The 288358-nt window shown below is 41.6% G+C and overlaps 5 protein-coding genes across 11 annotated transcripts; 3 read left to right on the top strand and 2 right to left on the bottom strand.

Moving 5' to 3' along the window:
• Positions 1 to 36033: 36033 nt before the first annotated feature.
• bambia (BMP and activin membrane-bound inhibitor (Xenopus laevis) homolog a) lies at positions 36034 to 40871 on the bottom strand. The gene is made up of 3 exons (XM_018698218.2): positions 40304 to 40871; positions 38009 to 38296; positions 36034 to 37147 (listed from the first exon to the last, which is right to left on the bottom strand). Exons 1-3 carry the CDS (start codon positions 40377 to 40379, stop codon positions 36732 to 36734), a joined length of 780 nt encoding a protein of 259 aa, XP_018553734.1. The 5' UTR covers positions 40380 to 40871; the 3' UTR covers positions 36034 to 36731.
• Positions 40872 to 46430: 5559 nt separating this feature from the next.
• On the bottom strand, positions 46431 to 66221 carry waca (WW domain containing adaptor with coiled-coil a). 2 transcript variants are annotated; one of them, XM_018698215.2, is made up of 13 exons: positions 65981 to 66221; positions 65756 to 65786; positions 64692 to 64884; positions 57775 to 57866; positions 56593 to 56708; positions 56360 to 56469; positions 52054 to 52308; positions 50524 to 50646; positions 50065 to 50216; positions 49579 to 49703; positions 48103 to 48298; positions 47863 to 47990; positions 46431 to 47765 (listed from the first exon to the last, which is right to left on the bottom strand). In XM_018698215.2, exons 1-13 carry the CDS (start codon positions 66019 to 66021, stop codon positions 47696 to 47698), a joined length of 1632 nt encoding a protein of 543 aa, XP_018553731.1. In that variant the 5' UTR covers positions 66022 to 66221; the 3' UTR covers positions 46431 to 47695. The 2 variants fall into 2 exon arrangements, with proteins under 2 accessions (XP_018553731.1, XP_018553733.1); XM_018698217.2 differs by having other exon boundaries at positions 50065 to 50213.
• A 2126-nt stretch (positions 66222 to 68347) lies between these two features.
• Positions 68348 to 197061, top strand: mpp7a (MAGUK p55 scaffold protein 7a). Of its 6 annotated transcripts, none has more exons than XM_051066596.1 (19): positions 68348 to 68625; positions 86130 to 86296; positions 86835 to 86920; positions 100841 to 101009; positions 112907 to 113025; positions 123313 to 123390; positions 132126 to 132206; positions 139353 to 139484; positions 154062 to 154143; positions 154657 to 154742; positions 155429 to 155503; positions 157429 to 157625; positions 158311 to 158375; positions 174502 to 174672; positions 180234 to 180314; positions 183787 to 183880; positions 186605 to 186713; positions 188337 to 188480; positions 194639 to 197061. In XM_051066596.1, exons 4-19 carry the CDS (start codon positions 100973 to 100975, stop codon positions 194816 to 194818), a joined length of 1731 nt encoding a protein of 576 aa, XP_050922553.1. In that variant the 5' UTR covers positions 68348 to 68625; positions 86130 to 86296; positions 86835 to 86920; positions 100841 to 100972; the 3' UTR covers positions 194819 to 197061. The 6 variants fall into 6 exon arrangements, with proteins under 6 accessions (XP_050922553.1, XP_050922554.1, XP_050922556.1 ...); XM_051066598.1 differs by lacking the exon at positions 68348 to 68625 and adding an exon at positions 83286 to 83490; XM_051066597.1 differs by lacking the exons at positions 86130 to 86296; positions 86835 to 86920 and adding an exon at positions 94695 to 94752.
• Positions 197062 to 210677: 13616 nt separating this feature from the next.
• Positions 210678 to 249154, top strand: odad2 (outer dynein arm docking complex subunit 2). Its single transcript, XM_018698284.2, is given in 22 exon segments — positions 210678 to 210771; positions 211649 to 211885; positions 212263 to 212420; positions 212846 to 213041; positions 213258 to 213364; positions 213962 to 214098; positions 215030 to 215146; positions 219165 to 219382; positions 219949 to 220098; positions 221005 to 221158; positions 227852 to 227998; positions 228330 to 228539; positions 229608 to 229636; positions 229638 to 229842; positions 230050 to 230160; positions 230312 to 230466; positions 235455 to 235635; positions 235735 to 235796; positions 238216 to 238330; positions 241701 to 241889; positions 242138 to 242359; positions 248007 to 249154. Coding segments are annotated over 21 exon segments (3198 nt in total). The 5' UTR covers positions 210678 to 210771; positions 211649 to 211667; the 3' UTR covers positions 248124 to 249154.
• An 11681-nt stretch (positions 249155 to 260835) lies between these two features.
• On the top strand, positions 260836 to 287879 carry mkxa (mohawk homeobox a). The gene is made up of 7 exons (XM_018698283.2): positions 260836 to 261085; positions 262413 to 262688; positions 265110 to 265269; positions 268489 to 268642; positions 271609 to 271974; positions 284970 to 285003; positions 285132 to 287879. The coding sequence occupies exons 2-7, from the start codon at positions 262513 to 262515 to the stop codon at positions 285331 to 285333; spliced, it is 1092 nt and encodes a 363-aa protein (XP_018553799.1). The 5' UTR covers positions 260836 to 261085; positions 262413 to 262512; the 3' UTR covers positions 285334 to 287879.
• The last annotated feature ends 479 nt before the right edge of the window (positions 287880 to 288358 follow it).

Here is a 288358-nt window from a genome sequence, read left to right as displayed (position 1 = left end):
CTCTGTTTTTGGTTAAACTTTTGGTTACTGCTGCCAACTTGTGAGGTTAAATGGCTGGACTGGTTGGTTAGTCTGGTTGATCTCACCAGTGTCTGTCTCCATGTTGTCATATTTTGACAGACATATCAGTTTCTGGAACCATAAGTGTTAGATGCTAGCTGTTAACAAAGACTGACTAAGGCTAATTCCTGCTGTTGCTAATGTGAGAACCTCATTCAATTCAATATTTTGTCATTTTGCAGCTCACTCAAGGCGTAAACACACTGTATGTCAGTAACACCTGCACTGTGCAATAGGCTTTGTTAACAGACAAATGAGTAATGTGTTTGAGGCAACAGTGATTTGGCTTCTACGTTTCATGTTTATGCCTAAGGACTAATGTCTGCTTTGGCTTTTTAAAGTTTCACATCTACTCAACACTGTGATGGGTAAAGGGGAAAAATGATTTCTGGGAAGTGCAGAACTGGGACATCACAGTAAAGTTTACAGTAATCTGTCAAAATGACAGATAAACAGGGGTTAAAAGAAGAAATAAAGTCTGTGCCGTCTTCCTTCCATTTCTCACTGGAGAAATGATCTGTTCTGTCTCTCAGGGAAAGGCCAGTGTACTCAGTGGCATGCACTTCACTTTGACCTGATAACCTGCAGAGAGGACAGACAGACAGGAGGGCGGAGAGACAGCAAAGCGAGGAGAGATAGAGGCAGACAGATAAGAGTGTGGTGGTGGTGATGGAAGAAGGGGAAGAATAAAAACTAACATGAAAGACAGGAAGGGAAGAGACAAAGCCAGTGGGTGGATGACATGAAACAAATCTTCCATGTTTTCTATCTGCTGTCCATCAGTTTGTGATCTTCTGTAAATACATTTCATATAAGTTTATTTGCCCAGAGCGAATCCCTGCAAAGAGAAGGAAAACAAAGTTCAAACACCACTAATGTGATTATGTTGAGATCAGAGCGCAGATCCTATCACTCCCTGCGCTTCAAAAACACAGAGTCACACCACGAACTCCACAAGCCACCCCTCACATATGACAGCCAAGTGGTAGACACCGCGGTGTATGAAGTCCTGAAAGCAAAGAACAAGGGAGCTCTTGTGGATCAAAAAGGAGGTGGTTTGGATATGATTTATGATTAAATGTGGTGTACAACAGAAGAACATGGGTAGTAGTGGGATATTCTTACTTTTAGTGTTAAGCTGTTGTCAGACTTGGACTCTGTAATATTGTCAAACTAATGGCTTTTGGACCTTCAAACAAAGGTCAGCACAACATGTATGCTCTGTGTTGACCCTGTTCAGACATGAAGAAGAGTGCTCTCAGTTCTCTCACAGACTGCATTAGTGATGGTTTTTGAACTTTATTTCTGCAGCTGAAGGTTAATGAATGACCATGGATTATATTTTTATGGACTCATCATGAGAGGATCTTTCACAACATACATTTTGGTCATTTACAATATTTTGTGTTACAAATACTACCTAGTGATCACTGTGATTAGTCTTCCTTTGTTTGTACTGGCCCATAAAATATTCTGCTGTGAAAGAACCTTTAATAGATAACCTAAACTGAATTTACCAGATCTTCATTGGCAATAATGAAAGATAATTACAGTGACTAATAACATACATGTTGGCATGAAAGTATTTTTTTCAATCAAGACAGACTTGAAAAACTTTGTCTTGTATAAACGTGTTCATGTGATTCTCTGATGGTATTTAATTCAGACATGAGATGTGTTGGATGTGTTGCCTACTACCATTGCTGTCCTGACTTTTACTGAAAAGTAATTTGCCATTATGTAATGAAGTACACGTCTAAAAGTGGTTTATAGACTATAGTTTGCATATAAAATGGGGGGTGTACAATACATCCATCTATACTCGTTCCTCTTCTGTCTCACTTTTCCCATCCATACACATACGTAATATGTTTAGAATTTCCCCGCCAATATTTTATGACAGTATATTATTTAATCTTGCATGTTAACCACAGGGACAGGCTGCTGATCATATACCTCCTTCCTGCATTACACCACACACACTGCCACAGTATCCCGGCACAATGACCCCCATTTACAGCGCCTGGCTGCTCTCTGTGTTCCGAGCAGAGGGGCATTAACGTCGAAACACCATCAAAGCTTCAGAGGGATCTCTAAGGAGACGTGAGCTTTACGGTCTGACTCCAGCCACCAGATCCCATCTTAGTTTCCCTACACCTCTGCGTGTCAAGCTCCAGGGCGAATGCTGTAGCACATCACGGAGGTGGGTGGGAGCAACGGGAGTGGTGTTACATAGTCTTTATATTATATTAGTGTTCATTCATGAGTTGGAAGGGAGGAATGTGCCAAGAGTTGGCAGAAAAATGTTCAGCTAGCTTCCATTCACTCCCCTCCCTCTCTCCTTCTCTGGATGGAAGACAGGCTGTGTTTATGGCCTCTGTTAGTGATTTAACAGGGTACATGACCTTGGGGAAACTGAAGTTTGGAAACAATGTGGGGCAATATGGGAAGAATCAAAACATAACGCCTGGTAGAGCAACACTGTAGGTTATGTAAACACGTCCTGCTCACACAGTTGGTGTAATTTATAGACAGTCAGGTAATGGTTATGTGCTGTAGGTGAGCACATGGCAGAGCTGCAGGAGGTACACTGTGTAGAGTTCAATAAGTTGTAAATTTACTATTGCGTGAAATTCCAGCATTAGGAGGCTACAACTCAGAATTATGGGCTAAGAATAATGTTCAAAATAAAAAAAGCCTTTTATTGCAAAAAATGTGTTAAACTTTTTTTTTTTAAATCAAAACAACAATGTCTTCATCCACTGCACCCTGAGCAGCTGCCTCCCCATTCGCTCACATCTGGATTCATTCACCGAAACATTTTCAATGGTCTCACTGTTCATACAGCACAGTGCACCCTCCTATCTGAGACAAACCAACGCTTTAATGAATGAACAAATAAGAGCAAGGCAGTGTCTGTCTCTGGGTGTATCCTCAGCAGTACAGGTGCACCAGAGTTAAGGCTGAGGGCTGTGAGAGATTGTCTGGATCTGACCATGTGTGGTGATGATAGAGCAGCTAGTGATAGTAACAGCTGAGTGTGTGCGCAGCCATTACACCACCTGCAGTCACTTATCACCTCCCACCTGGCCCCTGGAGGACAGATGGCAGAGGCACCTGACTCACCCAGACAGCCCAGTGAAGGGAGCCCCTCACTGGGTCACAATGACCAGAGAGGTGGGTGTCGGGGGATGAAGGCTGGAGGACAGAGGGAGGAGACATGGGATGGACTCTGGACACATGGAGCCAGTTTGCCTCACTAAAAGTTAGTGTCATGTCTGCAGCATCTCTACCTTGTCATTATCTGTCGCTGCATGCCCTAATTTCAGCCCCCGTGGCTCCTTGGGACACCTATAATGATGGCAATGCAGAGAGGAGGGCTGGTGCCAGTGGAACAAGCCCTGGGGCTAGCAGCGGTGGTGACTCACACTATAAGGAGGGATGAGCACGCAACCTAGCTGGACTTTGGGATGCAAGACACTGGCAAATGGGAGGTTGCATGTGGCACAAACATTCATGTAAACATGCAAACCACCGCCTCCACTTCCTAGTCCCACCAGCTGCCCCTCTGCAGATCCATAATAGGCTGAAGATCGTGCCCCTTAGCCAGGGGACCTGCAGGCCGCTCAGGGCCTCTCTGAGGTTATGGAGGTTCGTGGAGATGTGTGTGCATGTGTGTGTGTGAGGTTCTGTGTTGCCAAAGCCTGTGTAACTGCTGTATCCAGGACTAATTCAAAGCTCTGCTGAGCTCAGCGCCCCGCCAGGCTCTGCACTTTAATGTCAAGGGGGCACGGACGGAGCCTACGGTGCGCCGTGCAATTATCAAGCATGATGGGACACGGAGAGAGGAGAACATCTGGCACTGGTGGACGGGGGCGGGACACACCTCCAACCTCCCTCCCTCTTCTTCTGCACAGGAGAGGCTTTGCTTTGATCTCCAGCTGGAGCTGTCTGCTGTGCCTCTCCAGATCTATCACGCCGACATGAGATTAGCTTAGCCATCAGTATCATCATACTGCACTGTAGTTGGCCATCTTAGAGTCTAAACTGCATATTAAAGGTTCAACCTAAAGGTTTTCTGGGCTAGAGGTAAAAGTGGGTTGTCTGTTCACCTATTAACCCTGCTCCTGCTGCACACAGCCCAGCATGCTCCCATCTACTCATATCTGTCTTCCCCTGCTGCAGTATACAGTCAGCAGTCTTGCGCTCTGTCTCTATTTATCATTTTCCCACTGGCAGACAGACAGGCGGACTCCCAGATACTGAGTACAGGGTTGTAGTTTAACTTCAAAGTCCCCTGCACTGTAACCAATATTGGACATTTCTTACTGGGGGATAATTCACTGTCCAAATGAAAACAAACTGCTCTGTCATTACTACAAAGAGCATTTATGCTTCATAGGCTCTTTATTGGCTCTTACTGTAATTAATTGAGATCTAATAACACAACACATGGTGTGGGGTGAGTCACAGAGAGAATAACATTTACATAACATCTCAAGGTCTTGTTTACACGGCTGATCTCTAATGTCTTCTGATGATTAGAGCTGTGAAAACAGGCTGAAGATATAACAAATGAAAGAGCTCTTCACAGACATGTGTTCGCCATCTTGTCATGTTTAGGACATTATAGAGCCATGTGACATCATATTCCTGACTCGCGGGCACACTGTCCTTTGTCCAATTAGGGATGTTGTGGAGTAAGGTAATGGAAAACGGATGTGTCCTCTGAAAAAAAAAAAAAAAAAGGAATGGCTTAATTGAAAAGTTAAACAAAATAGTTCAGTAAATCTCTGTGGCCTCTTTGAAAAACAAGGTTTCAATCGAGACCAGGAACGCTATTGACTGAAACAAAACCATTTAAAAACAAAAGGGAAACTTACTGGCCTCTAACAAAGCCTTCATATGAAAATCCTGAAAGCTATACGCTAAGTACGTCGCTGATGTCATCTTGATGAAAATACAGTAATTTTTTTTTTTTTTTTTAAATCCCATGAGGGTTTATGTCCTCTTGCTTTGTTGTGTGCAAGTCAAATTGCATCTGATGACGAAAAGCACTGTCTTACTCTTAGTTTCCTTGGTTGCCCGGTGCCCTTTATTGGACGACATTATAAACAGATGTTGGAAGAAGATGTTTGGAGCACTTTTGTTCACTTGGGCCCCTCTGGTAATGAAAAAAAGAAAAAAAAAGAATTGAATTATGATATTTCTTTTAACAGGATTCACTGGAAGCTTTTCAAAGCCTCTGTCTTGAGAAGACATTTTCATTGGAGGCAAAGGAAATGATAGATCTTTGAAATACGCACCAACATGAAGCAGTTGTGAAGTCAAGAAAACACATCCTGGTTATTTTTATTCCACTTTGGCTTAGATCCAGTGCTTTTGTCAAACTTATTGCAGACAATGGAGTTGGTAAATGTCCTTTTCATACTGTGACGTGTTATCAAACACTGAACTTGTGATTTAAAGCCTTTCAAAACTGTACACTATGGTTACTGTGTTCTAACTGCCACAAGTAGTGTCTTTCCGCTCTCTTTCTTTCTTCTCTAAATATGGGTTTGGGAGTTTCTCAGCTTTCAGCAACCAGCTTGAGGCACGTTGAAAGACCATTTCTTTCTGCCACTCCCTACCTGGAAATGCACCTCAGAATAACATGCACAGCAGCTTACATCATCCCTTTCCATGGAGGTGAAAGGCCTGCAGGTAAAGTCTTGAGGAGTGGACTTGCTGTAGCCTCATCCCAAGGGGACACAATAGAGAAAAGTCAGTGCTCATGTACATTGTCTCAATGTTCAGTATTAGATAAATAAAAAAGACATTATGAAGTAATATATATAAATAAGCCAATACTGTAGGTTGCAAATAATTTCATAAAAATATTTCATGCTATTTCATCATTTTTGTTTTCACGTGTCCAATTTTTTAAATTGTGATTTTATATTTCAGAATGCTGCTTTTCAACTTTGTTTCATTTCATTGTAGCATTTTCCCAGTTAGATTTTTATAACATCACATTTTAATTTAGAATGTTGTCACCAGTCGCTGCCTCCTCATGAGTCAATCTCATGGTCCCTGCCTCTCAGCTCAAATAACGTCATCAAATTTAGCCTATTAGCACCAATTACCTATAGCAACAGCAAGACTATAATTCAGAATCAAGCAACTACGGGCTTCTGCTGTTAAAAGAAGACACAGTTGTTAACTTCTCCTTTTACTTAGCTCAGTAGGGTTGAACATGCTACCTACCTAGCCAGCTAACTAGCGAAGTTGTGTGTGATTGATTTATTTCATGAGATTACATTTATTTATTTATTTTACACTTTGGGGCTCCATATGTGGCATCCCCTGAATCTTGAATCTCACATCCTTCCCTTAATTACAGTTTATGCACATTGTTGTGATGCCACAGCATCACAAGGCCTCTGCAGTATGTGTAAATCATGTCATTACACTGTTTGAACAGGAGAGGTTAGGCCTAATTACATGCCTGTGGGGCAGCTCAAGGTGTAGAGACGCCGAGGTGAGCTTCAACCCTGTTTATGTAACAGAGGAGAATGTGGGGAATGACAAAAGGCCCGTGACAGAGGTTAAGAGGCAGGTAGGAAGAATCCTTGCCATTCCACACATTGCTCCGCATCAGACCACAGGAACAGGCTGTGTGAAATAACAGACAGTTCGTCGAACACTGAAAATTTTCTAAAGCATTGTTTGTCACTAAGCTATTAATCAAGCAGTGTGGATCCTCCTTCAGGTCCACTTTCCTGCATTCCTCAGACAAGTAAGTTATGTTGCAGTGCTTCAGGCTTTCTGTGTTAAGCTTAAGTTTAACACGTTTCTGCAGAGTTTGTTGTCTTTGCCATATCACTTCCTCCTCCACAGCACTAATATCTTGACACTGACCTTATGTGCAATGAGTGAAAAGACAGAAAGGGGCTATGTTTTTGTGATATGAGTTGTAACATATCCTAAACCCTAATCTAAGGCTTGTGTAAATAAAGTCTCAAAGCCTGGACCGCTTCAAACAGATTTGTTCAGTATGGTCTTTGATCAAAAGCCCCTTCACTACAGTGTTTGTCCAGTAATAAAGCATTTTGAGTTTTTGGGGCTTATCTCTGAGGGCCGCTCTCTCTCTCTTTCTCTCAAGACAGATACTGTCCTTTCAGGGTCCTCTCAAGGTCATACAGACATAGTCTCAGTGATAGGGGAAGTGGCACCGGACCAGGAGATATCTTCAGTGTACTCGTCTGGAAAGTTTGTGGTTCTGTGAAGGTTCTCAGTTGAATGGCGGCACACACACCGCAGATAACAAATAAGAGCCTATGACTATGGAACATGTGTCCGCCAGTGTTATCATGCAGACAGAGGGAGAGAGAAAAAAAAATGATTGGTGGGTGGCTGGTGAAGTTTTTTTCTTACAAGGGAGTCTGGAGACAAAACATCGTGACACAGCAAGTATGTATTCCTGCCAGGTGATAGAAAGACTGCACAGAGTTCATTCAGTTCAGCTGAAGGAGAAAGAAGAACTTCTCTTGTGCTTGCTGGCTCACTGTCACACTGTCATGACTCACTGGGACACTGGAAAAGAACAGAGCCATTGTTTGTTATTAACATCACCTCTGCTTAATATGACAAGTCATATGACAGGTCTGCTGTGAAAAAAGGCCTATATGTTCAAGAATTATGTCAATATGTGTCAATTAAGCCACACCTGCACAGCTTACAAGAATATGGCTAAAAGTTACAGGAAAATGTACTTAGATAGATTTCTTTCCTGGAATGATTCAAATATGTTATGTACCAGGTTATGTACCAAATTTGGTTAAGATTAGAAGAACTGTAGAGAAGAAGTGTTTTTCAAAACAGAAGACAGGCCTTGTAGTAGGTCAGTACTGTTTTGTCCTGTTTGTTTCAGGTGTAATGTTCGTTAGACTAAGAGGAGGATTGTGAATATTGCTGTCTGCAGCTGCTGTGCTAGCTCTGAGAAACTGTCTCGTCCACTCTGCATGTTAGCCTCACTGTAGCTAATGTAAAACAATGTGGCATGTAACCTTAGTGCTCTGTTGTTGTTCGCTCTGTATCTGTAAGCTTCTGATGGAGCACTGATGGGAGAGGTGTGTTTGTTTTGCTGCTCAATTCTAGACTTAGAAACACAGTAAATAAACTCCACTGTGTGTCATAGTCCTAATAAGGCTGATATACAACTCTAATTACCCAGTAAACATTACGTCTGTCCAGGAAATTGTTGCACTGGATTAATCTTTTGCTGTCTAGGAGTTGGTGGCAGCCGCTCCGCTCTTCCTCAGCATCCCTCACTCACTAGGCCTCTGTCCATACCTCGACCCAGTCCCTGGTACAGCTCAGCTCAGCACAGCTCTGTCCCTCTGAAGCTAAGAGGACTGCCCCAGACCCCAGCACACACACACAAAGAATTCATTGAAAAGCAAAAAGCGAGGGAAGACAGTTTCTCAGGAGAGGGACAATGGGCGTTCTCCTCCATTTGGCTCACCCTTTTATCCTCGGACGTCCACAAGGGATGTAATTGTTTGGACACAATGCGATATGGGGCAAAGCTTTAGAAGACGCATCGCTTTTAATTAACTGTTGTTAATGATCTCATTATTGGGGCCGAGTGGGTTCCATGGGCCCAGCGTTGTGCACAGAGGTGAGTCTGGGGTCATCGTTCTGAAGGCCCCACGCTAACCGACAAAACATTGAGGAATTTGTCATGCCGCCACGGTGCATCAGCTCAGACACTGTCAAACTGGACCACTTCATACAGAAGAGAGGGTAAATTATCTTTCAATATTAGTTAAACACATTTGGTGTCTTTTCTTTGTTTTGACATTTTATAAAGAAAAGCAGTAAAAAAAAAATGTTGTAATGTAACCAATAATATATAGTTGTGCCTGTAAGGCACATGTATATTGTGGCAGTATTGGGATTAAAGTTATTAAAATATGCTATAGTAAAATGACTGGAAATAATTTTCAAATATCCATACATAACCACTATTATTAAGTTGCTTTCTCCTGTCTGGCAGAAGGCAGAAGCTTCTGGCAGAACTCTGGTTGGATCTTAGTCTCTTCTTAAGAGAACTGATAGAGTTTAACCTAATTTGTTGGTTTTCTTGCATGGCTTCATTTGCTCAGAGCAGGTCAAGTTTCCAGTGTGGCTGAAGACTTAAAGTAGGGTATTCCAAAAGCTTATCTTAGCCATCACAAAACATGTTTTAAGGTTTGCTGTCCTGTTGGAAGATCCCATTCGGGCCTAGAACACTGTAGCTGATTTTTTGTTGAAGAATTTTGAGGAATTAAGGTTTTTTGTCCATGTGATCAGCAACAAACCTGTGTCAAGTTTGAGGTTGCCAATTTTGAAGTAGGGGCTTCTTTCAGCAGTGTAGCCTGATTTGTAGTTGGATTTGTAACTGGCTTGACCTATGTTCCAGATTTCTTTTTTGTAAAAGTTTTTTTCTTCCTTTGCCCTTGCAGTGCTGAATAGAGGAGGTAAAGGTGATACTAAGGGAGGAGAGAAAAAGCAAGGACAGAGTGTATGATAGGAGCAGACGAGTGTAAGGGAGGAGAAATGGGGGATTTTTTGGCGTTGTGTTCAAGGTCTTATCTCCAGACAGGCCAGATGAACAGCTGGCTCCCCCAGGGATGATCCTCAACCACTCCTATCTGCCTGCCTCATACACACTGACTTTACCAGCACTGGTTTTGAGTGCGTGTGCTCTCACATGATTGCCTGTATAAGTATATTCACATGCATCCATGTACTTTGAAGAAGGAGAAAAGGGGGATTTTTGCTTTGTTGTTTATGTGTTTTGTCCTTATCTGATTGTGCAAAGTGTTCTCTCCTCTGGTTTATTTCTGTGTATCTTCCTCTAGGGTTTGTCCTCTTCTTATATCTCTGTCTGTCTCACTGCAAGAAGTCTTATCTGCCATCACCGAGGTCATACTGGTGGCTCTGTATGCCCTCAGCCTATCATAATCAGTGCTCAGTTGCACAGAGGTCACATACTACTGAGGTTGTCTTTGTTTGTCTTAATGCCGATGAGGAAAGATTCCATGCAAGAATACTGCACTCTGAAAAATTTCTGCATTTTGTTTCTGTTTCAGAGGAGCAGCCACACATCAAAACAAAGACTTAATTATACCGTATGTAATAAAGACCCAGCACAACACACCTGAAGATTTGATGGGTGTGGTAAAAACACTGAATCAGTGGGTGTGGCTACTCTTTATACCAGCTCTAATTATGGAATAATACTGTGTAACGTTTGCCTGTGCGTGAGTCTCCTTTGAAAATGGAGCAGCTGGGTGACATGATGTTAGAGAAATTACCCTTCATTGCAGGACTCAGGTTTAAGTCCACACGTTGGTACTGTGTCCCTGTGGTGTCCTTGACAAGTCAGTTAGAGGTATGGAACCGGTCCCAGTGACACCGCTTGTTGGTGGCATGGTCTGGTTCTAGACAGCATGCCCAAATAAATGACCAGATCAGCACTGGTTTTCAAAGTCGGGAATCTTCAGACTTCAATGGATGAAAGTCGCTGTTAAAATGAGGGAAATTTTAAATGTCCCAATTAGTTAATGTCCAAGACTGTCCGCCCAAGAAAAACAACAGCATCAGCTGCTTCAGCAAATGTCCAAAAATGACAAAGCCCTCTCGCAGCAGTGGGAATTATGACTGTTGTCCATTGTGAGTAAAGGAGGGAGTAGTGTGAAGTTACAGAGGCAAAAAGTTTGCAAAGGAAGGAGGGTCAGGATGGATCGATGGGTCAGCACTGGACGGAAGAAAGTGCTGTTCATTTCCCATCTCCAACAGGCAGCCGGTGTTTGTTTTTTTAAATGACCAAGATTGTTCCCTAACCTTAACCACATGTTTATTATCATAACCATGACAGTGACAATGAGTGATTTTAGGTTAGTTATTCTTACGTACCTACCACATACCTACCAGTCAGTATTGAAGAGGTCAGTGATTGTTTACTCTGTGAATGAAGTTGTAGCCGCTTCCAGGCGTTGGACCAATCAGTGATGGTATAGCAAACCTTACCCAAGGGGACTACTGTATACACGGGAACACATGTAATGTCCTGTTTCTCCCTGTCAAAATGCAGGTAAAGTTCTTAAGTTGTGGGACATCCCTCTGACCTAATGGTAATGCCACATACCACATAACCATTACTGTTCAATTGTAGCTGAGGACTGTTGCTGCATGTCATATCCACCTTTCTCTCCTCAATTTACTTTTTATCAGTATAAGGGAAAAATGCCCAAAAAAGTTCCTAGAAAAGTTCATATAGTGGAAAAGGGCTGTGAACACTGGTTGTTATTGGGATCCTCCAGGCTTCATTGAATGTTTGAAAGAGTTTAATCTTCTATGATTTATTGTCACAATTACATACTATGGATAATCATTCTGAATGTTACAATCAGCAAAAATCTAATCCATTCATCATCAAAGAGCAAAAACGTTATAGCCAGGAGCTTAACTGTTACGTCCCACTTCACTGAATATGTAGAGTTATTTCTTTGACCAGCACACACATGTATCTGTGTCTTTCTGATGTCTGGGATGTTCAATAGCCAACAAAAGAGCAACCCTGTGCTTGTCAAAGCAGAGTAAATCTCTCTTTCTCTGAATCAAGGAGAACAGCAATAAAAAAAAAAAAAGTACTGTAACACATTAACATGTCTAGTTAAAAAGAGAATGCTACTTCTGTATTCTCCGAAAATCCCAGGGAGAGGTTGCTGAAGGAACCCGAGCAGTCCCAGCAGCAAAGTAAGTGCATTTGACAAATCTCATGTTTTATGTGTTCTCTCCGCACCGCTTGGGGCTACAACGGCTAATTCAATTCAAGACACTGAATTATTCTTAAACTGCTTTTATCGCCCGTGTCTCAGGGTTTCTCTGTTACTCCATTTAGCAGGACTAGCTGTGACGGGGATGAATATACGCATTGTTTATTTTATTCATTATTTGGAGGTTTGCCAATAGCCCTATTATAGCTAATAGACCATTCTGTGGTGCATTATAATATAAACAGAATGTTTTACATGCCCATAAAGACAAAATATGAACGTTCTTATAGTGAGGCTCTAACTGAATCCATATAGGCCACAGCAACTCTAAACCCAGAGCAGGGGAGACGCTGGAAGGCACGCTCAGGCTTCTTAGGAGCTTCAAAGGAGGGGCGTTTCCTGGACTTTTTAAGACTAAACACAGGGAGAGCACGCAACATGGCGTGTGTGTGTTTAGAGTACCTGAGGGCTGCAGATTGCACACTTGGACATTGTATGCGTGTATGTGTGTTGTGTGAGTAAATCCGTCTGTGGTCTGATGAGTCAGTCGTCTCACTCCTAAGACCCCCTTTCCAAACATAGTGTGGTGGGCATCCTTAGTTAAGTGGTGCACTAGAGGAAGGAAAGAGGAAGAGTTCCTGATAAGAATGAGATAAGTGCTTCCAGGGTGAGCTGGTGACACAGCCTTAAAAATGTCCTTAAGCCTTTACGCAATTCAAGCAACAATAGAAACAACAAGAAGAGGAAGAGAGGCGTCATTACCAAGTGCTTGATTAGCTTCTTGCCTCAAATCACATCTCATCACTTCAAACACTTTCCACTCCCATAAGGTCCAGTTTGATTCTCCTGTGCAGGTGCTGCGTCTGAGTCAGACAGGACTGTGTCCAACTGCAGTACATGCATGTTAAAGCTGTGGCAGCATCATGCATCATCGCAGACATGACACGCAACCTTCCTTATGCACCTGTAAAGCCCATTCAAAGTGCTGACGAATGTAGTTTGTATTCACCGTGTGGATGTTAACTTTGTCGAGGCTGACCAAATTAATTTCCAGGGCAGAGGTGGAAACATTGTATCTTATGTGACTTACCCATATTTCCACATGGGATATAAGCACAGATACAAACATGGCTGATAAACCACTTACATCATTTTTATCCTCTTAGGTGCTTATCAGCTATCATGACAAGAGTAATATGAGAAGATTAATACCACTCTTACATCTGTCTGTATGAAGCTACAGACAGATGAGCCACTTATATCAACTTAAACCTCAGTTATATTTAAGGCTCTCATTCTTTTTGGTATTTATCAATTTTCATAGAGAAATAGACAGATTTTTATAAGAGGAGCAGACTGGTTTAAATCAGGCTCCACTCCAACTTCACATAAACCGCACATTCAAAAGTAGTCATTTCCTGCTGAGGAATCACCACAGTTTACAGTAAACAAGGTCAGAAAATGCTTGCAGTGATAGAAAGTTGAGAGAAGAATGGGAAGGGAATGCAAATAAGCTGTAATTATGCATGAGAAAAAAAATAAAAGAGAAGAAAAGAAACGGTGAATGTGCAGGCCGTAAAACCAAAACAATCAGCTGGAAGAGGCTAAAATGCTCGATAGACCAGCTGCTGGTTAAGAAAATGTAATATTTCCCTTTTTCCCCATATCCTTAACATTTTAATGTTCTCTATTATATTAGAATTTTTGCTTATGCTCCAGTTTAAGTTCCAGTTCTTTTCCCTCCCAGTAACACTGGTTGTATCCTCTCCTGCTCAGACTTCTCTGCTGTGACAGGAGCTGCCATGGCTAAGCATGTAACAGTTACAAAACAAGTGGGAACAAAAAGAGACAACTGTCCTCTGATGTCTAAATGTGCACTGAGGCAATTATGTGCCCATTTTCTCAAACCTTGGTCGCCTCTTTCATTTGTTTCATTTCATTACAGAGACCTATACATTTTGTCAGTTTGGAGTTGTGATGGCTGTTTGCAGAGCGTTGTGCGTGTATGATTTTGATTAACTTAAGGGAAATGAGAGCTGGATACAGTGCAGGCTGAAACAGGGCACTCAGTGACATAAAGAGAATGGTATTGTTTGTTGGATGGAAACCTCAAAGCCTTATGGGCATTTTTTAGTGAGCTGTTTTTCAGAAATGTGAGGTAAAGCTGTAACACCTCCCTCCTTACAACACACACTCTTATACTCACACATACATGCAGATATGAGGGTTATCTTATGTTGGCAAGTGAGTGTGGCTCCTTCCTTTATCTCCCTGCTACTCCCTACTCCCAGAAAGAAAGAAAGAAAGAATGAAAGTGTGTGTTTGTGTGTACTGTATGTATTGAAGCACATGTGAGTATGTGTGTGTGTCTGGTACTAATGGATTTAGCGTAAGTTGATGAAGGCCTCTGTCTAAACATCCCCCTGGGGGCTGTCACTGGACAACATGAACACTGTTTACATAATGAACACACACACACACACACACATTTCACCAGCTCCCTCCCCAGACCCAGCAGTGCCTATCTGACCACGACCACGTGCCCGCCCTGAAAACACCACTCACAGTCAAAATGAAGGAATGTGCAAGATGCTTTAATTAACACACACAAGGCTCACATCTTCAGCACACATATACACCCACCCCCTCCTTCCTCCAGTGCCACAGTAGCTGAGTGTACACAAACTACTGTCTGCTGGTGGGAGCTGCTAATTGAACAGCCGGGCCCTCCTCTAAACACCCCTCCATCTTTCATTAAGCAGGCCTCCTGGGAAGTCCAACAGACAGCACAGTAAATATTTGCCCACTATCTGTTTCTACTCCTCTGCTGACGTGAGCATTTCCCAGTCCCATCCCATCATCCCTTACTTCTTCTTTTTCTTTTTCTTCCCTTCTCTTCTTCTGCAAACACAGAATGAAAGCGAGGGGCCGACAGGACAAACAAAACGCTGAGGGTAAACATTCAGAGAGCTGCTTGTTAAGCTTAAACACATGTCATGCATCGCATGCACACACACGCACACACACGCACACAGGGAGTTGGGAATGGAGCAGCTGCACTAAAACGCTAATTACATTTATTTACTTCATGAGGACAGTGATTTATTTTCTGCGAATTTGGTCTTCAAAGGTTTTTTCAACATGCAAATGACACCCATTGAACTTTTCACCCATCAGCACTCATACAAGGCATCGCTTTGCAGTGGTGGAAAGTAACTAAGTACTGTACAGAAATACAGTTTGAAGAAACTTTTGCCAGATTATGTTTTACTGCAGCTGTTTTCAGTCAAAAAGCTATTATGACTTCACTGTACACTACCCGACCTGCACCAAGTGGCAGGCAGACAAAGTCAGCTAGCTGGTGAACACAGTTTAGCTAAAGAGCCAAATTTGTCCCTCAGGAGCTGGTGGAGACCGAGACAGGGCTTAAAGGACATACTGAACTTACATTCATCAGGTGGCCGGAAACATGACTCCATATTAATGCTAATGTTTCTCTGTGTCTTCTAGATTTGTAAATTTACAAGTATTTGGTGTCAGTGTTGTGTTTACAGACTGTTCCACTGTCCCAAGTGGGAAAAAATCAATTATTACTGCTTTGTCTGAATATGTCTATTTGTTTGATCCTTAAAAGCATGTGCCTGGTCACACAGAGACACATACAGAAGCTACTATTCTCTCTTCATTCTTGACCTTTAATCACTCATTATGAATGCTAATAAGCCATTGGTCATGGAGTTGTTGGTTCAGCTCAGTAATCAGGAACATGACCTTGTTTTAATGTGACTGTATGTTTAAGTTTTTGAGCCCTGTAAATGTTCATGTTTGGCACCTCAGGCTTTGACATCATCCTGCGCCGCTGGAATGGAAACAGTGAGCTTATGAGCGACGTCACTGCCCTCTATATGCTAACGCTTCCTATGGGCTGAATAACTGGCATGTGCACTAGGTCATTTTCTAAAATGCTATTAATATAATTATATAATGACACAATACATGCAAAACTGGGATTGTGGCTTGGTTAAAGGCAAAAACTGAAATTTGTCGACATCAGACAATAGACGGTGCCAACTCTATCTGTGCATTACAGCATAAGGTGAACAGAGCCTCTCCTGTGGATCTTGGCCTACAAGAAGTCCCAAATCCCATAATGATTCATAATGTCAAGTAATGACACTTCTTAAGCCTTGAATAAGGCCTCACCAGATTAAATGGTCCAGGACATTTTTCCTGATATATCACAAAGAGCCTGCAAGCTACTCTCAAACTTCACCTCTTTTTACCACTCGCTCTGCACCACATGCAAATGTCCACCTCTGTCTCTGTCTATGTAAACGTCAGGGATCTATGTTTAGTGGCCATTATGAGTTGGCGCTGGAACAGAGCCCTAAGGATAAAATGAAGGGAGAAACGGAGGGAAGATGAGAGGTTTCTCAAGGCTCAAATGACAGGGTAATGGGACCTACGAAAGCTGTCCCAGGCACTCACAAAGTCTGTGAGCGGTGGCAAAGGATGAGCTTTGGCGTGTAATGCTTTTACAAATGTTTTTGTTTTTGGTAGTAGTGCTTGATACTTGCAAGAAAAGAGCCAGAAGAGGCTATACCCCCTCTGATGTATAATGTGAGACAAACACAGCACTGAGTGTGTGGGAGCTGTCAATGACCCACAGGTGTTGGAAAAACATGAACGTAAATGAGGGGTGAGCTAACATTAGCAGGCTAGGTGAACTAGCATCCACTATCTGAGGGGAATACAACACAATACAATGGGTCCTCTAAAATATTGAATGTTGTAAAGATGACTTAGACAGATGACTTAAAGTAAAAACAGTTGATAATCAATGCTATGCCTGTTGGAAAAAAAAGGGGGGGCGGGGTGATTTCTGTCAGCGTCTGCCACTGAGGCTTCGGTGCTCTTAGCTTGAAGCTGTTTCCACAACTTTTTCCAAAAACAAAATAAAAAAATGACAAACAAAAAAAAAAAAAATGCTCTTTTGAAAACCAGAAAAATCAGCACAATAGCTGTATTGTCATTATAGTTTATATTTCCTCACAGAAAAAGTGAAAATAATTCAAATTTCAGTTTGGCTTTAGAGGCTTTGATGTCATCCCTCCTGATAGCATAAGTAGATTTTTGAGATAATTACTGAAGTGTCCTATTGACAAATCCAATTCAACCCCGAAACCACAACAGATCTGAAAAGGCAAAGCTTCTGCTTTAAGTCAGCATTTCTCTGTTGTCTCTCAGAGCAGTCAGAAAGTCCCGTCGAGCTGGTTGAAACCAGTTTCGGGGGTTAAATGACAGGTCTGGAGCTGCTGGAATTACACAGTTTGGTGGAAAGCTTCTGTTCCCAGAAAATTATGGCAGAAAAGAACTGTCATTGTTCAAACGCCTTCATGTTTTGGAAGGTGTGGCGGGAGAGCAGAGCGAACACTTCTTCAGGTCTTTCTTGTCCCAGTTTACCATCCGGAGGGAACATCCCTAACAAGACAGTGGTCACCCCGTGTTTGTGTTCTCACGCCTGTGTGTTTGTGAAGAGAGGGAAAAATGCAGCCAAAACTTTGAACTTAGCACTGAAAACCAGCTGTTCCTCCTACAACTCCCCAGGTGTGTGTGTGTGTGTGTGCATGTGACTGTGAATGCTGGCTTGTCACCAGGTGCTTCTTCTTATTTCTTTAGCACTGCTCACAAGCACTAATTACCGTGGTAAACCATTCCCAGGCCATAGCGAGGTACACATTATCATGACAACAAGCGCCTCTGGCAGTGTACCACAGAAAACAACACCAGGGAGAGAAATGTGTCCAAACAGAGGTGTCAGAAACTACATGATGTTTGATTGGGCCTTTTACAAGCTCATAATGTAGCAGGGCTCGTTGCAGTTCCCAGATTGTCAATGAACAATTTATGGAGAGAGATGTTGGAGCTGTGACGTAAAGGAAACAGAAAACAGGGAGGCAACCTGAAGATCAGGGCTCGAACATCCACCCTGCTGAAATGAACTTGAACAAGACACTGAATCCCTACAAGAAGGATACTAACTAAAGCTCATCCTGATAAAGCAATGAAATAATCCCAGTTTGTCACTATTAACAACAAGCAACTGGAATACACTTACAGCCTTGTTTCCACTGTAGAGACGTTTCTAGGAGCCAAGGAACCATTGTAGGAACCTTACACACACCGGGTTCTAAATGAAGCTCCTGTGCCATGTGTCAGAAAGAGAATTATAAAGTGCTGTTTATTTAATTACTGTAATATACTACAACAGGATTAAATAGGAATTGAAATAGCCATAAACATTCAACAGATCATGGCAATTATGTTTCCTCTGCACCCATTCAAACATCAGATCATGAGACAGTAAATAATAAACATAGATGGGAATGTATACTCTCTCTCCTTGGCTCCTTGGCTGTATCTGGAACTGTTTGGTTGAATAGAAGCATTACTGTAGAAATGCATTTGACAGTGATCAGAGGGTTAAAGATCAACATCCAACCAAGCACAGAATCTTCACAACATGTTATAATGGCTAAACTACCTTTGAACTATTTTTGAAGTTCTGTATTAAACATAATTATATATATGGTTTTTATAAAAGGTATGTTTCTCAAATGCACAGAATGACAATTACACTACGATTGCTAGAGTTCACGTTTATGTTTTTTTTTATCTTAGGCAAACTAACCCTTTAATTATAAGCACAAGCAGCATTTTGATGCATCTTCATCAGATCCAAACTGACAACTCCCGGCTACAGTTACACAAACAAGCTTAGGGGAGAGGTATGACCTCTTCTGCTGGGACGACTGACCCCACCCTGATTCATATGATGTCACACCATAATGTGTTGAGTATACCACGCCACAGACCAGTACATCACTTCCAGTCCTGTCCAACCTCTGCTGCTGAGTTCATACAGAGATCAGATGTTTATTAACATGAACCTCGCTCATATATCGCTGGTTAACTGCTGGACCGTTTCCCCTGCTCTCTTCCTCTCCTGACGGTTGGATGTGGATGGATGGCATTTACTGAAACCCAAATAATGACTTGATTCAATTAAACTCTGAACTGCTTCACATAATTTGGTAGTAAACGAGGGAAAACACAGACAGGGCAGACATAATCTTGCTCTGCGCTGACGCCTCCCACATAAAGACAATGTAAGCCTGTTAATGTCTATATGTCTGTGTGGGTGTGTGTGGCTGTGGGTATGTGTCTGTGAAGACAACCTCTAGACACAGACATAGTGTACACACTTTTGTTCGTTTTGCCGAATCACCCAAAACACCAAATGGATCTCGTAAACTTGCATGCAATTACACTTTGGTTTGGCGTCTGTGGTATCAACTCAGAGCATGGAATTTATACGAATTCACTATAAGTGAAGAGCTACGCACACACATGAAAAAACTACCGTCTGTGCTTCCCCAGCGTCTCACTGTGTGGTACGTCTTCTCCTGAAAACTCATAAAGTTGTGGCTTTGTTGAAAAACTCGTTACATTTTCGAGCCTCTCAGCACCTCTGCTAATGGCAAACATAAAATTGAAACAGTTTCTGGTGAGGCAAAGGTAGCTGCCAATGGGACTAATGAGTCAAGGACAAGAAGAGAAGTGATGCTTCAGTGCTGGTGACTCATCACAGAAGGAACTGAAACTTGAACCTTCATCATCAAAAGTTATTGGTGTGTGAATATTGTATTTGGATCTGAGTTTCTATCAGGGTAAAGCTGAGATCACAATGAGGCTGTCTTGTTTTTCCAAATGTAATCCAAAGTCTGTCTCTTCCTGAGATCCTGAACGAGATGTTGTCTCTCCAGTGGTGTTGTAATGCCTGTTTTTAGCAGGCCTTGATGTGCCTCTGACTAAACAACCCAGCATTCACTGTGCTGCGATGCATCTGTTTCAGACTTTTACTGCATTCTTTGAACAGCCATTTTGGAGATGCACGTCATGTCTGGAAAACACTGACTTTTATCGTTCGGAGAAGAAGAAGAAGAAGAAGAAGAAGGGGAAAAAAACATCCCCTCAGTTTTCCTAATGCTCTTTTACTTAGCAACAGGAAGTCTAGTGGCGCTTGAGACTGTAACCAAACCTGCGGCCCCCTCCTCCACTCCCCATCTTTGATGAGTGTAATTGGGAGTTGGTTCCATGGAAATGAAAAGGTAGAGCAGCCTGAATGACGTATAATCATCATGCGCTATGAAAACTGAGCAGAACACAAACTGAGGAGGTGGGGGCTGAAGACATAAAGGAATGAAACTGAGCTGCAAAAGAAGGGAACAAGTTTAAATGAAAAGATGCATCTTTCTCTTCCTAATTTGCATTAATGCTTGTGTTTCTGCGACTGTCTTGTGTAGGACAGACAGAAGGAGGGAGAGGGGTGGGGTGGGGGTTAACTGTAGCTGGTAGGCTGCTCCAGGCTGTAACAGGATATCATAATGAGGCAGCCCTCCTGCTGGGCATTTCTTCCTGTCTCTGCTCTGCCTGAGACAGTACCTGAAGCACACACTGCTGCCCTTCCTCTGTTTGTCTCTCATTTTCTTTAAATGTGTTGCTTTTTCTCTTTGTTGTCTCACTCTTGTTTCACTCTGCCATTTTCTTTTCCAGTTCAAATCGACACCCATGTTTTCTAGACTATCTAAGTGAGTAAGTGAATTCATGTTCTTTAAGTCACTGTAGGCAGTTGGTGATTTTCATATGAAAACAAAGCTGCTTATCAGTCTCAAGTGGCCGTTACACCACAAAGTGACTCTTGCTCATATTTATTACTGCTCTGCTCACTCCCTCCTAGCATTTTGTTCACCATTTCACAATAGTTTGTTCAATATAAGAAGTTTCTGTGTTTAATTGCGTCTTGCAGAGACAAAGCATTGATTTCTGAGGACATGCACAGCTAGTGCTCCAAAGAAATGTAGTTTACACAAGGTAGCCATCATGCTCATGTGAAGCTGCAGTTAAATCACGTGTAGGAGTGTACCTGGTTACTTTGATGTATGGAAAAGTATATGCAGTAATTGTGCAGGGTAACTGACAGGCTGAGAGTGTTGTGGTGAAGCTATAGTAATAGTAATAGTACTAATAGTAACTCTCATATCTGGTCTGGTTTTAACCTGGGGGCTGTAGAGAGTAACCAGCCGCTGGCTACATCTACAGCAGCAGCCACAGAGAGTGCGTGCCTTCTCACCTAATGGTCACAGCCACTGGTTGTGGATACAATCAGAGCTCAGCCAATAACTGAGACAGTGTAGATTCACATATTCAAGAGTCTGGTTTCATTAGAGTGATACACAGCAGATGACAAAAGACAGCAGTGCATTATGTACGGCGTGCTGATAATTACTTGTCATAGGCTGTTTCCTTGTGATCACAAGTAATTACTTTGAGATCACATACTGATTGTATTATGATATTGACATAACAAACTTTGTGTTAGTGTTGATGATGATGCTGATGTAATTACTGTGATACTGATCTCCAGAAAAAGGCTCTGACATTAAGCTGCGCTCACTCAATATTTATTTTCATGAGAAAGAGGTGTGAGGGCCTGTTATATGAACTGGATACTTCTGTGGAGATCAGAGCGAATTTAAATAACAAACTTTAATTTATGGATGTGAGGCCTGACAAAAAATGACACTTAACACGGACACAAGTTCATCTGAATTTCAAATGCATTTTTTAACTGGCTTCAGGAAACGTAAGAATACATCAACTTGTCAGAATCTGTATTTTTTCAGCGAGTGTGTAATGTTGTCGTTTCCATGACCTTTTGCATGGGGCCCACCCACCCAGCAGACTTTACTGCTTGTCGACATGGACGACATCGTTTTGTTCCTGCCCGAGCAGTTCCTCTTCTTTTTCTTTCTGCAGTTGGAGAGACGTAGGAAACAGGAGAATACACACTGTAAAGAGGAGCGGATATAAGTGCTCCTCTGCTTTATGAGAAGCAGGTAGAAGCTGAGTGGAGCTGTGATGTGTGTTGCAGCCAGCAGACTTGGGGAGCTGGTTGCGGGGGAGGTAAAGCTACTGTGGAGACAGACATGTAGGGGAATGAGTTTCATTAGCAGAGTACTCAGCAGGCCCCTGTCACTCACTCTGCTACTGGAGCAGAAATACACTGAACTGTTCAATAAGAGGCAGTCTAATTAACAGCATGCAATACATGGCATCAAAATGTAATACACACTAATGGAAAACAAGCTTCAAAGAGAATAACGAAATATGGAAATCATCCTCAAGGGATTTCTACAAAGTTCTGAGGACCATTTATCATAGGGATACATTTGGAGGTTTTTTCATGAAGTTTGAAAAGACCCACTCATGTACACTAACATCAGGGAATTGGTCATTTACAGCAACTGGTTATACTGTCAGATTTGGCAGAAAAGGCTCTGCTGAATCCCAACAGGGATGAGGATTCTGTTGAACTAATCCTCCCCTAAGAAGCATACAGGAACATTAAATCTTAGTTATCTTCTTAATCTTAGTTGGGTGGTGGAGGGAGCTGGAGCAAGAAACTGCATTAGCATGAGAGACATTGCCACCCCTAGAGCCCTGCAGCTAGCATGGCTAAAAGCCTTATTCTGTTACCTTGATGATAAACACATATAACATGTGCATTGCTTTAAATCCTATTTAAAGATCTCCCTTGGCCAGTATAACAGCAAGCCAAGATATGTCAACAAAAACAGCGAGGAGTTAATTTCCAGTGCTTGCTGCGCTTCACCTCCAGTCCTGTTATACTTGGGAGTGAAAACTCACTGCAGTTCACAGATGCCAGTCCCATTCTCTTCTCTTGAATAGATGGGGTAATGACATCTTAAATGTGATTACGCACCAGCAGATCGTGTCGCTGAGGAGTTCTCCGCAGGTCGTGAGAACCGTCCAATCCTGGCCGTGTCGGTGTCTGTGTCTCAAATCTAATTAAACAGAAATTGGCTGTGAAGGAGCTCTCGCTGTCAGTCCAACCTGGAGCCCGGCATCTTGGACCACTCCACAGCTGTCTGCGTTTTGCAACTGCTGCACCGTTCAGTAGGAGAGTTCCGAAACCTCACCACAGCGAGGCCATGGGAACTGAGAGAAAATGTGGAAATCGATCCAGAATGCGGTTATGAATTCATGTTTCATTTTAGGCAATTTGCTGAAGCTCTTATTTAGTACAAATGAATCCTGCAGGAGGAGAAATGCTTGGATGAGAAGTGATGCTGCAGATGCTTACAAATGAGAGACAAATTGCTTCTATGACCCATAATCCAGCTGGGATTCAGCAGTCTGGCACTGCTACTTCATTTACACACAAGCAACCCTTTCCTGCTCTATCACATCCTCATAATCAACCCATTTTACTGAATATGATCCTCACTGGGGAGATCAGATGTAAAGCTGCCATCTAGCTAGGACAGTTTTGGGTCTGTGGTCGGACCAAACATCACTTCTCTCCTCAGCAGAGGGAGCGAGAGGGAAGCCTGCCTGTCAGTCTGTCAGTCTGTCAGCGCTAATCGCACCTCATCTGGTTCCTGTTTGCAGTTTTACAGGGCTGCTGCCATGTCCCCCTCAGCTCACTCATGGTTTTACCCCACCACCACCACTTGCATATTCATTTGTCTGCACAAACGCACATATTTGTTAGCGCAAGTGGCTCAAGGGACACTACAACAGGACATGGTGCTGTCATGGAGTTTCCGCACTCCCACTGCCAACAGAAACACACATACTAAACCTCCTGTGACAATGTGGTCTTCATTGAGTTAAGATGAGATTAGATGAAACTTTAATGATCCTTGTGGTGAAGCTGGATTGTTACAGCTGTACGTAATTGGACACAGCTAGGATATAATAAGATGTAAACAACAGGGTAGAACAACACAGGACGGCTAGCATTAGCAGCAAAGGAGCCATCATCTGTAGAAGTGGTGAATGTGGAGATGAAGTCCAGCAAGTTTAATTAGATTTTTACAGTATGGTTATGTGCAAAAAGCACCAGAGGGGAAACCAGAGGAATAACCGTCATAGTGTTTGAAATTCATGGAGATGACATCACACACCCTTGGTCACGAAAACAGGGAAATGGACGATGAAAAATTCCTGGACGCTGCTGTGAGAACAGAAAGGTCTTGCCAACAGCGGATATGTCTCTCTCACACACACACATTAATCCACTCGTAGGGGCACACTACAAGTCTTTCTCTCATTCACATGTACACAGCAGACCTACTCTGTGAATGACTAACTGTCCAAAATGCTAAAACACACGCACTTCTCACTGTTCTGATGTTATTCAAGTTTAACAATGGGACTGGAAGTTAGGGCTGAAGTTCTTGTGGCCTGAGGTAATGTTTGCATGTTTTTGTATGGGCGTATACATGCTTTTACACGTACACATCTTTGGGGTTTTAACCTTTAATTTTCCACATTTATGGATAGAACATGAAATCAAACACCATTCTCTGGTACTCTGACAAAATGACTGTTACAACTTGTGGAAATATCACATTATAGTCAAGGCTGTTCCATGTACACCAGGGAGGCATATATACAAACTTCTAGCACTTACAAAGTTCTGCCCTGACAAAGCAGATTTTCCAGGATCCCTGTGTCTCTGAAGCCGCCAGACTAGACTAGATTCTTTAGACTCAGCACACCTCGACTTTAAATGCAGCATTTTAATTTAATAGGAGCAGATTCTCACTGCAACGCCATATTAAAAGCAGAGGCAGTTAAATAGGCTTCATGATTTTTTCCACTGTGCCAGACAGAGGCTCTAACACAGCACCAGTCTGTTAGTCAGCCAGCTCACAGTGTTTATGGACTTATTAACAAGAACATCAGTGATGGTGTCAATCACTCAGTGTTTCATAGAGAGGCAGCAACTGGCTCTGAACAAGATCTGGGTTAGATTTTTTTTGTCAGATGGGGTACCCCACCTGAGGTGGGTAAAGCCTGGGCTCGAGTCAGATTAATTTACTGAGAAATTGCAGAGAAAGGTATTACTATGTGTCTGTGTGCAGATAGATAGACAATACCTAACTGGAAGAATGAAAGAGAGTGTTGGTTGAAATAAAACAAAAATACAGCTTCACTTAATGAACAGTGTATTCCAGTTCAAAGAAATAGGTTGACATTTCTTAAATCAATGAATGTTATTCTATGTTTTTTTTATATATATTTTTAATGCTGGAACACATTTTATATACTCATACATGCATAAATATACAACATATATTAAGTAGTAATTTATTTTTTGAACAGTGCAGTTGAGCCTTATTTGTTCAGAGCTAAAGCTAGCCCAGATCCCATCAAAGCCAGCCCATACCAGGCCAGGCCGGGCCTCCTGTCATCTAAATGGGACAGGAGTTAAGCCAGTGCTTCCTGTCAGACTGCAGGGCTCTCAGGTTCTACCTCTGGTCTAAATTATGTCTGTCTGACCCAGACTGCCACACTAACCCTCACCCTCTCTCCCCCCTCCCTACTCCGCCATCATCCCCATACCCACATCCCTCTCCCCCTGTCACTATTCCCCCAACGCAGGGTCGGAAAGAGTACCAGATACCCTGCTCAGGCAGAGACTTAAAGAACACTAGTGACAATTCACCTCAGCGGAGGTATAATTACACGGTTAAAAATGAGCTTAAAAGATAGTTTTGGACTTTTTAAAGTGTAACCTAATACAGTACTGTGATATCATATGTAAGTTGAATAAGTTATGGGTCTTAGTAATCATTCCTTCTCCCTATGGCCTTGGACAGATACCTTTGAAGAACAACTATACCGTAAAAAAAACAAGGGACAAAATCCACAGCCCTCATTCTGTGCAAATTAAACAGCTGTAGCTATTTACGAGTTATAGCAAGTGTAGCCCTGACGTATGCTATAGCTGTACTTTTGCTGTTTTTTACAGTAACAAACCTGAGTACCATGAAGTATTCTTCCTCCCCATGAAGAAAACACTTTTCCAGAGTATTACTGTTTAAGGAACAGGTCATGATTTTGGAAAAATGTCTGATATGTTTTCTTGAAGACAATGAGACATTTAAGAAAACCTTTATATTATGTCCACTGTATATGAAGCTACCACCAGCAGCTGATTAGCTTAGCCTAGCTCAAAGACTAGACAGAGAAAGAATCAGCAAACCTGGATATATTCCAAGGTAACAAAATCCACCTTCCAGAAGTTCACTAACTGACATGTAATATCTTGTTTGTCCCAGGCTACTTGTTGACTGCAACAATCTTTGCATCTCACTGTCAGCAAGAATGCAAATAAGCTTATTTCACAAAATGTCAAACTGTTCCTTTAAAATAGACCTAAAAAGTTCTGACCCTTCCCTTCAATTTACAGTAAAATACAAATCCCAAACATGTCCTTTGGATGAATCGATTTGATGTAGAATCATTAACTTTAACATCTGAGACTTGAGTTGACTGCAAAAACTCTCCTCAGTCAAAAGAGGTTTAGTTTGTTACTTCCACCATGGCCTCATCCCCCCTCTGACACTGGCTACAGACTCCAGAGGTCTGCCCAGTGTTGGGGAGACAGCCTTAATCTGCTTCTCACTCTTAATGCTCCACAGATGAGCGACGCCACCGTTGCTTTAACCACACAGGACGTTCCTGGCTCCTGGTCTGAGCTGTGCTGTGCTGGGTTTAGGAACAGTTTGCTGTTGCTGGGCTTGAAAGGAGAGGAGAGAAGTGACGGGCAGAGAGGAGAAGTGAGGCTGCAGTAAAAAGCATTTTCCTGTACACCCCGCAGGGGAATCAAAGCAGCAGAGAGGGGGAAAGAGAGGATTATCACAGAGATCTTTTGAGAGGGGGAAAAACTTTAATGTTAAAAAGGTTAGAGTGGTCACATAACCTCCCACACTGAAAAAAGAGAGCAAATGAATGCCAGAGCTCCTGCTTCCAGCTCACAGGTCATGGAATTATAAAGAGTGGCCATGGAAATATAATGTTATGTTTAATTCAAGATATCTCAGAGGAAATCAAAGGCCAAATAAAGTGACATTTGTATTAAGTTGAGGGAATAAATAAGGGTTGAGAGGGCCACAGGAGATAGATAACCGAGCGTGGCGGATGTCTTATCCTGAAACTCTAAATGGGTTTTAAATGTCCTTTTGTGGCTTGAACTTATGAAACTGGTTAAAATGGGCTTCTTTTGGCTCCAGGGCAGAGGGGCCCTGTTAGATATGATCTTCAGTGTGGTTGCTGCATGCTCAGGGTGCGCTTTAACAACAATGGCTCTTCTGAGAGCGCCCGTAAACATGTGCCTGGGACCTTGACCCCGGCAGTAAACAGTCTTTCCACCTGATGATGAATAGCAGAGCTAAGCAGGGGCGCAGAGGCAAGGCCTGTTGCTCTCCCTCTATCTCCCTGTTTCTCTTTCCAGACTCCAACACCACGAGAATGGGTGGCATTTGAAAGAACCAACTTAAACTTCTGTCTTTGTATTGAATACTGACAAATCCCATGAAAAGACTAAAACCAATGATGATTTGATTCTACTGTGTAGTCAAAGCTTGAAATAACCTATTCCTGTGTCATGGAGCACATCAATGAGCTGCACTGTTTCGCTGAATGACATGTTCCTTCATTACCATAAACACACACCCTGTAGTTTATTTTGATTCAATCTCACATATACCGTCCTGCTGCCGGAAATACTCACAAGAGCACCAAATGTGTATCAGTCCACAGCAGAAAATAGTCCCTCACAAATAACTGTTTGAGTAATGTTTGCTGAGAACTGCAGTGCTCAGCTGTTTTAGTTGACCGGGCTAAAGTTGTACAGTACTGAGAGACATATTGTTGTCGTAGGCCTCAATAGATTTGACTGACCAGGAGGGACCACACCATACAATATCAGCCCATTAATGGCTAGATCCAGCTGACATGGAGCACTTAAACAAAAATGAACCATCAAGCTATGATTGGTCGAGGTCCAACATGTAGTTGGACATTATTTTATGTTTTTGTAATCACAGTCTTGTTTAATCTAGATTTTGAGGCATATTTTGTGTTTTATCTGTGACGTTGTTTTTCTGTAACTCACTGTTATTGATTCTTAAGGAAGAGATTTTTAATCAAAATGAGTTTGGGCCTCTTCTGGTTAAATAAAAGAAAATATTTTTAAAAAAAGATGAATAAAAATGCCTCAGACTATTCCGAGCAGGGATTCATGACTCAGTAAATACCTCATCTCACACAGTGACTGCTTTAAAAGTGTAGTCTATGCTTTAACTCTCACCTGTAAAAACAAATACACATACTCTTTGACTGATGGAGTTTGGTGTTTTGAGGCTCTGTTAGCTACAGGGAACCTCCTGATCCCCAGTCCAGTGAGGAGTGGACAGAGGAAGAACCCCAGTTTGTTTTGCTTGACCTGTTCAGAGGCTATCCCCAGAGACAAGCCCACATCGTGGCATATTTATGTTTGGAAGTCAACTTCCCCCTTCTGTCCTGAGGAATAGGAGGAACCCTGGGGTTTTTAGTGGAGCTGTTTTCATTTTTATTTACTACAAGGACAATTCTTGTTTCTTTCAGTCTAGTGGAACATATAGGGTCTAAGTATCTTTCTTGTGGAGTGGGTAGTAAGAGAAGATCCCTCAACTGTTCTGCTTTTAATATGGAAGTGGTTGCCATAGTTACTCATGGTTCACAGATCTTCATGTTAAGATTTTGTATGAAAACTTAAAATTGTCTTCAGCTACAGAGGTACACACCTCCAAGAGGCATCCTGCTGAGAGCCTCAAACACTGAGGTAAGGATAAGGTCACTTAACACTAAAACCACTGGCCACACCAAACCTGCCTAGAAAAACAGCCACAGCACCACAGTATAAAGAAACAACCTGTCCTGCCACCACCGTTTCCCTTCTGGATGCCAGTTTGGCCCCGGAGCGCTTTAGGTAGCTGCTTCATAGCAGATACATGACAGTCAGGCCAGATAAGCAGAGGCACTGCTCTTTATCTCTGCACGCTCTGCTTTACAAACAGGATGCAGACTTGTAAGAGCACATGGTGCATGCCTGGACTCATGGATGGACGAGGCTCTTGGCTGACTGAGATGTGTGGTTGATAGATACTCAGTGTAGTCGTTTAGCGTTATGAGTTTTTGTGGAGTGATACAGCAGAGTAGCTGCATTTGTACTTATTCATTTGATATTATTTATCTATTTATTTTGCAATAAACAGAGAACTTTCGGAATTCATAGAGTTGCTTTTTGCCAGCAGCACTTAGTCATCCACAGGCACCAAATACAAGCCAATCAAGTGATGTGTTGTTAACATGTTTAAGAGTAAAATATCCTTATGGAAAAAAAAGAAAAAAAAAAACACAGACAAATCTCAGTTACAAGCCAACAAACTTCAGTAATATTAAAAAGGCCTTTGAGATGGTACAACTTATTCCATGTTGGAGGATTTTATCATTTTAATGTTGCTGTGTTGACTCACAGCTAAAGATTCACTTCTTTAGCTAACTCACTTCTGTTCCAGATAGATAATGGCTTGTTTTTTTGGAAATTTTTAATGTAAAAAAAATATGAGTACAAATAACAGCGATAGTAATTTGGACCATGTGACAGTGATTTCCAGTGTCCAACGTGTCAGTTTAATCTCTGTTTGTACAGTGTGTGCTTTTAGATAAAGACATAACTTATCATTGAAAGCAGACATTCTGGCTGAAACTAGAGCAACTTAAAGTTTCTCAGCTCAGCTCTTCACACTGACAGTATATCTCTGGCCTAATGAGGTGTCTGTGCACATGCTTATATGTGAGTGTGTTTTAGGGGAAGCAGATGAGGATACAATAGGAAAAGCACTGACCCTTAAGTGTCTGTGCTACAGGGGGCAGGTTAAGGGCCTCATGTGCTGGATCACTGGCTAATAAGTATCCGGTCGTTCCCCAAGGGAACACGACTGGAAAAAGAGGTGGTGGTGATGTTGGTGTCTGTAATTTACAACTGATGTACACAAATAGTCATTAGAACTACACTTCAGTCGGAATTCACCAATTTAAGTTCCCTGTTCACAACAAAACCTGCCTTTGCTTATTTCCCATACATTCAGCTGCACTGACACCTCACTCAGTGCCATAGTATTAACTGCTCTATCTCAATTTCTCACAGTTAATGTAGACATTTTACCAAAAACAAAATTCCAGCATTTATTATTCCCAAAGAAATGTCATAAAGCGTTCCAGCAAGAGAGTAATTACCCAGTATTCCCTAACATACAGCAGCTCCTAAATGTCATATATTACGTGCCTGAGGCACTGCACTCAACATGTGGTAGCTGTGTCAGTTAGCAAGCACTCAAACATAAACAAATAGATAAATTCATTTTGTCAGACAGAGAGGATTTCAGCCCTCCACACGCTTTTATCACTCGCAGACTCCTTTGGCGGCGTGAAGTGGCGGGTCTTCTCTGTCAAAATACACGCCAGAGCATATTTTCTGATGTTGACAAAGCCAAAATAAACACTAGATGAAGAGGGAGTGGTAAAATATGTATAGCTATACAGTCAGCCCACAATATTTAGTCTGTAAGAGTCGTGTAATCAAATTTATCACAGTGGGCTGCAGTAGAATAAATTGCCTTCATGTCTGTAAAGTTGTCAACAGCTTAAAATTATTCATCTCCTCAAGAAAAAGGTCAGATGAGCACATCTTCAGCTGTTTCCCTTTAAAGCTGCAACATGAGGTAAAAGAGAAAAGTACTGATTAGGAGACTGTCCTCCAACCAGAAAACCAGAGAACAACAGAGTAATATTACTGCATGTACTTATTGTCCATATATGATATTATTCCACCTAGCCTGGCTCACCTAGCCTTTCCCTCTGCTGGTTGCTTGGTAGCCTCACTTGTCAGTCCATCAGAATTATAGTACACCTGTGTTTTGCTCTCACATTCATCGCTTGTACACAGACAGACAGAAAATATTTTTTTCTCTCTGAAGATGTGATTTTTCTATTTTCTGATGTGCTCATACAGCTGTTTCAAAATAGAATAATAAAAATATATATATAAAGAGAAGAATACTCAATGATACTATATTTTGTCTCTTTCCAAGTGAACACACATTAGAATTAGTAAGTAGTGTGGAATTGGGATACATCTAAAATCCTGGAATTTAACTTCCTGTATTGGTGTGGGATTAGACTCTATTTCACCAACCGCATGTTATTTTAGACCACTTCCTAAACTCTGATAGTGGTTTTAGCCTCGTTCGCACAGAGACGTTGTCAAACTTCTCTGCTTTCAGCCCGGTAATCCCTGGGATCTACACTCACAATGAACACACATCAGAGCCAGCCAGCTAGCATCAAGTCCCCGAGGCTACGCTGCCAGCTCGAGGTGCACATCTCTGTCAGGTAGAGAGGACTGAACTGCTGCCAAGACGAAAAGCTTTGAGGGAGCCTGCTAGCATGCATGTGAGCTTTAGGAGGTCGCCACACCTCTGGGTGCTCTTCCTCCTGCTCCCAACCCCTGTTTATTAAATGTTTATTCAGGTTCCCATAGTAGACTTTAGTTTGCAGACATCAAACCCAAAAATGTATTACAAAATTGTTAACATGAAGCTGATGCTAATTAACCTTTGGTTAAAAGCTGTTAGCAGAGCTAGGTGTGGCAGGCCTGTCAAGCTTTGGGCTTCTCCACATGTTGAAGAGTGATACTCCATATACAACAAGTTTGTGTTGTGGTTCCATTATTTTCAGTCAATTGCTCACACACACACACACACACACACACACACAAGAAATTCTACCACTTGTGTACAGCACATGGTCCTATTCATGTCATGTATAAGTGGATGAGTGGTTGGTGGGACTGTCAGCCTCTTGGGCAGTAAAAGGGGGACCACATTGTTCTGCCATCTGTCTTCAGGGGCCCTCAGCTGACAGATAGGGACCAGCGAGTGCCCTTGGCTGCACATGCGTCACCATAAAGCTCCTGAGAAAGTGGCTCTGCACCTGACAGTTCAGCGACAACTAGTCACGAAAGGACTAAAACCCTGTGTATGAGATGCCTACAGGCCGGTGGATGTGCATATGAGCCATTTTGTTTAAACTTTCCTGCTAGACTTTGCTGGAAATCCCTCGTGTAGGAGCATAACCAAACTTTTTTTTTACTATTTACACACTTTGACATTTAGCTTCAAGAAGCCTGGGCCGTCCTGTAAACATTCCCAACATTATTATTTTTCTTTTGGGGCAGATTTATATCTAAATGTTAACAACACACTGGGGTAGATGTTTAGATGGGGGGAAGAAGTAAATGAGGACATGCACTGAAGCTTTAGTTTTATCCACTGGAAGGAAATGAATTGGCTAAATATTTAGATCACGTCTTATTCCAGCGGATGTCTGTCACCACAGAGGATGATTTGTCTCTGCAGTCGTGCATATTTGTCAATTAAAAATCTTCATTTTTTCTGTCCTTTGGAATTACTAGTTGTGTTTATTTTCTGGAATGTCTCTGTTTGTTTATGGTTAGGAACTGGTAAACAGCCTTCAAGTATCAGTGATATGATTTAGACCATTACTACTTCACACTGGGGCTTGACAGAAGCTGTGGAGCTGCACTCTTTTTGATCAGCGGCATGTGTTTGAATTTCTTGCTTTGTCTTAATCATCAATCCCAAAGTTATTTGAGTAAAGGTCTCAGCATGCTTCAGAAAATGTGCCTGTGGGATTGTCTAACAACATCTGAAACTGGTCTGATGGGAGAGTTAGGGGCATGGCTCAATCTGAAAATTTGCCTGAAATGAACAGTCTGAAAATCACAACCTCAGCTCAGCCCAGGATCCCTCAGAATTGCACTTGATGATTCTGCACCTGACAATTTATATTCAATGTTAATGAGCAGTGATGCAGAAAGTAGTGGATGTGAGTACTTCCATTGCAAGCTTAAAGGCAAAACAACGTCTGATAAAGCTTCAAACTCATGTATCTATTACTCCAACAGGACTTCTTGGATCATACAGCTGCTTTAATTTTGAACACCAACTTCACACAACTGCTTTAATCACTTCTTGTGTTTCACAACCGACTGCAACACATGAAGGACTTTGAGTCCACAGTGCACCCTCATCCCAATCTGTACAATTCATCACATAAAGGCTACAAAGTCAGGCAAAAGGGTTGTTGAGAGAGAGAGAGAAATCAGGGAGGCAATGGGTGCAGCCAGAATGAGGCTACGACAACAGGTGGGTGCCACCTCCAACTGTGGGCATTCCTTAATTTGCCTTGAGATGAGGGTGGACAACACATTGTGCGAACTGATGACACATCGTTTCAGACATACTGAGGCCTTTACAATGATATAAAACAAAAACTGGATAATTCAAATAATTATTTGATCAGAATTGAATGAATGAATTTTCAGTTGACTGAGTAAATAATAAAACAAGTTACTGTTCCGGCCCTGTATCAAATCAAAGCAAAGTGAAATGTGAGTGTGTGTGTTCAGCCAGGGGAGAGGGAGAGCGGGTGAAACATGGTGAGGAGGGAAGAAAACCAAGAAAAACATACAAGGATTTAGAAAGGCCTGTTACTACCCTGGGAGGTGTGCATCCATTACTGTGCTCAGGTGTTAACAGGTTCCATGTGTGTTTACACTTCATATATTGTTCCACATGCTGCTGCCGTCACAGTGGGTACAAGGCTTTTCTGGACTATTACTGCATTATTGTTAGGGTAGCAGGGGAGCAACACAGTGGCAGCACCTCGCTTTCAGATCGCTGTGTTGTAAACCCTGCTTCAGGAATGTCAGCCTCCAGGAAGGAGAACATTCAGGCCTGCAGGCCGGGGCCGTGGAGGTAGAGTTGCAATGGCAGATTTTTTTTATTTTTTAAACAGCAAAGACAGCAAGATTTCTGCTGGAAATCAGCAGCAATAAAAATATGCTGGCAAACTGGTGGTGGGGGGCAGCTTGAAGTCGCTTCAAAACAAATTGGAGCTCTTTTGATGGAGGCTGGTTGGCCACCTCATTAAATTTGCATGTGAATACAAACAACTTGACCGCCTAGTGCTGCACAAAATGGCCGATGCTAATGACCATGCCGCCATGGCGGGCTCCAGCTATTGTAGATGGCGAGCTGTGACTGCTGGATGTTGGTGAGATGGGAGGATTCCTGGCTAAGGCTGCAGACTTGTGTGTGTGTGTGTGTGTGTGTGTGTGTGATCATCTACATGATGAATGAATGTAATTCTTACACAAAGCAGCCAGACGCAGAACAAAGCAGAAGTGTGTCTTTGTCCTTGTGTCTCCTTAAATACAACTGCTTTCTTGTCATGTAAAGATAAAAACAAACACCTTCCAGGCTTATTTATGGTGATTTCCTCACCTTACTGTAGCCACCTGACACCCATGGGTGAGCCAGCAAAGTGGAATCAGGCTAAAGAAAACAGCAGTCACATTAGGCAGGCCAGGAGGAGGACATTGTTATTATTACAAGGGTAATAGTCCTGGGGGAGGCCCTGAGCGTGGGCTGAGCCTCGCTAATGCAAGCTGCCGTTAAGTGGTTAGCTGCTAATAGTGTTTTCCTGTCCTCCTAATGGAAAGAAACAAGGGTCACCGCTCAGCAGAGAGACACACACTCTTCAGTGAAGCGGGCCTCAACTTTAAACTACTTACAGGATGTCTTACTTGTGGTTACCATGGTGACTGGGGAGACTGTAGGGTGTGAACTTTTCAACCCTAACGTACCCATCTTGCTTTGTGTGACGCACACAGTACATAATACGCCAACTGTTGCGGTCCCGTCATGATTACTGCGACATTTGGTCTTCTAGAAATGTAAATACTCAGCTGGAGTTTAGAAACCCCTGAAGAATGAGCACGACAGAAACCTAACCCCTGTCTCCAAACAAACTGTCAGAACCAAGCTTTTACCATTCGACTTGTTGCTATTTGCACACACACATTCTGCAAGAATTCAGCTGGAAAGTAAGTGTCTTCCATGCTGGTTGAAATACTTTGTTCCAGTAGTTGGTGGTGTTGCACCACCTGTGACATTACTTCTGTCCCTGTAAGTCCTGTTTTCTTCATTACATACAGGGATACAGTGGGGTATCGACATGAGCTTTAAATAGAACAACTTTCTACCAAATAAACTCTGTCTCTGTGAAAACCCTGGATTATCAGGGTACCAGCATAGGATGTACTTACTTTTATTTTTTGTATTGTGAGCAAATCCACTTAATTTGAGAAAATGAATCACAACTGGGCAATGTAGTTTTTAGCAGCTGTCACACAGGCAGGAGGAAAAGTGTATTTTTGGGGACTATTTTCTGCAGCGGATTAATTCACATTCAGTGCTCTAAAGAGTATTAAGAGTATTTTGGGCAGAAGGATGGTGTATTGTTGGACTGTGTTGAAATAAACTACTGTGTGTGTGTTGCATCCAGTGCAACAGCGTGGCTCACTGATGTGTTTCTAATAGTTTTTGGTCAACAACACAGCTTTATGGAAGAATAAGATGTATCAGGCATGCACATACAATACTTACTGAATCAATGCATTGCTGTTTCTTCATGGGATTTGTTAATCATAACAAATACACAGAATATCACCAGAACTGTCTTTCAGTTTTTTTTTTTTAAATGGAACATGTGGCTGTTCCAAATCAATACAAAATAATCCACAGCCACTTAACAGCACAATATGAAATCCCTCCTTACTGACACCCTGCTGAACAGGGAGTATTTTCACTGACATCCAGAAAGGCAGACTAGGAGAGGTGCTTACTGGCATTAGAGCGAGTATAAAATAAATAGTGTTGCTACTTCCAGAATAAAACCAGCAAGTGAGGAGGGGGAGGAGAGAATGAATAAAGGTTATTTGAAGCTAAAACCTGACCTCTGGAGAGGGTTCAAGAACGACTGAGACAGATGTAGCAGCTCTACTGTAAAACAAGGCCTTGCTGGCAGGTCCACACACACACTGAGCACGCCAAGGCCAGACTGTGACCTGACTTAGAACATCACACTGCCAAATCAGGATGACTGTCTCACATGGCCCTGATTTTAACAAGATCTAACACTTAGCCAAAAGCCTATGAGCACAGTAGCAGAGTGTAAAACACAAGTGTTGTACTTTTTCACTTGTTCACTGTTTTAAGGCAAAATATACGAAAAAAAAACACAAGAATGAATCATGAAATAAATAAAAAGTCACTTTTAATGGAAGTTTTTCTTTCACACTCACAATCAAGCTTATAGTCTGATCACAGAGAGATGTTGGACATTCACCCAGAACAAGACACACACACACCAGTCAGTTTTATCAGACAAAAATATATATATATTTAAAATCTTTACAATAAGCTTGAATCATGAAACGTACACAGAGGAGTGTGCACACCTACAGTCAAACACTGAATTTTTTTACTCCTCAAACAAGTCCTTTTTTGTACCCTGGTGTCAGTGTAAAATTCTTGTTTTAAGCATCAACAACTTTTTTGTTTTTTTCTCTCTCTCTCTCTTTTTTTTTTTTTACAAATGTGCAAATAAGACAGATTTGGAATCCTTCAGCGCTCAGTGTAAAAGTCCAGGATCCTCTGGAGCAGTGATGGAGATCTCACTCCACCTCAGTCCTGCCCTCTCAAGCTTAAATACAGCTGCTCGCTGCTTTGCCTTTCATTTTCAAGTAAAGTGCTCCTCTAGCAAAAACCACACGGCATGAGATCAGTCTCGTATTTTTTCGCCACTGGTTTCAAAAAACTGAAAACACAAACCCAACAGTCCAATGGACGAAAAAATGGGAATGTTTTTTAAAGTAAAAAAAACAAAAGCCAGCGATTGAGAGGCAGTCCCGGCTGGTTGTGGGGAGGTGACAGTCACTTAGTTCCCAGCAGGAAATCATACAAACTCCAGCTTGCCGTGGCCACTGTACATCCCCCAGTGCACCAGAGACAGGATCTTGTCGTTGCCCAGGTCGGCCTGCCTCATCTTGTCGCAGGTAAGACAGCAATTCTCATGGCCTGTGACCGGCACCATGCACTCCAGGTCCAGCTTGGCCACATGACCCTTCTTAGTATGGTGGCCGTGGAAGCTGTAGTGGAGCCGTGACAGCATCTGCTGCCGCTGGTCCTGCAGCCGCTTGTTCTCGCTGCGCAGCATTCGCAGCGCCAGCATGATGAGCAGTACCAGGATGAGGCCACCGGCGATGGGTACGGCGATCACCGCTGCCCGGAACCACACCTCCTTGGCCGAGGCCAGCTCCTGGACCCGGGTCACGAGGTTCCTGTTGTTGCTGTCCGGCTGGAACCGGCTATCTGTACACACACAGATAATCATATGTTTAAATGCACGCTCATGTGTTTAGACTTTTCCACATCGTTATATACAGATTTCTGTACTATAGTGCCTGATTTATGTGCAAAGTATTATCTTTGAATGTGAACACTGAAGCTGCCTCTGCTCTACAGTCGTGTCTACAGTCGTGCCAGAAACCACAGAGAAAGAGAAAATAAGACAGACAGACGAGAGCGAGGAAGTGAGAAAGGGCAGGAGGGCTAAAAACAAATGAGTCACCTTGTCCCGACTTGAGAGCCAGAAATTAATTTGAGCTAATAAACTATAGTCTGCTCTGGTCAGGGTCACAACAGAAAATCCCCTCAGGAGAGCTCCCCTGCCTCTCCATCCCTCTATGCACCCTTTCATAAAGTATTTCTGCCCAACATGCAGACCTGTCAGGGAATATTCATTCTAGAAGGAACATTCCTACTCAGTGGGAAAATTACATGGTGCACGCGTAATGAAAAAGAATATATCTGATCTCTTTCCAAGTGCTTAAGGTAAACTGGCTGCTCCCTGCTTTCCCAGGCACAGAGCTGGATCCTATTAAAAGTCAAATTGAAGTTCTGTAAAGCTGGGACGTTAAAAATGTAGGTGGGGGGCAAGGGTGGCCTGAATGTCCATAAACAGCAAAGTGTTTGAAGAACCCTATGGCTCAATATATTGCCTCTGAAACAGGAAAGAGGAAAATAGTGAATATTTGCTGAGGAGGAATCATAAAATCCCCCAGAGGGTCCACTCATTTTAAAACCTTTTAAAGAGAATTTCATATTTTAGTTGCAGTGAAAAGCAAACATCCGGACAGCCAGTGATTTAGACCTGTGAGGTTTCTTCTTTACCTGTTGAGTCCCTGGTGTGTGCCAGGTCGTGCAGGCCTCTGTAGTTGCACATGTCATCGTGGCAGCACTCCAGCGTCGTGGCCAAGGCCCCAGTCAGGGCGTCTGTGGCCCTCGAGCTGCTGCTGCAGATGTCTACAGCGTTGGCGATGGGGTCTAAACACCCGTGGGTGAGGGGGGAGTTTGCGTTGAGTGGGTCCAGGACTTTGGTGAAACAGGCGTTCAGTTCTGATTTGCACATGTATCCGGTGGCCACGCAGTGCGGGGCATCACAATAACACCTTATTTCTCCTGGAAATGCAGAAAGGCAAAAGAGGCAGTGTTAAAGAAACTGTTTGTATAGTTTTAAAGCTTATATCTTTTGTGTCATTCCTAACAGGTCTCTCTTTTTGCTTGATTTGATGAAGTGTGACATGAACTTGAACTTGGGAGTTGTCAGGATTCTGGGTTCCCAAACTGGGGTGCAGAGACCTTCAAAGTTATAGCAGTGGAGTGAGTCACAGATATCATGAGGTTGATATAATTCAGCTCCCCAGGCATTTGATTCAAGGTTTAGTTTTAGTACAGTTTTCTGGGCTATCTTGTCTGAGAATATATCCAACAACAAATCTACTTTTCAGATAATGTTTTTCAGATTCACTTCAAATTCAGCCTAGAGTCTACAACACTTTATTTTGAAAGTTCTTACCGTGAGAGTGGCCTCTATGTCTAACAGTCAGGTGACTTTTAAAGACCCCACAGGAATATTCCACTTTTGCACAAATTCAGCAACTATACCTTCATTTAAGAGTTTCTCATGCAATGGTCCTTTTTGTCTGTATCATAAAACAGGAACCGTGTAGCTTATAATTAGTGGTTTGTTTGCCAAAATTTCTTACAACTCAAATGGAAACTTGCAAAGAGGAGGGGGGCCGGAGCATGGCGCAGGAGTCCCCCCCCCCCTCCATTTGCACGCAAAGCTTTACTTGTGGTCAGGACTGCCTGGGGGGGCAGGGTGCACTGAGGTCCCATCTAAAGAGCTTCCAGCAACCTTATCATTACGGCTGCCTGCCTCTGCATGGGCCCACTCATTACTTCATCCGTGGCCTGTTTTTAAAACCTTCTCAAAAATATAAATCTAAAGATCTGCCCTGACAAACCCAAAACAGAGGTTCTTTCTTTTTGAAGATTTATGAGATTTTACTGTTGTTTGGTGTCATTATAATAATTCAATATGACAAAGATCTGGATGCTGTGCATCCCTTTTTCTCTCGAAATAGATTTCTACTCTCTTCATTGGGCTGGTGACTATTTTGCATGAATACAAACAGCTAATTATTAGATATTGTTCCACAATTAAGGCAATGCAATAGATATATTTAATGTCTGCCCTTGTGTTTCCATCCCCTACATTCAAAACGGAGCTGAAGACACTAAAGCTACAGCCTCAAAGTTTCAGAAACAATCTGTGCTCCTCTCGGTGGTCGTGGCTCTTTGAATGCACCAACTTTGCAGTGCAGGGGCACATTCATCAGATCAGTGTTTTCCCTGTGAATGATTGGAGCAGCAGGGCCCAGGCAGGTCATTTGGAGAATATTTCATTAGAAAGGAGAGGCCCCTTTGTGGGCTGGTGGGGGGGGGCTATGGGGCTTTTTAGCCCTGCTCAGTCTTGTATGAATGGCAGCTTCAAAACGGAGTTAAACATGAGTTAACCAAGTGAAACACGCCAGCTAAGATGAGGCATGACTTGTGTATAATTGTGTATTGGATAATTATTAAATGTTTCAAAGGGTTTAGTTATTAAAGTTGGAGTTTTTACTGGAAAAAACAGCTATATGACTAGGCTATTACATGAAAGCACTTTTCTTCAAAAGAAGTCAAAAATTGTGGTTGGGATCGTTTTAGTTATTTCCATCGCAGTTATTAAGGACTTGACTAAAAAAAAAGTATGTGGAAGATATATAGAATAAAAATAACTAATAAATAATACTGCAGACTAATTCACGATTATTGGTGAAACAAGTTCGTTTTTAGTGGAAACAAGTAAAGTTATCTCAACTCTTCTCGGTAGTTTATTACGTCGTTACTGCTGAAAAAGAATTTACGGGAAATGCTACATTACAGTGTGTGTGTGAATTAATGTTAAAGTTAAACACTGGCGCTAAATCACACTGCGCTTCAAAACTCAAGTTTAGTACAGTCAGAACAGCTGAGAGAGGTTTAAGTTCACTCGTGTTTTATCACTTCCAAATATTGTCTAGCCTGATTTGAAGAAGCTTAACAAACACGTCCTGTCCGCAGAGCAAAGCCTATATATACCTTTAGTAAGAAGAACAGCCATGGCACAGAGTTCCAGTTGTAGCCAAATGGAAATGAAACTGGACTGGCGATCCATTTACAGCAAATTACTGCGCAAAAAGTCCTCGTATATCCAGTGGCAGCAGGAGAGTCCGCTGGGCAAAAAGCTGGACGACAAAGAGATTTACATGGAGTTACGGCGAAAAATGAGGCATTCCTGCGCTGAAACACGACAGCTCACAATCCAGACTGGATCACAAAGTAGCAAAAAATCACCCCGAGATGCTTCCTCTCCCGCATAGAGACAGAAAAATCTGCGAAATTGTTCTTAAAAGCGGTCCGACATTACTAGAGACGCAAAACACAGCGTCTTCTTCTTCAAGCCGAAAGTTTAAAAAGAGAGAAATATACTCCTTTGAAGAGAGAGAAACAGGACATAAAGTTGTCACCGCCGGTCCTCCTCTGCCTCTCTATGCAGCCGGTCACGGTGAAGCATCACTTTGTATTCCTGGACGGAGAAATGTTGGAAAAAGACGGACAACTCCGCTGGACCTGAGATCGCTCACAGACTCTGAATAGGCGAGATTTAGCTGAAGAAATAGCTGTGGTCTGTCAAAACTCCGCCCCCTGCAACTTGATTGGTCAGAACACCGAGAGCGAAGTTAGTCGGAATACAAAACAATATTGTATCCGGTGCACCTTTTCAAAATAAAGCATGGCCAGGTTATTTGTATCTCCTCTCCGCCACAGAGAGAATTTAAAGTTTGTAACATAAAGCAAAGGAGTGCACAAGGAAAACATTTAAAATACAGTGGAAGTTAAAATAACAGCACAATTGATGAAACAAACAAAAAAATCATTATAGAATGACAAATAAATACAGTAACTCAGTAGGCTACTACAGTAACAATTATATGAAGTGGGCTTTAAACACCTGGTATGTTTCGTAAAGATTAAATAAAAGTAATAATTCAAAAAGCGAATAAACAAAGACATGTTGAATCAAGAGAGGTCACTTTTTTGGTCTCACTATTTACCAGTACAAACGTGCAATAAATCTTTCAATTAAAGCCCAGGTGGAGCAACAACGAATGAATAACACAATAATATTCACTGATGATAACATTATTATTATTATAAGTCTGCATGACCTACATCACCACATACTGTGTTGAATTATACCCCTGTCGCAAGCACCTTTTAAATGTATTTTCAATAGTTCAGCAATGGATCCTCTGTTTTTCCCTCAAGGGACAAACTTGATGCTTTTATTTTTCGGACCAAATCACTAATTTTCCGGTGTCATTCTGTCTGTCACTCTCTGAATTGATGTATCAGGTCAAGCCAATTCCTTCATTCATCGTCCTTCATTTCCATAATACCATATTCCATATGTCATTATTGGATACCATTGGTCCGGGAGGCAGTCACTCCACCGCGTTAACACACTGTCCCACAGACTGCACAGTGTGGATACAAACTTCACTGACCCACTGATAGCGTTGACTGACTTGTTGACTTTGGACACAGAAATTAGCTACTACTAGTAATGTGATTTCTAATATTTAATATGTAATATGTTGACATGTTAATGTGTACATATATGTTTTAAGTATATTATCCTGTTTATTAAATGTGAAATAATCATTTCTGTTTAACTTTGTGTACTTTACAATAGGCAGACATACCATGTGAAGGAGCTTGGTATGTACATAACTTTAGGAAATTAAACCAGCAGCTCTCTAAAGAGAAGTGACATAGTTTCTCTGACTGTAGAGAATTCTCCGTATAGAAATGATTTATTTTGCATCGTAAAATACACCTACATCTATGTGTGAAGTCATCTGAGGATTCACTATCACATTTCAAATTTTAACTGTTTGTATAAAAGTCAAGTCAGACCGGTCACAGCAGCAGCAGTTACCTGCAGTGTCATCCTGCTGGCAGCCAGGTTGACGCCGCGCTGAGCTGCTTTCCTTCAGGCCACCAGACTGCTGCTGCTGCCGCAGGGAGGAGCGGACAGCCGCTCACAGAAATTAGCAATCCATGGCGCCACCGAGACGACACACACACACACACACACACACGGTGCGCGCGCACAGACACAATTGCAATGCAAAACACACATGCGCGCGCGATCTGTGTCAACGCCAACTGTTTTCTGCGGGATTTTAAAACATCAAATCAAATCAGGAACATACGAATGACGCTACTTACTATGTTTTATTTTATTTTGTTTTTTATTACAACTGACACTAACATTTGTGAGAACGAAATAATACATTCACCCTGCAGTAATTTTATGTCCTGGGGCGGGTGTGTGTGTGTGTGGGGGGGGGGGGTTATTATGGAAGACCCTGGCTGTCTACGTCCACAGCTCCATGCCTGTAGAAATAAAGCGTCCACAGACCTTAACAGCAACAGACAACAGGATGAGGATACAGCTTTAGGGAACAGAGAAAATCTACACACTGCAATTATCGTAATTATCTGCAGTTACACAGAGGCGCCAGTCCACCATGGCGCTACATCATTTGAGAGCTGCATGAAGAGGGTGGAGGTGGACAGAAATACTAGTTTAAAGCTGGATCACTTCATTCTCACGAGGATCACTCTCTATGCTCTTCATCAGTTTCTGTGATACGGGGTGTAACTAGGTTTTAAAACACAGAGGACAGCCTGTAGCTTATAGTTGTAGCTGCCATTCTGAGTGCATTAAGCTGATTAGATTTAGTCTGTTCAGGTAAATATGATCAGAAATGTCCCTTTAATAGACTGAGCTTCACCCCCGGTCCTTTAAACTTACACCTACATGTGGTAGCTAAACATCACCATCTGGTGGTCAGAACTCTTTATTTTACAAAAACTGTTCAGTGTAAGCTATTTCTTTTTCAACATGCACACAGAGCCAGTAATGGACAGTAAGTTCAGCCGTTAGAGTATTGTCACTAGTATGGGTCTAGCTCTAAAACACCGGCTCCTGCATTTCCCATAATGCAACTTCATACAGTCTTTTGTTAGTGTGTGGTAAATGTCCACCTCTCTGAGCCCAGGCTGAGATAACCCTCATGACATGATCAGGGTTATTTTCTTGAACTTTAGAGAGCACCTCCACAGGGGACATTTGTGCTGTTATGTTATGTTGTAGTCGTCATGAAAAAGAAACTGAACTTCATGTGTAAAAGCAGTGGAATGCCCCTTTAATCCTTTTTCTGACTTTAAATGAAGACATATGCAACTTGACACAGGCTAACAAGGCGTACCTGCTCCCAGCAACCAGACTGGGAAGCATGGAACTTACCAGTAAGAAAACAAAACTGTGTGTTTTTCCATGCTGAGAGGATGAACGTCAACAAGCTTTCAGCTCAGGAGGGATTTTGTGTAAGTGGCCTTTTAGGGGGTGATTACACCCTACCGGCTGTGTCTGCTTTCACACATTAGGAGACACTTGTAGGTGTGACCTGATACAGACAGTAGAGACTTTGCTTAACAAAAGGACCCTACTGCTAGGGCAACGACAGCTATAGGTGGCCACTGAGATGGGGGGTGGTGAGGGCAGAAGTCAAGTCTACCTGAGACAGTGGACAGCAAAACTAAATTTGACCTTAAACACAACCCTCAGCTCTAAGAGAAGCTCTTAAAGGAGTCCTAACTGAACAAAACAACTTTATTTTGCACAAATTCGAAGATGTAAACCTCAAACACAGCATCCTCCGTGATACATGAAGACACACATCAGGTCAGACAGACTTCCTCCAACACCTCCCCGGCTTCCTCTTCTCTCTTTGATGTGAGCCATATCAAGGTCTGTGAAGAATCAGAGAGGAGGCAGACCGTCTCCATCCTCTGTGATCTACTTTATTCTCCTCGAGATACTGGAGCGAATGTTCTCTGTGTCAGAGCAGAGGGGTTCGACGGGGCTGTGGGTCGACATGCAGGGAAGCTGTTCATAGCAGCTTTGATGTTACAGATTGGGTTACAGGCGTTCTGAGGCATTCATGCAGACTTTATCTAAAGCACAGCGAGACAGGAAACTGATGGCATCCACCTTTGTTTTCCCTTGTTTTATGTTGAGAATTAATTCAGTAGCACTCTGTTCTCTTATCCTCATAAAGAGATGACTGTAGATAATCTGTGTTTGATCATCACAAGTGGTTGATTATTAAGCTCTGCCTGTGATGCTACCTTTAGTTTTCTTTTTGTATCCTTATTCTGCAAATCCAGTAGAGGTTTTTATGTAGTTTCAAGGTTTTTCAACCTGGTAATTAATTCAGATCTAGGAAAGAACAATTTTGGTATAAAAATGGTCACATTTATACCACATCTTTTTCTTCATTACAATAAATAAGCTTTGTCTTGATTGGTTAGATGGAGAGATGCCCAAATGAGAATTCCTTAAATAATTAAAACTAAAGTTTGTCAGAGTATAAAGGTGTAAAATCTCACAGGAACCCAACACAAACATGCAAGCAAAAATGATACAGGTGCCCAGTGGTGGGTCTAGCCTTTATGGTGCCCTGGGTGAACCCCAGCTTCAATCATGAGGGGCTGCTAAAATCTACAGAAAAAGCATTAAACTGACATTATTTTGTCTTCCACACACACTGCACTTTAGCAGGGAGGAAACATAAGGGAGCTAACGCCCCCTGTAGGTGGAAAATAAATAGTCTGACCAGTAATATGGCCCTGAAAGAGGTACGGCATTATTTGTAAAAAGCAATATAATTCTAATTTTGGCCTGAAAATCTCACTGTTTCATTTTAAAATAAAACTGTCCGTACAAAATAACGCTGCCTAAGTCAGTTCTTGTACAAAGATACTTGTGATTCAGTTCTGAAAATTCAGTTTTTGAATTGATGCATTTTTTATTTAGTAAATACGTTGTGTAACGGAGGTTTTTCCCTCTCTACCTCTGCCACAGTGTACATTGAAATGTAGTGAAGTGTTGTGAAATTATGTCACCATACAGTTTTGTAAATATCAAAAGTCCCCAAAACATGTAGCATTGATCTGTATGATCTGTGTGCTGAGTAAGTGAAACTTGTGCTGCATTCTGAGGACTGAGCATTTGATGTAGCGTTTTGCACTGTTAGAATAGAATGTTATTTTGTTTTTAAATGTAATAATTTAGCAGGTCAGTTTGTAAAATGCAGTCAGTGTCGTGGTTCAGTCAGCTTAATTCAGTTTGTAGTTAAAAGCGTTCTTTCCCTTTCTCTTTGGGCCGTTATTTCACATCAGCTATACTGCTAAGATGTAAACACAACTCCACCTTAAGACATAAACATCCTAACCAACCATTTAATCTCTGAAAATTCCTGAGACTGCAGGATAGTCTCAGAGTGTAATGTTATGTCTAAAATGTCTTACTTTGCAAGCTGAGACTAGAGCAGCACATACAAGACGAGTGAGAGTCATCTTTGATCTGATAACATAAATCTTCCAGAGGAGGCCAGAGTGCAAGACATAAAACCACCAGCAGGGGGCAGCACAACACATAGGCTGAATTGTTGATGTAGAGTATTAGTTTTTCTTTATACTACATGCAGTTTGTTTTCCCCGTAAGACCTATGAAATTATTGCTGTAGAACCTCATTTTGCACATGCACATTAATGCACTGAATGGTGTTTAGTTTTGCCACCAGTAATGAAAATACAGACCCAACTGTCAGACCAGCTAAATAACACACTAATCTCACTGCTTAAACCCATTCAAAACATGTCTCTCTGAAGTCAGAGGAGACAAACTGAAGCTAAAGGGAAACCCAAGAACAACATGGCCCTGGAGAGGCATATTTTATTTCATTTGTCAATATACTTCAGGAAACAATATACAAAGCAATGATGTGGTCACTTTTACTGAATGTGTGGTGCAGTTCAGTTATAGACTCAATAGATAGTAATGGTGGGAAAAAACAGGCCTTTGCAGCATAGGACCCTGCTCTTCATCAGAGGGGAACAAATCAGAGAGGGATGGGACGTGCTGGAAAAACAACCCTGTGCGTGACATGCTTGTTGAAGATCTTTTAGTTGTTGGTCAAACAAGATAAAAGAAAGTGTTGGATTCTCAGGTGAATGAGGCTTAAGACTTTCAACAAGGCACTAGCGTATGAACCAAACCTAATAATCCAATAAAATAACCAGTGCTCGCTTTAGTTTAATATGTTTATTACAATACATACATTTCACATTTGACCTTGTGACCTCTTGTTGCCCTGCGCTGACAGAAGAGGTGATCCACGACACATCTGCCTCGGACCACCTGTAATACCACTCCTACACTGGGTGCAAATGAAAATGCATGGATATCATTGTGATTTACTGTTCATCACTACAACTCTTATAAATAAAACCTTTTTATTCTGCTTCCTCTTCTTAAAACTTCACTGTAATGTTAGCAACTGTACAAAGGAATGAACCAGTGGTACCACCTCAACTTAAAAAGTCAGAGAGGGAAAAAAGAGGAACAAAAACAGTTGGAACACAAAAGAAAAAAAAACCCAACAAGGAGGGTGTGAAGTGTTGGGTGTCTCAGGAGAAGGTGCGGCAGGGCAGGGCTGAGGCCAGGGGAGGGTAGTGGGAATGGTCCAAAGCAGCACGCCATCACATCTCTAATTTTTTTTTGTTTGTTTTTTAATCACTCACTCCACCACACCACCAGGCACTGTTTTTTTCAGAATTGGGAAATGCAGGGCCACCAGAAGCTGCAAACAGACCACTGAACCATTGTGAGCAGTTATGATAGACCTGCAGAGAGGGGATGTTTACCACGCCTGAGTACATGTTACAGTTCACCCACAGAGGGCAGAGGAAGAGAATCTAGACAGAGTCAGTTTACAGAGATTTGAGGAGAAGAACTACTTTGACACCAGTGTGTTATGCTTTATGCTAGGCTTCTGTGTAAATAAATGGCTTCAAACATCCTCCTCTGTTTACATGCAGGTCACACATGCTCAATGGTTCAATGATCTATGAATTGACAAAATGAAGCTTTAAGTCTGCAGATGAGTTAACATGAAGGAAAGGCTAGCTAATGAATGTAGCCGCCTAGGCGTTGATTAGTTTGGATGTCAAAAGCTTTGATAGGCATGGCTTTCCATGGCTTCAATCTACAAAACATATTTACAACATAGATAACATCTACAAGAAATCTACATTTTTTTCCATCGAGGGTTTTTACAAAACTTGTAAATCACCCCACCCTCCCCCTTCTCCCACAACAGCTCTTCATTTCTCCCTCTTGGTTCTCCCAGCCCAACGGTCCAAAGGCAACCCGACTGCAGCTCCTGTGTGTGTGTGTTAAGACTGGGCTCAAGAGGAACTGAACAACTGCTCCCCCTCCAGCTTCCAACTATGTGCAATGGGTCTTTTCCCCCCCTTTTCCCAACGCTCGCTTCAACTCGCAACCAGAAGTTCTCAGACCATGAAAGAATTCTGATTCTTCAACTTTTCAAGTTCTTTGATTTGCTGTCTCAGAAACAGTATCCTGTGGCAAGGAGACACAAATGACAACAATTAGTTGTATGAAGGTTTACTTTACATGTCAACAGGTGCATGCTTCTGGACTAAAACTGTATTCTCACCTTTGCTCACGCAATGTTGCTTGTATTTCACAGACTCTGACCAAAGACCGGAGGTTTTTGAGCTCGGTGCAGTTCTCAGACATGCAGATGCTCCCCATAGTGTGAGCCTCTTCACGTAGTCTTGATGCCTTTAAAATCATTTTTTGAGACACACAAAAATGAGCTTGGTGAATGTTGCCGTAAGAGCCATTTTTTTCCCAATTCTATCATGTAAATGAAGGTAATATAGGTGGTACAAACCTGTTTCTCTGCGTGTTCAGCAGGCCAACCCTGCACATGTTTGATAAGATTCTCATTGAAGTGGGCAGCAAGGGTAGGGGTGAAAGAGCAGGATGGCCGGGCTGCTGAGGCAGTGGGGGGAGCGGAGGCAGAGTTGGGGGCATTGCTGCTGCTGGAGGCGACATGGTTGGGACCTGGGGAGGGACTCCTCTGACTGCTGTAATCAACAAATGTTGAACAATAATGTAAACTTTGTGACATTACGCTGAGCTGAGCTGAGCTTTCTGAACTTCCTGGACTTTGACAAACTGGACTCATCAACTTGTTCTCATAGTTAGTATGTTAAAGAGCTAACAGCATAGAGCAAAAAAAGATGTGACGCCCTAAAGACACTTGTTGCGACTGAGCGCACAAAACATGAGCTGTTATGAACGTTGACTGTAGACAGCGACACGTGATAAAATGTTGGACACTGGTGAAAATGGACAGACGTCAGATACCAACTTAAACATTCTGGTGAAGACGCGGTGTTCAGCCACAGTGAACCTAAATCACAGTCAAATGTCGGTTGGTGTGTTTCTTATAGGTTTTGGACTATTAGTTGAGTAAAAAAAGGGCATTTTATGACAACACTTTGCCATATAGGAATTATAGGACTGAATTTTCTGTCTGATATTTTATAGACCAAACAACTGATCAATGAATTGAAAAAATAATAGTGATAATACCAATCACTAGCTGTGCCACTTGTGAGCTAAAAACTGTGGACATCATCAGCTGCCACATCTTCACTGGTAAAACCTTTGAGCAAATTCAGTGACTCACACTACATCAGCAACACTGTACTGCACTGCACTGTCTTATGTGAATCAATATTTATGTGAATGGCTGTGGGTGTGTGCATCCACAAAGACAATTAACTGCTAATGTGTACACAATGACTTAGTTTAAATACCCTAACCTGCAGTAATAAACATCTCATCAAACTGACCATAAATTGGCTACCTATTGTAAATCAGTCCACAAACAAAGGCATGACCTCGATGACAGAAGAGAAACAACTGTCTCATTGTCAACAGTCACCATTCCATTTATGACCAGCAGATGGTGCCACAACACAACACAATGAATACTGTCGAAAGCCTCCATCATTCATGGGCTGATATGAATGGGCCGACAGACATAGTGTGTCCACTATCTTTGGTTACATGTGCAGAAAAGCACATCAATGTACATAAATGTTTATGCTATTTACAAATTAAACAATGATGTACTGCTCAAAGAATACACCAGCACTCAGACTAACAGACTGACACATTACCTACATAAAGTCAATAGTAAATCTACTCAAATATCTCAGAGTTAATCATCTCAGGACACACAAAGAAGACCAATGCTTAAAACCATCCTCAGATATAATCAAAGACTGGCGATTATTCCACTTCTCATGACTACTCATTCTTGTTAAAGTTGAGCGAGTTGTGTGGTTGTACCTACCCTTGGCGCTGCAGGGTGCGCGGGGAGGCTGTGGTGGCATCATGACTATGCTGCTTATCGCTGGAGAGGGGCTGCTGGGACGTGGGTTGGGGATGAGATGCCTGCTTTACTGCTGGCGTGCTCACCTGGACACAGAAATTTAGAAACACTACATCAAAACATGTCCTCTCTACAGGACCAAGATACAAGCTTACAGATACTAAAAGCATATTTTGTCCAGCTTTCCATCAGAACCTGTTTCATTAATCATCAACATGCATCAGTTAAGATATCTGAGACCAGGTACATAAGCTCATCAGGTCTGATAAAACAGAAGAAAAGCTCAAGTTTCTACTGAGAATATTTCATGTTCATATGTGCCAATTGTGTTGTTGTCCTTGGTCACAGTTATTTTCCCAGTGGAAAATGTTCCAAAATTCACCCAGCTGGCTTCTTTTCCCACCCTACTAGTTACTCTATACCCTTGCTGAGGATTTTTTGTCTTACTTTTGGCTGTGAGATGACAGGCTGCGTGCTGAGGAGGGGCTTTAGAGGACCAGCATTGGTCTGTGGTGTGCTGATCCTTGGAGAAACATAGGACCTAGGCGATGAGGCGTCTGATGTTAACGACATTGGTGACTGGTTCGATTGCTGGGCTGCTGGAGATACACCAACAAAAAGACAGACAATATAAGGGATCATTACAATCTACTGAATTTAATACTGAATTTAATACCCTGCACCAATATTAACTCATAGAGACATCTTAAACAGTTCGACACACAAGTCAGGAAACTGATTTCCTGATGGCTGATGCTATCAGAGGTATTTAACTAACAGGAAATCCATAGTTAACTCTGCTCTAACTCTGCTCATCAGCCAAAGCAGTCATTATACAACACACCTAACTGAATATATCACCATGTGGTGGAGGAACAGACATGCTTCTGTATATACTTTATTTACCTTGGTTGGAGAGTTGAGCAGCTTGAGAGAGGATAGTAGTGATATTGAAAGCCGATGGTCCAGCAGTGAGGATCTTATGGAGCATCGACTGTAATGAAGCTTGTGTGACAGCAGCTGTGAGAACTATAGAAACAAACAGACATACCGTTAGCCTGTGCACTAACATAAAAGGGGTGACTGACTGATTAACTGATTGCTTGATTGAAGGATTGGCAATGTTTATGATATTTCGGTTTCAGGTAACTGGAAATTACAAGTCAGCACTGTCTGAGAAAATGGTCCACAGCAGAAATGATGTCTTTGTCACGAAAGTTATTAACTTCAAACTTTCTGCATAATCACTCAAAGAGTTGAATTGCACATACAAAGAGAACTGTTTAACTCATCACCTTCTACTAATCACCCCTGGTATTGTATTCAGTACAGCACCTAGAATGGTTTCTGCAACGCCTCACAGCAAATTTGACAGTCAAATTCAGTAATGTGTCCCATTTAATTCCACAGTTTTAACAGACTGTGGCAAAACTAACATGTTTCCACTGAGGATACAGTGCCATTGGATGGTATGGTCCTGAGGGAAAAACATATTCATGTTTATGATTACTATGTAAGATTTTGCATTCTACACCATTGACTCGATGAATAAAAATGAGCATTCCATCATTTAAGATTAGGCTCTTTTGGTGCTAGGTACAATGTGTACTGCAATCAGTCAATAGCAGTAGAGCACTGTACACACCTGCTAGACAAACTGGCAATCAGCTGGGTGAGCTGTTAAAGCCTATAAACTAGAGGTTAGACCTCGGTGAACAGTAGGTACTCTCTCTCTCAGAGGAACTGCTAAATGCTAGAACCGATAATACATTAACACTGCCTGACAAACGGTGACCAATAAGTCACAGTTTCTAACTTTCCTCTCAACCACCCATTCTGCAGAGGTGTATGTACCGCTGATCCTTGGGTTGGATCATGTGACTAAGACTCAGACAGTTGGGATGCATAAGTTGCCCCTTCAATGTCAGCCAAGTTTTCCACTGAGTGTTGGCACAACACTGGACTGTTGGGCTAGTCATTCACATTGCTGTTGAGATGAAGGGGCTCACAGCAAACAGCATGGATGGAGGCTGCCAGTATGCTCAAACAGAAGTGCTTGTTGAATGGACAAACGCACTCTGAACCCAGCCTACAAACTCAAGTGGGATGAGTTTGCAGGCTTCTGAAAGCATTTTTATCCCCACATTTATAATTACTGTGTGTTGCCACTCTGTGACAGCCAGGTTTACATCCCATCTTGCAGTGTGAACAGCTATTTTTTCCTTGAGACACAGTGAGGTGACCTGTTGCATACCCCAGCCATGAGGGATTGAGGCTGACTAGTCAAATAGCCAACAGCATTACATAGAGCAAAGTATTTCAAACAGTCTCCCTATAACAACTGCTCATCAAACAAAATCACTGCAGCTGACTGACTGTAGACACCGCATGAATGTACATTAAATCATTTGTATTTTAGATGTGCATTTGTCTTACCTTCATTGATTTTCGCCATGTCCACACTGGCATTGTTGAGCTGCAGGGCAGTCTGAAGTGCTGGGAGAAGCTGGCGAAGCAGGGTGGGGTCCTGGAGTATCGGAGGGGCGGGGGATTGCAGGACTGGAGACACGGGCACTGTGGAAGCTGATGATCCAGGGGGCCCTGATGATGGGTTCAAGCTCCCTGAGCCTGAGGTTGATGACTGGGACTGGGTGGCAAGGGTTGCTGTAGGCTTCTCCACCTGGGCTGACTCTGTCAAGTCAGCAGAAAGGAGGATGTAATTTCTGTAGGCAGAGAGTCCACGTAGTTCCCTCTTGTTCATTTGAATGGAGCCAGTCCAACAGTGCTTTCTGTCTGAACTCATGTACAGTAAAAGGCTTGTGAAATATAAAACCGGGCTTGATGCATTCTTTGTGGCATATCTAATGCAAAATACATTTAAAAAAAATCAGAATAACTGACTAAGCAAGAAGGATATTCAAAGGTTTATGGTCCCACATCACACTCTTTATAAGACTAAAAACACACACACACACACACTGGAGTCTCCAGCAAAATCTGAGCCAGATTCAACTGTTTTGATGACCTTGTAATATTTTTTTTACATGGCAATGCAGCATCATCTGTCAAAACACTGTGATATCCAATCACATACATAAAAGTACACATTCTTGGTAGATTACTTTGTAACATTAAGAGTATGATGGTATTACAACAGTTTATCTCACAATTGTTGATCAAGAGATAAAAGAGTTGCCGCAGTGATAAGTTTCCGGACATGTAAAATTCTATAGTGTTATAAATCATTATGCAGTGTTTTGCAGCGACTGGTCTTAATGAGGGTTGTTTCTAAACGCGAGTATTCAAGTTCACCACATTAACTTTAAGCATCTGACAAATCTTCAAGTATGAAAATAATGAAAGTATAATTTGCTGACCAACATCACTGGTTAAATGTTTTGTTTTTAATAAAAACAGAAGTTGAGAAGTTTGGGTGTTCTGAAGGGGAAGTTTAAAAAACAAACAAACAAAACAAAACAAAAAAAAAAACGTGTGCTGTGTTGTTGTTAACATTATGTCTCCAACAGTGGAGAAAAGGTTCTCTACTACAAACAAACTAGCCCAGTGATTTTGCAATTAAATCGACTATGGCCGAGTTATTTTCTTCGCCCAGTCAGAGTTGGTTGAAGTTTTATAAAGTGCTGGAGTTTGTTTTGGTCACTGGTCTCGTTTGTTATTGCTGGGTGTTGGTGCTCCCTTATACTAATGTTAGTCTGTCTGTGATGTGGTGGACAGTATTCACTATGCAGGGACTATATATTGTATGGATGCTGCAGTGTACAAAAATACAAAAGCATTTTTGGCATTTATTAATGAATTCAGAATCATAGAAGAGCTGCAAATCTTATGCAAAACATACAGTGTGATCAGAAAGTATTTAATCCCTCTGTTCCTTCCCATTTTTTGTGCAGCTTTACCATGAATTCAAATGGTTTACGGTTGATTTACTTGTCAAGTTGAACTGGACATATCCACAACAGACAAACTAAAATCTGTTTAACTGCTGCAAATGTACCAAAAATGAAAGCGATTAAAGAACCACAGTGAGTAACTGTAATAGGCACCTCAGGTAACCACAGTACAATATTGTGGAGCAAGCTCTGGTATCTTGCCTATAATACATGTAATTAACAAAAAAGTGAGTGGCTCCATGACCTCCTTAACAGAGCCTACTGTAAACAACTACTTATTTCTAATATACTCAACACACACAGTTCCTGCTGTAGGATTACTGGTGATGTGTAATGCTGCCATCCTTACAAACAGGCCTGAGCTGCTGTGAGCAGCTGTGATTAGAGCCGATACTACAGGCAAGCTGCCTGTTCATGTGTCCATAAGACCTGCTTTCATTAGATGTTTGTTTGAGGTTTGCACCTACCCTTGTGTTAAGATGGCAGTGTGCAGCAAGTGTTGTGTTACCATCAACAGAGTCTTTGTACATCAGCTTTAGCTTTCCACAATAAATGAATAAGGCCTCCCACTGTGACACTGTCATAAAACAGTGTAGTTTGCGTGACAGAATGACTGCTAGCAAATACTGATAAATAAGGCAATTTAATGGTCAGGGGAATTTTAGTCTCTGTGGTCAAATTAATGAATGCAGCAAGAACACTTGACTATATGACAATTTTTGTGTCTCCAGAATTTCAAAAGCATTTATTCATGAACACTGCTGTGCCAGGTATTCGAGGAAGTGTTTTAGGGAGTGGTTAATAGGTATTCAGAAACAGGTTATTCGTGATAGATGACATCTGTGACATCAATCATAGTTTGAGAGGAGCTTCACAGAGGTGTGTCACTGTGTAGTAGAAATGTTCTGCAACATTTTGCTTTCTGCCTGGCACTAGTGCACAAGTGTGTCAGAGCATCTAAAGATGGAAACAGACTCTAAGAGTGTTGAACAAAGAGCAACAAACACCTTACTAGGGCTGGGTATCATTCAAAAATTTTCGATACCGGTTCCTGAACAATACATTTTTCCAATACCAATTTTATCAAATCAGTTCTAACAAAGAAAATTACATTACATATTATGGTATAAATCTTGAGTTTTATTTTTCAGCTTTGACATTTTTCCACTCAAAGCAGTTTTCTAACAAAAAAATATACACCAAATAATTTTCAGTGCAAAAGAACAAGTGACAAGTCAGTGTCTAATGCTCACTGCTACATACTAAGGACCCTTAAATCTTTGTGCAATTGAACATGGAGCAACTTCCTGCTCTTAAATTGATTTTGTGCACGTTCAAATGCTTCATCAAATTGGTCGTGTTGCCGGCCTTAGCAACTATATCCTTTTTGCAAATATTGCATCGCGCACTATTGGCATCAATCTTGCTAAAATGGAGACACGCTTTTGATTATACGACGCATGAACGACGCATGAACGATGTATGAACGCATATATATATATATATATGTATGTGTGTGTGTGTGTGTGTGTGTGAAGATTCGTGAAGATAATTATATCACTTATACTCCACTGATAATTCACATGATGAGGTTTGTCATTTTTGTGTGATGGGATTCAGTGCTTGGGGCGACACAGTGTGAGTTGGGGGATTTTTCTTATAAAACAGAACAAGAACTACTAAAAATAATGATAATAATCATAATAATAACAAATACTCAACCTACTACAAACTCTGCAACAATGACGACGCATGAACCAAACCAATACTTGCAACAACCTGTTAAGTGGCAGATGTTTACCAAAAACCGACTCAAAACGAAACGGTGACGTATACCACACAAACTGAGGCCTCGTTTGTCATAGGGCACGTGGTTTTCTGCAAAACAATACAAGCCTCAAAATGGGGCTTCACCTGACACACCCCTTCATACTACGTACACACCTCGAAGCCTCGGCTTCAAACATCCCATCATTAGGTAGCAGCACATACTGGTCAACTGAGTACATACAGAAGACAACACACTGGACAACATTCAGAATGTGATCAGATTTCTGTCGCTACACAGCTCCTGCAATCAGCAGGGAAAATGCTGAATTAGGATGAAATGGTGAGTAAAGAGCCTTGAGCAACACAAATTCTTAGTGCTTGAGGTGAGTGAACTTCACAATAGTGAGGCGGATTTCAGGTGACCTGCGGCTTTGCACTGAAACCTAATGAACTCAATTATAATACAATTCTCATTGTCGGCTGACTGTTCTCACCCAGTTTTTATTAGTTTCTTCTACATGCACACACATGTAATCAGTGGTGCCAATTCTAGCCATAAAATGATGTTTACATTCATGTTAATGAGAACAATAATGAGTGACATCGGATTAGAATAATATATTCTCTCACACACGGTCATTTTATCTTTTGACTGTAAACACTACTTGGCTACGACTGTGATGGATTTGATCCAATATTGTCCAGTCAGTTGGTTCACCAGATTGGTTTTAGTGCATAGCCACACTACATTGTTTAAAGCCACAGCTGCATGCATGTTCAGCCATTTGTAGTCTCAGTCTTTTGGTAAGCAGTTCCTTAGCATTCATCAGCAGAAGGTCAGCTCAACAATAGTCATCATTGACTAACCAATAACAACAATGCTTAAGCTGAAGGCTTAGAGGCAGATTTGGAGAAGATGGTTACAATGATGGAGAAAGCTAATGTTAGATATTTTGGGCCAGCCAAGCAAAGAAAATCCACAGATATGTAAACAAAGCATGTGTGATTCATTATGATCAGTCATTGCAAACTGGTGAGGGGAAAATGCGTGAGAGACTTACTAGAACCAGTAGGGGCTGCCGATGCTTGCATAGCCTCCCTTCTGTAGTCCCTGTCTTTGGGGAAATTGTTAACAACCGCAGTCTTTGTTGCCTCTTTTTGCCTCTGTTCTCTGTGAAACACAGATACAAGTATGAATGGAAACAGATATTAGCGGTGTATCCAACCTTTGTGTGACACTGCTTAAAATTAAATGTATATAATCACGTGGTGTGGATAACTGGATTATAGCTACCTCTCCAGCCACTCTTTGGGCTTCTCCCACTGGGACACCTCTGTCCTGCAGTTGTAATAGTATTTCTTTCCAGACGAGCTGATGTGCTCTGACCAGTCGTCACCAGGTTCATAAGGCTGAAAAAAAAGAGCAAATGTGTAAGGAAATGCTGCCAGCCAGACAGAGAGCAACTGTGTGCATGTGTGTTTAGAGGGTCTGATGCAAGCGCATGTAATGTAATCTGAAATGTAGAGAGCGATTGGGGGTTGAAGGTAGATAGCTTTAGCTGGGCTGTCTTCGGAGAGGTTTTTTAACTGGAAGGGAAGACAGCTTCAGATCATTCAGGTAATCAAAGTGAAACAGTTTGCTCTTTTATAAGACATATTATTGTGACTGGTGTTTTGTGCTCATTTGCAGGCACCATTTTTCACAGTAACCCATTGCTTTTATAATGTTATAATGTTCCATTTTCATCATGTTGTTTAGGTCAGTATTATGAAGTCAAAGGCTTGATGATTCAACATTGTGATCATTTTAGAGGCTGAAGTCTGTGGTGCTGTTTAAATGTTTTGTGCTTAAGTGACAGTTGTTTCTATTATTCTGTCCACCCATTTATATCAACATGGGTAGGTTAAATAGCCAAAACACCTCTCTGTGTAATGCAACACAACTCAACAGCACCACAAACTACATCCTCCAAAAAGACCATAGAGACTCAACACCTTACCCAACCAGAACATAAAATTTTAATAAAAACTGAACATTATAACCATCATCAAAGAGGATTTATTTCAGGACAATTGTATTTGACTGCATTAGTTTTATCTAGGAAAACTGATGTAATTGGCAATTTTAGCACAAGCATGTAAGAAAATAGGATAGTATTTTAATTTATATAACGATAACATTTTACTTTATCAGAGAGGAAATTAAAAGAGAACACTGTAAGAAAAGTTGACCATTAAAATATGTTTGCCCTAATCTATGTGCCCAGTTTTTTGGACAATATTAAATAACATTTTCCAAGATGTTATCACTGTTATCTAAGCAGTCATTTATCAAGAAGATGCCACAAAACGTAATGTCAAAGCTGTCAAACTACTAAACAGCAGCAACTGCCAAGAAACAATTCAAACTATTGTACTGGAAAAACAGTATTTAGTCCATCATCTGCCTCCATGCTATGGCAGAGGCTACACTTACTGTGTCTGAGGTCTTGCTGGGGTTAGAATGTGAGTTGGAGCTATGAAGGGAGCTGTGGTTGTGAGAATTTTCCTGTGGAGAATAACTGGTCCCTGCAACATAACACAACAACAGGGAAAGACACCATCAGTAAGAACAACAGCCAGTAACATGTTAAGATAAAAAAGCCCCATACATCAGCCTGAAAATACAGAACTTTTTTAATGTTTAGACATACGCTTCACAACAAGCACTCCTGTGTGGGCTAAGACAATAAAGCAACAATGTAACCCTAGTTCATTTTTCTAGTACGCTTCCTAACAGTGTATTTTATAGGACATTCCTGGAATGTCTGGATATGAAAGCAACACAGTGATTGTATAACACTGATAACATTATTTGTATACCTATGTTAAAATGATATACATCTCATTCCCTATTGATTAATGCAACAGCTTTCTTTTAAGTTGTTGCTGCACCTGTTTGCCTGACAAAGCATCCTAAGTTTACAAACCTGTCCCAGTGCTAGGCTGCCTTCTTGAAAACAGATCTGAAAACAACACTGCCACTACAACAGGTACAAGTGCAGCCATCAGATGGCAAGACTGAACATGCTTTTGCTCATCCTATCCTCTCAGCTCTGCCCAACTATTATTAGATGTTTCAAGTGTAAGCACTTCTAGATATTTTGACATTTGTAACATTTTCTAAATTGCTTTGGAAATTAAATTATATGAGTTGAGGTAGACCACAACAGGGAAGGCATGCTTGAGTGAAAGGCCTCTGGTGACAGGGTTTTCTCACATACAACAGAAGCAGAGCACTGTCCCAGACTTAACAACATCTGTGGCCAAATATAGCACTTAGTGGCAATCCCAACACAAACAGCATCTGCAAAAATCTGTGGCTTGTTCAATAGCTCCAACTGAATGCTGCAAATCATGGCATTTCATAACATGTTTAACTCTAAACTGACTACAGTGGGGCAATAAAAATAAAAGATAAAATCTGAAAGGTATCTTACATTGGAGAAAGTAAAAAGTTTGACAACACCAAACAAAGAAAAATGCTGACAAGAAAAGAAAGTGATTGTGATTGTAACTCTAACCATAATTTTCAAGCTACACAGGTCTATCTGAAACCCTGCTATGATTATGTGGGACAAATCAATTCAACATCACATAAATAAAAACCTTTTTTTCCTGTTACCTATTGATTCTACAACAATACATCTACAGGAAGCCACTTCAGTTACTCATTTTCAACCTAACCATGTCTGGGACAGCACACTATTCCCAAAAGGGAACTATAGAAATCCAACATCTGAGCATACAGGAGCTGTTATAGCCCCAAACAGTATTTCGTTAAGGTATGTCTCCAAACTTTGGAAGTCAATGGGATTCATGTATGAATCACACATAGAAAGATTTGCTCTTATGTCGCATGTATGAGAAATTCATGAGAAATTTATTTATGAATGAAACCACCCACAAACAGACTACAACAGGCAGCTTTATACGGTGATTTTAGGGGGCGTTGATCATGCTAATGATCACATCAGAAGAATGTGAATGTCTCCTTGTGAACAAGTGGCATTCATCAGGCTGAAACAGATGATTTACAAGTTTGTCCAGTAAAGAGTTTGGTGAATCCCAATTGGAACACTTGTACCAGCAAACCTCAGACAAACAGTAAGAGAGATTCAGGAGAGGAATATAAAATGTTCTTGCATGAGGCCCATGAGTGTACTGGGTGTTTTTTAGACAAATGACTCATCCAGTCACATTTGATCTTACTTATCTTTGTTACTTTCAACTATTGGTTTAACAGATCGCATTTAGTATGCAATGGTCAATGTAATACCCATTTTCCACCAAAGACTTGTATTAAATTCATGTTCCCAACATGGTGTATGCCAGGGTGCCACATAAATAACTTGCGACCTGCAGGCTCTGACACGTGCATGATTTATCATTTACTTTTCAAGTAATGAAAAAGTTTTGAAACTCAAGTTTCCTAATTTATTTTAGTGTTTGATTGTTTAGATTTGATTGATTTGATTACTGGGCAGTACCATTAGATGATCACAGTTCAAAACAATCATCAGAGTCAATTTAATGATCACAAGGGTTGTCCTGAGCAAAGCTGCAGATCAGGTCTCAATCCAGGCACTTTTTATGGATGGTTATGAGCTAAATACAGTTATACAGCTTGATACATTTCTCTGTGTGTGTATGACAGCAATGTCGGTATGTGTCAACAAGCACAACAAAAGCAGTTTTCACATATCAGCTCCAGACAATGACGGGATAATGGCATCCAGATATATTCCAGGGCTACCCATTCACACTTACAGCACTAGGCCAGAGATGGTTCATGTGCAATGCCTTCTCCCCAGCTGGAAATATTTGATTTGGTTTAGGCAAGGGGTGGCGCCTGAAGGTAGAGCATGCAGGAAACCAGCGTGCAGGATATGCATATACGTTTAACTGGAAGATTATTCTGACATTAACGTGATGCGATTAGCTAGCTCTTGCAAGAAACGAGTCAACACATTACTGGACTTACTGAATTACAACAACACACTCCACTCACAATTGCAGTGGTGTTTAAGAGTGATGTGTCTCATCAGTAACAGCTGATCTTTGGCTGAGTACAGATGCTTGCAGAGAGCATACTAACCAGACAGCAGCCAAAAGTTTCACTGTAGCTATTATTGAATAAAAGTTAATTAGCTACAGCTGATATAATCTGCTGCTGCTTGAGTTTGTCAAGCAAATGCTTCAGTCAGGGCCAACTAAATGTGAGCAGTCTGCTAGCAGCATGCTCTCTACATTGCTCTTTTCCAATACTAAAGATCAAAGACAGATTAGGCATTTGATAAGAAAGTAGTTAGCCTCTGACCTTAACAAATAAGCTTGGGATGCCATTGGTACATCAGAGATGATTAGTTGCTCCGGCTTTAGTAACGTGAGTAATAAAGTAGACATTTCCTTGCTTCCAAGTAAAAATCAGTTACATGAGGAAAGCAGATATAATTCTCAACCATGGCCAAGATTACAACAGACCATTTAATGCGCTTGCCTGTACACTACTGCATTCTTATGTGCATAAAAATACACACTGTCAAGAAAGTATTACAGTAACTTTTTTTCACATTCACTCCCCAGATCAGCCCAATCCAGCTACTGCAGTAGGTATGGCAGGTATAATGTGTGCTATGGATGTCAAATGATGTGAAGTGTGTCGTGCTTCACTTAAGGGTTAAGTTTCTGGCATATATTAAAAACCCAAAGATTTACCTTAATACACAATGCTATAAGGTCCCAAACAGAACCCAGCAAAGCAACAACAAGCATTCTTAAAATACTCTGGTATGGGGAGAGGAAAATTACGCTTCCTAACCAGCATGGTTGTTTGCCCCTGCTGACCGTTGTGCCAACTTACACATCTGAAGATGCTAGTTAGCAGGTCTCTTCCTTTCAGCCAGATGCTTACCCTGCACTGTAGCCTGACATGCACCACCCTAGAAATGTAACTACACATCACAGTGACGCAGAGTACAACAACTGTGATTGATCCACTTGGTAGCATTGCATTTCTTCCCGAACATTTCTGACTGTTCCTTCTTTTTAGACTGAACTGAATGTGAGTTGAACAAACATGGACCAAATCAAGGAGAGGTTAACTAAAATAATTTAGTAATTTTAGAAAAATAAGTTTTGTTCAACATTTATTAGCTCCAATTCCAACATGATCTCAAGTCTAGTTGTAATTGTTTGAAGTACACACAGAAACTCAACACAATCGATCAGAAACCACAGAAGTATAAACATTTACAGCAGCATAAGCAAACAATTTGCTTCTCATATATCTAGCAGACACAGTGAAACATAACCATTAATTCTGAATTGTGTTTCTCGCAATCTAATGATTCCAAGTTGAATATTCACTCTCCTTTTAGGTCTGTTTTGTCTTCCATCGATTCCTGTGAAATAGCTTTTTAAATGCCATACTATGCTCACTAGATAGTTGCTGTCTGTCTGCCTGCCTGCCTGCCTGCTGTTTGGTGCTGAGCGAGTAGTGTACACTAAGTTTATCAGAGCTTGGTTGGTGAGAACAGCTGCCTGCTGTGGCTGGAAACAGGACTGATGACAGCGGTGAGTCAACCACAACAGTAAAGCTGTGGGCCAGAGAACCAAAACAGTGAGCTGAAGACACAAAAACAACCCGTAGAGCTGAGGGGGGCTGCAGAGTTGGGTGATCATTCTCTGTGAGTACATCACTACAAGCAACACTTTTCACATTATATAGTCATTTGATCTAGTGGTCATATGAAAATATTGACTGAAGCTTAAATTTACAGAACAGATCATTTTTACTTTAAATCTAACACCCATTTATGTTTGCAAGGCAACGTTAACAGGTTGCAAATAAGAATGCGAATACTGGTCTGCATCACTGACTCATCTGTTTTCACATTTGTGACTCAGCTCAACTGAGAAATTAGAAGATAACTCTCGGCAGATGACAATAAATCTGTCTTTATATTAACATTATCTGAATCACTGGACATTGTGTCCTATAGTAAAATGTTTTTAAATGTTTTTTTTTAAATATAAAGACAAAATCACCCAGTGAAGTCCATGTATGCTGTACTGAATCTTGTTATATCATCAGTCATCAATGCCAAGCCATTAATGACTTATGGTCATTATGGCTACGTTCACACTGCAAACATTAGTGCTCAGTTTAAGATTTATTGCTCAGATCAGATGTTTTTGTTTGGTTATTAAAACTATTCTCTAAATATGGTAAATATCAGATTACAGTGTAAACTGGTCACAGTTCTGGACTGACTTGCATGTTCTGAAGAACAATAACAAAGATGTCACATGCAGCATGCTGTCATACAGAAGTAAATGTGGAGGCTACTGAAGTCAGCGTTTATGCTGTGTGGAAGCCAGCAAACTCATGAGTAGATAACAGGGAGAAAAACGAGGAGAAAAAAAAGCCAAATTTTAAATTGTGGCTTTTTATAAAGCGATGGGTACTACTTCTGTATGGAGGTGTGTGTGTGGAGGTGGAGTCAGAGCCAGGAATGCTGAGACTGTGATGTGAATGACCTCACTGATACAAATTTCATTCAAAATTTCAGGACGTCAAGGGCTACTTTTAACTACATCTGTCAACACATCTCCACAAGATTCTCATGCCATTACACTCAGTTCAGGCAACCCATCCCCCTGAAAAAGGGTTAGGGGGTTTTATTGACTGGAAACAGGAGTGGGTTACTGCCTAGAGTGACATTTAAGTCACATGAATTCCAATGTGACTGTTCAAACTGAGGTTGCAATGCAAAAAAAAAAAACAAAAAACAAACACATTACAAATCAGACCCGTATCTCATCTGGAGGTGGCTCAAATCAGAATAAAAAAGATCAGATTCTGTGTGATTTGATCTTACTACACTGGTATCTAGATCGTTAATATCTACATTTTATTTTACCAGTTATCACTACTTCTACAATAACCACCTGACCAGCAACATAATGACACAAACCGACATTACAAGCTTAGATTGATGCTGTCTAAACAAAAAAAATAAATAAATAAATAAATAAAAAACGTGTTTAAGTTTGAATGGCTAGAGTCTACTGTTTACTGGGTGCACATAATAGTAGCAGAAGACTGCTGAAATGATTAAAGCTCCTATTTTGAAATTGTTTTTTTTTCCACCCAGTGCCAGTGTGTGAATCCTTAGATACATCATTCTCAAATATCTAAAAAAAAAATAAAGTGCAAAATTTTATCTCTTAAAATCTGTACACAAATTCAAGTTCAACTCTTGATCTGCAAAGTAACCAACCCCACTGGCAGCATCTTTAACAGGCCTCTCTGTTAGTATACGCTTACTTTATTTTTTCATAGATGCTGCACACAGAGCAGTGTCTTCTGCAGTTCAACATTAGTCCTGAAAATGTTTCATCAATGTATCACTTTCAAAAAGACAGCTACTCAAAATATTGTGTCAACTCCAGCAACTCAACGCAATGCCCTCTAGTAAAACAAATATAAAACCCCACATTGAAATGCTTTCTTATTAACCACGATTATGTGGCATGCATGGACCAAACTGCTATACTGCAAATTAATCACATTTTTGAGCAATACTTTGTTTCCTTATATTTATGTTATCTTGAAGATAGACAAAAAACTAGAAAACTTAACTGTACAAAAAGATTTCTAACCATCAGCCCTATATGCAATTGCAGTGAAGGAATCACTAAAGATCCACTTTGTCAAACCTCAAAACAGAATTTACTTAAGGCATACTGTCCATGAAATTGGCCAGCTACTGAACAAATTCAGATACAAACCCTGTACGAGGCAAAAAGACACTTATTCCCCCTCACAAGGTATTTCCCTTCAACATCTACATTCTTGGACAGTATATGTGGTGCTCCTTTTGGTATCACTGCAGGAGACATTCACAAAACATCTAAGCTTGTGGTTATTATTATAGAATCCACAATGACTGCTGCTGACAGCTCAGGTTTACTCAACAGGTTAACAAAAATGCTTACTGATAAAATACAAATATGGCTGAATGCTACAAAAGTTAATCAGTTCATTAATTTTAGCGTTAACTTATTTGATCCAAAACTATGACAGCTGGAATACCTACTACTTCATAAAATGTATATGTGTAAAGGAAATTCTACTTATGCCCAAAGGTAAAAGAAATAATAAATTACACTGATGCAGAGTTTTAGTGTTGAAGCGTAATGCTACAGATAAATGAGAATACACTGGTAGGAAAGAACAACACCTCCTGTTGCTTATATGCTAATAGGACTGCACCATCTGTATCCATTAAAGTAAGCACTTTATTTTGAATCTAAATAAATTTATTCTCAGTAACCACTGTGTCTCACCTCCGTCCCTGTCCCTGGCCCGGTGTGTGTGGACAGCCTTTGCTCTGCTGTGCCCTGTGCTGTCGATGTGTTTGTTTTCAGGGCTGTCAGACCTCCGGAGCATTTTACAGGGAGGAGTGACATCTGAGGAGTCTCGCATCTTTTCATGTCGGTGGTCCCCACCTGGATGGCTCTTGGATGAGTATTTGAGAGTCTGTAGGCAGGCACACACACACACAAATCCCACCTCACTAGAATCTAGTATCTTGAGTGTACAATGATACAATCATCACCAGGAGGTCTCTCAAACCAGTTTTAACCTTTGTTTGATGCCATGTTTGGTTGTTCAAAGAACTGCAATGTCAAAGTACATAATGCATCAAAGTTTGATTATTGCAGGTACTAATTTGCAGGGCTAATCACCATTCCTGCAGCTAATTATTAATGATTTGAAAACAGTAGATTGATTTGTCAATTCGTTCTAATGCAACATTATTAACCATTTTAGCTATGCTAGAATGGCTGTTTAGTATTCCATAATTTAATAACAATGTAATTACATATAATAACACATCTATAATTTCTGATTATGACGAAGTACACAGATCATTTTTACAAACAAACAAATGCTAGTCAACTGTATTGCTTATTCACTGTATTTGGGCTTTAAGTTTGTACATTTGTTTGCAATAAACATTTCGACTACTTTGATGTTTCAACAGCTTAGCTATCTATATCCTTAAAATGACAGATTGCGGTCAGGCCCTAATCGGACTGGCTAGCAAGCAAGCTAACAGTAACAGGCTACCATTAGCTTTGAGCTGCAATAAAACTCGCCTGTACCTTTTCCAAAACCGCTGAATTCGACGAACATATTCAGTCTATGTTGTCTTTAACTGAAAACATTTACGTTAGGAAATATTTGCAGCTCTCAGTTTGCAATTTCAAACAAAACCATTTACTTTTCACGTTATTTTCCGCACTGACTGGGGCCTGTTGTGCTCTCCAGAAGCCTGAACTAGAGTGTCCATTTTAATCTTATTTGCTGCTAGCAAGCTAGCAGGCTAGGGTTAGCGAACAAGTACCTGATAGGGCTGAGAATCTCTTCGGTCGCACCTGCAAATATAAAGAAAAGAGTGGTGAATAACAAACTTCAAATACCCGTGTTGAGAAATAGTTGGAAGTGCTGCAACAGCTTAATGTACAAGTTTCCAGACACTTATTTTGGTTTCAGTAAAAATGGCGGATTGTCAAAGCGTAGCTACGAGGAAAAGGAAAATCTGAATAAGTAACGTTAAAAAGATGTTTACCCATCGCCGAGTCTCGGTTGTTTCCTTGCATACATTACCATCAATGCCGTGTTAGTGTGTTTGGAGTGGGATGTGAAAGACTGATAATGGTACTGTATTTTCTTGTTGATTCAGCGACCTGAAATCGTCAATTATTTCAACCTAGCTTATGGGTATTTCAATGCTATCGGCAGCACTGGTCGAAAGAGCGCCCTCACTCAGTCCATCTCCCACTCAGACACACACAGCAGCGTCTCTATCTGCCTAGAAAACGTAGCGGTGGAGCTGCGCGCAGGGTTGCCAGATGTCAGGCATACACCAGTATGAGAAACCCCACATAAAGCCAATGGTACCTAAGGAAATTGTCATCTAATCATATTACTAACAACAACATGTGATGATGTTGCTTGTACACATTTATGTATTTATAGCCTTATTACTTTTATAAACACACACTGAATGTGTAACACAACAAATTAAAAGAATATCGTATCCAAATCATTAAATGGCAGTCTTAGATGTCAAGATTAGGATTTTGCCTATAGTAAGTCGTAGAAATCAAGTACTTAGAAGCAAGAATAGCCATAAAATACGATTGGCAAATGAAGGTAGTGTACAGACCTGGCAACCTTCACTGCAACCATTCTCTACCTCCCCCTTCCGATGGCAACATCCGGGACACACTGACTGGACTCGAACAGTCTCAAAAACTTGTAAACACGTTTAATTGCGCTGTTGCGCTGAATAAAACCGCCCTTCTTTAACTCCCAATGCATTTTTGACTGTTAGATATCATTAAACAGGCCGTCCACTGACAACCAAGCGCTGCAGACATTATAATATTTAACAGGCCCACAGCAGGCAGTGGCTTGTTCTCTTCTGCCATCTAGTGGTTATACTTCGATATCGCAGGCAACATTTACCTACAGATCATTAATGATTTTAATGATTTTTTTAAAGAGCACAGTGTCTACTCACATTGACTGTACACGACAAAGAGGCTAAATTGTCTCAGCCTGTTTTAGTTTTTAAATTGTACTATTCACTGTCTGTAGCGGAAATAAAAAAGGTTCTGCACATGCCATTACGTATTACAAAAGAGCAGTTAGAGAAGATAGAGGGATAGTATACACATAATAGATATACATATATCCTAGAAGAATCAATAAAGAGTGCCACGTATTATCTAGTAATAAAATGATCATTTACAAGTCTACACTTTGGTGTATGAAATGAAACACTGTGCATGCAAAGCAGCCTCTTCACATTTTGTGGCTTTGAAAAGGCTGTATCAGTGGTTCAGAGTGAGTATCTGTCAGAACAGAGCTGCTGAGCTCTATTGTTCCCAGACAATATGTCCCACATCATATCCCAGGCTGAGGACAAAAGAAGCTGCAGTTCAGCGTTTTGGCTCACAACACACTTTAATGTGGGGACAAGGGGGCACGAAAGGGGATGCTTCTATTGTTAGCACATCTCTGGAACTTGCTCACACACAGGCAGACAGATACACAGATTTATTATTATTATTATTATTATTATTATTATTTGTGATTTTCACAATAATGCAAGAGTCTTTCAGAATCCATGGGTGCATGATTTCTCATAGTCAGTGGTCAGTAGGATTACACACTCTTGACTGTGACTGTAAAGAAACACTTGTTTATCATCAACATTTTTATTTATTAATTTAGGTAAAATCAATTCGCACTCTGCCGTCTCTGGTCCTTAGCCACTTGTTGCGCTCTGAGTTAAAATGACCTGTAGGGGGAGGTATCAAACCACTTTTATATCTAGTACTACGCATCACGTGGCCACTTCTAAATAAAGACAGAATTTACTTCTAAAAAGAATTTAAAGTTAAAGCTAACTTTATTCCAACTATTTGGGATATTTGTTATAATATATGGAGAATTTACAAGTGGTGGTGGTGGGGGCTAAAGCCTGACAGATACTCTAAGTAAGTGCTTGAAATTAGGGGCTGTTTGGCCCAAAACAAGTATAAAATTAATACATTTAATTAATTTGAATCAGAGCTAATTGATGTTTTAATTAACTGGCCTAACTAAAAGCAAAGGAAGGCAAATCATTATCTTCGATAGTTGTTTTATGAATTGTAATTTCTTCTGGATATTTATGTTTATTGACATGAAGAATGATGCTGTGACAGTGTCGTTGTTTTGTTATCTCCTGTTGGCAGATGGCTGAATTTACGGTGAAGGCGTAGGCTGATGATTGACAACGCCAACAGCCAATAAAAATCCAAAATTGTATGGCTGACCACTCCTTACTAGGACATTGGCCAATGAAAGAACAGATTGGGTGGCCTCTGCGGTGAAAGCCCCGTCCAGCACAGATCTCAGAACAGCATTGTGCTGTCACATATCCACACGCTAACGTTGTGTCTAAATAAACAAACCGTTTCCAAGTCAGCGCCTCGACTCACCACTTTATCTGTGTTGTGGCAAAGCCGAGGCGTAACATTTTGAAAGGTTGTGTCCAGGAGATAGGAACAGGGAGCGGGGATGAGTTAAGGAAGCTTACAAGGAGAAAATCACGGGTTTTAAAGAGGAAAATAAAATAGCCGAAAAGTTTTGTTCTCGAAAGAACCGTTGGAGTACACCGTGACCAGCAAGAAACCATTCAACTCCGATCTCCGATGCAAAGTGAGTACCACCAACATATTGTGTCAAGCTAAGAACTTATCTTCACAATGCAATCAAAAACGCAGCTCCGGTGAAATGAACATGATCGAAAATCTTGTGTTTGCATACTTTCACGGCGAATACAGAGGATATAGCTACAATACGGCGTGTGTTATACTGAGTTGTAAATGAAGTAACGTTACCCTATCACCGTGCTTAGGTCCATGATATAAAAGTAACCAATTGACAGATTAACCATTTCTTTTCATGTCAAAATATTTTTTTTACTCAATAGGAACACCACCTCTTCGCTCTCCCTAAAACTTAATGTACACCCACATGTCTAGTAATGCACTTTAATGACTGTGTAGCGCTATTAGTTTCAATGAAATTTCACCTGGCGTCTTGTATTGAGGAATATTTGCCTGGGAAAGTGAAAGCAGCTTAGTGTAGAACTAATATAATGTTTTGTAATTACAATGATAAGCTTTTGTAGTAATAAGTACAAAAGCCACAGTGCAACTTCCAGTGACCGCCTGGCTTACACTTGTAAACAAAATGAAATGATAGTCTAGGTATGCTAACATGCGTGCAAACCATTATGACAAAATTTCCTCGTGACACAAACCTCAGCTTCCACAATACACCCACACCCACGCCCTAAACGCAGAGGTTCCTACTCTCCAGGAAGTACAGTGCGCTGTGTAGTTGGTCCAGAGGGAATACAGAGCCCTTGTGCCCTGCAAAGTCAAGTGTGGTGACACGGAGCTTGTCACTGGCTGACAGCGCCAAGCCTCTGAGCTGGCAGCCCACCGGGAGACTCAGCACTTGGCCAGCTTCCATCACATCCCAACTCAGCCACTTGTTTTGCATTCTTTGAATTTGGATATTATCATGATGCGGGACACCATGTGTTTTTGTTCTCCAAATGTTCTTCATTAACCATTATTGCTCTGCCATGATATGAAAGAGGCCTTGTCACATGATACGTTCGGCCCTTATATATCTTTACTTTAACATGTAATTGCCTAACAGCCCTCTTCTAAGAAGCCACAATATCATCAGTTTCTTTATGAGGTAAAAATTCAGACCCAAGATGTCAGTAACGATTTCTTGAAAATGGAAATGCTATTATTTTGCATTCCACTGAGTCATTTGTTCCTCATAACAGTTACAGTCTGCATACTTATTGCATGCACACATGGCCATCATTTAGCAAAGGAAGTGTGGGGCTTGAGAAAAAAGTTAATTCAGTTGTGAATAAATTGATCAACCAAGACACTACAAAGCTGCATTTCAGTGTTATACTGCACATTTAAAACATTTAATTGAGATCTGTTGTGTATTTTTGCAAATATCATCATCATTTTGAAATCTCATTGCTTGCTTGCCAGGTAAAACATCCACATAATGTACCATCATTCATTGACCTTGTTTCTTTTTGGTCCTGTCTCCAACATTGTACTCTGACTGTGAGAAAAAGAGAGACAGTAAGAGATGACCTTCTTTCCTTGTATTTGAATGCCACCGAGGGGGATCTCCAGAGAGCCGACATTTCTCTGTGTAAACTCTGAAACCTCAGTGGTTTGTCTGCAGTTTTGGCCAGCTCCTTTGCTTTCAGTGGGAATAGCCTAGTTCTTCTTTTAAATCTTGCCTAGAAAAAGGTGGAGGCCTTTAGTCTGAATTCCAACTGGGCAGGGAGAGTCTCTCAGGAGACTTTGATTATAAGTGTTTTGGTCTTATAATCTCTAGTTTAGATGTTTATGAGGTTAGTAGTATAGCATCATGACAGGTCTGATAGCTTCATTATGCTCTTGATGAACAGATTCTTCACTGGTGATTGAAGGTAACATACAAGGTGTTAACAGCTGTTAAAGTTTGCCTCCTGAAAGTATTCATGGCCAGACTTAAACAGATGCCTGTTTTTTGACTTTAATGCACATAGTGCTCAAGTGTGTGTATATGAAGGCAGCTGAGATAAAGGTGGGGTGGGATGCAGTGGCTCACACAAGGCACAGCGTAGGAGGCTTTGTCTTGTGTTGGTTGTCTGAACAGGTGTCTCCGAGCTGCAGCTCTGCATAGCTCACATTCCCAGGGTTTTGTTCCTGGCGTGGAGGGTCACCGAGTCGGGGGAGGGAGGTGTGGGAACCAAGAATGCTATGTGTGCAGGGCTCAACTCCCAGAATGAAACTGAGCAACCTGCTGATTGAGACAAACGCTTCCTGTCATTGCAGCGGCCTGGCTTGCGTTGATGAGAGACCTGTCAGCAGGCCATTGTGCTGTCTATAGCCAGAGACAAAGCCGAGAGTTGGCTTCCATAACTGCTCGTCAGCAGCAAGGCTATTTTCTTGGAGCTTAAAGGAGGGTAGGATACAGTGGTTTAAGACTCTTAATCCAAGCATTAGTTTGGATCACTATCAGCTAACTTAGAATCTCAGGAAATTGCCTTGTCTGAGGAGAAACCAGAATTTCAGTCAAAATGGAGCAAGTATTTTGGGTTTCATACAAGAATAAGCAATAAGTAAATGTTCTTGTCATTGAAATTGCCTTTTGACTGTTTACAAAAATAAAATTCCTATTCTTTTAATTGCAAAGCAGTTCATTTGTGCAGTAATAGTATATCAGCAAGTCAAGAAAGGATAAAGGAATGCAGTCATTCTAGTACTGAAGTGAAGCAAAAGACTAAGCAGCTAGAGAATATAGAGAGAGGATGCCAGATTGCTTTGGCCTCACTTAATACTGATTCTGTTTCAACAGCATTAGCTTGTCATGAGTTCACTGCCTCTTCATCAGGCGTTGAGCAGTTTCTGAGCTCAGGTCTCTGAGCGCTTCCTTCTGACATATTGAGGTGAACCCACTTTACTACCAGCTGCTGCTAAACTTGGCAACATATGAAATATGAATACAAGTATGTTGTTGCAGTAGCTTAATCCAGTTATAAAGTCTGAAGGCTTATCAAAATATTTTTGTATTGCTTACTGTATTTTTGTCTGAGGTCTTAAAGCTTTTTCCATGATTATATTTGTGTAGTTTTTTTGTGAAATTGAGAGCTAGAAAGTGATAAGATTATGAAAGCAAACCATCAGGAACTACAAGAGCAAATCTACTGTCATTGGAAAAGATCGTCTTTGAATCAGTCTGCCTTGGCTTATCACGAACTGAAGAGCTCATAGTTATAGTTGTGGTGAACTGAGCAGTATATGCAGAGGGTAGGACATTCATCTATACATCCATCCAACCATCCTTAAGCCCACTGACACATCTATCTTTCCACCCATTCATCTAACTGTTCTTTCATTCATTCTGTTACTCATTACACCACATATTTGTCCCTCATTCCATTCAGCCATGTATTTATCCATCCTTCTATCCATGCATAATCACCATCTTACTCCGCAGTATCACTAATCTCTTTTGCGAGTCCACAATGGACTTGTGAGCCTCGTGCTGCACTGCTGATCCCAGACAGAGAGATTAAAATGATGTACTTGGCAGGGTCTCTGGCAGGGCCACAGTTGATGAGCATCACCAGTAGTGATGCTGTGTTGTTTTGCCCCTGCCTGCCTTACAGAGGTGTAGGGTTTCCCTCAGCACCACCTAAGCCTCTGCAGTGCTGCACTGGAATGAGCCCACCCAGCAGATGCCAGGCATCAGACACCGACACTGGCTGCGTTATATTCCAGCTCGTGTACATAAAACGCTGCGCTCACCACGCAGGCATGCTGCCCTCTTGACTCACTGCGGCCCATCTTTTGATGGAGAAAGCAGAGAGACTGAGTGAATGGCAGTGGCATTAATAAACATACTAGATGTGGGAAAACAAGTCAGACCCCAAACCCTCAGGGAGAAGGTTAAACTATAATGTGTTACTGTATATAGGTCTAGACGTGAGAGGTCTGACAACGTGGTGTTTGTTATAGGACACTCTTTCATTCCTTTTTTAAGACATTTGCTATTAAGGAGTGCAAAGCTTCAGTTGCAAAGAACAGCTGCCTTCTTATTCAGCTACATCTGTAGCCTAACTTGTTTGCATTTAACGCCTTGGGCTAACAGGAACTTGTACTGCAAACTATTGCTGTGGGAATACTGTATTCAAATGCTTCTTCATAAGCTTGCAAATGAGATGCTCGTATGGTTCTGTAAGTATGTTGTTTCAAGCTAAAACATTGCTTGAAAGGAATAGTTGCACAATCAGTTGCAGAATCAGGTGGAGGCATTGTGTATGTAACAGCTTGTAACCAGTTGTCAGTAGACATTGAAGCCTATAGCCTTACAAAGCGAGGTGGTGGGTTCACTTGACTGACGTCAAGCTTATTTGTCAAATGTTGTTTTATTTATGAGGGTTTTCCATGCATGGCCCCTGCCTAGTCTTACTATGCCTATTCCCCTTACGGCAGCCCTGTGAATAATTCAACACACTTGGAGCAAACAGAACCAAAATAGGCTAAAGTGTGTGTACTTGTTTGTGGTTCTGTCCAGTAAATCACATCCACCACAGAGGACTTGTGTACCCCTAGATCTTTTGTATTTTATGCTGCTATTGTATGCTCATTGTGATGGAACATTGACTCAAGGACTTCTCTGAATTAATGTCAAATGCTGTAGATTTGAACACAAGGCACTAGGTAAATAACTACTTGCTATCTTTGCCACTTGACCCCATAGCCTCAAGTTTGCACCATCAGCATGAGAGGATCTATGTCACCTGTCAGCGAAGTATCCAGTGCTGTATTAATGCACCATGAGGTTGCAATATTCATGTAGCTTGTGATGATATTTGGAGTTCTTGTGGAGCTTGGTTACCATACACTGGTCCTGTGACTGATGTTTTCCTTCCTTGCCTTGATCAGTGACAGTGACAGTGACAGTAACATGACCATGCTGCATAAAATATCCACTGTAATTTATCGAAGGGCAATAAGAACACAGTTATGTTGTAACACACACATTACATGCTGATGTCACCACCATCTGCTCCTTGTTGCTGTGAGAGCCTTTACTTATATCAAATAACAGGGGAATGCAGCTTTGTCTGTCGCAAACATTGCATGTTAAAGTCTCATGGTCACAGGTTGTAGACATTAGGGCCACATGAAAAGTGACATTTAGGAGAGAAATATTGGACCTGATGTTGGATGTTTTTTTTTTTCTTGTTTGACCCATATAAGCTCCACTCTCCCCTTCTTCTGCTGACTTGCTGTTAGGGATCACCTTCAGGTAAAGTATCCTACTTTCACCACATGACTCCTCTTGGCCTCCTAGCTGCAGTAATATTTGATATCAAATGTGATAAGGAGAGAAGTGCAGATGGAAAGCGCAGTGTTGCTTACCCCTCTGATGTTTTGTAATCTTGTAAATCTAATGCTGCATTCAGTTAAATCATGCTTTATTTCCTGGTGCCACTCAAGATAACTGTTCCACCCATGACGTTGCTGCTACAAGCATTGATTTGATGACTGACAGGAGACAGGAGAAGGAAATAGGGAAGACTGAGTAATTTGGTATGCTGGGTTCTTCGCAACAGTGGGTGGGGTCTTGCAGAGGCCTTGAGCCCATCAGAGTAGTGCTGATTAGTTCAAGAGGTTTTCTCTAGCTGCCTGTTTTCTGTCAGTTGGCAAGGATACCTTCCAGACAGCAACACTGGCTTTCACAGGCTAAATCCCCCCTTTGTGTGTGCGGGGCGTCTCAAGTAGTGTCAGCTGTAGCTCTGTACACTTGTTGCTGTGTTTCCTGCTACCTCCTTCTGGTTGCAGGCCCCCTGAGGCTGAATTTTCACTCGCCTGTTAACTTGTCTGCCCCTTATTTGCCCCTCCACTCCACTCCATAATGCATAGAAGTTTGATTGGCAAAAGGCGGTCTGTTTGCATGTGTGTGTGAATGCACGCTTTTGTCTCTGGTCTTCAAAACATGCCGTTAAGCCTCTGTGTGTATGTTTGTGTGTGCATGTGTCAGGCATCCATTCATCTCTAGACCAGTATAGACCCAGTCTGTGCCTATTCCCTAGTTGTTCATTGAGTGCAATTAGAGTGATTTGACTATGAAAACCCCTTCACAACAGCCTATCAGAACCATTAATTATGCAGTTTTCACTCTTTGATGGCATGGCCCATGTGATTAAAACTATTCACTCTGCATGATGGTACACAAGGGGATAGAACTGTGAGCTATCTAAACCAGTGGTAGTCTGTGTGCTCTCTAAATCAAGTTAGTTTTGTTTTCGAAACTGGTCATTATCCTCCCCCATGTTAGCTATGTCTTACATGTCCACTAACTGGTGGGTGTAGCGTCTCAGCGTCATTCAGTTGTAACCCTTGACATATTAGTCAAGTATTACAAGTGACTGAGTAATAAAGTTTTGTCAGATTACTAGGTTATAGTGGCAGAGAGAGCTTTAAGAAAACGCAGGTAAAACTCAGCTGCACAACTGCTGACTAAGACTCCACAGTCTTCTCATCTTGTGGTGTTGGGCTCATTACACTGGTTCCCTGTACTCTACATAGACCTCATATAGATCCACCTGGCCTTTCAGGTCATCAGAACTAGAGCCTCTGGTTGTGCTCAGTCAGAGAATGTGTTGTCAAAGTGGTGATGATATTTTCTTCATATTCTTTTTTTTCAATGTGCATGTTTTCTTAGTAACATAACTTAAGTTAACAGTTTCTTCAGTAAGTAGTTACCAGCAATACATTTTGCCACATGAGTAGTAAAATGTCCAAAGGCTGTCTTTAGATGGCACAGATAATACAAAACCAACAGGAGTTGCTGCCATAATTTGAGCCTAACATTGTCACAGATGTAATTTGGTATTTGCCTTTTATTCAAGATTTAAACAGCTGTCATCATTCTGTGCTGCCTATCATATGGTACCCTCATATCAAAGGACAGGCCTCTCTGCTGACTTAGCTTTTAGCTCACCACTAATTGCTAAGTAACCTTATGGAAATGCCTTTGAGAGGAGGTTTCTGGCTCTGGTGAAATTAAAGTGTGATATTTATAGTTTGCTTTGGATTGTTGGGCTTTGATAACAGAAGGCATGTGGTGTCCATGCAGAAGTGTGTGTAGGAGTAGTTTACTTTGTCCACAATGATGGTGACTGCGCCAGCATGTAGTATGCAGTCAGTTTGGATTTGAATAGAGTTTGAATCGGTTTGAGCAGATAGACTCCACAGGGTGGAGTTGGGGTTTGGTTTATATGTTCACTGGCTGCATAGTACTTTATGGAACTACAACTTTGATGGACTGACATGTTTTGTTAATAGTGTGTCTAACATGGGCACACAATAGACAATGCAAAATACAGAACTTTTATAGAAAATATATGTACAGTTAAACACTATTCATATAAATGAATAAATGTTTTACAATTTTAAAGATGTAAATAAAATTAAATTACAATAAAGGAGCTGTAGAGTCTGCCAGTATTTGGTCCCCATAATTACAAGGTCTTAACCAGAGTACACAGACAATATTTATATTATGCATATCTCAGTTTCTGGCCTGCAAAGTGACATATTTTATTGAATTCACCTTCCTGCTGTCTAATGAAAAATTCTTTTTTTTCCTAAATCTAAATGCATCATTTTTTCTCTCAGCAGGTTATGGACTGTTGCCTGCTTCTGTTGCTCAGACTTACTCTGAACTAGTTTTACCCATTTTAGGATCTGCAACAACAAAAACAGCTGTTGGATCAATAGTTCTGTTCAATATGTAAGACAGCGTTTAATAAACACTTCTCCAGTAATTCAACAGAAAGCTCCAAAACATGTGCATCAGCGATGCTGGCATGAGCCCACAGTGCTTGCCTGAAGGATCCATATTTGGCAATATTTTATGAGGCTTTTGTTTAGACCAGTAAAGTTGATGTAACAGCTTAAATTATATGAGGCCATATCTGTCACGGACAGAATAAGAATGGATCTGCTCCAGTGTCTCCTTCCACTGTTAATCTGAAATCTGCCATGTAAGTTTTAGGTGTTGCATACTTTATGTACTTGCAACCTGAGACAATTTTTCATATGTAACAGATAGGCCCTAGTGCCCTTAAGTTCACCAGTAAAATTAAGTCCATAATTTGTTCTGGAGCCAAAGGATATATTGCATTATTTTGTTTAACAAAGCTTTGCACTTGTGAATATTTAAAAAAGTGTGAATCAGGTAAATTCTGTTTATTATGTAATTGCTCAAAAGATGTAAACACATTGTCTATAAATAGATCCATGAAATTATTCCTTCTTGTGCCATCAAATGTCACCAAATAAAATTGTTAAATGATGGTGCAAAGAATGATTTGCTTCAATGGGGGTTAGCTTGCAGCTGGATTGACATGTTAGTGGATAATTCAAAACCGGTCACTTGTCTTAATTTAACCAGAAGCATTGGATCTAGTTGAGTAGTCAAGTGTTGCAAGTCTGCAATAGTTTAAATGTCTGTTTTAAGAGGTTAGATGTGAAGTATGATATAATAACTACCAAGATGCTGCCAGTTTTGTACTGTAGTTCTCCAAACCCAGGCTCTCACAGTTGGTCATTATAATGGCTCTTGCAATGCTTTTTCTGTCCACCCAGTTTCCTCTCTTACTTCCGGGGTCATCGGCACCAGAGAGAGACAAAGTAGCTCTTTCTTTGTTCGTTTTGAAGTCGTCCCTTCAGCGACTGGATGCTAATCTGACTGACCATCAGCAGCTTCTGTCACGGTCAGGGAAAGACAGATACAGAAAGGCTGAGATAGATAGCAAAGGAGGGGTGGGGAGGGGTGGCATGGAGGGTGATGACTGGACCATTTGGCATCTGGTGAACAGAGGAGTATTGTGTGCCAGTGGGCCACTGTGGAACAGATCGCTTCTTTACAGGATGAAACTGGTGTTAAAGTTCCAAAATCTTGTGGGGGAGATCTTCCAGTGAGACATTTTCCAACCATACACCTGAGAACAAAATGCTCAGCACTGTGGACTGGGAATGCAGATCTGCAGGCTGCAGGATATTAATGATTGTACAGTATTTAAGGGTCAGTTACAAGTTTTCAGTCTTAACCTTTTAGGTACTACAGTGGAGTTTTGGGCTCCATATAAGATTTGCTACTACAGACCTTTGGGTGCTGACAGGAAACTGCAGAGGAAACAGTCTCATGTAAAGTGTCATCAATTGTCAGTGACACAGGACCATGCTGTGAGCTGGCTTAATATAGCAGCTAGTCACAAGGTCAGCAAAGGTTAAAGATTCAAATGACTGTGTGAAGAAGAAAAGATTTTTACTTGAGAAAGCTAACACAATTTGGCCGATACACTGCATTCCAGTTGTGCATTTGAGGCCTTGACGTGCAAATATCAAGCTAGAATTTAATCACTAAATAAGTAGATTGCATTTTGAAATTAAGCTCTTTAGATGTATTGCTATAAACTCCTCCTCTTGTCCTTGGAAGGCCTAGGCTATTACTACCCACAAGAGAAGAGAATAATGGGCATGCTAAGCTTTAAACAAGAGCAGAATAGATCCAAGTGGCTTTGTTAATCAAGCTGAGTCCAAAATTACCTGGCCTTTTCAGGGACTGCCTTTTAACAGTTGATTATGGTTGTGTATTTTATGGTTTTTATGGTTGTGTACGTATACTAAGGGTGTGTTGAAAAAATGAAATCTATAGGTTAATATAACGCCAGATAGCTCTGGATGGAAGTGTGTAAAGAGAAAACAATGGTCGTTGGCAGAGGAGAAATATCTAGCACCTGAAGTTAATTTGTGTTTACACAGATGTAATGTTAACATTTTTTCTGGTCTGCGCCTGTGGTGTAGTATCACACCCATCCCAGTCTTGAAGTTACATTGTGTAACACTTACACACAAATACACAGAAGCCTGTGACCACGTCAGATTATACTGAGTCATCAGCTAATGTCTCATCTTCAGAGCAGAGCAAAGGGAAGTCCTCTCTTTACCCAATTAGTGAGAAATTGTGGTCAAAACCAACCTAGAGCAGCGTGAAAGCATAAAGATAAGAGCCCTTGCACCAATTTGTACTGAAGTCAAGAATGCAACTTTTTTTCACCCTGGAAGGTAGTTTGTCAGTGGAATATTGCTACATACAGTGTGCACTGCTTAAATCAACATTCAGGGCCACAAATTCAGAATTTTTGTTAATGTTAACCATATTACTAATAAATTCTTTGGTAACACATTGACAATAATAATAATTATGTTGCCCTTTTATATGGGAGAAAATATATAGCAATCACATCACATTATTGAGAGTGATCCCACTATGCGCAATAAAGAATAATAATCACAAAATATCACTGGTTAAACCAAACTTATAGTGAAGTGATATGAACAGTTTTAATTTTTAATTTTTTAAACAAATTCAGAACAGGAATAGAGTTGAGTCATATTTTAAATACAACTAAGTAATGATTCTAGAGCAGCAACAGTAATGTTCACAACAGTAAAGTCACTGAACAGAAATCTAAATGTCGAGGGGCTGGTTTGTCTTATCAAGTAAAGTTTAAAGGAATTTGCCAAATTTTAAGATTAGTGGCAAACTAACCAGTTAGATTACATAGAGATAGCTTTTGTTTTGGCTTCTTAACAACAATTCGCCATTAGATTAAACAGCGGTTAAACAACGTTAAACATGTCAGGAGACTGCAAACAGCTGTTAAAAATATTGCTTTTTTTAAGGGCTTGCTGAACAGGTTATTTGATAAAGAAAAGGTAAAGGCCAGTGGCTTTTACTTTTTAATGCACTTAGAGTAACGGGCGTAGGTGTTGTTAACTTGAGTTGCCTAAATTCACCCAGTTCGCTTCACTTCCATGTGCACGTGTGTGTATGTGTGTGGTGCACGCAGTGAGGATGCAGCCCTGCCCCGGGCAGAGTGGTCAGAGAAGCAGAGTGAACATAAATGACAAATAAAGTAGTGTAGAGGAAACACTGGACCCAAACCTACAAGGCAGGAGGCATATTTGCAAGTCACACTGGTGCTCCTAATTGTAAAATGTATTCTCAAAATGTGACGAATTAGTCGTAGTCTGGAGCCCTGTTTTAGGTATAAATGCTGAACTCTAGTGGTGTTCCTCCATGTGTCTGAAAGCTGCCACATAGCACAGGACACCTCATTTTGCCTTATCAGCTGACAAAGGGCTCAGAGGTAAAGCCAAGAGGTCAGCTAGCTATCTTAGGCTTGGGTTTCAAACCAATTTATGGTGTACTTAGTGATGGTTCTCAACTGTCGTGGCCCCACACAGCACAAATTGCATTCCAAACAAACACTGCAGCAGCTGATTTTGCTGAGTAGCACAACTTGAGCCAGAAGGAGGAACTAATAAACAGTGACCTCAGCTTCTGTAGTGTTTGGAATAAAAATATACAGTGTCTCAGGCAAATGGTCAAGTACCACTGACATATCATTTTACATTGTAACCTGATAAGATTCATCCTCTGTTTGTTGGTATGTGTCAGAGGTTTATTTAAAAGTTCAGCTTAATTTGAAAAGTTAGGTCCTCTGTCTGGGATGTTGGAACATGAATTCCCTTACTACCAGCAGCCTTACCTATTCTTTCCTAGATGAATCCATATGTTATAAAACCAACCTGACACAACATGCCAGCAGCCAGGTAGAACAGGTCATCAGCTTGGATGGAGAAACCACTTTGAGACAGAGATAGTGGAGAGGAATGTTCCAGTGTTGCCTTGGTGTTAATCAGGTCTTTAGTAAACACTCTGATAATCTGGGTCTAATACTCACACTGATGAAAAACCTTGTTTGTGTGCAACACATACATGGGTAAACTTTGTAACAAGATATGTTTGAATACCTGTCCTCTTTCAGTTGTAGAGTGAAGTCTACAGGCATGGAGGCAACACCCAAGCCTGAACACGAATCATGTCTCTAAAACTAGTAAACACAATCAAACTTTTCTCAGATGAACCAGGTATTTTACTTGCACTGGTGCAAAAAATCTGTTAATGATGCAGCTGGCTACAGAGCCTCTTGTGTAGCAGGTTATAACTATGCTTTTGTCTAAATAAGCCTGGTCAGTGCTTGTATTGCATTACCATACAGTAACACCATATGGTCCATCTTCTGTAAATGGTGAAATTTTCAGGTATGGAAACATTTTTCACATTTTTCTATCCTTCTGAAGTCATGAAAATATTTGACTGATGTCATTCATTTCATTTAAAATGGCAGAATATGAGATACCAACTGCCTCAGTAGCTTTGAGTGTCATTGAGTATCACCAGTCATTGTGACTGAGTAAATCTGACATTTCTCTTCTCTAATTTGTCCATGATATTCCCCTTTAATAAGCCTTTATTACGTCTTAGAATAGGCCTATTGCAACTCTCTGTGTCTGCTGACATAATATTGAATTGTGATTCAAAGAAGGAATTATTCATATAATAAAACTGATTGACTCGCATTTACTTATGGTGTGTTAAGTAAACTTATAGGTTTATGTAAGGATAGGTTTGGATAGGCACCTGACAGCCGTGGATTGAAAATATACCTGCGTTGTGTAAAGATAAAACAACAGGAGAGATATAAAAGTAACATCTCTAGCAACTGAAGTTACACAGATGCAAGGTTAACATTATTTGGTCTGAAGCTGTGGTGTAGAAGTGTACCACACCCATCCTTGTCCTTAAGTTACATTGTGTACACTTCCACATAGAGGCACAGACACAAAAACTTGTGACCAAGTCCGTTTGCAGTGAGTCATATCAGCTAATGTCTCATCTTCAGAGCAATGGTGACAGAGCTGCTTGCGTTTCAGAGGTGATCAGATCCTACATAGGGTGGGCAGAGGTGGAGGGAGATGATGACAGAAAAGGCCTGTAGCATAATGGGAGGTCTTCTCATATCACTATGTCAGTCATCAAGTGCAGCTCTGCCTCACACAGGTGTGTGGCGTCAGCTGTAGTCAATGACAAAGTAATTAGTACTGAATTGGTTTCCTTGTTATCCAGTCTAGTAATGTGCATCCTCCCTACTAGACATTTGACACATCAGAAGCTCAGTGTAGGTTGAACTTACTGGAATTATAGAAGTCTTATTATCACTCATGATTCACATCTGATACCACAACACTGAGTATTTTAGTTATCCCAGCAATGTGGCTGCAACAGAATTGAAGGGAAAAGTCAGCAAACACAAAGTTGGACGAAGTTGAACAATTGGATGTATCTAAGCAACTGTGAGAGAAATGCTTGCTGTTTATGTGTCTGTGCACATCTCTGTGTGTACTGTGTACACCTGAGTATATTTGCATAGAATTTCTGCTAAAGGTCACTCATCAGTTCTTTCCTATCTCACATTAGTGCACTGTTTTTCTAAGGCCCTGATCTGACCTAAATATGCAAAAAGGAGTTTCCCCTTCGAGGATCAATAAAAGACCCTTAACTGCAAGTTGGAGGCATTGTGCTGCATTTTTTCCTTATTGGTACACACAAATAATTATTCATCCCTAACAGTTGTTTTAAGGTCAGCGATGCCTAATAAGGCCTGGAAAATGCTTCAGTTGGACTGTGTGATTTAGACAGCTGCAAGCGTGAAGTGCAGAACTGAATGAGTTGTTGCGTAATGAGATATTACAACGTTTCAGTGTGGGCACCATTCACAGAAATAAGGATTATCACTGGTAGTGATATCCATCCCAGTCACACCAGCCCTGTGTGTGAGAGAATGTGTGTTTATGCTTTGCATGAGTACAGTATTTCTATGTGTATATCGCCATTGCAGTGTTATCAGATAAGCACAGTTTTAACCCTCAAAGTAACACTTTTTAGTAGAATTGTGCATGTGCTCATTGTTCACAGTGAGACTTTGCAATGTTTTCACTGCCTGGGCATCATTTCTCAGCACTCCATTACCTCACTCACACTGATGTTAGCAGCCTGGAACTCCTCCACTGACTTAGAGAGAGTTATCTGGGGTTTCTCAGCCAAGGGATGAGGGGATTTCCAAGAATATCTTATCTAGAAACATTCAAGAAGAATCAATGTGTTCCAGTGGTGGTTACTCCCTAGTTATGCTTGGAAATGTGGGAAATGTTGACTGCAAATTTGTGGTTGCAGTGAGCTTGAGGTTAGTTTTTATTCCTGAAGTTTACATAGGGTAGCAAAACTCAAGGGCTTAGTCTTGTTCTCTGTTCTGTGTTGGCGAGCTGACATCAGTTTCAGTCTGAAAGTGTTTTAGTTGTTTGTTTAGCATCTACAAAGTTCATGAACGAGGTTGATCCCTCCTGATTTGTGCAGAGTCACTAGTTTCCCGGTTGGGTCTAAAAGTGGTTTCAGTAATGTAAAGCTTCTGTACCAAAGAAAATCAACAACAAAATTAATTTTGCTGATGTTGGCATCAAAACAACTAGGTCAAAAGTTGACACAGACGTTGACACAGACCAGCTGTGTGCCAGAAACAGCAGAACCTCTGTTATTCTAACAAACAGAGAAAGATGACATTGGATTATGTGTAATGGAAGTTCCACCTTAAATTTATTGACTTCCTCAGAGCATTATCAACTGAGCTTGTAACCTAACCAGTACAAGCACTTGAAAGGTGGAATTTTAATTCAGTCACACAGTTCTTATGTTCTGTCAGTGTGCTTCTCCTCTGTATAAATTGGAGGAACTATATAAGAAATATTTTCCTTTTGTTGTTTTTAATCTTGTAGAGACTGTTTTTTTTATTCCAGGCTCAACAAACTACCTCTCTGTGTCTCTGCTTTCACTGACAAAGCAGCAGGGTGGTGAGAGGTAGGCTGTGGTGGAAAGTGATACCATTCTGCTCGAGTGGAGGAGGAAGTGCTGGCTGTCCGTCATTGTCTGTTTGGAATGTGGAGGAGAGTGGAGATGAGAGTGCTTCAGAACCGGGGAGACAGTGTGAATTAATGGAGAGGTGTATGTTGGATTCTCTTCCTCTGTGTATGTATGATTATCAGGCTGCTCACAGGTGCTGCTTAGCCACTTAGAAAGCCTGCCAGTAGACAATAGGTATCATTATTGGCCGGACAAAATGCCTTTCAGCTCCCAACGCACCAACATTTGATGCATGTGACAGAGGAGGGCACACATAACTGAAAGGAGCTGCAGGCAATTACCTCAATTACAGGAACAGTGAACAGAAGGTCTGAATCTTTAATTCAAGCAGAATCACACACATTAGTGACACACTGAGCCACTGTTGTGTAAAGTCTCTTGATGACTCTTTTCACTGCATTGTTAGACTTCAGTCACTTAAAGACTTATGGTATTTAAATGAGGTGAGTCACCTTTAGGGTTTGGGGCGCCACTGTGTGATACTCAATTGAGACATTGTTCTTGATTCCCCTGCCCCTCTTCATCCCTACTCTCCTCTTCTTAGCAACCATAGCCCATGCAGAATGATGTGGGGTACTGGGAATTGGGGTTACACACACCCTTGTTTTCAGCTATGAGTCTAGCATACTGCATAGCAGGATGGAGGAATGTGTTAATTGGTAGAGAGCTAAAATAGTAGGCCCCCTGATACAGTAAATTCAGCAGACAGATAATTAATTTCCTGCCTTTTGTTGGTGGATCATCCTGTTCTCTTGTGTCAGGTGAGTTCAAAACACATGCTTTCCCAGCAGCAGAAAGCCGTTGAACTACTTTCCTGTACATGACCCTCCACAGATCTCTCTGTAAACACTTCAGTTTGTCTTTCCCCCTGAACTTTGCAGTGTTTAACTGCTAATTGCATGTAATAACTCGCCCCGGTTTTGGTTTTGTTCTCGTTCTTGAGAGTGTTAAACTACCAGCAGCAAGCGATTCATTGCAAACACAGGAAAGAAAGACTTATGATGAAACATGCAGTAATGTTTTGGTTTTGTCTCAGAGATTAACAAAGACTGTTGGTGGTCCAGAGTGGTAGTATTATGACTAAACAAACATCCTCCTTAAAGTTCCCCTCTCTGCTAGAGGATTTATTCAATCACTTGGATTTTCATCTGGAATACTGCAATATTATCAAGGCAGGAGGAGCACTACTCAAACAGTTAATATCATGCCTTTTATCCCTTATACCTTAAAACATGTTTCTCTTTGCTTTAATCACAGCAGGCACCTCAAAATACTATGAAAACATTTCTGTGGCCATTGCAACCTACTGGACCTGTTTTTACAAGCCATTACCTGAACTATGTCTCTCTGCTTCCAAAAAAAGCTTTAGGAATTAATTTTCATGTAGCACACAAAACCTGCACAAACACACGTATCGATGTGATGCAACATCAGCCATTCTTCTTGTCTGATCTTGAGTCAAAGTATGAATAAAATGGATGAAATCCTGTGGAGCCAAATCAATGTTCAGATCACGTTGTAATCATTTGTTCTTGCTCTGACAGGCTCTATCAAGGCCCCCCCCCCCCCCCCCCCAAGCATCTAGAGTTACGGCTTAACACTTATCTAATCAAGAGTCAGGAGGGTAGGTCTCTGTGGCTTGAGAGGGACACACACATACTGAGTCACTATCAACCCCATCATGATTTTAGCTTACCCTCTTTACCCTGCAACCCGATTCTAAAGCCCTGCTGACTCTAAAAACAGACAGAGTTTTACCACAGAGCCCCGCTTGTCGCCTCGTCAATCCCTTTAATTGGAGGATAACACAGGACTTATTACCCTGTACTATAGGACATATTTAAGATTTTCCTCTCCCTTCTGTTTCCAAACCTAAAAAATTCAATTTGAACTTGAGGCAGCAGAATAGAATATGAGCGAAAAACAAGGGTCACAGTGTGATTACTGAGGTCTTGTTGCAGTTGGCATTGCTTCAAACAGAAGTTGTGCGTGAGTGTGTGAGCACAATGCATCTGTAATCGTAGGGAAAATCACAGAGTTTAATGACTTTGTAATGGCTGCTGTGAGGATCCCTATCAGGGCGGGCCATCAGAGTAAAGGGGATTTAGTAAGACAGGAGGCTCAACACCCCCATGCACACACACATCCTCTCAAACACACTTCCAGAGTACTTGGCTGCAGGTTGACCTGTGTGTGTTGATAATTTGGGAGGTGCTGATCGCTGACATTGTGGCTGCTGTCATGGTGCCAGGGAACAGCTATGATGATACTTCCATTCTATCGGCTTCTGTATGTCTTTGTGTGACGCTGCTTTGCAGTGGAAAATGCTGCATTTGCAGTCTCCAAGGTCAAGTTGTTTTGACACTGAAATGTCATGATTGATTCTGTAGATCCATCCCATCTGTTCACAGGCGTGTGTGTGTCCATGTCAACCTCTCAGGGATAATATAATCTTGACAACATGATGTGCTGACAGGATTGTTTAGAAGCAATCACATATGTCACACACACTAGAAGCAAGTCCAGGACTTAAGTGCTCTATCCCCAAAGTCCAATATGCTATAAATATATTAGAGTGTTGTCAGTAAGTCAAACTAAGCCACTAGTTTTTACACATCAGTCAGTCAAGCAAAGGATAGAGGGTTTAGTGTTTTAAGTGAGTGCATTTTTATTGCCCATCTCTATTAATGTGGTCCATCTCTCTGTTTCTGCTCTTTTAGCCTATGTTCTCTGGTGCTGTGCTGACCGTGGCAGCCAGGCTGATAGTTGCCTTTTTGTACCCAGAGGAGCAGCTTTAGTGCAGCATCTGCTACCAGCAAAGCTGCCCACACATTATCTCACCACCTTCCTCCGTCTGCTCCATCAGACTTTCTCCATCTGGTTGGAAGTAAGGCAGAGTAATCATGGACAGGGTTGTTTCTGTATTTGTATATTGCTGCATATGAAGAGTGTACAAGATAAATACCACAATTAAACAAAGAGACATATGGCCATTAGCAGCCACAGATGCCTGAAATTTTGCAGTCTATAAAATCAACCATTGAGACTCACGGCAGTGTTGCAGAATAGAAGCAAATGTGATCTGGCAAATATCTTAAGTTTGATTGCTCAAGCATTAAATACTTTGTTCTCAGCTTCATTTTGCAGGATAAATAAAATAAACAACTCTCAGTACTCTTGGCTACCAAGGAGAAAAGGTCTATAATGCTTTAAAACAGCTGGTCTTGACCTTACAGAATCCTCATTAGGGCAGAAGTAATAAAAACAGATGAATCTACACCTAGTGGTGTAACATGAGATGCAACCTTATTGAACCCAGGGGTGGGAATTCACAAGATAGAAGTAAACATTATTGTATCACATAACATTTTGTCCTGAGCATAGGTGTTCCTATTAACCTTAACAATGGCTCTGTTCTATTCAAGTGTCCCAGTAAGCCATGACAGAAGTCCAGCATGAAGGAACTGAAAGTGGAACTGGAACTGAACCACAGAATGCACCTTTGATTCAGGTTATTATTTATGATTGTGCTTTTCCTGCTTTGACATGTTAAAATATAATCACCATGAGAAAGGATACCACACAGTATAATGCAGCCAAATCTATAAATAAAATTAACATGTTGTCGCAGTTTTGATCGAATGGTGACATCATTATGGCTGCCTGACACATAGCTAATGTGAGGGCTTTGCAACAAGTGTGAAGTTGCTTTAAGCAGAAACATTATGACTCATTTCCCTTTTTTTCTTTTTCTTTTTTATCTCAGCAGTGAACTTTTGTGTCCCAGTCAAAAATGTGGAATTTCATAACCTGTTGCAGTATTTCTTCATTCTGGAAGAAATAGTTGAAGGGTAGCACTGTGATGGTAATAACAGATACTTTCATTGTTCTTGCTTGTCAGTGATGCTCTCAATCTCTCAGTAGACTGATCTTCACAAGCTGATTCTCCTCATGCTGTCAGTATAAATTGATAATGGTGTTGTTAGACACACGTGCACACTACACAGACCCTCTCGTGTGTCACTATACAGCGAACAATAACACACAGCCTAGGTTAGCCTGCAAAGCTGGAATGGTTATCCATGCATGCTAATCTAATGGTTTTCATGCCAACAGTCATCATATTACAGCTCATGTAAATGTCTACAAGAATTTGCATCATTGTCGTCTTCACTATGTCAGCTCCAAGTTCTGCTGTGTTTTACAGAAAGCATGCTGTGCTAGGTGTTACATAATTGTGTGCATCACAGGACTTGTGTGTTTGCTATTGTGGTTTACTAACAGGCATTTTTCCATATAACTTGTTTAATTTTTTGTTACCTCACTATAAAATACATTTACTACCAAGGCACTTTAAGACCTTGAAATCAGTAACAACTTCACTGAAACTCAAAACTCAAGATTACATTCCTGCCAGCAGCTACCCTGTAAGAGCTGTCAGGTTTTTCAGCTTTCCTCAACTAACCATCATGCAGAGTTGTGTAAGTTGCATGCACATACACTTGAGCTTCCTATGTGTCATTAGGGTCAATGTGGGGCTCAGCTGCTGGTTGCTGCTGCCCATCTGTCTTTCTGTCTGTGTGTTCTGGTCAGGGTCAGGTCTGGGTCATCTCATGGACTTGCTTCATTACTCTCAAGGGGATCATATGTCCACATAGAGTAGGGAAATCTACAAGTGAAGAATAGGGGGCTGAGTGGTAGAGACTGCATCTGCTGGGGGTGGAGGAGAAAGGAAAGATGTGGTCAGCAGTTGTTCAGTGACGCAAAGTCATGTGTCAGAGTTCACCAGAGTTGAAATCGATGCAAACAAATTTTACACTGTGAACAAATCTACTAATTGCAGAGACTCCACTGGACACTTGTGTGACCGTCTCATACAAGGTGAACGCTGCACATTTTATTGTATTATAGATTCAATTGTAAATAGATAAAACTGACATTTGAGGACCATCATCCAACACTTAATAACCCATAATGACTACATGAAAAAATCAGAAACTGAAGTATTTCATTTGCAAAAGCATTCAGACCTTTAATTCAGTATGTTGTAGAAGCCCCTTTGGCAGCATTTGTCTATCAGCTTTGCACACCTGGATTTGGGCACTTAATTCCATTCTTCCTGGCAGATCCTCTCAAGCTCTGTCAGATTGGATGGAAGTGCCTGTGGCCTGCCATGTTCAGGTCTTAAGTCTGTCTTAAGTCTGGGCTTTGGCCGGGCCACTTAAGGACAAGTCAGAGACTTGTCCTTAAGTGGCCAACAAAAGAAAGTGTGCAAAAAGTGAAGGGGTCTGAATAGTTTCTAAAACTGCTGTATGTGGGAAAATGGTACCCTTGACTTTTTAAAGCCACTGTACTTCTGATTAAAATAGCAACAGTAACACTAAAAATCAGTTCCCACTTTGTGTCTCCTCACGACAGTGTATCTGTTCTAAGCAGGGTATCTTTGTCCACCCTTGGCCTATTTTGCACTTTCTGGAATCTCCCTGCACCAAAACTTTCTCACCGTTTTTTTTTATAACAACTTATTCACAGGCACAGACATCATTTAAACCTGCCCCTTCCATAACTGCTTCTTAAGAGGCCTTCACTGTCTGTGGGCACTGTGTGGGAGGGTGAGGGAGGGTGATTGAGGACGAGGGAGCATTGAGGATGTTCAGTGGTTTGGAATCCTCCTAGTGTGAGTAACAGTGGGGATGGGAAAGCCGTCACTCTGGCTGATTTACCACCTGTGTTTGTGTCTTGTACAGGAGGGAGGGGGCAGAGAGGATTGTACCCTGTGTGTGGTGGCTCTCAGGAAGAAGTGGCTCCAGTGTGTGACGTGGTGGCCTAGAGAGACAAAAGTCTGAGTTGATTGTAGGATTTGATTACTGGATGATAAATGTAGTATAAAAATGGCTGTTATTGTGTTTCTGTTTTGGCTGAAAACACTTTTCATCCTGTTTTTGAGGAGGCTGTGAATTGTTTTTTTGTTGTGAAGAAAACCACTTTCCACTGTAAACCACAGATGTGGCTGCATGATTGCATCCTCTCCTCTCTGTTGCATCTTGTGTTTTCATAAATGGCTTTGCATACATGCACAAATAATGCAAATCTTCAGAGTGTTTAGACTAAAGCGAATGCTCTTCATCACGTCTCTGGAATCAAGTATCTGTCCTGTTTTGAATGGACAGAGTCTCACTGCAGGGCATCTTTGTATGGCTTTAGAGTTCAGCCTCTTGCAAAAATGATGCAACTCCACCAGCTGGGTGGCATCTAGTAATTGTTTGTTTTCTATCATAAGCAGCTTAGCAGGAGGATTATCAGTCGCTACAAGTAATGTTTTTGTGTCACAGCAGGAGGGATGGCATGCGTCTTATTTGCAGAGCCAAAACATGAAGGTGGAATCTAGGGATACAACTAATGATTATTTTTGTAATTGAGTAATCTGCTGATTATTTTCATGATCAATCAATTATTCGTTTAGTCTATCAAATACCAAAAATAGTGAAAAACTGCCATTATAACTTAAAATTTTATTTGTTGTCATTTATGAATGTTATCATTTAGGATCAATTGACTGATTGAAAATAATTCCAATTAATTTTCTTTTGATCGACTAATCACTTAATCGTCTAATGATTACAGCTCTAGTTAGGGAATTATTCTGTATCACTCCCAGGTCTTATTTTCCCACCTCAGAGCTGGCAGGAGCAGCTGTGCTGCTGTGAGAATTGGGCATGGCTCTTTGGCTGTATTGTCAAGGTCAAGAACAGTGAAACTACAAAAGCCTCAATGCTGTTCAAGTATGGCATGTAACAGGTGACTGTGGTACATGTGCATGTAGCACAAGAGTGAATGGCAGGGACTGCTGTATAAGATCTGTTTTTGAATACAACTTAATCTGGGAATTTTCATAAAATTTTGAAAAGTTCACTCTCATTTTTTTAGTGTCTTTTTTCAACAAGACAGAATGTGGCAGACTTTTCTGTAGCATCAAGAAAATGACACCGTGCTCGGTTTACTGTAGTTACTGAAACCCGAAATGGAAAATGATCCCATTACCCTTGTATTTGAGCCGGAATAGCTCAGGATATTTTTGCATCACAGTGCAGCAGAACTGCTGTGTGAAAACACAGCATTTCCAAAAAGCCAACTCTCTGAGGATTAACTAAATAAAAGCCCTATTTTTAGGTTGTTCTATCACTGTTAGGATGGTAGTTTTGTAATGCAGGAGCTGATGCAGATGAATGTCTACCTATTAGTTTTTCCTCGGTTACTGGGTCTGGTTTGACTCTGCACTTGAATGAATGTAAAACTTTAAGTTTAACAAGACTCTGAGAGTAGTTGGGTTGCTGTGTTAGTAACTCATGTCTACTAACACATAAGTGTTAATCTTTCTGTCTGCTGAGCATGATGGCATGTATATTTGGGTCTTCATTAGTGTAACCTACCCGGATGGGTACCCCTTTTACCTGTTTATCCCAGACCAGAGCCCTGCTGATGACTCAGAGGACTCAGGACAAGGGCTGGATATTGAACCTCTAAACTTTCTTGATACCAGCCACAATGTGTCTGTACCACTGAGTATCAAAGACTGTCAAGACATAAAAGCAAAACGCAAAACCCATACAAATTAAGGCTAATGAATTTGTCCAATTAAAAACTAAATGCCTTGTTCTGAGCTCTTACAGAGGAGGACAAAATTTGGTTAATACAGCTAGTGCAAGACATTTTGACTTGACTTCCTCTTGAATCATATAGTTCCTTTTGTCAGTTTAGAGTCCTGTTTGCAATAGACAACATTTAACATTTCTTAAATGCCAGCCAAATTTGGTTCAGACCTTCATGTTCCACTCAGAATTGGGGAAATTTTAACTTTTCCAGTGAAATATTTCAACATCCACAACCTGGATTGGCACAATTCATGATCCTATCTATCTATCTATCTATCTATCTATTGAAGTTTGCGATCCTCTGATTGCCATGACTGGTTCAAACATTCCTCAAGTTCATTCTCATCAGGTCAAAGATGTAATTTGTCTAAAACCTTGGTTTTATTATTAAATGCCTGCAAAACCGATGTCAGTCCTGCTAGCATTAGCTCTGCTTTGTGTTTATTACAGCCTCTCAGAGCTGCTTGCATGGCCGTAGATGGTGTTGTTGTTGATAAGGATGTCTTGAATTTGTTTTTAAATGATTATAAAGATATGTACTACACTCAGTTATACTTTTCAGTGTTACGTTTTGGACAAACTTTGCAATGGTAATGCTGTTTCAAAATTACAAGCATTTCTTTGGCATTTCTGTGCTGCAGTTTCTTGTCAAGAAGCAGATATATCTGTAGTGAGCTAATATCTGCTGGTAATGTACCTAGCTTTTCTCAGGATTGCTACAGCAGGTTGACCTGATGTGACCAGTTTTGTGCCTCTAGTCTACAATTTTTAGTGCGAATGCTTGTTGATGGTATGAGAGATTATTTTTAGCGGTGGTGATGAGTGAAGTTATTTTTGTACCAAAGTGCGCCAAACTGCATTAGAGTGTGGTTAGGTATGCTGCTTGCATATGGACTGATGGGACTTAGTGATGTTTAGATTTCTTTTTTTTTCTTTCACTCTTTCTTTTTCACAATATCTTTACCCATTCTCTTATATTAACTTACTTCTCTGCCATTCTTTCTCTCCTCTTATCTTGTTTGCCCTCCTTTCTCACTTTATGCCTCATCTGCCTCTATCAATTATGCATCTATTAATGGGCTCGCTTCCACTTCCCACTGTAGCTCTGGTAACTCCTCCTGTAAACACACACAGCAGGTGTGTGAGTGTCTGTGTAAGTGTGCAGAGGACAGGGTGTAGACCTGATGTTACCCTGTCAGCCTCTCTGTCTGTTGCATCATTGCTTTCTTATCTGTTTTATCCCATCTGTCCATATGTCTAACCAGCTGTCTCTCTGTTTCTGTCCGTGTGTCTGTCTGGGCCCTGCCTGAGTGCTTCAGGTAGAGTAATTCACTCCAGTAATAGCTGGTGAGGATGTAGGTTACCCAGCAACACTGGCATTTAGAAGGACTTCCAGATTAGTGAGGCTTATGGCTACCTGCTGTTCTCTCTGTCTCTCTGTGCCTCTCATTGCAGGTACATTGTTATTTGCTGCACAAATCAGTCATCTGAAAATTGGTCCTCATGTAATTAATGTTAGTGGAAGGTGGAGTTACAGAGTATGTTTTGTTTGTACAGAGGATTAATGCATTGGCCTCTCCCTCCATATAAATAAGTACAATTTAATTCAGGCACATTGGGCTCTGCAGGGCTTTAGTATACCAGTGAAGCACTCACATCAATGATATTTTTTGATTAAGCAAAGTGTGTTTTACTCCTCTGTTCCCCGCACCGCTACTACCACCAATCCACCCATCCTTTCATCTTCCTGTCCTCCTATTGAGTTTATAGGATAATTCATTCAGCCATTGCATGTCAAGGGTTAATTGAATTGGTCATTAACAATTCCACATGTGACCCTGTACACTGTGAATGTGTGAGAGAGAGAGGAATGTGTGAGTGGCGACTGATAGTGACTGTGGCCTCCTCTCCCTGTTAATGGGTCAGAAAGAGACAAAGAGCTGCTGTGTCTGCATGGGAACCAGGGGGGAGAGATGGGAGGAGGACAAAGAGGTGGAAGAGGTGTTAAGACAAGCAAGTGGTTGAGAGAACAATCTAGGGCTGCAACTAATGTCTTATAGTTATTACAGATCAATTATTTTTAAGTGTCTTCTATAAAAACCATCGCAGTTCTTCAGAGGCCAAAGTAATGCCATCAGATTGCTTTTTTTCTTTTGTAAAATCATATTATATAGAGTGGTTTTCCTACTGTGACCTGTTAGCTTTTAAAGATATTTTGCCCTAGCCATGTCAAGCAGTTTTTATAAATGACAATGTGCATAATTTATTTATTTGCTCATATCACTTTAATTTAACCAGGACGTCTCTTGAGACTCATTACTTTTCTTTTAGAGGAGAGACCTGGTGAAAATGGCAGCATTAAATAGTTAGCACAGTCACATAAGAGCACTCACAGTTAATTTATAAAATTCATATATTAAATAGTAGCATGAGTATGTTATTTAATTTATTCTCATTACAGACGGTAATTATCTGAACAGCAGGACGTGTTGTTAAATCATTTCCTAAACCGTTACAGTGTGTACTCAAGCTTATTAAAACATTTCACAAACCAACAGTATAGCATTATGACAGACAGATGCTGCAAAATAGTTTCATTCATCAAACTGTCATGATTTCGTTATAGATACTGTGATGTTCTGTGTCTGTGTGCAGACAGAGCTACGTGACCACCAAAAACAAAACTGACTGTGTGTGTGTGTGTGTGTGTGTGTGAGAGAGAGAGAGAGAGAGAGAGAGAGAGAGAGAGAGAGAGACTGCTACCAGCCTTCAGTGGCCCCTCCATGGTTTTAGTAATAATGGGGCCCTGGCAGGCAGAGGATGAGATTACTGGTGCCCATCTTTACTGACACCCTGAGGCACATCTGAGGTCATGATGAGGACAGAGACGAACAAACAGTACATTTGTGCGCACAAATACACACACAAAAAAACAACAGACTTTCACTGCTGCTTTCCAAAATAGTTTTTTTCCCCTGCACAATGTTAAGACTGGAAATTTTTAGTGAGCTGATTGCTCCATCTAGTGACCATTTGTTGTCACTACATTTTGACAGATCACCACACTGTACTGTATGTTCAGTGAGAAACATATCTGATATGTGTGCTGTTCCATAAAACATCTACAATAATTAATTATTACTTAAAGTGAATTTTGTTCATTATAATTTGTGTGAAACATTTGTCCCTATTTAGCCCTCAGCAGTTTTTTTTTCCTTTTATTTTAACACAACATGCACAGGACAGAAAAAATACTGGTTGGTCAAAAAGCAGTGAAAATGGCTTTTTTTTTTCCAGGGTCACACTGGGTTTACAGTCTTTCTTTCTGCTTACAATCATGTTGTAGTGTGAGGTAAGAGAAGGTGGAGCACAGTGAGCCTTTAGGCAGGGACAGGAACTCGAGTTTCAGGTCTGTTCAGGTGAGCTGATACACACGGTGTGTGTCTTCCTGTATGGGAGGGTTTAGTTTGTGTGCTCTGTAATAACTGGGTGGATGTGCCTGCCGCTGCGTATTAAACTGTGTGTCTGTTGCAGGAAGAAAGTGATCTGGTAAGTCCCTGCAGAGCTTTTGTGTGTTTTTCCTGGTTGTTTTAATGACTGACTTAATCTTCTTTATTCTATTTGTTTGTTCAGATCTGATCTACTCTACTCACTCCTGACTGTGATTCAGCTGATAAATTTCTTTTTACTGGTACGTGGGTCAGTTTCTGTGGTGATAGAGAGGTTTTAAGGACAAAGTGACTTTGACCCTCGATTACTTATTGTTCATATTATGTACTCATCCAGTTTGTATTGATTAACGACTTAAAACATCACACATACACTGTACATAACATCAGAATTACCCTTTTATTACTGTCTTTTCTCAAGTGAAAACCACACAGTTGACCTAGAGGTGTGAGAACTGAGACAGAGCAGTTGTTAAGCCTCAAAACTAGTATGACAAATCCACAGGCATTCATTGTAACACCCTGCAATAAATATCTAGTACACTAGAGACTTATAGTGTATCACCTTTGATTATCTTGGATCGCCCTGACTCATATTCTCCCATATCAGTGAGCCTTGAGTTCCTGAAATACATCTTTCCACCTCTCGTATATTAGATGAATCTCTCTTAAATGTGTGTGTGTGTGTGTGTGTGTGTGTGTTTTTTTTTTTCTTCTTTTACAATGAAACACTCCAGCCACTTGTGTGTTGAAAAGGGAGAATGACTTCAGATGTTTTAGGGCCTCTGGAAGGACAGGTTGACCTAAACACAGATTTATATCTGTGTGTGTGTGTGTGTGTGTGTGTGTGTGTGTGTGTGTGTGTGTGTGTGTGTGTGTGTGAGGACAAAACACATGTACATACACATGAGCAGATGTATTTTATGTGGAAAGACTGGATGCTTATGAGCAACACGTGGCAGAGTGCTGATTCTGTCTGAGCTGTCAAAAAATCCCACCTGAGACCAAGAGACAAGAGCTCACTTTTCCCATTTGTCTGTTAACCTTTCACTTTGGACTTTTCTTTGTCATGGGTTAATAGCGTTCATTGATATTCCACATTTGCTCCCCTAATCTTTTTCCATATGCTTTTTTGTTGTATGCATATACTTCCTATTGCTCATCGTTATTACTGCCTCTTCACAGCAGTCAGTCATTCCAGGAACGCCAGCCATGCCAGGTACCGCCGAGTCTTAATTTAAGCAGCTCCAATCCCTTGTAAAACTAACGGCTATTAACAAGAAGTCGTATGGCACATGCCTGAAAACACAACTCTGTCCTGCCAGCGTCACGCGCCTCACACTTAATAGGAATCGACGTGGTGACATTTTGGCAGTGCTGAGCTGAGGCAGGAGAAAGACATTATTCAACAATGCGTTTTTCCACAGAAGAAACAGAAAAGGCAAAGGGCTGCCTATGCAGCCCTGGCATCAAGAGGATTTTTGATTTTCTTTTCTTTTTTCTTGAAACAGTATTTCCATTTCAAAATGTCATGTGGATGAACATTCCCCTCGACCACAGTTTAATACACTGCAATTATGCACAGCCCATTGAAATGTAGTTCCACTGTGTGTCTGTGTGTAAATGAATGTTCGCCTTTACCACAGTTGGATACACTGAAATTATACTCTTATGATTGTGTCATGTATGGTTGTGTGCATGTGGCTGTAACTTTATCTACTTCTGTCTGTCTGACTTTGCACTTTGTGGTTCCTACAAGCCAATATGATGTAGAGTAGCTGAAATACAAATTGATTTTACATCCAATCTGTCTTCACAGCTACCCCATACCAACACCCCAGAGCTGAAGCACACCAGTTGATTTTGAAGGAAAAGCACATAGTTTTCCATAAAAGGAACAACTTTATTAATTATTTAAAATCCACATGGTAGTATGTCTCTCTTTTTAGCTACCTCTAACTCCTCCCTTCTCTTTCTAAACACCATCACAACACAAATATTTAGATGCTACTTTTTATGGACTGGATGATAATGTGTTTTCCTCTACCATCACTGACCTTTATGTGAGCACACAAGCACATGTGAAAATAGGGTGGATTAATAGCTGAAGGTATTAATTAAAGTCTGAGGCCCTTGATGCTGCAGTGGTATAGGATCATGAAATGAAAGGCAGTGTGCTCAGATAAAAGTGTGATTTGTCTAGAGTGGATCTAGATAATAATTTGGGATAGGGGATTGTAGAATTAAGTTTTTTTTCTTGGCTTGAATTACCTGAATTTCATGTCAGATTTTAAACTTTCTTTAATTATTTGTTGATCAAGTAGTCCCTCATTTAAGTTACACTTTTGCCAGTTTGAGCTATATTATTCAGGCAAAGTTATTGCATCGCTGCTTGTATTTAGATTTATTTTATTTTATTTTTTACAGCAACTTTGGTATTGCATCAGCTGTAGTCTTGAAATGAAAATGATATCCAGACCTTACAAAGTGTGACTTCTGGAGGGCAAAGTTGCACAGGATTATAGAGATCCATGAAGACAAAAGCAGTCACACATTGGTCAATAAAACCTGAACTCACTCATTTTACAAAAGACGAAGATAACTGCCGAACCAAAGCCTCACTATGTTGCAACGGACAGTACAGAATTGGTAACCTGAGCAGGTGTCACACAGGCTGCCAAATAGATTTATCATCTGACCAAGGACCCGGTGTAGATAAACTCATCAGAATGGAGCGAATCAGCAGACACTAAGGCTGGTGGATAGCTTTGGAGCAAACTAGTCCTCTGAGCAGTAACCAGAGCAGGTGTGACAGGGGTGGCTTTAGATGGGCGTCTGCCATGCGATGAAGAGGATCAGTGTCATTCATGGTGGCCCAGTAAAAGCCCCGGCCAGTAGCTGGCCTTCCTGTCGCTCGATGTGGGACAGTCCAGAACAGAAAAACCTAACACCCCAACAGCACCCTGGGGAGGTTTTGGTAGCGATGAGTGGCAGACTTGACCTCTGCCGTGTCTTCTGTAGCGCTTCCTGTCTAGGTCCAGATGGAGGCAGCATGAATGCAGAACCATTCCACCCAGTAAACCCTGTGAATGCTTCAGAGCATGACATGTTTTTCTCCTCGTTTCTTTTCCTGATGAGGATCTTGTTGCCTTTTGGCCAATTGCTGTGATCTTTCCACCGTCCAGTCCACTCTTGGGAGGAAGGAAGAAGCAAAAGATTTAATAGTAAAACCAATATAAAGTTCTAAACTCAAAGCAGACCAAATCGTTGGTAAGACCCTGACAGATCTTGGAGTATTTTTCGCTGTCAGTCATTCACCTCTCGACTCTGTTATTTCTCTCACTAACTTCATCAACATCCAGCTGAGAGTCAGACGGCTCCGCCCGTGCTTAACTCCCGGCTGGACAGACAGGCTTGTTTTTGAAAAGAGAAGAAGAATAACAGTCTTGCACACTTCCCTGTTTTCATCCTTCCACCTTTCAATCCATCACCCTGAGCTATTTTCTCTTTAAATACTGATTCGACCTCAGGTTTCACGCAGTGAACAAGAATAAGCAGACACAGACAGCGTCTCCTGACATGCATACATACAGGTCTTTGTTGGGGAGAGGTGCCTCAGGTTGTGTCCCAGCTGGGGTTTCAGGTTGAATACTCTCTGCAGTAGTGAGAGTTCCCACTAGATGGTGGCAGAACTATATGAACAAGTCAACCTGCACAGGGGTAGAAGGAGGAACACCTCTTTCCAATTAAGCGTATCGCATCTCTTGTCCACATGGCAAAGTGTCCCTTTACTCCCTCCATGACCATCTGATATTGTGTGATCTGAACAGACACAGTTAGAGCATTCTGACAGTGGGCAGCTTTGCTTTAAGTCTGTCTGTTATGATCCTTTTGGGCCATGTAAAATGTCCCAGGTGTTCCCGGCTCTGCAACATGCTTCCTGGCCCTCGGAAAGCTCCCCTAAATGGAAAGATGGATCCTATCACAGATTGGGGAATATGTGGTCATTCCCCTTTGAACGCAACAAAAGGCAAAAGACTATTACAGTGCGGCATACCTTAAGAGTATTCATGCCCCCCCTCATTCCTGCTTCCCTTGTCTGTCCTTAAGTCTGTCATTCCAATCACAAAGTCTTATGACAAAACCGTGCTGTAAATCTCTCTGTGAAACACTGAACTGATTTAGCATGGGTCAGTTCTCTTGGCATGATCTCAGTGGCTGTTACGTTTGGTCCCCTGTTCAAACCGGCCTGCTGGAGAGATTTTGTGGTCATGGCTTGAGGCGCCGCTGCCCTTCTCTGCTGGTCCTCTTAACCTATTTTATTGAAATATACAAGGGGTTGAACAGCACCGAACTCAGATTTCACCAGGTTTTTCGTTTGTACTTTATGCTCATGCAAAGCTCAGTCAAACGACTGACAAATCTGGACTACAAATTGGTGCTGGCGTGACATAGTAGCAGGATTTGGAATTCGTCTCCCTGATCGCCTCTCATTGGAAAATCAATCCTTTCTTAAGTGCTGTTTGATGAATGCACCATATTTTGTACATCTCAATCCAGAAGAAAAATATTCTTTTTCTGATATGCTCTCAGTGGCTTGCTTACCTGCTCACTCAGGCATCTTCTGGACTGTATTGTTAAGATGTTTTTTCCACAAGGCTCCACCTAGGGTCTGGTAGGCCCTGAGGTGAGTTCACATCACAGTATGTCAGACAGGCGGGGTAGCATTTTGCTATGTGGGTTGCTGTCTTGGCTGATTTGAGCCTCAACCTGTGTGTGTGTATGTTTGTACACACATGCAGGGCAAAACGCCAGCATATAATCACCACTGTGCAGCTGTCATGCGGGGGCTGTCATTTGTAATGAATTTCTGATCCACTATTTCCTCACAGAGAAGGATGTGAAGTCACAGCATTTGCATTGTGTGTGGCTGACGCCACCTAACCATTGAAGGGGGTCCCAATGAGCTGGAAGAGTGCAGGTGTCTTGGCTCTCCCTGTCTCCGGCCAAGTGGTCCTGCGTCAGAATAACCATAATGCACTGTGACTCAGTGTCCAGCCTGAGCCAGCTTTTTACAACAGTTATCAACATGGGAGACACAGGATGTAGCTTATCTCACTGCTGGTGTTTATTTTGAGCACTTTCTTCCAGTGAATTGAACTGCTAACAGGACCCCAAAGCTCCACAGTTTAGGCAACTGAGTTTGACTCCATGGGAGCTGAGATATAATGGATCATTAAGCTGGATGCTAAAAGGTCTGAAAGGCTCAAACCTAATTGTTTTCCATTCTCTCTTTTTTTAAGTCATAGATGGACTCAGGGACCTGTCGAGGTTTCAAGTGAAGAGGCTGTGATAAATGTAGTATACAATGGAAGAGGTGGGGCGGTTAAAGGTTCTTCACTGCATAATAAGTTTAAATTTTAAATATTAAAGCCAGGTGATTATGCAAAGTCTCTCTGACTGTGTCTTGCGTATTTTTCCTTGTTTCGGGGTCTTAGCAAATATAACACTTGAAAGTTTCAGGAGAAGTCAGAGTGCTAAATCTAAAGTGGTCCAGTGGTGTTGGAATTCTCAAGTACTCATTTTTGTGACTTAAGTCTTACTGTAGTCCAAGTCTTAAGTCTGCAGCTCTACTCTGCACTTGTAAGGCTGGTCTGTACAAATTAATCCATATTGGCCGTTTTCCCGTGTTGAGTTTATTGAATGCTACCGTGCATCTGCACATGTTCATCCACTGCTGGGGGAAATTTCAATGAGCCACAAACTTTTTATTTGTGTTCTACATCCCCTTTCTTCCTGTTCCTGCTCTACCCTGGCTTTCCAGTTGAGCGCCATTATTTACGAAGCGATGCTTTTCCACGCCTGTTTGATTTTTCACAGGTCTGTTGCATTCGGTTGCTTACTTTCCCCTCAGTGGATAACGTTTCCCTTGTTTCCGCTGGATGCTGAATAAAGTGTGGGATAGCTGTGTGTGCGCATTGCATGTGTGTCTCCTGAGTGTATGTGTATTTTGGCTTATGTACAAAGCAGGATGTTCAGCAGCTTAGGTAAAAAGTGTTGGGTTGTAAACACCCAGAGTCAACTGTGAATTTACTGTGAACACACACACTCATTTAGTGAGTCATTCACTTTCAATCGTTGGCTCACCCACACTCAAATGCATATTTTTGCTAGTATGGTAGATATTCATATCCATGGCTACGGGTAGCTACGATATCCCATAACACACACGCAAACATACACACACAGCATAGTAGCTGATTGACACACACGTGCATGTGGCCACTCTGCCATTTGACAAGTAGCCTCTAAAATCTTGTTCTCTTGCAGGGCTCCATGGCATAAAGCCTGTCCTCAGATTCAGCTGGTCCCTGGGGAAAGCTGCCGAGAAGTCCACTACTCTGACGCCCTGCTGGCATTTTCCACAGCCTGAGGGGAACCAGGAAGCAGCCGGCAGGAGCCATGCCTGCCCTGGCCACCGGAGCCGGCCACGAGCCAGGTAAGTGCTCCTCAGCCAGGAACACAATCTGTATTGCAAGGTTTTCTGCACATAACACAAAGCCATTAAAAAGCATCCCCAGCAAAAATTACAGGAGTATTTTGCCACTGTAGTTCACATTTTTACGCCCCAGTGCACAAACAGAAGAAAATGAATACAAGCACCAAGTGTAATCCCAGCCTTAAAACAAATGTCTCTATAGTTAGATGTCAGTATAACACATTGGTGTGTCTACCATTTTAAGTGGTACCTAAATTGGAGTCAAGTTAGAATGAATTACTCGTTCATTTTGTGCCCTGCAAAACGAAAAACACACTGTTGTAAATTTACAGTTTAACACATAGTTAAAAAATGTCAAGGTATGTGTAGTGTCTCTGTCTTTTTCTCTCCCCTGCTAAGAGGAGTGTGTGGATGAGCGTGTGATGTCAGGCTGAGGAACACATCAGGCTTGTCAACGCTGAGACAGCTGCCAGAAATCACCACCTCTCCCCTCAGGAACACTATCCTCCTCTCAGTCTGACTTAATGGCTGGCTACATCATCATACACACACATTCTAAGGACTCAACTCAGCACAAAAGGACAAAAGGAGGACAGACATAAAGTCCTGCTCTGATGGATAAAGAGTGTGTGCGTTACTGCGTCCAGACTTTTAACAGAGTTACTGTAGCCCCCGTCGTCCTGGAAATTTGCGCAGACAAAGTAGAAAGCCAGACCGTCAATTACGATTAGAGTCATTTTGGGCAATTACCGGCAAGGGCTCAGGTTTCCAAATAAAACACGTAAAGACTCCTCCGGCCCATCTCCTCTGCTTCTCCCTTGATGGTCCTGTGAAGTTGTGTGTGCAGGTGAAACATGATGAACATTATGGATGAACGTTAGGTCACTGATCTCCAGGCTTGGTGAACTCACAAATACCTGTGGCTGGCCTGGCATTGGGACTACCCGGCATTGTACCAAAGTTTACACAGTATCCTGGTAGTATTATGCTTGGTATCATAATAAGGCTGTTGATTTAAGAGGTGAAGTTCTGGATGATGGAAAATCTGTCGCATTTGTAGCGTCCCATAAAACACCACCCTTTCAGCTACATCTGTTCTCTGTCAGATCAGGTTGATTAAACATTATGTTTACCTAATTATCTGTGTTGGAAATAACAGGGTGGCACAGTAAAGGACCATCTTAGTCCAAAACCATCTCAATTATACACTAAAGAAAAAAAAAAAACAATTTGTGACTTGTGATCCCATATTCTCCTGAGACTAAAGTTAATATCACTGAACATATGTGCTACTAATTCAATGAAAAAAAAAAAAAAATTCAAGTATGGAATTATTTATTGAAAACAAAATCTTTCAAATCTTTCTCTCAACCAGGCCTTCAATTTTTAAAACTTTTTTTTGCTATACAGTCCTGCACTGCAGCAAGAAAATTATCTGAGGATATACTGTAATCGTGCTTGTAAACTGTAAATCTCAGACATATTACATGTCACTTACATGTCAGTTTGTGCCTGTCGTAAAAGTATAAGCTTTGTCTGGAAAACATATCTGGCACAGTCAGTTGTAAGAATGAGGCTGAGTGAGAAAAATATTTATAAAAGAATATTAAACGTAAGCGTTTATTGAAGTAGTCTCGAGACATTTGTGCATCTGTTGATTTGTTGTATACTGTACTGTAAGAGTTAGTGTGTTCATTTTTAAACCATCGTTCCAGTCTTGTGTATTATTCTGAGCTCATTAGATAACTGGAAGAAATGGTGTTTACGTTCTTTTTTTTTTATGGCAAAGGATTTGAACTTGATGATATTTACAAGGAATTGCAGGTGAGCTTCAGCAGGACCCTCGACGTAGTTCTGTAGCTCTGGCATGTAGGTAGCAACACCTCAACAGACAAGCATAAATCCACAGAGACAAACAATACCTCCTCCACATGTGATGGCTGCCAATAATTACAGAGACATTACAGCTTCTTGCCTGAACCTTAGCTTCTTTTCTTTAGCCGTTTTGCCATCTGCAGACCCCTCAACACCAGACCTCAGTAGACACACACACACACACACACACAAGATGAAGTACTGTGCTTAAGCTTTTAACATAATGGGAAAAATATTATCATTAATATAACTATTCTTTAGTAGCAGATCTCGTGTTTCATCACCAGATTTGGGCAGGAGAATACATGTGTGTGTGAGTAGATCTTATTAAAATGCTCATTATTGGAGTGTTTGGAGAGCAAACACATGGGCAGACAAATGGAGGGCACATGTAAGATCATACCATCTCTCTCCTGTCTGTCTCTTTTCTCTCTCTCATCTCAGCCCAAATAAACAACAGGCCTCTGTATGAATTAGAGTCTAATAAATGAAACCAAATAGTGAGAAAATAAACTTGAAAAACAATAAAATGTTGGAAAACTGGCCTTAAAATATGACCGTGGGGAGTGCTGGAGAGGCTGTCGTGGTGATTAGGTTACTGTGGACTCATTTCCCTGTGTGACTTTTAGGTTTTTTTTATAATTGCTCTGGAAGCAGATTAATAACAGGGTTTTAGTTGATGATGCTGGCCCTGCTCTTGGTGTTTGAAACATTTTGTCGAAGTGTATCCAACTTCTACTCTCCATCCCTCAGCATCTAGAAAACCCTGCCCATGCTTTAAGAAGTTGTGATGTGACATTTTTTGGCTGCTGTTCTGGGATCCAATACACAAACACACATTAATTCACATTCTAACAAGGCAGCCAAGAAGAGACAGAAAATTAGCTTTTAATTGTGCAAACACTTCACAGGGTTGATAATGGGGAGGGGTCTCCATGGGGACGTTCAGGCAATAAGTCAAACCTCTGCTCTGATTAACCTCAACACTCTGTATAACCCCCTCACCCCCACCCCTTCCACCAACAAAGCTATGCAGCTGCTCTCCAGGTCTCGTCTCTCCTCCAGACAGCTGCTGTTTAGTCATTTCTCCTCCTGTTCAGCCCTGATGGAGTTTTGTTGTGGGCTCAGTCGGGGACAGATAACTGTTACGCCTCCGCTCAGTTTGGCTCAGCTCATCTCCGTTTATTTCAGCTCCCACTCAGGGATCCTCACATGGACAAACCCAGCCCACTCCTCTGTCTGCTACACAACATCTATCTGCCTTCTGAACTCCATTAGCTGCAAGGTTAAGTTTCAAGACTTTTTTACACTGTGTGGGTGTCTGTGTTTTATATTGTGGCTGACAAAAGCCTCTACCAACCACTACAGCATCACAGAATGTCCAATAAATCAAAATGTCGCAATGACAAATGATGCCTTTATGCTAAAAAAACAATCATAAACATTTACGGAGACACAATAAAACTTTGAAATTTGATTTCAGAATTAAGATTTTTTTTGACAGTACTGACAAAGTTTATCATTGTTGCGTATTATTTGTTGAGTTGAGTTGTTGAGTATTACTGCTACTGCATACACTACCATATGTGTCTAAAAAACTACCATATGTGTCCAAAATCTTCTCTGTATGCAGTGTTGTGTTTGACTTGGAGTTAATTCAATGATAAGCTGCACCATCATTTGATGAGGGCTGTACAGTAATGGCAGCTCACTGTCTGCGGATGAGGAGCTCTCTAAATTGCTCCTAACGTCTCTGCTCTCTCATCAGAGACCCTCAGACGTACAGCATCTGGTTTATGCCACTGAAAGGTCAGTAAGCCTCCTGGAGTGAGAGTGGGTGTTTGCTCCTTGTAGCCCCATTTCATCCCTTCTTCTGGAGTTACGGGATTGCAGTCTTTTGGTAGAGTGGCTCAGTTGTGGGGGAGAGGTAGAATAGGGTGACTGTGACGATTTAGAGCCGAGGAGATTAAGATGAAGGACTAGACTTAAATCTCTCTGAGATAGTAGTGGGTGATATCTTGCTAGCTCTAGTTTTGTGTGTTGATATTTCCAGACAATGATATTTCCAGTAGAGCTTGGCTGATTTAGCCTATTTTAGCTTATTGCAGCTTCATCAGTATCTGCGTATACACAACAGCCTATAAGTACAAGTGATTCTTCTGTTTAGGTTGCAATTTTATTTTCCAACTGTCCAGCTCAGTGCATATTTTGGTCACAATTTTGTGATGTTTGTTTAGGTTGTGTCATGTATTGTTATCATTCATTCCATCCATCATAACTATAGCTGCCCATCAATGAGGGTGGTGGGATGGGGGGCTGGAGCTTAACTCTACGCTGGAGCTTAACTCTATGAACGTACTTGAAGGGTATTTTATCAATGGAACTGGGTATAAACAAGGATTTAGCTTAAATTAGATGTCATTTATGGTCATGTTCCATCTGATTGACTCAATGAAAAAGACATTCATTGGTATGATAAATCAGGTGGTAGTGATTCGCTACAGCAATCAGTCCAGTGTTACATACCGCTAACAGTTTGTTGACACACCATCCCCCATGTGCCATTACCGTCACTACGTGGTGCCCCTTAAACCTTACACCCGTGACCAACTCAAAACCTTGCGCACACACACACACTCTCAAACAGGCCCGTCTAAAGACCCTGATGCCCTTTTATTAACCTTGTTAAAGTTAACTGTGTTATTCCAAGCCATACCTGCATGTTCTATCAAGGTTTACAGTCCCCGCACAGCATTTAAAGATAAGGGTGGTTCAGCCATGCACAGCTGTGGAGGAGGTGGGCGACACTCGCATGAAAGACTACACATGGAAATCTTCCGATGGGACAACTCTTTTACCAGATACGCTAATAACTTACTGGCTGCATCTGTGCATGTTTGTGGGGGAGCGATAGATGAGTGATTCCAGCCATCTTATTCTCTCCACTGTTGAACACCCCCTGTTGCAGAAGGTGATGGCTATATAATGATGCTGGGTAATGAGATGCAGATACTGCTATGGTGAAGCACTCTGTGACTTCATTGCATTATTGCTCCCACACATGTTGTGTTGGACAAATGCATACAGAGAAACACAAATCTCTGAATAATATGAGTGATATGATAAGAATATGGCCATATTGTTTTTCTCTCTGTCAAGGTTAACAATAAATTTTTCCACCCTGATGTCAAGAATCCTGAGCATCTGGCCTTGGCCGATTTCAGCTTGTGGGAGACATTGGGGAGGGTTCGGGGAGGACTTTTGTCTGTGCCGGGGTTGGGGGGGTGGCGGTTCCTCTGGGAGCTTCCAGCCATTTGTCGTGGTCCCTGGCCAGTAGCCGGCTCTGTGCCGTGGTGATACAGTACCGAAACACAAGGATTTGTTGCCACTGGAAGAGCTCCCTGTTTCCAGTTACATCAGAACTAAAATTTCCACATCATTTTACCAAAAAAATAAAAACACTGTCAAAGGAAGCAGATGTAAAAGAAAGAAATCGAGTGAGTGTGACTAAGAGTGGAATGATGACTTTTATTTGTTTGAATACGAAGAATTCTTTCTCTTTTTGTTGAGGTAGGATGACATCCTTCGCCGTTTCCTTCCAAAGCACACAGGGTACTAAATCGGTCATTGGCGGGCAGGACATGTTCACTTGCATTAGGAATAACTTGAAAACAGCTTTACAGACCATGTGCTCTGTTTGACAACCAGGCAATGGGATATTGAGTAATATTCTGCAACTTTGAGACAGAGACAGAGAAAGATTTAGAGTGTAAATTTAAAGCACAAATTTTCATAAGTGCTGCTATTAATGTATGATTAAAATGAAGCCTTTTTGGTGGGATTGGCACGTCTGCCTCTGATATCCCTGGAAGACTTGCTAGAAGTAAGTAGCTGGCCACAACTTTGGACAGAACATGCAGGCCTGTTCCAGAAAGTCTGCTGCTGTTCCATTGCCACAGTAAGCGGAGGTGGCAGGTCATTTGGATCTGGCTGGCTTGTTGTGGCTGCTGTGTTTTGTCTACCATGTTAGAGAGAATCTAAGCTTAGCCGACTCTGACTGGACCAAACAGCAGACTTTCATCTCCATCTGGGGAAAGAGAAGTTCTGGATGAACACTAGACTGGCACTATGTTCTATTCTCCATCCTCCACATCTCATATATCTGTCTTTATCCATGATACTGTCTCTGTCATCATCTTTTTGTCTGCCCAGATATTCATAACCTTTCATCTTTTCATGTTCATGTTAGTTTCTCTCCTCCTTTTTCTTTCCTTACATTATATATCATTTGTGAGTTTTCGGGAAGTGGGGTAGGAGGGCAGTTTAACTACTCAGACTTGGACTAGATACCAAGTTCCCTTTATGTTACTTCATTCTAACCTCGTTGCAGGTGCTTCCACTCAAACCTCACTTGTCTGCAGTGTGATTGCTAAAACTGTTGTAGCTGAAAATGCTACTGGCTCCTCAGGTGGTGGATGGACTCTGCAGGATATATGCATTCAATTATGTTGATTAGACTTGTCCTTTTGTCCTGAGCTCTGTTTTCAATGTGTTGACAGCCCTTTGAAGTATGAAGGTGTGACGAAACATGGAGCAGAGGACACATGAGGCACTTACTACGTTATATTCAATGGCATGTTGAAAATATGACGAAATAAAGTAAATCCTTTTTGAAAGGCTTGGCTTGTCCTGGCTCTGAAATTCAACTGTGATAAGGTCCTGCAACCTGGATTCTTTTTACTTCCCTGAGTGACACATGATCTCAGCAAGGGCCACGGATTCTTTGTAGGCCCTGAAAAGACATACATTCAGAGTTCAGCCTGCGGTAGTGAAACGGCCGATATATGATTGGAGTGACGGTTGATTGCACCTGGACCGGCATACGGTACTTGAAGTCATTTTTCCATGCTGTGGAGCCCTAACTAACATCTTGCAAAATCTACTCTCTTTTTTCTCTCTCAAATGATGGAGTTATTCAGAGACCGTGACATTGAAATATCATTGAAGATGATATTGGAGGGCTACATCCCCTGACCTTTTTTAATGTGGAGAAGTGGTTTGGTCTTTGGAGCTGGTAATGGGAGGCTTGTGGGCTTGAATGGAGCACAGATTCCTGCTGTTGCGTTCCTGGGCCAGTCTTATATATTACCTCTCTCCACGCTCTTCCACGGTCTCCCACTGTTATAACCCAAGCAGATTGCTGCTGGACTCATTGTAAATTATGTTTAAAGATCATAGCATCTGCTCAGCTAATACATCTTGTAATACTATATAATTTTATGTCTAGCAGTTGATGCCACACAAGCCAAATGGTCACTTAATCCAGACAACCAATGCTGTCCCTGCTATTTCATGCTCTTGCCTGTTACTTCAGTGGAAGGAAAGTTTTAAAAGTGGTCAGGCACAGGTAGCCTCCAGGACAGAACAGAAGCTGCATGGGGGCAGTAGACTGATGACATATTCTGTCATGTCCAGTGTTGGCTGTGAACAAGGGGCTCTAAACACTTCTCCTTTTGTTTGGCACCTGACGCAGGTTAAATCTGTCTTCCCACTCACTGTCTGTCTAGAGTTTCTCCCCTCAGACGAAAGCGTGTTTGCATAAGTGCAGGACTCATCATCACTGTAATTGTTATTTCTTGCTGTTACAGAGAGCCATGACTCCCTGGCCTTTTCATGGTGTTCCCTCTCATCTTTGTGCTTAGTGTCATCATTTGTCTTCTGTCTGAACACATGCTTTGATCAGATGTTATTTATGTCAATGTATATCTCAGATGTGTTGCTTTTTCTCTTTCCTCTCTGTCTTTGTCTAGTTCTGTTATGCTTTGGGCAGCCTGTCCTCCTGTCTCAAATGCAGAATAAGGACATAAATGAAACCTTGAGTGGATTAGGCTATACAGTCTGCAGCTGCTTCTCTTGATGCCACCCCTGTCTGCCACCTTTTTTCTTCACAGATGATCCTCTATCACGCTCACAAAGCAGTGCTTCAGTACTCAACTGCGAAGAAAGCTCCCACATGTTGTCACAACTCTCTTCCCCCAGCGGTCTGGCAAGCCTCATGAACATTGTGCTCTCTATATGTTCCCGAAAGATATATGAGTGAGGTCAATAACTCATTCAGCACCTGGGAGAGAGTGCAGGGAGGAGGAAAACCAAGCATTCATTTCCTGCATTCGAACATGTTCATTTGCACCAGACAGACAGACAGTTTGTCTTTCTGTATGTAGTTTGGTTACAAGATAAAAGTGAGGCCCCTCAGCATCCGGGCTGTACTGTCCAACATGTAAAGTTATGGACAGACTGATAAATTTGTCTCCCAGCAGTCTGTATGCCTCTAATGTGGTGTGTAAGTAAACAGTGCTGTAGTTACAATGTCATGGTGAGGGTCATATTTTACAGCCATGAAAACTCTGTGTCGTTAGATTAGTCCCTGCAATCTTGCACTGCCCTGAGGTTGTTGACCTTTGTGACTGGCAATTTGATGCGTATCATGTTTAATGTATTTCATTGTCTGGGATTTTTTTGTGTTTGACATAAAAGGGAGCTGTGAAAAACACTGTTATTTTCTTTAACCACTGTGGAGGTGTGGGCGTGAGAGGGGAAGTGCTGTTTGGCAGTTAAAGTGGTTACTTCCTTTGTACGGGAAGCTTCAGAGGCCCTAACCTCTCCAATTTCTCTGAAGACTCTTTCGGCCATCCTGCTCAACATCATGCTGGTCTTCAAGACCTCTGGGCTGGTCCAGCACTAGCCACAACAGAACGTAGTGGTCCACTACAAGACACTGCCAGGTCCGCTACACACAGCCGCCGCACGAGAGGGTCCAGAATAGTCTGGCCAAAACAAATCAAATGAATCCAGACCAGCCAGGCAAGAAACAAGTCAGTCCACCCTTTAGTGGTGAAGAATTGGCGCAATCTTGTTTCCTTTCTTTTTTTTCTTTCCCCCTCTCTCATTTTGTCTCTCACTGTGTTGGACATGGTTTCTGACATTACATGGATCTATACATGTGTCCATACATTTGGCCCTGTATTTATTTCTCTCTCCACTTTTTATAGTGTCTACACGCAGTGATTTTACCACCACTGTGGTTGTTTTTTGGCTAAGTTCCTCTCTCTCTCTTTCTGCTTCCATTTTTCCTCCTTGCTTGTCCACCCATACAATATAGTATTTAATTTCAGCTTTGCAGAGACCTTGTTTAGTTTTTGGCTCCTCTACAACTCTGTCTGTTGTTGTTTGAAACTGGGTTTTCTGTGGGTCAAAGGGTTCAGCCTGACACATTGACCCCTGAAGGTGAGCACAGTGGCAGCTTGTCTTTTATCATTTTTCCCCATTATGTTATTATTTCTGACCACCTAATGGAGATGATGTGTTTCCCATAATGTGCCATTGGCACACATCACACAGCCTGTTTAGGTCTTCCCAGCATGGACAGAGTGGAATTGTTGTCAGAAGGAATAAAGTGTTGAATCATTGAGAGTGTAGACAGGAGGGGAGACTTTGCACCTGGGGAGAATAATGCTTTGGGACTCTCACTCTCTCCATCCCTCCCTCGTTCCCTTCATTCCCTCCTACCTGCATCTCAGCACTGCCAATAGTAATGACATTACCATATCTCTTCCCCCCACTCTCCACCCCCTTCCTACACCCCTCACCTCATCCTCTCTTCTGTCTCTTTAAATCTTTTTTTTAATATATTATGTGAGATGTTCTGCTGGGAGTTCCAAGTTGTAAATGATTGAGGGGGCCAGCTGCCCTCAGACAGGCTTGTGTTAGCTAGAAAGCTAGTTATTGGCAATGAGGACCACAGAACCAGAAATCAGATGATTATATACCAGGGACAATATCACACTCCAAGCTTGAGTAAAACCACAGGGGTTGCTGTAGTAAGACTGGTGCACATGTGTGTAAAATCTCTCTCTTGTTCAGTGGCTTTTTGTCTCCTTTGTTATATTTCTTTCTCTACCACAGAACGTCTGTAGCAGTATGGTGTGAGGCACCGACACTACACAGAATCCATGTTGCGAATTGAAGAACAGGGCAGGATATCTTGATACATCCTGTGTGTCTGCTCAAAGATCACAGAGTCAAACCTCAAATCACCTGCAAATGGAAAGCAGAGGGTTGAAAGTGGCAGATGACACTCCATCCATCTCACTGCCCAGCAGCAGCAGCAGCAGCAGCAGCAGCAGCGCATGACATGAGCTAACTTAGTCAGCCATAGCCCTCCTGCCAAACATCCTGAGCTGCCAGCACACACTTGCTCTAACCGAGTCGGCTGGCCCGCCAGTTCAGTCAGTCAGTCATTCATTCAGCCAACGACGTCAACCATTGTTTTCAATCAATCATTCTCAGCTATGAATTACTTCAGTTGTGTCTGTGGTGGTTTTTTCTCTCTCCTTCCCCTCTTTCGCTCTGTCCTCTGATGAAAGACGCTCTCAGAGAGGTAGCCAAGCCGCTCAAGTTTGTTTTGACGTTTCGATGGCTCCGCTGTGAATGTGTTTAGAGTTTCTTCACATGATCAGTGTTAGTTCAAAGGGCTTCAAGCGCTGTGTGGTTGTGTTTGAGGAGTTTGAATCGGGGTGGGGGGGGTGGGGGTCTTTTCTGGTGCATTAGTAAAGAGGTCTTTGATGCGTATAACCCAGCTTCACTGCACTCTGTATAGGCCTGACCTTTAATATATCTCCTGGTTTAGTGGATCATGGCCACGCTGAAGACCAGAACAGAACAGCAAACAAGTATCTGCTACTACTCTCCATCAGTTTCGCTCCAGGACTCTGTTGTGTTTGGAAGGAACCCTGCTCACTCACTGGTTTTGTGCTCTCTCCCTCTGAGTGTTTCACCTCCCCTCTGCCTAATCTTGAAACCATCAGCTCCACAGTCTGTTTCTCTTTAAATTGAATTTGAAATATTCATACCTTTTATAAGCCGGGTTAGTAAACCCCAAAAGGCCTTGCAGATTTCAGCATGAACTGTTCTGAGGGGATTGAGATTCAGCAATGGGCCTGCTGATCCATGCACCCTGTTTCTCTCACTGTCACTAACAAACGTTGCTCATGCTATGGTGATGACCTATATATAGGCCACATAGGCCTGGATAAAAGTTTGCTGTCCTTGCAAGCTCATGACATCAGTTGGTATAAAGCCAAGCCTGTTCACTTCACTTAACCTCAAATTCAGTTCTTATTATTTCAGAACAATTTAGTTCCATTTTAGGCTTTCTATATATATACATAAAAAAAGCTACTGACATACACAGCACAGCAGCCACATAGGCAATTTATCCTGAGTACTTCTTCCAAAACTTCTGTTTAGCAAACACACGTGCACTTTACTCCAAAGAACTGATTGTTTACAGGCAAGGAAGATGTGTGGATGGAAAGCCTCCTGAGGCATGTGTGCCATCTGTTTAGTTTAAAAAAAGAAGGCTCATATTGAACTTTTCAACTGATCAAAAAGTGGAATTTGTAGTGGTCTTACATGGAGTTGTTGGAGTTGTCTCTGATTGGGGACAGCAGTGTTCCTCAAAAAACAGGAAAGGCTGGGACAATGGTGGGAAGTAGAGACTGAAGGAAATACTTTATTACTTCTATGTTTCCTTTTGCTTCCAGTGACAAGCAAAATTGTGTGTTTTTTCTGCTGAAAGTATCTTGTAGTACTTTCAAGTGTTTACTTTGCTGTGTGTTTAAATGAGAACATCTGAAGAAGTCCTAAAGAAATGTGGGCACCCACAGATAGAAATGAAAGGGTGTGTGTGTATGTGTGTGTGTAACTAAGAGACCTAGTATTGTCATTTATTTGTATGTTTATATGTTGCCTTATGTGTCTGTCTTTCGTGTGTGTCTGAGGTCACAGTATATATATTCCTGCACACGTACAGCATTTCAGTTCTTTTATGTATCGGTAAACTACAGATGTATGCGCATCTGTTTCTATGCATGTTTTTTTGTGCGTGTGTGACTGTGCATGCATGCATTTATACCTCCCACTGTCATGCCGACCCTCTGTTTCCTCTTCCCCTTCTCCAGGCCTGTATGAGCTGCTGGCGGCTTTGCCCTCCCAGCTGCAGCCCCATGTCAGCCGCCCAGAGGACAACGCCTTCCTCCAGGACATGTTTGGGGAGAGGAGCCTCCAGTCGCTGGTCAAGGTAAAACAAAAAAAGCGCCTCTTTGTTGTATGATACTAGTTTTGTGTAGTCTGTTTTGGGGGTGGGGGGGTTGTTCAGATTTTTATACCCATGTTGGTATTGTCAGGTCACAGCAGTTGCCAAAGACCAAATTCATACCAGTCAGGGTTGAAGCACCTCAGTTCTTTGTAAATGCATACTGTCAAAAAAGCTATTTTTATCTCTAGCAGTGTAGAAAATTTGTATAAATTTTTCTACTGAGTCATCTTTTGCAAATTGCATGTTTTCTAATCAACATGTAGTCATATATATATATATATTCCACTACTACTAATCTCCTCGTCCCCTTGGATCTGGAATCTCTCTTGAATGCTGTCTGCCTTACCCACCTTCACAGTCACATCCTTCCTCTCGTGGGACAGGACAGAATCTGAGCCCTCTCTACCCTGACCCCCACCCCTGAGCCAACCTCTGCAGTTCAAATAAAAAACACACTTGCACCTTTGTTCAACACCACTTATTCAAACTCCTTCTCTCCAGTCTCATTCATACAATACTAAGTTTATTGTCATTCCAACAGCCTACCCACCCAGATCTTCTGACTCCCCCTCTGCCAGCGTGAATGGGCCTGTGGTCCAGTTACTGCCTGTTAAACTAGATCGCTGCAGAGTTTGGGGAGAAGATGAGCACACTTGATATCTTTATACGCTAGCAGACAGACAAGGGTAATGAATGTAACACATTCTGTCTGTCTGCCCTAACCTCATCTTCACTTGGGATTCTCTGCAATCTGCAGCCAATCTCCTTCTCAATCTCCTGCTTTTGGAAAGCGAACATGAGGGTTTTTGCTACATAGGATTTTTGTACTGTAAATCAGCTTGTCACTATTCAACCAGTTAAGATATGTAATAACTGCCTCTGCACTTTCCCCACCTCATGTAGATTACTTTATCAGTCACAAAAAATCTTTTAGTAATTTTGTAATTGTTAGAGGTACATTTGACAGTGTCCTTTGTATATGGTCTTCATTTTGCCGACATGGTTTTCATGTGCTGGCATGATATATTTTCCCCCTTTGGTGGTCTCTGTTTCTCTCCAGCCAGAGTAATTATGTCGCAGAGACCACTGAGAGAGAAAAATTGACATAATTTTCATCCCCTCCCTCTAAAGAAATCTTTTCTGTGTAAACGTGTTTGTTCAGGATCCAGGGTTGTAACGCGCCAATGTGAGCATGTAAAAGTGCCCGAATTATGGCATACCTCAGACGCTGAAGTAAAACCCTGACGTCGGGACTTGAGGAAACCAGAAGGGTTTCATTTGATGTCTGGATTGTTATGGATGGCCAAAGAATAAGGCATCCTGAACATGGATAATGATGGGCAGGGCCTGCGCATGTTCAGGCTCTCATTCTTGCTGGCCCCAAAGAAAACACTGCATAGTGTGGGGCAGATTGAATGATGCTAATGAAGGTGGCATTACATTTCTGTGATATTTAGCCAGGCAGAAGGGTGGATCTCCCAGACTTCACCTAGCCCTCTAACCACCTCTGATTACACCTTGCTAATCTTTCAAGAGGAGCATAAAGGGGGAGAGAGTGTAAGTGCTGTTCAGATAGGAGAGTCATAACCTCATAGCCTTTTTACCTGGAGTACAAAAAACAAATTGCTAGAAAAATCTCCTTTTGATTTGTCAGCTACTTTGGCTGTGCAAAGTTTTCTATCAGATGGACCATGAGAAACACAGAGGAGGCTACACATGAAGGGGAAGCTGTAAATTTATGCATCAGTCTTTGAGCTTTGTGTGGTGACTGAGAGAATGAGTGGGGATACAAGCAATCAAAGTCTGTTATCTTTGCAATGTGTCCAGGCTCATGTCTCGGGACATGGTGAGGAACCAGCTGATGTTCTTCAGGCATTGCTATTGTGCCTGGATGCCACCCTGTAGGGGTATTCTGGGCACGTCCAGCTGGGAGGAGATCCTAGGGCAGACCCAAAACACAAAGGAGTAGAAATCCCTCTGACCTAGGAATGCCCTGGTATCCTCAAGGTGGAGGTGGAAAAAGTAGGTAGGAAGAGAAAGTGCTCCATTATATTGCTGAGCTTCCTACCAGGTAAGTTGTGATGGATGGATGGATGGATAAAAGAATAAGATACCTCCTCAGTACCAACCATACCAATGGCAAAAAGCTATGCAGACCTTGGATGTAGTTTCCCTTTTCTCCAACCTAACTGATCTTACTGTCAACAGCTGACAATCACTAGGTTTGTGAATATACATTAAAGAAAGATTGAGTGGTAAAATCAACTCCCTAAATGCCATCATGAAATTTGATTACCACTTTTTTCAATTGTCAGCTAGATACTGAATGGCTCTCACTTTTTTTGAGCCCATGTCAGTGCATTTCAGTAATTACAGTATCAGTCAAGGTCTAAGCTAATGTGACCCTATTCACTATTGGTACTGTAGCAGAATAAATACACCCAATACAATACAGATAGCACAGTCATGAAATGATTAAATACATCAATATAACATCAAAGTACCATATTGTTTCTTCACCAGAATGAATCCCCTTACCTATTTTCTTATTCTCCCTTTTTTTAATGAAGAGAAACTGAGCTGCTTTTAGCGTCTCTTATTGTTAACGTGGAGGCATAAGTGGAAACTGCCCCGCTCCAGACAAGCAAAACTATATGTTTCCTCTGCTTTCTACTTGGTACTGAGACGTGAGCCAGGCTGTCATCCAGTGAGCCAAATGGACAGACACGCAGACTTTGAATCACACAGAAGTACAGAACAACCATCTCGCCTTACAGCAGAGACCAGCACACAAGACGCAACATTCAGGTGAACATGGCTAACATCAGTGGCACACCATTAATAAAACTGTAATTGTCCCTTTCCTCTAAAACCCCACCACCAAATCTCCACAGATTCCACCTTTTATTCCACAAGGCTGTGAAGGGGATACTTTGGGAAAGGCTAAACAGCAGAGAGAAAACACACACATCATGTTAATCTGACAGGCTGCGCAACTCAGGTCTCTCATATGGAAACACTCAGGCCTCACCTGGGTAATTATGGAGCATCAGTTATTGGTCAGTCTGTCTAGAGAGAGAAAGACAGACCAGAGGAGGAGGTGTCAGAGATGGAAAAAGAGACAAGAAAAAGAAAAGAGAATTCAGACCTACACAAGGACTTAATCCAGACTTCGTTCCTTTCTGTCTCTCCTCACCTGCCCTCATCAGATGGTTGGGACAGCCTCTCATGTCCCACACATAATCCGATTATGTCACAGAGATGAAAAAACTATTCTCTAATATCATCTTTCAGCAGGCCCAGGGGCTCACAGGTTTGCTTTATTTTGCAGACTTTTCATCGGTACAGCATCGGAGCTGACATGAAATGTGAGTGCTGGCATGTATAGCTAGCATAGCTAAAACGACGCAGACAGTTTGCCTCTTTTCAATTAAAGGGACTTACTCAAGTGTGCTTTCTATAAATTCCACCACATTCACTGTTCCACTGCCAAATTCCCACTCCACAAAAAGCCACAGGAAATATAATACAATATTCAATTTCCACCTGCCTCAGGTGGGGCTCTCCTTTAAGACCAAGTTTCTGTCAGCAGGCCTTTAGCCAGAGTCTGAGATCCCTCATTTTGTGGTCAGTCAGTTTTCCCTTAAATCTGCTCTTGTTAGTTGCTAATAGGCTTGGCACTTGCATTGTTGTTACATAGCAATATTGATGTGGATTTGCCAGTTTGTTGTTCAGGGCTACAGGCCTTTAATGACATGTAAAGGTGCTGCAGCTGACGCTTGTACCCAAATGGAAAGTTTCAGCTATTTTTGATGAACGAGCTCATTTTCAGACAAACTGGACTGTATTCCTTGAGTACCAGACTTGGTATCCTATGAATACCTGGATCGAGCTCTAGCTAGCCCTCCAAGTTTTATGACTCACCCTGTAATGTCCAACAACTCTACTCCATAACACCAACCCTAGACTTGCCCTTTGGGCACTTATCTTATCCTTTCCACACCTCAAAACATACCTTGCTCCTGGTCCCCATCATTATCACAAAAAGGAAATTGTTCTAAACCTCTCACCCTGCTGCAATTGCTCTCTGTGAGTCATTTAAGCTCCACACCCTGTATGCAGCAATAAAAACCTACCTAATCGTGTCTGGTTCAGGACTCACCCTGTAAACCTATACCACCTCAGAGAATCATTTGTACCGTCTGTGGTCAGCATGTCCTGTGGTCACCTCTGGGGTCTGTATTTATTATTTCAGGGGAACAGGAGCCCTCATGGGGAGATACATAAATACCTTCAGGTTGTTTTGTGGAAAGGAGCTTCCATCTTTAAAAAGACATCCTGCCATATTCATCTAGCATCCTGAGAAAATGAGTTTGTCAGCTCTTAACAAACTTTGTAAATTCTTGTATTTTGTATTGAAAAAGACTGGGGCTTTGATATGGCAGTGATTGTAAATTAAAGAACTCTTTGTAGACTTTGGTTACAGTGATTAAGCTTGCCATTTGGTGCTAGAAAATATTGTTTTTGACAAAAGCCGTTAGGTTATTTCTGGTTTGAATACGTCACGTAAAATCTGATATAAATCCCCTTCCTTGCAATGTTAAACTCTGTGCTTAGACTACCTTTCAAATGTTTTCATAGGAGTTTAATGGTCGACTACAGCATAAAGTTAAAAGATCATGCTCAGTGTCCACAAACAAGCTCTTCTGAATTGAGCCAATAAAGCTAGATGAATAGATGTAGGATGAAGCCAAAGGCAAGGTTGTGATAGGGACAGGGGAAAGGAGGAGGGAAACTCCTCAGTAGAAGAGGACCGGCTGCAGCATGGCCTGTTGACTACTGAATACTGAATTACTGAATAACCTTAAAACTCATTGACTTGAACCGTGTCTAGAGCACTGAGGGGGATAGTAAAAATGAGGAGAGGCCTACCGATCCACCAGTCCTCATTCTATCAGTCAAATGTCTGTATTGGTAATCAAGGAAAATCTCTGGAGTGATCCCACAACCATTATTCCAGGTCACTTTGGTTGACCCCGATTTTGTATTCTTTAGGAAAAAAACGACTCAAAGTGAAACCAGAAGGTCTACACGATACAAAGCCAATCTTAATAGGACATGGAGCATAGGAGCAATACACAAAATATGGAAAATTAGGTTCATGGTGCCATATAGTGTATTTATGGCTCCCTGATGGCCCAGAACTGCCTGAAGACATCATAGGCTCACCTGGTGCTCTTAAAGATGGTCTGAACAAATTTATATGTTTAATTGACTGCCTGAAAAGTACTCAAATCAGTGTGATTGATTAAGTGTCCTGGCATTATGCCCTCACTCAGTCATTCATAATACTGCTTCCTAACCCAATAGCAGCTACATATCACTGGAATGAGTTGCATGATTAATAAATGCCACTTCCCTCTGTTTTTTGCTGGTAAATTTTTTATCCTGTGTACATTTAGTGGTCAAAACCCAGACGGAAAACTTTTAGCTGTGACTCAAGATGGTCTTCGTGTGTACAAGTATGACTATGTGACTATGTCCCCCACTGTCCTGGCTTTACAGAATACATGATGTCTGTGGAGGTGTATCAGGGGCCTCACTACTCCTTAGAGCTCAGCAAGGAAATGTATCGCCCATCTAAATGATATGGCTGTCATGATTGTTAGCCAGCTGCCCTGGTGTCTTTCCTTTCTCTCTCTCGCTCCCACTCTCTCTCTCTCTCATTCTTCTTTGGACCTAATTCCAGCTCTTAATCAGCTGTCACATTCTCCAGGCCTTTTCCTTTAATTAGTTGTTTGGGCTGTAGAGTATCTGAAAATAGTAAAAAATTAACATCATAATTACACAGGCCAAACTGATGTCTTCAGATTGCTTTGTTTGTTCCATCAACATTTTTTACAAGGCAAGACTAGTAAAACAACAATCTATACATTAAAGAAGTCAGACCCATCAAATATCTGTCAGTTTTGATTTTTTATAGTATTGCTGGGGTTGTGCTTTTATTTCTAATTAAAACTGTACATTTTTGTTGATCAGCTGCCACAGAAAACCATCTGAGAGGTATTTGAGCCTTTAGATCCAAGAGGAAAGACTGTTAAATTAGCTGCCCTTGTGTAAGCTTTGTAACCACCAATGTCAGTGTTGACTCAATGCTGTCATATTCTAATAGCTACTCCTTGATGACACTGGGCTGAATCTAGTTTTGGTCGGCAACAGTTAGCAGGATTGTACCCTCAACAGACTGATGGTGAATGGTACTGTCATTTGCAAGATTGTTCACAAACCACAGCACAATGTCCAGGACCTGATGCCATCCTGCCAGGGCTAAAGCCAAGACTTTGTAAACTGACCTACTGTGACAGGACAAAAAGCAAATCTACACTTTTCTCCTTATGCCTCTTGAGTAAACATATCATCTCACAACTATTTCAGTTGTAACCCTGCACGTCTGTCTGTAATCCCCCCTTCCCGTCTCCCTAGCTTGGTCTAGTCTACCCGGCTGTAGTGAGTTGACAAGGTGTTCTGGATCAGACCAAGAGATCGGACCCGGGTGGATTAAAGGAGGCCAGATACTGGATCCGCTCCGGTGGGTAGATACAGAAATAGGAGTGGGAGAAAGATCGTCAACCCTAACCGGTCCGATGTGAAGTTTTCTGGCCAGTGGACATTAACCAGAGGCCTTCAGCCCCCTTGCAGGACTCAGAAACAGAAACACTATCCAGCCCTCTGATCTCCAGACCTTTCCTTCTCCTTCCATCAGCAAACCTCTCCATCTATCAAGCTTTCGCTCCCTTGCACGCTCTCTCCCTCTTTCTGTGCCAGACTGTACTTGCTTGCAGTGTGTCTGGATTAGTGTTTGTAAGGCATGATTTTTTTCCTTAGCTATACCTCCACGTTGACAGTCAAGGCTTGAGACAGTCATTGTTGTTCTTTCTGTTGCATACGCTTTGATCATGAAGAGAACATAAATACAGTGTGGATTACTGAAAGTTTCTTGTAAGGTCTTCAAGGTGTCTGACCCTTAACTTTAACAGTGGTCCTTCGCAGTGGTTGAAGCTCATGTCTGAAGAAGATGAAGATGGATGGATGTTATGATTTTGTTCCAGTCCATTCTCATTGGAATTTTTTCATATCAGTTCTTACCCAGGTTAGTGTTTCTCCTCATTTTTCTCCTCAAGTGTTGCTGTGTGTATTTTAAGCACGCAGGGTATTTCTGGAAGCAAACACAACTTAGTCTGAGGCCTCTGTGGAGACAGGACACACACTGCTCCTATTGTGTTTTTGTTTTTTTAAGCTCAGTGAAGGTGCACATTCATCCATCTCTACTCTGCCTGTGCTTCAGGGAGCTTTCCTCCTTTGGTTTTGAGCATTTTGATCATGACTCTTCTGCCTTATTTTACATAGAACTAGCACTACATTTCTCATCTGAGAAGCTTCAGAATCCCAGAAGTCTTTGATTCGGCTGTGTCCTGCAGTTGCGCCTTGGTTTTGAGCTAAGCCGTCCTTGGCTGTAGTACACTGCCTCTCACTGTTTTAAATTCCACCAGGCCACTTCTGCTGTTTGCCAGGAGCACTGCTGCCTCACCAAGGGGACAGAGAACGCGCTATGCAAAAAGCGGGGTAATGACTTTAAAATACATTACTGCGTCATGGACAGGCACTTGGAAAGTGTCCTGAACTGTAAATAAAAGCATTTCAATCTCGCATTTGCTCACGGAGCAGAGAAGAAATTCCACAGTAACTAAGTAAGTTGAGGTGGTGGAGCAACAACTACCTAAGCAGATGTCACTAGGACTGTGGTATGTTGGAGCGCTGAAGACACTGGCAACCTCTCTCATTTATTTCATCTGTTTTCTTACAAAGATGATCAGGACAGATGAAGTAACTGGAGCTGCCTGCCTGCCCTTTTACGGCCTTCTACTGTAGAGGAACAGACAGAGGACTCAGAGCACAGGGTGGAGTTGTTGGGACTTCATGAACACTAGAGAGAAACTGTTCAAATATGACGTGGCTATGTGAAGTTAAACAGATGAGGATGAAAATTTCCAGGAATTGCCCCAGAGTGGCAGTCTTACATTTTATGCCATAAAACATGGAACATACTGACAACAGTTAAACTCGACCACTTAAATGTTGGCATCTACTCATGCTTGTGTTAGCACAACTCCAACCTGTTCCAATTTTTATCGCTGTCCCCAGCCTTATCACTACTCTTGTAAGTTCCTGCACCTCTCCCAGACATTGCAGACCTTGTATTGCTTGCTCTTTCTGCCATCATGTGTTTAACTTCACATCCCAGCTGTCTTGTTGTAGGGTCCTCCAGTCACAGGTCTTTGCGCTCTACAGCTGAGCTGAGCAACCATCAGCCTCACTCAGGCCTTCAACAGATTACCTCCACGACACGCCTAATGCACCATGTTTTATAGCCGAGTAATGTCGGCTTTACACAGGGATTTGAACCTCTAAGCTGACCTTGAAACATGGCTGCTCTGTTGGCCAAAACACAACCCTAACAGGCCGTGATTTATCACTGAAGTCTGTGGATAAGTTGAGCTGAAATGGCAACCTGTGTAAGGCCAAGAGTTGAACTGGAATTTTGATGGCCAGGGAGGAGCATACATATGTAGAGAGATTTAACACATACTTCTGTTGTATTTGTCTTACCAGAGAATCATAAAAGTGCCTTTGATAGGTTCACATTAGCTTATTTGCATTATGTTGTGAATTACATCATGTTTTGGGTTTCAGGATTTAGTTTTCTCTGGCGGTTATCAAAGACAGATGACAACTTGAAAAGACTGAAATGAACTCATCTACACATGTTGCATTTCTTTTTCGCTAATCAGAGCTTCCCCAATTTTTTAGCTGTGGGCCAAAAATACTGAAAACATTTCCAAGTGGAATGTCATTAGAAGGGACAGATCCCATCTTGATTGTGTAATCTCACAGCATTCACCTCACTCCATCTAGCATTCCCAGTATCCACAGTGCTGCTACTGCAGAATGCTGTCTATCTAAAAACATATTTTGTGTAGTGAGGAGGAAAAATTATGTTTAACAGTCTTAAAACAGATGTTTTAATTGCACACAGCATCTGTAGCTGCTCACAGTGTGACAGCAAACAAACTGCTTTTCTTGTCACTTTCTGTCCCACTGAATGATCTTCTGTGGCAAATTGTCACTGCTCCATCTGTGTGTGTACATGTGTGTGTAAGCTCCCACATGTGTGGATTTGGCCCTGCAGACACTGAGCTGGCCCTGGGGCTTCTCTGTCACTCTCTCCCCAGCCAGAGGGCCTTCTGTTCCACCATTGTGCTGGAATGCTTTCTGGGACATCCAGCTGGATCTCCAGGCCCAGGGCCCAGCTATCAGTCAGACCCATGGCCTAGCTCCCCTTCACCATGCTGGGCTGAGGAGAGACTCCGGAGTGGCTGTTGGGAGGATAGTTGTCGTCCCTGTCTGTTCTCTGATGGGACCTGACAGCAGCCTGTAGGCTGTCAACGCATTCCTGCACAGCTGCTCTTAAATCTCATATGGGATGGTTGTAGTGTTTTTAGTGTGTCCGTGTGTGTGCGTAGGCTGGAACACTGGTGTGCGACTGTGTGTTTGACTGCGTGTGCGTGGGCGCAAGCGTGCAGTTGTGTGTATAAATTATTCCATCTCTGTTTCACATATCAGTTTTTGAGTGATGAAGTGTTTTTGTGTGTGTAAATGAGCAAACGTTAACACACGAGTCGGGTCTACTTTTCCATTTTAGCAACTCTCCAGAGATACAGCTTTGTCTCTCAACATTGTGCAGTTGCAGTGTTGAGGCTGATAAGGAAATGTTTAGCCAATTTAACCAGACTGTTGAAATGATTTGGAATCCTCACCAGGCCACTAGGGCATATCGAATGCATGGTGGAAAACTGGATTGTTTGTACAGTGGCTAAGCTAGCTGAAATACTTAGAATACTCTGTTGTGCTCAGTTGAGGGAGTCTTGTGTGAAAAGTCTGTGTGTGTGCTTTTGGTGTCTGAAAGTGTGATTGCCAGTTGTTTTGATCTCGTGTGAGTCTGAGCGAGTACAGGGTGGTGTGGATAGAGGCCATACATGTTTTCATACATGTGTGCTTGTTGGTGTGCACATGGGTTTTTAGTGAGTACTCCTTGCTCACACGTGTGTGTGTTTGCTCAGGGAGGCCTTGCTGTGGCCTCTGCAGCCCAGTGCTGAACTCTTTCATCTCTTTCTCTTCTCCCTTACTGATGAACACAATCTGTCCTTTCAGATCCATGAACGGCTGCAGCACTATGAAGAGAGCAAACCCGTCCCCGTCCTGGACAGCGCTGCAGCTCTGGCCCATGAAGTAAGTTCTCTTTTTTTTTTTTTGGAAAGCTGCTATTTATTTGGTTGCAACTACTGCTGGGTAACAAATGAAAGGAAAAAACAACAGTCTGTGGAAGGGATGATCATCATTCTTCCAAAAGATATTTCTTCATTTCATGTTTTGATGATGATGATGCTCGAGCGCGCTGTCCAACATGAAAGTTAAAAACCTATAGACTTCTCTGGCGGCTGGTTTATGTGTCACACCGACAAGCACCACTGCCACTAGGTGGAAGAGTAGAACTGAACAGTTTTCACTGACAGTAGAAGAAGAAATATTTTGGTAAATCCCGGTTGGCCCCTTTGACAGATGAACGTTGTCTTTGTGTATGTGGAAGTTATTCTGTCTGAAAGACTAGTCTGAAACTTATTATGGCACAAGGTTTGGGAAAAGAAATAACATGAATGCACCGCTTCTGTCTGGCCTCCACAATCTGGAAAGTGCTGCCTTGCAGCTAATTAAACCCAGCAGGAATTACTTGCTAGTTTAAGATTCAAATCATCAAATTCTATGATTCTGTGCTTTGTAATCAGAGGCAGTGCACCTTTTAATAAAAACTGGAAACATTTCAGCCAGGAAACACAGCAAGTTACAAAGCTGGCAAAAGATATTCAGGGTGGCAGCTCACCATCAGCCACGTGTAACGAGATCACTCAGTTAGCAGCAGTTCCTCAACGGTCAATCTCATAATGAAACATGAGGATTTAATAATAATGGAGATTATAGTAAGTAAAATTGATTTCATGGAGCAGAGGATTGTGAATTTCACTTTCTATTTTTTCCTAAAGTTCCCCATCTTCCAAGCTTCCAGGTTTGTTGTTGGATCAGTTAAATAACAGAACAGAAAAGATGAAAATATCTGTCTGTTAAAACTGAACTAAATAAAAGTTGTTGAGACTGAGGTACAGCCACAGTAATTTCTATGTCCACCTGTAAGTCAGATTTGTCTGTAGTTGTCTGGTTGGGTTGGGATCTAGTGACTATAGGCCATAGCATATGATTCATATCATGCTCATACTCATCAAACTATTTAACGACCTCTATTGTCCTGTATGAAAGACTCTGAATGTGTTATGTTTCTCCACCCATTTATCAGGTTTTTCCTTTAATTTGTCTCTCGCCTACACTCACATTACGTCTTTTCTTTCTTGCATGCTCTGTCTTAGTGTTTGAAAACCAACCAGACATGATTTGCTTATACTCAAATCCACAGAGACTTAGTGTAAGCAGGTAGGTAGTTTGTCTTGCTGTACAACAGCTTGGTTTTGTAGATTGAATGCAGAAACTTCAGATCACAAGTGCCAAGTGCCTCTTTATCGCATCTGTAACGCTTACAGTCACAGTGTTACACATACAGTACATACACTCAGCAGCCATCCCAGTAGCGTGCAGCAGCCTTGACCATATTTATCCTCTTTCACCTCTTACCCTGGAGTGAACCCTTCACTGTCCCCTTCTCAGTTTGGTTCTCAGTTTGGTCTCTGTTACAATAACACTGCACGGTCCCTACTCTACACCCACCGCCTACCCTGCCACATGCTCCCAGCCCAAACGTCTAGCCATACACCAAACTGATCATTTTCCTAGGGCAGAAACCGGATAGAAGGGCCACACACTTCAGAGTAAATCTTAAGATGGATGGGCACGCTATGATGGATGACAGCAGCGGGCAAACTACAGATGATTGAGTTCTATCATTTTATCAGAAGTCACAGAGGCAGCAAACGCATTAAGATTTAGAGACGGGAATCACCTATGACGTGCAGTCCTTCCTCATTGGATAACCTGTTAATGAGAAGTCATCACACAGACAATAATAGCACCAACAGGACCACTGATGAGGATTTTCTTCCACTGGCCCAGCCGCTCTCCTCAAGCTGTGAAAGATATTTAGTCTGATTTATTGCGTAAATGTCCAGTATCCTGACATTTGTTTCAGTATTGTTCATCTGCAATATTTATTGAAAGCCACGTGTGCACATAAGCATGCAGTGCCCCACTCTGTCTCACACACACCCACACACACACACACACACCTGTGTAAACCAAAGAACCAGCCTGGCATGGTGAATGGAGAGGAGGAAAAGCCCTTTTACTGGTGTGTGGTTTTGTTTGAAATCCCCAGCTCTGTTTATTGTAATCAAAGTGCCTCCGACTATTCCACCCCTTCTAAAGAGCCCACAGCCATACATCATCCTAATTAGTACTGAGTCAAGGGAAAGACGAAAGAGAGAGGGGCTGAAGTTCCTACAGTTGGTTGGGGTAAAGACAGAGGAGGAGAGAGTCCAGAGTGTCCTGAGACTGTCACGATAGAAAGGCCGTCTTGTGGTCTAGAGTGGTTTTCCTGACCCTGCAGGCCACAAGTGTCAGTGCATGAGCCAGAGCGTTCCATCCTGGAGGGTTCACACACACCAATACAGATGACAGGTTTCCCAAACCACTCAGGACCCTTAACCAAACCAGGATGGCTGAGTCTGAATATGTAGGGACAGTATTCTCAAAAATACATTTTATAGCTCTTTTTCTCTCTGTGTGTTTGTGCTACCCTGCTGTTAGTACTGGCAAAGGACACTGCTAACCAGATAACACCAGAACAAGAATTCCACTAGACTCAAGCAGACAACAGTGTGACCGCTTGCTTCTGTTTCTCTTTCCAAAGTCTCTGCTCTGCCTCGCCAGGTAGTGGCAGGAGTCCACAGTCTGTTGAAGAGACCCCCAACAATCAGCCTCCATCTTCCCTCCCCCTTACAGATTTTCTTTCTCCTTCTTTTTGTCAAATTACAGACTTTCAAATTTATGCTTCCTGGTAAATGCCCCGCAAAGCGTCTCCCTGGGATTATCAGGTATCGGGATAAAGCCCAGAGATGGTGTATCAAAGCGTCTCACAGCACACCGCAATCCTGAGTCCCCCTTCCTTGGCTAGTCAAAAAAAGAAAAGCTCCCAACCCGGAGCGTTGCAGTGTATTTTTAAAACGGATTGTTTTTCACCCATGTCACCGCTCCAAATGAACACTATTGAAGTGGTGGCTGAGGACTGAAGTGCAACGGGAGAGATCTACAGTTAGATGAAATTCATTTCGGGCTTGGGTTTCGGGTAATGGAGGCTTAATTTATTGCCTAACATAAAATGACACTTCAACCCTCGTCTGCCCCCGGCTGCACTGTCTAGCACTCACAGCAGGTGACTGCCACTGCTCAAGCAACCTAGCACCGCCAACGCCGCCTGAAACACGATCGATACTGGGCCCAGGGAATAGGTGCTGTATTACATACATATAAAGACATGTCAGTGGGTGACTGTACACACACGTTTATGGATGTACATAGACGTTCATTACTACACACACAGTCTCCTTCCAGTGCTCATTAAGACTGAAATAGAAGCACTCTTGCCTCATTGTGGAACGTAAAATACCACATTACATTAATCAAAAGGGGCAAATCAGCCTCACACATGTGCCAGCTCTGTGTAAGTTCCAGGCTGTCGATCTGATCTGTCTCTGTCAGTCCTGTCAAAAGCTAAACATGCCAGACCAGCAGTGAGCTGAATGCCAGCCCCTTGTTCCAGATCAGTGTCCATCGCTTGAACCAAAACTGTCTGTCTTGGTGGCTCACTCCCGTCAAAACACCCTTTCCCTCCTCTGGCAAGCTTCCCAACATCTTTATATTCACCCAAAGACCTGCTGTTACTTGGGAAGACCACTGGGTGCCATCAAAGAGCACTAGTCTGTAATCCATACCTATAACTAGTAATGGGAAAGAGAGAGAGAGAGAGAGAGAGAGACATGGACAGAGAAATATAGGGCTTCATCAGTTTTTTACAGTTTTTACTGTACAGTAAATTATGGCTCCACAAGCCTTTGGCTGGTCCAGCAGTTTAAAAATGTAAGTGAAACTCAGACCATCAGAATATGACACAGTTACTGTTGAATAGAGATTTAATCTAAGAATTTAAGAGGTAAAAAATAGTTGTGCTCCAGTTTTGAATTTCAGGGTCAATAATGACGATTATCTTTTTTGTTTTGGCAGATACTGATGCAATAACTGGTAACATTTCTCTTGCAGATGAAAAATGGTGAAGTGCACAATAAAGGCAGCCTTTTTACACTGACCAGCTTACTTTCTCAATTATGTCGATTAGATATCTTCTTCTTCATTAAAGCGCTAACAAAGGGCAGTGTAACTAATAAAAATTCAATTATCTCATTATACTTGCGGTGGCCTGAAAAGGCTCCAGATTACTGGATGTAATTATCAGCTGAAACCTCTTTATCAGAATAATAATAATATAATTTTCTCCTCTGTTGAAGGATAATATGTCAGTTACTGATTTATCATGTGTCCTTAGTATTAAGGTCAACTATCTGAGACACAGGCTTATGATACACTCATAAAAGCATGCAGACATTTTTACCTTATTGCTCAAAGCTTTGGACTGCCTTTGCAGCTTTTGTTTCTTATTAACTTCATTTTATTCTTGTCTGTTGCATTTTTTATCCTAATTTAACAGAGAAGGTTTGCTTTCCATAGGGCTCACATACAGTATGCACTATCAATCATATGCTTGTATACATAGAAGTTTTGAATTAATGTTTGAGAAAGCTCAAACTGTAAATAAAGATGCCTGTAAGTCATTATCGCTGGTTGAAATACTATTGCATCTTAAATCTTCCACTGATATACTTATGTATTTCAGGAATGACCCCATTAAAATGAATTTGGATTGAAGTCACTTTTAGAAACTAGTTCCTTCTGACATTCAGTCTCTTTAAATTTGATTATTTGCATGATAAAAATTCATGTATTCATTATTTCCTTTTTATTTTATTTTTCGAAGAGTGTGAAAGCCAGTATTTAGACCGTGAGACTTTAAAACTTTTATTGAAACCTGTAAAATATAATAATAGGAAAACATCTTCGTGCATAACTGTGTATCAAATCAAAATGCTGCATGAGAATATATTCATATGAAAAGCTTACTGTAGTCAACCAGTGTATTGTTGATCAGTTACACAACAAATCGAGCCAAAAAGCATTTTATCCATCATATGAAATGGATGACGCTGACTGGCTTAGATCAGATTTTTTAAATAAAAGGTTAACATGTTTTAATAGTTTTAATAAAAGCTATTAAAAAAGGTCAGGTTGATATATTGGCAGCTGTATATAAAAGTACTGAGCCCTTAGCCGTTCAGGGTCAAGGGAGAGCTATAAACTGACATGCTGGGATCAAACTTATCTAAACACTGCAGCGCCTGCCATGACATTTAACAAATGAAATACACACAGTCTCAGAGGAGACCAGCATCATTTCTTTTGCCCCCTCCCTCACTTTCTGTGATGGTCTGAAGATGGAAAATGTGATTCCAACAGGGAAGCATGAAGGTAGAGAGCAGAGAGTGTAGTCAAATATGTCCCATCTGTCCTCCACGCTGAGTTATGGGACAAGGTGCTTTAATAGGACAGTATGAGGGAGTGGAAATGTAAAGTTCTCCCTAACCCTTCTTTGCCTCCCACCCTCGCTGTAAACAGCTTGGCGATGAGATGATGGATGACGCTGTATCAGAGCAAGAGATGTTCCCTCACTAAAGACCCTGACCCTGACTCACCTCCATGTCTACCTTCCTGTGTTTATCTTTGCTTTCATCTTTATCTTTTCTTCTCCTATACTCCCTTTACACATGTGGTCCGTCTTCCTTTCTGTGTCACTCTGACCTCACGCTTTCACATTCAGGGGTTTTTGTGTGTATATTTGATAAAGTGAAGTAATGCAGGGTTGAATGAGGTTCAACTAGAGTAACCTTGACCACTGTGACTATTCATTAGCCCTTTGAGCCCCCTCCCCCGAGGGAGAGCTAATGGAAATATTCAAAAGACCCCCCCACCCCACCCTAGCCACAAGCACATGTTCCAGTGACATAGTGTCCTCCCTAACCCGTGTCTGACCCTCGGCCCCTGCCTTTACCACTGCCTCACCTCTGTTGCCTTATTCCCGCACCGCAGGGGTCATTACTCAAACAAACTGTAGGTTTTTCCAACCTCTGTCATCATCTGCCTCAGCATCACACTTAAAGGAGTACACTGTGTTCTGAGCAGATTTCCCTGTTCAGCTTATCTGTTATGTGATGACAACAGACCAAAATAATGTATGTGTCTTTCAGCATATTTGCAACACTGCTTTATGCTGAGACTTTTAACAACTGTAATATGTGTTGAAGTGCTAATCTGTAGTTATGTAGTATTATCCTATTAGAGGTTAGGGACTGGACCTTTTTTAAAAAATTGTTGGATGTTTTTATTATTTGACTTTGAGATTTATTGGGTTTATTGTAGGAAGTATTGAATAACGTAATAACCATCCACAGTTTCATCCACTGTGAAATCTACTTATTGAAACAGACAAATGAATGGCAGTTGTGCCCTAATGTCCCTTTGAAAAATAAAATAAAATAAAAAATCATTAGTTTCCATTTTAAATGTTTTATTGTTATCAAGTTAGTCATTTTTATTTACATGCCCCAAGTTGCAAATTTCAAAATTTCAACATACAACACTCTCTATCTTTAGAACCTTAATTTGGCAGATAAGGAAAAATGACAAATAAATAAAATAAAATTTCAAAAAATATACATGTACGCAGATGATATACATTTCTGTGTCAGTACAGAAATTTCAAACACATGTTAGTGGTATTTTTTTTATTTTTTAGCTACAAAATGTCCTACCAAGTACGTACCTTGATTACAACAGGGAAAAACAAAAAAAAACAAACTAAGTATGTAAGTATTGGTCGACCAAGTAAATATTAATTGTAATAAGGTGAAGAGTTTCAGGCAAAGTGTTAAAGTTTTCAGAGTGAAGACTGTGAATCAATACAGGAATCAAGCAACTTCTGCCAGTGCACCAGATGTTACCTCATTTTTCATAGTTAATTCACACATGAAAATTATTAATAATTCTCTGTCTCTTGTTTCTTAAATGTTTTCTCTTTGGATTTCTACTGTCACTTATGATTCTGTTTTTCTTAAAGAGAAACAGTCTCAACTATCACCTTCACCTTGTGAGCAGTGAAAACTGACCCTGGTGGTTCCAAATAATTCATTATTTTGACTTCATTTGACATTATTTATGATTAACTGTATTCTTAACTGTAACAGTGTTCTTTACTGCATACTTTGAAGTATGCTTAAAGGCTGAACTACTCCACCTGTGGAACAATTCACATACATGTGATACAAAATACACATAAACCCATGTACAGTATGACCACCTGTACACACATGCTCATACACCTCACAAACAAGAGAAGAAGCATGACTGGGAATGTGTATAGCTGTTCCTTCCACCTACACACACATACAGATGCCTCAGTCTGTGATTTCCACTGGCCCTCTTTGTGTAGTTGACATTAGCTCCTGATCCCAGTCAAGTACAAGCAGGTCTTTGTGTGGGATGGCTCGCTGCTCCTCTCCACACTCACTCCGCATCCAGCAGCATCCAGCAGGACCGTCCATAAATCAGAGAGCAGACGGAGGAGCGTGGCCTGGGCTTTAGAAGCAGAGTCACTCGTCTCAGAGCTACCAGACATTTATCATGAATGTAGTCCAGCTCTGTCCCACTGCTCAGAGATGCTCTCACAGCTCACATTGTTTCCAAGAGGAATTCTTTGGTTCCTGAGATTTTCATTGAAAAATGATCCCACTGAATCAAAAGAAAGGTGGCAACAGGTGAGAATTCTAGGGCCCATGACGAGGTGAGACCTTGCCTCCCACTTGGATGAACCTGATTTAGCACAGTATAATCTTTCCTGTCTGATGGTCCCCTGTTGCTCCGGGCCGCCTGAAAGTACAAGCACAGTCAGTACCCCGGAGTATACAACTGTTCTTTTTGCATTAGCTTGTGAGAGGTTACTTTACGGTTACACAATCCTTTACTGGGTATAATACCTTTGTTGATATTCACAAAGAAATAGATTCAGTTTTTTAAAACTCAAGTCAGTAGTTCTGCAGAGGCATAGAAAAATAGTCCTGATGCTATTGAAATGATCTCAGTTACCAGCAAATTCCCTCCACTTGTTTGACTATAACAGATGTACAACTAGATTTAGATTACGACTTTTTAAATTGAAAATTTCGAAATTGAACAAGATTTTCAGGTGGCAGTTCGATCCCCGGACCCACAGCATTAATGTGAGTGGGAAAAGTTAAAGAGCAGCACTTTCCCTGATAGCATGCAGGTGCCCTTAATCAGGGCCCTTAACACCCAGCTGATGTGGTTGTGCTGAGCAGCTTCCAGGTGTGAGTATGTGGAACGGTGGATTTATATCTTTGCATCAAGGTATGGAGCCTACACACATGGCTGACATGCACCTCCTCAAAAATGTGAGAGGTCTGATTGGTCAAGTTGTGTTTTGATAACATACATGAAACTCTCTTCTCACCCCACCCTGGGTCCCAATCATGCATACACATAAACAGATGAACTATAGATGATTATAAATCAAAACCTACTCTGTTGGCATTTATGGCAGAACTGCTAGTGAACCACTACATTAGGTAAAAATGTAATGTTGTAAATGTTATCAGGGCATTCTTGAAAAAGACAGGAAACATACCCGAATAAAATTTCATATTTATATTTTATCTTGCATCTACAGAAAACAATTTTCCTGATGTATTGTTTTGTAAAGGCATTTGTGTCTTCTCCTGTTCTAGTTGTCTGAGGAGCTGGAGGGGAAATCAGTCAATGGAGATGTCAAAGAGCTTCTCAAACTACTGGCCAAACCCCATGTCAAGGTGAGTTTGGTTCAGTCATTCATTTTACGTTCAGCTAATGTTAAAGAACTACGTCACATACGCATCATTTTTACAGAGGATAACAGTATTGTCTGCTGCTCTGGCCTCCACAAAGTGGATCAAACAAGAACCTTGGCTTATATTTTTACTGATATCATTTCACAGACGGTATGGATCTTTGCTGTTTATACAGCACTGGCATTTAAGTGATGTGATTATCATGCTGTACACAAAAAAAAATACAGCTGTTAGATCCAGGCCATGCTTTTTCTTGTCCTTTTGGCTGCAGCCGCTGGCCTCATTATCCAGACGCAGACAGCTACAAAATAAATTTACACATTTTTATTTTCAAATGCATAACTCTGGCCATCCATCAGGCCCTCCAGGTGTCTCAGCCAGACAGGGCTGCCTTCATGATGGCGGGATAGGAGGGGAGCTGGACGGGTTCATTTTTAATGCACTGTAATGCTTATTTGGGCTCTGCCAGAAACAACAGCTCAGTATGAAGCCCCCCACCACCGCCACCACCACAATACACACACTCCTACGGTGCATACAAATATTCAATACCTCGCAACATCAGGAAAGGATTATGCTCAGGAGTGGATTGTTGAATGTCTATACTAGTGATGTAATGACTGATTTCTTAAATTCTGCCAATATAACTGTATCGCTCTAATAAAAGAAACAAAAGCAGTACAGTCACACACACACACACACACACATATATATACAAGAAGACTGAGAGGTAATTATACAGATACACAAAGAAGGGTCAAGTATAATTGAGGTCATCCCACTTAACCAGCAATCAACACACACAATCCCACATAGACATATAATGGTGGATACAGACTCAAACACACGCTCACACAGCCGCTATCCTGAAGACAAATGGTTGAAATCTATCACAGCCTTGCTCTCCTACTTTGTTGCGCAGCGACATTGTGATCTCCTCTGTCTTTGTCAAGCCTGAAGTGAAATGCACCGGCAAACGATCACTGCACCGGCCATGAAGCATGCCTGTGTCAGAAATGCTGCGTTTATTATTTTAATTACGCTTACAGTGGAGGTATTTGGCGAGACAAGGGTCAATCCATCAAAACACTGAGCTTGTGAAAGTCATCGATCAGGAAGCTCAGCAACTTCAAACTGATGAGGTGAGGAGAGGTGAAGGTAGGAGACGGGGACTGAGGGCCAGGTGTACACGCACACACACACTCCCAATAGACACGGTGGATTAGGGGTCTGTAGTTAAAATAAAAAGTGCTTTTTTTATAGAAAGAAAATCATCCAATCCCTTCTGAGCTTATGTGACCTGTGGAATTTGATATTTTTACATCTACAGTATTTTGCTCACATTCATTTGTAAAATTTAATAAGCATCACATATTTTCTAATTGAACTTTGATCTGAACAAACAGATTGTTTTGGAGTTTTCAGTTCATTTTTGGTTCTTTTACCATTTATGCTATGGCTTGTGCCACCCCCCCGGCCAACTCTACAACCCCAAAGTTTATCTCAGAGTATTCACCTGAAATTAGTCCTCACTCTGAGTCTGAAGGTTTATCAAAGGCCAAAACATAATAGAATATGTTCATATTTTATAACTTTTTAACTGGGTGTGTTGACGGTGCTGCTGTGATGTAGTACACTGTGGCATCACATCACTGCCAGGTGTGGTTACAGGTGCAGCACACTGTAAACTTTCAGCTAGATATGATGGTAAAAGACTGATATTAAGTCTAATTAGATCAGATTGTTGGCTATTTGTGTTACAAGGCAGAAAATATGACTCCTCAGTCCAGAGAAAACACTGACACCAAGTCCTCTCTCTAACTTTAGTTTTGTCTACTCAGGGAGAGCCACACCAATATTTACTTGTTTTCACTCTTTGTTTATTTTGCTGTCTGTATTCCCTGCTGCTGCTCTGTTCTCCCACCACTTCCACACACCACTCAGCCGACCTCAGCTCCAGTGCAGAATGGGGTCAGCCAAACAGTTCTACACGAAACAATGGAAAATATTTGGTTACTGCTTCCTCTGCCGGCCGGTGCACCTCAGCAGACAGCACTGTCAGAAGCACAGGAACAACTCAAGACAGGAACCTACTCATTGAAGCATTGCTATACAGCACTACAAGTAGAATATAAGTTGCAGTCAGCGCTCTGTTCAAGAAAGTAGGCCTCACCTCTGTTGGATCTCCTGAAATTCTTGTCTTTGTGCCAAAAAAAGGAACTTTGTGTGTTTTATTTGTAGTGTTCTGACATAAATCTCTACATCTACATTATTTCTCTGTGATGAAGTCCTTTAAAATAAGTAACAGTTATTATACATAACAAACTTTTATGGACTTCTGCGAGCTTCAGTATCAGTTTTTTAGGGAAGGCATAATACCTGGTTTTAGGAAGTTGAGCATTTGACATCTGCATGTGTTCACACACTTGCACATTTTCTCAGCTCCATGACCTCTACTCTTGCCTGTCGGTTTAAGTCCATCACCAGGTTTTGAGCATGTGGGCCTTAAACCACCGGGCTAAACACTCCTGCTGGCCTCAACGGGAACAATGGGGCAACAATAGATTAGATCCAGGATGTTAGTTTGGAGGGCGGGCTTTAACTGTACCATGCTGAGGTATGGAGGCTCGTGCCATTTTCTTGACATTGTGTCTCAAACTGAAGGCAGCATGTGGGCTTCAAGAATGCAGTATTAAAACGTTGCTCTTGTTCTGTCTCCATCTGTCCTCCAGGGCACTTGATACCATACCAGCCAGCCCTAGTGTAAATCACAGGGCCAAGGGTGTAAAACACAAGCAGATGGCTGCTGCCTTTGAATGGCGTCTCTGTGCGATAGTAACTGTATCACTCTTAATTATGGCTGAAATGATCCATTCCTAGGGTGGGGATATAAATCAGACTCTCTAAAACTCCACTCTCCTTCTCTCTTCCTTTCTCTCTCTTGCCTTCCCTCTCTGCCGCAAACTCTCTCGTTTACGATTTGCACATGAAAAAACAACTTTCACCCATATTAGCCCCCCTCATCTAGACTAATATTGACAGTGATGAAAGTGCCAATTATGACGGCCGGCTGTTTCCGCCAGCGTAGAGGCAGGGGTGTGTGTGTGTGTGTGTGTGTATGCATGCTTGTAGAATGTGTTTGACTCGGGTTGGTGTGTGCTGAAGTTCAAGGCTTAGAGAGGGTGGGCGTGAGTGTCATATCCCAGCTGGCCTACAGCAGTGTCTCCAAGGCAGAGCGCTCACAGCAGGGTCCCACTTGCCTGGGGAAAACAGTTACCCAGCACCGATCCCGCACCGCCAGCTGAAAAACGAGCAGGCCGGTGACAGGGCCGGGGGCTTTAATGAGAGGCCAATGCCAGGAATGTACGGGCAGGTTTATTTAGTCAAGCACAGTGATCTGTTTTTCTAGGATCCCTATTATGCCTAATGAACACAAACACACGAACCGAGAAAGGACAGGATGCCTGGAAAACAAGGGTGGTTTCACTTCCTTTCATCTCTCTTTCCGTCTCTCACTTTCCTTCGTTCTCCTTTCCTCTTCAGGCCTCAGCTCCAGGGTCTATACAAGGATATAAGTCCAGATTTGATTAGGCAGCTAATCCACCAACTCTGAGCCATAACAAGACTCACTGACTCATATCAGTCCAAGAAAAAGGCTTCCACACATACATACTGTGTGTTGTGTAAAACATTTGTACCTGTGTGGTTCCCCATGTCAGCGGTCACCAGCCAGGGCATGTACCATGTGCTATCTATTAGCATAGAGCTGTTATTGCTGCTTCCTAGAAAGTTTTTACAAGGAATTAGCTGTGGCTCTGTTACGGGTTGTTAGGCACAGCCATGGCACAGAATGTGGCAGTGGGGAGCAATGCCAGATTTAAGGAAGTGCTATCAATGAGGGGACACTCAAAGGTCAGGATACTAGGCCTGATGGATGGAAAGTGGAGACAGAGTTCAGTTAAATTTTTCTATGAAAATTGTAATGTTAATTCTGCTTTGTACCTGCAACAACCAGGTTTCCTTTCAACTATGTCTTAACTGATTAAACATCAAGTCTATAAAATGTCAGAATATATTGAAAGATGACCATTTTAATTTCCCAGTGCCCAGGCTGACATGTTCACATTTCAAATTTGGTCAACTAACACTTCATAATCAGGTTACTGTCATAGAAAACAGAGAAAAGCAACAAATCCTCACATTTCACAAGCTGGATCCAGCAATTGTTTAACATTTGAATGACATTTTTCTGCTTGATTTATGACTTGAACAGCTGGGTTCAAGTTTAGTTTGTGTTTTACTTATTTGCACAGTTGAACAGACAAATGACATACAGATCGCGATGGAAAGAGTCAAATCAAAGATCAACATCATTGTTGATTAACTCTGTGTCCACTGAATGACTGACAAAGTACGTCAGCACTATTAAGAAAAACACAGCATAAGAAAAACACTGTAGTTCTGCTTCTTGGGCACCACGCCTGCATGGGTGTCCCACCCTGCTGAGAGGCTGATGGATGCCTGGCTGACCCACAGGTTGTTGTGACACAGATCAGGTGCTGTGACTGACATTCAAATACCATAAAGAGAGCCACAACACCACATGTATCCAACCTCAGGCTAAAAAAAAAATCTTCTTTCTCTGGGTTTGTTGTCACTACACGGGCCAGCTTTCACCAAAGGATGTTTTCAGAAAACTGTGGGAATTTGATATGACGGCAAATTAGAATAGGTTTTCTTGTGCCCCCTGTGGGAGAAAAATCTGAGTAAAGGAGGTAAAGAAAACAGAAAAGAGATTGTGGCCACAAAGTCAGAAGCTTTCCTCTGTAAATATTAGCCCTCGGCCTCCATTCATTGGCTGTAACGCTGTTATAAAGTTATACATATTCACATGTAGTCCTCTGAACTGTGTGTGCAACATTACTGATCTCATAACAATACTGAGGAAACTGTAACTGCAAACTCCATCCATGCCTTGACATGATGCTATGAAAATAATTTATTTGTTATATCCAGCACAGGTTTGAGATCCCATTCCCATCCAGTTTGCTTTTATTGTCCTCATCTGCAAACAGTTTTGGTTTTTTAACGTTCCAAGTGAATATTTCAATACCATAATGACAGCATCCCCAGACATACAATACAACACAAAGCGTGTGTTTATGTACAGTGCAGATGAAAGCCAGGAACACGCTGTTAGGCCTGTTCTGAGAAACGCACAAACTGATGCTGGGAAGATTTTGGGAAAATTACATGAAAGATAAAACTGAAGAAGAGCAAACAAGAAAAAGGGAGAGGATTAATGACATTTGAGAGAAGTTTGGGCAGGAGGACCAAGAAAACAAGAGAAATTCAGGGAGGAAAGACAAGAAAGAGAAAAATGTGGAATTAAATTTGTGTTCGTCTGGGATTTTGAGTCCGTTTTTTCCTTGTTTTGTCTGGTCTGCATTGCTCTAGTGAATTAGTTTAGAGTTAGAAACCTGTTTAGGGTTAGTATCGATATTAGATTTAGGGTAAAAGTTGACATTAGGTATTAGGTTCGGTGAATTATGGTGTATTACAACCTGGATATTACTTTTTTTAGGCTTGGCCATAGTTTTTATTGGTTATGATTTCATTGTACCCACCAAAGTAATTGCTGAGATCTGGGAACACAGCAGTATGTTCTACAGCAAAGTCAGACAAGAAACACAACAGTCAGATGATCAGACAGCTAGTTAACAAGCCAAAAGTTAGATTATCTAAACCACTTGATTTAGAAGTTCATTTCAAAGTGAAACCACAATGTTTGTCCCTTGATTAATGGGAAATGGGGGTAATGATTTTACTGTTTGCCTTTAATTTCTTTTCTAAATAAGTTTGACCAACCTGGAGCTTTGTTTAAAAATTGTCTGATTGTCTGGCTGATCATGTTTCTTTCCCCAGTGGACTTCTTTTTAATGATGTTGCCACAGTCCCAGATCTAAATTTAGGGAGTAAATGTGCCTTTATTAAAGACTGGACAGCAGGGAGATGGGAATTAGAGGAGAGAGGGAGATGGGGAATGACATGGATCAAGGGTTTTGAGTAAGACCAAACTTGTAACAAACCGGAATCATCCTTTAGGGTTGTAGTCAGGACTAAAGGAATAAATAGAACCAAGTTCTCACAAGTATACAAGATAAACTGTGTGTGTGTATGTTGGTCAGCTTGTCTTTCAATGGATCCCAGCCACAGAGACCCAGTTATGTCTCCTCCTCTCATCTGCTCCCAGTTAGCAACATCTTGAACGCTGTACTGCAGCATGCTCCCATGTCATAAAACACACCGCTCCTCTTCTCACCATATCCTTCTCTCTGTCGCTGTCTCTCTCTCACTCTCTCTCTCTCTCTCTCTCGCTCTCGCTCTCGCTCGCTCTCACTCACTCACTCTACTTTTGTCTGGCACATGAGGTGGAAGATGTTTTTCTCACTTTTCTCTCCCCTCCTCAACCACGGAAAAAGCAGCACGCGTCCAGATGCATCTTGGTACGGACATGGAGTCGTTAAATAGTTTGAAAAATGAATGTCTCAATGGCATCATTCTTGTCTGTGTCCCGTCTCTTTTTTATGTCTGCTCGTGAATGTGTAAAATATCTCAGGCGGCTGAGAACTTCATTACTTTGAGCCTGCCGCCCAACAGTGCAGAACATCGCTTCTCTGAGCGTTCACCACCTTGCCCTGGAAAGCATCGATGCTGGAAACTGTGGCCAAACTTGTCCCCCCTACCCTTCCATTTGCAGCCCCTGGTGAGCAATGGTCCAGGGCGGGTGCTGGTTGCCTTTAATCAGAGAGATGTATGGAGGGAGAGCATGGGCCTAATGACAATTAACGCATGTAGCTACAACTACTGGCCCTGAATGCTTTCAAATCCATCACCCAGCACTTGAGGGAGACACCCCAATTCATAACCATCCTCCTTACAGTCTCTGCATTTTCTCTGTCCCACTCAAAGAAAGAAATGATAGATTGAACTCTTAATAGCGTGTATTGCTCTACTCTGTTTTGCTAATTATGCCGAGGTAAAGCTAAGGCCTTTATGGTTTGACTGATAACCCTTGCCTATTGTTTCTTCCCTCCCATCAATCCCTCCATTTTCTACCTCTTCTAGAGCCTTCTGACGGTCCACGACACAGTTGCCCGGAAGAGTTATGACCCCGAACTACCTCCGCTGCCTGAAGACATCGACGACGATGAGGATTCAGTGAAAATCATAAGACTGGTTAAAAACAAGGAGCCTCTTGTAAGTAACATTGCCGATTGCCCAGTAGGTTTTAGGAAGTTAACAGTTAAAATGATGTCTTCACTGTATGTCAGTTGCCTAAAGTGGGGTAAAGATGCAGACCATGGACCACAGCATTCCTGGTTCGAGTCAGGAAATAAAGTTTTGTTGCATGTTGCTCCCCCTCCTCCTTCCACTGTCAGCTTTCACTATGGATATAAAAATACTTTAAGCAAAAATGTATCCAACACAAATTTATCATTTGTCCTTTATTATTTACAGTGAACATCTTTACATTATAAGACTCTTATCACTAATCCCTGAATTTCCGAAAACCTCTTGTGTCAAAGCAGTATCCACACTACAGGTCAAGCCAATACCGTACATGCTTTTGCTTTTGAGGTACTCGCCTGTGGGAATCCAACCCACAACCTTGAAGTTGTAAGCACACCAAAACCAACCACAATTACCCTGCTCTTGGCCATGAGTATTTTCAGCCAGTCTAGGCTTGGTGTCTGTGAACGGCTTCTTTTTCTATCCTGGTCAGTGTTGCTCTCTTATTGTAACATGCCTCTCATGTCCGTGCTCCTCAGACATCGTCCTAGATGTCAAAAACCACCCAACTGTCTAGACCCTAGGGCCCCAAGTGTACAGTAGCGACATCTTGGCTGGCATTCTCATTTTCACTCCACCCCTCAACATCCTGGGTGTCTGTGTTGTTAGATGACTGCCATAGCATGCATTCCTCTGGCTTTGTCCACTAGTGAGGCACATTTAGGAGTGAGCTTCTGTAACCCCACCAAACCAAATTGGTGCTGGTTTCAGTTGCACCACATAATGTTTTTTTTTTCTTTCTTGCATGATTATCCCTGTTTTGCCTTTGTTGTGAATTTTCGATTCTCTTAACTGACCTCAGTGTCCTGCGACACATAAGAACTCAACTGCTCAAGTCCTCCATGGCCTGTGAAAGACCTCCATCTGTCATCATAGCACTTTGTTGTGTGCTGAGGCCCTGCCCACCTTTGATCTGTGCCGGACATGTCCTGGCCCCGGCCGCCTCTATTTTCACTTTGTGGTTTTCACCCTGACCACCATCTTGGCTCCAGGCCGGCGCACTCCTCTCACCACACCCTGGGGAAAGCAGAACACACCTAAGCCATTTTTGGGTTCCTGCCTGTTGCATGTTCTGCGGAGCTGCTGAATGTAATAATGTGGCTTCGAGGAATTCTCGCTCTCTCTCACAACACACATTGTCGCGGGCGCTTCCTGCTAAGGCCTCTCCCGAGCCTGATGTTGGATCACATTCCCTGAAACCATAATGTGATTTACACCCGTCCCAGTCAGCTCAATCATCTAGCCGGTGTTATTCCATTACGTGAGTTGATGCTTTTCTGTCTAAGTGATTTGGCCCCTGAGTTCATAAGAAACACACATTTATGATGTGTGATGTTGTGTATTATTGCACAATATGGAAGGTGTTAATTATGTAGAATGTATCTTGCAGTAATATAGTGGCTCAGTTTTAGTTTATAGGTTAAGGGTGCAAACTGCTCATTGTGATCTAAATAGAGAATTTGCTGTGCCTCCACTGTTCCTTCAGGGGATTTCAAGGGTCAACACTAGGTCAGTTTGATAAATACTCCTCCAAGTTAAGAAGTATCAATATATCATCAGTATCACCACCAGGCTTTGATGCAAAACAGTCTACATTCAATCATTGTAACTTCCAGCTTGCATTAGATAAAAACACATTTGGTAGCACGGTAGCCACAGCCACTGAATCTGCCATTGCAACTAATTTCACAGCAGTGAGAAAACCAAAATCAAACTATACAATAGCATTGCTGTGGAGTGGTTTCAGTCTCAGCTGCCCTCTCACTGCCCAAAACACCCACAGGGCACAACTGCTGCCCATAATCTCCTGTGGCTATAATTTAGGCCTGACCATGGTGTAGACAACAGTAGGACTCTGTTGCATGGCATGGCTTTTCTGTGTGTGCATGAAATAAAAAACAATGAGTACTAGAGGGCTGCTGTTGTGGCAGTGAGCCATCTCAGAAATGTCATGTGTGATGGTTTTGTATTTGTACTGAGGACACACATAGAAGGGAAAGTTCAACTTAGATCTCTACTCTGGCCTCTTTAAGGAGTGTTTGGAACCTCAGAGACAGACTCTGTGTTTGTATCTTCCATCACCTGTTTGTGTTCACACACTTTGTCTTGTGACCACTGAAGAATTGATATGTCCCAAGAGAGTGAGACTTGCATTTATCAAACAGTTACAGTGGGAATGGAACAAATTGCTGCAGTAATACAAACCTAGAGGAAAAAAGAGGGGTTTCTACAGTGGCTACTGCATACTGTTGTATAGCTAAAGGCCTTTTCACACCAGATTTATGCCCCATGATTTGTCATTTTTATGCACATTAACCTTTCGCACCCTGTCAGTGGGAAATAGTTTTAAATAAGCTTTGCTGCAGGAAGAAGTGACACCTGTGCACATACCTCACTCTGTGAACTCTATAGTCTTCATATATCTCATTTCTTGTTACCTTGTTTTCTTTGCTGCTCTCAACCAACATTTAGCATCAAGTAGCTCCTTTTCTCCTGATGTATATGTATAGTCTTTTACCTTCCCATCCACTGCAAAACAAACAAACAAACAAACGAAGCAAAACTGCAACCTTTTGCCGTACAGTATGGTCACTTTTTGAATATGCTTGTCATACAGCTCTAATCACACAATTATCTTCTTAAATACATTTGTATTGGTCATCAAGGTTTAACATAGCAATCAAACTGGCTCTGAGTAAGAATATAATTCAGTGTTCCAACACACTTTGCATTTACTGTGAAATGGCCTTAATAGTCTTTACTAAAAAAAACTCATAGGTACTTGTCATCTGGTTTTGTGACCCTCTAATTTGAGAGTAAATTTTTAAGGTTCTGCATTTACCTTGTCAACCTGTACATCTTTAAAAGGAAACTGACCCTAATGAACAGTTAGATTGTACAGTAAGGAAACAGCCAGCAGGTCAGATACTCATGGTGAAGTCACAGCCATTCCACTAACCAATAAAAAACCCTCTAATTGTGCAGGGTCCTCATTCACCGCTGCACTAAATTGATTTGGATGTGCCCTTTAACTTGCAATTTCATATAATCAGCCTGAAATTCTCAAACTTGACATCATAACAACGGGGCTGTACAATATCCAATTTCCTTTCCGTCTCTCCTTACTTACTTGCTCTTTTATTTTTCTATTTCATTCTTTCCCTCAGTCTGCTTTTGTCTCATTCTGTAGTTGTGGCTGATGTGGGGACTGGCCTGTAGTTAGCACACAGGCACCTTTCCTTGTGACTCATCAAGTTAATTGTGATTAGTTTAGTGGTTTGAATTCAGTAGCTCTGATTAATTGCTATCATTTCTCAGAGCGTGACTTCATGCCACATTTTAGTGAAACAGTAAAAATTGTATCTTCCAGGACAACCTCCCTCTTCTTCGTCTACCCCCTTTTTCTGTTGTACTCCCTGCTCTCCTGCTGCTCTCCCAAAGCGGCTGATTTATTAGCTCAAGTGTCGGGACAATTAAATAATTGGGTTTGGAGAGCAGCATAAACATGTGGACGCATACAGAAACATCAGCTCAGCCATGTCCTTTTATTGAAAGAATGTGTTATTTTGGATAAGGTTACAGAACAGTTTTGGTGAGGGGCTAAATTTGAGTGTTAAGGAGGGCTGAGTACGTGGCGGTGTAGCTGATATACTGGCGTACGTGGCGGTGTTGCTAATACTGGTGAAGTTTACTCCAGTGATAAAGGGCTTGAGTGCAGACTGACTAATAGGAGAACTGTAGACAAAATTTGGAGGAAGCCAGATTGCACTAGTGTTGTCATATTTGACTATTTGTAATTCTCATTGCATGAATTACTGGCTAAAGAACGTGTTAACTGACATTTCCTTGCCATAGAGGAGCCACTACGTCATCCCAAAGCATCCTGGAAAATCCAAGTCCTTGCACACAAAAAATATGTTAAGTAGCAAAAGATGACTTCGAACGCCCAAGGCGGGTACACCGCAGCTGCTCGGGGTGACCATCGCTATGATGTGAGAACATTAGAGGCTGACAAGCCTGCTGTGGTCGGCTCTGTTCCTCTCATTTGGATGCTCCTGAAGCCCTGTGACGCAGATGTAAATAGCAGACTTGGAGATGCTCGCCGCGTGTGCCCCGCTGTGTTCACGTTCGTTTTATACATCACTTGTCAGCTCGCTCAATGCCACTCAGTCGGTACCGGACCTCATCACTGACTGACTGAGCACTGTTCATTCACTTTTCCCACTCAGTTCATCTTTAGTTGTCCTCCTACTAACACACCATCCCTCTCTCTCGCAGAGTCTGTCTTGCTCCCACTCTTTCATTCATCTGGTTTTGCTATCAGGGCAGCTTTCTCTGATCATTCTTGTGCATTAAAATTTTTGGTAACACATTTTATTTGAGGCAATGTAAAGGCATAAGTGCTTTTCAAAGGTTACAATTTAATTCATGTATATATGCCTTTCGCTGTTCTCCTAGTAAAGTGTTATCCCTTCTCCCTTCTCTGCCATGTCCATATGGACACCTGTTGTTCAGAAGTATATTATATTCACATTTCTTTCACATTCCTGTTGTGCCTTTGTGCAGCATTACTAGTGCAACATTGACACTCCATCCATCCTCTTCTTGCTTGATTGTTCCATCCCAGGTTGTTAGGCGTCATTAGCAGCCATAAAACCTCTGCTGCCAGGAATGTGACAAGATCAATATCAGGCTCTATCGCTCTCCCTCCTCTCCTCTTCTTTTTCTCTCTGCTCTGTGTTGTTGCACAGGATTGGTTTTCCAATCATGACTGGGTGTCACTGGGTGTAACTAAATGGAAACACTAGACTGCAGGGTCCGTGCCATCCATTTTGCAATGCCAGCCTACATAGCGTCCTGCCTGGCATCAGCTAGCACCAATCAATACAACTATACCACCACTGGGCTCGGCCACCCAGCCGCCCCAGCCACTGGATACCAGTGGATCAGCTGGACTTCTCGTTATAGACCCACAAATAGCACTGGTTCTACTTCAGAGCTATAGTAGTCACTGCACATACGAATATAGATGACATGTCCAACATTATTATTGTAAAAGCTCCAACTGCATGATTGATGTCGGTGGATTTTCTTTACTTAATAAGGGAGTTGATAATTGCAATGAGACAGGAAAGTCTTGTGATCGATTCAGCTTGTGACGAACTTAGTTTTCCATGAATGGCAGTGGCTGGAATGAGCTATTGGCAATTTTACATGCCATGCTTTTCTCATCTGCAGCAGACGGGCCTCCTCTTCTCTCTGACACAATTAGGACGGTCGGATCATGGCAGCCCTGATTCCATTTGTCTGGAAGCCTTCACAAACACATTCATTCAGATCATTGCAGTCATTGTCCTTCTCAGCTGAGTCAAAACACCATCCACGTTATTACGTGTTAAAAGTCTGCTGGTGTGAATGTATACAAATGCAGTTTTACAGGATGAGTAAAGTTTGAGTGTTGCTGGAAACCCTGGGAAGAAGTCCTCAATTGAGAAAGTTATCAGAGGACACAACCAGATAGATGTGTGTGTGTGTGTGTGTGTGTGTGTGTTTTTTTTTAAGTGACTTGTCTATTGTCTGTTTACATCAGAATGTGGAAAGCAAGAGAAAAGTACTGACACTGGCTGGAAATTAATGGAGCAGCTAATGAGATTAGAGCAGACAGCACACATGTTAGTGTTTTACAGATAGACCCATGTGCTTTAAAAGCAATAGATCTTTCACTTGATGGATTAGGCTGCAGTGTCTTGGGAGTGCTGCAAAAGAAGATGAAGCACCACATTCGAAAACATACAGACAAGTGGAGGGCACTGCTGGTTGCTGACCGGCTCACCGTGTCGTGGTGTGTATCCAGCTGTAGGTTCAAATGCCAGTATGTGTGAAGACTTGAATGCATGTGTGATTTTATCTGCTTTATGTGGGTGTAGGAGAGTGTGTGTGCACCTACATCTGTATGTTATTATGTGTGTATATAATTCTGGATTGATTTCATTTCTTTTGCATAACTTGTGTTTTATCTGTGTGTAGTGGTGCAGCCACACTCTTTAGTGTTTATGTAATCTAAGGTGTGTGGTTTGTTTTTATATAGAGAAAGTAGTCCGTACACTATTTACACATGTACATTGTAGTTTATAAAAAATTAAAGATGGTAAGGGTCACAGCTTTCTTAATGTATTTTTAAAAATTCAAATAACTAATGATAGCTAGTTATTTATAAAACCAGTGATGGAACTTTATTTCTTACCACACATTGAGCATGTATTTTACCTTCAAAGATTAGGATTTAAGTTCTGTAAATGCAATGTGATTGACACCTGGGCCTGATTGGATAGATCAACTGTTCAGTTAAAGGATTAGAGGCTCACTGTACATATATAGAAATATTTCAGAAATGTATATTATTGCTAGCTATAGAGCCAAAGTTACTTCAAAACTTCAAGCAGGGAATAGAAAGACCACTTCGGCTGCACTTTTTTACAGCCAAGAGATACTTGCTGAAAGGATGATGTAATTTTATATGCCTTTTATTGGATTTGAGATATCAAGTGTGTCAGAGTCTGGCTCGTAAGGCCATGACAAAAGTGGGAAACACACCATTTTCAGCAGTTAAACAAAGTAATGTATTAAATAAACTGAGATTACTGAAATGCATAACAAAAGCTCAGTAACACATGGTGTGTGGGGGATCTGAGGAGTCAGTAGTGTAGAATGTGCATGAGAGAGGGGATAGTGTGTGAGTGTGGTGATGTGCATGAAAACAAAATAAAAGAAAAGAATTAAAACAGCATATCTAAGAAGCTGCCTGTAGTGAAGGAGAGAGAGGGAGACTGCCAGCAGCTGCCAGAGATTTGTAGACTGCGATCACCCGGACCAGGTGCTCCCAGTTGGCACCGGTAATCCCTGCCCCACCCACCAGGCAACTGACACACAGGCAGGCAAAAAAACAGATTGGCAGGAAAGAGCAGGGTTGTCTAAAGTGAGTAAAATGAGAGTAAAACTGAACAGTTTTGATTCCACCTTTGGACGTTTGTTGCATAAGACTCTCTCTCCTCTACTGTCGCTACCAACAGAGACAATATTCAAAAATAGGCTGAAAGAACATGTGAAATGTATAATTTTTATTTTATATAGAATTTCTGTGGTTATCAAGTCTATCACAGATTATCATGGATTATCTTTTGGTTAATATGCTGCAGCTATGTATGTATAGGAGGTGTGTGTGTGTGTGCATGTGTATGTGTGTGTGTTTTGGCCATAGATGATATGGATAATCGCATCATGATTAAAAAAAATGTAACAAAGAAAGGAATTTGAAAAAGACAATATTGCATGAAGCAGACATGGAAAAGTCTCTGTGTTTGTTCTTGCATGTGTGCTTCTACGGAACTCAAGTCCAGTGGCTGTTACACCACCCTTGCAGCCTGTTGAGTTGTGAATGTGAAAACATGCACTGCTTCCAAAGCCACATCTGAGGCATTCCCAGATCCTAATCTCATGGCCCTCTTAAATAAAACGTCTTCTTCCCATCATGTGTAATCATAAACGTGGACACACATCTCGACGCTCCTGCTCTTTTCCGCTCTGCGTTCTGAGAGCCAGAGAGCTGGAGCTGAATGTGGGCATTGTTGCCCGTGGGGCCGGGTGCTCCTCAGCGGCCCTGCTTCTCAGCCTACTTTGGAAATGAAAAGTGACATGTGAAAGTGGTGTTTTCTTTGCTCGGGATAACGACAGGGAAAACGCTAAACAATCCCAGAGCAGAGATAGACCTCTCCCCGTGACACAACTGTCTCTTTGTATGCTCTCATACAGCTCATGCAGGGCTCTCAGACAAGAAACACACACACACAGTACATCATGACTAAATATCTGGCACTGTCCAGCTGTCCAGAGAAGAGACGGCGATTCCACTTAGTCTACATGGTGATTCACGTGGACAGGATGGAAACAAATACACACATTTGGAGAGATCGCCACACATTTACACAGAGATTCACACACCCAAATTCACCGGCACCTGTCTGAAGTACTGAGGTGGGCTGCTAAGTGTGTTTTCATAGCAACAGGGTAATGACTTGTTCTAACATTAAGGTTTAAAGAGGCAGGGGAGGAAAAGGAAAGAGAGGGTGGAGGAAGACAAATGAAGGTAAGCCATCAGATGGTCCTCTGCATTACACTACCTGGCAGCTTCTCCTGGAATCCCTCCCGCTTGCCATAATTATCATAATAATGACCCGCAATTTTCCTTTTTCTCAGTATACTTGTTAATTACGACTGGTAGGTCAAGATCGAGGTTAAGGAAATAAAAAGGGAAACCAGAGCCTGGTTTAGTCTGAGAGGGAGAATAGGAATGAGGGAGAATGGGTAGGGTGGGGGGAGTAGCTTTTATTAGTTGCAATCACAAGTGATTTAATAAAACAGGTGGAAAGGCATGCAACAGGTCACCCAAAGGGGACTGGCCTGCAGCAGCAGCTCTGTTGCATCAGCTAGAAAAATCATTTGACATAAAACCTCAAGTACCTTTCACTGCTCTCCGGCTTCTTTCTTTTTTTCTTCCTCTTTGCAACAATAATGTAGATTTTCATCTGGGCTCCTGCTAATTCTTTACAGTGCTGTATTAATCTTTATAGGTGACCGTAACACCAAATGGATTTTCTGATCATGAGCGAATACATAATATTACATGATTTTACTCTTTCTGAGCGGCACCAGAATCTGTAGCATTGAGGAAGTATGTTATAACTCATAAATATGCTGGGCTCAGTGTGTGGAACGGTCATGCGTGTTATGTGTGGGGGGCTCTATGCCATCTCAGTGAGGTAAGATGAAATGACACACTCCAACACCAGATATGATTGGAGGTAATTGTATTTTAATGTCCAGGAGGCCCATTCCCACTTTGTATTTGGTTTTTCCATGGTCGACATCTGGTGTGAAGAATGCCAGCATGTGTTTCCACTACACTTGTATTTATACCTCTAAACATACCAGTCAACACAGCAGTCAGCAGGAGTTTATTGTCGCTGTTACACTTTTGCTGTTAAGTGACATCATGTCAAAACACGTCGGCCTCTCTGCCCGAGCCGCTTGTGTTTGTTTTCCCTTGTCGCTCTCAATTTGGAGGGAGAAATAATGTTTGTCAAATGCCACAGCGTTTGGTTCGGTTCACGGGGCGATGTTTTGAGTGGTCGTTACGGAGCGAGGGCTGTGTGTTTGAAATGGAGCAACGTGCTTTTTTTCCCTGGTGTGTTAGAAATAGTGGAGTGGCTTTAGTTGTGGCCACGGCTAAGGTAAAGAGATCCAAGGATCCTTTTGTCCCACTGTGTTGCTTACTAGACAGGCCACACATAGCCTGCCCTAGACCCCGAGACTTATGATGAGCCAAGCCAAGACAACTAGCCAGCCCTCTCGTCATCCATACAACCATAGTACAAGCCAGCCAGCTTCCATCATGTCATCCAGCCATCCATCCATTCCATCAGCCAAAGGGCACTCTAATTGCCCCATAAAGACTTAGCTTGCCAGAATCTCATTGTGTCCAATCCCAGCCAAGCTAACATGATGAGACATCCAAGATTCAGCTTGTCTTACTCCTCTTATCTGCTGAAGTTTCATGGCACTACTGTGCGCTGACAGTTCCCTGGACAATCTTGCCTCCATTCCATTCTCTCTAATAAACACACACTCTCATACAGGAGGGGATCCAAATTTCAGTCCCTATTCTCTCTTTTTTTCTGCACTGTATGAGGTGTGAGCCATTTGTCATCACATACTTAATGTGGCTGCCATGTCAGCATGTGTGCTCCAGTGCTTGTGCAGGGAGGGGTGATGGCTTGATATGGACAAGCATCACTCTAGTTCTCCTCATCACACAGCAGAAACTAAGCCGTTGCATTTGGGCCAGCCCAACAATAACAATCAGAGGCATTTATGTGTTAGAAATTGAGGAATAGCGCTAGGAGCAGTGGCTGCATATGGAGCTGATCACGTTAGGAGTGGAGGCTTCGGATCGCCTTACTGATGACTAATTGACCACAGCTAGACGGCCCTCCTCAGTCCAAGATGACCCCCCTCCCGTCTCTATTTTTGACTGTGTATTTCTGTGCTTTCTGCCCTTCAGTGTATAATTTCTGGAGAGACTTGCTCTTTTGTGCTCATCTAGAGGGTGAACTGCAGCAGTGGTTGACAACAGGAAGAGAAAATCAGTCCCCAGCAACATTTGAAAGAGTTTTTTTTTACCAACTTGTGCACACACCATGCTATCTTTTTCCGTACAAATAGTGTAGTTGAGCCACTTGATGGTTAAGTGGCGCCTTGTCTCTAATTGCTAACATAGCATAGCCCATTCATCAGGTTTAGTGACTGTCCAGCATCAATCATCCAGTCTTTTGAGGTTTCTCTCAGGTCTGTTTGGCCTGACTTCAGGTAGAAGCCCACGGCTACGCTCTCATAGAAACACACACGCAGACACGCTTGCATGCACACAAAAACACACCTACACATGCTGTCACTCATGCGTGTATGTGCTTTGACAGACATAGACATTCCCCTTCTGACTTCCTGCACTGTTTCCATGCACAAGGAAAAGTCTGAAATGGCTTCCATGTGCCAGTAGGCGTTGAAGGCTCAGTGTAAACCTTGTGCTAATGCGTAGCTGCTACAGCAGGAAGCCCATCTTGGTGCTTGAGGGTCTTACTTTACTTTGTTTCTTCCTTATGTATGCCCCCCACACACGTTATGCAGCTTATTTAGGTTCTAGCCTGACTGTTTATGTATTTGTTTAACAGAGCAGGGACTCCTCATTAGTGGTCATGCAAGGCTGAATTCTGATGATAGCACCCATAGGGTATCAAGGCACAGGGGAAGGTGATGCTGAGTTCAGGAGGTTGGATTTGCCCCCTTCGTTCCAGCTGCCTCTCAGTGCTTCCAAGGCATTCGTCAGGCCTCCAGGAGAGACTGTTATACCTCTGGAGGATTGAGAGACTGAAGGTGGACTGTAGATTGTAATGAGGTGGAAGGAGAAGTGTGAAATAATCAAGGATCAGGGAAATGGAGTTATACAGTACTTGGGAATGACGAAAAAAAAATGTCAGTATGTGAGGTGTTGTTTTATGTGAGTTTTATGTATGCATAAAAGAAGCGGCCATGCAAATGTCAAGGCAGGGAAGCATGTTTCAGCCTTGAGAAAGCTAAGACACTGTCTGAAACTAAGTTACTGCGAAACCACAAAAATATTGTTATGAGGTATTTGATAGACTTAAGATCTTTCTCTAAGTCAATAATCTCACCAGTGAGGTGAAATGATTATCTGAAGTACAGTATTACTGTTTTCATTTTTGGCACTGAAAAACCAATGTATGTAATGCAAGGATAAAGGAGTCGCTGAGTTGGATATTAGCTCCAGTGAAAACCTCTCTCCAAAAAATGCCAAGTTGTTGTTTTTTTTTTAAAATCTATATCCCTTTCTCTTTTTTTGTTGCTTTCACTATCTCTCCCTTCTTTTTTTCTTGCATTCTATCATTTTTCGATGATTAGAATATATGTTTCTATGTTAATATATGTCACTCACCCACAGCTGCTCTCACTTTCAACCCAAATCTTCACTCATGTACCCGCAGTCTCCCTCTTTTACCTCCCTCCCAGTCAACTTGTCAGCCCTGACTCTCCTCTGCTCCTCCACTTACCCTCCAGTTTGGCGCGCTCATGTTGCCACTGGAGCGTTTTGGCCTCCCCAGCCTTTCTTATCAGACAGAGCTCATTTGGCTACCGTACCGGTGTTGAGTTCAGGCTGGGGCTGGCCAGATTATGAAGGGAGGTTCCCCCTCCCTTCATAAATCCCCATGCTCCCTTGCTGCCGGCTTGGCTGGCCTATGTGGACCCATCACGTTTGAGGGCAGTGGGTCAGATGAGAATCACAAAGTATAAATGCTTTAAAATGACTGCAGCTTCAAATAAGTCCTGCAGAGAGTTAGTGAGGTGTAAAGGGAAAACGAGCATGAGCAAATTTGTCCACTGATTGTGTTTTTGTGTGTTTGTTTCTCTACTAAAAAGCACCCTGCTTTATGTGTTTTAACACATAAAGCATGGTGGTTTGATAGGGGATAAAATGGTCCACTCACTTCCCAAAGATGTGGGTTCATGACCCCATCCTTTTCGTGTTTGCATGCTAAATGTGCTGCTCTATAATCACCATTGCCACTTGCAATAAAAGTCGTAAAAGTGGGTTTTCTAAATGGCATCAGGGTTTCAACATGTGATTTAAGCCACATGTGTCAAAACACGATTTATATCTACACACCATATGTGAGCAGATTCCATAGATAGGCATAGACATGTGGTGTAGAGTACGTCTGTGGAGTTTGTGCAGCCCATTGTCATTACAGACTTTGAGTCCAAGGCTGCTTCTCTGCTGTTTAGTTAGCCTTTAGACTGCCACCAGCCACCAGGGACCCCAGGGGACACAATAAAAACATCCATCATACCACTGGCTATCAGCCAGTTGGAAGAAGGAGAGACAGAAAGAAAAAGTAAAGAGAGAAAGTTAATGACCACATGTCTGAATAGTCCTGGGAGATTTCCTACAAACTCCCCATCTCACCCTGTTGTCTGTCACAGTCTGTCTCTTTCCCTGCAGCGCTCTATTCTTTCAGACACACACACACACACACACACACACACACAAAAAGGCCTCTCTGTCTGTCTTGGGGCTATTGCATCACAGACAGCTGCTTTAAGTCACACTGCTGGGGTTATATGTGACCCTGACATGGGGGTCTGACGGTGCCTTGCCCTCTTGCTGACCTGCTCCACTGATTTCTCTCCTACTGCAACCTCTCGGGTCTCCTTAATTATCCCAATTATTCTATTAGATCCACAACTCTCTACAGACACTGTCTTATCCTGATGTCTTTCCTTGTTTCCATCTCTACACCCACCTCAAAGGCCTTGAGGAAACCATTATCTAGGAGGAAAACCATTAGGTGTGAATAGGTCGTGTAAATAACCAAGATGACATGCTAATAGATTGGTGAAGTGGCACAAACCAGGCTCCTTTGGTCTTTGAGGAGGTTGTTTTGATATCTCCTCCTGTGCTTCCCATTGATGGTAGTAGCCAGAAGTACTTCAGACCTGTCAGAGGAAGGCAAACAGGAAAATATCACAGACCCAAGGGCCGTATTGTTGCACTCCAGCAGTCGACCTAGGCGGCAATGGGTTGGGACAGCTGAAATAAAGCACGGCTGGTGAGCGAGGTGAGGGAGGCTCCCACCCTGTCCCTTTTTTTTTTTGCAACAGAAATAAAAACAATCTTCAGGGATGATGGGAATCGCAGCTAGGAAAGGGTGGAAGGATGAGTTTCATCCACGACTAACTACGTGTCGACTAGACGACGCATCTGTCTGGTTCGGGTCGTCAGGCTCAAGTGAGGATGACACTTGTGTTAAGTTGCAGTTTGTTCTCCTATTTCATCTTAAATCCCAGCCAGGCTGGTGCCTAAATGGTGTTTGTAGGAGGGCTGTGACAGGTTGGCACCCATTAAGCCTATTGTTTTATAGTGAAGAGAAAAGGCTATTTGGGTTTACTGGTAAATGCATCACCACTGAACACCGTCATTTCAAATAAGGAAATTGAAACACTATTCTCTTCTCCGTGTGTCTTTTTGGCTGAGCACCAAGCCCATAAAGGAGGCTTGAGCAACTGTCTGTGTTTATATGTGTGTTTTGAGTTTACTACTTTGTACCCGCTTGACCCTTCATGCTCTCCGTCTTGCTCTTTTTGTAAAGATTGATATCCTCTGCCACTATCACTGCAGCGACAGTGATTGACACAACAGTCAACCCATCCTTTCATTCAGTGTGCAGTTGTTGCATTATTTCACTTGCTCATATTATTGTTGATCTGTCATTTTTTTCTTTGAATCAAAATTTTGTTGTAAAGGTGTAATGAGATGAAACCACCTTTCATCTTTCATATATATATATATATATATATATATATATACACATATATATTTGCATTGGTTTACAGTTTAAAATGATCCCTCACTATGTTATGTACCACCACAACAACCTGCCTCAGAAGCATATATATTATAGCAAGAAAATGGAAATGCCATTCCACTAAGGTTTAGTGTCAGGTTTAGTGTCAGTGGTGGTCTGTGTCAAGTACTGGTCAGCCGTACTTAGCAAGTATTAAGCCCTTGTTTTCCAAACATATGTCAGACATACAATGGAAGGTGCAAAGATCATTATTTTCAAAGAATAGGGTAGCAAGTGAACAGAACTGTCTGTAAATAAGACACCATGTATTTGTTCTATTTGTTATTTAAAAGAAAAAGTTCAGTATCAGTTTAAATCAGCCATTTTGGTAACAATACGCTTCCTGTGTACAGTTCAAGTCCTTGAATTTCAACCAGATACCCCTTACTTTGATTTTGGGCTGTAATCATTTGGCATGCAATTTTAATTTTCCTCTTTTCTTCCATTGTAGGGAGCAACAATAAGGCGTGACGAACACACAGGGGCCATCCTCGTGGCCAGGATCATGAGAGGAGGGGCAGCCGACAGAAGCGGTCAGTTTCAACCCATTTTCTCTCTTATGTGGGTTCAGCCATGTGAGTGTGCAGTCTGCAATCAGGTGTGAAAGTGATTTACTATACTTCTAGATCATGTCCAGTGAGGGACATATTCAGTAATTAACCACACACTTGAATTTACCAGGTCCATCCTGTAAATTGTTCCTTTCCACTTTGTAAAGATGAACATGAATGACAAGTATACTGAGAGGCTCTGCTATGTTGTCCACATGTTTTCTGTTTGATTTTGTATTCATTGTGTCCAGTCTGTTTCAGCTCTGCCACAGTGAAGCCAAAGGCAAATTTCCACATGTGTCAACAATAATGTTTTGACTCTTTTCCCATCTCAAATGCCACCATGACGATAAACATTAATCTGGTGTACTGTACACATCCCCAGGCTTTGTAAGCACTGGACTTTTACACAGTAGCTCACTTATGTGAGGACATTAGGATAATGGAATATCAGAGTGATTATAGATATGCAGACTTTGTGATTCTGTGTGGTAGGACTGATTCATGTTGGGGATGAACTGAAGGAGGTCAATGGAATCCCTGTGGATGACAAGAAACCAGAGGAAATCATTCGTATTCTGGTAAGCCTCATCTGTTTGTGTGTATGACTGCATTCAGCCCTGTGTGTGTGGTGTGTGTGTGTGTGTATGTGTGTGTGCTGTCCAAGGGTTTCTCCTGTGTTTCAGCTCCACTCCCTTGGCAAAAATAACATTCCTTGTTTGTGATGGCAAAAACCTCCCCTAACTCATCCAGGACCCCGTGCCTCCTGTCGCTGTGCTGAAAACCAAACACTGGCCTTTCTCTACAAGTCTTTCCTGGCCTTTAGACCACATGCATTGAGCCACACGGTCCCCCTGGATGAGATTGATGCTTAGTAGTTCCTCCAAGCAGGCTCCGCCGCAGGCCTCAAATAAGCTCCGTCATAGGCCAGGACTCTGCCAGGAGGGACAACTGGAGAGGAAAGAGAGAGCCTCTTAAACTCTGGAGGCCTTCTCACACAGAAAGGCCTCCAAAGCAGATGATAGCTTTCAACAATCTGCCTTTTACTCCCACACCCCCCACACTCTATCCTTGTCAAGCAGAGTCATGCAATCCTAGTAGCCCTTCCTTTGCTAAAAAAAAAAAAAATCAAACACTGCTTTATATTATAGGACTTTCATTGGATTAGGTGCTTTGTGAAATATTTGAAAGGACAGATGACTGCTATTTCCGGGCCCTTTATCTCCACCTAACTTGCTGCATCTATCTTGTCTTTCCCAATATTCAGGCCCAGTCACAAGGAGCCATTACCTTTAAAGTTGTTCCCGGCGTCAAGGAGGAGGCGCCAACCAAGGAGCCAAAGGTAGGTTCTGTCCTGGCTTAATCGTTAAGTTGGTTGTGTTACACTCGTTGACTTAAAAAACAGAATGAACCTCTCTGCTTGAGCATGATACCTTTTTGTTGGATGTAGAACATTGTTTTTGAGCCACAGTGAGGAAATGATGTATGTAGAAGGAAAGAGGAGACCTGTATAATGGTAATGAGAAGGGAAAATACAGTAACCAGGTCCTTTGTAGAATTTTGGTACCAATAACAGAGAATATACTCTGCAATACCTTACATTTAGGAATATAAACATTTTTCTTCACATTCAAATACATTCAAACCCGGATCCACTAATTGAAGGCAGTGCTTCTATGGTTGCCCGTGACCACTGACACTCCCGTTTTAATGTGCACACTGCGCAGTAACAGCTTGCATTTCAGTCGTGCAACCAAAGTGTCTTTGGATGACATAAAGAGCATGACAGTGATGTGAACGAGTGGTGTGAAGGATGTAAATTTGCCTTGAACACTGTAAAACCAATCAATACAATAAACTGTTGTAGATTGAACATCCTATTACCCTGTCCTTCAGGGGTATAAGGCAACATCCTAGACTTTTCATTTTTTTCTCTGGGAAAACTGCTACAATAAGCTCCACCTTGTAGCCATCCATTTTGAGGGTGGTTTAACTGTCACTCCAACCAGCATACCATCATTCTCACCCGCTGGGGTGTTGATATGCCATTTCTCACGTGCTCATCTATCAGTAGTAGACAGAAGTTGGATTCATTCCTTGGTTTCAGCTCCAGGGTCAAAGGCGGTTTATCATTATTCACAGGGCAGCCCACCCTGCATGTATAACATCGGTGCTAAGGACAGGGTGGGCCACTTATATCCTTTGTCATCATGTAATGGTTGAAACTGTCTGGCTGCTTAAGGAACCCATCTGAAAAATAGTCTACCAGTGCCAAACACTCAGCCACTCCTTCATGAAAATAGCCTGTGCACTTAACATCAGGTAGCGTAGATGCATCAAAGGGCAGCTAAATGGCTCAACACTTACAGGCCAAAAAAGCTGAGCCAAGGGAGGAAAAGTAGCAGATCTTAGTGTGTAAATGTATGAGTGTATTCTGCTGGAGGGTTTAGCAGCCAAAGCGGCTGTTATGACCCAAACAAAACATCTCTGTCTGAAACATAATTTCACTACATGGCACAAAGCACCCTTTAAATCAATAGGACATCAAAAAATTTAATCTCACCCTCCCTCTCTCACTTTTTCTTTCTGTCACACATACACATTTTCCTTCCCTCTCTTTTTTCTTTCCACATGTACTAAGGTGTCTTAGGAGTGATAACTCATCATGACAGAACTCAGTTTGGACAGAAGACAAAGCAAGGTGCTTTAGGTTGCAGCTCACCGCCCACAACAGGAAAAGATGTCAGAGATTTTTCCACTATAAGCTCCAACTTCCTTTGTGTTGATGAGGTGTGTCCCACCCTCACTGCCAAAGCAAATTAAACTCCTTAAAGAAAGAAAACAACCTTTTTTTCTGTATTGGTTTGTTCCTTGATGTGGAAAGATTACTGATATTAGCTTGTGTTTAGAATTAGAGAAAGTCAGTGGGTAGAAGTGAGCACTTCCAACTGGAGTCTCTGACTCAGGATATGTTAAGTCTCACCACACTTGGAAGATGGTGGCAGGGCTTAGTCCATGCAATGTGTTGATGGAACGACATGGAGAGACTAACTTGGCCAGCAGTTGAGGGTTTGATTGCTATGACCTTTCTAGAAAAATCAACCTGAGCATTAGTGAAGCACCTCCTGTGTTTGCTGTGATGACTTGGAGTTCACACTCCATGAAATGGAGGGAAAGGTAATTTACAGTGAACCATTGCTTTTTCCTGTTGTGCCCTCAATCCAGCTCTTTGTTTTCTTTTCTCCCCCTCTTCTTCTCTATGTCCAGGTGTTTGTGAAGGCACTCTTTGACTACGACCCTAAGGACGACAAAGCCATCCCATGTAAGGAGGCTGGACTTGCTTTCAAGAAGGGCTCCATCCTTCAGATCATGAGCCAAGATGATGCAACTTGGTGGCAGGCCAAAATCGAAGGTGATGCTAACCCCCGTGCTGGCTTAATCCCGTCCAAACAGTTCCAGGAGAGGTAAGAAACAACCCCAACTAGACCAACCTCTTCTGCCCTCCCTTGCTACTTAACAAGGCTGGCCCCACTGTCTTTACTGCTGTCACAGTCACATAAGTTTCACCCTCTTTCTCTTTCTCTTTCTCTCCCCCCTTTCTCCGTTTTTTTCTCTTGCTTCACACTGCCAAAATAGTCTGGATTTCCGCACAATGTCTGGCCCAAAATGAGTAATGACAGAAAATGATAGCGCTGGTACTGATCCACTTTGGACGGCAAGTGGATGGAAAATCGCACATCAGTGTGCGCTCGGACGGCCGCACTTGATGTGCAACACAGAGCTCAGGAGGCCGGGGCAGTTTCTTGGCACCATCCAAGAGCACCCGAGGAGAAAAAAAAAAAACACACACACACATAAAAAGTGGGAGGGAGGAGAGCAAAAAGAAGAGAGAGAACATTTCACAAACATTCAGATTTATCCCTACACTTTTGTCAACAGCAAGTGTGTTTTTCCCTTACCTCCTTACTCCTTCATCTCCCACCTTTTCTTTCACCCATTTCAGCTGACAGAATGAAACTGGTGGATACTGAAGAGTGGGTTCTCTGTAGTGTAGCAGGGAGTGTTTATTATTCCCAGTGCAGTCATGAAAACTGATGGTTTTATTGCCTCTTTTTCTCTTTTTCTTTATCTTCCTCTCTCTTCTTCCAGGAGATTTGCACTGCGGCGACCTGTTGCGACTCTCCCGTTACAGAGGACCTCTAGCAAACGATCATGTAAGCATATAAAATCTGCTGTAAGGCCCTAACAAACCAGAACACAACACAAGAAAACAATAGCAATTGCAACCAATGGATGGGCTTATGAAAGACTATACAGAGGAAGGGATTGTAACTTATGAAGTGTGAAAGTCAGGGATGTTAGTCAGAGCTCATCCCTGCACTCTGAGGCCACTGCTGAAGCTTGCTGTAGAGTTGCACTGCTCCGCGCCTGTCATCAGAGGAAGTGTTGTGTCTGGATTTACCTTCCTGTCTGCTCCATGTTTCATTCTCAGTCTCTCTTTCAATCTCTTGCCAGACTCTCCTTCCTCTGTCCCCCTCTGCCTCTCCATTTGTTGATGTGGTGTAAGTCATGCAGGAGCTCTAATGCAAAGAAGGAGGAGGTTTGCACTCTGGAAAACCTTTTTGAGCCTTTACACCTTCCAGCCAAAACACCAGCCAACCTACCTATCCATCTTAACTTTTCACATCTCAGAGAGCCTAATGACAGCTTAATGATCTGATACTTGACCTACAGATGTGATAGAGAGTGAGCCTGTACTGTAACCCTAGTCCTAACCCTGGCTAGTCAGTAGAGTAAAGTTGGAGAGAACACATCAGCTGGAGTACTTAGCAGAAGTGTGCTATAACAAGCGTGGATGCAGGAGATCAGGAAATGGAGGGATTATAGCTAAATTACCCTTATAAATCAAAGATTGTTGATTGCTTCATAATGAAGACAGAAGACATAAACCATGTTACACAAGAAAAAACAGCAGCAGAAACAATTAGGGATGGCCTACAGATCCTGGTTTTAGGCTTAAGACTACAAAAATCACTACATTAAAATGATATGTGGAAAAACTGCAGGCATGAAGAGTTTTTCAGCATAACTTTGAATTAGCCATCCTGATTTCTTAATACAGGGCAATTCCAAACCAGTCAGTCAAATCAAAATGCATAACTGTCTCAGAAAAAGAAGTCTGCAACTGCTCCATTGACAGGAGTGTTGATTTTTGATTCAACAGCAATGATTGAACATCTTCACCTGCATCACTCTCATCAGCCTAATGGTCTGACCTGCAGTTGTTTTTCAAGACTGCAAATATCTCTCTCGTCCAGCTGCTGAGTCCAAAACAGTCACATTTCTTCTTCCTGAGGACTCACAAAACTGTAAAGTGTTCCATTTAAAATTTTGATTTTCTTACATCAGAAAAAATATGATATTTCAAGCCCAAATTGGCAACATTTCTACTTTTTAAGACTGCACCCACCTGTTGCAGCTGCTGTTTCTGCCATACTCGTTCGTAGGACTTTCTGTTGCATTTGACTGAAAATCTCTGTAAGAGATTCCCTGACATGCAGTCTCAAAATGACAGAGACATTAGTTATTATTTACAAACAGCTGCCAAATAACAATTTGGTTTGTATATGGTGAGCTACAGCGCACGAACAGAAGGCCATCCAGCTGGCATTGTGACTGAGCATTACAGTACGACTGCTTGTGCCTGCCTGGAGGAGGAAGTCATGTTGCCAGTATCTGCTGTGGGTCTTGCAGAAAGTCTGGGCCAGCACACTCCACACAGACTTCTTCAGTGCACTTGCATCACTTTACTTGTTTTTTATAGAGGACCACAAGTGTCCTGGAAATAGTAATAAAGCATTTCATTAATTAAAAACTAATTGTAAAATAAAAACAGACATAAACACATTTGTTAACACATTTATTTATTAGACAAATAAGTAATTTATTATTTGATATTGTAAGACATAAAAAGGGGGGATTATTAAAATAATTTACAAATGAAATATTATTCAAATTAGTTCAAATTAAAAAGAGATTTAAAAAATCGATATAAAATAGTCACTAATTACATCATTTAAGAATACATTGATTAACTGAAATATAAATAATAGAATTCAAAATGTATTTGACAGTTTTGTTTAAAGCTGGATTTACAAACTGAATTTAGAATACATATTTTAATCACACATTTTAAAAGGGAATTACCTTTTCCATTTGCATTTCCATCTTCCCGCTGTCTATTAGCTATTTGATTTACTTAGTCATTTAGCCTCTCTCTGACACTTTGGGCCTTAAGATGGTGAAACAAGTTAAAATAATGAAAATTAGCAATTGGTCAGTAATTTGTAAACAAATTAGGTATTAATTAACTATATGTTTTATTACTATTTCTGTGACACTTGTGGTCCCCCACAGATTTTTGTGTGTTCTTCAAAATTAAAAGAAACAAAAAAAAAGGACTTAAAAAAAGGCAGTATGACCTGCTGATGTGAGAGTTTGTCTATTGCAGCTTCAGTACCAAAGTAATAACATTATACATTCTTATAAGTATTACCTATATGTTCCTCACTGCAATTTCTCATCTGCAACCCAGTTTACAAAAACCTGCCTCCAACACACCTTTCCTCTCCTCCTCCTTGCATCCTTTGCTCACTTTATCGTCATCTCTCTGCCAGCTGTCAACATATATCTTCATATTCATAGCCACATATTTAGGCTCTCCCTGGCTCTCCCCTGCAATATACAGCCTGCCTCCCTCCTTTCATTCTGCATTTCTCAAAACATATGAACCCTCAGAAAAATACACTACACTTGTACTTGGCTCTGTAGGCCTGCTCTGGTCTCACAATGACCCCATTGAACCAAAACCTAGTTCTTATTGGCCGTATTTTTCACTGTAGATTACCACTTTGAGACAGACATGTCCATTTGACTACTTGTTTCCCTCAACATGGCGGTGAGCCCTTAATGTAACGTGACTCTTTCAATATGTAGCTCTGAAATAACCAACAGAGCTACGCTGACCACCTCTAAACTTAGCATTAGTCTCTTTTACCTCAGATTCAAGCCCTCAGTTGAATTATGGATGTTGTCATTTCCTGGTTATGTTCAACCGCATACTGGCATACATGGTGCAGGATGGCCAAAAATAGCCTGCTAAATAGTTTTAGACAGACAGTGCTGTACTGTTCCCTTACTATTTCATTTTAATGGCACAGTTCCTCTTATGAGTTATGGGATTTGTAACCCCCCCCCCCCTTCTCTATGCACAGTGGGCAGGTGTAAAATGTAGTAGAGTCCGCTGCAGCCCCTACCAAAGGAATATAAGTCTCTTTTTGAGCTGCAGCAATACTTTTCTCCTAATGTCATACATACTGTTAGGATTAGTTCTGTGTGCAGCAGTAGTAGGAAGTCCCTTGACACGGTCCTCTCAGAACTTGAGGATTAACTGGGGAATGATAACAGTTCTCTATGTTCTTGCAGAGACGAACACACATTCATTTCCTAGAGTTCAGAATGAATTTAAAAACCTCTTAGAAAAAATGTTGGATCCAGTTGAAGTGTAAGCAACAAGTTGAGTGAATAAAAATGAAGGGTGTAAAAGAAAGTCCAAACTGAAAAGAAGGGATGCAGAAATATGAAAAAAAAAAAAAAAATTTTGATGGACTGAGGGAGGAATAGATGGAGAGAGAAGCAGTTGAGGGGTCGCATTCAGTAGCAGATGTGGTCCTGTGGAGCGGTGGTGGCTGGGTCAAGAGAGATGGAAGGAGACAAAGCTTGGATCCTGGCCCTGCACAGGCTGGCCCGGCTGGGCCCCGGGGCCATAAACTACAACCTAATTGAAGGATACCGTGGAGACCCCACTGTTACCGAGCAGAGAAAAGAGGTGGTGATTGAGGAGGGGGTCCCTTTCTCTCTCTCTCTCTCTCTCTCTTTCCAGCCCGGGAGCTCCGTCGACTGGAACAATATTGGTCTTGGCGAGGGGCTGCGGCAAGCATTGCCTAACCGTGTCCATTTACGCCTAACATTTGCAAGATATAAATAATCCCTTTCCTGACTGTTGCTCTCGCTGCTTTCATGGATGCATTCCTTGGTTATGAAACTGATGTTTAAAGTGCCATTAGTTTCACTCTTAAAGCCAATTATTAATCGGCTGTGGGTTAGATAAACTATTTTACCTCCATACAGGTCAACCTGGCATACCTGCCTCGTTCCTTTTTACCCCCCACCCCCCTAACACTGATACCTGGCTCTGCTCCAGCTTCCCCATCTGCTCTCTCTGAACATCCTGACGGCTCTCTGGGCTTTCTTACAGCATGTCTGTTCTTCTGTCTGACATGCAAACCTCTCCACTGTCTGATTGTTTGGTTTGGTTTGCAGTCTGCCAAACACGTGGACACACTTATCGCTCACCTTGGGGTCTTTCTACATCTCTCTCCATGCATTATAGCACAATCCCTCTTACTCTTGCTCGCGCTCTCCCCAATGAGCGACTGAACCATTTCGAAATGGCGCCCAAGATTGGTCTTAAGTGGCCCTGAACCTGGCCCTGTGTTCAATTTATCCGTCCATTTCATTTTTCAACTTAAACACTTACAGACACAAGAGTAGATTTAGAAGCACAATGGGTGCAGGAGAAAGGTTCCATTTTATTCTGAAAGGTTAGGGCCAGATGAACCCCATAGAGACCACCCTTAAAGTTTTATAGATCAAGTTGTTATGTTTTCCCTCCATATTAAAACTGCCTGCATATTGGTTCATTGTCAGTATCCCAATGCTGAGTTGCTCATTACATTTTGTGATATATAAAGTCAGCCTTTTAATGCAGACCAGCTACGCTCTGCCTTTCATTTGCTTCCTTATCCCGACTTAGAATAATCAGTCCTGCATTTAAAGGCCAAAAGATGAATGACAAAGATCTCATTCTTTGTCATCTGGAAAATTCCACTGGTCTCATGTTGGTTGTTTAAAAAAGAGAGAAATATGGTGAGCAAAAGAGAAAGTGACAGTGTCCAGTTTGTTCAAGGAGAAGGCCATCTGTATGCTGGCTGGTGTTGAGGATGACATCAGCTCATAACTCAAGGCCATTTACAGGGTGCTGACTAGGGGTCATTCCTTTGTCTCTTCCTCCCATGTCAAGAGATAGCTGAAAGATTTTCTGGTCAGCTGTGCAGCACTGACACACTACTGGATGGTTGACTGTGCCAGGTATAATCCATAGATGCTGCAAAGCCAAGTATATTCCAATAGTGTCCAGTAAGTAAAGCTATGTTCAATTTATGTGAATCTACTCCATAACTGTATAATCCAACTAGTTAGTGTCACTAACTATTTTATTTGCAAGAGAAGTTGGAGGTGAACAGTACATTTATTCCCCAAACCTCCATCACAGTTTATAGACCGACTTCTTATTCAACGTGGGCTCACCATTCTTACCATAGTTTTGCACACACGCAGGGTTTTGTTTGCTGATAAGGGATTAATATCTACATTTTAGGTGCACTCTGCTTTGGTTTTACTTTCAAGTAAACTGGCTCAGATAATGTCTAAAATGTCTAAAATGATGTTTACAACCTGTCTGATCATTTGACTGCTCTCAGACTCCCCCTCAGTTGCAATGTCGACATATTTCCAGATCTTAGCAGTTACATGATACGTACAAATTTATAATAATCCATTAAAACAACATCAAAAACTACAAAAAATGTAGTGACCCAAATGTAATAAACCTTGATTATCCTTTAACAAACAGTACATCCACTCGTCCTTCTCTCTTAGCCATCCATCCTTTTCCCTCTTTCCAGCACTCCCCTCATCTCACCTCCTCTGTCAAACTCTGTGGTGAATCTTTGGTATGTGGGCGACATGTGATATACCCCTAAGCGTGCGCCCCTTTCCAGGGGGTGGGGGGGAGTCTGCCATGAAACATCTAGTAAGGTTGGTTAGCTGGCTGGTGGTAGACTGGTTGACTGCACTTTGACAATGTCTGCGAAAGTTGGCGGCCGCAGTCTGGGCGGCCATGGCTTGGCTGCCACCGTCACTGCAGGCCTGGCCATTCACATATACTCACATCAGATCTTGACTTCAGCTCATTCGCACTGCTCTCAAATCGTTTCATTGGGCAAGCGGGTGAAATGTACTCTTAGAAAGGCAAAGGACGAGGTTTTACATCCACCATTTAAGCACTGTGAGATAGACAGTGCCCTGTCGATTTACATTCTGCAGTTTTATCGCAGAGTGTTTCATTAGCGTAGGAATGTTGGTGTACAGAGCTACAAGGCCATTAGGCAATGTGAACCATTCCTGTGGCAGATAGGCACCGGATGAAAGCCTTCCAGAGTGTAATAAGGGCAGCACTTGGAAGGATTTTAGATAGCTTTATCATTGTTATATTATCCTTGTTGTTTCCTCTTTCAAGTTTCCCTCTCCTCCCACCACTAATTATCTCTCATCCCATTCAAATCGTGGTTTAAGTGCTGGTTCAATTTAAAACGTCACATTACAACAGGAGGAGGGCAACATCAGTAGGAACATTGCAGTGAACACTAACATGTGAAATGAGATGTCAGATAAAGGCAGACACGTTTGTCTCCACACTTCAAAACAGTCACTGCTCTTAGGCCAGACGTTTCTAGCACGAAACAACCTTTGCGGTGATCGGTTCTGACTGCTGTTTTGGCTAGTCATTAACTCCGACTGTGATGCAACATTTCCCTGCGCTGCAGTGTGCCCTGGGAAATGAATGCAGTGCCATAAGGCAAGCCCCATACAGTGTTAGATGGTGTTATGTATGTTTTGATTTAACCCTGTTTGGCCAAAATGGGAACACGTGAATGGGAGGAAGCATCTATAAGTGCCTCCAAATGTTAACGGCATCTTGAACCAAACATACTTCAACACACACACAGATCCTACCTCAGCTACCATTTTGAAACCATCATGTTATAGCTGCTTAGAGTGCATTGTGAAATATCTGGAGTCATTTCTGAAGCTTGCTTAAATTTGAATTTTTCTTTAAAAATGCCAGGTCATAATGGCCACTTTAACATCTTGGTCTGAGTTGTAGAGCAACATATCAATATCTTGTAGCCCGTTGGCGCTTTTGTATCTAAATGTGTTTCTCTCTCTGTTAAATCTCACTAGATGTACCACAGACATACTGTACCACAGACTGTGTCTCATTAGGTAACAATGGATATAAATGTGCTGTATCAAAATAGAAACTGTAGAAATTTTAATTTACTAGAGTGTGAAAGTTCATTGGCATAGTTAGACAAATCCTAACTTAATGTCCTCTTACTAGTTTTTTTTAAAAGCTTAGAGCAGCCCTTTGTGGTCTTCATCAACAGATGGAGTTTTCATCATCAGTTGTCATCACTTGGTTTGACTCAAGATTACAATCTCCTTCCAAAGTTTCATACTTCACACGATCACAACTGAGCTGTCTGTTCTGTGATGAAGACTGTGAGGTGTGGCTGAAACCCTCAGAAAAGCTAGTAATTGGCCCTTGAGTTATTTTTTTGCTTGTGCTTTTTGCTAATATAGTGTTTTTATTTGTAGTGACAGCAGTGGTGACCATAGAGCAACTGATGTATTTGTGTGGTGGTGAAGTCGAGTATTTTCATAAACATTACAAAATGAAATAGAATTAAAAGCTATTTCAGTTTTGTACAATAAAGTACTCAGCTCACATCAAGGTTTTAATATGAAGTTGTCACATTATGTTTACTGGTGTACCACATAACATGCAGACACAAAGCAACTTAGAGTAATAGTTTAGTTGAGAATGTTTCACTTAGGCAATTAGGATCTTAACTCTTCTTTTTGTCTTGTGTTTTGCTTTTCTAAGACGATGTGGCAGTAGAGTTTGGTAGGTTGTCTTTTCTTATTTTCTCATCTCGTCCCTCAACTTACTTTTTGTAATCCAACATTTTCTTTAACTGTGACTCATTTCCATTCCTTGCTTCTGTTGCACTCACAGCTGAGGAGATTGAAGGTACTACTCACATCTCCCACTGGATAGGGCTTATACTGATACTGGCTGATAGCGCTGCAATAAACAAACAGTAAAACCATTTGTGACTGGTTCCCCTCCATAATTTTGTGTGCGTAATGAAAGGTCTACCTCTCACCTCTGCTCTCCATCCTTCCTGTTTTCATTTGGCCTGTCTTTTCGTGTCAAAGCTAATCGCTTTTAAAGGGAAACATCAGATGTCACTTTCAATTTCATCTCTCAAAACTGTGGAGAGTTTGCAGGTTATTGGCTCTCGCATTGTACAGAGCTTTCATCTCTCACCAGCTAACATGTCATTTTCATTAGAGTGGACGTAGTTTGGAGAATCATGCCTTCCCATGTACACCTCCAGTAATCCTGCACCTGCTGAACTCACTCATAATAATAATGAATTATTCATAGACTTTCAAAAAACATCCAAAGCAATGGCCAGGGATGTAGTGGGGTGTAAGCCTAAATTCAGTCTATGTGGATTTTTATTTAAAGAATAAGCTTTATCCACATTTTTGTCAAAGTAAATTTGTTGTTTTATTTTTAGGGGGAAAAAAATAAAGAACTCTTTTTTTAAACCTCATAACAGTCTCGTGATGATCATCTTCTGTAGGTCATAGTTGAATCCTCTTCTTTTTTTCCCCACTACATCAATGGCTATCACTCTGGACAAGCTGGACATAATTAACTGAAACTCCACCAACATGAATTACACAAACAAATCTGACTCTGTCTTATTAAATGTACCTGTGTGTCTTTCTCATGTACTTCTATGGACTTCTCCATTTACCTTTCCAGTGTGGGGTTAGAGGGGTAGGTGCCTGTTGCTGTCATGTCTGACTATTTCTCTATAACATGATGTTGTGCCTCTGTTCTGGCTTCTTCTTTTCTTTCTTTTCTCAACACCAGAGGACGCTGACTATAGTAGCGGATTCCACCTAGGTGAGAGATGTTATCTTCTTCTCTTCCCTTTTTCCCCTGCCCTCCCGATGTTGCTGTTTCATCAGAGTATTAACAGTCAAGACAGTGGCCAAGATTATGTTAGATTTCCATGTGTCCTTTCCATTAATGTTTCCTTGACTTTTCTGCCCTCTCTTACATAGATTACCCTTTATTGTCTGTGCCATGTTACACAGAAAAACACTTATCTGCTTTTCATAATGCACTTGACATATTCCTCTAAATCCCACAGTGTTTTTGGTACAACTGGTTCAACTTGGACTCCCATGTAAAAACACAAAGAGTAATTCTGTCGTGGTGCACTAGCCTACAGTGTGCTATTTCTGCTCTCTTGCTGACAGCATGAGTGCACTGGCAGATCCTGTCATGGATTTGCAGAATGTAGTAGTTATCCTGTTCTGCCTCCGCTGTGGGTCTGAAGACATCTTTGAGAATGGTTCTGGATGGATTTGGGTTAAAAGGACGGCTTGTTTTCCACGCTTTGTTCTGGAGGTCCGGCTGAGGACCGGCCTCGTTGATGTGGTCCCAGTCAGATTTAATGACAATTACCGTGGCCCGCTTTGGTTCGGCAGTCCCTTCCAGAGAGCTGCTTCCAATTCTCTGTCTTGTACAGAAAATGTTCCCCATCATGTTTTTATTACCACTGTCATTTTCCCGACAAATCATAAGGTATCGTCCCTCTGTAGGACCACAGGCCATCTTAGCTGGCTCATACACAAATCCTCTGTATGTCCATCTCTCTTTCTGTGTCTCCCTTTCTCTCTCTCTCTCTCTCTCTCTCTCTCCCCCCTATTCAGTCTATATTCAGATGTTGAGGTCAAGAGGTGAACTAGCCTCAGAACTCGCCATGCACACTACACCATTTAGACTCCAGATTTCACAGGATATCCAGTGCACACATGAGTTTATAAATACGAAGTTTGAGCCATGTCTGCCAAGCTCAATCAGGGTCACTTCCCAAGGCCGAGCTATGCCAAACACCAGTCCATTTTTTCCACTCCTTTCTGTCCCCTTCAGGCTTGCCCTTACTGTCACCCTGCCTCCTCTGTTAGGTCAATGACCTCAGCCTCTCCTCTTCCTCCTCGGTACCCAAACAACATCCAGCACTCTAGCGGGTTAGCAGCATTTTTGGACTCCAGCAGCCCAGAACGAGGTTTAAATGAAATGAGAGAACCTCAGGAGGAGGAGGAGAAAAAATTGTGAGTTATAATAACATCTTCTCTATGAGAGTACTTGCTGCATGGTTTTTCTGCCTGTTGGATGTGGTTGTATGATTTAAAGTTGGCCCGTCCCTAAAAGTTTGAAATCCTAGAACTTACAGATGCTTTTGCAATGCTACTGAGGTTGCATGGGGAAATAGAGGAGGCGGTGGGAGGGGGTAGGCAGTTGTTGTCCTCAGTTTTTGGTTTGTTTTCCCTTCATGCCTCTCTCAGTGATGCAACGTCTGTAAGGTTCATTGCCAAAAGCGATCCTCGAGCACTACTCGGGGGCGAGCAGATTCCTGTGCTCAGATGTTGCTTGATTTCAGGGCCAGCAGACTAGAGAATAAAGCCCAACTTAGGAGGAGGAAAACTGTGTCCCATGATGCCTTCTTATCAAACCTTTCTAGAAAGCAGTGCTTAAAGATTTTTCATTCCATCCCAATGAATTGAACAGTAGTTTTGACACCCAGGGTACATTTTTTGTGTGTTGAATGTGCTCCAAGAGATTTGTTTTTCCTGTGATCCAGCAGTGCGCTCAAATTATCACCAGAAAATCCATACACCTGCATTGTGATATGAATGCATAGGTGGAGTGACACTTCACATCACTATCATAATAAGAGCTATGCAGTGAACATTCAGAGAGAAACACAGTGGATGGATGGATGAAGGGCAAGCAAGAAGCTCCAAATCAGTTAAAGCTGAACGAACAGGGGCTGGGATATCCATCAGCCTCTCACAATCCAATTATGTCCAAGTTATGGAAAAAATGGAGAAGTGTTATAAACTGAAATAAAAAACGCTCCATTTCAAAAATGAGATGAGTTCATCAGGCTCTAGGTTCAATAGTTGTGGATGTGGAGGAGCCAATACATTTGGATTTGTGAGTTTTTCCCCCCAGTCCAGATCCAACAGATAGGAATCTTATTTTATAAGTTTAAAATGATATGCATTTTAATGGATATCGAACATTTGGATACAATCAAAGCAGGTATATGCACTGGCTTGACAGGTGTGCTTTTATCAGCTTTAGCAACCAACCATTTCAGTTGTTTAAAGAGTCGGAAAAGAGACGTGGAATTTCCTTGACTGTGGCTTTGTTGTAGAGCATCTTCTCCGTCTGAACATCAGACTGATGAGACAAACAGGAAAGCAGGCATTTAGCCTCATTACTTTTGGCACTCAGCAGCCCCTTTTGGCATGTTGATAGTAGCTTCAAGGACTCTAGTAGAAGCAGAGGCACTTGTGTGTGCGTGTGAGTGTTTTTTTTTGCCAACACATAAGGCATCAGGCATCGTTTTGAGACGAGACATTCCTGAGCCCAAAGAGCTGTGGGATAAGACGGAGGGGAAAAACAAATAGCGCTCGACACAAATGGACCTCTTGCAGCCAAAGGTCTAGAGCGCTATTTCACCGTATAAGCCTGTAACACTTGGGTTAGGTGCCACTTTCCAAATGCTTAGAGCGATGGCCGTGGAAACTACTCCCAGAATGTGTTCTCCCCAGATAACACTAATGAGTTCACCACTGCGGACTGCTACACGTACATACTTCAAATGTCACACCAGCAATCCCTGCCTTCTGCTTTGATTCCATTTATTACCAGAGAGCTGGCTGAAACCCAGCTGAAACTTCCTCTTTCCAAAGGTTGGAATAGTTACTCTATATGCACACCACTGCCGGAAACATTTAGACGCTTTATACAATCAAATATCCCAAGATCAGCCATGGAGTCCACTTTACTACTGTAGCATAATCATTTTCACAGATGCCTTTTAGCAGTTGTGTGGAGGGAGCATTTGAGGGACACACACATGTCTGTTTGGTTATGTCCACTTCCTTCTATTCACTTGCTGTCCTTTTTTGCATCCTCCTCTCCTCTCCAGATTCTTCTCCCGCTTCCTGTCCTCGTCTCTCCTGTTTCCTCTCCTCTCCTGATCCTCTTCTCTCCTTTCCTCTCTAGATTCCTCTACAGATTCCACTCCTTTTCCTCTCCAACTTCCTCTCCTCTTGTGTTTCTCCTCTCCTGATTACTCTTCTCTCCTTCTCTGGTTCTTGTCCTTTCCTCTTCCAGTTCCTCTCCTCATTCTTCTCTCTATTCCTTTCCTCTCCCCTCCTGATTCCTCACCTGTCTCTTCTCCTCTGCTCTCTCAGTTCCTTTCCTAAGTCCTCCTCTCTCCTGATTTTTGTCCTCAAGACCTTTTTGAATCCTCTGGAGGTGTTTAACCGTACATTATTTTGAATCATAGTGGCATTGCTCAACGTCTGTGTTTACAATGATCTCAAAGCACCAGAAATCCAGATGCATTTGGCCTTGATAGTCTAACATGCTTCCCTGTATTATGCAGGCGCAGCAAATTGGTGATAAATTAAGCAGAGCAGTTCCTCTGTCTACCCCAGGCTTTTGTATTTTTGTCATTATGAGCAGCAACGCTTCTCTTCCTTTTATTCACTGTCGGGGTAATAATGGCTGACAGTGTGGAAAGCGTCCTCCACCTCCCTAATTCCTGACCATGAGCCTTCCTCATCCCTTCCAACCAAGTCAGTAATGGGCACGCATAATGAGGGAGAGAGAGCCGGTAATGCTTCCCACATTTGGTGCCCACGAACGGGACTTAGTGTTACAGCGTTAAACCGCAGCGTGTGGCATCGAGCCGAGGGTGTAATACTCACTTAATCCCAAGCTGCCATGCCTGGTTAATTCTATAGATGTCGTCTCCATTAGTCCTGAGGAACTCGGGCCCCTGTTGGGAGAGCCAGGATGGCACTGCAGCTGTCATCACGGTCTCCTGTAGTTAGGAGACGGGCCCCAGACAGTGGACCTCACTGCACCAGGGCCTCGCAACAGGTGGTTTCACTATGAGTCTTTTTCTGTTTGCTTCACCACTCTTTCTCTTTCGCTCTGCACAAAATGAAGTTTGATTGGAAAGAAAATGGCAGTCGTTTTTTATTCTTCTCTGTGTTGTCATCTTGCTGATCGCCTACGCATGACGTCTGGAAGACCTGATGCTTGTATTGTTCTCAGGCTTCTCATCTTTCAGACACCCATTGGCAAATGCATGACTTGAGTCTTTTTGAGTCATCTGTTATGTTTTTTTATGAACATTTGTCTTACTGCACTGTACATTTCTGTTTTTGTTCTTTTACAGTTGTAGCCATTTCTTTTACAGATGCGGGGTCGTAGTAAATTCACAGGATGTTAGTGTCCGAGTGGGCAGTTTGTATTCATGGTTTGCAGAGGCCTCCGGGCGCTTTCTTTACGCACATGCTGAATTTCCTACGTGGCTGTAAGATATTATCACACTGGAAAATGGGCTTGCAGGACTGCTGGCGACTTCCAAGCAATTGTGTGTGTATGTCTGTGTGTGTGCATAGTCGCAGCTTGTGTTTACACTGTGTTAAATATGCTCATCTTTTTTTCCTCGACCTTTTTTTTTATGTTTCTGTTTCACTGTAATGACTTTGAATCAAGTGTCTATGTGTGTGTGTGTGTGTGTGTGTGCAAGAGAGAAAGTGTGTGTGTGTGCGCACACGCAAGTTTTCAGTTGCAGTTCTGGCAATTACCCAGTCACGGCCTGGTGCACACCATTATGAGGTGCGTGTGTGTGTGAGACTTAAGCAAGGAAACTTTAACTCCAGATCCCTAGACACACAAGGCTCTTTTGCAGAAAAACACTCCAAGACACTGCCACTACTCAGCTCTCATTCCAGGGAAATTCAAAACAGAACTATTGTCAACAAATTTGATTTTGACCTGTCAAACCATTAAAAGAGGTATTGGATCTCGGTGCCACACATATCATACATTCCTTTCCTACTTGTAACCCTTGTGCTTGGATCATCCTGTGACAAACATGTTGGTGTTCCAACATAGCTGAGGCTTTCCATGACAAACAGACAGGCTTTCTTCATTTAAACAAGACATGAATCATTCCTTAATTCTGGATCAAATTAATTTCCATCCCTTCTGTCAAATTCAGTCTCCATCGGTACTGAAGAAGAAGTGGCTGTTGGGGGGGTTTCGGTGAGGGATGGGTTGCTGCTCGCTGATGCACAAGGCTTCTATTTATTTACTGTTGAGCAGCATCAGGATGAGGGGCAGGAGAATTCTCCCTGTTATTTGGGAGGTGCTGTCAAGTAGGGTTTAAGTGAATTTGAGGGACACTTTTGGGGATACTCAGAGATGGTGATTTATATTTACTGTTGAGTCTCAGAATGAAACTGCACCTGCCTACCCTGTGGAAAGTAGCAGAAAATGCCCCTGGCCTGAGCCAATGAGATGGCAGCTTGTCAGACTCCAAGACAGATAGAATTAATGACGTTCATAGTATTACTTAGACCCCAATTAGCCAGTAGTGTGTTTATACTGTGATAAATGACTGACCAAAGTGGGTTGTGGGATTTGAACTCTCAGAAAATTGACGGCTCGCTTTCAGTAGGATATTATTAACATTATACTCTTAATGTTTATTGTAATGATGTCAGCTCTTGTGCATATTGGTTACTGTTTGATATCTTTACTGGAGAAATGCAGATGAGCGGCGTAAGATTTCCACTATGTGGCAGAGGGTAATACTCCCTGGGTGGGGGGTAGAGGGGGTGAGGGTGCTGAATGAGTAGATTAACCACAGGAGAAATGGCACAGACAACGTAAGCCACAACGTGCCCACAGTGGAACAAAGTCTGCCCTAAATGTTCAATGTAACGTTATATTCAGTACTCGGGCACGTGTTTACGCTCATACATATACACAAGCTCGTGCAAAAACATTATTATTGTTCTCCAGTGACTTACAGTGTGTTTCATTTGTAACTCAGCATAGGCCTGTTGCTCCGTCCCTTATTAAGGGACTGTTTGGAAAAGAACAAGCTGAGAAGAATGCAGACTCTTTCTCTTTGCTGCATGTCTGCACAGCCCCACAGTGGTTTGAAAATGTTGTGGAAAGTATTAAGGGGGCGGGTATCAGGAGCCGTTTCAACTCCTGATTCTCCTCTCAGTCCATAATTTTCATGGTGCCTTAATCTTACTCGGGCATCTTACATCATATTTTTGAGTTCATTAATTACTGATTAAGTGAAATAATGAAAGAGATGGCTGAAAATAACCATGACCGTACACAGAAATAGGATATTAGACATCCTGGGTTCTGGAGATTTACCTCTTTTTAGTTTCAACCAACATCTGTCATAAGTATGAAACCGTAGTCCTCAAATTAGGGGTAAATTCCTCCTTTTGATACTGTTGTAGATCATCAGATCCAGGCCTGCACACTCTGTGATTGGTACGTTAAGAAGCTTTTGCAAGGGCAGTCCGAGGACACAGCACACACCATAAACCAATCAGAGATGACAACTGTCGTAAAGTGTCCTGTGCACATGAGGAAACCTGTCACAGCCAGCCAAAAAACACTAAATGACACACACATACAAAGGCCTGGCACACACACATACCTCACTACTATTTAAAATTGCAGTGTGAATGAACTGCAAATCATAACCTGATAGTTACGTGCACAACCATTAACCAACCAGCAGTGATTTCACACACTGTAGCAGTGAATCACACTATAAGAACATCTAGTTTCTTCTGTTTCACACAATGAACTTTGCAGAAATTTGGCTAGACACCCTGAGAGAACAAGGATGAGTCATTCCTACCTTGATTACAGCAACTGTAAAATGTCAACTGTAGGTGATGAGCAAACATCTAATTATGTTTTATATAGCTTTCCACAAATGTAAAATTCCTAAAACCTCACCACGGTCTCCAAGAGATATGTGTACACACAAAAGAAGAAAAAATCCATTACATGTCACCAGGGGGAAAATGTGAATAAAGTGTTTGAGTGTGATATCCAGGGAAACTGTTTGGCTGAGTGTTGCACGGTACTTCTTTCACCTACAGCAAAGATAACGGTCATAAAACTGAGCTGCACAATACAATATGAGGTATTGGACATCAAGCTGCGTTGAGGTGTTTGCCAAGACACTGAAACGACCATAAATTGAACTGCACAGCTGCAGGCTTACAGTATGTGTATATACAGTTATGTTGGAATTTATATACCCTCATAGACACACGTGCTGACACAAACCTTTTGGGGGTTTTTTGTATCTTGAAAGATTAATGTGTTTCTTTCTGTCTCCTCTGTCATGTCATCCCGACCTCCAGCGGGGTTCAGGAGAAGCTTCCGTCTCAGCAGGAGAGACAAGAAGACCAACAAGTCCATGTATGAGAGTAAGAAGAGTGAAATGTACGACATGGCTGACGTGCCCACATATGAGGAGGTCACCTCATACCGCAGGCAGAGCGGAGCTAAACACAGGCTGGTGGTCCTAGTAGGTGAGTAGACAGCAGCGCTCTAACTGCTTACCTCACACTTTGTTTTTGAGTTTGGGGCTGCTCTGTTTCTGTGAAACCTGGCACTGTAGAGACCATAGATTTTAATAAAAATTTTCACCTTCCAGCACGGTGACAGATACAGATCACAGAAACGACTGTGTGACTCAGAGTTTTGCAGCTCCAGAAGCCCCAGGTGGCCTGGCCTTGCCCTCCCAGGACCCCCAGCCCAGAAATGAGCTTCCCAATGCAGCGACTCACTCACAGTCCTCCTTAGTTGAGACTTTTAGTACTCCATGGAATCGACAGAGCAGACCTCATATTAATCAGTCACATTTAATACTTTCATTTACGGCACCTCACTCTCAATGTCCTTTCAATTTTTCGAGCTGATGGAATTGTTAACACTTGCCTGGAGGAGCGGGTGTTACAAAGCCCTCCAAAGAGCTTTATAATGTGCCAAGGTCTTGAAATGAATTTAGCGGTTTCTCATTCTGTATTTGTGGCTGGAAGACGAATGTTGCCAGTGAATGGTGGAACAATATTCTAGGCCAGGTGCAACAGTAAAGATTTCAATATTTCTCAGGACCAACTGTACCATCAGTGAGTTTGAGGCTTTTCCACATTTTCCTTTTTAGGTTTGTTACTTGTAACAAAAAATGACAAGAATGTCCCGGACACAGATGGAACAAAACATTCCCTAAATTGTCAGTGTGATTCCTTCCAATCTATTTCCATTCATCACAGGAAGAGATGCACTCAAGGAATAAGAGTTGAAGTCTGTCTTAATCTTTTCATTTCAGTTACTCCAACAGCAGTTTTTAAACATTTGTGAGTTTAATCTAGAAGTGAATACCACTGGTAACAAGGTCTCACTCTTTTTTTTTTTTTTCCTCACGTATGCTCTCTGCAGAGTGGTGTTCCTAGCCTGATTAACCAGGCCTTGGTTCAGTTAAATACGCCACAGTGCATGGACTTCATCAGACATGTTGCTAATTAGCAAACCCATTTCCCTGCCAGTGTGTCACAGCCTCACACAGAGGATGCTGAACCTCTCCCACCTGTCACGCTAATGTAAATATTTTCAATTAACTTCCATAATTTGGAGGACAACCTATGGACAATTTCACACGTAACGAAGCGGAGGGCCAAGGAAAGATCTGCTTTATGTTTCTCTGCTTCCCTCTCTCCTTCCTCTCCCCGGAGTCTCTTGATTTTTCTTATTAGAAACGTTTTCTTTCCAACTCCTTCCTCTCTAACTGCTCTTTCTTTTTTCTGTTATTCAGGGACACTTTATTCCTCAAGCATTTTCAAATCACTTTCCACTAGTAGTATCTGCTCTTCATTTAAGCCATTAAAGTAAGTTGTATAGTCCAAAATATTTAACACATTAAACGTCCAACCTGTAGTCAGATATACTATTCTTTAGAATTCTACCAGTGGATCCTTGATTTCAGACAGAAATAGACAAACATATGAGACTGAATTTTGTTGGCTGTAAGGACAAATGTCATCAGCAGATTTTGTTAGCTATACCAGCCATTACCTAAACATCAGAGAAGAGGAAGTAAAGTCTGCATTATTGTAGGACTAGACCAAACACAACCCTGCATGTCTGACTTGGCGTCAGTCCTGTGCATTTTCTGCTCTGCTCCAGCCATTTCCCCCTACATTATTTTTATATCAAACATCCCCCTCTCCTAAAGCCTTCTCGGATATGACTAAAGGCGTTTTTCATTAATGTGGACGCACAGGTCCACAGTACCACCTAATGAATGACCGGCTGCCCACCTCTCATGCTTGAATGGAGTCTGAGATCTGTTTCAAAAGCAAATCAAGATGCTTATCTAGGTTTTTATACATTTTAAATCAGACAGCCAGTAAAAACATATTTTTAGATACTGCATGAATAGTTTGACCCAACCACTGGTGGTTTTGAAAGAAATCTGATTATTTAACCTGACAAAATGGTGTGCTGATTTCCACATTTCCGTGTAACTTGACCCATTGAACTCAAAGTAAGATTTTGATGAATTGAAAGTTTGCAGTTTGGGGTTTAGCCCTAGCATATTTCAAATACAGTAATACCTAAGTGAATGTTTATGCAGTATCCAAATATATAAAATTGGAACTCTATATTAAGGCTAATGTAGTAGAAGTGGATTGTAAATAATTTGTGGTTACCACATTGCGCCACTGTCATCTTTTAAATGTGGTCGCGGCAAAGCACTGTAATATTGCCTGCCCTGGATGTGAAGCTGGATATGAGGTTTGAGGCTGGGTCGAGGCTCCGGGGGCCCTGAGCTGGGCCTCGCTGGGCCTGGCCTCGGTCTCTGCACAAACTGCATGCGATGCGCTCCACATTTGGCCTGGAAGTTATTAAGCTTGCAATATTAAAGGCAGCTTCTCTAATGAGTGCAGTAACGAAGTCTGACACTTTTACTGGCACAGCAATCTGTAAGGCCAGAAGTACCGCAAGAGGGCCAGCATGAGAGACAGATGAAGGGAAAAGCATAAACACAATGTAAACAGCAGCTTAGTCCAGAAAACTTGGGGGTTGTGCCTTTTTTATTGTGGTGTTCAGATTTATAATGTTTCTGTTGTATTGGGGCATTGTTAAAAACAAACAATGCACAAAGAGGTGGCGTGTTTAAGGTCAGACGGTAGAACAGGACCAGAGGGCACTGCTTCTGCTTGTAAAATACCCGGTGGTGGGCCTGTTGGGCCCCCTTGGCAGGCGGTGGTACAGCTGGAATAGGCTTTAATCGTTGTCTGAGGTATTCTGAAGAAGGCCTGCCATGCACCATTGATATCACAAGTGGCAAGCAAGGGAGTGATGTACAAGGTGAAAATGGTTTTACGAGCATGCAGAAGTGGGGCTGTTAGTCATTCCAGGGGCAGCACAAATGACTCTGTCGGTCCCCTGTGCTCGGGCCCTGATATCCACGGTCAGATTTAAGCAAACAAGCCTGTGTAGAGGTTTGTGGCCTGCCGGGCGGACTGTCTGCACCACTGTGATAGGGCTCATAAAAGTGCCTCTATTACCACGCTCTGCCACCTTCAGCACCTACAACAACATTGGTCCACAGCCTTGTTCAAACAGCACCGCTGCATTCCTCCCGAGCTCCCGAAACAAATTCAAAATGAACTCCATTTCCTCATCTTAATAAATCACCCATGCTCTCCACCTCCTAGGTTCTCTGACTTTTTTTTTTCTTACTGAAAAAGTCCCTCTCCCCAGCTAAGATTGATTGCTGTCTTCGCTTGGCCATGTGCTTGTTTATGTGAGACGGTAACCACAGAATGCCTCGTGCCGTCGCTCCAGAGAGGGCCGGGGTATTTTTTCCTTTTAGATTCACAGTAGAGTGTGTGTGTGAGTGTGTGAGTGCACTGAGGAAACAGCTTTTATCACTTACAGCAGTCGCACAATAGGACTCAAAACCATGTGTTGCTGGGTGCAGAAGGAGAGGGAAAGCATGGGGTGTGAATTTGTCTATGTGTGAAGCCTGCCAGTGTTCAGCGATTATGCTTAAAAGAGCCTTGTTGTCCACACCTATTTATCAGGTTGTGGATCACTCCAAAACCTTCACACCTGATGAAATGTAGAGAAATAGCACAGATAGCACAAGAGGAAACAGGAGCACTCTTTCTCTGAAAAAATACAGACTTGTCTTTTTTTTTTTAAATCTTTTTTTCTCTCCCTCCTCTTTCTCCCTCTCTTTCCACCTAATCCGCATCAGTGAGTGAACTCATTGTCCATTTGTTTTAGAGGAGCAGCCTGCTAAACACATTTGCCTGGAGAAACGAATTTCCAATAGGGTTTGATGCGATTGTAGTGCCTGCCCAGAACGTCAGGCATGCAAAGAATGTCAAGCCCAGATCAAGCACTGTCTCTAACTGTCCACACACTGCAAAGCTGTGGTGAAACACTGAAACGCCGAGCCATGCACTTGTAACTCCAAAACTGATTTCTAGTCCAGTTCGTTGAAGACACTGATGCCAGTCGGTTCAAATTAAGATGATGTAGCAGCCTGGTAACAACCACCAAAACACTGGAGGGTGGCTGTCAGAGACAGAGAGTCAAAAATGAGACAGAGGAAAAACAGTAAGAGAAGAGAGAGCAGATTCAATGACTTCCACCAAAGCAAAACCAGTGTAAACAAGGTTCTTACATTAAAATAAAAAACATCTTTATCTGTGTATCTACTAACTGCATTTTGCATGAAATTAGGACCCTCATAGGTTTATGAGATATTTGTTCAAAACAGTTTTGCAAAGCTGCCAAATTTTCTGTGTTCCTTAATATCAAAATTGAATTTATTTCCTCAGTTTGATTGAATTTTACCATCTCCACATGTTGGCCTCTGTTAAATGCTGGAGGGATGCTCAGTCTTTGGAGCCACAGATGCATCAATTGTCAATACTCCAATAGTTTCTCCTGCCTTCTCCTCTCCCACTCATTGCCTCAGTTTCCCCATAGGGAATATGATGGAAAATCCAGCTGACTTGCGACAGACTTTCTTACCTTCCCTGTGAACCTATTGGAAGTTTAATGTTCTGCCAAACTACAGTGAGAGAGGAACTAGTTAAAAACTGACTGTAACTGTAGAATTCCTGTAGCTTTGTCATATTAAATCAATTATCCTTGCTGGAAAGGCCTTTACTGAGTTGATTGTGTTTTAATTTCATATGAAATCAAATTCACACTGTGGTAAATTGATTTAATATCACATAACAAAAATACTGAACGAGTCAGTCAGTCAGAGGGAAAAACAGTGACACTGATATAGAAGCAAAGTAACTGGAACGTAAAGAAAGTTTAAAATAAGATCAACTTTATTGATACTAGAGGGGGTATTCAAGTTACAGCTGCATGTGCAAAATCAAATAGTGTTAAATATATAAAAACTTCTTATGCTACAAGTCCCATTGGAGTAATAACAATACTGGTAATATACAATCTCTGACAAGGTGTATTGTTGCAAAGTACAGTATGTATGAAATGTCTTATCCACTTTTGTTTAAAGGGACACTCCACCAATTTTACACAAGTACATTTCCCCCATCATGAGTACTATTCAACCTGTGATGTATAATTTTATGTCTTCTGTAAATCTGATCGTCATTTTCGAAAGTTAAAAAAAAAAAAAAAAAAAAAAAAAAAAAAATCCCTGGTAATGTCATCTGAGTTACTGTCTGTATAATGACTTGTACTTGATTTGAAACTAACACATTTCTAACTGACAATCTGTGTTATAAACTTGGGTCATGGAGTTTGAAAGATGAGGGTGTTTGCAATGCAGGAAATGTTTTAATTGGTTGAATCTCCCTTTGTCACTTCTGAATCTTAAATAATGGCAATGTGTAAATTTTGATGCCTGTTTAAAGCTGTTAAGCTGTTGATGAAAGAGTTGAATGTATTTTATGGGATTATTATTATTTGAAAATCCAATATTTGGATAAATGTTTTTTTCATGTTATTTTTCACACTCTCTGTTTGGAAGAGAGGTGTTGATGGATTCTGTCACTTTGTGTCATTTTCATGTGTTTCTGTGTTTGTGTAGGACCCACAGGTGTCGGCTTGAACGAGCTTAAGAGGAAGTTGTTGATCTGTGACCCTCAACACTTCAGTGTGACTATTCCACGTAAGTTTGCTCATCTCACTGAGGTTGAGTCAAACCCTGTGTGTGCATATGTGCCTGTGGTCAAATCCAGAATTAGCTGAGCATCTTCCAGTAGATTCCATTCGTCTTCTTCCAATCTTTCCTCTCTGCTTATTTCTTCTTTCTTATCTGTGTGTATGTGTTTGTCTTATGTGTGAATGTGTGTGTGTTTTATACATTGTTTCCATCATAAGCTTTTTACCAGACCACAGTTTTAGATCTGCTATTTATTGGCAAATGGATTTTAACGTGAATGAAGACACCGTTTGGCCTTCTCCACATGGTGCACAGCAGTTTATAGGTGAGCCAGATGGACCGTGAGACATCAGAAAACAACTGTGAGTGGGTGAAGTATGCCAAAAAAATCTAAATGCCCAAAGAAAACAAATGTGGAGGCAGAATCACTGTGTGTGCAAGTCCACGTTCAACTAAAAAAGGTTTTAAATTACATTATGTGATTATCCTTACAAAACTTAACTTTCCCTCAAGATGTTTTATAGGGCACATTTTGCATAAAATATACAGCATTAAAATTCTACTATCCTATAAAAAGTCAGTCAGGGAATCAAATTATCCCACCCAAACCAAACTTCACATTGTGATTTTCTATTCTTCTTTTTTTCCCCCTATACTTGATCTGAAATGGAAGAGGAAACATTAGAAAGAAGAGGACAGAACTATATAAGATACAGTTTCTTTTTACTGCAAAAAGGTAAAATATTGAAGCAAAAACTTTTTATACACAAACTCTATTTCTGTATTTTGTGAGCAGAACCAGCCTTTATTCTCTAGATGAAAACAAACCCTTCTGGCTGTTAAGTGAGTCCTCTGTATGAATGATGTCGCAGCAGCACCTCATGTTGTAAACATTAAGGTGCTCACAACAATTAAATAAGCAAAAGAAAAGACAGAAATTGACTTTAAAGGTTGACTTTAAAGTATTCATCTTTTTCAGGATTGGTGAGCTACCCCCCTTAAACATTTAGTAATTGGCACTACAGCTATGCTGCCATGTGGATCACACACCTCCCTCTCAGATCGTCTGAATCCATTTGCACCCAAGAAGTCTCTTGTACATCTGTCCACGGAGACAAACACATTGAAAACACATTCACAGAGAAATGTAAGCGCACATGATGCCAGATCAAATTCCGACAACACAGCGCCCCAGTGCACCCTGTGAGTTTTAGCAACAAATCAAAATAACCACTTAAGGTGAAGGATGTTTAGCTTACTTGTTCCAGTTAAGTTTTCACAGTGTGTGACAGTGCTTGTGTTGTTTGAGCAATGAAGGTTCTGTCTACGACACACTGAAGGAGCAGATCTCAGGCAGCAGGCTGGTACTGTCAAGGCCTGAGCGGGTGGTTCTCCTGTGTAATTGTCAGCTTTTCATAGTCTGGCTGAGAAGCTCCAAATAATGGAGGAAATTGTGTTTTTCTACCTCTGAAGACATGCCATTCCACTGCTTCACAAATTGGCACCAAGCTACTCTTTCTCCTTTCTTTCTCAGTTTATTTCTCACTTTCTTTCTGTCTTTTTCTGTCTCTTTCCCCCCTCTTCCTCCTCCCTCTTTCTCCTTTTACGGACCTAACGACAGCCTGCCATAATTCTGAACACCATCCAGTCCTTCTGCAAACGACTGGCTCTCCACACTTTGCCAGCATTTTTTAGGTTTTTGCAGCTCTGAGATGTCCCCAAGCCAGCTTGTTGGGACAAATAAATCTTTTTGATTTATACATTGAAGCGGGGCAGTGGCATTAGTAATTGTGTAGTTACCATCTGGGGCTTGGAGGGAAACTGCGACATGAGTTTGAGGAAATATGAGGTCCGCTGATATTAATTGCTGTGTTTGTTACATGCTGTGCTACATAATGGATGTGTCCCTGTAGAAGTCTGACACATGAAATGTCCCTGGTATTAAAATCCCATTGTGGGGCCTTTTTTTTCCACAAGGCCTGTTAATTGTTCTCAAATGTGACCTGTGACGCTGAGTTTAATAGAGCCCAGACAGTTTGATTCTGACCCATATAGAAGATGTATGGCACAAGTCCTGGCTCTCATTCAGAGGAAAGAGACTCGGAAAGTATCTCATCTCACTCTTTTTTAATGTTTGATTCCTGCCAATGGACACATGGATGTGTTTAACACTTGCTGTTGTTTCGGATTAAGCCCGAAAGCATTACCCCTTTTTGTTAATTTGAAAACCGGAGCTGGGGAGACCACCGGCTTGTGGCCCCGGTTAAGCTTTGGGGTTTTTTTCTCTCTCTCTCTCTTCTTGTCGCTGTAAAATGTAAACCAGCCGTCTAAGAAACACAAGGAGCATTGCAATAAGCCATTAGAGCAGGGGGTTAAACATTTTGATTCCAGTCCAAGCTTACTGATATTTTCCATGATTTGAGAATGAACGGATGCACATTCTTTTGTTGCACTGTAATTATTTTCTGTGCCACAAAGCAGATGCCAAAATAATGCATGGTGGATGGTGTTGGTCTAACTATGGAGAGGCCGTTTGGCACTGTGTCTTACACGTTTCTCAATGAGAAGGTATAAGTATATGTTATCTTATAACAAGGCTGTTCTGGCCTTCTCCTTGTGTTTTTCCTACTGTTGTCTGGGGTTGATGACAGAAAGTCATTGATCTTCGTCAGTGTCTTCCCCACCACTGCTGGATTTATGGCTGTCTTTCCTTTCAAGCGAGTGACATATTGTATAAATCACAACACTGGTTTTCCATGAACCCTGTAGATCAGTCTGGACCTTATAAAATAAAGGCACTGGTCCACTACGAGGGCACAGCCTCAACACATGCTGACGAAAAGAAAGACTCAGAGGAGAGTAAAGCAGAACTTGGCAGTTTTGGTTGCAGGTGATAAAAGTTTAATAGTTTGTTTTGGAGCAGCTCAGAGTGTCTGACGGGTGTACACCTCTCCCCTCTGACCTTTGAAGCGCTCCTGAAACGAGCCAGAGTGTGAGTCGACCTCTTGACCCTTACAAATCCACCGGCACTGCCTGCTCACGTCCTCTCCACGTGCCGCCCCCACCACCCATTTTACAGCAAGGCTTTATGGTTTATGGCCAAGTAAATGTAGAGACTTGATGTTAATGAGAGCTCCCAAACTCAATTACCTTACAGCGGCTAACACTGGCGGCTAACGCCACAGCTTCTGTTCCTACAGGCACTGCAGCCACATTACAAGAGACAAATTTAATAAGACACAGTAAACCTCTGCTGAATGTCAGTTAAGTGTCTGAGTTTAGTGCTGCAGCACTACAGGTTGTGTATTTTATAGCGCTATTACACAATAATATATACAAGGGTTGGCATGGCCCAGCGCGCTATGTTTCAGACTTCCAGCGATGTTAATAAGGGGCTCAGTTCAGATGGTTTCTGCCTCAACAGTGAGTCAGACAGTCTGGGTTTGAGGTAATCACTCTTTCTCCTCCTCTCTCTCAGACACCAGTCGGGCCAAGAAGAACCAGGAAAGCGACGGCGTGGAGTACCACTTCATCTCCAAAAATCTTTTTGAGACGGACATCCACAACAACAAGTAGGCACAACTGTGATGGGTATAAGTAGAGAAGCAAACAGAACCAACGCACTGTACAAAGATTCAGCAGACAGACTACAGACAGTAATGATAACAATACTTACAACTTTAAAAGCCTGAAAACTGCATGTGTTGCACTTTGTGAACAATAAATTTCCATTGTAGACTGGGGGCACACAGCAAAGTTTAAACAAGTCAAAAGAAGGTCACACAACTCCTCTTCCATGTGCTGTGGTTATTCCTCCACTCTGCAAATATGTCCATTTCACCAAGTATCTTCTGTCTCTTTCCAAAATAAATTATCTTATTTCAAGATTTTTCTATTCTAAAATGTAATGTGAATTGTCACAGGTTGGTAATCATGCAAAATACTACACTGAATATCATATGTTTTAAGAAAGCAAGTTGATAGAAATTACTTGGCAAGATGACCTCATGACCTCCTTGATCCCAGTTAATCTTAATTACTGATAATTTATCAATAGTGGGACTTTTACTATTTCACACAATGGGGTTAAAAAGTCAAAATATTTTAAGACTAAAGTTTTTACAAGAAAAAAAAAAGGATATTATAAGAATAAAGACATGATGAATGATGTAGGATGAAAAAAGAGGGGTTTATTTCTCAAGAATAAAGTGTTGTACATTAATCTTTTCTTTATGCCATGAATGTGTTCTGATCTCTTCACTCTTTGGCTCAGATGTCGCCTAACAAACCTCCAACAGGTGTTCCAGCAAATCCGTCTGTTTATGGACTCACTATGTAACTGGGTTCACTTCATTTTCAGTGTCTTAAAATCTATGATAATAAGTTGCCTGTTGTTGGAATCTATAACGTAAGGTTACCCACATTCCATCCACCCCCACCTCTCTAACCTAACTACAATGGAGGAGACATCCCATAATATTACAACTGAGGAATATAGTCTTTTGGCATTTCAAAGTCTAATGAAAAACCCTGTTTAGAATGTGTGATATCTGAGACCCCTCACCCTAATGAAAACAACAGAATCCCTCTCTATCTGTGCTCTGAACCACAAGAGGCGGTGCAGCAGTGAGGACAGCAGTCTGACTGGTCCAGTACTTGCTGCCACTGTTCAGACACAGCCTCCCTGCTGTCGTCTGTGTGTCTCTGTAACCGAGTGTGAGCTGGTGTTGACAGGGCCCGGCCCTGTGTTGGTAACAGATCTCCAGACGCTGGCCCCAAGGTCTCCTGTCTCTGCTTCCTCCTCTCCTCAGGCGCTCTCTCTGACTCCAGCCACACCACGGCCCGCCTTGACATTTGTGGCCAACAAATTGAAATGCAAGTTGTAATAGTCACAAGAATGATTGATGCCTTTCTGCCGGTCTCACACGAGCTAAAGGGGGAAAAAAGATATACTGTAGGGTGCATATGCACAACATTTATGCACGGCAAACACACACACACACATACATGCTGCATATGACATACTGTCAAAGGAAGTCTGTGCTGGTGGGTGCATACTGAGTGTCAGAGCATGCAGAGAGGAGAAGGGAAAGGGGGGCTGTATATTTAGGCCATGTTGCGGTGTAGGTCGAGGCATGCAATGTTTTTCAGGGAGTCGGAGGGGTGAGTGACAGGGCTGTGATGTGGGGTGGATGCGTGGGACACTCCACACTGAAATTACAAGGCAGCAGAGTAGACGAGGGGTGAGATGAACTTGTTTGCGTTATGCCTCATTGCATGCAGCAGAAACAATGCGCTGTGTGCGTAAATAAAAGGTCTCTGAATTGGGGCCACAACAACGTGTGTTTAGCCTGAACAACTTTCCCAAGGGAAGCCCTGTTCTGTGTCAAAATGGCAACAATCCATACTCTCAGTATAGCAAAACCTCCACTGGCATGCTTTACTGTAATCTATATACCTTCTCCTCTGAGGACAAACAGCACAGAATACTGCAAGGTGTGAGTTTTTAAACACAGGCTACTGTAAGCTCTTAAATGAATTTCCCATAACGGAACATGAGGTTTGTTGAGATTTAAGTACACGAAGCTGAGCAAAACTTTCTTACATGAGCAATTACCATAAAACTTTCTTTTTACATGGCATTGGTCACACTGAGGCAGTCATTCTGTCCGACACTCGTCATGAGCAGACTGCAAGCATACCACGCCGTCCTATTAGCTTCAAATTCTTTCCACGTCGTTACTCTGCTCGCTGCCTTTTTTCCTCCTTGTTTTCAGCTAAAAATACACTGGTGGTTTTCTTTTTTTTCTTTCGTGACATCTGATTGGTGTGAAAGGGGGAAGATTATCTGGTGGAAAAGAGTTTGCTTGCTTGTACCCATGCAGTTGCTTACTGGACTGAAATCCTGGTGGATTGAAGGAGCTTTGTGGTCTTTCTGGAACAAACAGGTGTTAGTGATTGAAAGGTTAGCATAGGAGATTATATAAAAACATGCTGAGCCAAAGTGTCTGGTTTTTAAGTTCTGCTAGAGAATGCTATCTTCTGATCTGTCAGCGGTTGAAAGAGTAATCCTCCTGTCTCTGTGGATTTGTAGGTTTTTATATATCATTATTTCTAAAATAAATCTCAGGAGTGTGCTGACACAGTCGACCAGATTAGGACAGGATTCTAATGTTACTCCCAAGGGACATTAGTGTGCATTAGACACTAAGCACTGCACAAAAATGATGAAAAAATGTGTTTTCTTGCTTAACAACACTTCTCTCTCACCAATCTCTTTCCATCTCACCTCTCAGGTTCATCGAATACGGCGAGTACAAAGGGAATTACTACGGGACAAGCTTAGACTCGATACGCTCCGTCCTCTCCAAGAACAAAGTGTGCCTATTGGATGTCCAGCCTCATGTGAGTGACACAAACCCTTCCTCTGGATCCCTCACTTTGCATCTCATTATTCCATCATCCCTCACTTCCCTATATTTTTAGCCCTTTGGCACCTCTGCCCCCACCTATCTCAGAAGCAGATCTTTCTTCTCTGGCTTTTTCCCGAGGCCTTGGCTGCTTACCGGGTTACCAAAAGCAGGTTTTTAAAGGGGGCATTTTGAGGGAGCAATTACCACTAATTTCCTCTATTTGAAGATTTCCTCTTTGGCTTATGTGTCGTGGGTGGTGGTGATCAGACCCTACACAAATGGCCAGCTTGTCGCTGAGCCCCAGCAAACCCCTGAGCACAATTCCCATCAATCCAGGGCCAGGCCCGTATCGTCCAGCTCCTGCCCCACCAGCTCCTCTCTGTTTGTTTTTGCTCAGTGGATAATGACACACAGGCACAAATACACCATTATATAGATTAGCCTGGCATGTTCTCAAACCTCCATGGCCTGAGCTGCAATGAAAGTCAGCCCAGAGCCCTCAGCTACAGAGTGTGAGAAAACGTCTATGGAAGCTTACGTGGGTGTATGTACATTTACTTATGTGCTTTTTTGTTTTTTGGCATGCTTTTGTGGTGTGGTGGGATAAGCCAGTAGTTGTTCCCCCTACCTTTACCATGAGCCCATTCTCCAAACTGACTCATGGATCACATCAGTGGTAGTGTCAAAGCATGTCATTGCTTATTGCTCCCATCTTAACTTACAGAGCAACTGATGACAGAGGCTACGATGAACACCTCCCAGTGGTTCCTCTCCTGTCCCTCCCTTAGGTTTTTATCTACCTTCCTATCAGTTGTGGGTTTTGATCCACTGCCAATTAGCACAGTGAGAAGCCCTGATCGTGGTGCCAGAGCCAGAAGGGGGCCTAAAGCTTGACGCCACCACTAACCAAATCTGACGTCTCTTACCTCTGGAGGACCAGGTTCATGGTGTTTTTTCATGCAGTTGTCACCAGAAAGAGACAAGAAGGGCAGACAGATGTGGACAGAAATGTATCTTCCACTATCTTCTAAAACTGTCACATACACTATACAGGCACAGGCCTGTTATTTGTTCCATCCACCCATACATTATACCAGGGGCTCCCAACCTTTTTGGGTTGTGACCAGTTAAAATGCAGCAACCCATTGTCACGAGATGTGACCAGTTAGAATAGTTTTTGCTCCTAGGTTCAATTTATTGCTTATTTTTTCGACCAACAGTTCAAAATAAAAGTATATTCAATTTACAATAAGATCAAATAGAGGGAAAACAGCAAGTGTTCACATTTGAGATACTGGAACCAGAAAATTATCTAAAGGTTGTCACTTAATTTTGAATCAATCACATAATTGACTATAATCTTTGGTTCCTTCATTTAATGACTGACTGACATTTGGGGAGTCTCCAGTCCATCCAGCTGGGAATCCCTGCATTAAGTACACCACACCATCTCCTCATTTTATACACCTCATGATTATGAAATTGATAAATGTACATTGAATAACTTTTACATTCTTTTTTATCACTGTCCTCCCCTCCTTGTTGCTAGATGATAACGCCTCGCACTCTTCCTCAGCTTTTACATTCACATTTGTTCTCTCTTGTCTCTGTTTAGACGATAAAGCACCTGCGGACGGCAGAGTTTAAACCCTTTGTAGTGTTTGTGAAGCCTCCGACAGTTGAGAGATTGAGAGAGACCAGGAAGAACGCCAAGATCATATCAGGCAAAGACGACAAGGGATCCGCCAAGTCATTCACGGTAAGATAATGTCTAGAGAGGAGAACGTTTACTTCTCGCACAGAATCACATTGATCAACATAATATGTTGTTTACAGTGATTTAAAGTGCTTGAAGCACCAGATGGGTCAGGTTTGCTTTGCTATGCTATTCAGATTAGATTAAGTTAGATGAATGTTTAATGAACCCTTTGAGGAAATTACAGCAGAAAATAACAGGATACAGTGAATAAGGGGTATATTAAGTAAGGATAAAAAGGATTATTGAACATATAGCCAAAGACAAAAGGCTTCCACACATAATGAAATACAGTTTATTTATTAAGTGTCTACTATCACAAACTGTAAACATGCCATAATCTTTTTACATTGCAAGAAAGTAATGGCTCTCAGGATGTAGCTGGTGAACACATTTGGATGAGAGTGTTATACTGTAGAAACACATGGCTTTACACCTAACAGATTAGCAGCACAAGAAATAACAGAAACACTATCTGGACCCTGTGCGTACATTATGTGTGTATGTGTGTGTGTGTGTGTGTGTGAGTGAGTGTGAGAGTGAGTGATGAGGTCATCCTTTACACACCTTTATCCCAGCCCAGCAGGGACGCAGATGAAACCAATTAGCCAGTGCTCTGTGCTGCTGTGAAGCTGATGGGTAGGGAAGAGGAGCAGGGCGGGGGGGCGACTGAAGGTGGATGATGGTTTTACCAGACCCATCGGGCCCAGCGCTTGCTTGCTCACTCGCTTGCTCGCGTGTCTGGATCACTACGGGCAACATTAAGGCTGAAATCCTGGTCAGTGACACACCGGGGATGGCCTGATGTGATGCCAAGGGGTGAGAAACATGAGGAGAGAGGGAAGCTGAGAAAGAAAGACATAGCTGTCAAAGAGATGGAGACTGACTGACCACAGGCCTGTGCTGAAGTTCAGAGGAGTGAAGTAAGGGAACAGCGGAGGAGGTGGACTGTGATTTGCAGGTGCAGCAGGATGGGCAAAGTGTAAAAAAATTGACATTTATCAACAATAATCCCCACCTCCAACTCACTTGCTTTTCCTTGTCCTTCACCCGCTTTACCCCTAAGCAGAGCTCAGTTAGCCAAATGTTTCCACATCCATAGTGATTAATTCAGTGTCTTAGTCAATTTGAATTACAAACCCTAAGTGGGCAAAAAAACTTCAGTTATCATGAAATATTGGAAAATATGAGAATAGGTTGCCACAGCAGAAATAACATTTAAACTTGTAAAACTAAGTTTTACTGTTTAACAAATTTTTCTTCACTGTCAGGATGGTAACCATCTTAAAGACCCCCCCAAAAAAACCTCTTGAAAAGCTTTACATCTTCAGTGACCTCATGCTGCACAAAAGGTCTCAGCTATTAACGTCACCACAAATTTTTGAACTTTCCTTTCACACCGTGCTTCGAGCTGGAGGTAGCCACTGGAGACTTTTTCTATGATAAGCAGTAAATCCCTCACAAGGGGCATGATGGGATGCCCTGTCATGAAAGACAGAAAGGCAGTGAGCAAGGCAAAGTTCAAATAAGTGCACTCCAACTAGGAAGAGACTGAAAACATTGGCAGATAACTAGTGACACCTGAGACTAGTTTACAGTGCAGTTTGTTTACTCCTGGAATAACAATAAGACGCAGCTCTGGCACAGATTGATGCAAGAACAGTGAAAGCAACAGGAAACTGTATTTGGATTGACAGTCAGAATTGATTCAAATTTTACCTGGTCCATAATGGGGTTGACTTGGAGAGACCTAAATGGAGAGAGAGCAGCAGAAAGACCAGCAGCAGCATGATATACCATCACTTAACAAGCTGCAGCAGTTGATGAGAGCAACAACATGTCAATATGTCATTTTTCTTAACCTTCACAGTTCACACACTAGACACACTGACTGTAAAACTGGATTTAGATCATTTTAATTTATTTCACTATCTTATTATTACAGATAGTAAGTTATCTAAACTTATATTGGTGAGTCAGTATGACACAGCTCTGCTGATTCTCAGACACACCAATGTGCTGTCACATATAAAGTACAGTACAGCGTGCAGCTAGGTCACAGCTGAAGGTCAGCTGAGGCTCCGAGCATCCCGTAGATATTTTACCTCGCTGTCAAACTTTTAAAACCTTGAGACAGACACAAAGTCAGCTTGCATTATTCTCGTGGTGAAATATTATTTTGCCTCCGTCTGCTCCTCGTTTCACAGCAGGGTTCCAGAGAACAATGAGCTTTAGTTGTCAGAAACAGGGTGATTGCTAACAATCCGTTGCAGTTGCTTTTATTACTGACTGTCCCTTTATTAGCTTCTGCTGTTCTCTCAAGTAATACAAATACACCTCTATAAAACTGTATGACAGGGAGGCATATTTCAGCCAGGTAACAAACCAGGTTCTGTGTAAAGGTTCATGTACACTGACAGGGCCTAAGCCACAACAGATTTGCTATTAAAGGCTCTGCAAAAGAAGCTGTTGTTGGGTGAGTCGTCTCAGACATAGTCTATCCACCGCCAGCTGTATTTCTGTCAGAGAGACAGGTCTGCTTTAATGATAAAGGCTGAGGAACAGTCGTCTCATTGTTTCAGCAGAGCAGGCTGACTTTAGCCCCATTGTTTGAGCTGGAGACCATTCAGAGGAGGTTTTCAAAAAAAAAGTGATGTAGAAACAAGCAAAAACAGGCTGATGAAATTCATATATTAGGTCAGTAATGGGCTGCAAATGTCACATTATGAAAAATTACCACAATCATTTAAAACTGATTTGTAAAGATCAGTTTGGATTTCGACACTTATTTAAATAGAGAATACAGGTGTGTTTTATTGGCATCAATAAATCAGATTTCACGCTGAGGACATGGTGTGTGTGTGTGGTGTTTTAAAAGATGATACCTGATGCTGCTTTGTGCCACTGAAGTGTTGAAAAGGTTTATAGTCCCATAAGGGGATTTTTCCTTTTTAGACAGAATTTACACAAAAACAGTCTCAGTAAAATCACAAATCTAATAAATACAATAAGGAACAGTAAAAAATACAAGCCATAAAAACATTATATCGATTAAAACCTGTAGCAAGAAGAAACATCAGTGGTAAAACCAAACTGAGAGTCGATAGCCTCATATTGTGCAATGAAAACAGCCATTTATCTGTGCTAGAACAAAGTACTTAAACAGGCACAAGACACTACATCATTTCATGTGGAAATTAAGCAATCTAATGGCAGTGGGGATAAATGAGTCCCCGGTGCTTTTCTTCTCGAGTTTGGCCCTCCAGAAGTGGCATCAGCTCAAACTGCCCTCTGAGGAGAGCGATCCAGCACGGATCACTGGATGCCAAAGAATATCCACTCACTCCTACTTGCCCAGCTTTCCATTTGCCTCTTTTACCTTCATTATATTCATCTTTCTGCCCTTTTTATTTCATCCTACATCTATCTTGTTATTCTTTTTTTCACTTAGTTTTCTGATTCTCTTTCCATCTCTCTACCCAGCTCGCTGTCCCCTAAGCAGCTTCCTGCTGTGATTAATGTTCTTTTACCTGGAATGGCCTAACTAGAGACAGACTCAGAGACTCGCTGGTGGACATGGAAACATCACACACACAAAGCAGTGCACAGTCTTCCAGGTTTATTTAGTTGCCAGGACAGGTCAGAGGGGTTGTCTTGCTGGCGCTGGACACAGTGGTCATCTGTAAGTCCTGGTCCAACAGTGGAAGTCCTGCAGGGGCTTTGGTCCAGATGACAGAGAATATAGTCCCACAGTGGAACAGTTTCCTCCACAAGCCAACAAACCTTCTGCCTTCCCTGAGCCGTCTTTGAGTCTCAGTCTGTTCTCTTCCTGTCATCCTCCGAGACACAGGCTGATAAAACCATCTCATGTTGCTAACAAAAGACAACCGAGCGTGAGATGGCATGGTTGGTTTCTGCAAGGTAGATACACGCTAGACAGCCGGGCAAAAAAAGCAGACAGGGCTTTTGCTAAGTGTCACAGGGAATGAGTTTTTATATTTAGCTGCGCAGCTAATCCATTATGAAGCGGAAAACCACCAGAAACATTGTGAAGTAACTCCTGGCTGGAAGGATCGTCTCTAAAAACTGAGCCGTTTAGGAGTTTTCAGCTTTAACAGGGTGTGTTTATGTGCGTACACATCATGCGCACACACTCAGCTCCGTCCTGCATGTTTGTGGGTGCGGGAGCATGTGTGTGTTTGAGTTTCTGTGCATGAATGTGCATCTGTGTGTATTTATAATTGTGTGTTTGGCAGAGGGATTCATATAAAACCATATCTGTCCAGAAATCTAAAGTTGAGTGTTCCCAGTAAAAGCATAAGGCTAAATCAGTGCAGCCACTTTAGCCGTGCTGCTGCGCTGAGGGCAGGATCGGCCAGGGCCCACACAGCTGAAACCAGAAAGCCTCAGAGGGACCACCACGGAGAGATACCTGGGCTCTTTCAGAATACTCTATCTATGAATACAGGAGCCCCAGATAGGCAATGTTTACTCCCAACCTGATAAAAATATGTTATTTGGCTATCCCTCACAGTTAACACGTGGTTTTATTCTTTACACTGGACATCTGATTTGCATATTGAGTTGGAAAAGCCTCCATGTCAGCATGCAAAGATCTTATTCAGCTCTTGTCCTCATGCTCTTTTAGCTCATGGATTAACCCACTGGAATAACAATCTGTCTTGACATTAGCCTATACACAAACCCAAAGATTCAACACAACAACCTGTATAATATTAAAAATCAGACATGTCTAATGCAAAGTATTTCTGATTTCTCCGACTTTAAAAGTTGTCTAATGCGTTCTTAGCCTGAGCACATGAACTGAAAAAAAACAAATACACTGTAGATGTGATAGCCTTGTTGACTCCTTCTAGCTATCTTTGTATCCATACTGTGTAGCCATTGTTTGGCAAGACACAAATAAAGGTAAGGTTACGTAACCCTTCAATATAACTGTCCCTCACTCTGTCCCAAAAAAGGATGTCATTTCATCCAGTCCTGATGTGCGAAATAAATAAATATTAAGCAAAGTAATCACAGACTGTAAACACTGAATGAAAGAGATGCTGTAGTTTGTTAGAATAACAACTTCTTCATTTCAAAACACAGTACTGCACTGTTGCCATTGGCAACTGTGCACAGGACAGGAAACACAGGCTTGAATTTGTCCGTTATAGCAGCCTCAGGAGAAGTGAGTGGAAGATGTAGCATAGATTCATCCGACGACATTGTACTGTAATTATAGATGTGGTCTTATGTCTTGGCTGTAAGGTTCCAAGCCGAGTCCCAAGTCCGAGTCCTGAACTTTATGTATCAAGTCCCACACTAGCCATTATGGGCCATTCACCAAGTGCCAGTTTAAAGTTTCCCTTGTAAATTAATTAATCAGAAATAATATCTGCGTTTTAAAATAAACACAAATTATGATTGCTGATCGTTTCTGATCCATGTTTTTACATCTGAAAATTTTTTTTTACATTTTGTCTGTCTGCTGGTCGGCACTGTCAAACACACCTTTCCCCCCTGCTAGTGCTATATCATTGGCCAATGTCAGGCTTCAAAGTAATGTGTGTTCATTGTCAGGAGAATCTCAGGTCAGTCAGAGCACATTTAGCTTAGAGAAATCTTTGCACACCTAAAGCTCAGTTTGTGTGGATAGGGCAGGCTGTGCAGCAGCACTGTCCCCAGGCTGTCATTTCCCCATCATACATATAAAATCCAGACTAGCAATAATGTATGTTTTACATGTCTATCTTCTGTAAATTATGGTTATGTTTTATCCTCTGCTTATTTTGAGGATATTTTATTTTCTTTGTGAATTGGATAACTGTGTGTACTCCGTGAAGGAAATGATGAAAATTCCTTGAGGTCAGATTGTTGTATAGAGAGGTTTTAGTGCGTGGTCAGTGCCAGGGTTATGTGTGGGTACCATGTCTCTGGGAGGTTATAACGGGCTCCGTACGGGCCACTTTATGTTTATTTGCGTGTTCAAGGCCGTGTAATTTGTGTTTACAATATGTGAATTATCTCTCCTCTTGTTTACTGTGGCTGGTGTTTTCTCCTCGTAGCAGAAGGGCAGCCTGAAGTGAACTGCTTTTCATGGTTTGTGTCTCTTTTTCACCTCCATCGTTTTCTCTCCTCTCTGTTCTCACATGCAGGAGGACGACTTTCAGGAGATGGTGAAAACTGCCCAGTCGATGGAGACTCAGTACGGTCATCTGTTTGAGAAGGTCATCGTGAACGATGACCTCTCGGCGGCCTTCAGTGAGCTGCGGTTGGCACTAAAGAAAGTGGAGACTGAGACTCACTGGGTTCCAGTCAGCTGGACTCACTCCTGAGACCCACACTTACTGTAAAAGGAAAAAAGGGAAGGGCTTTGACAAAAATATGCAGGTTTTTTATCTTTTTTATATCTGCTGCGGCTGGTGTTGGGGGGATAACGGGAATAAAACAAGACAGCGCCAGACTGCTGTGTCGCCATACCTGAGGTGCACAGAGCTAAAAATAAGCTTTTGCCTGGGATCAGGTCGGATTTAGACCTCAGCTGCGGTCTGGATGTGAATCTCCAGGTCTGACCAGATCTGACAGGGTTGAGGCTTAGGGCGTCCGTCCAGAATATGGGCCTTGGACACTGAACCGGGTCTCAGTCTGGGTCACACAACCATGGCCACGAGTTGGAGCTCTTTAGTCCAAACCAGAATGTGGAACGAGCCTGGACCATCATAGCACCAGCAGTCCTGCCAGCACATCAGCAACCTTGCCAACCAGGACTCCTTTAGTGTGTTTATAACATTAGACCATTAGAAACCAAAGGGATTGACATATTTCTTCTTGGTTGGCAACTTACATGTATAAGTTGTCCACCAACTTCTGTAAGAGAACAGAACCTCTGAGGGGGAAATGGGTGAAAGGAAAAACATACTTGCCTTCTGTCTTACTTCTTCTGTGCTTCTAAAATGCTTCCATGACTGTTACCCCAAACAAAACATTGTCAGGTACACTCTCAAGAAAGGGCAATAAGTGTAATTTTATTTAAGAGAAATTAATATATTTTCTAAAATGTTCCATTTTTGTTTTTGTTTTTTGGCATATCTTTTATATACATATCTTGACTCTTAGAGAAACCCACTCTTAACTGTAGCCTCCTCTCTGACAGCTTTTTACGCCAGAGACATCTCCTCTTTCAGTCAAGTGTTTTGATTTCATCACCCTAGTCTAGTTTTCCCCCTACAAAGCACATAAAGAGCTATTTTATTTAGGTGTTATATATTCCATTTAGGAGCATTTTGAAAAGCCACCCTTCATATGAAGGTGCCCAGCATAACAGCTTTGCCATTTAAAGTCCCAGAACTGGACACTCTTGGCCGTCTGCTAGAAGAAAATGTTCACAATTCTGTTTTATTAGGGTGGAGGCTCTATTTTTATTCACATAAAAATGGCTTCAGCAAGGCTGCTAATAGTGGGTCCATAGCACACTTCCAGGATTTTAATTTAGAGAAATGCTAAGTAGCCGCTCCTGACTTTATGAGCATTAGAAGTTTATTGCTAATTTGAGTCTCCCATTCCCAGTCTAACTTACTCGTTTTTTACTCTGTACTTTTCCTTTTTAAGCTTCTATCATAGCATTATTTAACTCTAAATTCTGGGAGACTGATTTTAAAAGCAGCTAGTTATTAATCATGGCTCTATCATTGTCATTAACATTATTACAGCCCTTGTAGATCAGTGGTTCTTTGCTGCTAATGTAGTGAAAGCCTGTTGAAGAGAGTTATTTTACAGATTTAAAATGCAACATTTTGGGAAGTATGTGTCTATACATACATTGAGTATGGAGCTGTAAAGCCATGTGGTGACTAGCTTAGCTTTGCATGACTGGAAACGGGGGGAAACAGCTAGTCTGGCTCTTCAAAGGTACATCTAAAGTTATGATTTTATGAACTTGTTTCTGTTTATGAAAAAGACACATGTTCATTTGGGAGCTTTAGAGAGCTTGTAGAAATATTTTTAAACCTTCCCACTCCTTCCAATCTTTACACTAAACTAAGCTAATTACCTCCTGGCTCTAGCTCCATACTTAACATAGAGGTATGAGAGTAAACATTCTTCTTTTCACTTTGAAAAATTGACTACTTTACTGGCTGATATGTCCAGCTCAAGTTACTTTTGCCCAAATTCATCATCATGTGCATTTATGTTATCTTTTACCACAGAATATTCCATTTATAAATTTGATTTCTGTCCACTTTTTAAAAAGGGTTATGAGAGTTTATGCTGTTCAGTAATGATAACACACTTTTCAAAGGGACTTTAACACCCCTCACCCCTTTATTTAGCTCCTTGGTTTTGTTATCATCACATTAAGTTCCCTTTTTACATGTTTTTTTTTTACTTGTTGATCTCCTCATATCTGACCCCCCAGCCATCCATCTTGTTGATTCAAATCAGATTTGTACAGTCTCCAGAAAATATTTGTAATTTCTTGCTGTAAATGAAATGCTGTTTATGAGGCAAGGCGTATGAATTTACATTATTCTTGATAACTGCTACATTTTATATTAAAGGAAATCCAACTAAACGTGTATTTCCAAGGCATACATTTTATTTCATTCATGGCTTTAACAGGGCAAAGAGCAGTCACCAGTGATGTGTGAGATGGAATGGCATGAGAGGAATACCTACCCCGTTTTTCTGGGACTTGTGCCCCCAAGTGCCATTCACATCTATCTTTGTTCAGTTTAGAGAAAAATTTTCCAGCAACATCTTTCAGCTGCTCCACAGAAGTTCACTCCAAAGTGTCCAGTTGTATAAACAGAGCTGACACCTTTCATCTTGTAAATGACAGCACTTGGGAGTGTTAAGTATAAGTTGCTGGCTGTTTTTCTCACCTATGGACCATTACAGCTGAATTTGGTTTTGACTGTATCAGAGTATTTTGCCCCACAATGCAATAGCATGAATTAATGAAATGACAAATTGTTATTTGGTTCCGTGTGGCCCAGTTGGCCTGTGCCTCTACGATCTGACCCATTAAATAAAGATGGAAAGTCAGAAAAACATCCTTAAGAACTGTATTCATGAAAAAAATAACTCTTAGTCTGTCAAAATAGATTTTCAAACAACATTTACCACGCATTTTAAATAAACTTCTTGAAAACTGGTAAAAGAAAATGCTAACTAAGAGAAGTTTAAAAGCAGTTTTAGTTGTTATCTGCACATTTAGGTGGAGGATAAGCTCCTAAAATAGACATTAAAGATTTGTTGGGTTAAAATTGAAGCAAAGGCCCCAAATGCAGTGACTGCTGAAATCACCAGAGCGGTGCAGCCCAATTAAACCCCAGTGTCCTGCTACAGCTGTGCGCCAAATTACAAACTCAGATGTCACTGGACCTTTGAAACAGTGGTTCTGTGAACAGGTGGGGTCAGAGGGGGTGGTAGTAAAAGTGGGCTCTTGAGAAGTCCAGCCTCCAACCAGCAACACACCATGAGGATTCGGCAGGCCTCCACTTGATGAGGTTCCAAAAAAATCCCCCACCGATCCAAATCAGGTCACCTAACCTTCATGTTTCCTCTTTTCCACAGTGCTCACTTTGATGGCTGTGTGGAGCGGGGGGGGGGTACAGCCAAGGCGGATGCAGTGAGGTGGAGGAGGAGGTGGCAGAGAAGGTCAGGAGGAGGATGACGGCACTCTCTCAGGCCGAAGGGAGGCACGATCTATTCCATGTCCCATGTCCTTGTCCCACTCCGTCATTCTTCCTTATTAGGATAACAGAGAAATGGGGAAGACTCAAAGGCTCCTAGCTTTACGGGAGCAGGGCACCGGCCCATTGTGCCCTCTGAGCTAAGGCAGGCTGAGTGAGTGAGCAAGGGTTTCCGCTTCCAACAGCCATCAAGCTCAATGGTCCATGTTTAACACAAGACAAACGGCACCCTGCACTGCCCAGTGTTTGGACAGTGACATACTCTAGGTTCTAAGTGAGTGTGAATGGACCCCATTTCCTCTCACATTGTAATAGAAAAGGTAGCACTCAGGCCCTTTTTACCAATGTTCTCATGGATAAAGATGGACTGACCTCAGACTTGAAGGAGCCAACAGCTGCTGCCACCTTTTCCATCTTCAGTTTCACTCCACAGTTCTATCCATTATACTCCAGGTCATGTCTTTGTTAACCTACTATCTCATCCACTGTCAGTTTTTTCCATGTGTTTATTGGACTCTGCCTGTCTTGAGGTGTGAAAGGTGTTGAGCTTTGTTTTGATAGCACTCCATTTGCCTTGCAAGTGCATGATACTCCCTGGACTCCCGGGATCTTTCTGTGACGAACGACCAGCCCCTGATGCAGTGTCACTGAAGCTAGTGACGGACATACCGTTTTGCTTCTTGGGTTTTTGACGTGTCATCAGCCTGCGCCTTCAGGAGGATCCCACGGCATTGTTAGAGTAATGAGTGTTGCATTAGCCCAAATGCTGCTCAACTGAGGAGGACAGAAACATGTGTTCACAGATTAAATTTCCCCTGACATGGATAACGAAGGGCCAGGGATCAGCCACATATGTGAAGGTACTTTAGATGAGTGATGATGTCATACTGAAAAATCCTATCTGTGTACATTTGGGTTGGTGTATATGATGAAAAAACAGCGGTAAATGGCATTGCCCTACAGTGAGTAGTAGCAAAGAAAGAAACACTTTCAATAAATCTTCATATAGTTCAATAAAAGTCTGGCTGCAGCCCCTGACTGATTTAAGATAACAAATCTCCCTCTTCCTCTTTATTCATCTTTCTCCATCATCCCTTGAGTGAGTTGCCGTGTGAGTGAAGGCCAGGTGATGGCTTCCCCAGCTCAGACATGAACACTGGCGTTCACCAAATCAAAGTCCTGTTCTCCGTCTAGTCCCCTCTTGGTCTGACAACTGTAATAGTTTAACAGAACACGTTAGGAATCTGAGGATTTATAGTGAGTAAAGTTCAGCTTTTATCTCAGGTTCTGGAGATTAATGTTGCCCCTGTTGCACTGCAGTACGGTCTCATGAATTGCTCTCTTTCTTGCCCTTGTGAAGTATTTTTCATGTTCATAAATCCATGCATTAACTGAACCCATTGTTTAGGAGATGAGGGCCAGAGCCAGACATGCAGGGCAGAAGCGGGCTGAGCAGACGAACAGAAGGAATTAAGCTGTGGAAAAGTCAGAAAGCCCGTCCTGCCCCGAGCCCAGCGACATGTCATAGTGGGTTCCTACAACGTCCCCTGACGCATTTCGGAAACCATTAAAGCTAAATGTCTCTGTCTCGCGTTACAATATACGCTGCAATCATTTTGATTTACTACGTTAAAATTACAGCGTCAGGGCCAATATCCTGAACAGGGCTCAATGTGATAAGTCTTGCCTTTGTAACATGACAAATTGTACATCATGACCATCAGAAGTGGGTAGGCAGGGTAAGAAGGAGAGAGACCTAGACTCCTGCTGAGTTTCCTCATCTCTTTCTTGAATGAGCCTTTCTTTCAGAGTCTCTCGCTTCTCTTTCTCCAGCGTTCCGCTATCCTGCCTTTGCCCAGCCTTTCATGTGGTGATTCAGTCCATCACCATGGCTTTACCTGTAGGAGCCAGCCAGCGATGCCGCTCTGTTTTCCTCATCCTGGGGTAAATGCCCTTGACCATAGGGAGACTGTACTTTAGACTAATGGGGCTTCAGGCCAGGAGCTTCCGCCCACCCTGTCTCCTCAGCCTAATTAGCCTCACCATTACCTCATGTCTGTAAGCAAAGGTCTTCAGGGCATGTTACCTTGAGCTGTATTTCTCAATTACAGGACTTGAGGAACTGGAGGGTGGGGAGTGAGAAGAGAACAGGGGATGCCCTTCATTCCTCCCCAGCCTGAGAACACCTTTTCACCCTGATGAGAATGTGTGGAAATCATAACAACACGTTCGGTCTAATAGCCGTAGCACTGTTGGTCATTAATGCAGGGTGGCGTATTTATACACTGCCTGCCGGGGCTGCGCAGGTTAACTCAACTCTGTGTGTACATTTGTAAATGAGTCCAAGGGGTAAAAGTTCATCTGGAGGGTCCTCAGCACTGAAAATTCCTCTGACACATGTGGAGCTAAAGCAGGGTACAGGGGCCGAGGTTGCACAAAGGCATTGACTATGTTAGAGGAGTATGGAGCTGTCCACCTGTATTTTCTTAAACTTTGGCTACGGCCTTCCCCTGAGCCTCGTTGGCCTCTATCGGAGCAGTTTTAATTACACAGACTCTGAACTGTCATCTTTAAAGCTAGAGCACTCCTGAGGTCAGGACCTTCCTCATGTGTGCTACAAATTAGTCTCAAAACTGCCACGATTTCCCCTAGACAGAGCGAGTGAATACCGGAGAAAAGCAAAAAATATCACCTGCATTCCAAATGTGTCTGTTTTCATTGCAATGAAGCATTCTTTTAATAGTCTGTACTGTCCTGATAGGTTTCCAGCAGCACTGTCAGTTGAACAGGTTCGTGCAACTTTGTAAAATCCAATACATGCAAATGTAAGTAGCAAAACAGTGTTTCTCCATCTTCCAACCATACACCACTCAAATGGAATGTAGTAGAACGTCCAGCTGGGGTATGAGAGCCCAGCAGCAGTAGCCATGCTGACCCAGTGTAATGACGGTAAGTGGATTACAAGGAGGCCCTGGTCACTGGTCATTAATATTAAGTCCGCTAGAGTTACCTCCATGTGGCAGCAGCTACACCACAGGGACTGAGCCCAGGACCTCCAAGATACCTAAGAAGCTCATTGCTCTGCGCAGGGCCTCAGATGAGCTGACAGCCCTCTGACACTGAAAAGGGCCGCAGACAGATCATGAGACATGAGTGAGGACAAGTTTATGTTTTTGGCTGAATGGTTGCTGAATACAGCCCTACCTGTTAGACCTGAATCTCCCCACTGTCAGCTTCAGCTTAGTGGCATTTTAATGCTTTAGCACTAATGTAGCATTATGTACTAAATACATTTTTTTTTACAGCGAGTAATGATTAAAGATTAAAACTGCATTAAAAAGCAAACTAGCAATCTGCTGTTTCATTTTCAGCAAGACTTGATATTTGTATGAGGTACTCACAATAATGATCAAAAAATATTATTTATAAGAAGTAGCATCTTTTTCAGAAACTTCCTTCGAAGCACTTTCTGCCTCTTGTCCGAAATGACTCACCCAAAATAAATGGAGTGTATCTTCGTACCTTCAAGGGCTGTATGTATAGTATTGGTCTCAAAAGAAAGCTAAGACATGTGAGATTACTACAGAAGTGTCAGAGTCAGGATATGTGTTCCTGTGTCAGAGTGAATTCACCTGGATCCAGAAGGAAGCAAACCCAGAGATAGTATATCGTAGGAAGAGTGCATACTTCACTCTAAAAACCCCTTCATCGTTGTGTAAACAAACATGACCATTCGTTTCAAACTAACAGAGTCATAGGAGTAGACATTAGCAGCGTCTTTTTCGAGCTGGAATGTAACTTTTAACCACAAAACAGCAAAGGTAAGACATACTTTATGATTTTGTTTAGTTTTTTTTGCTACTCTTTGGCTGCTAGCTTAGCACCTAGCACAGTGATGAGACAGACATCATAGTAATCAGCAGAGTCTCTGTTTTCACGACACCTTGTTTGTGTGGTTTGCTTAAAGTGGTGAAATTAGCAGAAGCGCTAAAGTGGACATGCGCTGTTTTCGTGTTTTTGTTACATTCCCATTTAATTGCTCGGGGTTTGAATCGTGTTTCGTTTGGGTGGCAATGCTTGGTAGAGGCTGTCAGCTGAGTTTCCCTCCATCATTTTTGGTATGCTACATGCTGGGATTGGTGCTTCCTAGCGTGCGCATAGATCGTTTGTACCGCACGCATATCACGTAGCCCGCTGTACAGGTGGCTCTCGTTTTAAACAGGATAGCTGTGTCCGGCCAGTGTTTGTTCACGGCTGGCTAACATGTTAGCTTGCCAGCCACAGCAGTTCACCATATAGACCATAGACTAAGCTTCTAGCACCACCCTTTTCACAAGGACATGTAGATTAACTTCGCTGTGACACTTTCTGGTGTGACTGGGGCTTTACTCTGGCTAATCAACGCAACATGCTGAGCCACAAACCTCAAAACCAGAATAAAAGCAAAGAACCTGCAGCTGACAGTGTCAAGACGACTTAATGTGATCGTTCTATAGTTATCTGCATCTACATCAGATCTTATCACCTCTGCTTTATCCTACACTGATGGCTGCACATTAGTGATATTTTGTTTCTTATGATATATTCATGATTTTTTTTTATTCTCTCTCTAATATCTAGTCCTTTGTGCAGGTGTGCAGCCTTTATGACTTTTGCACAATAGCCTTGATTGCCAAATATAACATGAAATCCATATGTGGTCTTGACGGCTTAGAGAACATATGTGAGCTAATAGGAAGAAAATGTCGGATTCCCTATAGAAATGTAAAGACATAAGTTTGATTTCACTGTGGTTCCACAAGGACACATCATCACATTATGAATCTCTGCTTTTACAAAAACAGAGGTACACTTAACAAGCTGTGTAACAAGCGCTCATATGAAACCCTAGAGGTTGATAGAATGTATATCTTTTCACCAATGCAGGCTCCCGCTGCACGTAACGACCTTGTAACAGACACGTAGATTTCCCGTTGTTATTGCCATGTACTGGGAAACACGGTGACATGTTAGGAGCTCTTGGCATCTCTGTATCAACACTGTGAGGGTCTGACAGGGGCTCAACCCTGATCATGACAATCACAGATGTATTGCTCAGCTTGTTCCCGGACCCTAAAAGCTTAGGCCTGGCCCCTCAACCTACATGCTCCTCACACATCATGTTTTGACATATTGTCATCCTCTATAGGAGGGCTGGGAATGAGCATGGGGTGCCTGCAAACACACTGGGTGCTGTTTGTGTTTCTAATCAAGTACTCGTCTGATGACCTGCCTGGCCACCTCAGAGGTGTGATGGAAGCTCACGTGATCTAAGAGACGGATAAAAAACAAACTGAATCAAGGCGGAGAGAATGAAAGAGGACTAGATGAGAGTACAGGAGTGAGACTCTCTTCTTTGTAAAGGAAGAATAACAAGAAGCAGTGTGATTTTGTAATGGGTCATGTCCCTTTACGAGGTGATGTAATTTCCAATAAAGAGCCATAGGTCCAGTGAGGATGCCAGTATATTATGTGTTATGCAGACAGGAGACTGAGCTACCAGGTCTCGTCCAGACCAGACCTGGTGGACAGAGGACAGATCTGTGAAAAGGTCTGTTCCACATAACAAGTTAAACTGTCAAAGCAGTGGTGAGTCACATGAAAGAAACCATGTGGCAGGGCCCTAAGACAAACAAACCATAAAGCAGTTCACCTTTGCCAACTAATAACAGTTAGTTTTACACCAATGTGATGACTTTCGGAACTCTGAGGCGTTTTTGAGGAAATGCAGCCTGAGGTCAAAAAAAGAAATGGCTGAAAAGGGAGCATCTGACAAGCAAAGGCGTCAGGAAAAGAAAGAGATGCTTAGGGCCCTGTTAGTCAAAGGTGGGAAAACTGAAGGGAGTCCTTCCCAGCAGTCAGACGGAGCCTGCGTGTCATGTGTTAGCAGGTGTTGATGGCGGGGAGTGCTGTTGCAACAGCTAGGGGAGCAGTTGAGATTTTGGCTTTGGACAACAGGCCCTAATGAGTGATGCTCCACAGGGGCTGGTTTACAGCCAGCCAGAGGTTGAGAGAATGGAGCGCCCCTTTAACTGAAGCCATCTGAAAAGAGGAAATGCCCACGGTCCAAAGTCTGGCTGCCTGGCACTCTGACCGCTCCGCACCCCTCCAGAGAGACTCGCGCCGCGAGGCTGAACCCAACCCCCAGTCTGTGCAGCGGAGCAGCAGCGGAGCTCACACGCAGGCCGCAGACAGGCTGATTAGTCCTCGGAGCTTTGTGATTAGACTACATTGTTAGCATTGGAACAAGGCAGGCATTGACTGCTTGTTGAAAACTTGTAGAGGAACATACTGTATTTCCAAAATTCTTTAACTTCAAAGTGGTTGTGTTCAAAGTGGGATATTCCCTAAGTGCAGCTGCCCTTTTCTTTGAAAGGCTACTGTTTGGGAACAATAAGCAAGTGATAGAAATTACCTGATGCTCAATCTATTCCTGTTTGGTAATAGTTGTTCCTTCCTCTGCAGTGACTCCTTGAGGCTGTTGCTGCAGGTTTGAAAGGGGCTGTGTCAGCCAGACTGTTGAGTTTTACAAGGTTTTTAATGACCTCAAAAAACTTCATTATCTTGTCTTGGTAATCAAACCTTGGCAAGGGCTCAGGTGGAGCATGTGGACTTGCATTAGTCTATATTTGACTCTGTTAATTACACTTGAGCATCTCAGCGTTTTTAAAGTTGAATGCATCTTCTATTTTGTTTTTTGTTTGTTTGTTTTCATGTAAAACACTCCCCAGCAACGTGCTCCACACAAATAAAATGACAATATTTTGTGTCCATGGCCAAAGTTATCTGTCCAGAAAAGCCTCTTGGCTCAAACAAAGACTATTGACAGCCATCATTCATGTGTAATGATACTGCAGGCCACCCTGGCAGTCTGCTGATGCTGATCTGATGCATACCTGTACTCCTGCTGTGGCTGCCTGTTAAAGCACAGTATGGAGCTAACAGTACATAAGGAGAAGGTCAAGTGACGGTCAGGTATGTTACTGAATTCAGCATGGTGCGATAGTCTATTCCAAAGATAAACATTTATCCTCTACTCAAATTGGTGTCACAGCAATGATTTGTATCACCTTAAAATAGAGACTATTGTAATACTGTACGCTGTCCACACTCAAACTGAATAACATGTCATATAAAGCTGGTAAGAGTAGTTCTTTAACTTTCTATGACTAACACTGACAACAACAAAAAATGATGCAGCTGCAGTGTAAATACCAGCACTACTATTATACGAAACCACTGCCACTGATGCTAATACAAAAAAGAGGAAGAGAGGAGAATTAAAGTTTAAACTCACTTCAGCTGGATTGCTTATGAACAACAAAACAATAACAACTCTAGACTATACAGAGAAGTGGCAGAGGTATACTGTTCTGTGCTGAGAATAAATGATGTGATGGACAACAGAGTTGTCTTCAGGCAAAGTCCTCTCTAAATTATATTTGTCCGTTCACAGGGAACTCTTTTTCTTTTCGTGCCTCTCACAATGATGTCTCATTATTTCCAAGAAGCAATATTCTTCTCTGGTTCTCTTTCTGATTGGCCCGCCTGCGCCAGCGCTGGACCTGCACCAACATAAAGGTCTCAAGCAGCACCCTCCTCTAATGATGGGAGGATGGGGAACCAGCCTCCTCTCTCATCCACCTCTCACTACACTTAACAACTCGCCCTCTTTGTCTGTTCTCACTCTCTCTTCCCCTCACCACCTTTTCCATTCCCATCTTCCACTCAATATCTATCGTCATCTCAGCTCACTCTTTTCATCCACGTGTTCTTCCTCACCCCCTTTCTAAAAACAGGCATGCCACTCACTCCTCTCCCCTCCCTCCTTGCTTTTTATTACCTCTCGCCTTGCCCACTCTCCGCTCTCCTGTTCTCAGCTGCTACCTCAGCTCTCCCTTCATCCTGACACAGGGGAGGGAAGGAACAAAGGGCCCCTGATGTCTTCCTGGAGAGGTTATAAAGCAAAAGTCAAATTGTATTAGAGCTCCCGGAGCGTTAGTGAGTGAGGCAGTGCCAAATGTGGACGGCTTCTCAGACCGCGCTTTCAAAATAATAATTACACTGTAAGAGATGAAGCGAGGGAGACAGAGGAGCAAGGAGGTGAAGGGAGGAGGAGAGAAAGAGAGGGAAGATCTGTGTTTTTATTTAAGTGTGCTGAAAATCTTGAGAGAGTAGAACCAGCTGCTATCTCCGGGCAAGGAGAAGGGGGAGCGGAGGCAAGGCAATCAGTCTACCAGAACGGATTTTGCCAGCTCAAGGGTCTTTAGAGGCCTTTATCTGGTAAACAGGTCAAGGTGGGGGCATCATATCCTCACATGAACCAGGCAAAGACAGCTTTCACATTTACTTTTATTAGTAATTTTGGGGGAAGTTTTTTCTTCCACTTGATAACAGACAGTAGAGAGTTGACAGGAAATGAGGGAGGAGAAAAGACGGGTGACATGCAGCAAAGGTCCCTGACAGAACTTGAACTGGGAATGTCAAAGACAAAATCACCTTCTGAGAAACCCCACTAGTAAGTTCTCTGCTCTGTTTCTCCTACTTCAAAAAGCTAAACAGAGTAAGAACAGCAGTAGCTGCCCAGGTGCTGATAGAGAATCAGTGAATTACTTAAGAACTTTGGCACAGGGTATGTACTTGAAGACATGGAGCTTTAACCAGCTACTTGGCATGAAATATTTCATATTTGGCCAGTTGGTGGAAAGTCTCCCCTCTCACTAGAAAACTCTGCCACAAAAAGGTCTGACATTGGCCAATGCAGGGGTCAAATCCACAGCCATGGAAATGTTAGCTCTGTGAACTGAGCTCACTGGCCTGTCCGACTTTATATAAAACATATGATATCAAGTGTACAGTAAGGTAATTGAAGCACTACATGGTGCTTGCACACAAAATCACTGATGAATGTTCATATTAATAATATTATATCCAATATGAAAATAAAATCCTGTAATAATCTGTACTGCAGCAGCACACAGACATTTCTCCCACATTTTAATCTGCCCATGACATCCATGTTGTTAACATATTTGTTTTTCTATTTTTGATTTAAATGACAACCTGCAAAATTTAAGAAAGCGCTGTAAGCACATCAGCACAGTTTCAGGGGCTGGGAATATTCAAGTTTTATGGCGATATGATTTTCTCAAAGATATGTTTTGTGGTTACATTTCAGCATTCTGGAAATACATAAAAGCTCTTGTAAAGTGCCTCGGTGATTTTGCAAGAAGAGCCAAGTGTCGCCTTGCAGAATTGCAACCAAAATAAACAAAAAGTGTTTTAAGTCATGTAGATGTAGACTTTGTCATTGGTTTCCTCCAGAAGCCCTATGGCCATAAATCTTGTGTTACTTCTATATTTGACAAGCGTCCATCCACTCCAAAGAAAGCACTGGCACTAAGCGATTGCCACTTGAAATACATACTGTACACAGTATTTGAAAACCACAATTGCAGGTTTATGTCCATAAGAAGCTCAAGCAATGATATTGTTGCAAAAAAATTCTCAGCAGTATCAGGTTTTGTTTGCTGAGACTCATTTAGAACTGATTTTGATTAATTTTCATCTAGTGAACATTATGCACCAAACGTTTGACACACACTACTGGCAAAACATGTCAGTTTCTTGATTTGATTTTCATGTGTGAAATCACTATTATGTTGATGGGTAATGCAGAGCTGATCTTCAGGCCTTGTGTGTTAGAGGAATAATTATGCTCAGTTTTCTTTGACACTGCTGTTTTTGCCTCTGTTATTGCTCTTTTTCAATGTGAACAGGACCCAACACATTTTTCCAATGGCTTCTTGTACTGGTGCCTGTTTAAACAGTCAATAAACAAGGGGCAATTACTCATAACAACTCAATGATGTCATCATTGTCTGTCAGATTAAAAAAAGGAAAAACTAAGATGATCTTACTGATAGTGACCCACAGCACACTGCAGAGTACCATATGTGTTTCATAAACTGCTCCTTGGAACAAAGTTATATGACAGATCTTCAAGCTTCTTGTCCATCATAAGTCAGCCATGCTCAATCCTGTTTAAAAGCACTTGCCCATTCTGCTCTGTGCCTAAAAACACAGAGGATTATGGGAAAGGACAGACAGGATCCTGTAGCTTTTTACAACCAGGGGATGTGGTCACAGCCTCTTGTTAGACTCACTTTTACTGTTTTCTATTTTAGAACCTCACATGGATTAGTGCGACACATCTCGCAGGTGCTCATTACAATGACCAGTGTCACCCCCTTTCCTTTCCTGCTTTAACCGCACTGAACTGGATTTGACACGAAGCCTGTAAAAACATCAGAGCTCTTTGGACGACGAACCGTGCCTGAAAAAAAAAAAAAAAAAATACAGGAGACACGCTCTCCAGCTCTCTCCAAACCAGGAGCAGGAACAGTAGTCTGTGCACCTCCTCATCATCACTCTTGTTACTCACGCACAACCTTTGTGTATGTTTAATCTGAGTGTTAATGGAGTGTTGTGCAGGTTGGACACACTGTGAACGGATGCAATCACGATGTCCATGTGTAAAGAGGCTTGGCCGCAGTGCCTCTCTGTGTGTGTCATCAGACTGTTTCCATGCAGTTCAATCAGTGGCTGAACTCATGCACTGGAGAAATAACATGGAGAGAGGTTGTGTTTATTATGCTGTATTAAGTTTTATTCAAAGAACATCTAGTGAGCAGGTGCTTCTGAGCTCAGAGCATATTTGTTTTACTTTGTAAAAGACCCAGGCTGGGTAGAGGGTTTCATTTAATCCCTTTTAACAAACAGCAATTAGACTCGCTAATGAGACCCTGGGTTAGATATATTAAGACCATCGTTTATCCTGTTTTTCTTCCCTTTTTTCTTTTAGTCTTCAATCCTTCTTCACTTCCTTTTTTCTCCTCAGTGCCTCAGACAGGCAATCTCAGACACACACAGATGCACATGCTTAACGTCAGCTCCTGTCTGTTCACTGGTACGTCTGAGCTCCTTTGCCTTCAGCCCCACCAGCTCCAGCACCCCGTTGCAGATTCTCAGTGCTTCTTAATTTAGACAGCTTTCCCCTTGTTCCAAATAAAATACCTGGAGGGGGAGGCAAACTCGTAAATCCAGTCCTCTAACAACAACAACATCCAGAATGATCTCTCTTGATACAAGAGATGAGCTACTACTGCTCTCCTCCGGGGATCTCTGGTGATTGATTTACATGCGAGCTCAGTCCAACTTACCCAAACGGTTTAGGAGATAAAGTAGTTCCACCTGCTGTGCCGCCATGCACGCCAGGCTGAAAGGGATAGGTCTCTGCACCATTGGCGCTCTTGACAAACAGTGTGCCAAGCAAGTCAAGTATCAGAGAAAATCAGTGGTTTCACTGGCCATGAGATACTTCTCCTCTCAGTTAGCCTTAGGACATCATAGGTGGGCAGCTGCCATACAATAAGGACACACATTTGTTCTTTAAGAGGGAGGGAGTTTTATCACATTGGATAAAAATACATCTGGCTCCTATATCTGGGAGTATGCTTGAACTCATACATGCCACCCACTGTGGGGTGTGATATTATGTTTGTGTTTCTGTCTCATATCACTCTTGAGTGAGCGTGGTTTCAGTGTGCACAATAGAAAGAGTCCAGTGTAGGATTTTCTTGAGCATTGCTTTTGTCATGGAAAGAAAAGATTGTGCTATAACATGTGACAGAGAGAAGAGGGTTATCGCTTATTTTCACATTAAAAAATAAAATGATGTATCACTGGTTTTTCCACTCAAAAAGATTGTTAAACCCCTTAGCTTCTTCATGTTAACATAGCATACCTGTATTGATTGATGTTAGGTTTATTAACTTTGAACTGAGTGAACTCATTTGCTGTGTCTAAACAGAGAGTATCCACCCAAATAGACTGTTTTCACTACCCAATGTTTGTCTGCAGGACAGTGCCAAACCAGCAGTGAGAGAGGAAATAGGCTCTCAAATATGCGGTCATGTGGACACTCTAAAAGGAAGGCATACAGGGATTTTTATTATTATGACAACATTTGACTTTGCATTTTAGAGTCTCTAACCATGAAAGTCACAACACTATATCCAAAGTTAGACTTCATACAGGTAGATTGCAATTGCTGACAGTGCAGATCTAATAATTATTCTTTATTGCCTTGTACTCTTTTAGCTCAGCCTGAAGAAAATTCCACCTTGCATTTCACTGCAAATACTGTATAAAATTATTGAATATTTGAAATTAATTTCCAAAGATGTATAATACTGAACAAGATAGTAAAGGCAACACTTCTGTATAGGATTATACTTTTACTGTGGCTCATCCACTCCCCGTGAATCACAGAATTCCCTCCGCTCTGTGAAGCGTACGGATTTCATTTTTACATTTCAATGTTTGAGTTTAGTGATTTTTGACCCAACTCGCTCTCCGTTTTGTTTGGTTGTATCACAGCAACCAAAGGGGGCGGGAACGGCAGAGAGAGGAAGTCTGTAGTTTCCATGGACACCGTTGGTAGCAAACTGTCGGTAAAAGTTTTGAAATAGTAAAGAGACTTGAAATTCACGGTAAGTTTGTGTTTAAGTTCATATATGGATGTAACATATTATAGCAGAAACATACTTTATGTTACATTAATGAAGAAAAGCTGAACATGATTGTAGTTGGACTGCTGTTAGCTAAAGAGTGTCAGCTTTGCTAACGTGTCTAACGTTAGTGAGCATAAACTTCATACTAGCTAACATAGTTAGTTAGCTAACATAGTTAGCTAGTCTGACCCTGACAATGTTCCGTCTAAACAATGCAATATATTCAGATGTCCATCCACAGACGTGAAGGATTAGTTTGGGAAATTAAGATCTCAGGTATTCTCTGTTAGCTGACCAGACTTCCTCAAAGCTAAACATGTGAGCATATTAGTTTTGTAAGAATTTGCTCAGGTTAGTTCCCTGAGGATTTAGGACAATGCATTTTATAGTCTCTATGGCCCTGTGACCCATTTTTAAGATCCCTAATAACTCATGACTTCAGCAGCATTTAGAGAGTTCTTGATTTGTCTATGAATATGAGTAATGTAGACTTGGAGTAAACTATTGGTTTATTAACACACATTAAGCGTAACTGAATTCATTACAACTAAAAATGGTTTGGGCTTCAACTAGCAATTATTTTCAGTATGACTGATCTGCCAATTATTTTGAGTTATGTCTGAAAGCAGTGACAAATGCACATAATAATTCCTTAAAGTCCAAAGAGATATTTTCAGATTGCTTGTTTTGTTAGAGAAAATGTCCAAAACCATTCAGTTCTGAAAATTTCACATAGCCTTCTCTTAATTTCCCCAACTACAGAGTAGTTTACGTGTGAATTAGAGGAAAGTGAAGTATCATACTGAGCTTTTATTAGCCACACACTGTTTAAGATAGTGTTGTTGTTCATGTTTAGTTTCAGAATATTCCAGTTGATGAAAATGGGGGTATCACTGACCAAGGCTGCCCTGTGGACCAGCTCCGGCAAACTGGAGTTCACGCCAATGAATGAGTCCTTGTTGAAAGAAATCCTGAGCTTTGTGGAGCAGTTCAGCTCCCAACACCCACAGGAGGCAGAGCATGTGTTTGAGGAGCCGCTCCAGTGGAGTACCACTTTAGTGGCATCTGATTTCAAAACAGACTATGACATCAGGTTAGTCTAATCACAGGGCAGGCAGCTGGTTGGCTAGTGCTTTCAGTATTACGTGTCTGTGCAGGATATGCTGTCACCATGGTGTCCAAATGTATTTTACCTTTGCTATACTCAAAGAAGTGGGCCATAATTCAATTGTTTTTCAGCTTCAGCAAGACTGAGAACATTCCATTTTATTTCATCAGAAATTCTGGTCTACTTTCTATGTGTGGTTAGCTTTGTATCTTGTAGCTGGGGAGATGAGAAGTACAAAAACAAAAATACAGACTGATCCTCTTTATGATTATGTTGGCATTTCTAATCTAATACAAAACACATATTAAAAGAGATAAAACTTAGAAAGTAAACATTTTTTTGTTGTTGTCTTTTCTCCTAAGTGACTCAGATGTACAGTCCCACGAGAAAGACAGTGAAGGGCATCCACTGTTGCGGCTTTCCCCTCCTACTGTTTACGTACGCAGCTTCAGCCAGCTCTCTAAACTTGTTCATCTGGCAGACGATAAGAAGTTGGAAGAGGTTCGAGCATGTCTAGAAGGTAAGCACAATGACCACAAGATGCGATTTGAATCTCATTTGCATCCTAAATAGTCAAGCCACAAGCATACCTCCATAACCCACAGACTTAATTTGTTTGTCCTCCTTGTTATTCTTTACAACCATCCAATTATGCTGCCATTGGTAATTCTTTACAGATATGTATTTATTTTAGGGTCACTGCCAAAAAGAGATAAGGTAAAATATATTGTCTGCTAGAGGAATACATGATGAATGTGGTATAACTCATTTTCATTGCTGGTAGATGTTTTATAGAAAGAGAATGTTGGCATAGTTTGTGAAAAGAAATGTGTGTGGGAAAAAAATACAGTATATATTATGCCTGCTTTATAGTTCAAAATTAACTCAGCTCATATTTTCAGAAACACAGAAGATTTGATAAATCTAACCTCTCTTTTTGTTCAGAAAATAGAGATCCTGTGGTTAAGATTCTTGGTCCCTGCTTTGCTAACGTCTTGGAGAGAGAGGACACTGATACTGATGTGCTGGGTCTGGCAGACAAAGACCAAGCAAAGGATTCAGAGGTCAAAGTCAAGCTTTTTCACTTGCTCCAAACTACGGACAAACTGTTCCTCAGCAAACTTCTTGAAGAAATATCAGAGTGGGTGCTTCTCTTTTATCTCCTACTCTCACAGCATTCAATCAAATTTCCCATCCATCTTTCATGGCTATCCTCCTTCAATTAGATCCACACAGATTTACTCCGACATGTGGTTGTTTCTGATTGGAACAGGCAGGGTGTTTGTAAAAGTCACCATGAATGAACAAGATGAACTGGATGTTTGTTTTGATTTGTTTTTTTGCATTTTCATTACAGACAAGTCAGGCTCGACCCCACCACAGTAAAGAATGACATGGAGTTGTTGAAACAGTTGTGCAGTGGAGGGGAAAAGAGGGTGTTGAAGTCGGTTCGATACACATCAGGTTTGAATTATCTCCACATTTCACTGGGTTGCAAGAAAAGCAATTGCTATTAACACTAATGCTGGATATTCCAAAGAATAAAAAGCCTGTGTTCTGCTGCCACAAAAGACATGGAAGTCATTATATCTGTCAGATTCCAGTTTACTAAGTCATTAGTCAGTGCATGTTTTTTACTTAATTGCAATGTATTTATCATGCTCTTACAAAGCGTCCAGCAGCATGTGCAAACCAAGTGATAAATGCAGTCGACTGTATGTCCCCTTTTTCTCACGTTGAATTGACACCTTCTACGAAAATACTCTCCAAACCACATTTAAAATATAATGGTCCCAATGTGGCTCCGTTTTTTTGTGGATGATTTATATTGCAAATGAAACTATGGCTCTATCCTGGGCTAATGCCTCAGACCTGTGGTGCTTGGAGTGCTATGTCATCCTCTTTAGCAGCCCAAGCATTTGTGATGATTTCTCTTTTTGCTCTACTGCTAGTCCCTATGTTGTGACTTGACACCATGCTGCAATACATATTAAGAAGTTTGCTGCAGGATTTATAGGTTTAAACTTTTTTCTTTTTTTCCCCTTTTCCTTGTATTTTCAGATTATGAATTTTCAAATGGCTGCCGTGCCCCTTTGTGGAGACAGGTGCATGGTGAGATTTGTTACCTTGTAATTGAACCTTGTGACACTGACAACCTCTACATCACCTGCAGCACCGCTGGAGTTTTTCTCAATGGGGTAAGACAAAGAAGATAAAACACTGTGGACTACATTAGCTGCAACAGTCAATGTTATGTTTTTCTTTTGTCTGTGTGAGAAAATGTTAAGGGAGATAATTTATCAAGAAATAAACCAACTATCTGGAGCATAATTTCAAATAGACCAGCTCATTATTGCACAGTTAAGTGTCAGTGAATTCACCTGTCTCTGTCATTGTGATCCAGTGGTTCTGATCTGTTCTTCAATCATAAGTCTTGAATTAAGGTAGGAATGCAGGTATGCCTTACGAAAGAGTAGATCTACAGTAATCTAAGGGGAGAAAAAAAGTTGCCAATTGCCAGTTTAGAATATGTGAAATTTCATTTGACAAAGAACAAAATTTAAGTTATTAATGTTTTCAGATATTGTTAAAATGCTGCAATTAATATTCATACCAGCAATAAAACATTAGAATTGATCAAAATTTTACATTTGTATATATACCTTTCTAAAAATTTGGCCTTTAAATGTCCCTTCAAAATTGCCCTGTAAGTGCTGTTGTTTAGAGAGTTTCCAAATACTCCAAATACTAATGTCAGGAATCTCTCTGAATGTGTTTGCAATCATTTCTAAGAAAGGATTTTGCGTGCTGCAGCACCTTTTACTTTTTCAGTGACTTTGCTGACAAACCATAGGTTTCCTGTGTCTGTTTCTTCACCTGGAAATAGTTCGGCCAAGGTGAAAAAACTAAAACCTTAAACCAAATGGGTGACATTGATGCAAAAGAAACCTCAAAGAGCAGTATTGTCTTAAACCTAATTTAGTGGTTTACATGGTTTTACACTTCCTCTTTGAGGCTGGTTAGAGATACTCTGAGCCTTCTCTCTTAGCTGTTCCAGCTGACATGTGGGTCACATTATAATTGTGGTTTTTAGAATTAATGAGGCTGTTTTTCACTTTGTTTTCACAGGGCATAAAACAGGAGGGGGAGGAGAGTGGTTACGAGCGAACAAGTGATATGTATGAAGACCTGCTAACACTTCTGAAGAGCCAATCTCCATATTTTGCCAAGAACATAAACAAGCAGGTACAGTGGAATACAGGCAGATGCAATTATCATCAACACATTAAAACCTCCTTTTTGCAGCCTTGAATTTTAGTTCTCAAAGCAAAGATGTGTGGGTGTTGAAATGCCTCTTTGTCCCTTGAACAAGGTTCTTCTCTCTAAACCTCTGATTTGATCAGTGATGCTGTGTGACTCATATTCATAAACAGAGTTAGGATTGTGTAATCAGTGTCTGTGCTGTTCCACGCTAGTGAGCTAGTGTCTGGTTGTCACTGTGTTGAAAAATTTCTGAATCGACCCGTCTGTGTTCCAACATCACAAACACTGAGCCCCATACCACCCACCCCCTCCACACACATATACTGTATAGACTACACATTATAGACACTGAAATATGCATGATTTATTGAATGGAGCTATGTCCTGTTTTAGTAATTTGACGAGATCACAAATCACCTCAATAATATATTCCAGTTGCTTTCACAAATCTGTTAATCATTTCAAAATATGATCTTTTTTTTCTCACTCACACTCTCTTGGAAAATGTGGTACCATCACGAGCTCATCAAAGCCTTTAAAGACCACTTACTGCTCACTGCCTGCTCTGTATGGAAATTGGTTTTGTGTATTAAAAAAGGGAAAGTGAATAATATGGTCTAGGCTAGTCTAGTACAACCTTAAAAATGGAAGGAAAAACAGTATTGTTTACCCACTGTGAAAATCTCACTCTGTAAGCAATAATCAATAGTACATCTGTTTGAGTAAAGATTTACAATATAGTTTACTAGATGCATACAAATGTATTTTTTCCCAATAATTTTTCAAAACTATTTGACTTTTGAAGGGCCAAATTGTTTGACAGAACAATTCTGCATGTGAAGTACCTTTGGGACAAAAGATAAAGACAACAGAAATATTTTAAAAATGTGTTTTGAATTGTCCTAAGAGATTTTCCATCCTAGGTTTTATTCGGACAGTCACCGCAATAAGCTGTAAGTTGTCTTTGTCAATCACTATTGGTTACAATATTGATCTACCGCTTTGGTCCAGGCAGAAATATTTCAACAATTATTGGATGGATTACCATAAAACAGCCATCAGAGTCCCCATAGGATGAATCCTAAGGACTTTGATGGTTTCCCATGACTGTAGACTCAGGCTATGTCTGCAGTCACTATATTTACCTTCCACCATTTTGTTTGATTGTCTGATTTCTGAGTGTGAAATTTATGCTCCATATAATAATTCCCACATTGGGGACACTGCGGTAGTTCACCTGGTCAGCATAACACGTGGCAGAGTCCTCACTGCAGCAGCCTGGGATTGAATCTGGCCCGGGGCTTTTGCTGCATGGCATCCCCCCTCTCTTCCCTGCCTTTCTTGTCTTTCTCTACTGTCACTATCTGATGAAAGCAGAAATGCTCAGGAAAAAAAAAAATTTACCACAAGGAAAGAAAAAAAAAATGGTGCCACGATGAGGACGGCTACGTTTTTACTGACATTCCTGCAAAGCATTGCTCTTCATTCTATGGATGCAAAAATATAAGTGTGATTTTCCACCTGTTAGTGATGATGCAAAATGACAGTGATGATTTAAAAGTGTCCAAAATCTCAATTTACTGCCCTTTATAGAGTAAACTACTGAGTGGCTATTATATAGGGCAACTGAGTAGTGAATGAGTAAATGCTAAAGTAAGTGCTTCAAACAGCTTCAGTAGTGTACTCACTAGCATCTTTATAGTGTGGAATAGTGCTTTATTTATGAACTTAAGATTGGTCCATGTGATTCTTTAAAGTAGGTGATAGATCTGAGGGTGCCATAATAATAATCTGGAATGGGGTTAGTGAAGACTTGAATAAACCAATAAGTAGTGCCAAGCTGATCTGTGTAAAAAAGACATCCAGGCCTTTATATTTTATGAGTCCTTTGTGAAGAGTGATGCCTCGAGTCTGAACAATCTAAAAATGACAGACAGCCGCTGTAAAAATTGCTGTGAACGAGTTTGTGGAGGCACAAATCATTGTCAAAGTCTTTTTCTTGTGAATTCTTTAACTTTTTTGAAATATACCTTGCAGTGCCCTGTAACGTTTGTTTCACTCTCATAGCTGAATATTTTCTCTGTCTCTGCTTAAGCTAATCACCCTCACATGACAGTGTCAACTTTGAAATACACCGCATTTGACTGATTGCTGACAACAGCAATTACATGGTGCAATCCAATGCATCCTTTGTCTGAGATACATATTAAGTAATTGTAGTCGTTCTTGTTGACAAGATCCATTCCAGTTTGAATTTGAGAGAGCAATAGCAGAGGTATCTGTCAGAAACACAATCTCACATAGCTGCGGCTCAGTTCCCTGATTGCAACACAGAGAGCCCAAAGTTGGAAGGCGATAGCCAAAGATAACAACATCTAATCTCCAAACATATCTGTTCGTTTCCACTGTGAGGAAGCAGGTCTTTTTTTAACACTTCTATTAGATTAGACAGCCTCAATCAAATGAGCAGAGGCAGCCAAAGGAGACGAGGGCTGCAACACAGGGAGGAAGCAGACTCGCCATCTCTGTTCAGTGCTGCGGATTTGTTTTGACATCACAGCGTGATTGGAAATTGGACATACTGTGTATTTGCATGCATAAGACACTCACTGAAAAGCAAAAACTCCCTGGGTTGTAGATTTGTTTTTGTTATTCACATCCTGAAATTAATATAGACTGCCTCACTGTCATAATCAGTCAGTAAAAACTGCTTGATTCCTGCCACTGACAGATGTTTTATGGCCAATGGCTTCAGATTTGCTTCCCTGCTGATTTTCCATCAGTATGGATCAAGTAATTAGATACAACCTTGCCTCAAACATATGTAAATAGTTGGGGTTTAGGTTTTAGTAGTGAAATGCTTGGAAACATGACAAATAAAGTGCTAATAATTGAATGTCACCTGCTATAAAAATGTTTTTTGAGTTTAGAAATACAGGCGTTGGTCTGGCTTAACACAGAATTTGTCTCCAGTGTGTTTTCAGACACAGAAAGGCACCTGTAATAGGACATTTCACTGTGGCATGTCAGGGAATTTGGAGTGTTCCCTTCTGCGTATGCACATGGACTTTGTCCATTTCACATATAATAGAATTAAAGAAAGTTGGTTAGCCTAATAAAGTCAGACTGTGGGTCTGTGGTTGGATGAATTGACTTGTATGTTTCCAATAGCAGGTCACTTTGTGTTTTATGAAAAACAAGTCTTTGGAAAAGTGATTGGGCATGCTTGGCTCCAGCTTGTGCATGAACACAACCCATAGAAATACATCTTAATTCTTTTTCCCTTCCCTTAAAAATGCTGAGCCCCTAACAACCAATGACAGTCTGAGCTATTTCTGCAGAGCAGGTGTCTGTGATTAAAAACTCTCCTGCCTGCTAACCATTCATATGTGTCTTATTGGCATTCGTATATATGGGTTGTAAAGTTTGGTATAAAGACTTTCAGAACTTAAAAAAAAGCATAACTGAATAACAGTGACACAAAGGCATGGCTCTGTCTGTGCCAAGCTGCAAGGTTTAGGTGGAGGAATGTACAGAAACAATAAACTTTTTGATATTGTTCAGCCAATTAACAGAGGGGGACCTATTCTGTGCAAAGCATTGGGAAAGTGTTATTTAATTCCAATACCTCAGTAAAGACTGAATTGTTATGCAGGTCTGTATATGGTTGAGTAAGAGCTTTTATGTGAATTTTATGTTTTTCATGTGTCACTGATACTGTTGTATTTTTTTAATATGCTTCTTCTTGGAGTGAAATGGCCAACACTTGTTAAGTGTGGAGCACTGCTTCACCAGAAGTACAAGTGACCATCAGAATGACTTTTGTTATAATAAGCAACATTCAGAGAAATTTACAACCCAAGTACATACAGTTTTAAAAACAAATAGTATACATATAGTACACAATATCTCACCACTAGCATTTGCTAGTGGTGCAGTGCAAATTGAAAAAGTCTTTTTCTTTACTCCTCAGCCTCTGTCTTTTTCCCCTTACCAACAGGATTTTGGAGTTCAAGAACTTCCATCAACACAAAGGATCCAGCATGTGGAATCGGTTGATATGGAGGAACAAGGCCAACCCCAGAGGTCTTACGAGCAACAGGAAAAGAATGTGCATGACAAGGCGAGACAACAGCATACGCTGAACAAGGCAGGCGGCGAGAAGAAATATGAACCATGTCCGCGATGGAAGAATCTTGGTCTCATGTCTCCATGTGGGTATGTGATAATTCCTTGTAAGATGTGTCCTGAAATATCTTCAGCCTACCACGTACTGTGCATGGTGGGGATCCCTTCTGCTGAACAGAGGAGCTTTAAATGACAGTGATGCCAAGCTTTCGCCACATGTGTTCACTGTCTGCCAGCAGTCACACATTATAAAGAGATGGTTATATGGTTTATAAATTTGAGGGCAAGTGCAAATATTCAAGATTACACAATGATCTGAGTTAATAAATGTGTTCACAGTGTGGAAACCCTTTCTGCCCAATTACAGACAGAAAACTTGGGAAAAAGTCTTAGAAAAAAATCCCCAAAAAATCTATCACATATGGTCTTTGATTGATAAATAGATCGAGCAAGGGCTGAGCTGTTGCAGCTGTACCTTGTGATATCTGTACCCATTTGAGGAGAAACTGGCTCAAGATAAAAGTATCTCAATTGCTAAAACAAAAAAAACCCCAACAGAACTCTAGTCTTAAGTTGTTAAATAATGATTATCTTAGAAAAATAACCATTTTCAAAATAGAAGCAGGCATAATGACTCCTATTTCACATCATTACAGTAAAGCAGAGGAAAAGAAATCTAGTAAGAGCTCTGGAGAGGAGAGGTCTGGTGAAATACAGAAGAAAAAGCAGGGACCAGGAGCCAAGAGCAAGATGAAAGCAGAATTCTCAGTGTCCTCTTTACATGGACGCCTGTCCTCCCAGAAAATGTAAGTGTCCTAAGTCAGTTCTCCTTTGCAGGTGGTATACCTTAAATAGGATTTTGATACTAATATGAAGAAGTCTACGTCCTGAAGAAGAACTTATGTAAAAGCTTTTATCCTTCTCTAGCTCTTAGCAGCTACAACCTCTCAGCTGTCCCCATAGTTGCTTCTGCCAATGTATACAGAGTGCTAGCATCATAAATCGATGCAGCTGATTCTAGTGACTGTTCTTTTTTTTAGCTCATCATTTGGTGTGCATGCAAAAAAGACCTCAGGGTGCATTCACTCAATCACAGTTTTCACTACACACCACCCAGGACAGCGTGTTGGCCTGGCAGCTTTATGAAGGCCTTGTTCAGTGTTTATCTTGTTGCTTCCTGGAAAACACTCCCTCATATCGGCTGGCTCCTTCTGATAATACGCTCCCCTGGAAATGCTATTTGTATGTACATGGGAACTGTCTCTCAGCGGCCCCATATGAATGTGTACCAAATTTCATTACTCCACAGTGCCCAATTTTCATGATACTGTTATCCAAGTGGCCCAAGCAACTTTAAAAAGCCATCTGCATTTTCTGTTTGCATCAATAGCCTAGCAAGAGTAGCATATGCTCTGTATATGATGACGACTCCAGTCCTCCCATGACATTATTCCAGGCTTTATTTTCCTGCTGCTTAGATTCTGAGGAAGTTCAGACTTGACACTTGAATTTCAAAATCCTTAATCGGTCTCCTTGTGTGGGATGACCAAGCTGTTTTTCCATTTAAAACACCGGAAAAGAGATTTCATCATATTATATTCCATCCTTTTGTCTGGCTATGTGTTGTCCAGTCATTACACTGTCCCACACCTTAGTAGTAGATTGTTATCTGCAGTCAAAATTGCGCTGTTATCTGTTCTTTTTTTGTTCAGTAAGACCCCAGCAGGAGCCCTGCCAGTAGAACTTTCCAGTGAGAGTTCATCTGAGAGTGAGGAGGAAGAAGAGCAGTCTGAGCGCCGTCCAGAGAGTAACACAGACCTGCCCTCTGAGTACTGGCAGATCCAGAAACTGGTCAAGTACCTCAAGGTATGGGAATGTCACCCTGCACACCACTGTTTCCTGGATTTCAGTGGATTTCAAGACAAAATACAGAGTTGTACAAAGAGCTGTAGTATTGCAGGCAATAGCAGGCTACAACTGACAGGAAACAGTAAAGTCCATGCTCCTTTCCAGTCATCTGTACAAGAATTTTGATGCTAACCTGTATCAGTATCAATTTCAAAACCCATGCCTGAACAGCAGTGTGTGGAAAATAATATTTAGTCATGGATTTGTTTAAGAACCTAGGATAGGTGGTATCACAAACGATAATGTTCCAATCACATAATCCCACCTCTCTATTTTGCTTCAGTCATATGAAGGTGACACTACACTGTCAGATGAAATAGCGTAGGTTGCTCCCATTTAAAGCGGTGCTTTGTAGGAAGATGCCTATTGAAGTGGTTGGCTCGGCTCGTGGATTCCTGGTTTCTGACACAGGCCTGTTTGGTTGCACATGTGAGCCAAGGCACAGGGGAAAGAGCTGTCTGACGGCAGCAGCTGTATGCACTGTTTGCCCACACCGCAGAAGCATAAAAATGAAGCACGCCTGTGATAGGTCTGACAGGGCATATGGTGAATATTAATGTGTCAAAACATGGAAGGAAAAGAAAAGAGGACAGAAACGCCAATGACCCAGACTGGCTGGGAATACCTCCGACCACTTGACTTCTGAGATTATCCTGCCTCACTCAGTGGTCCCTATTATCTCTTTATCTGGACAATATCATTTAGACAGATTATATTAAAACAGACTGCATTTACTTTATTTTGACAGGAATCTGTTTTGTTGCAAGTTGCAAATCCGTCCCTTTCTGTTCAGCAGTGAAAATACCTTAAATGCTACCTCAATTCAAGGAAAATTAAATGACTTAATGGTATTTCAAGTGAAGTAATAGTGTACATCACATATTTTTATACAGTGTACGATTTCTTGACGTTACTGACAGATTTGTGTTTTGAGTTCTGTGGCTCAGTGCTAAATAAGATTGTTCACAGCCCACAGTAAATCTTTTATAGAAAATGCTGCTGTAAAGTTCAATTCTAGGTAGATATTTTTAGCTTAGCAAAATAGAATATAATGGAAGGAAATTCCCACTCTAAAAGCAGGCTGCTACTCCTTTCCAGAAAGGAAAAAAGAAGATGTAAACGATATGAAAAAGGCAAATTCAGATTTTAAAAAAACCTCACTGGTTTGTATATTTTATACTTTTCAGCAGGATTGTGAGTTTTAGGGTTGTGTGTGTGTTCCTGCTTCAACAAGATGCAGCACTGCAGTAACCAACATGTCCCAGCCTTCTATCTCTCTGGAAACCACACAGCACAGTTATTTATGGGGTTTGTCCAGTAGTCATTTTATAATATCATTACCATCAGACGCTGAAACTTACTGTGAGCCAAGTTAAATATCTGTTTTATTTTAGGAGGGGATCTTTTTTTCCCTTTTTCCTTTGCACTATAGACAGCCGTTTGTACTCTAGGAAGTTTAACACTTTCATAAAGCGACACATGGATGTTCTGTTTTGTGTTTTAATGATATTTATGCAGGTATATTTGCCTAGGCTTCTGATGTGTTTGTTTTTATGACTGGAGAGCTGCGTCTGTAAAACGGTTACATGGTCTCTCACAAAATCCAGTATGCAGATTTAAAGTCTATATCTAGCACACATGGGTTTATGTTTGTGTGATTGTGTGGGTGTACTGTATGTACTGTAGGGGATGTCTGTAACACATTGACATGGGAAATGTATGAATGTAAAACATATTTCACCCTCCTTATTCCAGTCTGTAATGCACCAGTGCCACAGTATAAGCAAACATTTAATCATACTTTATATGTAAGCATTTATGTTTACAGCTTGTATGCTGTACATATATAGCTATATATACAACATGTATGTCTTAGGTAGATTATGGAAACAAGAAAAGCTAAGTAACAACTTTGTGAAGAGATGGGTTAAAGGGTTAAAGGGTTGTTTTACTAGTAAGGACTGAAAAACATCCCATGCTAAGCCAAAAGATGTCATTTGAGTATTTTGTCTGTGTTTAAAAAAATCACCAGCTGCTATCAGTTAGGTTGGCCTGTAGCTTTTCAAACACAAAACAATTTTCATATTCTCACAGATATAAATATTGTGTCTGATATACAATATGTTACTAGTTAACAGGTAAACATTCAATATTGTGTGCTGTAAACATTTTCATAATTGACCTTTTTCAGTTTTCATAATTTATTTTTTTCTGAGCAGATGGCTTTTTCTCATCGTCTCTGAATAGTCACAACAAAAGGAAGATTTCTGAAACAGCTTTCAAAAAGTGCCACTACAAGTGTAAACTGTCTCCATAGCTTTAAAATTCTCCTCTATTACTGTACATTTACCTTAAGTGTAAAAGTATTATATATTAACAAGCTGACCTTGGTCCTGACACGTTTTTGTGTTCAGGCCTCATTAAGGTTGCTCCCCCTCTGCTGGGCAGTCATAGTACTACTGCCCCACTCTTCTCTCATGAGAACCATTCTCTTGATTGCAAGACTAAAACTAATCCTGTCTCAGCTGAATGGCAGCCAGTATCAGTTAATTCTCTCAAAAGAATTGAATTTGTAGCTAATTATGCATAAGTAGTTACACATTGTTATGCTTTTTTAAATAACTATAGCACTCATATAACACACATTTCATTTTTACTGCATTTACTACCTGTCTAATCTGGATCATTTACCTAAAAGAATAATTACATCATTTCATTCTCATGAGTTAAGCAACTTTTCAACTCAAAGACCTGACCAGACATTTTCTCAGTGTGGACTGCACTCATTTTATGACAGCAAGGCCAATTAAGTGATTGATTTTTATGTTAAAGGAGATCTTATGTCAAATATGAAGTAAGAAACAACCAGTAATCATTCCCCATAATAGAGCAAGAGTTTGGGTTTGTTCTTGTGATTAGTAGCCTTCCCTCTAAGTCTGTTGGAGACTGCAGAGATGTATGAAACCTCATGCATCCTCTATGGGTCGATGCTTGCCAAGACCCAGTGCTTCTCTCCTACACTAAGCTCTATGAAGCACTGGCAGTGGCCCGAGTATACCTGACACACACTTAGGCACCTGAGCACTTAAACTCAATATGCATACCCACTGTTGTCATGAAGTCCAAGCCACATACACAGACACAGACACACACGCAAAGTATACTCAACAAAACTCCATCAAGAAAAGGGTCTGAGGTCAACAGGGTATCATTTACAGCCCTATTAACCCTATCCCTGCTCTCACATGCTTAGTGCTGTGATTTATAGGCCTGGAGTGGCTCACGCAGGGCAGTCTGTATCTGAAGAATCCAGTCTGCTGCTGCAGAGGAACCAGACTAGAATAAGACCTCCTTTCAGTAAAGTGCAGGCTTCAGCTATTTAGTAGCTCAGGCTGAGACACCTGCAGTAAAGGAAGAGACAAAATGTGTAAAGCATCTTTAAGTGGCTCATATCGAGTTCATTCAGTGAGAAATTAAATCATTCATACTGCTTAATCTCCTCTAAACCCATTTTTGATCATTTGATTCCATCAGACAAAGGAATAAAGTATTCATACAACTATCTTTAATCATTACGAGATGAGCTGCAATTAAACTGCTTATTAATGAGTATTTAGTACTTATACAGCATGGGTCAAATGCCAGAGTGATACTCTTTAAATTCTATATATGTGGTGTGTTAATGTGGAGAGGACTGCATTCCTAGTTAGGGATATTTTCATCATATACCCTGGAGACCGCATTTACTGAGCCTCGAGATGTCTTACAGATTTTCTATCACTGCATTTTAACTCGCTGATTTGTAATATCATTTATATTTACTTTGCAGCCATACTAGCGATGTGGCTCTGTGTATGGTATGGTTGTTCAGTTGGTCCACCACTTGATCTAGAAAAAAACACAAACGATAGATTGTTATAAGATATTGCACATGCATTCATGGTCTCTAGAGGATGAACCCAACTGTCTTTGCAGATTCCCTGACTTTTCATTTAACACCACCATGAGGTTTACATTTGTGGTTCTGATTGAAAAATCTTGACAGCTATGGAAATTTGCTACAGGTATTCAAAGTCCCTAGAGGATTAATTCTTTGGTGAGTATCTGACTTTTCCTCTAGCATATTTATATAGAGCATATAGCACAAAGCATATATACATGGACTGGCACAAAATCTTGTACAGATCATCATGGTTTCCAGATGGTATATCCTACTGACTTTGATGATCCCTTGACTTGACTTCTTAGTGCCACAATGTGGGTCACATTTTTGAAATGTCAGAGTGAAATGTCGTGATACCTATTGAGTGCATTGGTTTTTGACCAAATACTTGCAACTTTTTACCAGTCTGTACTTTGTGTTTAGTATTAAGTGGTATATGTTAGCATGCTAACATGCTAAACTATTGTGGTTAACCTGGTAAATATTACCTGCTAAACTATGATAAACACTATCAAGTTAGAATTTGCATTGTGAGCATATCGACATCCTGATGTTAGCATTTATGTGTCAAGGCACCACCTAAAAGAGCTGCTAGCATAGCTTGACATTCTTAATCTTGTTTTCCATTAGGCTGCTATTGCAAATGTCTTGACTAGTAGAAGCTCACTCAGGTTTATTAAGCAGACCTATAAAGATTTAATTTGTTTTTTAAAAGGACTAAATAAAACACATCACAGGTTAGCTTAGGTTTCCCAACACCCTGTACATAAAAAGAAAATTATCTTAGTATTGTTATTACCTATAGATGATTGAAATGCCAAGCCAGCAGCTCATGGCATCCATTATCTGCCATAATACTGAACAGATATTAAACTACTTTTTGAATTTCTTGTTCAGAGGTCGAACAGTGGTTGAATTCATTCCACTTTGAGCATCTGCCCATATCATGCTCAGAGAGAGTCAAAGATCTTTCACCATAAAAGATTGTCAGATGTTGTCAATGTTTTAAAGAATGTCGACAATACTTCAAGACCAAAGCCAACAAAAATGAAAGCATATGATCTGTTTTCTGCTCTCCCAGCTATCACTCCTAAACATAGCTTTTTTCGCTGTTTTTACAAGGTAGGAACCTCGCCTGCCGAATCCTTTGAAGAGTGAGAATGGAGGAGACAAAGGAAGCAGTAGATCCACTGCTGTTAATGGGCAAATGGTTCACATTTAGGCTAGCGTCATGATATGGAGAACACATGTGGCCATTATCCTGCTGTGTCAGAGCACTGCTTTGTGAGGGAGATATGATCAAACACCACTTGAAACTTTGGTATAGGCCTGCACTGATGAACCACCCTGTCCAACGGCTGCATGAAACAGATTACTGCCCCAGCTTTCTCTATAGTGATGGGCTATTTTCTACTTATGTGGGTAGCTGATAGAAGGACATGTTACATTCGTATCTTTGGTTGAAATAATCTATTTAGGATGGCCCTGAAGTCTCAAATTGTTTGCGAAGTGTGCAACTAATAAAGGCGTATAAAGCTTGGAATGGTGGAGGCGTCCTTGAATCCACTAAATAAGAATTCTTTCTGTGGCACATTTAAACCACTGCAAAAAAGAAATAATATTTGATTGTTCACTTGCCAGGAGATTTTGGACTGGACATTTCAGTGTCACATATCAAAGCCATGTTGCAGGTCTAGTATTACAGCAGCTAACTCCTGCATTTTCATGCCGTGAACTTCTGTTTTATCTGACTACTGATTTTTTCCCTCTCGCATGATCAAAACCATTGCATGTCAACAAAGTTTGTTATGCAACTGCATATGATACAGACTAAATATGGTAATATAAAAACACCATTGCTGCCTGACTGGACAGGACTTTAACCATCTCAAAGCACCAACTCTAAGACTGGTATTTTAAGTGTCATAATGCTGTCAACATCCATCCACAGCTATGACTTTATGGGGATTTGAGTAGAATTTGAAAAGAGACAACAAGTACTTGGATACTAAAGTTAGAAGAAAACAGTATTATAAATTCAGGTTTTCTGCCACAGCTGCACAAGTCAGGATTTGACCACACATGCCCTATTTTAAACCTCTGTGTTTCTTTATTGAGTCATCATCACAGTTAAGTGGCACTGAAACCGATTTATTTCAATTTCCTGCCCCATGTGTGTAGGGGAAGTAAGTTTTTTTTTTTTCTTTTTTTTTTAAGTTTACACCAGACCCTCCACCCACTTAAACCACTGGTTTAGTTAGTAGTGCCATAGTTGCTAAGTTGCTAAGCACTGGGATGCAGGTCTAAAATAATATGTGAGTGTATATAGCAACTGTCAAAATATATTCTGCTTTTGAACTGCTAACTCACCATTAGAATCAAGGTTTCAGCACAAATAGTGTTTTTATTATCTTAAGGTCAATGTCTAATGGTTTCTGTGCTTGACGCTGTTTTCAGAGCTCAGTGCTTTGTTAGCAAATAGTTTCACTCCATCAGTGTTTACCACCACAAAGCTAAACACTTACCAGGCTGTGGTATAAACAAAACAACCCCGGCAGGAGTGGTATTATGGGGGAGAGGGAGGATAGAGTAATGGAGGGAGGCCTGTATCCTTCTACCTTTTCCAAATGTCTGTTTAATGTTTAATTTTCTCCTCTTCCTTTTTGTCTCTCATTTTCATTCATTCATGTTTGGCATTACTTTTTCAGGGAGGCGACCAGACAGCCACTGTGCTCACTCTGTGTGCCATGATGGACTTTAATTTGATGCAGGAGACATGCCAACTGGCCATCCGGGACGTAGGTGGCCTTGAAGTCCTCATTAACTTGCTGGATACAGATGAAGTCAAATGCAAAGTGAGTAACTGTGCCAAAGCTGGACCTGGATGGCCTGCAGGCATGAGCAGAGCCGTCCGTGTGTGCCCGCCTGTGTTTTAGTTACAGAAACAGTGGTACTGGGTAGAGAGCATGCCTTTAAAGACACAGGGTAGCAATTATTCTCCAGTATGCCTAATGACATATGTGGGTGCTTTTTAACCTTCTTTTATTATTATTATTTATTATTAGATGGAGGCCTCATGTTGGCATGGTTTAGTTTCCATCAAACTAAACTATGATTTTTTAATTATTGTACTTGTATTTTTGTTTAATGTTAGTTGTGTATGTGTGTGTGTGTATTTGTTACTAGATCGGATCTCTGAAAATCCTGAGAAAGATTAGTCACAATGTGCAAATCCGTCGCACCATTGTTGACATGGGAGGTCTGCAGAGCATTGTGAAGATTCTGGACTCACCGGTCAAGGACCTCAAGGCCTTGGCGGCTGAGACTATTGCCAACGTGGCCAGGTTCCGCAGGGCGAGAAGAACTGTCAGACAATATGGTGGTATCAAAAAACTGGTGAGTATAAAGACATAAAAATGTAAATTCAGGCTAGTGTAACATGATCTCTGTACTGCCAGCGTGGAGTGCAGCAGAGAAAACTGCCGACCAGAGCTTGATCTTTCTGCATTGGCATTATTGAAAAAGTGTTATGTCCCACAGTGGCAGATTTTCCATTAAAACACTGTTTATGTCTGTGTCAGCTAGTTTGTGATTTAATACAAACATTTTTTACTAAACCCCAGACACCTTGGAAACTTTGGAAGAACAGGATGGTGTCTTATTCTGATGATGTGATCCATATATAATGATTGCTATTTGCTTTTGATTTAAAGTTTTAAACACATATCCAAATTTTGCTGAACTGTTATGATGCACAGCAAATCAATCATCCACCCATGCCTTTTTCTCTCTGTACAGCAGATGCCAGATAGTGGCCCATCCATTAAAAAAAAAAACAGAATGGGTGCTGTAGTAACAGATAGAATGTCCCTTACATCCTCTGACCTGCATCCATGTTTGTTGACAGAGGGACCTGTGATTAAAGCCTGCATGCCTTGTATATTTTCCTCAGCCCCAAATCGGATGTTCTCATGTGCAAGTCACTCACGTAGGCAGATTAATTTCACGCTATGCTAGGAGACCACCTTTGAACTTTGCTGTGTGTAATAGCTTTGCCTGCTCTGTTTCACTGGCCAGGAACGATGGATTAGAACACTGAATGATGGCCATAAACCGTCACACTGGGCTTTTCAGGCTTAACATCAACATCTATCTTGACAGTTTTCCACTCCTAACATCTCTGGCTTTTTCATACTTGCAGACCCAGTGGTAATAGAATTTTAATTACACCTTTAATCACAGCCAACAACTTGCTATTCCCATCTGGCACCATCCATTATCACCCCAATCCTGCAAGCAAACTTTTCAGAGTCCTAGAATTTATGTCAAGTTCATTAAGTTTGTGTAAATGTGTGTATGGAGGTTTTCTGCTTAAACATGTGTGGTCTGCCTGCTTGTCTGCACACTTTTTTATGTTATATTTATGTATTTTTCCATGTTTGTGTACTTTGTCTCTCTGCTCAGGTAAAGCTGCTGGACTGTGTCCCTAATTTAGCCAGCCTGAACTGCAAACCAGGAGAAGGATGTGGAGGTGGCCCGCTGTGGAGCTTTAGCACTGTGGAGCTGCAGCAAAAGTACCAAGAACAAAGAGGCCATCCGTAAGGCTGGGGGAATCCCGCTGCTGGGACGATTGCTCAAGTCGCCACATGAGAACATGCTTATCCCTGTGGTGGGCACCCTGCAGGAGTGTGCCTCAGAGGTGAGAGGGGTCACATGATTGTACTTTTTGTGATATCAAGATAGTGGCCTGTGAAATAAATCCTGCAAGTCTGATTCTATACCTCCTTTACACTATGATAAGGTGATTTGATATAAAAATAATATATATTGTGCTGATACATTCATGATGTAATTTATTTAAGATTATTCATGTCTATGTGGTTCCTTAATTGGTGTGTCACTACAGGAAAGCTACAGGATTGCCATTCAGACTGAGGGCATGGTCAATGATTTGGTTAAAAACCTAAGCAGTGACAATGATGAGCTACAAATGCATTGTGCCAGTGCAATCTTCAAGGTACCTGTTTTCCACACCTATGCACTGTGTCCACTTCTACTTTTTGCGAGGAATTAATGAAGTGGAGAAAAGAATATGGACAAAAATAGTTCTCTGAGATGTCGTTGTACAGGAATTAATGTAGATCTTGACCCTCTCATTTGTTTTGCAGTGTGCAGAAGACAAGCAAACCCGTGACCTAGTGCGTAAGTACAAAGGTCTGCAGCCACTGGTCTCACTGCTGGCGAAGGCGAACAACAAGCAGCTTCTGGCTGCTGCCACGGGGGCCATCTGGAAGTGTTCCATCAGCATTGAGAATGTGGCTAAGTAAGACTGGACTCAGGGTCTCACCTTATTACCTCATTAAAACACATGAACTCTCTGTCTCTCTCTCTCTCTCTCTCTCTCTCACACACACATACACACACAAACTTCACATACCAGAGATACAGAAACATGTTGTAGCCATATCTTTTCAGATGTATGACTATGTGTTTGTAATTAGTGGTAATAGATTAGTATGACTTTGACAAATCACTTTCTGTATGTAAGCACAGCAATCTAATGAGCCCCGATTTAGAGGGGGGTTAATAGCAATTAGGGAATTCACCCATATGTGCCCATAACTTTTGGAAAATAGGTTTGCTAAGCTGATGTGGTTAACAGCGCAGTGGATACAGAACACAAGAGGTTCAGCCAACTTGCGTGCATTAGCATCGTCATGCCATCATCGCATGTTACTTTTATGGGGGCTCTCATTCATTCATCACTAGTTGTGTCAGTTTTTCCATTTGCATGCTGTTGTCATGTCTCCTTTTCCTTTACCATTTTGTCTGGTTGAAGTGATTATTTGTATAAAATGTAAAGTTTTTGTAAGGATTCTATTAGCTCTGATCTTTTATGTGAGTGTTTGCCGCTAGAATTCAATCTTTTCCACTGTTAACAAAGGCTGAAATAAGTGTGCTGATTTTATAGACTTCACTGATATGTTAGTCAAGGCCTGTTAGTATTGAACCAATTGTAGGCATACTGAAAGAATCAGACTTGAGATGGTGATTTTCTAATGTCAGAGGACGCAGGCTGACAGAGCCTTTAATCATTTGTCATGTAAAGCAGTGGTTTATTTAAGTGTCATTTAGCTTGGTTCTTTCAGCAATGACATTTCTGGAATAGTTCTTGACTTGCACTTTAGTGTCAGATGATTTTTAAGTCAGTAATTTTCCCTTTAAAATAAATAATGCCCAGAGACCGTGCCCTGGCAGCCCCATACATTTCCTCCAGTGCTCCCTTGAAAGAATGATTTAACTGTATTTATTTTCATATTCAGCATGAGGCTGGAGATATGATATATAAAACACATGCAGTGATTTAATACATTGGTAACATATTAATCAAATTCTAATCTTCTCTCTCCAGTGTAGCCAAGAAAGTGATAAGACATTGTCTTTTAAGAATTTTTTTGATAAAGAGTGTTTTTGAAGTCTAAGGATTTTTGCTTAGGTGAGGATATGTGAAAATGCTTTTCTTCTGACTCAGAAATGGTGTATAGCTCAAATTGCAGCAGAATTCTAAAAATAACAAGAAAACTACTCAGTAGCACTCACACGGAACTTCCTGCACTTCATATATCATAACTGACAGAATGATATCCTACATTTAAAGTCTAAGTTAAGTCCTCCCAACTGGAATTGAGTGTCTGCTGCCACATTGAATTAAGAGAGAATTCCTTTGCAGAGGTAGAACCATGACGATAACATTCTTTTAAAACAAGATGGACAGATCACTGTCTATTTAATCAACATTATTAAAGAAAATCATTTGGGAGGAATTCATTTAAATAATTATTAAAAGATAATAGAATGGTTATTACTTAGACGGAGTTCTGTTGTCATGCCTTTAAAATGGCTTCTTACAAAATTTTTTACACAAAAACTGTTAAAAAAACAACAAAATTGGCATAGATTGGGAGCCCTTCTGACTGCAGCTTGGCATAGATGATAAAACAAGTTAACTGCACTGGCCTGAGTAATGTGGCAGCTTAATACAGTTGCTGCCAGTACAGGCCTTGTGCCATATGTAATGACTTGTCACACTGTTGGGATGTAAAATAGTTATACTACTACTGATAATAACAATAATAGAAATAATTATAATCACATGTGAACCACATTTAGTGACACTTCATTAACAAACAAAATATCACAACCTTCTCTCTAAATTTAACATGTCACAAAGGTATCTTAGAAAACTTACCAAAAGGCCTCAATATGAATAGAGTTCTCATTTTGTGTTTTTTTTTTTTTTTCCTGTGTGTGTTGTTTTTTGGATGATGTGGGCAGTTGGGTGTGAATGAAGGTGAAATTTGGCCTCCTCTTCAAGAGGAAACCAGCATGATGCACAGCAAATGTTTTTAATGCACACTTGAATGTGTAAGTGGATCTGTTTTTTCATACTCTCTCTGGCTTATTTGAATCACTTAAAATGTCTAGGTCAGGCAAAAGCTTGGAATGAAGTGACCGAGCCATTACTGTCAAAAAGGAAAGGCTGCTAATGGTGACAGGGTTTTAGGGGCATGCGCTCATTTCAGAATCAATCATAGGCTGAGTGGTGTACTGAAGTGAAAATCATTTTGCAATATTGTTTGCTATAGCAATAATGGGAGGCAGAGAGTGATTTTTTTTCCTCTTTTCTTTCATTAAGTACGTGGTCAAATGAAACAGACCTTGTGGCCTATTGCAAACAACATGATTTTTTCTTTTATGTGACTGATGATTTGCGTGGTCTGGACAGTATAGGGGTCGGGGGGACCTCCACTTAAGACAAGTAGCAGCATGTGTTATCCATTTTCCTGATTAATGATGCATCAGAATGAGAGATGATTGATACCCTGAAATATAATTACATTCATAACTTAAGTGTGTTTGTTTAAAGACCACAGCTTATGTTTTTTGTATCAGTCCAACAGTACAGAGATCGCTATATCTAAGCCAAGGTTATATGTACGAGGAAAATGCCTATGTAAAAGTCCTGCTTGGAAACACTGAAACATCATTTTGTGCAGATTTATGGATGCCTCGCTATGTGGCTGCGAGAGCCTGTATATGGAGGTGTTATGGATACACAAAAATGCTGTTAAAAGCCTTAACAAAAGAGTGAGGGAATAATTTTGCAATGGAAAGTCACAACTGCCAAGTCTTGGACTGCATTTGCCAGCGCAGTAATGTTTGGGGTCAAGATTGTGGGGTTCGCTTCCAATTACTGACTACCCCTCCATCTTACCTCTGTTCCAGCCCTATGATGAGCAGACCATAATTGCCCCTCTAAATGATACTTCTCCTTACCTCACAAAGGTTCTGTGCTCACCCAAGTTATTCACTACTCTGCTGTTTTCTTTCAAATAAATCAATATGTCTGTTAAAGTTCAGGTTAATCGAGCGTCTACCTCTCTTCATGGTCATTGCTAAACATCTTGGGGTCCCTGAAATGTCTTACTTTCACTTGGGCCTGCATAAAAACTCTAGTTAGTATAAAAGGTAGCATTTAAGCTTTCTGCACTTAGCTGAATGTGTGACTAGTGCAGATGAATGAGTAAAGGAAAAGGCAGACAATCAATCATAAAAATCTGCTGCACAGAAGCCCCACTGTGGTTCCTGTGTCTTCTGACAGGCTTTAATAAGCTTCCAGTTGTGTGGAGCCCAGTGTTTGCAGTAGAAGCCGCTTCAGGCAGCTTTGTGTAATGTTACTCTTGCCATCACGTAATTACTTCAGTTGGGACTGGCTTAACAAAAATAGACATGACTTACCGTTCATTTATCAAAAGTTATGTCTGTGATTACAAGATAATTCTACTGTAGTCAACTGCAGATGACACTTCAGTGATGGCATAGGAAAACCATTGTTTTTCCTTATGGTGAATTTCACTGAAGTTAACTTTGGCAGCTCCTCTGTTCATTAGCACTGTTTTCACTTGCAAGAATAGGCTGTCTGTCGGTGGACCCTGACCAAAACCAAATGACCTTGGCCATCTACAATAGCTTACAGACCATGATGCCAGCAACCGTAACTGTGAATAAAAACAGTCGTAGAACTTAACTGTACATCAGAGGTTTGTTGAGGTTTTTGCAACCGCATTATATCCCTTTTAAATGTTTACTATAGTTTACCACTCTATAGCACTGGCAAACAAGGCAAAATCACAGCAAAAGAGGGAAGGAGAGTTTCCAAGCCGCAGCAAAGCTTTGGTTATGCAAAGTACGTACAAGGGACAACTGTGAACAGTCGTGGGAAAACTGCCTGTACCATTGGGTTACAGTAAGATATCTGTGCCCATGTGGCTGAGGGCACGGTAGCTGCTACCTGTTAAACTAGTGATAGCATTTTTAGCCACGCTAGCAGTATAGTTCTAGTGTTGTGATGGTAATGTTGGTCTGTCAGCTTGTCTGCCTGGTGGTCGGACCACCACTTTGGTCCAGAAGGAAATATCTCAACACCTATTGAACAGATTGCCATGACAGTCATTGTATTCACAGGGTGAATCACGATGACTTGGAAGATTCCCTTTTCATCTAGCGCTACTAACATGTCAAAGTTTTCACTAAATTTAGTACAGATTCATGGTCACCAGGTGATGTATTCTATTTTGGGGATTACCTGACATTTCATAGTGCCATCATGAGGTTGAAATTTTTGATTTCCATCAAATTTGGTAGAGACATTCATGTTCCAATCAGGATGATTTATAAAAATTGTTCTCTAATGCTACCATCAGGTGAATTTATTGATTTATCCAGTCATTTATTTTATGACTAAATATTTTCTAATGACATTCTCATCATGCTTAACTGTATGTTCCTCAACTGTACTCAGTGCTAAGATGTGTTAACATTTAGCACAGCCTCTCTGAGACGCGAGCATGGCAGTAGACTCTTAGCCTTGATTGACAGCACACTCAAGCACTAAGACCAATTGTTCCACTTAAGTGGTTGTGATTTTTTTTCCCGGCAGATTAAGTCTGAACCTGTGCTGCAAACATTACTGGAATTTGTTATTGCTAATTAGCAATGTTAGCATGCTATCTTAACAATCACATTGTCATTAACATTGCCACATTGAGCATGTTAGAATGCTGATATTAGCATTTAACTGAAATCACAGTTGGGCAAGAGCTTAACCTCTCAGAGACATTAGCATAGCTGTAAACTCTTCATCTTGTGTCTTGTTCATTGATCCCAACTATCAGTTGTTGTAATAACTAAGTAAATGTGCAATGGTTAATTCATTTGATCTTTCCCAATCCTCTTCTCCACCCTTGAAAGGTTTCAGGAGCACAAAGCCTTGGAGACCCTGGTTGGTCTACTTACTGATCAGCCTGAAGAGGTGCTGGTAAATGTAGTGGGGGCCCTTGGAGAATTTGCCCAGATACCTGACAGCAAGGCCACCATCCGGAAGTGTGGAGGCATCAAGCCATTAGTCAACCTGCTCACTGGCACAAACCAGGCATGTTGAATCCTTTCTTGCATACAGGGTTTTCTCATGTTTAAAACAAGTTTCTATACTGATTAATGCATGTACTTTTTATTTGCGTTATTTACCCAGGCCCTGCTTGTGAATGTAACAAAGGCAGTGGGTGCCTGTGCCACAGACAAGGAGAACATGGCGTAAGTTTCTGTCTCTTCCAGTGCATCCAACCTGCTAACATGGTCTTTGGCATATGCAGAACAGTTTACACAAGGCAATCAGCCCCATGTGAGGTGTCTCTTAAAATGTGATTAGTGGCTTGCTCACTGTCATTACTGAATTAACTCCAAACACATATTCTTGGCCATCAATTGATGTCATATGTTTTTACAAGAGAATGACACCAACTCCTGTATCATTAACCTGTCATGGGCTGATGCTTAAAGAAATCTATCTTCTTTTAATTTGTAATTATGCAGGTAGGTTTCTCTTTCATCCATATCTTAATGACAGATTTTAAAAGCTTTGTTTATTGTACCTGCTGTGTTAAATATGGTTGTAGTTTAATTCCCAGTGTTTTACTATAGCTTTGCGGTCACTGTCAAGACTTGAGCTGGTCAGACGAACATACCTAGAGCCCTCCCTGTCCAAGACTACATGGCTGGGAAAATACAGTGAACCACAGTCCAGAGCAGTCTTTGTTCTGTGTTCATTTAACCTCACCCTCAATACTGCAAAACACTGTGCCTTCCATCTGTGCCTGTTGGTTTTACAAGGCTGTTTTGGAATACAAGACCCTTCTTAATTAGCACTGGACACAAATACAACTTAATGTCTGAATTCACATTGTTAGTTAGCTGTTAATGCTATCACATGAGCCTATTACATTTGTTTAGAGGCGAAAACCAAGGGGTTCAATAAAAAGTGAAGCATGTCAAAATACAGCCACTAACTGTGGTAAACTTCACACAAGAGGAGAAGTTTTTAAAATTTGGTTCATCATGTTCCCCATGTTTTCTCACGGTATATATATTTAGGCCAGACCTTGTAATCTTTCAGCCTTTACACTCAGCCGTAAACAGAAAGTTCTTATTTCAGTGACCGTTTTCTGTATGCTTTGTGGTGATGGCTCATTCTGGGGCATGTATGTGTACAGTAGTTTGCTAAGCAATTAACATAGTTCACATCTGATTATTATAAAAACAGCTCCAACCCAACACGGCTGGAGCTGTTTTTCAGATTCCTAGTGATTAGATGGTGTTTGGCTAGTTAACAAATACAATGACGTATGCATGATACCACACAGTCAGCTACAACTTTCCTGTCAGTTAACATTACTTCATTTTTGACGACAAAAACTTTTTCTCAAATACCATCTTCTGTTGATCAGCGCAATCATTCTCTCATCATCATTCCGATTCAGGTCATCCATAACTACTGAAAGCCCAAAACAAGCACTGATCACTTTCAAGTTTTCCATGAAATACTCATATGATTGTTTTCATTTTCAACCAGTAGGCAGTGTGTGGTTAATGACATAGCACTTCCTCCAATGAATCCTGTGTATCTACAAGAGTGAACACATGTTGTTTAATGCCTCCAGGGTTTGTGGTCTCCTCCTCTAATCCATCACTGTCAGCTGCAACTTCATTGCTAATCTGTTTCATACCTGCTTCATGCTAAGACAGAGCTGTTTTGGCGGATGATATGACGCTTCACTTTTGTTTTTAGTCCGGATTTAAGAGGCCCCGCAGACTGGAATCTGATGTTATGATCCCTCTAGACTGATTTATGTGCAAACGGAAGACAGATGGCGCAGGGGACGTCCCTGATGAGTGTTCGCTCGTTGCCAGTCACGGAGATACTGTGATTAGGGAGTGTTTAAGTAATTATGACAGCATTCAATGTCGGCCTTGTTGGTGGAAGCACACATGGGGAACACGTTACATGTTATTTATACCAGACAACGGGTGCACTGTAGCGTAATTCTTTGGGTTCCCAGACCCTGACTGCAGTTTTGACTACAGTCATGCATACGACATGAAATACAGCTCATGCTTAAGTAAACTTCACTCAGAACCTATGAAATACAGAGCGATCTGTCTGTGGCTCTGTTTGATTTGGAAAGGGGTCCTCTTTTTAGCTCTGGTTGAAAAACAAGCCACCAACATAAAGTGTAAGTTTGTCTCACTTTCTATTTATAGATCCATGTATGAACCAGTATACACAGATGTATGCAAGTTAACCTCTGGCCCTAGCATCACTGAGCTTTTCCGTGGAGAGTGATTTGAGTGAGCAGACAGTGGGTGGGTTTTAGGCCTGGAGAGGAAATGAGCAGGACTGAAGGCAAGTTGTGATGAAAAGCCAATGCTGAAATCGATCAATGCTTTGATCCTACTTGGCTGTAGTTGCGTTAAACATGCTGCTGGCCAGACTGAGACAAAAGAAAACAAAAGTTGCACTCTGAAATCTTTCAAGTATGAAATTATGCGTAAGGAAAGATCTAAATGAAATCACAATGCAACCTTTTTTTAGTTTTGCTTATTCTTTGTTTGTTCATTCCTGTCTCTCTTTCTCTCCCTTCTCACACTACTTCTCTGCCTCTCTCTCTCTTTATAGAATCATTGACCAGCTTGATGGAGTCCGCTTGGTGTGGTCCTTATTGAAAAACCCCAGTGCAGATGTTCAGTCCAGTTCTGCATGGGCCCTTTGTCCATGCATTGAGAATGCAAAGGTGCAGTACAGATCTTTTTCCTTCCTCCATGACATAACATTGATTTGACTTCTTCTGCCCTGTGCATGTGCACGTGAAGCACACCAAAGGCACACAGATAGCCTGTAAATCAAAGAGTTCTGCAGAGTTCGTGATGTTTTAGAATAAAGGGTTATCCCACTCACAAAACAGAAGCCTTCTTATATCACCATGCTTGTCTCTTAAGCTCTTCCTCCAACCTGCTGCTGGGAGGTTAGCAGGGGCAGAGCTGTGTCAGAGGAGGCTTACATGAACCTCGGGCTAATATGAAGCAGAGAAGCCTCCTTGGCACACTGGGATTGGTGAATTGGGAAGAAGGCAGGGAGAAAGACTGAGTAATATCCTGTGGCATGGCTTCTGATTTCCCAGCTGAAAATATTCCCCCAACATGCTACTAGTTACAGAGGCACACAATCCTTGCATAGAACACAGGGTAGCCAACAGTTTCTGTGAACCCACTTCTTTAATGAAAACACTGCACAAATGGCTTGCAAAAGAGCCCACAATGTGCCATTGAATAATATAATTTCAGATATAACTATGCATAGAATACAAGTTAGGTCCATAAACATGTTTTCTTTAAAGAAAACTGATTTTACACATTAACGTCTTTTGGTCTTGGGAAGTATGACTGAACACAGTTGTATAAAGCCTTCTGTGTCTCCAGAGGGAGCTGTGTGAAGTCTGATAAATGTCCTCAAGTGATGTCACTTGCAGTTGGGTCTGAAATCTACAAGTTTGAAAATAAAGAAAGGAAGAAAAAAAAAGCTTACCAAACCTCTGTAGCCTGCTCTTCATCTCTGCTTGAGGCTAGAGGCTTGTGGCTACATTAGCCACTACTAGCATAACACACCCAAATCTCCCACCAAACTGTTCGCCATCAAGTTGCATTATGAGTAATTTAGGCATCAGGCTTTGACAAGGAAGAAGAATGTGTGGAATAAAAAAGACAATATCTCAAGTTCTGCTGAGTTGATTTTGACACCATACTTTTAAACTGCCCATCATCAGTCTGACATTGTTATAGGTGCAATGCTAAATCCATGGAGTTCTTTTTGAAAACCGTATGAGCTTCTCAGTCGTCACAGGCCTTTAGCCTTCTATTACACAGCCATGTTGTCAACCAACTCTAATTTCAGTTACACATCAGGATGTCTTTGATCTCCTGTGTACTTGTATCATTTCCAGCTACAAACGTAATGTTGTTCTATTAGATTATCGCTGTGATTAAGGTAAACAGCTTGTCAGTGGGACAATCTGGTTAAGTTTAAACATACACTGGGCCCAGACAGGTGTCTTGGGGGTGAACCCCTTTTTTGCTGGCTGGAATTTCTCTGGCCCAGAAGTGTAGCAAAAATGATGCATGGCAACCATATGGAGGGAGAGGGGGGACTGCAGACCCACTATTGAGCGCTAACAAAGTTTGACAATGTTTGTCTGGACGTCAGTGTGCCAATTTTGTGGGAAATTCATGAACATGCTTTTTGGGTGATTTTTCTGAGACAGGGGCAACGACAAGAGCTAAATAGTGCTCTTTGCCCATCGAGTTGAGGAACCTGATACAGCTGCTTTGGTGCAGTCGTTATTTAGATAAAAACCCCATGTGGTTTGAGTTAGCAGTTCCATAGTGGATTTATGAAAGAGCTGTGGTATAAATGCATCTGGTGGATGCTCCATACAGTACTGCTGCCTCTCCACAGACAGACACTGCTCTATGGCCACCAGTCCACAACTTAAACTCACTTAGTACCATACAAGTAGACTTACTAGTGAATCATTTGGTCATCTTTGTTCTCCAATCAAGAAAGTAGAACTCTCCCAGTTGCATGTAATGGGGTGTATCATTAATTTGCCTGGATGCAGAGGCACATTGAGATGCTTGATTTATTTTTCCTTTACATAGTAGCCATGTATGTTATAGAAGCCTGATTGCTCCAGAGAAGGGGTCAGGGCATGCTTCTGCCATTCTCAGCTTGGCTTGCTCCCCTTAGCTTGAGATCACGCACAGCAGATAATGTGTTTTCTATTTCATTTCATCCTGAGTAAGAGGAGGGGAGAGAGAGGATAGTGAGAAAGACCTTTTCGTGTGCAGCCTCATAATGCTGCGGTTTTCAGATCTGGGGGCCCATCCAGGCCATGAAAGAGATTCTGGCTAGTCTATCGCAGCTGGTGGCTTGAGAGAGCTTCCTCTGTCGCAGGGACTCCCGGCCAGCCGTCATCAGTATTCCTGAGGAAGGGCTTCCTGTGTGTCGGGGGGTCAGCTCCTGGCCCCGGCACCCCCCTCCCTGCACTGCACTGCACACATGGCTCATCCTCTGGCACAGCATCACAGGGCCCATACACCGCAGCCTGACCTGATCTCAGCTGTGAGCTCTCTGTTAGAGAGGAGAATACAGCAGTGCATCACACTCACCCAAAGTAGCTGAACACTAAAACTGCAAATCGGCTCCTGCTTTTTGTCAGTCTTGAATTTGATGAAATCCCATAATTTGCAGAATGAACAACTATCCAGTGCACATAATAAATTCTGTGATTACTGTACTCCACAGCACAATACCATACATCAGCTCTGGACATGTAGATTGATGTTGAAATGGACTCAAATTAAGCGTGCTTTGTGATTTCCATCCAGTGATCTATAATTGTATGCTTTTGGGGAAATTTCTGTTCTATTTTCAAAGCACTGAACATTACAGACTCAGCCACCTTGATGTATTCTTCTGTGGCTGGCGATACGGTGAGTTGTCATTTTAAACAGCGGCCTGATGTTCCAAGCCATACTAAAGCCAGTGTCTCTGCCAGCTCTTCCGCTGTGGTTCCCTCAGCACTCCCTACCAGCCTTTTGGTTTGGTAAGCATTGCCCCATAAGTGGCTCGGAGTCCTGTGGTACCATCTGGTGCCATGAATTCAAACCATGAAGCGTTGAGTCTACACTGTGGGGCAAAAGGTTTAAATGTTGCTTCTAAGCTCTAAATTCTATGTTTCATCTTCATTATGACATGTTAGGGTGAGAGGAGAGGTTGACAAAGATTTCAGCATTATTGCTTACTCATGAAGAATCCAAAACAGTTGTACTGCAGAAGAGGATGTTTTTATTTTTTAAAGCATTTGTTTTACACAGATAAAGATAGTTCTACTGGTTGGTTTTCATTAAGGGGACAATGATTGCCTGGTTGCCTGAGCTCATGAAAATACTTTCTTTGTCTGTATTTAGTGTCATTTGTTTTTTCCGCTTTGCCTAAATGCTTCTGTCTGCCTCCTCTCTTTCCTGATCCATTACACTACCTCACTCTATCATCTTCCCTCCTCATTTTCACAGAGTACCAGCTAATAACAGACTCTTTGACTATAGGATGCAGGGGAAATGGTGCGCTCCCTTGTCGGTGGATTGGAACTGATTGTTAATTTGCTGAAGTCAACAAACAACGAGGTCCTGGCAAGCATTTGCGCCGCCATCGCCAAAATAGCCAAAGACAAGGAGAATCTGGCAGTCCTCACTGATCACGGAGTTGTCCCATTGCTGGCCAAGTTGACTAACACAGTAAGTACACCTCACCGCTGGAGACAAACAACAAGGTTTTACTATTCAAGAACACTGTAGTTATTGTCCATATACAAATAACTGTCTTTACAATGGATTTTACTTGGTGGTTTCCTACTCAATGGAGCATAAATCTAACTAATGAGAAGAACATTGCTACATATTGCCAAGAGTCTCTTGCAGAGCTTGTTGTACATTGTAAAGACAGGTTTCTAGGGACCAATAGCATCCTGGTTTCCTCTCCACAGACTGATGACAGACTCCGTCGCCACCTTGCTGAGGCTATTGGCCACTGCTGCATATGGGGCAGCAACAGGGCGTCCTTTGGTGAAGCTGGAGCCGTGGCTCCACTGGTGCGCTACCTCAAGTCAAAAGACAGCACAGTCCACCAGAGCACAGCCATGGCCCTGTATCAGCTGTCCAAGGACCCCCACAATTGTATCACCATGCATGAGAAAGGAGTGGTCAAGGTCAGTTGTTGACTCTTCACTACTTTTTCTTTGTAGATAATTACCAAAGTATTTATTCATCTAGTTTATTTGGTGCTTTGGAGACTAAATCTGGCATAATTACATTGAGGAAAATGTGTTTTGGCCTCCCACCGCCCTTGTTTTAGCGATGTGTGAAAAACACTGAGTAATAAACTTTGAAAAGCTGTGACTATTTTCAGAGCCTTTGACCGATGGAGCAGAAACAAAGTGGGTTTTATTCGGCGGCGGAAACATGACTCCACTTTCTAACCGTCATGGGAATTCAGAAAAGCAAACAGCTCAGTGTGTGCGAAGTGCCATTTCTCCGGTAGACCCTAGATGCCATTACAGCACAAGTCAAAGGGCTGTAGCTGGGGGTAACTGTTGCTAAGGGCTGTTCCTGGACATCAGGGTAGAATGCAGCAGCGATATGGCTCAGGCCAAGGAGTGGAGTCAGAGCTGTTCAACAATGTTTTTTTATGGTCAAGTTTTTTCTTCTCTGTAAGGCTACATCCGCCAGCTTTCTTCATCATGGCTCTTCCAAAAAGAAACAAGCATTGTTTTGCCTAACATTTTCGCCTGTCGGGCTGTTTCCATGCTCAGCTCCAGGGACTGTTTATGTTTGTCTCTGACAGTAATGCTGAGATTTTATGTTAAGATTATGCTGTAATTGATGTCTTGTCATAGATCGACATTTACCCATATTTCAGCATTTTGGGAAAACATTGCTATCTTTCTGTAATTCAATCATGTTTCACATAGAAAGACTTTCACATGAGAAATCTTTTTGTGGCCACAGTGACTTTAAATCCTTTTCCCCCCCTAAATAACAACTGCAATATAAATTATGAAGTGGTTATGCCATTGCAGCCAGATATTTTTTTCCCATGTTCATTAAATGGTATACTTTAGCTTGATCTGCTGTTACAGTGTATGTGGTTCAACACTAGCCATAATTGGTAGCTGGACTGAACATTGGGTGTTCCGAAAGAGTTATGTCCAATTTGCAAAAGTCGTTAAGCTGAATGCTTTTTGTAGTTTGAGCCACGACAAAAACTGGACAAGTCCTCTTTCTTGCTCAGCGCGTGTGTGTGCGTGTGTGAGCATGTATGTGTGTGTCTGTGCATGTTACTATATTTGAAATTGTAGTGTGAATATGGGTGGGTGTGTGTGTGTGTGTGTGCAAATGCAAGACATACCACCCTTTTTTAATCTGTCTCTGTGTTTGCCCTTATTAATGTACCAGTTAAGAGTTGCAACAGTACTCCATAATGTATTTTTGGACTTTTAAAGAGCTTAATTACCAAAGGCCACGTAACTGCACCAGCATTGCATTTGTTCCTAATCTCAGACATGGAAACACAACACAGGCAGCCTCATTGTTCAGTCTGGCCTCAGTCTCAGCCAGTCTGGATGGGGAGGCTGATACCTACCTGCCTGACCCCAGAGGAAACATTACAGTGTGTGAGCATGTCTATCACCACTGTTCAGTGTGAACTGTAATGCACTGCTTCATGATATACAGGCAGCTGGTGGGGAGAATGTGTTAAAACAATATCTCCAATAGTTCTGAATGGGTTGGAGAGGGTTTATCGCGTATTGATGCAGGGCCCTGTGTCTAATTTACAGCCCTATGTAAAGTTTTGGACTGCCTCTTGTGTTATTACAACCATATTTCAAAGAGTTTTCCTGTGCCGTTGAGAAGCTCTCAAAACATGTTCACCCACGTGTAGTATACAATTTCGAATGAGCGAAGGTCTCTCTGACTCTAAAGTTGGTTTAGAAAGTAACTTTCCTCTCTAGCACACATAACAGTGCATGGCCCAGTCCCTTAAGATTCACAAGGGAAATTAAGAATTGAAAAGAAAGTATTTCACACTGGAAAACGCATTAGTGACCTGTATTAATGTTTTTATTCTGCCTCAATCAAAACATTCAAATTTTGTCCATTCAGTTATTCAGTTTCAGTGCTGAGTATTAAACATCTAAAAAGTCTGTTTAAATTCATGTTTTGGATAAAACTGTCTGTGGAATGTATTGGATCATATCAGGCCTTGTTCAAGAAAAGGGACTCAGGTGCTCGCTTTCACAGGAAATACATACCAAGGGAAAGGAGTATTTTAGCCTTGCAGATGAATCGCCCCGACCATTTGATTTGACATCCACTCTTGGTATCTCACAGTTTTATACGGATGTGCTTCATTTTGTGTCGTACAAAATCAACATTCCTTCCCCCTGTGCTTTACATTTCTTCCAAAGGACTGGGGATTGTTTGCTGAAACCATAAATCCTTGTAGACAGCTTCAGCCAGCTATTTGTATTAAAGAGGCTCTTTCATAAGAAAAGCTTTGTGAAGTAAATTGATGAAAATTACAAAATGCGGATGGTAATTATTGGTAATTTTCAACCGAGGGTATTCCAGAGCGTGGCTTTTGCCAGGTCCTGCTATGTATTTTAGGCTTTAACTAATCTAAATGAGAAAAACGTTTGCACTTTTGTTGCCATGAGCACACCTCTGCCCCAGCACGGTTAGGGTTTGTTTTCATTTTTTTTCTCTGTTAGATGCTCAGACTGCAGGAGTGAAAGTGTGCAGTGAGGCTGTGGGGGGCAAAAATTACACAAATGTAAGGGAGGGAAGAAAAACGAAGCAGAGCATCATAGGTTTACTTCTTAAGTTTCCTCTTGGTTTGTGCGTAACATGACTTCAGGTTGTGGGTGTGGTGAGCAGATGATACAGGCGCTGTGTGTTGCCTGCTCTGTTATGACTACCATGTTGTTGAGATCCATGGAGTGTAATGTTTTAGAGCCTTTGACTTAAGCCTCTCTCCCTCACACCCAGACCAGAAATGCCAAGCCATATTCCTCAGGTTGAACAGGCTTAGGGTTCAGACTGAAACTTTCCCCTTAAAGTCAGTTTTGAAAGCTACCCTGCCTTCTTTTCCTCTTCCTCTTTAGAGACATAGAAAAAGCAGCTTAACAGTCTCTGGCTCACTGGAGGCTGCAGGGAATGTTGTTTACCTTGACTTCCCTCACCAACTTCCCCTCGGCTCAGCTAAACACTGCTGTCTGTTTGTGCTGTTTGCCTCCACAGTGGAGTCTAAAACATGGGAACGCTGGGATTGGGGGTGACGGGCTGATGGAGCCATAATGGCTGTCAGACCTGGCACAGGGGAATTTCAACTTGAACTCCTGCAAGCAGAAGCGGTCCAACAGAGCGCACTTAACACCATGACACCTTCATGTGCAATAGGATGTGTGTGTACACATGCAACAATATGTGCAGCCCTCCCAGACTGCATGCCTGCTCTTCTCCCTCTCCCCCCTTAGCTGGGGGGGGGGCTTGTTCCCCAGCTCCCTTGGAGGTCAGGACTCACTGGAGCTCTCTGAAGTGCAAAAACCTCAAAAACTCACGATTCAGTTTTCAAACGTGGAGCAAGTGTTCATGTTACCACAGTCAGGGAATATCTAACAAATGGCGTATTATATTCTTAGAGCTCCCAGCTGGGAGGGAAAGAGCAAGCTAGAAAAAAGGGCAGCAAAGAGAGACACGCTTATCTTAGCCTAGCTGTGCGCTTCGGGAGACCTTATTTGGCGACGTCTGAATAACATGCTATGAGGTTGGCAAAAATGCTGCCTCTGGCACTTCTCAGGCATCCTCTCTTTTCACAAAAGAGACTTGTCTAGTGAGCTGCATGTTTTCTGGAGCCTGTGGATGTGAGTTTGCTTTTGGAGGTGTTTTGGATGCTATTTAAAAATTATATAAAACCTGAGGGCAAATGTTTCACATATACTTCTTGACACTGGTGCATTGAGAGGGGTTGACATCTTGGATTGCTGGATGCCTTTTGCCACAAAATGATGTGATTATAATCAGGAGGAAGGATATTATTTTCTCAGTTTTTGACTGGACTTACACTGGAGGTTAACAGTGCTTTCGTGCTCATACACAAGCTGGCTCACCTCGTCATTCATCTGTTTTCCTTTCACTGTTTATCTTTGAGCTGAAAATCCTGGGAATGTCTTCTCCGTGGCTGTTTGCTCACCACACAAATGTGCAGAGCGACGTTTTGCAAGTTTGCATGTAACACAGGAAAGGGGTCAGGGTCAGCCTCAGCTCTGCTCCGACATGCATTATGAACACAGTGATAACCTGAGAGGAAAACAGACCCTAGTTTGCCTAGTTTTAGGAAATGTCTGTGCACAAAATATTATTTAAAGATTAGTATTCCAGTAGAAAGTGTAATTTCACTTGTGTGAAACAGACAAAGGAATCCCATCACTTCCTATGTTGATATGTGGAGTCAGGGCTGAACAGGATGAGAGAGTTTTGAATTAGGAGACAAGATGGGACAGATATTGAGAAAATGGAGATTAGTCAGGAGTTTTCAGAGTCATTCTGCTGCCTTTAACTAAATCTAAATTAGTGCATAGATGTAGATTGTTTTCATTTGACAGTGACACTCTAGATATTGTCATCTGCTTTGCTCACGAGGGTCAACGGAGATGTTACATTGCTGCACTGAAACCAGGGAAACTGTTCGGATTGTATTCAAACATCACTTGTAAGCCTTCTACAGCATGTTCTTTGTCAGAAAAATCTTTTTCAAAATCCCTGCTCATTCAGTTGAGAACAGAGCCTTGATATATGGGGCTTAAAAGTGCCTCAGATGTCTCAACAGTTACTGTATTTATCAAGGCTTCATTATGTGTAGAGGCAGGGAGTCCTTATGTGCTTAGTGGAGGGATGTAATGTTGCTGTTGGTTCATTATGGATGTAAACAAGACTTTCCAAAATAATTGAAAGTGTGGCTTAGGAAACCTCAGTGGCACACCATTGTGATTCTACCACACAGCACACACTGAACAAATTTAGATTCATCCATTGCACCAGAGTATTTATGCTTACATTTAATTTTATTTTGATTCAGCCCCACAACCGCCCACAAACATAACATAGTGATTTTGCTGCAGATAAAACAGGGGGGAAAAAAAAACACATGCCACTCAGTGGTATTCCATATATCCAGTGTGTTCCTTTTTGCTTAGTTTTACATAATACACAACTCTTTGAACATAAGAAAATCTTTTAAATGTCCAATTTTATGTAACCAAAAAATAAACTTCCAAAGCTACAGATTTTTGGAAAGCAAAAAACCTTGTTCTGCAATAAGTTCTAACGAGATCCATTACACAAGCCACTAATAGTCGGATATAATCTGACCTTTGGAGCGGCGGAAAGGCTGTCGAGTGGTGTGGTTCATGCTCAGGTTTTTAATGTCGAGCCTGCCCTGCATGACTTTCATCTGAACAAACTTACAGAGGCATGTGTGCTCGCAGCTGTAACCCCTTTGCTGAGGCATGGTTTGGAAGCAGGACACACACACAGTGAATACACACATGCACACACACAGAGGGACACGTGCCAGTGCAGCTTGAAACTGTCACCGCACAGCCACTGTGTATCTTTGCAGCCATCACCGGTGGTAGTGTTCAGTGACTGGTGCTGACATGGCAACGTGTACGGCAGTGTACCAATTCAGGCACTGGATGTTTTTCCAAAGGTGTATTAGTCCACCACTGGAAAATAATGATTTTCTAGGAATCTGTCACTGTGGCCGTCTGTGACCTCTGTCCTGTACTTCCACAGCCGCTCATCCACATCATGGGCTCTAATGACGAGATACTCCAGGAGGCTGCTGCTGGCTGTGTGCGCAACATCCGACTCCTGGCCCTGGCTAATCGGAAGGCCCGATTATTTTATTGACAATCGATGATCACTGCACCCCTTGAAATCCAACAGGTACTGTACAGAAATGAATTGGGTGGAAAGAGGGGCTGTGCTTCATATTTGACTTTTTAAAATAGCAAGACCCTCCCCAGGGTTATTAGTATTTGTGTTTGGAGCCTCCCCTTAACTTAAAAAAACAATGCAACACCCTTCCCCCTAAACTCAGCTCTGATTTCAAGTTGAGTGTGTGAACGGAACAAGCATTTTTACATAGCTCAGAGTGCACATTAGGAATAAAACTAGCATTTGCCCAAATAATGGGAAACGTTGCGTTCCAGCTGCTCTCTGTTTCTGAACCAAGCACTACTGAATGAACGAGATATTACCTCTGTTACTGAATAAGGGAGCAAGGCACAGGTAGGAGCTCTTTGGCTGATTTGGGGGTTCAACATTGTAATATGTTCACTTCACCCATTAGTAAAACAAATTGTATTATAGTGTTGAAGTGAAGGTGACTATTGGCTTGTGAAAAAAATTGTGTGCTCTTTAGAGAGATGCTGTTAAATCCCGTAAAACTGTAATGATCCATATTTACTGTTTCTCAAAACTTTATTAACAGTATTCAGTTTTCATCCATGACGGACTATTAAATATTGTTACAGAATATTTTGCAATAAAGGATGAAGTAATATGTGAAAGTAAGGCAAGAAATAAAATAAAAATAAAAGATACTCGCTAGTCTCAAATCAGTCTACCATCCTTTTAGTGAAAAGAGAAAATACACTGCCCTCCCCCTTTTCTGATTCCTCCTGACACCTGACACCTCCCCCTCAATCATTTTTGTACAGTCCCTTAGCAGTACAAATGGGCTGGCTGTGACAGCACAGGCAAATATTTATCTTAGCATCTGTCTTGCTCTACACTAACTTCAGAGTTTGTTTCAGATGTGTTTGAAAATAGTTTCAAATACAATGTATGAGAAAAGTGTTACAAAATAAGTACCACAAGTGTTTCAAATACATTGTATCAAATTATCTAGAAAGGTTTCAAATAAAATGTTTTGTCTTGATTGATGATTGTATATTTATTTGCCCTCTTGCTTCCGTTTCAGTAGGGAACTTTGATCCTGAGCTCCTCATTTACATCAATTACTTCATCCGAAGTTCATACAAACATTTTAGGAAGCCCTCTTTTTGCTCTCTGACCGTCTCAACTTGGAAATTGTGATCATAAAAATAAACGCGTCTTTCTCGTGTTTGTTCTTTTGCCAGATATCCCCTAAGTTGATCGCGGTAAAACACTCTGAAACCGCGTTCTCTGCAGTAACATTCCTAAAGTAATCCACACAAGACCACAATCTCTAAACAAGACCCACATCTGTTTGGGTTGCTCAACCTCTTCTTATACAGTTTGTATATTCCATACTTATATGAATATTTGTAACACATCCAAACTCAGAAAACACACAATCTGCAATATGACATCTACATAAACAGAATGACTTACTGCTGGTTATATAGCGTCAATGTGGAATACAGGGAGTCTGCGCAAATGTTCTGTATAAATGTCATAACATACTATAAACACACAAATTCAAGCACTGTTATCATAAGTGGATAAGAAATGTCTATAACAATTAGGAATACAACAGTGTGCCCTGTCTCCACCACAGATATTATGTACGAGAATGAATTTAAATCATGGTTTTCCACATTACTCACAATTTATTTACAGTAATTTCACATTTTGTAGGGGTATTTATTATAAATAATAAAAATATATTTTTATAAATAAGCTCATTATTTTTGTCAGTAAAAACAAAAATGTTGTAGATATTTGGCCAGTTGGGAATATCTTTGTACCAGAGCACTTGTATGGCATGAAGTCAACACCAACTATAAAACTATCTAATGAAGGATTTTTGGGAAAATGCAGCAAATTGCTGTGCTTTTTTTCCTAGAGTACTTATTATTTTTTGTTGCTGTATAGCTTTTTAAAATGATATTTCCCTAATTATTATCCTGTCTTTTTCTACACTGTATGTATTTAGACACAGCAGTAGTAATGGTGTGTGTGTGCAGCTCATTGCAGATGATTTTGGATCGTCTGATCCTTTTGTCTTCTGTTCTTGTTTATTATAAACAGGCCATGTCAGGCTCGACAGCCTTTTGAACAGCAGATTTCAGTGAAAAACTGTAAGCCTCCACCACCGCCCTTTTGCATGTCTGACAGGCTCTCTGTGTCTCTGATCCCACTGTCCTGGTCCCAGTTAGCTTAGATGCTCAGCACTAACCACAGACGATGCCACAAAATCCCATGGGACTTTCATCATTAATATCTGCCACGTGCTAAAATAGAAAATTAGCAAAACATTGAAAATATGTGGTTGAAAATCTTCATCACTCTTTGAAGTTTAAACACTACCAGCTGCATGTGAGGGTCACTGGAAGAGCACGGACGGAGAGAGAGTACATGAGTGAACTTATTACTCTGAAGAAGCAACTTCCTCCAAAAAAACAAAACTAGGAGCTGAAGGAAGCCACTGTCTCCAAAGCATTCAGAGCAAATAAATTCACAATGATTAATGGCTCTTTAATTCCAAGCAGCAAGCTTTATGGCCTCTGCAGCATGCCCAATGTCAGAACTGATTCTGAGGAAATGTTAAAAGGAAAAACATTTAGTCACTTAAACAAACAAAGAAGGAAACATATTGTTTTCTTTTTGTGTGGCTGCTTAGGCTTCTTTTTTCTTATGCTGAGGTTTTTTCATGCTTTTATATTTAGCTCTCTAATTTCTCTTAATTTTAGCTGCTTTCCCTTTTAGCTCTCCTTTTATAATTTAAAGGAATAGTTCAGCATCTTGGGGAATTGCTCATTTTCTTTGTTTCAAACACTGAGATAAGATTGATATCAATCTCATATCTGTGTGTTAAATACAGAGCTGGAGTCAGGATGTGGTTAGGTTAGCTTAGCATGAAGACTGAAAACAGGGGGAAACAGCTAGTGTGGCTCCCCTCCCTGGCTTCCTCATAAAGTATTTATAAAGCCAAGTTTAAATAATACCACATTGTTTACATCAATGTTTCCTTGCTAACAGTCCTTCCTCTTTGCCATTAGTGGTGCATCGCTATGTTCTGCCACCAACTGTCAGTCTGTGGAATGGCCAAAACCAGTGACTAGATATGAGTTTTGTCTCGTGTGCAGGCATTCAAGTGTCCATGTGCATGTGAACAACTTAAACAAAATGAAGACCCTCTCATAATAGCATTGCTACGTAGCTTTTCTTGTCGAAAGCCCACAGGCCACCTTTAATGAGCACCGACATCAGGTTGAGGTAAATCTTGATTTTGGGTTAGAGACAAGTCAACACAATGAGATTTATATGTATACATGGAGCCAGGTTTCTAATGGAGTTGACAGGACAGCTTAAGATGAACAGCAAAATGAGACACACATTCTAGCTCTGGCTTCTCACCATGTCCTCAGACCTTGATGAGCCTTGATTACCAGCCACGACAGCAGGGCTGGTTTTGTTCACACCTTCTGAGTCTATTTGTGTGTGTGTGTGTGTGTGTGTGTGTGTGTGTGTGTGTGTGTATGGGTGACATCATGGCAAAATGTGGTCCTGTGGAGCTACCACAGCGGCATTTTTTAGTAATTTGGCAGGTGTTTATATGTCTGTGGACACACTTTGTCACCATGTGCATCACAACTGTGGAAGACACGGTCACACAACTTGTAGAGTGTGGTTACGATCTAAATGTTTGAAGGTGGGTGTGGTTCAACCCATGTAAGTAGTAGTAGTAGTAGTAGTGACTACTTAGCACTCAACAGGTTGACAGGTGTCATGGCTGATATAATCCCATCACACAGTCATCTGTAATTATGATCTTTGATACTTGTTGTGAAGAAACAGTTCTTCATTTTCCTTGTTGAACCCTGCAGAGCACGGTGCAGAGGCTGAGAGGAAGTAGCCAGTTGGTTTCAGGAGCCTGGCCCTCAGGCTCATTGGTCAAAAAGCCACAGTTGAGTGTATTAGTTGAGCCACAAACCCTCTGAGAAAAGAAACTGCCACTTTCTCTGGCTTGCCATCCGACACAGGGACATTATTCACAGGAAATTAGAGGTTATGCCTCCACGCCTCAGCAGAGGCAGCAATTACGTCCGACTCTGGCCTTTCTGCTCACCATTCAAGATCCCATGCTTCTCATCACTTCACGGAAGAGATCGAAATAGTGGAGGGATATCCCTCATGTTGTTGCTCCTGTTTTGAGGGAACATATGGGCCCTAGCATCTGCCACACCCCTGTATCTTAACTGGTGTGTCTCACCATTGGCCTGACCTTCATCCTGTCCAGACTGAAGCAGACATTTCCCCTAGGTCGGGGTGATGGATGCAACCACGCTCAAGGACTTTATTACATATTACACAAGACTTATGTGTGGAAATATCCTTTCTGTAGTCGTGAGATTTGTCTGTCCACATTTTGTGTGGACGGAGTAATAAATATATATCACTTATTTTTATGGTGAGGCAGTCCTTCAGAGAGTGAGCTGTGTATTGTGATACTAGCTCAATTGTTTTAAAATGGAACTAACCTTTGAAGTTTTTTAAAGATCCCACATCTCCCCAGGCGTTCTGCAGCAATATTTCATAAAAGAAACTAATGAACAGTAAAAGTTCTTTCCAAATATTAGAAGTGGCTTTTTGTCCCCTTCAGTGTCTAAGGGCCATTTTTAATATAAAGTTACAAACTGTTGCACAGCAGTGGCAACAGCGTGGTTTGCTTGCGATGCTGCCATTAAAAACATGCGTGTATACAACGGCCTCTCAGAGCTCCATCCAAACAGAGAGCAGGGCTCTCTGGTAGCTGAGGACCAGGGTGAGAACACGGCTTCTCTTCTCAATGTGTAAATTACCTTTTATATCATTACAGCAGGCTCACACCACCAGGTCTGTTGGTGTGAGCCTCGCGTGTCGTGCTCACCCGCTGTTTGCTCAGCGGCCTGCCTCTCTGCATCCGTTTCCTTCCCTCAGGCACTCACAAATCTCACAATCCTATACTCCCCAGAAGGTTAAAGTGCTGTCCTGTGATCCATTCGCATTTCTCAGTGGTTTTCGAGGACATTTTTAAAAGAGCTTTCACAGCACTAATGAATCCTGACATTCCCTTCCATAAAGTGTAAATAACAAGTTGGCATGACAATAAATAAACAGAGAAATGAGTGGGCAAATACCACAGCGTCTGGGTCAGATTTCAAGGCTGCAAGAGTAATGTCTCCATAAAGGTCTCAAAAATATTAATAATGCCTTCACTGGTCATGACAGCTGCGGCTTTCGCTCATATATGTTGATTATAAGTATTAGCCTTTTTTTGTAGAAGCAGCTTATGAAGTGTCCCTCAACCACCTATTAATGCAAACATTTTTACATCTGTTTTGGCTTTATAGTTGTGTCTCAGCTCTGATTATGTAATAGGACAAATTGAACAAAAAGGTATGTTGCAAGCTCATAAATGACATTTTGCACAGACATATTTATCATGGAAAGAATAATTTCATTTGAGCAAACAAAAACCCCATCTGTGCTCAATATAGCTGCTGTCATCCACGTAGGAACACAATAATAACCACTGTCAGTCAGTGTCAGCGAGTGTCCAAGGGTTGAGTGCTCTAAAAAGGGGCAGTTTGAAAGAATGCAGAGAGAGTTAATTTTTGTGTGCTTTTGCAGGTGATAGCAATATGGAAATAAATCTGTTGGGCATGTAACAGATTTTTGTCTGCCCTAATGAAAGCACTCTTTGTGTCATAAAAATTTCTCAACAAAATAACATGTTTTGTGCTCAGAATGCTCCATTGCATGTTTCTTACTAAGATACAGTAATTCCATAGGTAGAGCAAGCAAGAAGTGATAAATAATGCAAATATTTCACTCAGTTGTACACACGTAAAAGGATATAAGTAGTTATATGAAAAATGAAAAATGCAAAAAGAAAGCTACTTTCAAACCTCACCACACCCAGTTGATTCTGTGTCAGTGGGTGTGATATCTGGAATGATTTCTTTTGGAAAGTTAGAAATTGATGCACAATCCAGGAAACAAAATGACAGGGGAAGGAAACAGCCAAGGACAGAGAGAAGCTGTGACTGACTGACTCTACAACTTTAGTCGTTTACCAACTCACCCTGCGAGTAGTCCCTACATCACCAGGTTTCTAGCACCAATATTTCACAAAGAGGGAACATAAAAATGTATTTTGCAGTGCCACTTTCTGGTGTGTCCAGACTGTGAGCCTTGACAGTAAGACTTTTTCTTTAAAACACTGACATTTTTCTCTGATGAATACGAGTGGCAGAGCAGATTGGAGGAGGCTCCACACAGAATTTATGTTAGATTAGTCATCCTGGCTCATCCTGAACTGTTACGGCACTCAACATCAAGGCATTTCTAATGAAACAGCCTTTGCTCACCGGATCTGTTGTCTGTCTGTTGTAGTCAGTGTAAGGTAGAAGAATGGGGGTTCCGGGGTTTAGGACATGCTTGTCAACTGCATTAACAGATCATAAGGTTTTTTTCTGTACCTGACCTTGAAATTGAGGAAATTGTGAAATCTTAGAAAGCACTGCTCTGATTTGATGAAACTTGGAAGGTATGACTCTAGCTTTAAAAAAAAAAAAATCACACTGATTGGCCTCAAAAGGTAAATGCATCTTTTTTAAGCAACAACATGTTTGCAGTTATGTTCTTTTACACTGATTTACTCTTTTTCACTCCACAGCTTTCTTTGTAATATAACATGTAATGTTCGGTGTACTTTTCAGCTTTGTGTTCACAGCAGTTTTTGCGTGACCTAAAGCCTTTCTGGACGTTTTCTTCTTGCAGTTACACTAAACTGGAAAGGAGAGGATACTGATAGCCAACAGGCAGTTATATTCATTTGCAGACAAAGGATAATGTCTAGTAAAGATGCTCAAAAATGCCAAGTTCCTCACACAGCAGACAGTGATGAATTGGCACGCGCTCCCAGCTGCACAGCTGTGAACCATAAGCCCAGCCAGGTTTCCCTCGCTGGATCGTGAACCAACCTGAGAGCTCCGTATGGCACCCCACCAAAAATTATATTATCCCATAGTTTTCATCAGAATCTTTTCATCAAGCTATCACAACTCTGGACCTGAGGGGAAGACATGCAACTGAGGGGAATAGCACCAAATCAACAAATCATCAGCAAGGCATTATAGAACATCCTATTTAAATCTGTAACTGATTGCACGCTTTGAGACATGAGCACAAAGTACAAAACTGTAGGAGAGGCTGCCGGCTTGAGTTTCTTCACAGAATTAAGAATAATATTTTAAAAAGTGGTCAATTAGGCAAATGTTCAAAAGAGCATTTTTCTGCTCTGGTGTGGTGTTGTATCTCTTATATGTGACATTTTCTTCTATTTGACCTCTAAACTCCAATGTTTTTTCTCTCCTTTTTTTCACCTGCTTTAATTCTGACATTAATAAATGTCCTCTCCCTCTGCGCGATGCATAAATAACCTCCTGTTCCAGTCTAGCTCACTGATGTCTGTCACTTTGCCCAAGCACTCCCAAATACTTCAGAGCTTTGCAACTGTCTGCTCAAAAAGAAAAATACCTGGAGACTCAGCAACCAAAGATAGTACGACCAGAATTATAGAGGCGATGACACACGAATAACTGAAACATTTCACTGAAGTTTTCACACTGGCATTATAAATGACCAAGTCAAATATGCCTCTTTGTTATTTTAACATGAGTGAGTAGTTCTGGCAAGGCTTAGGTGCACAAAAAGCTTGCTTTGTTTGACTTAATTCAACTTGGATCGACAATGCAAGAAAATCAGAGGGTCCAGTTCACAATGAAAGCATATTACTTGACAGATGTATCCATCACCTTCATGTATACTGGATACTGAACTGGCATCTCCTCCTTGTGAAGTAGTTTGTGTCTGTTTAGTAGCCATTTGTGTATTCTCAGAAAGCCATATTTAGAAAGACAACAGAGGATGGGAGGGTTAAAAGAGTACTGGGTGTTCCAAGTTGCAATTATTCCCCACTGTAATTTCAAGGAGCAATCCCAGTGACATCTAATGGCACTTGGTTTTGACTCTTGATTACTTTCAGTAGACATGTACAGACAGCACACGTTTCAACTCGCTGATTAGTGTCCTGAATGTTTAAAACCCCTCTGAAAACAGTAATTGGGTCATTTTAAACAACCTGCAAATTTTCTCCTCAGTCACATTTTCCACCAAAGCTGGCAAACTATTGAACAAATATGTCTGTGGCTTTACAAGTAGTCCGTGTGCTACAGTATATAATTCCAGCTTGGTTTACATGGCAAAATTAAGTCCAAGTCTGGAGTGAAAACATCATCTTAAATGAGGGGCAGATTATGGGTGCAGAGACTGGGGTTTTAAAAAATAATTTGGATTGTAATGGCGTAAGGTGTTGACATTGAGCTAACACTGATTTCAAGTAATGGCCACCTTTCATAGCCAGATCCTGTAATACACATTGAATGATGAAGTACCCCAAGGCAAAAACAGGGTGTTCCCTGCTGGATCCATAACATGTAATGAATGTCTGCTTTTCAATTTTACATTCACTGCCTCAGAAAAGACAAAAAAGTCCTTCATTTGAGGCTGGATAATGTGGATCTTCATCCATTACTACAGTATTTTATTTATTAAAAAGCAGAAACATTTGATTGCCTCCGTAAGTGGTGTGTTTTCTATAAAGGGATCAGAGTTAAATTGGAAGTTTAAGGAGAAAACAAATGTTATGAGTGCAAGGAAATAAAACTTTCACTACAACCGCCCCCCTTGGCAGTCCAGACCGAACCCACATACAAATGAACTCCAGTAGATGTGATAAAAAAACAATACAAGAGTGAGCGACATATGTATATAAAACATGTACAGAGATTAGATGTAAGAACAGAGCTCAAAATTACACTGACATTTAAATTAAATTGTCTTGGATAGAAGAGGTAGAATGACGTTAAACTGAGGTTTTCCTTCCTGGCATTTATGAAAACGAAGCTCCAGATGTTGGGAAACAGACCATAAGATATCTGATATACTGATACAGACCAGTATATAGCTGTATTGGAATTAGTTTCTTTGTTAAAAGGTGATTTAGTATTACGTAACACAAACATTGGGAAATAGCATAAGACAGATTTTTTTTTTTCTTTAATTGTCAAAATCGAAACATCAGAGACCAAGATTTATGATTTTAGGGCCCAACTCTATTTCAGTCACAACACAATCAGTGTATTTGTTTGAGGGGAAAAATGAATAGGCACAAATCGTTTTCGTCTTTGACACAAAAAAAAATATTTTACTCTTTTCTAACTGCTCCACAAAAAAGAAATGGTTTGGCAGACAGCTGACATTTTCAAGAATCTGCGTAAACTTATTGTCCTGTGTCCTAACTAGCTTTCTAGCTGACAGTTGGCAAGTGCAACTTGGAGAACTTTTTTTCTCTCTTCAACAACTCTTACATTTCCAAAACGTATTTGCTATTGCAGTTAAGCTGTATAGAAACCTAATTTCTAGAAGACAGGATTACCCTGTGAGCTAAGCACTCAGAAAGAAGCTCAGAGAGCTGCGGCTGACTTTAGCTAGCATGGCCAGGTTTGCTGGTGTGTAGAGCTGTTGGCTGTCAGCTGCAGTAGCCCTGTGAGTAGTCCCTATGACACCAAACCTCTGGCACCAATCTACCTGTACAGGTCACAAGCTAAAAACACTGGATCTTTCACTTCCCATAATGCCATTTGATAGCATCGTTCATTAGACACCACATCTTTCACATCTCCACCCCCCCCCCACCCCCACCCCCCAAATTGCAACACAGGCTTTGTGTTAAACATTTGTAGTCTCCAAGTCCAAGTTGAGATAACCCTAATGACATCATCAGGGTTATTCTCTCACTGTAGTTAAAGCTCCTTCAGAGTCACAGAGGACATTATACAACTGTTTTCACAGACTTAATTAGAGCGATTCCCTAAAGCCCCTTTACACCGGGTAAAAAAAAATCCACTAATACCACTAACATCTGGCTTTTGTCTTAAATGGGAAAGGTATAATCTGCATTCATTCCCGGTCAAATGACTGCAGTAGGCATTCTTCTTTTCCAGCACGACAACTGGTCAGGCCACTATCATGAAGCCAATAAAAGGTTGTTGTCTCTGTTGGAAACTTCCTTGCCTTCTCAGCCACAAATTTCTCCTTTAAAGCAGCACTCGTACATCGTTAAGTCGACATCGAGTTAGAAGAGACTGAAGTCAGAGATTAGAAAGTAACCACTGAGGTTTCGCCATTTATTCACAAGTCAGATGTCACAAGAAAATTTGTTTTTTAACCATTTTAACCAAGAATTTCCAAGCTCCTGTATCATGTAAACACAACAATTGCCAGTATCTTCACAATGTCTCAGCTGTCCGTAACTGCAAGCTAAAAACATTAGTACTGGTGCCAGGCTTCAGAAACTATTATTGGTCAAACACAAGTGACCAGCAGAGCTACACAGATTAGACGACAACTAAGCAGATGCCAGTGTAACTCATGAGCTCCAGCCTGAGATGAAACAGAGCTGTTCACAGGGTTTGCCTGCAGAGTCCCTGCCACCAACCCCCATGAAGCAGGACATCATGATTAATGCAGTGCTCCTACCTGTTTTGTACACCCACACTGGACATCAGGCAGGAGTCTGAAACACAGATATGGTGAATTAAGATTAAAGAGATGCTAATAACAAGCCTCTATAATTTCCCATCCCTAGAGAAGGTTGTTCTGACTCACAGGTTTAGATAACAGTGACAAGGTCATGGGAGGTAACATAAGTTCACTTCAGGCGAGAAGGAAAACTTACATATTGTGTATAACTTGGGCAAATAAACCTTCACCAACCTTAATTAAAGTGATTACATGACTGGGCCAGTCATAGCATGTTTGCACAAGCTGTTAGTAAAAGTTAACTTCCCCCGTTAAATGAAAATAAGTACAAATAAACAATAATTACACGGATCCCTAACCCTTCATATGGCTCTTGCTGCTTAGTCACGTCCTTCGAATCACTACCTTGGATAAACCCCAAAGGAACACACAGCTGAGGACCACAGAGTCTATGACTCATGAGCCCATAATGTGACAGGTTTTATAATGGAAGTCAATGAGAGGGTACATCAGGAGTAATCAACAGTGGCATAGCTATATACAGTAAGAATCTCTCTTTTTTTCTGAATGTCACCAAAAGCAGCTCAGATTGTGTTTAGTTTGATTCTGATGGAATAATTAGCGTTTCAGCAAAAAAGCACTGGGTCTGTGTTTGATACTTCAGCTTAAGGCAGTCTGAAGATGAAGATGTTCCAAAAAAAGGAGATGGATGCAGTAGTCAGGTATGGACTGCAAAGAAATATTCTCCTAAATGTTCCAAAACTAATGTGATTAGAATAAGACTAAAGAATCTAACGATGAACCATTTAGCACAGAGGTTTGATCTTGCAGTGCAGGGACATGATAATTGTAACTTTCACTAAGAACCTTAGTTTCAGTTTTAAGAGCTTTTCCTTTTCGTGGAAAGTCACATATTCTGCAATTGTGGTGAGAAAATTTGTCATGGTCCCAATATTTTTATCTTTGGTTTCAGGAATTTCTCAGACATAAGATTAAATACTTTTTTTTTTTGTTTGTTTTTTAAATCATGGTTGGACTACCAACCAGGCAAAGCATCATCCATCTGTGGCCCCAAGTGGCTGTAGGTTCATTGTACGTTGGTAGAGTTTTGTATTTGGATTATAGATTGCATATGTGTTTGCACCACTGAAGCACTGTATCTGCGAAGGCATATCCTGCATAATTAAATCTAATTAAGTAATATTCCTTCATGGAAGTACAAGACTTCACACACTTTGAGGCCAACAAGGTACATAGACATTGCACAGAGGGAAGTGGCCCCTTACAGTTTGATCTCGCTTTATTGGGTTTTCATTCTAATAAACCCTTTGAGAAGACTTTATAAATTGTAACTAATGGCTTTATTACTAATATTACCAATAACTTTTGGGCTGCTAGGTTGTGAAATTGTCTAGTGCAGTACATTGACTAACTCTACACATTGTTTTATTCAGATTGAACAAACACAATATAACATGGTAATTAGTGAGCTCTAATGGTGCTGGTAGCTGGATCTTATGACTGTTGGAGAGAGCCAGGCTAACTGTTTCTCTCTATTTGTCTTTGTGCTAAGCTAAGCTAGCTGGCTGCTGGTGGTAGTGTCATACTCAGCATTCAAATAAGAGTGATGTCAATGTTCATCTAACTCTCCACCAGAGAGCAAATCACCAACATTTTAACTGTGACTTTAATGGCTTGTAATTGATCTGACATAAGTTACTGTTTTATTAACCATTAATAAAGTCATTAGTTACTAACTATTTTAACCCATCAAACTTTTATAAAGGGTGTCTTTATTTAAACAGTGGCCCCAGGACTTAAAACAAGGAAGACATGATAGAGAAAATTTAAGTTGTTTCAAGAGAATTCCTGAAGCCAGTATCAGGACTGAGAGGGAGACCAGTTTTCCCATGTCAGTTGGTTACATTTGTTTTTAGAAAAGCAACATTTTCAAACTACCTTGGATTCAGTGATTTAGACAGCCCACTTTTTGCAGCGTGATGCCTCCCTCCCCTCTCCTTCCCTGTGCTGGCCTCGGCCCCAGAACCGGCGTAAACCATCAACAATATGTTCGCAGGCTCGGGCCGTGTACTAGGAAACATGAGCAGGGTGAGATATTCAGAGTCCCGGGCGGTGCAGCGCAGGCCGCTGGATAAAGCGGAGGAGGAGACGGCGGTCCGTGTGGTTTGAGCTCAGGATCTCAGGACGGGAACATGTGAGCAGGGAATGGGCGACTGGAAACAGGATTATTGTTATACACAACAGAGAGACGCAGGAGGGGCCCGGGACAGGTAACTGACCGACACACACTGACACACTGAATATTGTTTTAGGAATGGACCGATAGGTTCAGCTTTTTATATCCAGGTTATTAAGGTTTGGAGCAGGGATGTAGTGAAGGATAAACCCGTCTGAAGCCTGTTTACCCAACTTTGAATGGACATGATTTACACTGCTCTTTACTCTGACATCAGTCTTTATGAGCACATTTCATAGAGATACTTACATATGATATATGATACAGACATAGACTCTAAACATACCGCCAGTATGAAGTTTTGGTTCATTTCAGTGGACATCACTGTTAGATGGTGCTGTACATATTTGGCACCAGGCTGCTGCTGATGGCACCACATCATGGTGCCCCGTGTCAACATTTTTACCTTTACAGAGAAAGCTCAAATGAAAAAGTGCAGAGGGAAACAGACTGTCAAATATCTGAGCCTCTAGAGTTGTTTGTTTTGCATTAAAAAGGGAGAGTACCAACCAAAATAAACCGTTCAGGGTTTATAGCGACAAATGACCGCAGTGCAGGGGAGGAAAGGCAGAAATATTCACGCTTGAATTTTACATATTTTTCCAACCAAATCAAGTGTTTACAGTCCAAACCACCGAGCCTGTGCAGCAGATTGTACTGTAGTAAATTCTCTGCTCCCCCCCTGTTGTTTTATAGAAAATAAAGTGAAACTGTATTAAACAGATTTAAGAGGAATTCTGTCGCTTTGAGGCTGAATAGGGGAATAAATGGTCTAACCTGTGAATAGGGTTTTGTTGTAGCGCGGAATTATTGCGCGCAGGCAAAATTCAATTTATTTACCCAAATTACTGTGAATGGACCTGCTGTCTGCGCCGACTCTTCCCAAATTTATTCTTTACTTGTCTCCAAAAATATCCGTATGAAACGTTGACCCGAGGGATAGTAACTCTTTGGATTTTTAGGCTTCATGGTATTTTATGAATTGGAATCGCAGATGTAAGTGTTTACAGAGAGCGACTTTATAATGACGCCTCACATCAGCTCAGTTACGCACGGTCCGCTGAAGATATGCTGCAGGCTGTTTAATGCTGTGTATTTGTATGAGCAGGCACAGAGTGATGGGGTGGGGGGGGGACCTAATCTCACACATCAGAGCCAAAGTATCAAATTATGTGAGAACTGTGTGTTGTCTAGAGTTAATGCTAAGTTCTTGTCAGCGGATGATTTTTTTCTGATGTCAAATGATTTTTTTTCTCATGATCCTCCTCGACCAAAGGTCATATTTTAGGTCACGGCCATATCGCAGTTTGTCAAGTCAGTGCTAATACACCTTTTGTAAAATATTCACACTTGTTCCACAGGAGAGACACGGGGACACTGTGACAAATCCGAGGAGATTTTTTTTTTTTTTCCTTTTTAAATTTTGCGCATCAGAGAAATCGGAGGAATATCTGGCCAAAGATGAACACCATCGTGTTTAACAAGCTGAGCAGCCAGGTCCTGTTTGAGGAGAAGGCGAAGGAGGTGGAAATGAGCAGCAGAAATTATCTAGAAGTCATCGACGGGCAACATCCAGACCTCCTCTCCAGCAACCAGACCATCAGAGACAACCAGGCCATCAGACACAGACGGAGCGGGTATGTGGAGCATTCTGCTGCGTTTAACGCTGCTGGTCAGCATGTGTGGCTTGTATTAACATGTGGATTAAGTGGAGTCCGGGAAGCCCCACAGGGGGTTTCTGATGAGGAATACCTCCATTTCACGGTTGTTTCGCTCAGCACACGTTAGCAGTGAGAGAGTGAACAACACTGATGGTTTCGTTATGAGAGCTGAGAGATTATATCTCCACTTAGTGCGCACAATGAAGTCAGATGAAGAAATATCAGGATCAGACAGGACTCCTTGAGCCACTCTCCTATAATGATATATTGGTGATCTGTGTATGTGCACGAGCCTTCTTGTGTTATAATGGGTAACTATTCATTACATTTCAGACTGATTAAATAGTTTCTGTAGCTAATGTAGGCTTCTACGCACAAAATCACATTTTACGCTCGGATGAAATATCCACATGGAATAACGTTTACATGTGGAAACACTAATTTAGTGTTCCAGTCGGACTTTTGTGATGTGGCTTTAATGCAATAAGATCTGATGGATCAGGGAATTAATATTTGCTCTTTCCCAGTCTGGTATTCATTTAGGTGTTGATGTTAACACCTAATCTTAAAATTAATAAGTAGGTCAGCCGTGTTCAGTAGCGTGTCTTATAGAGGTCTCCATCTGTTTCCAATAAATAAATTCGTCCTTCAACTCTCTGTGTGGTCTAGTCATCACATAAGGACCTAGTGCTATTTTAATAATAGAAATTGTATTTTGTTTTTCTGTGACAGGGAGCAGGTGTAAGAGAAGGTCACGTCCTGATATTATATGTTTATGTAGTATTTGAATGTTTAGCGGGCACGCAGGAGAGACAACTTGGGGATAGCAGTGACCTTAAGAAGGAGGAACCTTTAGTCATAAGGAAGTGTATTATGAATTAGTGAACTTACTTGACTGAGTTCCACCTTAAGGGAAACATCAGGACTAATGAAGAACATTAAATTATTAAAGAGGTGTGTGTTTGTGTGTGTGTGAGTGTTTGAATCAAAAGTTCAGAACACAGAGTAAAATGTCCTTTAGGATGTTCATACCGATCTAGATTACAAGGAAAATATTTGTAGAACATGGACCTCAGGCAGACTTGAGGTTAGACTAAAATATGTTACATCTGCAGTCAGTGGAGCTTTTTGGTGAGATAAAGGGAGAGGCACAGCACAGCACCATACTGACATCTACAGGTTCATAAAACCTGGAGCCACAGGTGAGACCGAACCCTTCACAGCTCAGAATAAACCAACACACTGCTTAGGTGCACTGCAGTGAACATTTTTTTAAAATACTCCTTTAGGGATTCAGGGGGTGTTTGTGTTTCTCAGTAATGAATTTCAGGATATTTTATGGTGTTTTATTATATGCAATACCACCATAGTATTCTTGTATGAGCTGATAGTGTCTGAGTTGTTGAACTCTTTCATATAGATGTTTTGAATCTCCACCCTATGGTATAGTCCTAATGTGATGTTTTTATAGCATCCTCTGGACATGTGTCAGAGTTCTTTTCTGTAAGGGAAAACCAGAAGTATAATTTCAGGTTTTTGTCAGTCCCTTGTGTGATGGCTTGGCTGTGATTGTGACCCAGCTACATTGTTCTTGATCCACTTCTGCTGGGTGTAAAATGTTAATCTGGCAAAAATGTGCGCCTGAGCAAAATATTTTTGTTTGTTTCATTGCAACGTGTTGGCGGTTTGTGGGACACGTAATGAAAAATAAACTCCGAGAGGCTGTTTCTCTGTCTCTCCTTCTCTCTCTCTCTCTCTCTGACTCTGTTTCAGTCTCTCTCTCTCTGACCGTGTCTCTACGTCTCTCCTCTCCTTTAATCCAACGTGTCTCATCTCAATTGCAGTGCGTTGGGTGAGAAAATTGCATACTGTATATGCTTCAGTGTTCACTTTATATGTCATGACTAACTAATTCAGAAAACACACTGGTCCACTTAGGACTCCACTTTCAGCTGCATAACATTGTTTGGTTCACTTCAATAAACAACATAATCCCGGTTCTCTTTTACGACTTTAAGACCTTAATTTGAAAAAGGAGAAATTTGTTTAAATTCTGTTTGTATTATGTTTTATTGAGATTGATGTTGATGACAAATGTAAAATGTATACATGTCAAACATTCCATCTTAGACTCAGAGAACAACAATATCCTGCATGTATATTTGTTGTTGTGTCATATTATTGGTTAAAAGGAGAAATCAATAAGAATAATAATTTCAATAACTAGATTTTAAAAAATCCAGGTTTATATTAAAAATGTTAAAACCCCAAAGCTCTAAAATTCACTTGTGAGTATTTAGGTCTCTGTATGCATATCCTGTAATAAGAGTTTCCTGCCGTGTGTTCTAAGTACAGTCTGGTATCTGTCTGAACATTATTCAACCTGTCTCTCCACAGGGGTCGTCCCAGCGGTGGCAAAGTGCGACACAAGCGTCAGGCCCTGCAGGACATGGCGCGGCCACTTAAGCAGTGGCTCTACAAGCACCGAGACAACCCCTACCCCACCAAGACAGAGAAAATCCTGCTGGCCCTCGGCTCACAAATGACCCTGGTCCAGGTGAGTCCACTGTTGTAGACTGTGTCGAGCCGCCCGTCAGCTCGTAAGAAAAAAGTGATGCTGAATACGAGAAATGAGTGAGGGAGTATTCATGAGTGTGATCGGTGAGGAAAAAAGGGAAATTTGATTTCTGTGGTTTAGTGTCTATCTAATCAGGTCTGAAAAGCTGGATTTTAACTTGCATTTGCAATTAGGAAGGTTTGAGTTGGAAGTGTTTTTACATCTTGAACTGTTTATTTTACAACACTCCTGCAGTGGTGAATTGTTAATTCTACTTTTCTTCCAAATGCTACAGTTGGCAGTTGCGTCGATTTTTTTTTTTATTTCACAGAAATGTGAAACCTGTATTCATAAATAAAATTTGGAATCATTTATGTCGGTGGCTGTGAACTGTTTAAATTATGACTCCTTAAAAAAAGTTGTTTCTACTTCTCAGCTCTTGTCATATTGCAAATTCAACCAAAATCTATCATGTTGAATCAATTCTCTAGAAAGGTGAAACTACTCGGAAAAATACAGCAGAAATCTATCTATCCATCTTTCTTATTCTTTTGTTCATCTAGTTTTACCTCATATTTATTTCCAGACCCCTTGAAGGTCCCAGCCCACAGACTGGAAATTACCAGTGGGTCTACTGTGCGGTAGATATGAATACAGGTTCCTCATATGCTTAAAGTTCTATTGCACCCGTTATTGTTATTTTTACTTTCTTCAAAATGCTACAGTTGGCAGTTTTGTTCATTAATTTTTTTAATTTCACAGTGTGAAAAAACTGAGACAGTTGCAAGTAAAATTTAGAGTCATGTAGGTCAGTGGTTCCCAACAAAAGTCCACTTAAAAAAAGTGTCTACTTAGCAGCACTCAGAAGTTTTATATATATATATATATATATATAGTTTTGTTTGTTTGTTTAAATAATCCAGAATTTTTTAAATCTTGAAAAATAAAAAGAGTTTGTGTGGCAGTCGTGTATTTCCTTCTTTTATATTCTTTTGTTTGACTTGACTCCTCATATGAGACCCCAAAAAGATCCCAACCCACACTTTGGGAACCACTGATCTAAAGCAGGTTTTTTTAAAAGCCTTAAGTTCTATTGCACCCTCTACTGATAGTACAGGGGTACAGTGGACAACTCGACTTTCGCGACTGATGAACTGACCACTTAGAGGAAAACCCAGTGGTGAATATGAGTGTATTTTGTGTCTGGCACGTGCAGCTGTGTATGTACAGTATCATCTGGCTGTCAAGGTCACTGATACGGCCTCAGAAAGTCTGCGGCAGCTTTTTCGGGCCGTCGGCCACGATGCTTAATCTGGTTCTCATTTTGGGGGCCTGATGGAGCTGTTTGTTTTGGTGAGCGCGAGCAGAGTGCAGAGGAATGCTTTGTGTTGGACACTGGGATGCTGTGCTGTGAACACACACGCACACACACACACACACACACACAGAGCCTCAAACATGCATACATTAAAGCTGACACCCAAATAGCAGCAGTAGTGTTACAGCAGGAAGATTTCTTGAAATTGAGCGAGTGATGACATGCAGGTAAATTATCTTCATCACATTTTCCAACATGAAACATGTCCGTAAAGGGAGCTGCAGGTTTCATATTGTCCTTTGATTTTCTGTTTAAATTTGTGTTGCTGAGCCAAGTAGTTGACTAACTGAGTAGTTGATCAACAGAATATCAGTTGCCAAAAAGTAAAATGTCTGACATTTGCTGTTTTTTTACCTTCTCAAATATGAAAATGTGCAACTTTTCTTTGTTTTTTATCTTTGTAAATCACAAAAAAACGTAATGACTTTGGGTTTTTGACTTTTGTTCAGGCAGAACAAGCAACTTCAAGATGTTATCTTGACTTCTGGGAACATGTGATGGGTGTTTTTTTCATTTTTTTTTCACATTTTGTAGACTAAAAAATAATCAACAAATGATTAAAGATTAAAATAACTGTTAGTTGCAGCCCTAGGTGGCACTCTTTTCTTTGCCTATCCATTCATGGAGGCTAAGAACTACCCAGTTCTTCCACTGTTTGGTCCAAATAAACCACTGTTGCTGCCGCCAGTAATGTAAACGCATCACTTCCTGTGCAGTTTTCCTTGCAAACACCCACCTGGCACCAGGTGTTTAAAGCAACTAAATCTGTCATGTTTTAGCGAAACAGCTCCTTTTTTCCATGTAAATGTTGTGAATTGTGTCCTTAAAGTTTGTTCTAATAAGCCGCTGCCATCTCTCCATCACCACTGAAATCCCTCGCCGTGCCTGCATGCCGTCTCCTCTACGGTACATACAGTGCAGACAGGGCACGGGTGAAAGAGCTGGTTTGGCTGCTCGGTCCCCCCTTTTTTAATCTCTGTTGGTGTCATCGGAGCAAGCGTGCCATCCTCCTCCTTCCTCCCTCCTTTCTGTTTTCTCTCACCCCATTGACAGCCATCTTTCCTCCAGTCCTCATTAGCGAGCAGTCCCATGCCTCGCCTCGTCTCACCTCACCTCCCCTCCGGCCAAGCCACATGTACTAGATGCCGCCTTCCCCCTGGAGTGCCACAGCGCTGGGCTCGAGACAAAGGGATGTGGGATGGTCTTAGTTAACGAGAAACATGATACTGAAAGAGAGGATCAGAAAAATAAGTACTCTAGCATAAGGCCCCTGTCCCAGTCCCTTCATAAGCCGCTTGAAATCTATTGAGCATGAAAAGTTATTCTAGTATAACATCTAATGGTCTCCCTTCCCAGTGAAAGGAAGAGTGCCGGCTCAAGTGTCTTTTTTTATTGCATCTTGAAGACAGTGTTGGAAAAAATGTATTATTTGAGGGAGGCTGTGTGAGTCCAGAATAAGCACAGGGGACGTACATCTCGGTCGGAACATTAGTTAATGAAACGTTGCGTTCGCTGGCTGTCCGGCGTTTGGAGGGTGTTAAATGTTTCTGCATGGTGTTGATACAGAAAAGATGCATGCCGGGGTGTCTCTCCGGAGCGTCTGGGATGTTTCTTAAAGCTCAGTTTCAGAGAGCGGCTCTGCAACCTGACTCTGTTTCTGTCTTTTGCCTCGGTCTCTCTTGGTTTTCTGAATGAGACTGATGGCAGGCAGAGAGCAGACGTTTTCATAAAGGATAGTCTTTGTTTTACTATGGATGTGGAGATGTTTGGAATCAAAACAATAACATATGTTTCTATTTGCTGTGTGTTCCCACTTCCTTCTATTTCTCTCTCTCTCTCAGGTCTCCAACTGGTTTGCTAATGCCAGGAGGCGACTGAAGAACACAGTGAGGCAGCCAGACCTGAGCTGGGCACTCAGGATCAAACTCTACAACAAATATGTTCAGGGCAACGCAGAGAGGCTCAGCGTCAGCAGTGATGACAGCTGCTCAGAAGGTACGGTCTGACCGCACTACAGCAACAGCTCTTTCTTTATGTTCCTTTAACAAAGTTTGTGTTGCAAAAGTACAATCCACCTATATCACAGCTTGACAGCTGAAACAGGTAACTGCTCTGAAAACCCCAGGGTCAATGTGTAACAGGGGGCTGGTGGTCATTTGACTTAGCACACATTCTTGGGAGGAAATGCACCACTAGACAGAGGTAATACCCAACAATATGTACATTGTATATATGATTGTAAAGGATGATGTGATGGCTCTAGAGGAGAGAAAATATCCCTGTTTACATCACCAGGAGGGTCTAATGAAAGATGTTCTGAGTTGATTATGAGAAGTGTAAGATCCCGTGTTTTATGACTCATAACATGCTACCAATTAATTTGATATATAGCAAACCTGTGTTAAATTAAGGGTACTGGTTGGTATCTGTCTGTCATGGCAAAATATAATGAAGCTAAAATGTTAATAGTATATGTGGTAGAAAATACATAGAGAGAGAAGGTTAAAATCATCATTAGCACGTCTCATTCGTTTTAGGCACAACAGCAGTGTTAGTTCTCTGAATTTTATTTGTGACCTTTGACCTCCTTTGTTGTGATTGCTTATAAGGGGGGGGCAAGTAAGTTTGGAGTTATTCTACAGTTCTCCTCTATTGACACTTAAGATGAAAGCAAAAGCTTCAGTTTTATCCTTGAATCTATATGTCCAATTTAAAAATCATTTAATTTGTTTGAATGACATAGGTATGGTGGAAAACTTTTCCATTTGCGTAACTGCTCCATCCATCAATCTGATGGATGATCGTTTCAGAGATATCACATCACAATGTCTCTGACTTCCATTATAAATTGGTCCCATACTCTGTTGTGAACCTGCTGCTTTTTGTACAGAATGACCAGAAAAATCTCTTTACATCATTCCTGTGCCCCCAAAAAGTCAAATCTAGCATTATGACATGAAATGAGGCCAAAGGCCGGCCAGTCCATTTCCCTCTTTACCCAACCTAAAGCGGACTGATGCTATGCAGAGCCATGTTCTGGGTGTATATAAATGGCGAGTGTGTGACCCAGCCGAGAGACGCCGAGGCCGGCGGGCTGCAACACGCTGTCATTAAGACACCCCGCTGAGCCAACCTCTGTCTTCCAGCCTACAATTGGAAATGAGTAGCTCTCTGTCAGCCGTGTATTTACTGCAAACACATGCACACATGCTGATTTTCAAGCGAGGGACTGCCTTTTTCTTCTCAGTGACAGCATAGAAAACATGGTCAGGAAACATTAAAAAATAGATAGATAAAACATACATACTCACGCAGTGAAAGAATGAACAGAAGGGAAGAAAGCTGTGGTGTCAGTGATCTCTAATTAAATTTTTGAGGAGGAGAGGCCGAGCGTGTGGCTGAGAGAGGAATGTGCGCATGGTGTTTGCATTGTGTCCGCCACAGGCCACTGTACCACCGGAGGCTCTGTATATCTCCCTGACTCTTCTCCCTGTCACATTATGGTTATGAAGCTATCCGCAGCCTGCTCTCACTTCTGACCCACGCACTAAAAGGCCCTCCATTATGTTTTTTATGCCTATGCTTTTGTTCCAGAGTCTATTTATGGTTCCAGACCTGACCCCACTGACCCGCTGTACATTCTTCTTACTATCCTGAAATGGTCCAGCTTGTTTTGTAGCTACAGTAGCAAGTCCAAGAGAGAAAAAGTTGAAAAAGTTGTTGATCTGGGCAGGACATGCTGTCATGGAGGTGTGAAAAGCGACATGCTTTATTTAAAAAGGTGGCCGACCTAGATGTAAAAGGACACTGTCATGGAACTATAATGACACTTTTTTGATCGCTTATGTGGTTTCAGAGGAGATACTAAGCATTTGCTGAATTCTACTTCAGACAGCACAGGGGAGGGAGGGCAAGTGCACTACCTCCATGTGTTTCTGATATGTGAGAGCTATAATTTTAATTTGGCCCAGACTGAATCAAATGTCCAACCTGCCCAAATTACAAAATTACAGTCTTGGCAGGGACAGTATCTGCAGTGAACTTCTCCCTGATTTCCCTCCTGCCAGAGGATATCTGGTTTTTCAGTACGGTGTTTTATCTTTCTCCCCCGTTTCTTTCATCAGGTAGGGACCCATACTTTAATTCAATCTCTTCAGCTGCACAGCTCCCTGGAAATTATTTATTTCTGCAGGGGAATAGAGGGGCAACTTGGATTTGATGGAGAGGAAATCGACTACCATCCGTTATGGTTTGGTAATGCGTCCTAAATCTCGGCTAGGCTTTCTGCTCTTGAGGCGATGCCAACAAGAGGGCAGGAGGCTGAAATCTCTCTGCCCTGCTATTTAGATTCAAGATTAGCTTGAAGTCGCCTCACTATGACTCAGTGGGGATGAACATACAATACACAGAAATTAGGAAGTCAGTTAAACTGCAGAGACATTTGCTCCCAGAAAATGTGGTTGCTGTGGCAGTGATGCTGATTGGCATAGTTTTTGAATGAGTATTTTGACTTTTGAATGGAAATTGTACTGCACACAGGGTCTGTGTCATGAACACAATGAACTGACTTTAATGAATTAGATAAATCATAATAACTGTATATGTCATCCTTATGATCTTATATCCAGTTAATCTGTGTATTACTTTATAAGGGTGGTGTTTTTTGAGAATGACAGATTAAATATGCAAATGTATGCATATTTAATAAAATGCAAGAAACTAAATGGCCTATAAGATATGTATAAGTGTATATAGTGTAAATGTTTTTTAAGGTCCCGGTTAAAAAAAAAAGAATTGAAAAATAAAAAGAGGGAGAAGTATGCAAGACAATATGAGTGTAAATGAAAGAAAGACACACTTTGCTGTGGAAGATTTGTGCAGTGCATCTTTGGAAAAAATCTAATCACTGGAATCTTTTTTTTTTTTTTTTTTTTTTTTTGATTTTGCCCTTGATGCTGTAGATGGTGACAACCCTCAGAGGACACAGAGCGGCCCCGAGGAGCTTACCAAGCCCATGTACCAGAGTGTCATCAAGAAAGAGGGCTCCTCCATGGTGGGCATGGCCATGGGTATGGGTATGGGTGCGGGACTGCGCTCAGCCGCCGAAGCTGCCTCACTGGCTGAGGACTACGTGTCTCCGCCCAAGTACAAGAGCAGCCTGTTGCACCGCTACCTGAATGACTCGCTGCGCCACGTCATGGTGGCCAACGCCGTCATGGACGCTCGCAAGAGGAACCACTCCGGCTCCTTCAGCTCCAACGAGTACGACGACGAGCTGCTCTCGCCATCCTCCTCAGAGGCCGAGGCGAACTTTGTTTATCGGGCTGGTAAGGAGCCACATTTCTTACATTCTTTCCCTTCAAGAGTCTCCCTCACACTCACGACATCCTTCGCTTTTGTTCCTTTTTTGTCCCCTCCATCTGCACATTTTGTTTTAATTCCTGCAGCTGGTCCATTATTTCCAGCAGTCTCCCTCTCTGCTCGTCTTCCTCCCTCTCTCTGTATTACACTGCTGCTGCCATCTTACACTGTTTTCTCCCACATCCCTTCTTTCATTTAACATGGGGGTTGTGTTGCTAAATGTGTTTCGTGTGACTACCAAAATAAAGATGCCGTTAAGAGGAGCCTTAAAAAGATTAGATTTAAGCAAGATCGCAGTGTGTCAAAAACACACACACTTGAGTATTGTCACTTGACACGCACGAACACACTCACATAAGCACACTGGCTGTTTTTCACACACTCCAGCCGAGCAGAGGAGGAATTCCCCCCAGCCAGCTCCTCTGACCAGGCTCTAACAGGCCAGACACAACAAGGCCATGTGGAACGTGCTCACTTTCAGACTACTGTTTGGCATGTCTTTGATCCTGCCATGAGGTCCTGCTGAGAGAGCAAAGCTGTGTTTGTGTGTCAGCAGATTGCGTGTATGTAATATGTGAAAGCATGCATTTCTTTGTTAGATTAAGTTCATTTTTCCTTGGCTTAAAAAAAAAGAGAAAAAGTAAAACATTTAGAATCATACAGAACAATGTCAATTTTCTTAGATACACAATGATTGATGAGTTTCCTTCCAAAGGCAGCATAACATCCAAAAGTTAATGCCTGTCGCCTTTCCATTATTATCGCAATGAAAAAAACCATCTAGAGCAGGGACGAAGCCTTTCTCCGGTTTAGTCAAAGCTCCCGTTTTATTCTCCCCTTTCTGCCTGTTTTCATTTTGGTCAGCACAATATGTTCCACTCTGTTACTGATTTTTGGCCCAAATGGGAAGAAATAAAAGTCGCTAAAAGGAAATAATCCTTTAAAAAATGTCGCCTTACAGACTTTGTTACTTTCACGTGTTTTTATTTAGGGCATCTTTGCTGGACAACAGTTTATTTCAGGCAAGATTTAACACTGTAAACTCTTCAAAGTGAATGAAAACCAAACTGAATAATTGAAAAAAGAGATAAATCTGGTATGAATTGCAAAATGATTTTGCAGTTTGGAATCTACTAACTGTAAATCATTGTACAGGAATTTAGAATAATCAACTGATCATTTATTAACTTAATGTAAATGTAAGTTTTATTGATTTCATGTTTGATCCAACTTCAAATATCTAGTTTTTGATTTAAGACAATTTCAGAATATATAAATACGAACTGAAGTCTTAGAATAATGAGTTGAATGAGAGTACTGCAGAGTGCTCACTTAACTCATCGAATTGATTCAGTTAGTTTATTAACAGACATCCAAGCATTCATTATTTGAGGATTATAACTCTCCATAAAACCTTCTTTTACATACATGATGGATAACTTATATATTCAAGGCAGCAGGGAACTTTGAATTTTTAATTTAGGCTAAACCAGCTTAAAGTGTTTCACAGTGATGTAGTTGCTGCTGATATCCTGTGCTGTAAATTTAGTGTCAGGCCCTTTGCATGCTACAGGGGCTTTAACAATGTGTCACTTCACAGCTTGTCTGAGCCGTGAACAATCAAGGTCAGATCTGTCTTCTTCAGCTGAGAACACTGGCCCTTTGTTCAGACAGACTTCATAACCGATAGTGATGTTTTCAGTTTCTGCTGAGCATGGACAGGGCCCGTGGGGGGGGGCGGATATGAAGGTGTAAATGATGGAGTGACGGAGGATGGGGGGCTTTGTGTGGGGAAGAGCAGGTTTTTATTGTGTTCAATTCAAAGGTCCTCTCATGGACAAATGTGTTTCATATTATCTGAACGTGAAGGAGGGTGGTGTGTGTGTGTGTGTGTGTGTGTGTGTGCATGCGGGGATTGTATGAAATGCATCAGTGACTGCGACGGTTACAGTCCTCCTGATCAAAAAACCTGAAACCCTGTGACCTGAACGAACATCAGGCTTTTTCACAGCGACGCACCTGCTGGGACTCACAGATGGAGAAGGAAAGAAAGAGATGGATAGACCAAGTGAGACTTGTAACTCCCTCTCTACCCGATTTTAATAAGAGAAATCCCAGAAAAAGGATTAATTCACCTGGCTGGCCTGCTGTTTTTAATAGAGAGTAACTATTTTATCTCTATGGTTAATATAATTTCTTGGCGCTGACGTGTCCCTCTTGGATTTCTCGGGCTCTGGCACCTTTACAGAAGTGTTACTCTGTTACATGCAAGAGAAGCTTTTGAGTCCACACATGGAAACTTCTCTGAAGCGGTGTTGACTCATGGGATCGAACACCTGCTGGGGCCCTGCGCTCCGATCGCCCAGTCAAAGAAATGAAACAAAGAAAAGTCGAGAAAATGAAATTTTAATTCCACATCTGATCTCGCCGACAGAGACAGAGCAAATGAAAGCGGGAGAAAGAGAAATAATTTTAAGCTCAGGTTTGCATCATTTCCTCTGTAGTTTTTTCTCCTGTGGGCTCCACATTCCAGATATTTTTGTCGTGAACACATTCTTTTTACAGATAGTTTTGGTGTGTTTTTATAATAAAAGAAAAATGTTTCCCTGAGTAGCATATTTCACATAAATCAGTACTTATATCAGGTATACAGAGAGGAAAAGACAGAATAAATCAGACTTAAGCTCCCTGAATGTTCCCCCTAGTTTCTCTTTGACAATGACAAAATGTCTGACATTTTCAGGCAGTAAGGAGGAAAAGAATTTGAACTTGAAAGAAAGAGCACGAGCGATGTCTCTTGGCACGTTCTTTTGCTGAATTCCTGCCTGTAAAACAGTTGTGATTGGTCAAAGGGAAAGTGGCGTGCCTGGCAACCATCATACCATTGGCTAAAAGTCCATTAATGGGCCAGTTGGCTGTTGTGGCCGCGGCCTGAGCCCACAGTGTTATCTGTGACTACAGAGGGCAGTCAGACGTGGCAGGAGATGGAGAGTGTAGATTTACCCCAGTGGAAAACTAAACTTCTGCTGGCTTGAAAGGACTCACACACTTGCATACACACACACACACACACACACACATACACTCATGTACCATTCACAGGCCTCATACAAGCACAGGCACACACACATCCAGTATAAACACCCACATGCACACACACCTACAGGCCAAAGCCTGTGGGGAATTTCATTGAACACAAGGACCAGTAGAATTCCATCACACATGCCAGGGGTTTCATGCCAAATTACCCTTTAATGGGATATTAAATGGCAGGAATCTGGCTGAATGTTTTTCTTCTTGCTCAGTACCAGATTTCGCCCCGTCCGATATCATATAGATCATTATACGCCAAATAACTCCCAACGTTTCTGCGGATGGAGACTGAGAGATCTCGGTCAGACATTTTACACGAGGTTGACAGTGGTACATTTTCTCAGGTTCTCTCCTTTATGGACTCTGGTTACAGCTGAGTACAGTAGCTTGATGGTGAGTGTAGAATGCTTGCCAATGCCTCTATTGATGTGGAAAAGCACAGATAGCTGAAAGCAAGTTAGTGGCCACCAGCAAGTTTCCAATAATTTGATTTTAATATGTTTTTTTTTTTTTTAAAGTGCATCTTTATGCATGTGCATGTTTATGTCATTATCTTAAATAATTAAATTTTAACGAGTTTCTGATTAAGACTAAAGATCTACAGCCATGTCAGTGGCTCTGTCAGCGGAATGCTAACATCAGCATACTAAAATTCTCAGGATGAAAATGCAAACATCCCATGTTAAGTAAAGTTCAGACAAGTGAAGGCCTCTTAAAGAAAAGTTAAGGCGTCACTGAAGTTACTATAATACATTCGGGGGGGGCACATGAATGTGTGTACTAAATTTCATGCCAATCCATCCGAAAATTGTCAAGACATTCAACTCAAAACCACAAATGTCAACTTAATGGTGGAATTAGATTAAAAGTGGGATTGCCAGAGTTGATTCATTCTCTAAGCACCATTAATGTTTGCACAAAATTTCTTGGCGATTCATCAGCAACAGTTGTTGAGTTATTTCAGTCCACTTCTAGCAAGGCTAAAAAATAATTTAAGAAGGTATCTTTATTGTTTTTCCATTTACTCTCCTTTGTTTGCATGCTGCACATTACTTCTCCCAGAATTTAACAAGACCCAGACTCTAGAGCCAAGCTAGCAGCTCTGTGAGGCTGTGCTTAGATAGGGTAGTACTAGTTAAATGGTACATGCTCATAATAACAATGTAAACATGCAGATGTTCACTAGGTATGATAAAAACCGTGTTCACTATCTTAGTTTAGCATGTTAGTATGCTAACACAAAGTACAGTTGATGCTGGTATGAATATCATTAGTTTTGCAGGTATTCGGTTATAAATCATTGCACTGAGCAAAGTTAAGGGATCACCAACATTAGTACTATAATTCACCCTGAGAGGAACATGAATGTCTGGCGTGGCTAAACAGAGAATTTATGTGTTCAGCCTAGCCAAACAGTCTAATTATTTATTCTTGTCAGTTACTTCGACTGTTTATTGCATTTCCCATCAACAGATATCTAAGTCAGAGGCTTTTGGGCATGCAGCAGTAAAGTAAATTATTTCTAAGTCAGGTGCTGTTTAACACATACATTTCTTAGAAATTTGTTCAATGAAAACAGTAGCGTTTGACAGCAGCAGCTGAGATCCTAAGGGCCTTTCGAATTAGGTCACAGCGAGCGCCAGACAGTTATTGAATCCTGGAGAGTTTAGTGGCACTTAAGGAGCTCTGGAGTCGTCCAGGTGAATGGAAGAAAAGTCATCTTAATGTGGAAAAGAAAAAGAATGTTTGGATTTCTTTTCTTGGGGTATAAAGGTAGAAAAATGTGATGGTTGTTCATGATAAAAAAAAGATTTCTATCATGACTGTTTTCATATTTTTGACTAACAAGATATACTTAACTGGATTTCCTTTGCCGTTATTGTCTCTCTTGTTTCCTCCTCAAAGAGAAACCCAACTGTGATGATTTACACAGCAGCGTTGTTGAGGGATAGTGGCTGTTGTGGCTGATTTAAGACTCTGATGTTGAGTTTGCTGACTGATGAGCAGTTGTGTAATTTACTGTAGGCCACAGAGCAACAGGAAAGACAATGCTCAACGCGGGGCCGCTCAGTGACAATGAGCCACTCCCGGACAGTGATGGATGAGGAGTCCTCATCTTTGGAATCCAAAAATGTGGATAAACTGGCTACAATTTGCTCTTTCCACAGTTTCATAGGAAAGGAGAAAGGGAAGACAGAGAGAGGAGGATGTTGGGGATGTAGTTCCAAGACAGACATTTTTGCCAAGACTCACTGGACTCAGGTTGGGCTTTAGGAATCAGTATGGAAGGGCTGAGAAGAGGAGAGGGAGGCACTTGTTCCATCCAGATCAAGAGTTGAGTTTCTCCAGCAGTGGCCTGTTGGGAGAAGAAAGACAGCATGGTGGCAGTGACTAAGAGACACAGAGCATGTGGTTGGAAGAAATGAGTGCGTGCGTAAGAATGTGTGTGTCCTTGAATTTCTTCTCACAGAGATAGGGAGATGAGGGAAATCTGCCAGAGTTAGGGCAGTCAGCCAAACCTCACTTTGTTAAGGGGCTGTCTTAGGCCCAAATTACAAAAAGTATCGCTAGTTTTGCACTAACTCCTAGTGTTGTCTGGCCATCGAGATTCATTTCAGTGTCTCTCTCTGAAACTTCTGCCAGTGCAATGAGGATGATGAGAATTTTATTTCTGCTCCTCAGAGAATTGAAACATTTCCTTTGAAAAACCCAACAGCAAGATGACTCTCCAAAATCAGTGTCCCCTGTCACACTGGATAATCCAGAGCCCTTACTGCCAACTGCAGACCAGTGGTTCCCAAAAGTTTTTTTTTTTTTTTTTTTAGAATTTCTTTTAACAAATTCAAAACGATTGAAAAGGGAGACAGTGCTTTTATGTCAAATTTGTGAGATAATTTGTGAGATATATGAACTAACAGCAATCAGAATTACAGAATTAAGTGAAATTATATGGGTTTAATTTCAATCCTTATGTCAACAGGTTATGTCACTGTGCAGATTAGTGCAGTTAATGGTTAAAAGTATTTTTTTTTTGTTTCATTCAAAAGTAAATCAGCTGACATTTGTTTAAAAAACAACACAGAGAGACAGGCATCGTGCTGTTTTTGTTCTCCTAGTCCTGCATCTGATAGCTTATCTCTACACATGAGGCATTCAAACATATTTAGTGCAATTTTTAACAGTTCTAAGCTGTTATTTTCACTTTATTAAAAATCTACTGAAGAGAGAGGTCTTGGATGGTGATGGTGTAGTACTATAAACAAAGCATCCATGTGTGTGGTGGTGTGTGGGTGCACCGAAAGATGCACACACCCACATAAAGATGCTTCCACTTCCCTGGTTAATGCACGGTCACTCTTTGTGTCAGAATGAGAGTTTTACAAAATTACCAACAGATTTTCTCCACAGTGTGGAGCTTTATGTAAATAAGTCTGAGCCATAGAAGCAGACAGGTTTAACTGTGTCCTTTTCCTTTTCTGGATTGATGATCATATTATACTCTGAAGTCACTTTTTGCACACTGTGGAGTCGTCATTGTGAAGTGTCCTTCAGGGTGTGGCTGGTCCAATGGTGGGAACAACTGGGAGTTGGCAGAGGTGAGGTATAATCCTGGCATTAAGCTGTGGTGCAGCTTCATGCGAATGGAAAGGTGGATAGAAAGACTGAGAGTAAAGAAGAGAAAAAAAACCCTGATGGTGAACCTCTGTCATTGGAAGATGGGATATTGGCTTCCGACCACTAAACAGAGGCTGGGTGCGAGGCAAACAGAGAAGACAGCAGCAGACTGAGACAGTCTTCATTCTAGCCGTCATCCTGCGGAGAAGTGTTAACAGACAAACATCGACACAGACACTGTTTATATGCAACTCCCTAACATAGAACTGGAAGAGTGCGGAATAATGAGCCCTCTCAACCTGATCGTTTTTAAATCATCAGCACGCCAAAGCTTTTTGGGACGCACACGCACACACAATCAGGTCATCAGATTCAGAAAGCACAGCTGCCTGCCTAGTCAGGGAAACCGAGCTGCACTGCCCTGGTCTGTATAAAACACAAATTGTTTCCATTTTAAAAACTGAGCCGTGTCTAGAACAATGGGCTTCCATTGTGTTCCCACGGGATGGAGGAGCGCAGAGAGTGAGGGTGAGGTTTAATGAGAGAGCAGAGGTGTGACCTAGCGAGGACACAGAACACACACACACAGAAATCCCCCATGAGTGTGAGAGGGCAATTCAACCTACCACTGAGAAGAATTGCAACATAATGATGCAGTGAGTGCAGCGCAAACATATCATTTGGCCTCCAGCTCCCGAAAAAAGGATATTTTTGGGCACATGAAAACACTTAAAAATCCGAATAATGTTTACTCGTGGTTTTTGCTTTTTTTTTTCCCCTGATGTGTGTGTGTTTTGTTCACCGCAAACAACAGCCACTCATCCCCCGAGGATGTTACTCAGAAACCTGTGATGAAACGGGCCTGCGGAGACGAGTCAGGCCTGTTTTGTCTCTTTTTTACCTGTTGTACCAAAGCAGTGATAACAGACTCATCTGTTCGTCATCAGCGATGTGTCCCTGTTGTCATGAAGTCAGTATTTCAAGTATGAGCCCTCTGATCCCCAGATGCTATCACTGTCTCCCTTTCAATCTTTTTGTGATGATCATTTTCATGCGATCATCTGTTGTCACGCCAAATCTCAAACCCTGATCTTTGCTCATGATGAGGCTGGTTTTTTTTTTTTTTCTTTATGTTTGTCCATGACACCCTGGCAGTCCATGCACACACCCACACAAGCACATAAAGAAGACACTCACACACTTGCCATGACAACGTATTTACTTCTCTGTCGAGACACTCTTCTCATTTTGGCTGATTTACTGGGGCCCTGATTACACTCTGTTTACTGGCACTCGTAAACACAATGACAACCTGGCAGCGTTTAAGCATCTGAAACACTGTTATTATTTCTCCATCTAGCAAGAAGACACAAGGCAATCCTCATAGCTGGATCTTGGTTATCTGCCCCGACCACAGCCACACCAGTGTGTCATCTGCCGGGCAGACACGGAAAAAAGCAACCCAGAAAAAGAAATGCAGCGGATGGGAGAGTCATTTTTGGGCAGAAGCTCAGTATCTGTCTGGCTGTGTCACTGTGTGTATGTTCTATTTAATAGTGTAAGAGCTAATTATTCAATATTTTTTTAAGTGATGAAAGGGTTGTCAGGGCAAATGGAGAAGGCATTAAATTCACGCCGTGTATGATGTCTTTGGCTAACTGAGTAGAATTGACAGTTTGGTTCTTTGGAGTCCCAGACTCAGACTTTTTCACCACCCGTAGAGACAGAGAGAGGGAGAGAAATGCCTGGGAGGGGTTATATAAAAGTAGCGTTGGCAGAACCAAAGGCAGCAGAGTGCCAAGGCATCCCTAACTTCATTTACAGACCCTTCTTGACATTATAAAAGGCACAGATCATTAAAGAAACATATAAAAGATAGATCTGGAAGCCCAAAAAGCATGAGTGATCGCTCTGTGTCTCACCTCATACTCAAGACTGTGGCTTGGGTTGGTGTCAAATCAAAGATAGCATCAATAGACGTCGCCGTACATTGCCTGAAGTGCTTGTCATTTCCTTTTTGGTCAGAACCAAACATTTTTGGCTAAAAGTAACTGGTCCATGCAGTCACATGGCTGCACATTCAGTAATTTGAAGGAGCATCATGACACAGACGTTGCTGGAGGTAAAGTGTGGCCTCAAGATGATACATTTTCTGTCCAGAGCAGCGTTCTGACTCACCTGCAGTGACAGTAACTCCTGACTCACTCTCAGACCTTGACTGTCTGTGTTAGACTACAAAGAGGCTGCATAATGATATGGTGATCTGTTCTCATCCTGACCTGTGCTGCAGTTGCACAGGTCAGCGACGAGCAGATTGTCAAGTCTGCAACACAACTCTGGTTCTCATCAGGTGCTTAAAAGGAAATCAGCTTAGATCATTTCCTTACTTTAACAATCGAGTTTGGATTTGTGTGTGTGTGTGTGTGTGTGTGTGTTGTGTGTGTCTCTGTCCAACTTTCAGTCTTCCTCCAGTGGTAAAATAATCTTCTCTTTCCTGTCAAAGTAAACTCATTGTTCACATTTTGCCCAGTGGCATACAACTCAAATAATTGTTAATAAATGATTTAATTGCTAGGTTGTTGATGATGGTAAAAATGATAATGGTATCTTTTTATTGAACTCAGAAAGAACCAGTAAGTACATTCTCAAACTCTCAACTGTTCTTTTAAATCCTAACCTTTCTCTTACCTGTTACATTTTATGTAACACTTTCCTCTGTTGCCTTTTAGGTCATGGGGATATTGTAAAGCCGTTGAAGATTTACTTATGGCAACATTTTTGGCCTAAGAGTTGACACTTGTTCTAAGTCACTTAGAATAGGACCGTCATTTAAAAGCCTGAAATGTAAATCTCATATAAAATGAGTGCGTGTGTGTTTGTCTGCTTAATTCAGCCCAGCCCTTGGTTTGTGCAACAGGGCCTGCCTTGTTTATTGTTGTATGTTGCTAACAACAGCACCAGATGGTAATGATGATAGTCAACCACTCTCCTCCACAGTCATCTTAACAGGTGTAACCTCATTCCCTCTCTAATTTGTCAGCCCCTGCTTGTTTTCCCTCATTTTCACCAAGTTTTGTTAAAGCTTGTCAAGGGTTTTTTTTTTTTTTGTCTTTTTCTGCCCTCTTTTTGCTCTCCCTCCATTACCCCGTGGTGATGCTAAGTGAGCTAGTATTTTTGGACTTCCAGCACAACGCCAGAAACCATCAGACTTCTTAGCTTTCCCCTTTGGCGGTCCGTGAAACCCCACTGTCGGTGAAGCCCAAAGGCAACAGCGAAGTGGACTGAGTGTTCAGTAGCAAAAGTAGTGAGGCAAAAAAAGAAAAAAGAAAAGAAAAAGTCGGGGAAAAAAGGATAAGAAAATAATAAAAGGTCCTCTGTGATTTATTGGTGATTTATTGAGTCTTTGGCACTGCTCTTGTTTTAAAAAATCTGAGTTTTAGATGTTTTAGGCACAGGGTTTTGGAAATCGAGTTTTTGTATGCAGTGCTGCATTTCCAGATCCTGGGGTCCAGGGTTCCCACGGGCAGGGCCTGATGCTTAGTCCAACAGGGGCTGGGGGGTTCTTGGAGATCAGGATGGCTTGGGTCAACTTTGCATCCGCACCTCCTCCACCTGGGCTTTCAGAAACACTGAAAACACTGTTTTGTATGTTCTGAATGCAGCATCTGGACAGTGGCTGCCTCACACACACTGACACTGGAAACACTTAAAGCTGTGGATGGAAAGACTCACACACTGCACTTTGCAGCCCACAGTGACTTCACAACACACAAAAAGACACTTTCTTCTGCATGTTGTTTGTCTTTGATGTCGCTGCGATTGACCTTTTTGGCTGTCACCAACCAAACTATACACCGAGCACCGCAGCCGTAAACACTGAGCTAATATATCTTGGGGGAACATAAACAACACATGAAAACAGTGTAATTGGCCTGTAATTACAGTGCTGTGATTATGGAGAATGGTGCATATTTTTAATCAGGACCAATCTGTTTTGGAATACTGGCAACAATCAAGAGATTAAATGGAGATAGAGTGCAGAGAGGATGCCTTCAGTCTGCATGGATCTACCTGATATTCACAATGGAGGCTAAAAAATGCTTTTAAAATAGAATTTAAAAAAAAGGAGATGAGGAGGAGATGGATAAAATCAACAGCTTTTTAAAACTGCTTTTGAAAAAGTGGAAGAAGTGCTTATTCTTGACATAGCACAGTCACCCTTTATTAAAACATAGATGGGAAACATTGAATTTGTTTTGGCTGGGCTACATGGGAATGGTCAGGTCTTGAGTACCTGGATCAGGGGGTATTACAGCAAATCACTGCAGTAAGAGGAACAAGTGGAGGGTGAAGGGCCAGAGGAATATCAATAAAGGAAAAAGGTCTCGCTGATAAAGCAAGATAAAGGCCGAGGGAAAGATAGCACAGCAGGGAGTTGTGGCCAGATGAGAATGTGAGGATTTTGTTGGAACGCTTTGACGCACTAAAACCTAAAATCTCATTCTGTGGTTTGTTCTTCTGGGTTATCATGTCCTCATCTCCCTCACACACGTGCGCACACATTCCTCTCTTCTCCTGTCTAAGAACGATCAACAGAAAGGGAAAAAAGTGGAGAGTGAAGTCTATCTCTCTCTGTGGAATACACCTATTACAGAACAAACGGGAAAACTACAGGAAATTTCATAATCAGGCCCACATCAGCCTGGGGCCATGCAAACCCGGTACTGTCAGTGTGGGTCACGCTACAAGGGAACATTTTTGGAAAACAAGGGAGGAACAGAGTGAGGCGTTGGGAATAATTAGGTGCTTATGGCAGCTTGCAAAACCCTGAACACTGGATCCAGAACTTTGGAAAATCCATGGAGGGCTTTGGCGAGGTTAGAGGTGACAAAGCAGAACGGTAAAATCCTGTGTGTGCTTTCTCCGATGGAGGAGGAGCTTGGGAGTTTTGGCTCTCCGTCTCTGTGGCCGTCTGTGACAATGCTAAACCCCAAACACAGTGTCCTCGCACAACCTTTTCCAGTCCGTTCTAACAACCATGGGAATGAAATTCCAGCGAAAATGAAGGGTGCAGATTTTCATTAGCAGGAGGGAATGCTCAGGAACGCCCATCGACTGTTGTGTTGCGGTGACGGTGGTGCAAGGACGGGCTCATTAAAATGGCTGCTCAGGTTTAGACATTTGCTTTACTGGGAGATGTGGCGTGGGGGTTGCAGGAGACTGGGTGTCCCTGGGCGATGTGTTTGTGGTGGAACATCTGGGAGGGTGATGAAAAAAGTCACATGCAAAGAGAGCAAGAGCTTATTGTTGAGCAAAGGACCTAGGTAAGACGAACTCTATGGTACCTTTGCAATGATGGAGATTTTAAGAGAATTTGCCCTCTTTGAACGTTCTTAGGTCGGCGAGTCAGCTATACCTGGTCAAGATTGAACTTCTTAAAAGCTCACAGGGCCTTAGCTGTGTGTTTAGTTAACTTAAAGAGAGCGCCTGGAGGCTGCACAGCTAGAAAATCCAGATGCTCTGTTCTCTTTTAATGCCTCATGAAACGCCAAGCCTGTGTCATCGTATTCACTGCCGGGCAAAACGCACCTAGAGCTGGACCCAAGAGGGAAGACAGGTTCAGCGCAAACGCACACACAAATTAACCCACACACACACAAGACGTGCACATGGTCTTTCTCTTTGAGTGAACAGAATGCTGAGGTAAACACACTTGGTTGCCCTGAAGAAAAGTTTGGTTTCATTGTTTAATGACTTTGCTATTCCCTGCTAATGTTTTACATATGAGATAGAGATTGCTCCCATTTGAAGAGAAAAAAAAGAGCAGACATCCATCTTTCTCTCACTGACTCACTTGCTGCCTTTTCATTCCCACTCAAATCTTTTACGCTCAGTCATTTTCAATCTGATTCCCTGAGACAACTCAATTACGTTGGCTGGGGCCCATTTGTTTTTGAACAAAATATTAGAGAATGGAGTGTATGAGTCATAAGAAACATCTTTCAACTCGATCCTATTAGTCACCTTGTTTCTTGACGGCTTCTTGCAAAAAGTCCTTTTTGTCCAGCATCTGAGAAAAGAGAGAAAACAGAGCAACACATGTTTGTGCAGGACAGAGTGTACACATGCAAGACCTCACACAAAAAGCATACACACACACACACCTCCTGAGTGCTTCTAGATTTCAATAAAGCCTCACTGACCCCAAAGAATGTTGCAAAATTAACCTTTTTTCTTCCTGTTGTGCTTTCAGAAACCACAGACCACAGATTGAGTAAATGTGACAAGTGAGTGGACTTTCTCTTACCTTGCAGTCCAGATAAAATCCTCTTTTCATTCATCACTAGCTGAACTTGACCTCTAACGCCCCATGCTCTGTTTTGTTCTTTCGTGTGCATGTTGTGCTGATCATCAGTGGCAGCGGTGGCGTCGGAGCTGCGCAGAAGGTGAAGGGAAAAGACGAGACGTACTGGAAGGAGATCAACGCCGCCATGGCCTTGACCAACTTGGCGCAGGGGAAGGACAGCGCCTCCGGGACCACCAGCTGCATCATCCAGAAATCCTCCCATATAGCAGAGATCAAGACTGTTAAAGTGCCGCTGGTGCAGAAATATTAGCCCTGACGTCATCCTCCCGTCTCTCTATGCAAACCAGCAAACATTCCTGTTTCAGCAAACTCGCCAGAGTCCAAATAAACTTCCCCTGACATGAAAAGAGAACTGTTGTTTAAGGAAGGGGGTGTCTGAGGCGAGGAAGTGTGGAACAAAAAGAGAACTCTCATTCTTTTTGGTTGTTATTGGTGTCTAAAAAAGTGCAAAAGAGGCCTTGACTATCTTTTTCTTTGCTGGGTTAATGAGCGACAGACAAGTGTTGGTGATAGTTTCACTGCAGTATTTCCTAAAACAAGACACTTTTGTAATGTTAACTTATTTTTGGATGAGTCAGATTTTTTTTTATTTCTTCTTTTTTACTCTACAAAATGTGTATTTTGCCAAAGTGCCTTTGTTATTTAGACAAATAACTCGCCGACTGTGGTCAATGCAAAGTACAGATACTGAGGAGATTTATTTTGTGAATGGAAACGCACCATAACAGCTTGTGCCTTAAGAACTGAATGAGCTCACCATCTGAGGCACTGATGAACTCAAACAGCACACACACACACACACACACACACACACACACACACACACACACAGACACACACTCTCTCTCTGAAATTGCCCAACATTAATTCTCTGAAGGCGTTGTTCTTGTTTTGACTGGAGTCTTCATTTTGACTGTAAACTGAACACTGTTTTGTCTCACTCAGCCTCTTGTTTCTGGCAGCCCAGTAATAACTGTTGGATACACAGATAAGTTCCTCTAACGTGAGCAGCAGATCGATAAGCAGCCAATGTTCTCCACCTTGTCCACATCTCAGCCTTGGATTTCATTAACCAGCGAAGGATTCCTTTCTTATCGTGGCTCTTAGTTGCTGAAACGTGCACAAATGCCCAGCTGGACCCAAATGAAGTCACCTTTCATCCACACAGTGACACAGTTGTACGCAGATCCACAGGAATGCTTTAAGGGTTCAGTACAGTATTTGTTCTAACAGAAGAATGCCATGACCTAAAAGGGATGTTTTTGCTTTGCAGTATCAGTGTTTTTTTGTGGACAGTGTTGCCTTTTCACATGTTTGTGCTCAGAACACGATAGTCCGGAGTGAATAGAAAAAAGCACCAGCTCCCCCAGCCTTTTGATCCTCAGCCCTCTCAGCTGTTTAGCATTACATTCAAATTGCTGTTTACAAGAAGCCAGAGGATAGACTTAAAAGGTCGACTTTCTCCCCCTCGCTTTTTCTGTTTGTCTTCAGAAATACATTTCAGTATTATCTCTTTGTCGCCCAAGCAAGTGTTCAAAGTATTTGTTATTGTCAGTCTGTATATGTGTGGTCATTTTGTTTTTGATCAGAACTTTGTACTTGGTTTTACTTAACCGTACCGCATTAAGAGCTTCTTTTGTCATCCAATGGAAAGAATCTTTTTCTTTTTTTTTTTTTCTTATAGAAAGTACTTATGTACGGTGCATATGGTATAAACATTTGCTGGCGAGGGATGCCAAGTTCACAAACTGGTGGGCTTATGGGAGAAACTGAAGTTGGCTCTCTGTGCTGACTTTTTAATTTTATGTATATCTTCAAGGTACTGTTTATGTGTGTCAAAATGTACACTCCTTCATGAATTGTGCAGTTTTTATTTTTTTGACAACCCAGACTGTGCTTATGGTCAAGGACTTTTGGGAGGAGTGGAGCTGCACAAAGTGACTTTTTGACCTTTTTATGTCTTGAATGTGCAAACTGTTTCAAAAAGCTGCACTTACAGTTCTTGGTTTTCAATCAGAAAACACACAGCCTCCATTGAAAGCTTATGGATGGATGTGATTTTACATAAAAGTGATGAGAAGTAAAAGAAATGAAGGACAACCGTATATTATTCCTGTTAGCGTGCCTATGGAAGCATAATGAAATGAATCGCACTAGCCAATCCCCAGGCATTATTTGCTTATGCAGTGGGGGTTGTGGGCTCCCACATGTGTTTTTTATACACCTGATCCAGGCAGGGTAGCTGCGGGGTAGTGCCGGGCCCGCTCCTTGTGTTTCTAATCGCACCTCTGAACCTCTGGACCACTCGCGACCCTCACACCTCACACGATACCCGCTCGCTGGGAAGAGACAGAGCGAGAGGAGGAGGCTTCAGAGACAACAGAGCAGCCTTTGTTGTTCCTACCTGCAGTCGCTCCCCAAGAAAGACACTATGAGTACTAACAAAGGGGTTTCTACAGCCAAGACTTTGGTACTGTACATGCATTTCTCCAGCACAAACCCTGCTTTCACAACCATGCTGACAAATGGAAAGCAACGGTGTGTAATAAAGCCTATAAATTATTATTACAGACTTTGTAAAAACAAAGAAAGTGGTGACCATAGTTTTGTTTTTTTATTGTTAAGTTATATAAATTCAGATTTTTTTTCATTTGTTTTGATAGAGACTGGATTTCCAATCCAATGACCAAATGCATATCTCCTTGTATTGTCCAATTTGCTCTTATGTAAAGTTTCTTTTATAAAAACAGTTGTTACTTGGTCAAAGCAATGAATAAACCTCTAAATGAAATGAAATGCATCTTATATTTGTTCATTGTTCATGTTAATCTTCACAAGTTTTTGCTGCATTAATTATTGCAGTAAAGGCGCTATATGTACATTTTTTCTATCACTACATAGCCAGCGTTAGCATCAACGGCTTTTTACTTCTCACTCTACAAGAAACATTGTGTGTTCAGCATCAGACTTCTTTTACTCGTTAATTGCTGTCTACAGCAGCCTTTTACTTCTTTCTCTCTTTTTTTTGATATGGTCACATGATATGGTCACTTGCCTGACATAATATCATAATTGCTATTTCTTCACATTCTGTTTATTATTTTAGATTTTTAGTGTTTTAAACTAAAATACCTAAACACATATAGCACCTTTTCTATATATATATATATATATATATATATATATATAGAAAAGGTGCTATATGTGTTATGTATATATATATATATATATATATATATATATATATATATATATATATATATATATATATATAT

Source organism: Lates calcarifer, linkage group LG24 (assembly GCF_001640805.2).
Source record: "Lates calcarifer isolate ASB-BC8 linkage group LG24, TLL_Latcal_v3, whole genome shotgun sequence".
In the NCBI taxonomy this organism is placed as follows: domain Eukaryota; kingdom Metazoa; phylum Chordata; class Actinopteri; family Centropomidae; genus Lates; species Lates calcarifer.
This window is presented reverse-complemented; position numbering and strand designations above follow the sequence as displayed.

What these genes read in the sequence shown, in the direction of transcription:
- bambia (XM_018698218.2), bottom strand. Translation starts at nt 40,379, where the DNA reads ATGGATCGCCAGTCCAGTTTCATTTCCATTTGGCTACAACTGGAACTC. An exon ending in GGCTGTTCTTCTTACTAAAG is followed by an intron (nt 38,297 to 40,303) that starts GTATATATAGGC and finishes CTGCATTTCCAG; the next exon opens with GAGAAATAAGGTGTTATTGT. An exon ending in ACACACCAGGGACTCAACAG is followed by an intron (nt 37,148 to 38,008) that starts GTAAAGAAGAAA and finishes GTGTGTGTACAG; the next exon opens with ATAGCCGGTTCCAGCCGGAC.
- waca (XM_018698215.2), bottom strand. Translation starts at nt 66,021, where the DNA reads ATGGTAATGTATGCAAGGAAACAACCGAGACTCGGCGATGG. An exon ending in GGCCAGGGACAGGGACGGAG is followed by an intron (nt 57,867 to 64,691) that starts GTGAGACACAGT and finishes GTTATGTTGCAG; the next exon opens with GGACCAGTTATTCTCCACAG. An exon ending in CCCAAAGAGTGGCTGGAGAG is followed by an intron (nt 56,470 to 56,592) that starts GTAGCTATAATC and finishes TGTGTTTCACAG; the next exon opens with AGAACAGAGGCAAAAAGAGG.
- mpp7a (XM_018698211.2), top strand. Translation starts at nt 100,973, where the DNA reads ATGCCTGCCCTGGCCACCGGAGCCGGCCACGAGCCAG. An exon ending in CGGAGCCGGCCACGAGCCAG is followed by an intron (nt 101,010 to 112,906) that starts GTAAGTGCTCCT and finishes CCCCTTCTCCAG; the next exon opens with GCCTGTATGAGCTGCTGGCG. An exon ending in AGGAAATCATTCGTATTCTG is followed by an intron (nt 154,743 to 155,428) that starts GTAAGCCTCATC and finishes CCCAATATTCAG; the next exon opens with GCCCAGTCACAAGGAGCCAT.
- mkxa (XM_018698283.2), top strand. Translation starts at nt 262,513, where the DNA reads ATGAACACCATCGTGTTTAACAAGCTGAGCAGCCAGGTCCTGTTTGAG. An exon ending in CACAAATGACCCTGGTCCAG is followed by an intron (nt 265,270 to 268,488) that starts GTGAGTCCACTG and finishes TCTCTCTCTCAG; the next exon opens with GTCTCCAACTGGTTTGCTAA. An exon ending in TGATGACAGCTGCTCAGAAG is followed by an intron (nt 268,643 to 271,608) that starts GTACGGTCTGAC and finishes TTGATGCTGTAG; the next exon opens with ATGGTGACAACCCTCAGAGG.